This window comes from Chiloscyllium plagiosum, unplaced genomic scaffold, assembly GCF_037043375.1.
Source record: "Chiloscyllium plagiosum isolate Xiang-an unplaced genomic scaffold, Cpla_swu_hap1 HiC_scaffold_18, whole genome shotgun sequence".
Taxonomy (NCBI): domain Eukaryota; kingdom Metazoa; phylum Chordata; class Chondrichthyes; order Orectolobiformes; family Hemiscylliidae; genus Chiloscyllium; species Chiloscyllium plagiosum.
This window is the reverse complement of record NW_028270156.1, coordinates 41,680,119-41,931,687: the sequence shown is the minus strand read 5'-3', so window position 1 is coordinate 41,931,687 and position 251,569 is coordinate 41,680,119. Positions and strand designations below refer to the sequence as shown.

The 251,569-nt window shown below is 39.6% G+C and overlaps 1 protein-coding gene across 13 annotated transcripts; it reads left to right on the top strand.

Moving 5' to 3' along the window:
* The first annotated feature begins 10,543 nt into the window (after positions 1-10,543).
* On the top strand, positions 10,544-179,051 carry stk33 (serine/threonine kinase 33). Of its 13 annotated transcripts, XM_043705843.2 has the most exons (18): positions 10,551-10,803; positions 49,777-49,848; positions 50,901-50,978; positions 51,644-51,739; positions 52,453-52,771; positions 52,891-52,931; positions 92,583-92,696; positions 102,472-102,585; positions 103,584-103,688; positions 105,605-105,743; positions 109,372-109,460; positions 113,522-113,609; positions 130,076-130,151; positions 139,573-139,685; positions 140,676-140,761; positions 151,177-151,413; positions 158,207-158,287; positions 177,860-179,051. In XM_043705843.2, exons 5-18 carry the CDS (start codon positions 52,663-52,665, stop codon positions 178,070-178,072), a joined length of 1,605 nt encoding a protein of 534 aa, XP_043561778.1. In that variant the 5' UTR covers positions 10,551-10,803; positions 49,777-49,848; positions 50,901-50,978; positions 51,644-51,739; positions 52,453-52,662; the 3' UTR covers positions 178,073-179,051. The 13 variants fall into 13 exon arrangements, with proteins under 13 accessions (XP_087852671.1, XP_043561778.1, XP_043561775.1 ...); XM_043705840.2 differs by lacking the exon at positions 50,901-50,978; XM_043705842.2 differs by lacking the exons at positions 49,777-49,848; positions 50,901-50,978.
* The last annotated feature ends 72,518 nt before the right edge of the window (positions 179,052-251,569 follow it).

The window sequence follows — 251,569 nt, the reverse complement described above, 5'->3', positions numbered from 1 at the left end:
CTTTTAAAATGTGCTTGAAAATTTCAGATCTCAGTTTTTAAAAACACAAAATAGAAATATCCAATCCTTACCAGACACACTTTAAAATCTAAATCTTTTCGCCAAGCTCTTGACAATCTGCCATAATGTTGACATATGTGCCTTGATGTCAAATTTGCTTCATAATACTCCTGTAGCAATTTATGGCATTAAAAACACTATATAAATACAAATTATATTGTAACCGTAAGATCTGAGTGTGTCTCTGTGGTTGAGTTTATTTTGCTGCTGTAGTGGTCAATGCCTGCTTGCAGTTAGCTCTCAAAGCAACATGGAGGATTCAGTTGTGTTCCTTTTTAGTGTAGCTGCAAAGATTAAAATAAAGAGTTTTGGATGGTTATGGTAAGGGATTTAAATGTCTTTGAAGAGAGAACTTTAGTAATCTAAAAAAACATGTGAGGTATCATTCGGATAGGAAAGAAAGGCTTTTGATTGAAATCCTAGTATCTTATCTTGACATATAGATTCAGTTTCTACCTCAACTGTTCTCAAGATTAAGCTGTCCTGAGCAATTAGTTACTTGATGATGATGGACCTTGCATTGTCAGATCACCAACCGAGCTTTCCCCAGTGTTGCTTGGTCTTTGTGTCACGTGTTTCATCTCAATTATGAGGTTTATAAAATTATATTTTGGGAATGGAGCATAAATGAAGATGTCCTCTAACTTGTTCTGCAGTTCTTGCATGGTTTGTTTTTTTACAGATGAAAATAATTCGATTGTTTTACTGAGAAGATAGAATAACTTTTGTATTCATTCACAAGATATGGGTATCATTGGCCAGGCCAACATTTATTGCTCATCTCTAATTGTCTGTCGGGGATTAAGAGTCAACTACATTGCTGTGGGTCTAGAGTCACATATTGGCCAGATCAGCTAAGAATGTCAGTTTCCTTACCTCAAGGACATTAATGGCCAGACGGGTTTTTCCCTGACAATTGACAATGGTTTCATGGTCATCATTGGACTTTTAATTTCAGACTTTTTTTAAAAATTGAATTACCTGGCACAGAATGACTTGAACCCAGGTCTCCAGAATATATCCCCCTTTAATAGTCTCGCTATAACACCACTAGCCATGGCGGTATGTACATTAGGATACAATGGCAACAGTCTTTGCTTTACCATGAGTAGACTTTGAGTCTCCTGAGATCGCAGCAAAGTTTTGTTGGATTGTAAGCAGTTCTGTAAATAATTAGTTTACATGCAAGATGAAAGGCAGTTAGGATCAAAGATAGTTAATTAGCATTTCTACATGAACACAAGGCTAATATTTCAAGTTGCCATAGGGAAGAAGGTAAAGGCAAAAAACAGAGATTCTGTGCGTAGAGCAAGAGGAGGCACGGGGGTGGAGGGGTCGGAGGTGTGGTGAGGTGAGTAGAGAGAGGTTTGAAGAATTCCTTCTTTGCCTTGCAAGCTACCATAACCCACTGCAGGAGGTAAGGTGCTCTGACATTCACTTTGGATATTTGGCTGGAAGACACAATCTTCAGAACAAGCTTTAATGCTGGTGGTGAATTTACGAAACTCTAGAAACTGAGGAAAATGGATGGAGATATGGTGACTGAAAGTGTCTGCTGAAAGAAAAGAGTATCTGGAAAATTATTGGAAACTGGGGGCAACTGTAATCAGCTTGCTAAATGGACCATAATTTTGTGGAGAGTAAAATGAGTTATAAGTATACATGTAGAATTTCATTTTCTGCAGCTAAAAGTATAAGTTGCTGACACAAAAAAGTCTTAGTTTTTTTTAGTAGATTGTCACAGTGAAATCTTGTTGAAGCATTCTTCAGCTAATGATTATATGTTTGAACTTTTTGATTGGTCTATAGAGGATTGTAACAAAATATATTATCTATATCATGTTGCCTTTTATTGGTCAAGTTTAGCACATCAATCATGACGGTGATGGAACTGTTCATTTTAATTAACTCAACTAAGAAATGATTTTGCCCAGATATACTCTCCATATGGTGGCTAGGACAGTGTACGTATTGTCAGCTTAGGAGAAGATTGTGTTATAGCAGCAGTGTTACTGGACTAATAATTCAGAGGCCCAGACTCACGTTCTGGGAACACGATTTCAAAGATAAAATTGAATTCAGTCAAAAGTACTGTAATTAAAAGCACGTCTAATGGCAACTATATAACCAATGTGAATTGATGTAAATATCCATCTGGTTCACTAATGTTCTTGAGGAAAGGAAATCTGTTATCCTTCCGTGGCCTACCTGTGACTCCAGACTCATAGCGCTGTGGATGACTGTTAACTGTTCCCTCTGAAATGGTCCTAGCAAGCCACTCTTTGGCAATTTGTGATAGGCAGTAGTGTTGGCCCAGCCAGTGATGTATATATCTTATGAGTGAATATAAAATCCTCCTCAGGTCTTAGAGCCACTGACCTCTTCAAACATTTTGGAACAAAGCCATTGAAATCTAAAATGAACAATACTGACAGTAAAGTTATAACCCACTGTGCAATGAAAGATAACTGTTGCAGCTGTATTTTTATCATTGCTCTTTTATGTCTATCACATTAAACAGTGTCGATTAAATCCCTCCAGGATTTCCCCAATTATGTTCCAATTTCTGTGTTTCCTGTAAGGCATCAGGTAAAACCCGAATTATATATATGCACATTTTCATATTTGGAGACTTGATACTGGTCTCCATTAATATTAAGGCAGCCAGGAACAAAGTGTGTTGGTAGCAGGGATAACGTTGCCACCATTTTAACATTTTGCCTAATTCAGGATTGAACTGCACAGTGTGTTTATTGTGGTTGCAGCTTAGAGCTGTAAGTCATTTAATAATTAAAATTGACACCTGAACGATCCATTCCAAAGTAAAATCAATGTGAGTACCATATCTTCAACCATAGGTCAATGTCGGAAATCTGAAGTGAATTTTTCAGCTTTTCTTTGCTTCACATGTTCTAGTATTTAAGATTGTATCACATTTGACTTAGTATCATTCCTGTTTAATTTGTTAATCAGCCTGGCAGACCAGACTTGAAGGGCTGAATGGAATACTCCTGTTCTTGTGTTTCTATGTTTTACTCCATATTTGCAGAAATAAGCAGGAAAAAGTTCGACTTAATTGTAAAACCGTGTTGAGGTAACAGGTTGTCTTTTTTGTGCAGGTTTGTGTACTTAGTTACTGTTTTTGTTAAACTTCATTATTGCGATTAAATTACTTTTCCTTATAGCTATGGTATGTTTTATACTATTATCATCCCTCCAAAATCCAGGTAATGTGTGAATAAAGTAAATTATCTAACTGAAGGAGAGGCTTGTTTACTATACCATTTATCATGTTACAGCATCCGAATATGATTTATGGTTAATTTATTTCAGTTTTTATTAGTAGAGATAATAATATAGACATTTGAAGGCATGGTTGCAGTTAATGATACATTATGGTCAAAGCTACAGGAGGGTAATACTACCTGGAATAGGTGACTAGAAGTGAATTACTAAGCTGTAACTTAATCAAGCAATTCAATGACGTCCTTGAATAGTTAATAATTTGTTGCCCCCACGATGATAAAATTACTATCCTGAACAAGCAAGTAGATTATGCTAGTTTATGTACAAATGAATTCTGTTCCACTGTGATCCATATGCTTTAGAGAGTTGGGTTAAAAAAAATAGGAGTAATTGATACCTGCTCAAATTACAAAATTTCACTTAGAAGTGCCTCTCAGGGATCTCTACTGGGACTAAAACTGAAGTGGCAAAACTATGGCAAATGACATTTGATATACAGGAATATGAGGTCATCCATTTGGGCTCAAGGTAGACCAGTGTATTTTCTTATGGGGAATCTGAAACTTGTGAAGAACAGGAATTTAGAGGCTATAGAACAGAAATTATCCAGAAGCCGCTGGGTACAAAAATTAATTCTTCCTTCTGAGGTGGTTCCTTGGCATTAATAATAACTTGCTTGCATTCAACCTTGATGGATTCTGAAATGGCGAAGATGTGAATGTGCATTCTCCTTATTCGCATGATGGTAGGTGGTGTGTGGAAGGTTGGGTAAATGGTGTCTTTTTTTGGAGGTTTTGTGCATTCTCAGAAATTTCTCAATGTATTCAATTCCTTCCCAATGAATCTTCTCCATTTTGGTCAGGTCACAGACCAGGGTTTCCCATTATATGTCAGTGGGGATATTTTATCCCTGAGGGATTCTTTGAGGACATTCCTAAAGCATTTATGCTGTCCTCTTGGGAGTGTCCTCCTGTGACCATTTTGAGCAAAGCAGTTATTTGGGATTTCAGTGTCAGGCATTCGAACATATGTCACAGCAAACCTGATTTTGAGTGATGAGTCCCTTGATGATGGGCAGTTTGGCTTGGGAGAGGGCAATGCTGTTGGGCTGCCTTCCTTGCCATTGGTTTTGGAAGATTTTGTGGAAACACTACTTATGGTTCTTCCCTAGTAATTTGTAGAAACTACTGTAGGGCCATCCAAATCTCCAAAACATTTGAGTACATGAGAATCATGGTTAAACATGAGTTTCAGACCTTTATCCTCACGTACTCATTCTCTTTGTCAGTCAGCTCACTGTTGAATTGGCACATTGGAAATGACGATCAATTTTGGTGTCTATCTGCCTTCATGGAGAGGAGGCTTCCAAAATACGGTGTATGGTCCATATTTTAATCTCACTGTTAATCTTAATTGACAGGGATCAGTTGTTTTGCTGAAGAAGCTGGTTCGAAGAGAACCTTAGTTTTCTAGTTGGTTCATGAAAGGCACACTTTCTCATATACTTCAATAAAAATGTCGACAATGGCTTGGAGTTACATTTCTGAGGGAATGTGCACAATAATATTGAAGCTTTATGACTGAAGTTGGAGTTGTTTTGTTTCTGGTTGAAAGCAGTGTAGGCCTTCACAAATTTGTTTGACACTGATATCAAAGGCTTATGAAATGTTCTACTTCAGTTTGGCTGTCTTCAGAAATTTGTTACTGTCCTCTGCCTATGTCATGATGACATACTGGGCAACATCTTTACCAGTGGAACTGCCACAGACCCTCTTGGTGAAAGTAGAGGTCAATAAGCTGTGCTATTACACCAACTTTTCAGTTTTCTTGCTGTAATACCCAAGTAGAGAAATTTTACAGAACAGGGAAACTGATCAGTTAATTGAATGTAGGCCTTTTTCTCTGTGGACTGGAATGAAAAATGGTGAAAAATGGCTCTGCTGCGACTCTATTTAGAGCATTGTGTTCAGTTGTGGGCAGTGAATGTCAGGAAGATATGAGAGGAAGGCCATGGAAAAATTATAGCATAAATTCCTTCCAAATGATACTATGATTTAAAGAGTTTAGTTGTGAGGACAGATTGGAAATATTAGACCGGTGTTCTCTTTCATTATAAAATACTAAGAGGGAGAGATAGTAGGATAGTGTTAATGTTACTAGATAGGTAATCCAGAACCCTGTGCTTATGTTTAAAGGGGTTTGAGAATAGACAGATAGCAGAAGTTTCCATAAATACATAAGATGAAAAAGAGTGGCGAAAGTAAATGTTGGTCCTTTAGAAGATGAGAGTGGGCATTTAGTCATGGGATATGATGAAATGGTCGAGGCATTGAATAGGTATTTTGTGTCAGTCTTCACAGTGGAGGACACAAATAATATGCCAGTAGTTCACAGAGACGAAGGTAGGTGAGGACCAGCAGAGTGGACTCGATGGGCCGAAAGGCCTTATTTCCACTTCTATGTATTATGGTCTTATTGACCTGGAAACAATGAATATAATGGAAGAGGCTGTGTTGGGCGAGCTAATGGAGCTAAGGATAGACAAGACACCTGGCCCTGATGGAATGCATACCAGGGTACTAAAAGAGATGTCAGGAGAAATAGCACTTTAGATTAGATTAGATTAGATTAGTTATAGTGTGGAAACAGGCCCTTCGGCCCAACAAGTCCACACCGACCTGCCAAAGCGCAACCCACCCAGACCCATTCCCCTACATTTACCCCTTCACCTAACACTACGGGCAATTTAGCATGGCCAATTCACCTAACCTGCGCATTTTTTTGGACTGTGGGAGGAAACCGGAGTACCAGGAGGAAACCCACGCAGACACGGGGAGAATGTGCACACTCCACACAGAGAGTCACCTGAGACGGGAATTGAACCCGGGTCTCTGGCGCTGTGAGGCTAACCACCCATGATTTTCCAATTGTGGTAATTTTCCAAAATTTGCTGAACTCTGGGGTAGTTCCAGCACATTGGAAAACAGCAAATGTGACTCTACTTTTAAAAAGGGCGGTAGACAAAGGTGGGGAATTATAGACTGGTTGGCTTAATTTCTGTAGTTGGGAAGATGCTTGAGTTTATTATCAAGGAAGCAAGGCATTTAGATAAAAATTGTCCCATTGGGCAGACACAGCATGGGTTCATGAAGGCTTAATTAAACTTTTGGAATTCTATGAAGATATTACGAGCATGGTGGACAACTGGTACCCAGTAGTTATGGTATATCTAGATTTCCAAAAGGCCTTCAACAAGGTGCCGCACGAGAGGCTGCTGCATAAGATAAATATGCGGGGTGTTATGGGTAAAGTATTAGCATGGATAGATGATTGCTTTTACTAACAGGCAGCGTAAAGAGTGGGGATAAATTCTGGTTGGCAATCAGTGTGTAACTAGTGGTGTGCCTTAGGGATCCGTGTTGGGACCACAATTATTCACAATTTACATTGATGATTTGGAGTTGGTGATCAGGTGTATTGTGTCAAGTTTGCAGATGACACTAAGATAAGTGGCAGAGCAAAGTGTGCAGAGGATCATAGATATTTTAAGTGAGTGGGCAAAGGTCTGGCAGATGGAATATAATGTTAATAAATGTGAAATCATTCATTTTGGTAAGAGTAACAGTAAAAAGGACTATAACTTGATGGTAAAAAATTGCAGCATGCTACTGTGCAGAGGGACCTGGGTGCCCTTGTGCATGAATCACAGAGCATTGGTCTACGTACAACAGGTAATTAGGAAGGCAAATAGAACTTTGTCCTTCATTGCTATAGGGATTGAGTTTAAAAGTAGGGAGGTTATGTTGCAGCTGTATAGGGTGCTGGTAAAGCCACATCTGGAGTACTGCATGCAGTTTTGGTCTCCTTACTTGAGAAAGGATGTATTGGCACTGGAGGGGGTGCAGAGGAGGTTCATTAGGTTGATTCTGGAGTTGAGGGGTTGGCTTTATGAGGAGAGGCTGAGTAGACTGGGATTACATTCAGAAGAATGAGGGAGGCTCTCGTAGAAACATATAATTATGAAGGGAATAGATAAGATAGACATAGAGAGGATGTTTCCATTGGTAGGTGAAACCAGGACATAACCTCAAAATTAGGGGGAGCAGACGTATGACTGAACTGAGAACGAGCTTCTTCACCCAGAGGGTTGAGAGTCTATGGAATTCCCTGCCCAGTGAAGTAGTTTACGTTACTTCAGTAAATGGTTTTAATGCTAAGATAGACTTTTTTTGAACAATGGAGGAATTAAGCGATATGGTGAGAGGGTGGGTAAGTGGAGCTGAGGCCATGAGAAGCTCTGCCATTTAGTAAGATCATGGCCGATCAGGCTCGAAGGGCCAGTTCGCCTGCTCCTGCTCCTAGTTCTCATGTATACTCTTATGTTCTTTTACTGCAGTGGTAGTGTCTCTACTTTTGAGCTGGGAGCTGGGAGGTATGCGTTCAAGTCCCTCTTGCTCCAGAGGTGTATGGTCACATCGCAACAGGGTGGTTAGAAAATATCCAGAAGATTACTGGCTGAAATAAATGAGGTGTTTAAGGCCATCAAAGATATTCACGGCAACAGATCTACCCTTTTCGTAGATAGTACCGAACAAGGAGCCGACCTGAGAATTATAGTTAGGTTGTTCACGGGTGAAGTTGGGAAGCATTTTTTTTCACAAAGGGAAGGAGAAATCTGGAAATCTACCAAAACAAATGAGGATTGACTAGTTTAAAAGAGAGGATTTCATTGAGAGATTTTAAAGGAATATTTTACATAAGTGTTATTACTACAGGTGCAGTTTTAAATTTTCTTCTGTTAGCTGATAAACTGCAGAGATATGCTATATAGGATCTAATTTCAAAATTTATATATTATTATTCACAATAAAGAACAAGCATTCTTGTTTTCCCTGTAAATATTCATTATGGTCTGTTCCAATAATTTGTCTTAACAACCTATGTTCCATCTCATTGCGGTCAGTGCAATATTTCCACACAAGGAATCCTTGCGACCTTTCTCAGCTGCATTTCATCTGCTTGGCAAAAAATCATTGACCTGAAACATTAACTTGATTTCCCTCTGCACAGATACTGCGTGACCTGCAGAATGCATGCTGCACTTTGTTTTTATTTTGGTTTTCAGCATCAATAGTCTTTCGCTTTGCTATTAGTGCTTAGTTTTGTGCTGTTTACCTACTGCTTAATTTATTTCTGATGGAAATCTTTTCAGACTACATTGATGAATTTAATCCCACAACATGCCCACAAGTGATTCATTGTGGATTGATTTTGATGTACTAGCTTTTTTATACTACAACCTTTATCTGACTTTACCATTCTAAATTACTGTAGAAATAATAGGTTAGAGGTTGTCTGAAATAAATCAAGGAAAAGCGATTAAGTAATGATCCTACTTAATTTAACCATATGAGATGATTCAAAGCCATTTAGATTGTGCAACTTTCAAGCTTTTCATCTTATCCCACTTTCCATTTGTTTGAAAAAATGTGCATTGTCATTACATCATGTGGGATACCCTTTAGGAGCAGAATAGGAGAGATAGAACAGATTTAACAAGAAACATCAGGTCAGAAGTATTTTGAGTTGGCTTGAATTATCTTGAGCTTCATATCACTGTTTTAACCTTTTTTGGAATTAAAATTATGTGGAAGAAACATTGTCATAGTTATGATTTGAATTCACAAATTGTATAGAAAACTATTGATTAAGTGACTAATGAAATATTTTAAACACTTCAGAGTGTAATCTGGTTATTTCACATTCCGCAATAACTTCCATCACCTTCCTTATTAAGAATTTATACCTCTGCTTTAAAAAGGTCCATTGACTCTGCTTCCCTGCCTTTTGAGGAAGAACATGACCAAAGATTCATGCCCTGCCTCACGCCCCTCAATTTTTTCTCATTACTAGTCTTGTCAGTTTGTAGGCTAGCATAGTGACACCTTCAGCAGTGGTTGAGATGAACCACCAAGACTCGCAGTTACTTTGTAAGTGAAAACCTTTTATTAAACCCACTTGCTGTATGTATTGTGCTAGTGATGGTGACCTCACATGACTAGAATGACAAAAACAGTCTTTATGATGCAAGCGCTCACAGTGAGACTCCATCATTTGACAGGAAGAGAGGTGAGGCAAATGTTGTTTCTGTTTACAAAATAAAGAGGCAATCTGTTCAAATTCTGAATTGTGTGATTGAAGCTTTAGCACTGCATTTCTGCATTTGTTTTTATTTGAAGTGCACTTTTAAGCTCATGAGTGTCTCTTGTTTTTACTCTTATTTTCCTGTATTATTTATTATATTTTAAAAAATCAGACAGCTAGATGAACAATATTTGAACTATTGTGCCTCTGCAAGTGTTATATATGTCATTCCCCTGCACTTTCTGCATAGACCTGAATATATTTTTTCCCCATCCATAACCCATTCCTTTTGGAAAAATTACATTTAAATCTACTTCTAAGACTCTTTCAGACAGTAAGTTTCAGGTCATAACAATAAAGTATTTTGGAAGTTTTAAAACGTCTCCTAATCTCTACATAGCTATTGTTTTTTTTATCAGTTATCTTAACTATGTTATCATTCTGGCAATGGAAAAATTTCTTGTAATTTCCTTCAGCAAAACCCTTTTAAATGATCTAAAAAGTCTTCCCTTAACCTTCTGTGATCAAGGGAGAGCTATCCCAGCTACTCTGCTCTCAACCGAACTGAAATTCTACATCTTTTGTAAATTTTAGTAATTCTACTCCACTTCCTTTTCATGTTCTTGACATCTTTCTAAAGTTTGATCTTTAGAATTGGCCTTGATATTCCAGCTGAAATCTTTATAATGCTCCAGTATAACGTTTTCATCTTTATACACCATTTAGAAATCCCTTTACCTTACATGCTTTTTACTAGCCTTATACTGCACCTCTGCATCCTTGTCATTGCTAAGTGGTTATCACTGGGAAGAAGTTGAGTGATGTAAACCATGAAGTATATATTTTGTTATGCTATATAACCTGCTTAATCATGTAAAACGAAAGTTATGGTATTTTGCAAGCTTTGTCTCATTGTCTTATGTGTGATTGACTTCAGTCCATCTTTTAGAATTTACTGATTTAAAGATCAAATTTAAATAAAGTACGTATTTCCCATATCTTTTGAACCCAATTTTTAGATATTGTTATCAAGATTATTCATTCTGTCCACTGTTGCATCACCAATTAGTCTCGTCATGCATCTGTGAAGAATGTGTAGTCACTAAGGTTCCCAGACCCGATGCAAAGTAACTAAACCTTTTATTTTCTTTCTTAAAAAAAGAAGTCCTGGCAGGTATCTCATGTCAGCTAACACCTTCTAAGTTGTCCCAGATGAGGCGCTGAACCACCTGAAAAACACACTTGCCTTAGTGGCAACTCTTTAATCTAAGGCACAGTCACCATTGTCGGATTTGACACGCAGCCTAGACTGATAGTTCTGTTTACTACGAAGGACCTACTTCATTGTAAAAGGTACGGTCTTATTGATGAGATGTTAAACTGATGTTCTTTCAGCTTGTTCAGTTACATGTCAAAATCCTCCTCCACTATTTGAAAAAGTTAAGCAACATTTATCATTTAACTACCACCATGGAAAATTAGACTTTCAGATTGTTGTTTCTTTCAAATCGAGCTCTTCAATGACTGCATAATGCATCAATTTGCTAACATTTATGCCATCTTGAGCATTGATTAAAGATGTGTACTTGATGTTCTCTACCTATTTGATGTAAATACATTGAATGAATTACTCTGTACTTTAACTGAATGTTTAATCAGATTTTCGTCAAATAGATTTGAATAGTTTCTTAATTGTTATTGAGAATAAGCATGTATGTCAGTCCTACCACTAAATAGTTTTCTTGATTAGAGTATTGTGGACCCCATGGAATGTTGACATCACAGAATGCTTACTATGTTGAAGGAGGCCATTTGGCCCATCATACCTACACTGGTTCTATTACCAAGCACCAATCTGCTGCCTTTTCTGCATATCGTTTCTATCTGAATAATCATCCAATGTCCTGTTGAAAGCCTCAGTTGAACTTGCCTCCATGACATTTCCAAGCAGTGCATTCCACTGTCCTAACTACTTGCTGTGTGTAAAAGTTTTATTTCCCATCACCCTTGCTTTGTTTGCACATCATTTTAAATCTATGCGATCCTATTCTTGTACCTTTTTATTAGCAGGAACAGCATCTTCCTATCTACTCTGTTCATCCACACATGATTTTGAAAACCTTTATCAAATCTCATCTCAGCTTTTCTCCAAGATGAATAATCTCAACTTCATTAATCTGTCCTTGTAACTGAATATTCTCAGCTCTTGAACCATTCTTGTAAGTCACACCTGGGCTTTCTCCAATGCATTTTCATCTTTCCTGCAATGTGGCACCCACTACAGTACACAGTACTCTAGCTATGGTCTAACAAGTGCCTTGTACCAGTTCAAGATTAACTCCTTGCTCTTGTACTCCTGTACGCTTAATAATAAAGCTGAGAATACTGATTGTTTTATTAATTGCACTCTCCACCTGTCCTGCCACTTGCAATGATATGTGCACATATGTATCCATGTCTGTCTGCCCCTTCCCACCTTTGAATACCCCCTATTTTATATTGTCTTTCAATGTTCTTCTGATCAAAGCACATCACCTTACACTTCTTTACATTGAACCTCATCTGCCACCTATCCATCTACTTTAATTTATCAAAGTCCTTTTGGAGTTCCACACAGCTCTCTTAACAGTTAGAATTCTTCCAAGTTTAGAATCTTCTGCAGACTCTGAAATTGTCTCCTGTAGACCATTAATATATATCAGGAAAAGCAAGGGTCCCAATATTTACCCTGGGGTACTCCACTACAGATCTTCCCTCAGCCCGAAAAATATCCACTAATTATTATTCTCTGTTTCCTATTACTAAGGTAATTTTTTATTCACGTTATTAAAAAGGAGTAATTATAACTTAAGGCATTTGGCTTCCTAATTGGTTTAGATTGTAGACTTACCTGAAGTATGAGTGCTAGAGTTTCCAGTATCAATGTGAATACAGTTATAGATTAACTTGTAAATTCTTTTCCTTTTTTTTCATTTATGGAATGTTGGCAATGTTGTCAAGGGTAATGTTTGTTGCCCATTGTAAGGTGGTAGTCTGACACCTGGGTCTGTCGCAGTCTATCAGATAGGGAGTTGTAGAGGTGTGACTGACTGATGATGCAGGGATTGCGACATAGATCAAGTGAGGATGTTGTATTACTCAGAGAGTAAATTGTAGATGATCATGTTCCCATCTACCCAGTGCCCTTGTCTTTCTATGTGGGTTTTGAATTTGCTTTTGAAGAAGTTTTGGTGAGTTAATTGATCATCATGCAGATGTTATATGCTATAGTCATGGTGCCTCAGTGGTAGAGAAAGTAAATGTTTAAGGTGGTAGATGGCATGCCAATAAGTGAGATGAATTTTCTTCGGGTTAGACACGCTTGAATGTTTTTAAAGCCGCACCTGTCCATGCTTTGAGCTTATGCTTTGTGAATAGTGTATAGGTTTTGTGAGTGAGTTTCTTGCCCGAGAATTCCCAGCTTATGGATTGCTCCTGGAGTTGCAGTATTTTTGTAACTTGGTTAATTTTCTGATAATGGGATTTATGTTGACTCCCAAGGTATTGCTGATTGAAGATTCAGTGATGGTTATCCATTTGTATCAAGAGAAGATGGTTAGTTTTGCTCTTGTTAGAGATGGTCATTATCTGACACTAGTGTAACCTGAATATTACTTGTAATTTATAAGCTTGTCACATAAATGAAAATAAACTTGAGTCTAGGTGGATTAATAAGGGATGGATCACTATATTGGTGAGAGAGGAGCTTAGATCAGAAAAAAAGTGTGGAATCTGTTTGAGTGGAAATTAAAAACCAGCAAGGGGCAGCAGACATTGGCTGGACTTATTTATAGGATATGAAATAATGGGAGAGCAGTGAGAAGGTATTAATCAAAAAGTGAGAGAAGCATAAAAACTGAAAGAACTGCAGAAGCTGTAAATCATAAACAAAAACAGAAATTGCTGGAAAAGTTCAGATCTGGCAGCTTCTGTGGAGAGAAATCAGAATTAACATTTAGGGTCCACTGAGCTTTCCTCAGAATTTGAGAGAAGCATGTTGCATGGATCACATGGTGACTTCAATCTACATATTAACTGAATAAACCAACTCAGCACTAAATGGGTGGCTCATTGGTTAGCACTGCTGCCTCACAGCACCAATGACCCGGGTTTGATTCCCACCTTGGACGACTGTCTGGAGTTTGCACATTCTTCTCGTGTCTGTGTGGGCTTTCTCCCACAATCTAAAGATGCGCAGGTCAGATGAATTGGCCGTGCTAAATTGCCCATAGTGTTAGGTGCATTAGTCAGGGATAAACATAGGGTATGGGATTGGGTCTGGGTGGGCTACTGTTCAGAGGGTCAGTGTGGACTTGTTGGGCCGAATGGGCCTGTTTTCACACTGTAGGGTATCTAATCTAATCTAAATTTGTAGAGAATGAGTTTCTGGGGTGTGTAAGGGCTAGTTTTCTAGAGGATATGTTAAGAAATTATTGACCTTATAACATAACAGAATCTTTAGGAATGAACGACCAAATATCATAGAATTTTACATTATGTTTGAAAGGGAGGTAGTTCTTTCTGAAGTAATACTTATAAAATGGATGGGAAAATATGAAAGCATGAGGCACAAATTGGTTGAGGTGAATTTGAAAAGTATATTAAAAGGGATATTGCACACAATCAGTTGATAGTTGTTACTAGGCTATTACATAACTTACAGCACCCGTGCATTCCTTGTAAGGTGTAAGAATTTGAAAAGGGTCAGCCAAAGAAGGTTGACAAAGGAAGTTCAGGACTGTTAAGATTAACGGTAAAGGTCCCAAGAGTTGCCAGAAATAGCAACAAATCTGAGGTTTGGGAGTATTTTAAAATGCAGCAAAGGAGGACCAAGCAACTGATGAGGAAAGGAAAAATAGAATATGAATGCAATCTAACAAAAAAAAACCTAAAAATGGGCTGTAAAAGCTTCAGGTATCTAAGAAGGAAATGTTTGGCTAAAACAAATGTGGGTCCATTTCTAGCAGCATCAGGAGAATTTATATTTGAGAGAAATGACATAGAATATAAATGATTAATTACTCTATCTGTTTTCACTGGGAAAAGTACAAGACATCTCACAGAACCAAGTAACTAAAGAGCATGAGGATTTGAAGAAATTTTAATATTAGCAAGAAGATTATTCAGTAGAGATTACTGGGGGTGAAAGCAGATAAATTTCCAGAACCCTATTCCACAGCCCAGTGTTTAAGGAGGGGGCCAGAAATAATCAGTGCATTGGTGTTATTTTGTGGCAGGAATTAATTTATTGGCAAGGATTAATGATTGGCTAATAGATAAAAAACAGAGAGTGGGAGTAAATGAAGTTACTTAAGCCTTGGCAGCCTTTGACTTGTACAGCAAGCATCAGAGCTTGGGGTGCAAGTGTTCACAATATATATCAATGATTTGAATGTGGCAACCAAATGTAATATTTCCAACTTTGTGAATGATATAATCCAAGTAGGAGTGTGTGTTGTGAGGAAACAGGAAGATTTAGACAGGCTTAATGAATGTGCAAGAACATGGCAGATGAAGTATAATGTAGAACAATGTGAATTTGTTCACTTTTTGGTAGGAGAAACAGAGTATTTAGAGTCTTAGACACGTACAGCATGGAAGTAGATCCTTTCGTTCAACTCGTCTATGCCGACCAGATATCCTAAATTAATCCAGTCCCATCTGCCAGTATTTTGCTCAGCTCCCTCTAAACCTGTCCTATTTGTATACAACATTTAAAAGGCATCTGGATGGGTATTTGTACCAGCCTCTACTACCATCTCTGGCAACACATTTCATACATGCACCACCACCTGTGTGAAAAGTTGCCTCTTGGAACCCTTTTACATTGTTCCCCTCTCACATTAAACCTATGCTGTCTAGTTTTGGACTCCTCCAAGCCAGCGAAAAAACTTTGACCCTATCCATGCCACTCATGGCCTTATTAACTTCTATAAGGTCACCCCTCATCCTTCAATGCTCCAGGGAAAACAGCCTCAGCCAATTCAGCCTCTCCCTATAGCTCAAACCCTTTCATCCTGGCACCATCCTTGTAAATCTTTTCTGAACCTTTTAAAGCTTCACAATATCTTTGCTTAAATAGTAAGTGATTGGAAAATATAGGTGAATGAGACACCTTGTCAATAATTCACTGAATTATTCCAAACGTGGCCTAACCAATGTCCTGTGCAACTGAAACATGATCTCCCAACTCCTGAACTCAATACTCTGACCAATAAAGGAAAGCATACCAAACACCTTCTTCACTATCCTGTCTACCTGTGACTCCACTTTCAAGGAGCTATGAACCTGCACTCCAAGGTCTCTTTGTTCAGCCACACTTCCTAGGACCTTACCATTAAGTGTATAAGTCCAGCTAATGTTTGCTTTCCCAAAATGCAGCACCTCACATTTATCTAAATTAAACTCCATCTGCCACTCCTCAACCCATTGGCCCATCTGATCAAGATCCCACGTAATCTGAGGTAACCTTCTTCGCTGTCCACTGCACCTCCAATTTTGGTCTCATCTGCAAACTTACTAACTATACTCCTATCCAAGTCATTTATATAAATGACAAAAAATAGTGGACCCAGTACCGATCCTTCTGGCACTCTGCTGGTCACAGGCCTCCAGTCTGAAAAACAACCCTCCCCCACCACCACCCTCTGCCTTCTACCTTTGAGCCAGTTCTGCAGCCAAATGGCTAGTTTCTCCCTGTATTCCGTGAGATCTAACCTTGTTAACCAGTCTCCAGTGGGGAACCTTGTTGAATGCCTTACTGAAGTCCATATAGATCACGTCCATGGCTCTGCCCTCATCAATCCTCTTTGTTACTTTTAGATTAGATTAGATTAGATTACTTACAGTGTGGAAACAGGCCCTTCGGCCCAACAAGTCCGCACCGACCCGCCAAAGCGCACCCACCCAGACCCATTCCCCAACATTTACCCCTGCACCTAACACTACGGGCAATTTAGCGTTGGCAATTCACCTAACCTGCACGTTTTTGGACTGTGGGAGGAAACCGGAGCACCCGGAGGCAACCCACGCAGACACGGGGAGAATGTGCAAACTCCACACAGTCAGTCGCCTGAGGTGGGAATTGAACCCGGGTCTCTAGTGCTGTGAGGCAGCAGTGCTAACCACTGTGCCACCGTGCCGCCCACTTCTTCAAAAAACTCAATCAAGTTTATGAGACATGATTTCCCACTCTCAAAGCCATGTTGACTATCCCTAATCAGTCCTTCCCTTTTCAAGTACATGTACGTCCTGTCCCTCAGGATTCACTCCAACAACCTGCCCATCACTGACGTTCGGCTCACTAGTCTGTAGTTCCCTGGCTTGTCCTTACCACCATTCTTAAACAGTGGCACCAAGTTAGCCAACCTCCAGTCTTCCGACACCTCACCTGTGACTATCAATGATACAAATATCTTAGCAAGGTGCCCAGCAATCACTTCCCTAATTTTCCACAGATTTTTAGGGTACATCTGATCATGTCCTGGGGATTTATCCACTTTTATGTGTTTCAAGACATCCAGCACTTCCCCTTCTGTAATATGGACATTTTTCAAGATGTCACCATCTATTTCACTACATTCTATATTTTCATGTCCTTTTCCTCAGTAAACGCTGATGCAAAATACTCGTTTAGTATCTCCCCCATCGCCTGCTGTTCCACACAAAGGCCGCCATGCTGATCTTTGAGGGGCCCTATTCTCTCCCCAGTTGTCCTTTTGAACTTGCTCAATCCACTAATCTTTGCCATGTTGTAAGTTTTTTTTCTTTCAGTTTAGTACAATACTTAATTTCTTGGTTAACCGTGATTGGTTTATCCCCTTCCTAGAATCCTTCTTCCTCACTGGGACATATCTTTATTACAAGTTATGAGCTATTTTCTTAAACATCTGCCATTATTTACAAATGATCTTTTCTGCTTAATTTCTTTCCCAGTGCACTCCAGCCAAGTCTGCCTTCATTCCTTTTGTAATTGTCCTTACTTAGGTTTGGAACAGTTGTTTGTGACTCATACTTCTCACCCTCAATCTGAATGCTAAATTGTATCATGTTGTGGTCACTATTTCTTAGGTGAGCTTTTTTTCTCACATAAATGATAAAACCTGCCTCATTAAATGTTACCAGATCCAAAATGGCCTGATTTCTGGTTGGATTCATAGTATGTTTAGATTTTATTATCGCGTGAATTGAGTACAGGAATACAGAAGTAAAATGAAAAGTGTACCGAGTCGTCAATTTCTGGCACCACCTTAGGATACAAAAGACAGGATTAAAAACAGAAGCAGAAATAAAAGAAACAGCCAGAAGAAAGGGACGTATACAGATCTCTCCCTTGGCTCTGCCATCAGTCCTCACTGCCAGAAAAACAAAGCCACAAACTCCATCCCTCAGTCTGCGAACACTCAGGTGCCCCGAGTCCCGCAGGTCATTGCTTCTACTGTTAGGTACCCAGTCCTGGCCATATCCTGGGGCTGTGCCCCTGCTGCTAGAATCATGTTGCCATTTTTTGATGTTATCTTGCCTCCAGTGACATCGTCACTGCCATGAGTCCATGCTGGGCCGATCTTGGCAGTGTAGCTCCTGCTGAAGTTGCCAGGTCCTGAACTGAGTTGAAACTTGATGCTGGGCCCACCACGCTAAAGCAGCCAGTGATTTGTTCTCGCTTACATTGCTGCTGCGTCCTGGGATTGCCGTTTCAGCAAAGGAACCCACCGCTGCTGACTTCCTGGGAAGGAACCACAACCGCTGCTGCTGATTTTCCAATAAGGGGACCAATGCTACCAAAAAAGGAGTAAATATAACACGAGCGAAAGTAAAAGAAAGAGAGAAAGAAGAAAGGCGGATGGAAGCGGATGAGTCTTGTGCTCAGGACCTGGGCATGAATGCTGCGACTCTGGTGCCACCATTTGTTCTAGAAAACAGTCCTGAATCAACTCTACCATGATTTAAACTATTATCTCTGCATCATTAATCTAGTATCTGTCTTACAAATCTAGAAATATAACGACTATGTTATAACATCCATAGGAAGTGTGGCTCAGACCCCCAGCAGCCTGTACCATCCTGAATCCAGCCATTCAACACAACTGATCCTATAGTCTTTAAGCTGTTATGAAGACAGCTTAACTAGAAGTGTTAATTCCTTTTCTCTCTTTACAGATGCTGTTGGACCTGCTGAGCATTTCCAACACTGTTTTTATTCTACAGTCTGAAGCTTTGTTTTTTTTAAAGAAAACCTTTCCATAGTTGTACTTCAGATTACAATTTTTGAGTTGGAAATAACATTTGAACTTGTTGATCTCCATTTGTTTAAAGATCATGTCCTGTTCAAAAACTTATCTATTTCGTTAGGGAAGTTACTAGAAATCAAATAGAGGACAAGAATTCCCAATATCAATCAAAGCGATTTTAAAAAACATACCATTAACTTAACTGAGTTTCCTTTTAATTTTAATTTTTGTTCAGGTCAATCTTTTATTGATTTTCCTTGGCAAGGTGCAGCTGCTTTTCCATAGTAACTAGTTAAAATAATCAGATATATGTGATAAATGGGTTTTGAAAGAGTTAATACTTGATTAAATGCAATAATCACCACTTACTACAATGATGTCACAAAGACTTGGTCAGAGAAAAGGAGAAGCTTTTAGGAGACAGATTGAGACTAGCAATCTCTGTAGTAATATAGATCATTTAGTGTGTTATGGTGGCTCAGTGGTTAGCACTTATGCCACACAGTGCCAGAGAACCAGCCTCAGGTAACTGTCTGTGTGGAGTTTGCCCATTATCCCTGCATCTGTACGGGTTTCCTCCCAGAGTCCAAAGATGTTATGTGGATTGGCCATAGGAAATGCAGGGTTACAGGGACAGGGTAGGGGTGTGTGTCTGGGTGGGGTGCTCTTCAGAGGGTCAGTATGGACTCAATAGGCCAAATGGTTCACACTGTAGGGATTCTATGTTATATGCTATCTGTAAATCTGTTGCAGTAGTGCAATAAATTTTATACTGTTTATTCAATAAAACTCTTGTAGTTAGATAACTGCATTGTATGCGAGATCACTTTGGACTTGAAAGAACCCATGCATAGCAGGATACAGGAGAAAGTAAGTACTAAAGTTTGGCAAGGTCCTTCAACAAAAATAAAGTCACTGTCAGGATATTATAATTTTAGAGTGCTGCAATGTAATTTTCTGTTCTTTAGCATAGTGGGCGGCACGGTGGCACAGTGGTTAGCACTGCTGCCTCACAGCGCCAGAGACCCGGGTTCAATTCCTGCCTCAGGCGACTGACTGTGTGGAGTTTGCACGTTCTCCCCGTGTCTGCGTGGGTTTCCTCCGGGTGCTCCGGTTTCCTCCCACAGTCCAAAGATGTGCAGGTTAGGTGCATTGGCCATGCTAAATTGCCCGTAGTGTTAGGTAAGGGGTATGGTTGGGTTGCGCTTCAGCGGGTCGGTGTGGACTTGTTGGGCTGAAGGGCCTGTTTCCACACTGTAATGTAATCTAATATCACGTGTAACATACATTAAGGGTAGACCAATCTTCTGTGAAAGTAAGGTGAAGAAATGAAATTCGGTATTGGTTCCAATTTGATATAAATTTTAATGGTTTAATGCAAGATTTGAAAGACCGTTGCATTTTTAATTCTAGATAATGATTATTGGTCTTTTTGGATTATGTTCCTTCAATACTTTGCTATATCTGGTTCTTGAGTGAATCAGTTGGACAATGTGTCAAAATTGTTGACTGTATTCTCTTAGTAACAGGATAGAACTTGCCAAAAATAATTATTAATAATTGCCATGTTCTGTGTAAATCTAAGCTTTATATGTCAAACACAGCACTATGTTGACAAGAGTGGAAAAAGAAAATGATGTTACTGTAAGATGATTAACATTTGCTTATAAAGCATTGAATTAATGTTTACAATATGCCAAGAATTACTTAGTTCTTAAGTATGCTTTACATTTCAATTTCTTCTTGTTGTATACAGTGTACATTATTAAATAGAGTCATAGAAATGTGCAGCACAGAAACAGACCCTTCAGTCCAACTTGTCCACGCTGACCAGATGGAGCGGCATGGTGGCTCAGTGGTTAGCACTGCTGCCTCATAGCACCAGGGACCTGGGTTCAATTCCAGACTGTTTGCACATTCTCCCCGTGTCTGCTTGGGTTTCCTCCCACAGTCCAAAGATGTGCAGGTTAGGTGAATTGGTAGTGATAAATTGCCCATAGTGTTCAGGGATGTGTAGGTTAGGTGCATTAGTCAGGAGTAAATATAGGCAAGGGGGAATGGGACTGAGTGGGTTACTCTTTGAAGGGTTGTTGTGGACATGTTGTGCCGAAGGATCTGTCTCCACACCGTTGGGATTCTATGATATCCTAAATTAATCTGGTCCTGATTGCCAGCACTTGACCCATGTCCCTCTAAACACTTCCTGTTCATTAACCTATCCAGATGGCTTTTCAATGTCGTAAATGTACCAGCCTCCACCACTTCCTCTGGCAGCTCATTCCGTACAAACACCACCCTTTCTATGAAAAAGTTGTCCTTTGGTCCCTTTTAAATCTTTCCCTTCTCACCCTAAACCTATGCCCCCTAGTTTGGGACTACCACACCCCAAGGAGAAGACCTTGTCTATTAACCCTATCCATATCCCTCGTGATTTTATAAATCTCTGTAAGGTCACCCCTCAGCCTCTGACGTTCCAGAAAACAGCCCCAGCCTATTCAGCCTCTTCCTATAGCTCAAATTCTCCAACCCTGGCAATATCCTTTTAAATCTTTTCTGAACCCTTTCAAGTTTCAGAACATGGGCTACAAGGGTAGACAGCCTGAGCTGATTTCATTTCTTTCTGTTTGTTGCCAGGCTGTAATAAAGTCAGGAGGTAAAAACAATGACTGCAGATGCTGGAAACCAGATTCTGGATTAAAGTGGTGCTGGAAAAGCACAGCAGTTCAGGCAGCATCCGAGGAGCAGGAAAATCAACATTTCGGGCAAAAGCCCTTCATCAGGAATAGAGGGAGAGTGCCTGCAGGGTGGAGAGATAAATGAGAGGAGGGTGGGAGTGGGGAGAAAGTAGCATAGAGTACAATAGGTGAATGGGGGTGGGGATGGAGGTGATAGGTTAGAGAGGAGGGTGGGAGAAAGTAGCAAAGAGTACAATGGGCGAATGGGGTGGGGATGAAGGTGATAGGTCAGAGAGGAGGGTGCAGTGGATAGGTAGAAAGGAAGATATGCAGGTAGGACAGGTCATGGGGACGGGTGCTGAGGTGGAAGATTGGAGCTGGGGTGAGGTGGGGGAAGGGGAAATGAGGAAACTGGTGAAATCCACATTGATGCCATGGGGTTGAAGTGTTCCGAGGCGGAAGATGAGGCATTCTTCCTCCAGGTGTCGGGTGGTGAGGGAGCGGCGGTGGAGGAGGCCCAGGACCTGCATGTCCTTGGCAGAGTCGGAGGGGGAATTGAAATGTTGGGCCACAGGGTGGTGTGGTTGATTGGTGCGGGTGTCCCAGAGATGTTCACTAAAGCGCTCTGCTAGGAGGCGTCCAGTCTCCCCAATGTAGAGGAGACCGCATTGGGAGCAACAGATACAATAAATGATATTGGTGGATGTGCAGGTAAAACTCTGATGGATGTGGAAGGCTCCTTTGGGGCCTTTGGATGGAGGTGAGTGACGAGATGTGGGCGCAGGTTTTGCAATTCCTGTGGTGGCAGGGGAAGGTGCCAGGACAGGAGGGTGGACCTGACCGGGTAGTCACGGAGGGAATGGTCTTTGTGGAAGGCGGAAAGGGGTGGGGAGGGAAATATATCTCTGGTGGTGGGGTCCATTTGGAGGTGGCGGAAATGTTGTCAGATGATTTGGTTTATGCAAAGGTTGGTAGGGTGGATGGTGAGCACCTTGGGAGGTTCTGTCCTTGTTACGGTTGGAGAGGTGGGGTCTGAGGGCGGAGGTGCAGGATGTGGACGAGATGCGTTGGAGGGCATCTTTAGCCACGTGGGAAGGGAAATTGCGGTCTCTAAAGAAGGAGGCCACTTGGTGTGTTCAGTGGTGGAACTGGTCCTCCTGCGAGCAGATACGGCGGAGGCGGAGGAATTGGGAATATGGGTTTGCATTTTTGCAGGAGGTAGGGTGGGAAGAGATGTAATCCAGGTAGCTGTGGGAGTCGGTGGGTTTGTAAAAAATGTCGGTGTCAAGTCGGTCGTCATTAATGGAGATGGAGAGGTCCAGGAAGGGGAGGGAGGTGTCAGAGATGATCCAGGTAAATTTAAGGTCAGGGTGGAATGTGTTGGAGAAGTTGATGAATTGCTCAACCTCCTCGCGGGAGCATGAGGTGGCGCCAATGCAGTCGTCAGTATAGCGGAGGAAGAGGTGGGGAGTGGTGCCGGTGTAACTACGGAAGATGGGCTATTCTATGTAGCCAACAAAGAGACAGGCATAGCTGGAGCCCATACGGATGCCCATGGCTACCCCTTTGGTCTGGGGGAAGTGGGAGGATTTGAAGGAGAAATTGTTAAGGGTGAGAACCAGTTCAGCCAAATGAATGAGAGTGTCGGTGGAAGGGTACTGTTGGGTACGTCGGGAGAGGAAGAAACGGAGGGCTTGGAGGCCCTGGTCATGGTGGATGAAGGTGTAGAGAGATTGGATATCCATGGTGAAGATAAGGCGTTGGGGGCCGTAGAAACGGAAGTCTTGGAGTAGGTGGAGGGCATGGGTGGTGTCTCGAATGTAGGTGGGGAGTTCTTGAACTGGGGGGATAGGACAGTGTCGAGGTAGGTAGAGATCAGTTCAGTGGGGCAGGAGCATGCTGAGACAATGGGTCGGCCAGGGTGGTCAGGCTTGTGGATCTTGGGAAGGAGGTAGAACCGAGCAGTGTGGGGTTCCCGGACTATGAGGTTGGAAGCTTTGGGTGGGAGATCTCCTGAGGTGATGAGGTTCTGTATGGTCTGGGAGATGATGGTTTGGTGATGGGGGGGGTGGGGTCATGGTCGAGGGGGCTGTAGGTGGAGGTGTCTTCGAGTTGGCGTCTGTCTTCAGCAGTGTAGAGGTCAGTAATAAAGTCAGGAGCTGAGTGGTCCTAGCAGATCCCAAATTTACTAACAATAAACAATTTATTGCTAAGTTCCATTTGCTCACTAATAATTCAACGTTTTAGTGGTGGTGCTGGAAGGTAAAGACCAATTTAACAGGTTCTGTCCTGCCATCAGGAGATTGGCAGCAGTTCAAGTGTAGCAGCATTCTACATGGTAAAAAATTCTATTTATTAAGAAGCCAAACAAGAAGTGAAAAATCACCTAACTTTGACTTTGTTTTGAAAAATACATGAAAATAGACTTCAGATTGACAAAGCTAGAGTCACTGACCATTGACTACCTAATGCCAGAAATCCAGCCTTCCAAGTGGAGATGGAGCCCAGTTCTCAGCACCATTGTTAGGCACCCCCAGGCATCAATCTTAAATTTGGTATAACTTGCTTTAAAAATAGGAACTCCAAAAAAAAAAAATTGGTGAAGAGCTAAATACCATAGTGAAGTACATCTAAAGACTGGCACTGATTTTCTCCTCAAGGCAATGAGCAAACTTTGGATTTGATCTCCAACTCAGATTCCCATTCAATGAAAAGATAATGCAACTAACTTATTCACCAGTGGCCAGTGTTCCTACTCCTGTTTAATTCATCATGATATAATCTCGTCATCTGAACACACATGGGAACTCAATATTTTATCATCTTGGTTGTTTACTGCACATCCAAGTTTGCAGGCATTCACAAATTTAGAAATTATCCTGTTCTCCATCTCTATGTTTTAAATTCATTTCAAGACTTTAGTGATGAAGGATGGGGAGCTCCACTATGTATTTTCCTCCATTCCAGAAAAAGCAATTCTACATGACATTGCATCCTTATTCAACAAAAGGGTGAACCGTGACATTTGTAGGTCAACCTGTGTCATGTCAGTTGGTGCATTGAAACAATAACCTGGGACAAAGTCAACTACTTGAATAAGAATGAGCAAGAAGGAACCACAGCATTGATTTGTTCAGGGCAAAATGTGTTTGACTAACTTGATTGTGTTAAGAGGATAGTTGAGCATATTTGAATGTTATTGTGTATATGGACTCTTGAAAGAGATTTTATAAAATATCATTACAAAAGAGGTAGTAAAATTCAAGTCCATTGGATAAATAGACATTAACAGCAGTGAATGCAACAGAATTGAAGCTTTTTTTCAGACTGGAGGTGTGTGGTGTACAGTTACGTTTCTAAGGTTCTGAATTACGGCTTGCTGTTTTTAATATACATTAACATTGAGGATGCAGAGTATAATTTGGCTGCATTTAAAGGGCATCTAGATGGGTATATGCATAGAAAGGGTTTGGAGGGATATGGGCCAAGTGCTGGCAAGATTAAGTTCGTCTATCTGGTCAGCATGGACAAGTTGGAACGAAGGGTCTGTTTCCATGCTGTACATCTCTGACTCTATGATCCTTCCTAAGGAGGGAAACCAGAATCGCACACTGTATTCCAGAAGTGGCCTAACCAGTGTTCTGTACAGCCACATGACCTCCCAACTCCTATACTTAATGCTCTGACCAATGAAGGAAAGCCTTCTTCACTCTCCTATCTACTTTTGACTCCACTTTCAAGAAGCTATGAACCTGCATTCCAAGGTCTCTTTGTTCAGCAACACTCCTGAAGATGTTGAAGAATCCAAGGTGTAACGTTTAATTCTGTTAGATAAGGACAACTAATGATTTCCTAATAAATTGTTGTCGAGATTTAGATTACAAACTTCTGGATTAGATCTTTTTAAAATAATAACTTAGTAGTGCCCTTCGAAAAGAAAGGACAGAGGGCCTAGGAAAAAGAGGAATTTAATAGAAGAAGGATGCTTTATTTTAAAGACTGCATTTGACACCCAAGACATGCTTTTAAAAGAGCAATTAAAAGCTGGCAAACACAATGAAGAAATTTGAATGAAAGTATCTCTTGGTAAGTATAAAATGTGTCAAGCAAAGTGGAATTTCTTTTGTCAATTTATTTTAAAATTAGCTTTTTTTCATTGTATGTGAATAATGTAGAATTAGTGAGCTTACATAGTTGACAGTTGGTGTCAGTAAACACTTTGTATTTTAAATTGTAGTATGGCATTCCCAATTATATCATATTCATTTGAGTTTTTGTTCGGGTAAACATGACTATTAATATTTAACATGCATCATTTGACTTTTTAATGCCTGAAAGTGAATTTTAAAATGAACAAATATATTGACTGAAAATGGTGTAATCACCTGACCAGCCACGCTCAATAAGCCATCAGTAAAGAAGAAACAAAAACAGAATTTGTAGTAAAAGCTCAGCAGGTCTGGCAACATCTGTGGAGAGAAATCAAAGTTACATTTTAGGTTGAGTGACCCTTTCTCAGAATACCTCTGGGACATCTGCACCAACCAACCCAACCGCCCTGTGGCTGAACACTTTAACTCCCCCTCCCACTCTGCCAAGGACATGCAGGTCCTTGGTCTCCTCCATCGCCAGACCATGGCCACACGACGCCTGGAAGAAGAGCCTAGGAACCCTCCAACCACAAGGGATGAATGCAGATTTCTTCAGCTTCCTCATTTCCCCTCCGCCCACCTTATCTCAGTCCCAACCCTCGGACTCAGCACCGCCTTCTTGACCTGCAATCTTCTTCCCGACCTCTCCGCCCCCACCCCCTCCCCGGCCCATCACCCTCACCTTAACCTCCTTCCATCTATCGCATTTCCAACGCCCCTCCCCCAAGTCCCTCCTCCCTACCTTTTATCTTAACCTGCTTAGCAGACCCTCCTCATTCCTGAAGAAGGGCTTATGCCTGAAACATCGATTCTCCTGCTCCTTGGATGCTGCCTGACCTGCTGCGCTTTTCCAGCAACACACCTTTGAGCTCTGATCTCCAGCATCTGCAGTCCTCACTTTCTCCAAGGATCATTCTGAGTCAGAACAAGGGTTGTTATAAAAGGCACTACAATTCTAATCTGTTTTTATGTACTTTTCCTAAGTTACACATTGTGATGAATATTGCCTGAAGATTAAAATTGGAAAAGAAACTATGCCAGACACCGGAATGCATAAAGGAACTATATTTCAGACACCAGCTTTTAAACAAAACTGAGAGTCAAAGACTTATACACTGATAATAGGAAGAAGCTAGAAGTCTCTCTCTCTCTCTCTCTCTCTCTCCCCCCCCCCCCCCCCCCCCCCACCTGCCTTTACCATCAGCATCAAAAACCAACAACTGTTAAGATAAATCATTTGCTCGGGATTCCATACCTTCAAACTCTATTACTGCAGAATGAAGTAGCATTTTAAAAAATTCTTCAACAGGATGTGGGCATTGCTGACTAAGCCAGCATTTTTTTACTCATCCTTCATTGCCCCAAGGTGTGGTGTCTGGAATTGCATGTAGGCCAGACCAGGGAACACAACAAATTTCCTTTCCTAAAGGTTGTTAATGAACCAGGTGGGTTTGTTGAGCTTTTATTCTGGATTGGTTTTATTGAATGCAAATTTCATTGTCTGCTATGGTGATATTTAAACATTACCCTGACACCACTGCCTCCCCAGTTGAACACTTTAAAATATATTTTATTCATAAAAAATCTTAATATACATAGTCAGTTGAAGCAGTTCCATTTTGTACAGTCTGTACAGAACAAACAAACAAACATTGGAGTTTGACTTTCCCTACAGTTCCAACCAACAAGCCAGGGCATTTTTCACTTATGCAAGATAATATTTCCATGTATTTTAGACACTGGGAGGGTCTGAAAACTGAACGGAGTCCCATTGTACTTTGGCTGGGAGATGTTAGATGGCAGTCTTTCCCCACTGTGTGTCAGCGGCAGCTGGCCCACACTTTTACGTGTCCCTCAGCAACTAGTCCTGGACTTTGGAATGTGGCAGTCTGCAACACTCGGTCAAGGAAAAAGTGAGGACTGCAGATGCTGGAGAAGTCAAAGTCAAAACGTGTGGCGTTGGAAAAGTACAGCAGGTCAGGCAGCATTTGAAGAACAGGAGAGTCCACAGTTCGGGCAGATGCCCTTCATCAGGAATGGATCAAGGTCAACTCCTTCTCTGGAAGACCCACAAGCTTGGGAGAGACCAAAGAGCATCTTTCATTGAGCTGATGATCCTCCAGGTGCTGTCGATGTTTGTCTCAGTGTGCGTCTCAGACAGCACAGAGTCCTGTGTCAAGGTGCTGCTTGGGATGAACCTCAACAAAAACCACTGCATCTCTTGCAGAAGCACATTCCAGAAGATTTAAAATTTTAATGCCTCAAGTGTTCTTAAAAACTTAAAACTTCAATTGCCTTTATCTTCCTGTATGTATTAGACATACTTCCAACCCCTTTTGTTAGATGTCTGTATCTGATGCCATGATTTTATTTTTTCAGTGAAATTCCTCCTTACACACACAAACCTTATAATTTGGTTGCTTCTTCGTTATGACCTAATTACTTACATTTAAATGGAAGCGTGATAGCTTTATCTTTAGAACACAAAGTAAGACCGAGTGAGAGGAGGTCAAAAAGAATGGCAGCGATTATACCCATCCACCCCGGTCATCATACTTTTTATACTTCAAATTATCCTGTGTGGTCTTAAATCTGTACTGTAACAGGTAAACATAGTATGGGTAAAGGGGCTTTTTAGAAGGTTTTTCAAGATGGGAAACAGGGGTCACTAAGTTCTTTCGGGAATGATTGTCAGAGGAGAGAGTTTTGATTGAACAACTGACTTCCTCCTGGTGAAACAGTTCGGGAACATGCAGAAATCATGCAATGTACAGACAGGAAGTCACGGCTGGATGACATCATTGCAATAGAAAGAAGTGAAATCATGGAAAAGGTTTGAAATGAGGATTTAAGCTGATTTGCAAAACTCCTCTTTTTGAATTTCTGCTTTAATAATTATGTTTGTATTATTGAGAGGATGTCACCAATGCAAAGAAGTTTATAACAAAAAGGTTGCCATGTACTTGAGCGTTTTTATATATTCTTGATCATTAAACCAAGAGACATGGACTTCAATACATCCTTGTTTCCAAACACCCTTCTTTTAGGAGATCAAACACAAATTCTACAAATTAGGCCAACCAAAAGCTGAACAAGCAATTTATCTTTTATGTGACTTCGTTTACCATGGCAATTAATAGAATTAACGAGTTAAATGCTAAATTGAGAGTTTACAAAGAGCTGTACTGTAATATATCTTGAGTTTGTTAATGCTGATGTCTCTAGTCGAGCACATTGTTAATACTACATTCTCTAAGAGATTGTAATTAATTTGTGGAGAAAACTGAATAATACAAAACTCAATGTCCATAATACACATTTAAAATAAGGCATTCTTTCTACATAGAAAATGTGTAGGGTTGGTAAACAAACAGGTAATTTCAAAGAATGATGGAGAGATTATCAATTGTGAATTACTGATCATATTGCCAACTTCTGCTATATGTAAGTGGGCAATAGGGGTGCCCAATAGAAAGATCTGCATATATAAAAGTAAATACAAAATTGTAGCAGGGAGTCTTTAAGCCTGGCATATGTCAGATCAAAGTATCAAAACAGTATGAAGCAGAATCTCAACCATAAAAGCTGCAAATGTTTTTGAATCATTTAAATGTTTACCTCTAAACACTAGATGTTGCTGGCCTGACTCTGACAGAAGCTTTTAGATTTTTCCTTTATTTTCTTCTATTTTTTAAAAGAAAATATATTTTCCATCATTAGCAATATGTATGGAGCAAAGTTAGAGTGACAAGTTGATAACTATGGTTGAATGATGATACAGTTTGATATTGTTTTAAGCTGCGAACTGTCTGAGTATTGCTTTTCATTTTGAGGTCCAGCAGAAAGGAAAAAGATGAGAACCACGGCAGGAAGGGGTGGTGTGTTGTGGGAAGAATGAGTAATGTTGCCAGAAGAACAATTAATCAAACTGTATTACAACACATCATAAGCATAGAAACTATTCTTGAGCTTAAGGTGTAAAGACCTAGCCAGAGATTGGAAACGGGAGGCCAAGCAATTGATTTTCTTCCCTAACCCAAGATAGCTGAGGCTAATGATAGCATTGTACCTCTGGTGCAGCTGGCTGAACTAACTTAGTCTGAGTAGAGGGAGTTACACATCAGATATTCCTGATCTATCTGGCTTGGTTTGTTTTCAGATTTATACAGATTGTATCCAGAGGAAGCCCTTGTTTTTAGTTGTGTAGTTCTGGATGTGGTCACATGGTGAAATGTGCAATCAAATATCTAGCAATCAAATCTCCAGGAATACGTCAAACTAGAATTGTAAGATTGTGTTCCTGTATGACCTGTGCATGTTGTCGTCTTACATTTTGGAAACTACACTGAAAAGCCTTTTAATCATCTAAGCCAATATTTTACATGACAAACAGAAATTAATGTAATTCATTGCACAATTTGCTTAATTTCAAGTTACTCTAATTTAGAAAATGCAGCTTTGATTCATGTTGTGAGCTGAAGTTACTTTATAAATCCTTAAAATGACTGAAAATAATCCTTGGGAATGGGATCTTGCTATCTTACTCATGTTGTTTCAGTTCAAATTGCCACAGACTGACTTGTTTAGGGAGCAATGGATATATGAAGCTGACCTCTGCCTCAGCTTCTTGTGTTGAAGATTACCTCATTTAGCTGCCAATCAAAGCTATGAATCTGTATGAGAAACATCCCCTTTTAGTGTGAAGCTATAGCAACTGTATTTTCTGTTTAGCTATGCAACCACCTCACAACCCCCATACTGGGTTTTATTAAATTAATGTATTTCTGACAATGAAAGTGGGAATGTGTTCAATAGTATGCATTATCTCCAAAATTAATGAAAATACACATATCTAAGATGGTGTATTGGTCTGGTATTTCAACTTGTTAGTTTTAAATATTCCATAAAACTTGTATCTTTCTCCAGGAATTGCTGCCTTATGAGCCAATTCTAACTTCATTGCAGCAACATTACATAAATTAAAATCTCTTACAAACCAAGTCGATAAATAGCTCAGTTAAACCAGGGTTCCAGTGGACTGATTACAGCCTTTAAGTATTAATGCTGGCACAGTCTGTAATGTTTAGTTTCTCATGACCTCATCTCGTTAGGTAAATGTTACAGCTATGTGGTTTAAGTAGGCAATTTTTGGGTTTTATCCACGAGTTAGGGTTTTTTGAAAAAAAATCTAGCATGTGGACAGAGTGGTTTTTGGACTTGTCCATGATTTCTCCAGGTCAACTCTCAATGTAATTTGGTTTGTGTTAACTTCTTGTGAAACACTCTGAGTGATATTCCAAGTAAAAAGTGTGATCATGCGTTCTAATAAACACTCTGAGTGATATTAACAACCACACTATTGGAAGGATTTTGATAGGACGCAACACTGACTAGGATGCTGCTTGATGTAAGGAAGTACAAATAAAAAGAGACTGAAAAATTGCGCATTTAGTTGTTGCTACAATGAGCCAATACAGCACTTTTTTTTAATTCTGAAAAGATTGATAGGGTAGCTAGCAGACTATCTCTCGTGCTTTCAGACCCAGGGCTAAAGGATTTAGTTTGATTTAGGATTAGATTAGATTACATTAGATTAGATTACATTACGTCTGATTCTAATTTCCTGGTCCTAACCTCCACCTCTTCACTAATGGATGTGCAATTGCTCCACATTTCCACTGCATTGGGCAGGTTGAGGGCTCTCCACTTCTTCCTTGAACAGAGGCCTGAGCAGTTCCTATCCAACACCACCTTTGTTTGCCTGGCTCAGCTTGTTCTCACTTTGAACAATTTCTCTTGTAACGCATCTCATTTTTTCCAAGTAAAAAGTGTCATCATGCGTTCTAATTAAGCCTTGTTGAGATATGAGGAACATTCCTTCTTCCAATCCAATCCAATTTGGGTTCCCTCCCACAATTTGTTCTTGACAAATTGATGGCTCCATTGATTCTAATTTCTGTTCTCATCCAGAACTGGAAATTGCTTCCAATTTCCATTCTCCTCTCACCTTCAACAGATCTTTTTCTGACTGTTCCCTTTCTTGACTTTATCTGTATCCATTCTGGGAATAGGCTGTCTACCACTATCCACTACAAACCTACCTATTCCCACATTAATGTCAACTATGCTTCACATTTTTCTTCCTTTAAGGTCTCCTTTCCATTCTAGTTTCCTATCTCTGCCACATCTGGTCCGATGATGCTAACTTCTGCAAGGGTGCTTCTGACATGTCTTCCTTTTTCCTCAACCAAAGATTTGCTCCCCATCATTGTTGACAGGGACCTCAGCTGTGTCTTATAGATTTCCAACACATCTTTTCCCCTCCTCCCCCACCCCACAAAAGGGGCTTCTGCTTGTCCTCCTTTCTCACACCACCAGCCTCAATGTTCAAAAGAACTTTCTCCACTACGTCCAGTAGAATGCCAACACCCATTTATCTTCCCCTCCCTGTTAGAATTTGGCAGGCACTGATTTCTTGCACAACTCCATCACTCCCAACACCAACTCTCAATTGTGGCAGCTTTCCAATCAAAGTTGTAGCACTTGCTCTATTGCCTCTTCCTTCTTCACTGGCCAAGACACTAAATACACTTTTCAGAGTCAAAAAGTGTGGCGATGAAGCAACAATTTACATGCGTTTTTTTAAAAACATCTAGTGTGCTATGTTCATTGCTCAGAGTGTGGTTTTCTCTACATTGGCAAGAGTGAATGAAAACTGGGTCACCACTTTGCTGAAAACCTATATTCAGTCTGCAAGCATGACCCTGCTCTTCTGGTTGATTGCCATTGCAATGCACCATTTTGGTTTTGTGCCATCGGCACTGTCCTGGGCTTGCTCGTTCTAGTGAAACCCAACACAAGATGGAGGAACAGCATTTTATTTTCAATTTAGCAATATGTAGCCTTCAGGGCTCAACTTTAAGTTCAACAACTTCATACAATGAACTCTTAGTTCCATTTTGATTACTTCCCACTCCCCCACCTACCAACCACAATATCTTGCATCAACTTGCTGTCAGTATAGGTGACTTTTATTTTTAATACTTGCTAAACACATCGGCTCTTAATGTTCATCTCTTCCCTACGACCATAAGCACTCCCTTGAACTTTTGTTCAAGGGGTAAGGACTGTGTCTTTTTAAATGTAGACTGAATTGTGAAAGTTGTTTTAAAACCAGGATTTGAAGGGTGTCTATCTGTTTTGAAAATAAGTAACCTAACTTGCATTGCAGGCATTCTGTAGACCATATTTGAACAAGCAGCAATTGTGTTGCAGATGATTTGGAGCTGAGTAGGTGCTGGGAGCTAAAATGCAGCTTTTGCTGTCAACAAGAAGTTGATTGGTCTATGGAATAGTGACCAATACTTGATTACAGAGACCTTTTGCCTGCCAACAACTGTGTGATTGGTTCTCAGGTTAATGAATAGCATGGAGCTGAGAACAAAGTGTTAGAGAGAGAGAAATGTTCAGAACTTCCCCAGCTTAGTAATGGTCTCCTTGTGTCTGCAGTCAAAGTTCACTGTAAACCTGCTGAACACCAGGTAATCTTTCTTGCAACGATTATAAGCTGTGACTTCTAACTGATTAGTCAAAAACTTTTAGAAAGGAATCCGTCACCTCATGTCTCTTATCAACCAGTGGAAGAACCTGGAGAAAGCTGACTAAAGTAACATACTGGCTAGCAAAAGAATTATAAATATGATCTCATCAACAGAACCTGGAAACAGACTACTGAATTTATAATTTTTTCTCCTCTGCCCAGTAGCCTATTTTCCCAGCCTGCTGATCAGTGTATAAAGGAAGCTTCTAAGAGGATTCAAGGACTAATTGGAAGTATTAAGTACAGATTGTTTATAACGCTCTTACCTAAAGCTAAAGCATTACTTGTAATAAATAGTCATTCTTGTTCAGTACAGAACCAGTGTTTGAAAATCAGATAAATTAGGAGCTTTGAGTATTTCTAGTATTTTCTCTTCTTTGTTTCAAATTTCTACATTTGCAGTATTTTGCTTTTGCAATAACAGAAATTTTCTTATGTTTTAGAGATGAAGAAGGAATCTATTCAAAATGTGATTTTGCTTATTTTTTGTTTGTTTTTAACCATGGAAGAATCAGGATAGTTGAGGGGAAATTCAGCTGCACCGAACTGATGGTAAACCTCGTTTTGGTGTTCTTTATGAGCATTGATGAAATTGAAGAAGCTAATCCTTTTCTCAGTATTTGCTTTCAATGAATTTCAATGCAGTTCAATACATCAATTGTGACACACTTTCCTGATAATAGGAGGTAGAGAAAAATGGATTTCTATTTTGACTGTTTAATTGGTTATTCTATAATTCACAGGTTTTTAGGGATTAAACTGTATCATTGTTTAAAAAGAGCGAGTTGTGCATTTATCATGGAATTCGACCCTTTATGGCAGTTAATAGCTAGTGTATCATTTGCAACTTTGCCAAATGCTACTTGATTTAAGACATTTCAGACAGATTATGTCTGAATTCCAAGCAAGGTTTCTAAGAAAGCTATTTAACGTAATGAATCACTGTGGCCTTTAAATGTGTAATTTACGTTGCCAAAGCATTTTGCAGATACAGGCTGTTTGTGGGTGATAATGATTTACTTCAAATTCTTAATTTCTTGGTCAAGGTTATGTCACTACTTGAAAGCAATGTGCAACGCAGATCTGAAGTTTCAAAGGAAAATCAGTACTAAACTACAATGTTCACCTGCTGTTTTTGTTACTTATTCCCTTTACTAGAAAAGCAATCCAAAATCTGTGCTGAGCAAATTGCAGGAGGTGGCAGATGCTTTAGATTTTTGAACCAAAACCATCACGACATTCGGTTTAACATATAGTTGGTAAAGTTTGAGCAAGTAGCCACAATATCATTGAATATTTCTTTAAATTAGAATAATATAAACACTGCAGTTTTTAGAAGAGGCATTTAAACGAGTAGCTGAATACATTGAATATGCAAAATGTCTTTGACTTTGAATTGTGATTCATAACACAGGAAACAGTTTTGAGAATTTCAGATGCACTTAGCTGAAGTGAATAATACAAATTAGTGTGATTGACAAGAAAGATCTGTCGAAAATAAATAAATTGAAGCAATTATTAGCAAGTTTTAGGGCTCTCAGCATGCATGATCCAGTATTAAAACTAACATCATGGCGACAATTATCAATGTTGTGGTCTTTCTCGGCTTGATGTACTGTGATGGCTCTAGCCTAAGTGTAATTAGTTTATTATCCTAATGGATTGAAATTAATGTTAATTATGATTGTGCTTGTTTGTGCAATCTAAATGGAGTATTTAGAATGAGTGTATTTATGGTGCAACTCACATTTTGAAATGAAATATGTATTTTTGAGTTAAAGAATAATTATTTAATGTGATGTCTATTTTCTGATCACTGTCAGTGCAGCTTTGTAATTACCTGACAAATTATTTTGTTTTCAGCTTTGAGTGCAATTCCCATTTAATGCTTAGCTTGTAATATACTCAATCTGGTTAAATCAAAGCAGCCTCATTTGTTAGTTAATACTGGGATTCAAGCTCATTACTATGTGCTTGGTAATTAGATTTCTACATGCTGAGTCAGTTGAACTAATGATAATTAATGAGAAACCCAATGTATGGACACATTTATCCATTTTCTTTGAATAGTTAATATTGTGCACAAAGCAGAAGTGCTATTCACCCAGGTATGCCTAAAGCTAGGCCATACATTTTTACAAATATTACCATTAAGCTGTTGGATGTATATACCTTTTCACTCTCACTTTCAGCATCAGGTTATTCGTTTGACAGTATCTGTGAAAAAACATCTGTGAAACTTGTGAATAAGACCACTTTGTATGTACTTGTGCGTGTCTTTTAGACCAGGTAGGGAAGATTTTCTCTTTATCACGTTTTTAGTTACTCCTCTTCACTGATATCTTTCTAAATTACACATTGCCTTTTTGAGCTAGAACTTCTTTGTAGCTGCCATCAATGCTGTGCTGTCTGTGGGGTAGAATCTTCAGCATTGAAAACTAGAATGAGTCAGATTTTCAAGTTCAGTGCACCAGTGAGATGTCCATGTTGTCATTTATCATTACATAGAACATTCGTAGTAGTTAAACATAATCGTACTACATGTAAGTGGGTTTCTGTTTTGTTCAGCTCTTCATGACCAAATATTTATGAAAAAAAAACATTTGGCATCCATCCTTTAATTTACATTCTCAATTTGTTATTATCATGTCAACCTGAGTTACTAGTTTGATTGTTACCTTAACAGTTTGTAGCCTCTGCTGGATGAAAGCAAATTTGGTTGTCATAATACAACAAATTCAAGCTAAGGGGCAACAGTATATTTTATCATACACCACACTTCCAGCTAGCTGTGCTGAAGGGTTTAGTAGTTTCATGAAAATTTTGTTAAAATGAAAATCAAGATGCTGGAAATTTACAGCAAGTCTGTCAACACTGAAAAGAAAATAATGATAAACAAAACATAGGCACTGGAGTAGCCCATATGAATTGTTGAGCTTGCTCCTTTCCTGCCTAATCTCAATCCCAATATCCCTGAGAAGACAAAACTCCACCTACCCGTCTTAAATATTTTCAGTAGTAGAACATAGGAACAGGAGTAGGCAATTTAGCCTGTTCCACCATTCAATGAGATTATGGCTGATCTGTGGCCTAACTCCATAAATCTGCCTTTGACCCATATTCCTTAATACCTTTGTTAGGCAAATATTTATTTATCTCAGGTTTAAAGTTAACAACTGATCCAGCATCCACTGCTGTTGCGGAAGAAAATTTCAAACCTCTGCTACCTTTTTTTTGTGTAGAAGTGCTTCCTACATCTCCTGAATGATCTAGTCCCAATTCTCAGACTATGCTCCCACTTCTGGAATCCTAAACCAGTGGAAATAGTTTATCTTTATCTACACTATCTTTTCCTGTTAATATTGAAAATTTTGATCAGATAATCCCTTAACCTTCTTAATTCTGGCGAATATTGGCCTAATTTATATAATCTCTCCTCAAACTTAAACCCTGAAGTCCAAGTATCATTCTTGTAAACCCTTCAAAGCCAATATATCCTACCTAAGAAGCTTCCACAAGTAAAGAGTGCCAAAGATTCAGAGCTAAAGATTTGAATGAAGTAATTTCCCCTCACCTCAGTCTGAAATAACCAGCCCCTTGTTTGGATACACTGTCCCTGCGTTTCGAGTTTCCAGACCAGTGGAAATAGTCATTCGGCATATAACTATAAGCAGAATTGTACATGCTTCAGTAAGCTAAACTTCAGAGAAAATAGGTCTAATTTACTCACCTTCTCACCATAGGGACAACCCTTTTATCTTCAGGACAAATCTTTTTAAGTCTTTTTCTGTGGCCAGTGGACATTGGTGGCTGGCATTTGGTGCCGTCTCTGATTATCCTTAGTGAAGGGCTTTTGTGATGACTTTAAAGGGCAGTTAAGAGTCGACTATATTGCAGTGAATCTGGAATTACAAGTAAGGTAGCAAATTTTCTTCTAAACGTTGTAGTAAACCAGATGGATATTAAGCAACTTTCCCTGTGTGCTACTGTGCATGTCACCCACCAGTTCTGATGTTCAGCATATGGCATTCCAGTTTCAGACATCCTTGCCATTCACAATACTCGAAGCCATGTGCAGCTGGTGAGAAAATTAGATGAAATACTGGTAACATTTCATCTAAACCCTGTACAATTCTAGCAAGGCTTCCTTAATCTTGGATTCTGGATTAGTGGTGCTGGAAGAGCACAGCAGTTCAGGCAGCATCCAAGGAGCAGCGAAATTGACGTTTCAGGCAAAAGCCCTTTCAGTGTCCCTTCCCAAAGGGTTTAGGTGAAATCAAATCTGAACACTGTGTGCAATTTTTATCTCTATCTTTAAAGATAGATGTACTTGGATGTGGTGCAATGAAGGTTCACTAAATTCAGGGAGAAGATGTTGGTGCACTGATGATGTCACTGGACTAGTTATCTAGAGGTCCAGGCTAAAGCTCTGGGGACACGGGTTTAAGTCCTAACAAGACAGCTGGTGGAAGTTGAAATCAATTAATAAATCTGGAATAAACTAGCGCCAGTACCAGTTTTCCCTTTTACTTGACTTATTGTACCTGCCTCATAACATTGTATTCCTTTTCCAAGTCACTCTGATAATTAACAGTTACATGTTAGTGCGTTTTGAGAAGATTTGTAGCTCCGGCTGAAGTTCTGGATGTAGGTTTGCTCGCTGAGCTGGAAGGTTCGTTTTCAGATGTTTCATCACCATACTAGGTAACATCATCAGTAAACCTGCGGATGAAACACTGGTGGTCTGGCTCACTTTTTTATTTATGTGTTTAGGTTTCTTTGGGTTGGTGATGTCATTTCCTGTTCTTTTTCTTCGGGGGCATGACATTCCATCAACTCTATCAACAAACACATTCTCTTGGATCCCATTTACCACAGGAAATGGCATCATCACAGGAAATTACATTACCAACCCAAGGAAACCTAAACGCATAAATAAAAAGCGAGTCATATCACCAGCGCTTCATCCAGAGACTCACTGATGATATTACCTAGTATGGTGATGAAATGTCTGACAATGAACCTTCCAGCTCAGCAAGCAAATCTACATCCAGAACAGTTACATGTTTCACACCTTTTCAAAAAAAAGTTCCAGTTTTCTGTTCTCCTAACCAAAGTGAATTAACTCATATTTCTGACATTATATTTCATCTACCATCTTGTTACTCACTATTTTAACCTGTCTATGACTTGGAGGTGCATGTGTTGGACTGGGGTAGACAAAGTTTTAAAAAAAATCACACAACTCCAGGTTATAGTCCAACAGGTTTAGTTGGGCGCGCCACTCCTTCATCAGGTGGTTTTGGAGGATAAGATCATGCTCTCAGAATTTATAGCCAAGCAAGTCCAGTGTCATGGAGTTGTGATACATTAAACAAGCTTAGATTAAAACTTTCATCTTTTATACTGGGATTTCTGTTCTTTTGATCTGTAAATCCCAGAGCTTCTTTTAAATTACATTCTCAAGATAGCTCAGGTTTTTAAACAATAAGTGTGAAGTCTGTCTGTGTCCCAATGCTACGTTAGACCAACAAATCTCCTCAACGTGGTCTATCTCATACACTGCAGGCAAGGATGCCCTGATGCATGGTACATTTGCAAGACCGAGCAGACACTATGACAACGGATGAATGGACACTGCACAGCAATCACCAGGTAAGAGTGTTCCCTCCCAGTCAGGACATTCGGCCTCGGGCCCTCGGGTGACCATCCTAGAAAGCAATAACGCAGAGTGGCTGAGTAGAAGCTGATAGCAAAGTTCGGTACCCATGGAAATGGCCTCAACCGGGACTTTGGGTTCATGTCACAGTACATGTGACCTCACTGCATTTTTAATATATATATATATATTATATATATATATATATATATACACATGCATCCCGACATACTCTCTCACCCCCACGCAGACCCTCTTTCATATGCACACACATACACTCACACCAACACACACACCTTCTCACATATACCCCATCACACTCACACAAACACACACACACACACACACACACTTAACCAAGCTTACTCACGCACACACATACACATTCAATCTGTCACTCCTACATGCGTGTACACAAATGCTTATGAGGTGAATTTGTTTTTGCAGAACATTTATTTTGCTCAAAAGCTGCATAAGTCCATGTAAAACTCTCTAAAACTATACAGAGGATTTGTCAGTCTAACATAGCATTGGGACACAGACAGACTTCACACCTATTTAAAAACCTGAGCTATCTTGTGAACGTAATTTGAAAGAAGCTCTGGGATTTACAAATCAAAGAACAGAAACCAGCGTATCCTAGTATAAAAGGTGAAAGTTTTAATCTAAGATTGTTTACTATATCACATCTCCATGACACTGGACTCCTTTGGCTGTTAATTTTGTGAGCATGATCTTAACTTACACAACCACCCGATGAGGGAGCAGCGCTCCGAAAGCTAGTGCTTCCAAATAAACTTGTTGGGCTATAACCTGGTGTTGTGTGATTTTTAACTTTAACCAGGCCTGTGACCAGTGGAGTGCTACAAGGATTGGTGCTGGGTCCACTCCTTTTAATCATTTATATAAATGATTTGGGATTGTGAGAGAAGAGGTATAGTTAATAAGTTTGCAGATGATACCAAAATTGGAGGTGCTGTGGACAGCGAAGAAGGTTACCTCAGATTACAATGGGATCTTGATTAGATACACCAATGGGTTGAGAAGTGGCAGATGGAGTTTAATTTAGATAAATGTGAGGTGCTGCATTTTGGAAAACTAAATCTTAGCAGGACTTGTACATATAATAGTAAGGTTCAAGGGAATGTTGCTGAATAAAGAGACCTTGGAGTGCAGGTTTATAGCATTTTGAAAGCAGAGTCACAGGTAGATAGGATAGTGAAGGCAGCATTTGGCTTTCCTTTATTGGTCAGAATATTGAGTACAGGTGTTGGGAAGTCATGTTGCGGTTGTACAGGACATTGGTTAGGCAACTTTTGGACTATTGGATGCAATTCTGGTTTCCTTCCTATAGGAAGGATGTTGTGAAATTTGAAAGGGTTCAGAAAAGATTTAAAAGGATGTTGCCAGGGTTTGAGGAGTTGAGCTATTAAGTGAGGTTGAATAGGTTCAGGCTGTTTTCCCTGGAGCATTGGAGGCTGAGGGGTGACCTTTTAGCGGTTTATAAAATCATAAGGGAAAAAGGTAGGGTAAATAGACAAGGTCTTTTCCCCGGGGTGGGGGAGTCCAGAACTAGAGGGCATTGGTTTAGAGTGAGGGGGTGAGATATAAAAGAGATCTAAGGGACAACCTTTTCATGCAGAGGATGGTACGTCTGTGGAATGAGCTGCCAGAGGAAGTGGTGGAGGTAGTACAATTGTAACATTTAAAAGGCATCTGGATGGATCTCTGAATAGGAAGGGTTTGGAGGGATATGGGCTGAGTGCTGGCAGGTGGGATTAGATTTGGTTGGGATATCTGGTCAGCAAGGATGAGTTGGACTGAAGGGTCTGTTTCTGTACTATACATCTGTATAACTCTATATATCTTTGCAGTATCTCTGGGTCCTCATTATATTCAGATGTTTGCATTATAGATTGAGGGTATTCAGATCATCATTTTCAAAATGGTCAATAAAGATGTGACTACATTAGTTCAGTTTTCCAGCTTTTGGCTCATAGCGTGCAAGTGAATATCTAAATACTGCTTAAATGTAACGAGAGTTTCTGACACAACTACCATTTTAAGCAGTGAGTTCCGAAGTCTCAATCCCTCCTAAGTGAACAAAATTTCTCCTCAACTCTCCTTTGAGTTACCTTAAATTATGCCCCTTGGTTATCGACCTCTCTACTTATGGCGGGGGAAGAAAGTGCCTTCCTTGACACCTCATTTATCTCAATATCTTATATGCCTCTATCAAATCCCCTGTTAACCTTCAAAATGCCAAGGAAAGCAAACCCAGTCTGTCCAATCTTACCTTAAAGCTCTGACCCTTCAGCCCAGACAGCATCCTGTAAATTCACCTGCATCCTGTCTGATGCAATCACACCCTTCCTGTAATGTGACCAGAACTGCATGCAGTAATTCAATTATGGCCTAACCTGCATTTTATACAGTTTCTGCATAATGACTCTGCTAATAAAGGCAGATATTCCAAATGCCGCTTTGATCATCTTTGTAGACCTGTGGCTATTCATACCAAGGTTTCTCTGATCATCATTACTTTCCAGATTCCTACCATTCATTGTGTATTCCTTTGCTTTGTTAGCCCTTCAAAAATGCATTTCCTCAAATCCTCCTGTAGTTTATGGCTATCCTCCTTACCAGCCTACCAACCTTTTTATAGTTGAGTGCAAATCATTTGTGTACACTACAACTAGCAACAGACTTTCAGTCACAGAAACTACCTCCACCATCTCCCTCTATTTCCTATTTCTTAACTAATTTTGGACCAACATGCTACATTTCCTTGGAGCAAATTCCTTACTAAAGTTTATGTAGACCCTACCAAATGTAGTGCTTCTGGTTACCTCCTCAAAAGATTCTGTCAAATGCCACCTTACCTGACTAAATCTGTGCTGAGTATCCCTGATTAATTTGTATCTCTGAATGCAAATATGTTCTATCCGGCAGAATTCTTGCTAATAACTTGCCAGCCACCAAGGTTGCACTGAGTTGCCTGTGATTTCCTTGTCTATCCCTTTGTCTCGTTATTTAAAAAAGACAAATATTAGAACCTGAACACCTTTGACCTCTGATGCAGTCCTTTGATGCCTCACCAATGGCCAAAGAGGATTTTGAAAGTACATTTGGGGCTCTTGATATTTATATTATCTCCTTCCCCAGTAGCCTGGAATATGTCACATATGGGTCTACAGATTTATCCTCTCTAGGCTGCTAAACCCTCTGACACCTCTTCTCTCAAGTTTTTCTAATATCTCACAGTCCTACATCCTGATTTCTATACTGTGTTGTCTTATCTGGCAATATTAATTGAAGACTGTGCCCATGTCTTCTGGGTTCATTACCTGTATGGTTCTGAATAGCCCTGCTGTATCTTTTTTCAACTAGCATGGAGTAGCAGAAGCTGTAATGCAAAGATTAGAACAAATAGTCTTACTGCAAATTCAACCCAAACTCTGGGTCAGATATGTGAATGACACCTTTGTAATCATTAAAAACACAGTAATAGAAAACACACACTGGATCATCAACACCACACTCACAGGAATCAGATTCACTCGAGAGGAAGAAAAGGACAACTAACTCCCATTCCTAGACGTGATGGTACAAAGAACACCGAACGGAGAATTCACCACAGGTATACAGGAAAGCCACACACACAGACCAAGTCCTGAACTACGAAAGCAACCACCCCAACACACACAAAAGAAGTTGCATCAAGACACTGTTCAAAAGGGCCACAACACACTGCAGCACACCAGAACTGCAAAAGGAGGAAGAAGAACACCTCTACAATGTATTCACCAAAAACGGATACCCCCGCAATTTCGTCAACAGATACCTCAGGTAAAGACAACGGAATGAGGACATGCCACAACCCAAAGGACTAGCCACGTTACCATACATCAAGAATATTTCTGAACTGAAAGCCAGATTACTACAACCACTAGGACTTATTACAGCACACAAATCAACAGCCACTCTCAGACAGCAACTCACCAGGACAAAGGACCCGATACCCAGCATAAGCAAAACCAATGTGGTGTACAAAATCCCATGCAAGGACTGCACAAAACACTACATAGGACAGACAGGAAGACAGCTAACGATCCATATCCATGCATGCCAACTAGCCACGAAACGACACGACCAGCTATCCTTAGTAGCCACACACACAGATGGCAAGCAACATGAGTTCAACTGGGACAACACAACAAGCCAAACAGAGAACAGCCAGGGAATTCCTAGAGGCATGGCACTCATACACAGATTCTATCAACAAACACATCGACCTGGACCCAATATACCGTTCACTGCAGCGGACAGCTGGAACCGGAAGCAGCAGAGAAACCACTACAAATGCCGGAGGGAACAACACAGAAGCGCTTCCATGGGAGGCTCCCAAGCAGTGAGGATGTCACCTAGACAGGGGACAAAACGTCTACAACACAAATTCCCAGCTCGGCGAACAGAACCACAACATGGAGTAGCAGCACAATGTGTGGGCTCCTCTGTCCAGCAGCCCGAAGATCATCTAGTCTGTCCACTTTACTTTTTAAAAATATTTCCATTGTTATGATACCTTACCTTTTAATGACTTCAGCTCAAGACATCTCCCAAACCAGGCTCTGCAACAAGGTGGCTTTTAATGACTGGGAATGGCAGTACAGGCCTAACGTCTGGCAGGCAGTCTCTCGGTGTGGCACTTTTGTCCAGGAGGGGTGATCTTGGCCCAGAGTGGTATCCTTGTCCCAGATTAGAGGTCTTGTACCATCGTTGGAGGTCTTTTTCAGTGGCTTTCTGATACTCCAGTCCTGTGTGAAGGTCTAGTCCTGGCATGGAGTTCTCAGCCTTGCTTTGGAGGTAGCTTCTGGGTCTTCTAATAGCCTAGCGTGGAGGTCTCCTCTCAGCCTGGCGCTGTGTGCAGATTCAGCTTGGTTTCCTGTACACCCTGCACCCAGGATTCGTTAATCGAATTATGATGAACTTGTTAATTTTTTTCTTCTTATTTATGACTTCTTCCATCAATTTAGGTGCTGTGGTGCGACGACCAAGAAAACTTTTCACTTATATTTAGTAAAAATACACATGACAATAAATTGCCTTGTATTCTATCTCCAGTTTCTCTCTCCATTATAGATTTTAAAGAAAACACTTTCTGGATTTTTCTTTATTCTACTTGCTAATACTTTTTCATGCATGTCTTTTGTTTTCTTACATTTCCACTGTGTCCCATATCTCTTTCTCCACAACAGCAATAGAAATTGTAAATACAGGAGGCCCCAGCTTTGCTCCTTCAGATGCTCCACTAGTCTCAGTAGACCAAATTAAAAATGGCTGTACTTTTTTGTGACTTCTTACATCCTGTCCAACCTATTTCTATCCATACAAATGCGTTTCAACAAAATTCCATGAACAAATTAAAACATTCTGTGGTACACTATCAAGTGCTTTGTGGCAATCCAGATACATTACTCAACTTTTTTTCAGTTTCTACCCTTTGTCAAAACTGGATTCCAATTCTGGCTTAATTTTTGTCACTACTGAGCTGAACAACAGGAGGTTACACGACAAAGTGATTGCATATGGACATTTCACAAAGTTAGTTGTCATTGAAGAGGCTGATAATTGATGTCTGAAAATTCTGCTCTGTTCTGGGTACTAAGAAACGATAGAGGAATTTGTTTTTTCACCACTTTCTAGGGTGACTGGAAAATGTGTGAATGCGACTTTTATATTGGATTGTTATGCATTATCAATATGAATATTTAGTTTAACACTATATCAGTTCAGCAAATCTTTCACTGTCATCATTAGAATTTTGCATTATTGCCAGTCAACTAACAAGCTTGGGTAGATTTATAACAAATGTTATTCTCTAACTTCGTCTGTCACCCCAAGTACCTAGAATCTCTAAAACGATCAAACATTGGAAGTAACAAATGGAAAAGGATTTACCAGCTGAACTTTTGCATGCTTTTATAATGGAAAACAGTATGTGACAATACAAACTTGCCTATCACACCCGAACAGATACAGTCTGAGTTGTCTTTTCTTCTTGCTGCAACAAAATCACAACTGGTTTGAACAAAATGTATTCCATAGCTTGCACTTATTATTTACAAAAAATATATTTCCATCTGTTTAGTAATACAGATTAATGTTTCTTCCATCTCTTATTAATTTATAAGTATCTTTATATTAAATTCTGAGTTTATGGAATAACCATATTAATCATCTTGGGAATTGTAGCAACATTTCTGTGAACAGTTGTTACTTTGGATATAGTAATTTCATTTTTGGCATGTAGGCAGCTGTATTTTTATATAAAATAAAACAAAGAACTGTGGATGCTGGAAATCTGAAACAATGGAAATTGCTCGTGAAACTCAGGTTTGGCAGCATCTTTGGGGAGAAAGCAGAGCTAATGTTTCAGGTCTAGTGACCCTTCAGAGCTATTAGTAGCAAAGAAAAGGGGCATAGAGGGTGGGACAGTGAGTTCAGGGGAGAAAGGAGTAAGTAACTAGGTGGAGATGGAGCCCAGAGAGACAGAGCTAGGTAGACAAAAGGGTAGGTAGTGGTAAGGCAGGAGACAGAAAAGCTGATAGTGGGGACCATAAGTAGGTGAAAATGACTTGGTTGTGCTGAAAGCAGCCCATGTCATGACAGGCCAGGGATACAAGGATGGGTAAAAGACATGGTGTAAGGTGTTCAGGTTCTAACATTATCAACATAATCTTGAGTCCTAAAGACTGCAAGGTTCCCAAGAGGGAATTGAGATGCAGTTCTTCCAGGTTGTGCTGAACCTTGCTGGAGCATTGCAGCTGTCCTGAAATAGAGATGTTGAGCAGGGAGCATTCTGGTGCAGTGAAGCGGCAGGCAACCAGAAGATCAGGTCATTTTTATGGACTGATAATAAGTGTTTCGCAAAGTGTTCACCCAGTCTGTGTTTTGTCTCCCTCGTGTGGAGGAGACCACACTGTGAGCAGTGAATACAGTGGACGAGATTAAGTCATCTGATGAGAGATGGATGTGTAACGGGATTGCCTATCTAAAGTGAAGAGAGACAGCTGATGTTGGCAAACTGGAAAAATCTGAAACTGTCATTAGAAACTCAGATATAAGTGGGAAGGGACTGGATAAAGGGGAGAAAAAGTCATGTCAAGGTATGAAAGATCCACCAATCAGGACCAAGCAAAAACAGTGAATCTGCCTGGGCAGTCCTCTTTATAGACTTGGGAAGAAAGCAGAAGTGGGCTGTACAGGATTGGGGATTATGAATTTGGAGGTGTGTTGTGGGAGATGCCCAGATAAAATTAGATTAGTGGCAGTCATGGACTAAATAGCCTGATATTTGATGGTGGGGTCATGGTCTGGGAGAATTAGGAGGAGGTGGCAGAGAGCTGGTGCTCAGACTCCATAATATAGAAGTCAGTTTGCCACACAACAATAGTATCACCCTTGTTGGCAAGCTTGATTACAAAGTCAAGGTTGGATCCAAGAGCATGGAGTGCAGCCAGTTCAGAGGGAGATAGATTCGAAAGGGTGCGATGGGCAGCGAAATTAAAATGACCAATGTCACATCAACAGTTCTCCTTGAACAGTTAAAGTGCAGGTAAAAGGCCAGTGGGAGGGGTCTAGGTGGAGGGAGGGTGTTGGAGGCAGGTAAAGCGGTCAGTTGGACAGGGAGAGGATTCTTGTCCAAAGAAATTGGCATGGAGGCAAAGGCAACAGAAGAGGAGTTCAACGTCTTGTCATGCCTGAAAATCATTGAAGTGGGGTGTGCAGAGGAATAAAACTAAGACCTTTTGCTGAGTATGGAATGTTAAGCTTCAGAAAATGAAAGATCCGAAGGGATAGTAAATACTGACGAGGTGGGGTTAGGAGAAGGGAAGAAGATTGAGAGCAGAGGAGGAGTGGAATGATCCAGAGGGGCATGGTCACCTCTGAGTTGTTGAAGCTTGCTTTCCTTATTGCTTGAAAGGAAGAAAAAAATGTCTTGTTGAAAGTCAAATGAATCAGAGAATGAAATGGAACTGAGGGGGCTGGCCAGATCGGAGATAGTGTGTGGTAGTGCTGATGTAGAGTGAGGTTGAGAGTGTGCATATGGCGGTTCAAGGCAGAGTGTGGATCTTAGGATGCAGTGAGAATGGCTATTGGAGGAGCATTGTACATCCCAGGAATACCTGTGATCTCAGGTAGATTTTTATATATATCTTTTGTACCTTTACCGTGTTTTGTTCTATAAACTATGTAACAAAAACCAAACGTTAATCTTTTATTTAGCTGAAATCTTGATCAATTGGCTGTGAATGTGTGTAATTGAGTGGATTTACTCAATTTTTATAACCCAGCAGCAAGTCCTTGAATATTTTAGAATTTTAGATTATTTACAGTGTGGAAACAGGCCCTTTGGCCCAACAAGTCCACACCGACCCGCCGAAGCGTATGCCATCCAGACCCATACCCCTACACCTACCCCTACGGGCAATTTAGCATGGCCAATTCACCTAACCTTAAATTTATCGTAAATTTTTATGTTTCACAGTTTTGCTCCTGAGGTTAACAGAAACATGATGTCTACTGACTCAACTTACCCACACTATTCCTCTCTGTCACAGACAAATTAGCTAAAATCTATTTCAGTGCAGGATTTATGTTTATTTATTGAATTGATGCTTTGGTTAAAATGAGGTCATGAAATTGCAGAGATTTCTCTGTAACTGCAATGGTGCTTGGAGTTGGTCTCCCTGAGGTGATTTTCTCTCATAAACATAAGGCAGAACCAGTATAATTCTTTGGCTGACTAATGCATTGCAGTTTATTTCCAGCCGATGAGTGAAGGTTATGATGGTTTATAATGCTTTTGCTTTATAATGATGTGTCTTATGATCCTGATCCACAGGATCCTGATTAAGGAGCAGCGCTCCAAAAGCTAGTACTTCCAAATAAACCTGTTGAGTTATAACCTGGTGTTGTGTGATTTTTAACTTTGTCCAACCCAGTCCAATATCAGCACCGCCACATCTTTGGTTTTCCTGATTGTTTTTGGGGTAAATAATCTGCAGTTCTTAAACCAGTTTTGGTCACATCACTACAGGGTAAGTGCTTCGGAGTTACATTTCCTGCTACGTTTCCTGTGATACCTCAAAGGTCCACGTGCAGCAGTCTCTTCCCGATTGGAAAGTCAATGCATGGCATCCCAATTGACATGAGCAGAGCCACTATGCAACTTTTTTACTTAGAGAGAACATTGCTTCTGAGTCTCTCTCATTCTGCCTCAAAGGGAGGAACTGCTGTGATACAATAGCATGTTAATGGTGCTTGTTCACTTTGACTTGCCATAAGTTCAGATAAACTTTACCTTTGTTCTTGAATGAAACATAGAAGCAAGCTGTTTGCAAATCCCAACCCTAAATAATTAGACATATGAATTTCATAAGTTGTAATTATCCATACATTAATGAGGTTTCTTGAGTTTTGGATTTTATTGGAAGTAGATGTCGCAAAATTCACGTGATGTATTGTCAATTATCTTAAAATACACAACCACCTGATGAAGGAGCAGCGCTCCGAAAGCTAGTGCTTCCAGTTAAACCTGTTGGACTATAACCTGGTGTTGTGTGATTTTTAATCTTAAAATATTTTAAAAGCAAGCTTTGAAGTTTAACCCAAGCCTGTACTTTGCATGGCAAAAGAAAATGACTGTTATAATGACAGCTTGGCCTAGCTGCCATGTTCACATCGCTTTCATTTGATTGCCTGTGCCCATGGTATACTTTTCCCCTCTTAAAAAGTGCAGATTGTCTTTAAATTGCTTTATAGCCACACGATATTTACACCTCTGATAAGATCAGCTGCTAGGCAACAAGCAACTAGTGTCTAGTGCTGGCCATTGATGTATTGTGATGTTGATGACCTCTGAGCAATTTGACTTTTTATCTCAGTTTGTGATTAGGCTTAGAATGAGTACACAGTGTGAATCTGGGCTGAAAACCAAGTCTAAACAATGCTTTATCCTCCAATATCATCTTTGACTTGGTGTCCATTTTGTGCTTTCACTCCTGCAGTCATGAGACATTTTTTACCATTAAAGGAGCTACATAAATGTTATTATTGTTTGAGTCTGTCTTTGCCACATACAGTTTACTTAGGAACCAGACCTTTAGACAAAATTAACAATAGGGACAATTATGCGAGTACCGTTAAAATGACCTCAGCCTTGAACTGCATCATTATCAAGCCACCTCAGAAGATATATATGAAGTTACTCAATCCACAATTCACTGGAGCATGAAGAATGTGATAGATGTTTTGTTGGCCAGGGCCAGCTCTTTCATCACTTTCCCCATGGAATATTGCCAGTGGCATGAAACAGCAATACAGTCTCCCCAAAGGGCTTATCATTATAATGGCAAACAAATGATTTTATTGATCTCTGTCCCTAAAACTGTAAATGGTTTACCATATTGCCATTGTTTGCAAATAGCAGACTTAGTGAGAAAGCTTCTAGTCACATTCCACGATTTATTTGGATGATTCTTATTGAGGAAATATTTGAAAGTAAAAGTTACATTTAATTTTGGCATTTTGTATAGAAGATTATATTTTCATAGAAGCTGTGTTCTATAGGTAATATTTTCCAATAGACTAAAGCTTGTACATTTTAAAATCTGTTGGAAATCAGACAAAACACTTGATCTTTGTTATTTTTGGAGTGTTCTTTGAATTCTGTTATTGAGGAGAGATAGTGATTGTAAGAGACAGGTTGAGATAAAGTTTGTCCAGGTTTTTGTTTGAAATAGGGTGTCTGCAAAGGCAATAAAATTAATGAAAAGGAACACCGGAAATGCTTTCACCGATGAAAACAGGTTAGAAATGCTGGAGAAAGACCAGAGTGAATATTTCAGTACAACAGTCCTTAAGCATCTTTGCTGAATATCTGTACCATTTTTCTGTTTTATTTTAGCTTCCCAGCATCCACAGTATTCTACTTTTAGAAATACTAGGAAGTTTACTTAGAAATCATTGTTTCCGTCAGGTAAGTTTTTTGTTCTTTCCCTTAGTGCTTTCCTTTTGTGATGTGCATCTTCTGTACTGTTAGAGTACTTCTGTACTACTTCTATGTATGTCTCTATTGTGAGGAGGAGGTGATGTTTTTTAGGATACAATTGAATTTGGGTCAACTCATATTATTTTAGAAAAAATGTCAGTAGTATTAATATTTGCAAAGCAGAAAAATGCTCATGCATATACAAAAGGAGTTGAATAGCTACTTGATTGCATCCTGCATCAGAATAGGTTTACCAGATGAAAGTATCTTTGTGGACTGCGTTCTGCAGTCCTATTCTGGGTTTGACCATGATAATTTAACTGAGTCTTGAAAATCTTGCTTTTTTTTTGCATAATCTATGGATTTTAGGAGAGTGTATTCAATTGATGCTACTGTGAGGAACTTTACCCTCTTCTAGGATGCAGATGTTTTTTGCATCTGCTGTAGCATACATCTCAAGGGTAGCTTTGACAAAGATTCTTTCTCGATCTCCTGTAACGTATTATCACTGGAACAGAACAACTAATACATTATTCAAAACAGTCATTGAAGGACACTGAAACTTCTTGTAATTTTTTTTTGAGACTAGCTCCTTCATAAATTTTGGAAAGCAAAGGACTTCTGTTTAATGGTAGCCATGAAGTGGAGGTGCCATGTTGGACTGGACTGGACAAAGTTAAAAATCTCACAACACCAGGTTATAGTCCAACAGGTTTATTTGGAAGCACTACATTCGGCCCAATGAAGGAACTGCACTCTGAAAGCTTGTACTTCCAAATAAACCTGTTGGACTATAACCTGGTGTTGTGTGATTTTTAACTTCTGTTTATTTGTTGTTTTTAAAGAAACGGTGCTAAGAGTTGTGATTCATAATCAATTAGTTGTTGCTGTTGTAATAGGTTGTATTTGCTTTATGGAAAAGTTCTGCTGCTTCTAATTAAATGTAATTGTCCCTTCAGCATATTGATCTCCTTATTCCCTGGAAGTTGAACAAGACATATTTATGCAAAGTCATGCCCTGCTAATTCTTTCTTGTGTAGAAACATCATATAGACCATTTGAATTCCTGAATTACGCTTGAACTAGCTGAACAAACCAGCAGCAGTCATTCGATCTTGGTGAGGAAAAAAATGTTGTAGATGAACATCTGCATGGGAAAAAGAATTATTGCTAAAGTATGATATTGGTGCAATTATATTACAAACTTTGCAAATTCAGTTTGATTCTTAATAATCAGGATACAATAATAAAAAAAAGTTGGTAGCAAAATGTTTTAAGTATCTTTGAGGACAAGAACTCCATGTAACATTGTTTGTTTGATCTTATTTGACGTGGAATAGCTTCTGGGGGGGTCTATAGTTGTATTGTTAAATATTGCTAAGTATATAATCCCAATAAATCAGTTGTGTTAAAAAAAACTTATGTCTGTTAAATAATGGCATGTATTTTTAAAATAAAGCTAGTTATAACACTATTTAAACATACTGCATCTTTAAATTAATTATTAGTGATTATATTTAATGAGACATGTACAGTAAGCGCAAATGATGATCAATGACTGAACTGACCCAATTTGTCTTGAGCAATGACAGTTTAATCAGGGAACATGTTGTACTTGCATGTGGATCTGGTATCCTATGTCCAGAATAAATGATAAGTTGTTTAGTACATCAAATTCATATTGGAATTATACTCAAGAGTAAGTCTGTATTGCGCCTTTATTCAAAGCCATCAGTCATTATTGTTATTGCCTAATATTCATTGTTGCCCTTTTTCTGTATAGATCTGACATAATGACACACAAGTTACAGTAGCATGGCTGTGAGTTTCATTGTTAGACATACCTCATATTAAATCAGCGTCAGAAGAATCCAGTTTGGTAAGATTCAACATTTTCTCAAATGTCCTTTAATTGCTGTAAATGTTTTGTTAGAAGCAAGTGATAAGTTATAGACTGCATTAATTTTGTATTTAATTGGATCTTGATGCTTTGTGTAATTGATATGAGTCAATGCAAATTAGCACAGGTCTCCAAAACATATGTATGATCACATTTTCTATGAGAATAAAATATAGTTTAGATTTGTTGTATTATTGAATGGCTTGTATTGTCAGAATAATTCAAAAGCAAGAAGTTATACTTTTTGGTTGTGTCATTATGTACTCTCTCCAGTAAATATTTAAGTGTTGTCCTCTCTTTCACCTCTGTTGGTCAACCCAATTAAACTAATTGGAAGAATGAATTTGCAAATATATACTGTCAGTTCAGCTATAACATGTGTTTCTTTGACACAAATTGACTATAACGTGATTGAAGAATTTAGACCATTATTTGTAGAGCGCAAACTTTCCTTACCTGTAATGGCTATAATGTGATTCTGGCGCCGTTAGATTAAATGGTGCTGCTATTATGCAATTTTCTTATACCATGGGGGTCGCAAAGGAATGGAACTATCGAGTTGTATTAGAACCGACTGTAGTCCTTTCATGTCCTGATGACATGTAAGTAACTTCACAATGAGTGAACCGCGGAAAGAGTAACAGGACTGTGTTACGTGACCCTGATCTTGGCAACTATTATACCTTTTGTAGTGCATCCCTTCTCTTCCTGTGGTGTCTTGTCAAGATGAAGCAGCATTAACTGGTGACATTCAGGAGCTGTGCACTTCACCCTAATTTGTCACATGTCACTTTGGATCTGTGATGGTGCTGATACATTGACCTTGGGTGAAAAGTGGACAATAAATTTGAAGATGATGCAACAGCTTAAAGTAACCATTACCTGTGAAGATAAACAGATTTATGTGGCAACCAAGAAATAACAAGCAATTACCAAGCATCACAACCCAAAATACTCCTGTGAACATTCTAAAAATGAGGAGTTTGTTTCCCATTTGGTCAGTCTTCAAAAGTGAGTTGATCAGTCAGTGCCATTTTTAAGATAATGCTGTACACTTTGCAGGAATTTTTGCAGTGTATGCAGCCATGCATATGTTTTGTAATGTATTTTTGTTATCCTATGCATTACAGTTGCTTATTATCTTCAAGGTGATCTGGAGGCCAGAAGCAAGGTGAGACACGTTTTCTTCCTTTTGACCACTATCTCTGGAGCTGTGAACCCTGTACTCCAACTTAAAAGCAGGAGGCTGTTGATACCAGATCAGTTTGAGACACCTTTGGTGTGAATTATGTGTCACTGAGACGTGCTACAATCTGGTTTTGTGTAGGTTGCTGGTCATTTTGATGGGATGCCATGCATATTGGGATACAAAATGAAATGGTAAGCATCCCACTTGTACAGTGACTGATATGTCTTCAACATAGTCTACCCTGAACAATTTCTAGTTTAGGTGCTGGAAGATTACCAAAGAACAATACCAATTCTATGCTATCACAACACTTTTTCTACTCACTCAGTGAACACTTAAACGCTGCAGCTGGCTACACTTCTGTTACCACTAAAGAGATTTGTATGATGAGCAAGGAGCTCTGCCCTATCTAAATATTGCTATATATTCAGGTCAGATGACTTCAATGTTATGCTCATAATTCTGGTTGAGAAGGGCCATGCAGTGTAGTGTAGTGCAAGAAGCCAGTTAAGGTAGTAAGAAAATATGTCTGCTGCATTAAATATGGCTGCAGTGCAATTATCCATTTCTTTTTGTCCTATTCTAACACTACATACTCTCCTGCTGTTTCAGCATTGACTCTTTTCTTCATGTTGCTTTTGTTACCCTTTTGTGGAAAGAGTGTGCTGATAAACTAGTCCCACTGTTCCACAAGCTGACATAAGTGTGTGAGTACCCAATTAAATGACCAAGATGATCAGTTTGTTAAATAGATTGCTATTCAGGACAGAAGTAATTCACAGCAAGTTTTGTCATTAACAGAAAATAACTCTATTAATTGTAACAAAGTTATTCTTTAAAAATGGCATAAAATGGACAATTAATTTACTACCGTGCAACTTAGGTTTTACCCCTTTTAAAAACCCAAGTGCATTTTATTTTTAAAAATTTTATTGAAAAATAGATTTTTTAATATTACAACAAATACAAACAACAATTCAAAACAATACAAAGAAAGAACACAAAAAGGTTTAAACCGAAACTGCCCTCATGTACAAATATATAAATATATTTTAAAAAGCGCAACTAACTACTTAACTAAATAAATAATAACTAACAAATTAATAAATAATAATACAGCTCAGCAAAACAAAACACTACATCTCGAATATTGAGGGCATTAATTTTCACATATTCATACATTCGCAGCTCCCCCCCTGTCTGGATATTGGACTCGTAAAGCACAATTGTTAAGGTTATGTAAAAGCCCTTATTAGTGTGGCAGACAAATCTGTGTCCAGGTATTCCAAAAAGGGCCACCATGTCTTGTAGAAATTCTGCTTTGTGGTGTACCATATTTGTAAGAAAATCCAAGGGGATATACTCCATAACAATCTTTCACCAACCTGACAGGCCCGGAGGCATTTCAGACACCCAAACTATCAAGCTATTCTTTCTTGTGCAGAAAGTGAGGATGTTGAAGCGTTTTTTTTCCTATGCGCATCTATAGGGAATACACTGGGCTGGCCAACAAGACGAGAGATCGGATCCTTCTCCACCCTTAAACCCAAAATCCCCTCCATTGCACCTGCCACAGCACTCCAGTATTTTTGAAACCTGCCATAGGACCAGGGACAATGGGTAAGAGTGCTCGTACTAACTTTACACTTGGGGCATGTTGAAGACACTCCTGGTTTAAATTTTGACAAATGATCTGGAGCCAAGTGGACCCTGTGGAGAATCTTCATCTGTAAAGCATGGGTCCTATTGCAAATTGATATCTTTCTTGCGTTTTCCTAAATATCTTCCCATGCCTCTGAGGAGACATCAATGTCTCTCCCACACCCTGCAGAGTCGATCGAACTCATCTGAGGGGCTGCCCCTCAGTTGATAATGTAGAGTGCTGACAGAAAGTGTACTCTTAGTGCTGAGCATCATCTTCTCTTTGTCGGATTTGTGGGGATCAGTCAAAAAACGAAAGAAGTTCCTTTTAGATAGCTCATATTTCTGCGCTAACTGACCAAAAGGCATCCTTGTGTCTCCCTCAAATTAATCACCCATGCAAGACACACCCCTAGATGCCCAATGTTTGAATCCTGAATCCACCATCCCCGGCTGAAAACTCGGCATACCCACTATAGGTGTAAGCGAAGATGTTTTGACAATATTGCCTTCCGTCTGCCGAATTGCCCTCCCTGTTTTAACAGTATTGACAACTATTGGGTTATGGCAATATTCCCTAACTGTCCTCATTTTGTCTAAAAACAGCAAGGTAGTAAGGCGGCACCTTGCCTGAGAGGTTTCAATATCTAACCATATTGAAAGAGGGTCCCCACAAGCCCAATTACTCACTTAAGATAAAAGCGAGCTCGGTTGATAGTTTTTAATGTTCAGGAAATCCACTTTAGCTAATTTAATAAAGGGCCGCTTACGATGCCGGATAAAAGAATTGAATGAGCCATTTAGTCTCCTGAGCGTTTGCTTATCGAAAATTAGGGGGAACATTTGTATCGGGTATAACAAATGGGGTAGAATATTCATCTTTAATAAGAGCTATCCGATGTAATATTGAGACGGGAAGCGCCTCCCATCTTTGAAGATTTGTTTGATTTTGTCGAATAATTGAACAAAATTAGCTTTAAATAATCGATCAAGAGCTGGAGTGATGAATATGCCCAAATGCATAAAACTCTCCTGTGATTACTTAAATGGGAATCGGGATTCACCCTCAAGACCTAGCACCTTCGTAAGACCACCCATAGGCATAGCCTCGGACTTTGCAAAATTAATCTTGTACCCCGAAAAGGTGCCTAAAGAGCTGATGCATCGTATTAGGCAAGACTCTGAAACTGCTGGATTTGACAAAAAAATGAGGACATCATCCATATACAACAAAATCTTACATAATTTTGACCCCACTTCAATATATATTGAGAGCTGATGTACAGAGGTACCTCGATTATTCGAATGAGATGGACGGGTTGTATTTTGTTCAGAAAATTGATTATTCGGTTAATTGATTCATTGCCTCTCCTCTGGGGCTCAGAGTTTTCTGAAGTTTCCTTTTTCCTCGTTCAGCCTGCCTTGCACCCTCTCTCTCTGTCTCAGGGTTTGTTTCTGAGCAGCGACACACTTGTGTGTAAGGGACCTGCAGCATTGCCGAAGCCTCTTGCATCCCGCCTCCCCCACCCCCCAACATCAGTTCAATGGGATTGACACAGCGAGCACTTGCTCAGTCCGCTCCCCAGTCAGGAGACGAGGCAATAGCACACTGCACGCAAGCTGCTGTCCCCACCCTTGCCCCATGCCCTCGTCTCCTGCCCCGCTCCCTTCCGCCCCCACACACCATCTGCCCCCGTCTGCGCCCCGAACCCAGTCCAATCCTGCCAACCCCCAACCCCCCAACTCCGCCCCCCCCACTCCTGTACCCATCCAGCCCCAACCTTCATCTGCCCCCCCACCTGCATCGCCCAACCCTCTCCAAATCTGCCCCTGTCCGCACCCCTGCACCCATCCAACCTACCTGTCCCGCCGCCCGTCCATGCTCCTCCACCCCCATTTGACCCAGCCACCCTGCCCATCTGGCAGCCCCCTGTCAGCTCCTCCACCCCCCCCACATCGGGGCAGTTGGACTGGACACCAACAACAAGACTGTGGTTGCCTTTGGGGGTGAGTCTCAAAAAAATGTGCGCACGCGCTCACACAACACTTGACTGCAACCTTTTGACAAGTTCCACCTTTGCCCTCAGGGCAATGTTGGAGAATTTATCTGGGGAAGGAGGATTTAGGGTACACCCCTGTGTAGAACTCCAGGCACAGTGTGGGGAGAGAGGGAGGGAGGGCGGGTGGTCAGTCATTTGGAGATGGTGCCTGTGCTCCCATCGATGTCCAGGACTGTTCTCGGCAGCATTTCAGTAAGTCGAGTTCACTTTTAATCTTTGTAAACAAAAGACGCCATCAGTGTTGGAAACACCTCTTTGGTGTAATGTTTCTATTGGGACCTTGAGATCTTCTTCAGATAACCCGAAATTCGGATAATTGATATTCGGATAATCAAGATTCTTCTCTATTGGGATCCCTACGAATGGCTGACCTGTCCCCACCATTGTAAAAAGCAATGGTGAACAGGACAGGTCGGCTGCCCTTAAAAATACTAAAATTGCTTTATCGTACCCCATTGGTGATGACCGCAGTGAGAGGGTCACTCTCGAGAACCTTTACCCATCTTATAAAAGCTTCGCCCAAGCCAAACTGCTCTAGAGTATTAAAAAGGCATAGCCACTCAACACCGTCAAATGCCTTCTCTGCATCTAGAGAAATCACCAATCCCTGTATTGACTGTTTTTGACACACATGAATGACATTAAGCAGCCTCCCTACATTATTGGAGGATTTGCAGCCCTTTATGAAACCAGTCTGGTCCTCTTTAACAATAAAAGGTAACACACTTTCCAGCCTTAACACAAGAGTCTTAGAGAGGATTTTAAAGTCAACATTTAACAATGAAATGGGCCTGCAAGAAGCACAGTCCTCTAGGACCCTCCCTTTTTTAAGAATAAGTGAAATATTGGCCTCTCTTAGAGATGGCGGGAGATGATCGTGAGTGTATGAGTCATTGAACATGTTGAGCATCGGGCCTGACAATATGCTTAAATTCCTGATAAAATTTGTTGGGATGTCTGTCAGGACTGGGCACCTTTCCATTCTGAAGCTGTTTCACAGCCTCCTGCACCTCTTGCTTTGATAAGGAGGGATTGTGAAAAGACTGTTGTTCGAGGGTCACACCTAGAAGGTCCAGATCCTTGAAAAAGGACTCTATTTTGGCCCGCCCCTCCTCACAAACCTCAGTTTAGCATAATTTCAGAGTAAAATCTCTGAAATGCTGCATTAATTATTTTAGAATCACATAATAGGTTCCCAGCACCTTCCCTAATCGACATAATGGCTTGAGGGGCACTGCTTTTCCTGGCAAGATATGCTAGGTACTTGTCTGATTTGTCACCATACTCATAAAACCCTTGTTTTGCGAAAGTAAGTTCCTTTTATGCTGTCAGCGTGAGCACGGAATTCAATGCAAGTCCAGCGTTGTAATCCTCTGTAGCTTGGCCAGTGAGGCCTGTCAAAGTAAACCTTCTTGGCTGCCTTCAACCGTGCTTGGAGGAGACATTGCTACTCACCCTTCTGTCGCATCCTACTGGCAGGGTAGGAGGTAACTAACCCCCTGGAATAGGCTTTGGCAGTTTACCAAAGGAGGGACGGGATACTAACGAGCCTGAGTTAATGTCTAGGAGTGCCCGAAACACCTTAGAGAAGTACTCCACAAATTTATTATATTTAAGGATAAAGGGATCCATTCGTCAGTGCCTCTATAGAGTCCCTAATCTTAACCCACAGGTACACTGGAGCGTGGTCAGAGATGGTAATATTATCAATTGTACAAGATGCCACCAAGTCCCGGGTTGCCATGGAGGTCAGAAAAAAATCAATCCTGGTGTGACATCTGTGTGGATTGGAAAAAAACATAAAATCCCTGCCTGTAGGATGGAGACGCCTTCAGACACCCAACAACCCTATCACACAGAAGCAATAATTGTTTAGTTTGTACAGAGGGTATCTGGGGGCTTTTGGGCAACTTGTCTACCGTGGGATCCATGAGACAATTAAAAGCTCCCCCTATGATGAAATGCCGAGTCTCGAGACTGATCAATTTAGAGAACGCATCTACCAGAACCTTGAGGGAAGGGCAATAAACATTTAAAACACCATATTCTTCCCTGTTTATCAGGGCTTCGAGGATTACAAACCTCCCGTGTGTGCCTTTAACACACTCTCTAGTAACTTTATTGAGAGATTCCTCATAACCAATATAGAGCTGAAAATGTGTTGCTGGAAAAGCGCAGCAGGTCAGGCAGCATCCAAGGAGCAGGAGAATCGACGTTTCGGGCATGAGCCCTTCTTCAGGAAGAATGGAAGAATTCCAGCCTTCACGCTAAGGAATTTCTGCAACCAGTCCTCAATAAATTCGACTGGCCGCTCACCTTCCTTATCCTCTGGCAGACTGACGATCCAGATATTTTTTCTACTGCCCTGTTCTCGAGGTCATCAACCTGGTCAAGCCAATTATAGACCTGTGTCCCCAGGGCTTGGATTCTATCCTTGGTGGGATCTGTATCAGCTTCCACCACTGTCACTCTACGTTCTACCACCTCCATCCTTTTCTCCAGGTCTCCCAGCTGCTGTTCATGTTTCTGCAGCATGATAGAGATCAGGGCTAGGTTCTCCTCTATCTGCTTCCCCAACATATCACAGAATTTCGCCAGTCCTTTACCAGCACCTGGTAGGAAATAGAGTCTGAGGATCCTGCAGGCTGGGGCGTGGGTCCGGCCTCTGACGTACCTGCTCCCTTCTTCGGCATCTCTGGACAGCGAAAACAAAGGTAAGTTGTTCTATAACGGTTTCTTGGGACTCCACAACCTTTCCAGAGTCCCAGGATATCGCGGTGGTGCGGGTAGGATGGGTTAGGACTTTGTCCCGCTTGTAATGTGGTGCAGAGCTCTTTTTAGTTTGCCACCATCTTGGATCCCCCCAAATGCACATTTCAAACAGTATTTGTAAGAAGCATCGAGGATGGCAAGGATATAGAATGTACTGTGAGTGGAGACTTCAACATCCATCACCAAGAGTGGCTCGACAGCACCATTGCTGACTAGATGGTTAACTCCTAAAGGATAAAGCTGCCAGACCAGATCTGCAGGTGGTGGTGAAGGAGTCAATAAGAGGGAAAAATATATTTGACCTTATCCTCACCAATCTGCTTGCTGGAATTGCATCTGTCCTTGACACTATTTGCAAGAGCCAACCACCACACAGTCCTTTTTAAATACAAGTCCTTTACATTGAGAGATACCTTACTTGGTGTTGCATGGCATTATTGCTGTGCTAAATAGGTCAGACTTCAAATAAATCTAGCAACTCAAGACTGGACATCTATGAGCAACAGTAGAATTGTGCTCTAAAATAATCTTCAAACTTGTGACCCAACATATTCTTTCTTTAATGTTACTATCAAGCTAGGGGATTGCCTTGGTTCACTGAAGGGTGCATGATGGCAAGCCAAGAGCAGCATCAGGCATACCTAAAATTAGGTGTCAATGTGGTGAAGCTACAAATCAAGACTACTTGAGTGCCAAGTAACAAGTGATTAGACGGACTAAGTGTATCCAAAACCAATGGATCAAATCTAAAATCTGCAGTTTTGCCATATCCAATGGTGATGGAGGATTAAACATCTCACTGGAGGTGTAGGCTCCACACATATCTCCATTCTGAATAAGGGAGAGCACAGCACATCGGTGTAACAGATTGTTACAACTATTGTTCAGCCCTTTCATCCAGTTGGCTGATCCATTTTGATTCGTGCAAAGATCCTCAGATCTTTCAACTGCTAGTCTTCAGCAAATTTGATTCACTTCAAATGATATTAAGCAATGACTGGAGGCATTGGATATTGTAAAGACCAGTCAGTCCATTCCCAAGCTGTTCCAGCACAGTTGGAATAACGGCATCCTCAAACAATGTGGAAAATTGAACAGGGATGTCTGTTTACAAAATGGAGGGCAGATTCAATTCTGCCAATTACCACCCCTTCAATTTCCTCTCAATTATCAATGAAGTGATGAAAGGTGTTGTCCTTATCAAGCTCCACCTGCTTACCAAACCCTGCTCACTGAAGTTGAGTTTGTTCCTCCAAGGCAACTCTGGTTCTGACCTCATTACAGCTTTGTTTCAAACATGGACAAAGAACTGAATTCCAGAAGTGAGATGAACAAGACTACCCTTGACATCATGACCAGGTTTGAATGCGAGTAGAGTCAATGGAAATCAGGGAAAACTGTCTACTGGTTGGAGTCATACCTGGCACAAAGGTTGTTGGAGGTCAGTCATCTTAACTCCAGAGCATCTCTGTGGGAATTCCTCAGGGTAGTGTCCTAGGCCCCCTCATCCTGAGTTGCTTCATCAATGACTTTCATGCCATCATCAAGTTAGAAGTGGGTATGTTCACTGATGCTTGCACAATGTTCATTGCAATTTGTGACTTCTCAAATAGTGAAGCAGTCTGTGTCCAAATGAAACAAGAACTGGACAACGTCCAAGCTTGGGCTGGTACGTTTCAAAGAACAGTTGCACACACATACCAATCAATGACCATCTCCAGCAAGAGAGTCTAACCATTGTGCTTTGACATCCGGAAGCGTTATCATTCCTGAATCCACTGCAATAAATGTCCTGAGGTTACCATTGATCAGACACAGAATTGAACTGAACTAGCCATATTAATATTGTGGGCTACAAGAGCAGGTCAGAGACTAAGAGTCCTTTGGCAAGTAATTTACTGTCTAACACAGTAAAGAATATGAAGGAACACTTTCCATTAGTTTGGATATGTGCAACGCCAACAACACTCAAGAAACTTGACACCATCCAAGACAATGCAGCTGACTTGATTGACACAACATCGTGGAGCATTCACTCCCTTCACAACTGACAAAGTAGCAGCAGTATGTATCATCTGATTTCTATTTCTGTCCTTTTTTATATAAAGGTGTTATATTAGTTAGTTTCCAATCAAAGGAATCTTTCCAAGTCGAATGAGATTTGGACAGGTAAAACCAGTGCTTCAACTATCTCATCAGCTACTTCTTTTAAGATCGGAGGATGCAATCCATCAGAAGTTTATTAACTTGTAGTTTCAGCAACTTATTTAGTATTGCGTCCCTGACAATTGTAATTTTTTAACTTCCTTTTTCCTTTCAATCCCTAATTTACAGTGATTCTCAGGATACTGTTTATTTCCTCTTCAGGAAAGACTGACGCAAAATTCTGCTCAATTTGTCTGCCATCTCTTTATCATCCATTACCAATTCCCCAGAATCCTTTTCTATAGGACCAACACTAATGTTGTTAACTCTTTCCTTTTTCTTCAAATATCTGAAGAAACATTTCTTATTTGTTCTTATACTTTTGGCTAAGTTTCTCTTGTATTGTAACTTCTACCTCCTCATTAATCTTTTAGTCATTCTTTGCTTTTTAATATTATGTCCAATCTTCTGACCGGCAAGCTATCTTTGTGCAATTATATGTCTTCTCTTCGAGTTTATTACCTTTTATCTTTTTAGTTAGCCACAAACGACAGGTCTGTTGCTAAGAATTTTCCTTAAGTGTTGAAATGTATCTATTCTGTGCTTTCTAGAATATCTGTTTAAATATTTGCTACTGCATCTCTTGACTTATTCCTAAATTGCCAAATCTAATTTGTCTAATTTTGTGTCATTTGCCATCCATGTACGCTTTTGAGTGCCTTGCCTCAAAGTCACTGCTTGCATGAACAGAAAAGCTTCAGGTTGTGTCTCACTAGAGAGTCTGCAAAGCTGTGTGTGATGTTGAGTTTGCCTAGGCCCTTTGAGATGTAACCTATATGTCTTTGTCTCAGTTTTTATTTTACCCTATGATCTGTATATCTTTACTATGATCTGCTTGTACTGCTCGTAAATGAAGCTTTTCACTGTACTTAGGTATACGTGACAATAAATAAGTCAAATCAAATCAGACAGCATGTTAGGTCACAAAAAATTACACATTCCTACAAGATAACTTAGTTTCAATAAAGCTCCATTTGAAAGTTCCAACTTCTTTGCAGTTGACTGAGGGGTACACTTTGATCAGGCTGCTGGAGTAATGCAATGAGATATTATTTAATAACTTCAAAAGACCTGAAGAGTTCTCTGAAATTCATGCTTTCCTCTAGAAAAATTGAACATCACCAATGGAGTCTCTGATAATTGCTTGATATATCTCGTTCTGTGCTGACACTTCTCTCTGTGCCTCCATAGGATCTTGCAAATTATTTGAAATATGTTTAAGTCCTGAATCCAATTAGTCTTTCACATTTGAACTATTCCAGAATGAGTTTCTTTATAGAATTGTATCAGCCTCCACCATTTCCTCTGGCAGCTCATTCCATACATATACCATCCTCTATGTGAAAAAGTTGCCCCTTAGATCTCTTTTATATCTTTCCCCTCTCACCCTAAACCTATGCCCTCTAACTCCCCGACCCCAGGGAAAAGACTTTGTCTATCTATCGTATCCATGCCGCTCATAATTTTGTAAACCTCTATAAGGTCACCCCTCAGCCTCTGATGCTCCAGGGAAAACAGCCTCAGCCTGTTCAGCCTCTCCCTATAGCTCCAATCCTCAAACTCTGGCAACATCCTTGTAAATCTTTTCTGAACCCTTTCAAGTTTCACAACATCTTTCTGATTGGAAAGAGATCAGAATTGCATGCAATATTCCAACAGTGGCCTAACCAATGTCCTGTACAGTCGCAATATGACCTCCCAACTCCTGTACTCCATACTCTGACCAATAAAGGAAAACATACTAAACACCTGCAACTCTACTTTCAAGAAGCTATGAACCTGCACTCCAAGGTCTCTTTGTTCAGCAACACTCCCTAGAACCTTACCATTAAGTGTATAAGTCCTGCTAAGATTTGCTTTCCCAAAATGCAGCACCTCGCATTAATCTGAATTAAACTCCACCTGCCACTTCTCAGCCCATTGGTCCATCTGTTGTAATCTGGGGTAACCTTCTTCGCTGTCGATTACACCTCTAATTTTGGTGTCATCTGCAAACTTACTAACCATACCTCTTATGTTCGCATTCAAATCATTTACATAAATGACAAAAAGTAGAGGACCCAGCACCGATCCTTGTGGCACTCCAGTCTGAGAAACAACCCTCCACCACCACCCTCTGTCTTCTACCTTTGAGCCAGTTCTGTATCCAAATGGCTAGTTCTCCCTGTATTCCATGAGATCTCGCCAGTCTCCCATGGGGAACCTTGTCGAACGCCTTACTGAAGTCCATATAGATCACGTCCATGGCTCTGCCCTCATCAATCCTCTTTGTTACTTATTCAAAAAACTCAAATCAAGTTTGTGAGACATGGTTTCCCACGCACAAAGCCATGTTGACTATCACTAATCAGTCCTTCCCTTTCCAAATACATGTGCAGGATTCCCTCCAACAACTTGCCCACCACCATCATCAGACTTACCGGTCTGTCGTTCCCTGGCTTGTCCTTACCACCCTTCTTAAACAGTGGCACCACGTTAGCTAACCTCCAGTTTTCCGGCACCTCACCTGTGACTATTAATGATACAAATATCTCAGCAAGAGGCCCAGCAATCACTTCCCTAGCTTCCGACAGAGTTCTAGTGTACACCTGATCAGGTCCTGGGGATTTATCCACCTTTATGCATTTCAAGACATCCAACACTTCCTCCTCTGTAATATGGACTTTTTCAAGGTGTCACCATCTATTTTCCTACATTCTATATCTTCCATATTCTTTTCCACAGTAAATAGTGATGCAAAATACTTGTTTAGTATCTCCCCCATTTTCTGCGGCTCCACATAAAGACCACAATGCTGATCTTTGAGGGGCCCTATTTGCTCCCTAGTTACCCTTTTGTCCTTAATGCATTTGTAAAAACCCTTTGGATTCTCCTTAATTCTATTTGCCAAAGTTATCTCATTACCCCTTTTTGCCCTCCTGATTTCCCTCTTAAGTATACTCCTACTTCCTTTATACTGTTCTAAGGATTTACTCGATCTATCCTGTCTATACCTGACATATGCTTCCTTCTTTTTCTTAACTAAACCCTCAATTTCTTTCATCACCCAGCATTCCCTAAACCGAGCAGCGTTTCCTTTCACCCTAACAGGAATATACTTTTTCTGGACGCGCGTTATCTCATTTCTGAAGGCTTCCCATTTTTCAGCTGTCCCTTTACCTGTGAACATCTGCCCCCAATTAGCTTTTGAAAGTTCTTGCCTACTACCGTCAAAATTGGCCTTTCTCCAACTTAGAACTTCAACTTTTAGATCTGGTCTATCCTTTTCCATCACTATTTTAAATCTAATATAATTATGGTCGTTAGCCCCAAAGTGCTCCCCCACTGACACCTCAGTCACCTGCCCTGCCTTATTTCCCCAGAGTAGGTCAAGTTTTGCACCTTCTCTAGTAGGTACATCCACATACTGAAACGGAAAATGTTCTTTTACACATGAACAAATGCCTCTCCATCTAAACTCTTAACATTATGGCAGTCCCAGTCTATGTTTGGAAAGTTAAAATCCCCTACCATAACCACCCTATTATTCTTACAGATAGTTGAGATCTCCTTACAAGTTTGTTTCTCAATTTCCCTCTGACTATTAAGGGGTCTATATTACAATCCCAAAAGATGATCATCCCTTTCTTATTTCTCAGTTCCACCCAAGTAACTTCACTGGATGTATTTCTAGGAATATCCTCCCTCAGTACAGCTGTAATTCTATCCCTTATCAAAAAGTCACACACCTCCTCTCTTGCCTCCCTTTCTATCCTTCCTGTAGCATTTGTATCCTGGAACATTAAGCTGCCAGTCCTGCCCATCCCTGAACCATGTTTCTGTAATTGCTTTGATATCCCAGTCCCATGTTCCTAACCATGCCTTGAGTTCATCTGCCTTCCCTGTTAGGCCCGTTGCATTGAAATAAATGCAGTTTAATTTATTAGTCCTACCTTTTCCCTGCCTGCCCTGACTGTTTGACTTGCTTCTGTTCTCAACTGTACCAGTCTCCGATTGATCTCTTTCCTCACTATCTCCCTGAGTCCTACCCCCCAACCTTACTAGTTTAAATCCTCCTGAGCAGCTCTAGCAAATCTCCCTGCCAGTATATTAGTCCCCTTCCAATATAGGTGCAATTCATCCTTCTTGGACAGGTCTTTATTATGAGAAATTTACTATTCTGAAGCATAAGTTTAGCTGGTTTTCATAAATCCGGAAAAGTATTTTCTGAATGACAACCGAAACGTTAAATGTTGAAAACTTTGAAATAAGCACCTCTGGTATTTGTTGTACTGCATGTTTCAATAAAACGTCCAAGGTATGTGAAGCAGGAAGACTTTCCTCCTTCCTATGCACGAGTAAGCCAAGACTCCATTTGGTTTTTCCTTGTTTTATTTAGGGATATACAGTGGAGAAAATATCTTAATGAAGCTGAAACATGATCTCTTTTAACTTAATTATAACCAAAAACTTTATACTTCATTAACATCAATCTACTTTGACAGCTGTGCAATTGAGACCCTGCACACACAATTCATGCACAAGACGCATGATCACTGGCCAATGCCACGAGCTTCATCTAAATACACTATACTGACCAGTTGTAGCCATGCACCCTGTAAATTTACTTCTTATTTCAGTGGAAGGTACAAACTAAAGATATCCCTTAAATCCCTTTTGTGCCAACTAGTCAGTGATAAGATACGAATCTTAACCAGTTCTACTCGCTTTTCTGTATTTTCCCCTTTCAGTGTTACTCAAACAGTTATGGTAATGCCATTTACTCCTGTCCTGTCCTGTTAATATTTTCAACATTAACGGTGTCACTGCTTGCCTGTCATATGCTCAACTATACTGGTTTCCTTTGCATAAGGACCAATTGAGGCCATTAGCAGTCATAGAAATGGAAACAGACCCTTTGCCCATGCTGATGAGGGATCCTAAATTAATCTAGTCCCATTTGCCAACACTTGGCCCATATCCCTCTAACCCTTCCCATTCATATACCTATCCAGATGCCTTTTAAATGTTGTAATTGTCACAGCCTCCACCACTTCCTCTGGCAGCCTTAGGTCCCATCTGGCCCGACTAATGTAATTCTGTGTTTGTGGTATTCCTCCTTCTCCATCTGAAGTTATATGTTCTGAAACATGTCACCATCTAAAATCCTATCAACTCTATTTGCTGACAATCTGACAGCAATTTCCTAACAAATGCCAATTGGTTTATTTTCTTAAGTCAGTATAGAGCCATAGAGTTGTACAGCATGGAATCAGACCTTTTGGTCCAACTCATCCACGCCGACCAGATATCTTAAACTGATTAGTCCCATTTGTCAGCATTTGGCCCATCTCCCTTGAAACCCTTCATATTCATATACCCATCCAGATGCTTTTTAAATTTTGCAATTGTACCAGCCTCCTCCACTTCCTCTGGCAGCTCATTCCAAACACGCAAGACCCTCTGCATGAAAAAATACGATTTGTGTCAAAATCTTACAATATGTTTCCACACTAACTTTAGAATCATAGAATCCCTACAGTGCAGATGAGGCCACTCAGCCCATCAAATCTGTACCAAGTCTCCAAAGGACATTCCACTAAGACCCAGGCCCCCACCCTTTCCCTGTAATCCTGCATTTACCATGGCTAATCCATCAGAAAAGGCATTGAAGATTGCAGGGTGGGATTTACTATCTTTTGAAGTGATGTAGATCCTTATTGGATTATTGTCATATAGGCGGTATTCTAGTTTGCTTCTAATAATGGATATTTTGGGAGTAATAATGGATAAGTTGTAATGATCTGAGTGGACTGTGTTCTCTTTTTGAAAATCGATCTTTGTTGGCTTGTTTTCCATCTCATGGTATCATTTCAGCATTTAGTAACATTCCTGTGATTGTGCTGGCATTTCACATGTCTACTCTCTCTTATCTCTTTTAACAGCTTACTGGTTTAAGCACTTTCAACTTGTTTTGAATATTGCAACATCCAGTAAGCAAAGAAAATGTATTCTTATCTGTTTAGTACTTCAAAAAATAAATCTGTGAAGTTTTCTGCTTGTGCTCAGATACATTCTCCTTGACATTGCCATCTTTTAAGGTTCTACCTTGTTATTGATATACTGAAATTGTTCTATGTTGTTTTTGGCATCTGCACCTATACTGATCCCCAGCTCTTCTTTCTTGTCATTTTGACAAATATCTTCTAAGTGCGTCTTGTAACAATTATTTCATAATTAATTCTGTCGTCTTAATCTAATTCTGTTTTATTTGCAGTCACGTTTTGGAGTCTACTCCAGTTAATCTTAGGTCTTACTGCATGATATTTTGAGGTCTGTAGGTATGAATACACAATTTCTTCCCAATTAGTGTTTTAGTGGCATTTTGAAATTCATTTATACAGCTTCTGGTTACATGCAGTATTGCCACAAAAAATGAATTTCATCACCAACCATGTTTATATTCACCCATACTAGAAATACTTTAACTTTGATTTATATATGCCTTCAGATTATGACGTAATTAAATTCAGTTGAAAACTATGAACATGGCTCTCCTATCACAATGGATAGTGGAGCAATTAGGCATTATATTTTCCAATCCTAGTTCTTAATGCTCCAATTAAGCTCTTCTTTTTATTCTGAGCTGGCAGTCAATTAGCAAGAGAAGTACCTAGTGTTATATCAGGCTTCTTATATAAGAAATATTTGGCATGAGTATGTTACTCAGTTGCTTTTCCCCTACTGTCTCTATGGAATCTCCTTTCTTTGCCTCTGTAAAGATGAGGCCATTATTTCACCAGTGCCATGTGGGCGTTAGTCTTTGTATGGAGTAATTTAATGATTAACTTGTCAGTATTTCTGGAGCCTTTTTTAAAAATCTGTATGAGAGTGCGGTAATGGGAATTTATTTACATTTCAAGCATTAGCTTCCTTTTGGTTTAGAACAAACAAGAATTAATTTTTGATCTTCTTGTGGAAAATTCTACAGTTTGGAGTGCTTTTGTTTCAATTCGCAGATATCTTGGTGGAAGTTAGATGTAAGTAACAGTTTCTCTTGATGAAAGGAGAGTTCAGAATAGTTATGAAATGGGTTACCTCAGTGTAAGGGTTTTAGTTGGAAAGTTTTGGACCAGATGTGTTTGGTTAGAACACTGAAGGAATGTTTGAAACTGAGAAAAGTTTAAGCTCAATTGCATGCTTAATGAAGAAAAAAGCTATCAAACTCTTGAGACAAGGAATTGGAAGTGTCACTTGAGCTGATTAGTTGTGATGGAGAAGGGAACTTGTTCTGCTGTTTGAGTACTACAAAGTGATGATGATAGGATAGATGGGATTATATGTTACTGTGTGTTTTAAATCTTACAAATTGTGTTATAAGTAAATGGTTTGATTTATTTTAATCTATTTTTTGTGTAATAAACCTTTTTCTTTGGGTAGTTAAAAAAAGCCTTGTTAAATAATTTAATAAATGACCTACCAAGCTAGATTTCATTCTGGGATCTGATTTGCCCAGTAATAACATCAACTGGGATCATAACAAGCTATGTACAAAGATATAAGCATACAAATTAGGAACAGTTGTAGGCCATTCAGGGCGTTGAGCCTACTCTGATATGCAATAAGATTATGGCTGATTTTTTGTAAACTCCAATTCACATTCCTGTCTACTCCTGATAATCTTTTAGCTCCTTGCTTAATGAGAATCATGCCTTAAAAATATTCAATGACTCAATCATTCCATTTTTCTTATTTCTAAGTTCACTTGCATATGGAAGTGGGAGTAATCTTTATCCAACTGCTTTAGACGTCCTGCTTTTCAATCTCCTACCTAGCTCCCTGAAATATTTTTTCAATACTTATTCTCATTTCTATCCATATCATTAAACCATGGCCTCTGGCTGATCACCCATTCCAAAGGCATTCCTAAATATTCATCTCAGCACCATCCTGGTGTCACAACAATGGCTGCAGAAATGCCTGTCTGATTTCCTGATTTTGGAATCCCTTATCATAAGTGCTGTTCTGTTTTCTTCTTCCCTCTCCTTTCCTCCCTTGGTACAGCTTATTTATCTGCAGTGCCACTAACTTGGTCGCTAGCTGGATTCTCCTAAGGTGTCATTGCCTCTCACCCTCAGAAGCAGCAACTAGGAGTCGTGGTTGTTGGAGGTCAGACATCTCAGCTCCATGATATCTCTGCAGGAGTTCCTCAGGGTAGTGTCTTCGGCCCAACTATCTTCAGCTGCTTCATCACTGACCTTCCCTCAGTCGTAAGGTCTGATGTGGGGTGTTTACAGATGTTTACTCAATACCATTTGGAATTCCTTCAATACCGAAGCAGTCCATATCTGTATGCAGTAAAACCTAGGAAACATTCAGGTTTAAGTTGATAAGTAGCAAAAAGCACTCGCATGCATAAGACCATCTACACCAAATGAGCATCTGATCATCTCCCTTTGACATTCAACTGTATGTTGTTCTTTATTGTCCTCCAACAACATCCTAAGAGTTTACCATTAACCAGAAATTTAAATGAGCAAATATACTACAGCTTCAAGTGTAAGTTGGAGACTGAATTCTGAGGTGAGTAGCTCATCTCGTCACTTTCCAAAGATTATCCAACATTTAGAAGTGTGATGAAATATGTTCCACTTGCCTAATGAGTGCAGCTTTGAGAACTCAAGAAGCTTAGTACCATCCAGGGCAAGGTAGTGTGCTTGAAAAACACACTTTCTAAGCAGAGCACTGCTGGCTTTGAAGCTTGATGTCGATAATCAGTTCATATTACTAAATGGAACATTTGGAATAATGCCTTCAGTGGGCCAAAAGATGCAGTAAAATCAATGCCCAATCAATGTTTTCTTTTCAATTTCCTTTCTTTCCCTTCCTCAGTATGCAAACATGATATTACACTAAAATTTACTCTAACTGCAGGAGCAAAACAACAGTAGACAATCGTATTACGGTATTGTGGGGAAACACCAGGGGAGTGCGACTAGTTGAGTAGCTATTTCAAAGAGCTTGATGGGCTGAATGGTCTGAGCTATGCTATAGGAGTCTGAACCATCTGTATTGCTAATTGGTATGGACTTTACAAAACTATTTTTCAACAAAGAAAATGTTTTAACGTAAATAGACATCAGGCATTTTTGAATATGTATATAGTCAAAACTCGGAAATATGTTGTGAAACTTGAAAGGGTTCAGAAAATATTTAAAAGGATTGGGAACAGTTTAGACATTAGCAAAAGAGGACCAAAGGATTGATTAAGAAGGAAAAAAATAAAATATGAGAGTAAGATTGTAGAGAACGTAAGAACTGACTAAAGGTTTCTATAGGTATATATCGACAAAAAAAAACTAAAGTAGGTCCCTTCCATTCAGAAATTGAGTAATTTAGAATGAGGAACAATGAAGTAGCTGGTGGAGCAAGTTCATACTTTGCTTCAATCTGCACAAAGGAAGACATGTATACCATACCAGAAAAGATGGGGAACAGGTTTAGTGAAAGGGAGGAACTAAAATAAATCTCTTTTAGTAGAGAAATGGTGTTGCACAAATTAATGGGATTGAAGACCGATAAATCCCCAGGGTCTGATGATCTACATCCCAGAATATTTAAGGAAGTGGTCTGAGAAATAGTGGATGCATTGGTGGTCGTCTTCCAAGATTCTTTAGACTCTGGAACAGTTTGGAAGGTAGTTAATGTAACCCCACTATTTAAAAAGGAAGGTTGAGAAAAAAACAGAAATTAAAAATGAATGAGTCTGGTTGGTATTGGGAAAGATGCTCGAATCCATTATCAAGACTTTATTGCAGAGAGCTTAGAAAACAATGGTAGAATAAGGAACAGTCCGCATGGGTTTACAAAAAGGAAATCATGCTTGACAAATCTATTAGAATTCTTCGAGGATGTAACTAGTGCAGTTAATTAGTGGGGGCCAGTGATTGTGGTTTATGTGGATTTTTTGAAGGCTTTCAAAGATGTGCTGCATAAGAAATTAATATGTAAAATTAAAGCCCATGGAATTGGAGTAATGTATTGAGATGAATAGGCAGTGCCTAGTAGTGTACCACAGGGATTGGTACTAGGACTCCAGCTAGTCACAATATACGTTAATGATTTTGATGAGGGAACTAAATGTAATAGCTGAAAATTGGCAGATGACGCAAAGCTGGTTGGAAGGTTGAGCTGTAAGTCGGTTGCAGTGATGTCTTACTGCACTTATTGGTGAGGCCAAACCTGGAATACAGTTTTGGCCTCCTTATCTAACAAAGGATGTTCTTGTTATGGAGGTTGTGAGAGATTGCAAAATTCTGCAATTTAGAGAGACCTGTGTTTCCTTGTGGGCATGAGTCACAAAAGGCTAAAATGCTAGTACAGCAAGTAATTGGGAAAACTAATAGAACTGTGACTTGTGAGAGAATTGAACACAAAAACATGGAGGTCATGCCTCCATTATAGGGGACTTTGGTGAGACCACATTTGGAATATTGTGTACAATATTGGCCATCTTTTATAAGTTTTTAAATACATTGGAAATAGTTCAGAGTATGTTTACCATGTTGATACCAGGAATATTTCCAAGAATGGGCATCTTAGAGGGAAAATTTGGACAGGTTAGACTTGTACTTGCTGGAGTTTAAAAGAGTAAGGGGAGACTTGAGTGAATTATACAAAATCCTAAAGAAATTCTGTTCCCCTCTCCATGGATGCTGTCAGGGTTGTTTCTCCAGCATTTCCTTTTTATTTAAGATCCTGACTGTTCTTGACAGATTGAATATGAGAGGATGTTTCTCCTTATAGGAGAATCTCAAGCTATGGATCACTTTTAAATAAGGTGTAATCGATTTATAACATAAGGCAATTTTCTTTTCTCAGAGCCATGGGTCTTTGGAACACTCTTCTTGTAAAAATGGCAAAAGCAGAATCCTTGAATACTTTGAAGGCATTGATTCTTCATAAGCAAGTGGATGAAGGATTATCAGGGATAGATAGGAATATGGATTTAAGGTTTCAGCCAAGTCAACCACAATCTTATTAAAAGGCAGAGCAGACTTGAATGACTGAAGGGCCTACTTCTGTGCCATGTTACCCGGTTGTCAGATAGATGCCAACCTAGATGTCAGATAGTTGAAACTGTACTGTAAAGTTTGACTTGGACTGTGGCTGATTCTGGAGCACAAGACCTCATTACTACTATCTGAATGTTGTCAGGATCTACAGCCTATTCTATATCCCATGTCTTCAGCTATTCTTTAAAATCATGTGGTGTGAACTGAATTGGCTGAAAACTGGCATCTGTTACAGAACAACCTCAATTATCCCAACGAGATGGGCAAGGAGTATTTTGTTCAGATAACTGAGAGTTTGGATAACAGATTGGTTGGATAATGGATAGCGTTTTTACAGGACTTTGAGATCTTGTTTGGATAATCTGAAATTTGGATAATTGAGGTTGTTTTGTATATTGGTACCTCAGAAGTGGGCAGTGATGCATCATCTATTCGGCACCTTTGGCTGAAGGTGGATCCAAATGCTTCAGCCTTGTCTTTGCATTGATCTACTGAGTTTCTCCACGTTGAGGAATAGGAATATTTATGGAGCTTCTTTCTCCTGTTATTTGTTTAATTGTCTACTACTATTCACAACTGTGGCATGATCACAGAGCTTTGATTTGATTTTGTTTTTGGTTTTGGGATTACACATCATATGCTGCTTCTGTTACTTGATATGCAAGTAGTCTGTGTTTCATCTGCACCAGGTTGATACCTTGTTTCTCATTTTAAGGTATGTTTGATCCTGCTCCTGTCATACTCCCCTCTGCACTCTTCCTCAGTGAGGGTTTATTGGTGATAGTAGGATGGCGAACACATTAGTCTCCGAGGTTACTTATTCAGATTGGATGCAATTCTGTTGCTGCTAAATGGCCTGTAGCAATTCATGGATACACAATCTTGAATTGCTAGGTTTATTTAAAATCTATCATATTTAGCACAATGGTAGTACCACACAACATGACAGAAGATGTCAAAGTAAAGATGGGACATCATCACTCCAAGGACTGTCTGTTGGTCACTCCTACCAATATTGTTATAGACAGACACATTTGTGACAGGTAGATTAATGAAGATGAATAGTTTTTTTGCTCACTACACGTTGTAGATCCAGCTATGTCCTTCAGGACTTGGCCACTGTTGTCTGAAGTGGTGTTACCGAGTTGCTCTTGTAGTGAACTTTGAAGTCCTCTACCACAGTACGTTCTGTGACCTTACCATCCTTAGTGCTTCTCTTAATTTGTGTTTAACATGGAGGAGAATTGCTTAACCAGCCAGTGATAGGTGCTAACTAAGGTGGTTTTCTTTCCAATGTTTGACCTGATGCTCTGATACTTCATAAGATTTGGAGTCAGTGGTGAGTATTCATGGTAAAGAGTTAAAAATCTCTTTCAGTAGATGGTTTGGCAATGAGATTTTTTTCCCTATATTTATTTGTCAATGAAGCAAACAACATGCTGATGGAGTCAAATGAGAAAAAGTGGGAAGAAGTTTCTATCAAACACAAACATTGTATGGAGCTGCTGGGCTGAATGGTCTATTTCTGTGCTGCAAATAAATCATGTAATTTTTGTAGTATAACTGAATATCCCACTATATTTGGTCACCAAAAGGCTCAAGTAAATACATTCATTTACTGTTTGAGGAGCATTTTAAAATCAATTTTCCATATTCTTTTATTTCCCTCAGCAGTTTTGTTCTACTGAGCCTGTGAACAGCTTGGTTTTTTTTTGCAATTTCATGTGAATCATCTAAGAGCTTCTTGACGTAAGGTGCCGCAAAGATGAGAGAGTAATCCCTATAGAAATTTTGCGCAGGTTGCGATGTAGAACAAGTGTTTTAAGCCCATACACTGGTTTCCACACTGACAGACATGGGTGATAAAATAATTAGCACATCCTGAATGGTTCTTTATTGGATTGTGATCACGGCATGTCACGTGTTATATGCTGCAACATTTAAAGTTTGTCATCCAAAAAAGTTTGATTTGTTGCACTTGCCAAGAAATTGCCAATCATATTACTATCAGGCTTTAACACTTAACCTGGCAATGATGCTGAGGGTATATCCTTCAAAGGTTGGGTTAGGATAGTAGATGCAGAGTTATGGCATCTTCTGGAAGATCACTTGGCAAGAATATGTATTTTTGGGCTGGCTGAACCAGTGACAATCAGTCAACTAAAGTCAGCACATAGGACATTCTCTTTTTCTTTGTCAGTTGTTGAGACTTTGTCTGTTCATTCTTTGGTTAGGTTGAGAATAGTTGGAGTGTCTTTTAAGCCAGTTTTAACCAACCATCCAGATATAAATGGCTGGTGGCCATGGAAATCAGAATGTGAGTGACTGACCAACATATAAAGCCATCAGGGAACTTGAACCTGGAACCCTGAATTGCTCAGCTGGTGGCACTCATATCTCTAATCGATTAAGGAAGCTTTAACCAGTGCAGAGAGTGTGGTGCTGGAAAAGCACAGCAGGTCAGGCAGCATCTGAGAAGCAGGAGAATCGACGTTTTGGGCATAAGCCTTTTCCAGGGATGTATACCTTGAACAAGTTCTCCTCCTCTCTCTGCAAGGATCTCAGGGAATCTCTCTCTCACTGCACTCCTCAGGTCATCTCCTCTGCCCTGAAGCTCTTCAGTCACAACTTGAAGCAGACTCGCTACCACAGCCACATCTCCTTCCTCAGTGCCTGCCTACGGAGCTGACTGATCACGCATGTACTCCAGACTAAATTCAGACCAACACAATTTGGACCTGAACAGGGCAACCAGTACGTACTACAAATCCGAAACCTTCAGAAATGGTTCTCTTTCTGGATCCTCTGCTCCATACTCGTTGCCATGCACCTCCACCTAATCTCCCTGCAGTCAGCTCTGCCTCAGCTCAGGGCCACACTCTCCCAGACCTGCAAAGGACTCTGCTTGTTTTACATCCTTAGTAGAATTCACACGCTTAACAAACGCTTTCTCTCCACCATACCAGACATAAAAGAATGTAAGTTAAACAAACTTTCATGTACCTATCTCAATACTCAGGCTCCCTTGACCATTCCAGAACCTTCTCTTGGCCTCTGGATCTGCCCAGACGCCAATAGCTATGCAGCCACTGAAGCCATGACTGCTACGGTTAAATACGACATCATTTCTGCTCCCGCCACCCCACAAACCACAGCCACTGCTGACCACGCCGCCTTTGCAATTGCCGGGAAGGCAAACCCCTCCGCAACCGCTGCTAGATCCATTGCCGCGGCCACGGCCGCAATACCTACTCTGCACATCACTTCTGGCCCTGCAGTTGCCACTGCCGCAGCTACTTCTGCCCCCAGAGATGTCACTAGCTGGAACACTGCTGATTATATCGCCGACGTCACTTCTGCCATTAGGGATTCACTCACTGAAACTCAGCTGACGATGTCGCTGAGGTCATGTGTTACAACATTTCCGCCCCACAGGCACCGCCGTAGGCCCCACTTCCAACCAGATGGTGAATGTCACTTCTGTTGGTGATGTCACTCCCCACCCCATAACTGCACCCACTCAGGTAGCAATCCACGCCCCCACTCCCAGCTCCAGCCCTACCCCAGGTCCTAGCTCCCAGCCCTGTTGTGTTTTTGCTTTCCGCCTAGACCTCCCCCTCACTGAGGATGAACATTCAGTCCTCAGCAAAGGCCTCACCTTCATCCCTCTATGCTCCTGGATTAATGAGTTTGACTTCCTGATGAAGAGCTTATGCCCGAAATGCCGATTCTCCTGCTCCTTTGATGCTGCCTGACCTGCTGTGCTTTTCCAGCACCACACTCTCGACTCTGATCTCTAGCATCTGCAGTCCTCCTTTCTTCTCCCTGTAACCAGTGCACTTGATAATGAAGTCTTGCACAGTAATTGCAGACATTCATTTCTTCTTTCTTAAGAAGGATTACTAAATCTATAACTGTTACAAATTTAAAGAATTAAAGCATAATTATTGCTGTTTGCTTACTTTGTTGTTCCATGCATTTTGGTAGTTTATAGCTCTCATCTTTGCTAATGATATTTTGTGAAGAAGCTTGATCATGTTTTTAGAGCAGAACCTCCCAAAGTGGGCTGTGATCCAGAGTGCAGTTGTGAGTTGAGACTTTGGTACAGTTCTGAGTTCTGAGACACCTTTAGTGACCACAAAGCTTGGCTGTCATCTCCCAATTCCCTCAGATCTTCTTACTCCCACCATCATCTGCTCTGTTAGCTTTTCCCCTTAACATTCACATCCTCTGAGATTTCACCAAGGTGTTAGAACAATTTTGCAGATTCACAATGGGGTTACAATAGGGAAAAAGCTTGGAAAGCACTGCTTTATTGACAACATCCACAAATCTTTCAGTGTGACAAATCTAAGAAAAGTGCAAGGAACAGCACCAACCTCTGTACATGACCCTCTTCAATCTCACAACAGCCTTGACTCTGTCAATTATGAGGAATTGTGGAATATCCTCAAATTCAGCTGCCTGCAGAAATTTAATATCATCCCACTTGCTTCATGATAACGTGCAAGCCATGATCCTCTCAAATGGATCCACTGCAGATTACATATGAGTGCAAACTGGGGTCAAGCAGGGCTGCGTCATTGTACCAACACTCTTCTCCATCTTCCTTGACACAACATTCCACCCCAACTCGATGAAGCTCTCCACCAGCATTAACTCCAGTGTGTCAGTGCAGCCTTTGGACACCTGTGAAACAGTGTTTGAAGTATGAGACCTCAAACCTAGCACCAAGCTCATGGTCTACAGAGCAGCTCTGGTCCCCCACATGCTTCTATGCACCAGAAACATGGACCACGTACACCTCAAATCCCTGGAAAGTAATCACCAGTACTGCCTTCACTAAATTTTGCAAACCCACTGGCAAGATAGGCATGACAACATAATGAAGGACTTATTCCCGAAGTGCTGACTCAACTCCTTGGATGTTGTGCTTTCCAGCACCACATTTTTCGACAATGCAAACATAAGTACCTCCTTCCAAGCCACTATCCCCAGTATCGAGGCGCTGGTCATTCACAACCAGCAACAATGGGTGGCCATACTGTCTACATGTCTGACATAAGATTCTCTAAACAAGTGCTTTACTTGGGAGTTCCACAGTGACAAGCTATCGCTAAGAGGGGACAGGGAGCGCTACAAATACTCCCTAAACATCATCCTAAACAAATGCAACATCCCCACTGACACGTGGGAATTGCTTGCCCTAGAATGTACATAATGGAGAAGAGTAGACAGGCAGGAGGCTGGAAGAGCACAGCAAGTCAGGCAGCATCAGGAAGTGGAGAAGTCTGACATTTCAGGAATGGAGAAGCATCCGCTAACGTGCCAGTCACTTTGAGCATCACCAGGTAGAGCATGTGGAGGGCTAGCACAAATGGTGTGAACAACGTGCAGAATCCAGAGCATCCCATCTACCCACCTTATCAAACACCAGCTGCCCCCTCCTTGTGGCAGAGTCTGCAGCTCCAGAATTAGACTATTCAACCATTGTTCAACCAGTTCTGGAGTGGAAGAAAGTCATCTTCAACCCTGATGATTTATCAAAGATAAAGAAGAAATAACCCTCTATTTAAATGCGAGCAGTCTCAAAATAATTTACTGGTCAGATTTGACTTATCCTGCTCAATTCCTTGCTGCCTGCCTTTGATAAAATTATACTTGTTCCAGAGCTTAAGCTCTGTCTTAATTGATGGGTTCTGGTAACTTTAGTTTGGTACTAATACTTTGAAGCCGCATGATGAACAGGGAATGATCATCTCCAAGAGGGAATCTGACCATTGCCAGTTGATATTCAATGGCAACTACATAATTGAATTGTCCACTACTAATATCCTGGAATTATCATTGACCAGAAACTGCACTGGACTAGCCATATAAATACAGTGCCTGCAAGAGCAGATCAGAGGCTAAGAATCCTGCAAAAAGTAGGAGTGACTCCCTAAAACCTATCAATTATCTACATGGCACAGGTCAGGTCTGTGTTTGAATTCTAACTGTTTGGCTGGAGGAATGTAGTTCCAACAATTTTCAAAAAGCTTGATGCAGTTCAGGACAAAGCATCTTGTTTGACACCACAGCTACAACATTTGCTTCCTCCACCAAAACACACAACAGCAACAGATGCACTACAGATATTCACAAAGGCTTAAGCAACACCTTCCAAACTCTCACCACTACCATCTCAAAGGGCAAGGACAGCAGATACGTGAGTGCAACACCACCTACAAGTTTCCCTCCCCCACCACATTGACTTGCAACTAAATTGCCATTCTTCATTCATTTCTGGGTCAAACTCTTGACATTTCCTCCCTAGCAGTACTGTGGGCATACCTGTACTAAATGGACTACAAGGTTCAAGAAGTTAGTTCACCACCAGGTCAGCTGGTAGATGGGTAATAAATGTTGGCCATGTCAGTGAAGACCAACACTGAAAAATGAATTAAATTTTTAAAAAAGATAGTGTTAAATGGTTCACTGAAAGTGGAGTCACACGTAGACAGGGCAGTGAAGAAGGCTTTTGGCACACTGGCCTTCATCAGTCAGGGCACTGAGTATAGAAGTTGGGAAGTTTTGTTGCAGTTATACAGAATGTTGGTGAGGTCACACTTGGAGTATTGTGTTTAGTTTTGGTCACTTTGCTGTAAGAAGGATGTTATTAAACTGGAAAGAATGCAGAAGAAATTTATAAGGATGTTGTCAGGACTCAAGGGCCCGAATTATAGGGAGAGGTTGGACAATCTAGGGCATTTTTCTTTAGAGCGTACTAGACTGAGCGGGGAATATTATAGAAGTATATAAGATCATGAAAGACATGGATAGGGTGAATACACTCAGGGTTGGGGAATAAAGGACAAGAGGACCTCAGTTTAAGGTTAGAGGGGAAAGAATAAAAGGGGTTAAGAAAGGTTTAGAAGGATATGGGCCAAGTATAGGGAAATGGAGTTAGCATGGATGGACATTTCGGTTGGTATGGGCCAGTCTGGGCTTGTCTCTGTGGTGTAGGACTCTATGACTCTGCATGAATCTAAACAGGTTGAAATCATTAATTAAGTGGTAGTATGAATTTTGTGTCTCAAGTTTGCATGTCCTATTTTTGCGAAAAATGTCAATGGAATGTATCAGAAATTGACAATGGTGATGTCAGAGAGGAAAAGCTTTGGTTTTGTTGAAATTAGAGAAGTTGATGTTCCATTTTGAGAGTATGACCGCAAGGAAATCTGATAGAGGTGCGAAAAGGTCTGAGAGACTTGAAGGGTCAGTTGCTTGCTTATTAAAACCATAAAGTTATCAGCATCAAATAAATGAGAGAAATTTATTTTACACTCTATTTAGGGCAAGAATGTTCTTCTCGAAACAGTTGTGGAAGCAGAACTCATAATCAGCTTTCAAAACCATGGTGGCAAAATATTTTAAGTAAAAATTGACCATTATATCATGAGATAAATGAAGTCCAATAGATATTCTGTTCAAAGGTCTGGTGGATAAAACTAGTTTAGTGATTTCCATCTGTGCTGCAGCACTTAGTGATTCTGTGGAACAGTTTAAAGATCGGTATACCCTTTGATTTATAATTGCTGTTGTGTGATAGATAGTATTGCTATGTTAGTCAACAAGTATATCTAGAAATCTAGCTTTGTAGTCTGCGCTAGGTAGTTGTGCAATCACCTTAACATTGTAATAGGCAATATTATAATGATATGGAACATTGCTAATTGCCAGTTGAAAGACTTAGGAGAAACTCATCTGTGGAATGTATCTTGGCATCTCCTTAATATAAACACTTGTTGCTATGTATCTTTTGATAACTTATTAATAAGTCTATTGAAATAAAATCTAGTTATAAAACATGATTTATTTCATCATAAACTAAAAGGCTACATAGCTATAGTTACAGGAGTATGACATGCTTTTGGATGTTTGTTTTTCATAATTACTTTGTTAACCCTGTAGTGTTATAATCTGAGTAGGGATTTAGCAATAAAGACTTTACTCTATATAAGCATCGATACAACTTTAGAAAGAACTTAAAATAATGTGGTGCTGAATGTTTGTTTTTATTTTGTACCATTTACCACCTTGAATTCATATATGATACTACATTTTCAATTCTGGACTTTATTGGGTCACCTGTAAGCTTCTGTTTTTAGTAGAAAAGACCTCAGCCTATTCAGTTGGTTCTGATACTCTATTTTTTGGGCATTTGTGCAGGTATGGTGGACTGTCACTGTAAAAGTCTGATCACATGAAGTAATGATGACATCATCAGCCAATTTGGATAGACAACAGATTAGTCTAACCTTGCTACTGGTAAACATATCCAAAATAAAGCTCCTGCTGTTTAACACTTTGGTCTCCTGGACCTTTTTGGAATGTAACACCTGTTTATTTGTTTTTGTCTTCTTTGTGCTTCTCTATCCATTAAATGGGGACCAGTGCTGTTCACGGTGCTCCATGTGTGGTCTAACCATGGTTTTATACTTATTCTACAAAACCCTGCCTGCTTTTACTTCTATCCATCCACAGGTGAAATTCTGTGCTTTGTTTCACTGTTGCATTGTTTTGTCCCTAATAATCCTTTGTTCCAAATGTTAGGTTCTGTACAGAATTTGTTGAATGCTTTTGGATGCCGAGGAGTACTGCATCATAGTTTCATGATCCACTTGGAATTTCAAGAAAAAAACCCAACCAATCAAGCAAGTTGATCAAGTCAACATTTTCTGTTTGAATTCTTGTGGGCTTAACTGCTCTTATTAGACAAATAACCTTTAAGTTTACTTCTGATACTTTTTTCATTATATTGCACACTATGGAGTTAAGCAAATATGCACTCATCACTATCAGCCCATTTACAATTTACTGGATTCTCCCCAGAGTTTACTGTTGATAATTTCCTTTAGCATCTCTAACACTGCTACATTAACTTCCACATAAATTTGTCAGAATTATTCTCTATATGTGTGAATAGGGTTTCCAATGGACTTGTGATAAAGGTTCGGCAGCAGAGTAGGAGAAATTCTGAAAAAATTCCCAGGAGTTGATACCCTGTTGGTATGATTTTTATTTGCCAATTTCACTTCATTTACCATTCTAATAGCATTGTAAATATACCTATATAGGTTGCAACTGTTGAAGAAGGCAGCACATCACCATCTTCTCAAGGGCAATTGGAGATACAATCACATGAATTAGAAGCATAAGTAGACCACTTATTTGTGTCATGGACTAGGCCAGACCACTCAAAACATTCTTAAGCAGGCAGCCCAGACCATAACATTGCAATTTGTTTCCGTAAGTGTACAGTGAAAATTATCTGGATTAAGTTAGCGAGGTTGACTACCAGGTTTAAAACAGTCAAAACTTTATTCACAAATTTGCACACGAATGAAACATGAAGAACAGAATAAAGGACCCTTACAGAACTTAGTCTATCCAAACTAGACTTAAGTATGCTTTCCGAATATATACAACAGTCCCAATGAGCAAACCCCCTTTAAAATACAACACAAAAAAGGATCAGATGCTTACAGGTTGAAGTTAGAAGAGAGAGTTTCCACAAAGCTCACTGTTGATCTCCCAACCAGTCTGGACTTAACTAAGCTGCTTAGCTCAGCTAGAGAGTTGACCACTCCCCTTTCTTTATATTTGTCATTTTTAAAACATGACCACTTTGGCCTGAAGTCTCCCCTGTTTACATATAAACAAAAAGGCCTTTCAATGCCCTTTAAACTCTGTACCAAACCAGGCTGATTGGAGCCCGGCCTGGTTTATTACCCCTCTGAAAAGAAAATCAAGGACAGAGTATCCTTGAGCCAAGGAACAGCTTTTAGAAAAAAAGGACTAGCTTTGTGACATTTGAATTCTCTATATCTATCTATAACTTCCTTAGTCCTCTTCAGAACATACTTTCTAACTATTTGTCAACTACAAATTTAGCCACCATGCCTTTGCTCCATTATGTCATTAATGTAAATTGTTAAATACTGAGATTCCAGTGTGGGTCTCTTTAGGTTTCCAATCATCATATCCTGGCAATCAAAAAAAAGACTCATAAGCATACACTGTTTTCTGCTAGTCAGACACTCTTTTATCCATGTTGATAGTTACACCCTACAGCATGAGCCCTGACTTTGCACAATAGCCTTTGATGTGGTACTATATCGAATACTTCCTGGAAATCTTTATCCACCATGCAAGTCATTCCTTCAAATAATTCCAATAAATTGGTTAAACATTATTTCCCTTTCATAAAACCATGCTGACTTTTCCCAATTACCTTGAGTTTTTTTTTAAACAGTAACTTTTAAAAAAATTTAACCTATTCTTCTAATCAACCTGTTCATATACGTTATTACACACCTTTGGAGCAGGTCGGACTTGAATCCAGGTCTCCCAGTTCAGGGATTTTCTCTTTCTCTTTCTCTTACTCTACACAAGAGGCCCACCTTAAGTTTTTCTTAGGGCTAAAGCTCCTTAATGATCACTCCTGACAGCTTCCCCGAGACAGACATCAAGCTATCCGGCATATAATTCCCTGTTTTCAGCCTCCACAATACATTTTAGCATAGCCAACAGCATGCACATCCAGTGAAAGGCAAAAAAAAAGTCAAAGCATTGTTGGATTTGCTTTTTGAGATCATTATGTATACTTTGTGTAACCACCATTTAGTATACTAGTGCTGTGGCAGATTCCAAAGTATTTTCTTTGTTTAAAATTAAGTTTCAGAATCAGTTTTCTGCATAAATATGTTAATAATTATCTTTTGTTTAAAAATGAAATTAGAATTAGGAAGGTCTGAGATGGTTACCTGGCTCCAGTGTATTTATTTTCCAGAAGATGGCTTTCATTTTTGACTTGCAAATAGTTTGAGTAAATCACTTCTGTGAGGCTGACTCAGGAATTTGCGAACAACTCCCTCTTGTGGATTATTCAGCTTAGAAATAGCTGTGATTATTTTATGCATTATTTTACGTCTGATTGGAATTGGTTGTACAGTCCCAATATTTTAAGTTAGCTTTAGAATTGAGAGGCAGAAAAACTTCACCACAAAGATTAATGGAAACTGGTGAAGCAGAAATGAAAAGAAGTGCAGATAAATGTCACTGGCCATTGATAAAGAGACTCTTATTGAAATAATTTTATTAGGTATTTTCTTTCTGCAATATATTCTTATTTATATTTACAAGAAAACATTACATGGATAAGTTCAATTTCAGTGAAAATTACTTCGTGCCTATGTTTTCTTTATCTACTTAATAGTTGCTTAATACAACATTTTCAACAGTTCTGAAAATCCAAGTCTTTTGAATTTCTCCATCAGTTTGCCCTGATTGTTCATTTGTCAGTTTCAAGAATTCAATATCTGTTGACAATTTCAATACAATTGTCAAACCATTAATTCTGTCAAGTTTATTTCAGACATCACTTGTTTTAATTACTGTTAGGTATGTACTGTAAATATGAATGCATGTTTTCCTTATTCTTGCATTTAATAAAGTCTAAAAATGAAGGGAAAAGGCATTATCATGTCAAATGCCTGATGGAAAAAAGGAGAATTGCCATATAGAGACCCTCTCATCTGGGACACACTTTTGGATTGTGGTCCTTTTTTATAACTATTTTTAATCAACCTGTTTGGACATTATATATTATACCTCCCAGGGCAAGTAGGATTTGGACCCAGACTGCTGGAACCTTTCAAGATTTCTGTTATGGTGTTTTTTTTACAGACCAGCTGCACACAACTTTAGATGCTATCGCTAAACACTGGTGATCAACCATCATTACTGAAGACCTGACCCAGAAAGCAAAACTCAGTGCCTATTTCCTGGGAAAGGCACCAAGTGCTTGTGTCCAGGATAGTGGAGTGGACTGCAATGGTTTTCTTTTAATGCTGACTGCTCCAGTACGTCACACCACCAGTCAGAGCCAGCTGGACGCAGATAGAAAGAATAGTGTAGAAGAGCCCTGTTGCATAATTAATGAGCCAAAGAGCAGAAGATTGGATGAAAAAGGTTGCTCTGAGTCACTGTCAACTGAGTGCTATGAATCAAAGACCCAACAAAACGCTTCAACTGAAAATGGGACAATTTCACCGTCCATTTCTAGCATACTGTCTGCATTTCTTGTGAAAGTTTACCATTTCTGTCTCCATGTCTGACACACACACACACACACACAAGAATTCCTTCTGGATTTTTCAATATCTATGTCTCCCTGGGCTCCTATTGCTGGAGTTTTTTTTAATGCTCTAAACTGCAAACTCCTAATTCTTCACTTAATGATTGTAAAACACAATTTAAAATGCATTTATACAAACAGGCCTCCAGACCTCTCATCACAAAACACATAAGAACAACTCAAAAAATAAAACTCAAATCATGTTTCCTGATTCTTAGAATGCGAAGTACAAAGTATGAATTAAATTACGCTATAGATGACACCAGTGAAGTTGAACATTAAAGAAAAGTCTTATCTCTTTGGCCAGGTTGCAGCAGCTTTTGCCTGGCAAGTAGCAGGTGTTGCATCCCTCACTAATCATCCTTATAGTTAAAATAGCACATTGGCCCACACTGTTGCAATTGTTGGTGTCAAGCTCAACTTACCAATAGTCCAAGCCATTTTGCCACAGCAAAACTTTTGAAAACAATTTTCTGTGAGCCACACATTAATTTTGAATTTAATTCCTTCAGGGAAAATACGATCCAATTGTAGCAATGCTGCTAAAATTTGAGAAGGTGGCTATTTTTGTACTATATTATCAGGGTGTGCAGGAAGTCTCTGGTGGAAAATGTTCAGATTAAAACCAAGCAGATAGCAAGCTTACAAATACAGCTTTTAAAATTAACTTAATGAATTATATTTTCAAGTTTGGATTTTGGCGACCTAATAAACACATTCTAAACCATATATGCTCAACTGTGTTGAGTAGATAAATGCAATAACCTTGCCAAATGAACAAAAATCACTTGTTATTAATGTCAAGGACTGTGTTACTACTTTGTCATTTTACTTTGTACGTTTTCATTTGCAATCCATATTAAAGAAGATTACTAAAGTTATTTTGTACAATGTAAATATTACAAGTTCTGCAGTCAATTTAACATGGACATAGTAGCTTTCAGTTTTTGATCAGGGGCATCCTAAATTATCATTGATTAATTTAAAGTAATGGTGATTTTCATTAGTAAACATGCTGTTATATACAATTAGTGGCACACACCTCAAATAAACAGAGCCCTGTCTCAAAAAATATGTTCTAAATATGCTGCATTAAAATATTTATCATTTTTATTTCATAGCTTCTTTCTGTTGGCCTTTTGTTGTCAATGGATTTTATATTTGAATTGACAACTCTGAATAGATATAGGATTTTGTGTAAGCTAATCAGCACCTCAAATCTAATTCATGATTCAATCAAGTCACCGTTAATGTGTATTTCACTCCATCATGGATCTTGCCTGTCCTTGATCCATATCTCTTGATACCCTTACCTAACAAATATGTGATGTCTGATTAAAAGTTTCAATTGATCCTGCAACCACAGCTTTTTGTGGAAGAGATGTTCCAGACTTTCATATCCTTTGGAATAAGCATTTCCTGAGTTCATTGTAGTACTCAAAAAACCTATTGACTCAACTGAGTGTCCAACTGTCTGGGCTAGAGAGTTCCAACATTTGCAACACCGACTGAAGAAACTTTTCTTTCTCTCAGTACTAAATGGCTGACACCTTCCTCTGATATTCTGACCCCCTTGTCTAGATTCCCCAGCCTGATTAATCATTTTCTCAGCATCAACTCTGCCAAGTCTATGGAATTTTGTTTCAATTTGATATCTTTTTTTCATCATTTATAGGGAATATGGGTTTGGCCTACTCAAATCTTAAATGACAATCCCCATTTCCTGGAACCAGTCAAGTGAATTCTTGTTGTGCTCCCTTTGGGGCATGTTTGTCCTTCCTTAGGTAAAGAGACAAGCTCAGTATCAGTACTGTGCTCTGTATTCTAGGTAAGGCCTCATCAAAGCCCTGCATAGTTGTAATAAGTCTGGTTTAATTTTGTGTTTTGATTCCTCCATAATAAAATCCAAAATGCTGTTTGCCTCCTTAAATTACTTGCTGCACCTCTTGTTAACATTCTGTGATTAACATGGGATTTGTACCATTGGCACCTGAACTGTGCTTGACCTCTGTTTTAGCAAGCTATGTAAAAGAAGGAGAGTATTTTAAACTGATTAGTGGGGTAGAGGATTGGATTTCAGAAGATGTGGTAAAGAGGATAGGCAAGGTGATAGAGAAAAGTATTCATTTGAAAAATGATACGGTCCAGAAGGATAGAGAGCACAAACCTAAGAATAAAGTAACAGATAAAGCAAGAGGTTACAAATATATCCAAAGGACCTGAATGTTTTGAAAGAAACAAGTGAACTAATAGCATATATAGAAGTAGATGAGTATGATTTGCTAGCCATTACTACATGGCTACAGGATAATATGGATCTTGGTAACATCACTCTTAAGTGGGAATACAATAATGTGATTGAATTTTACATTCAGTTTGAGGGAGAGAGAATTGGGTCAAACATTAATATTTTAACATAAATATGAGTTTGAAGTTGTCCTAATGGCAAACCCATTATTTGTGGTTAACTAAAGAAGTTTAAGATAGTGTAAATTTAAAGAGAAAGCATACAATTGTGTATAGACATGTCAGATCAGAAGATTGAATAGAATATAAAAAAAACAAAAAAAAACTCAAGCATTAAGGAAGAAAAAGTTAGAGTATGAAAGAAAGCTAACTTAATTATGTGACTGGATCTTACTTTTTTTGGCTAAGTACAAGTTGCATCATGTTTTGATTTTGGAAGAATTCTTGCTGTGAAACCCAGTGAGATTTTTCACCATATCTTAGCAAATATACCTCATTAGCTACCCAGTCTGCACTATGAAATCCCTCATGTCCAATTCTATCCCCACCTTATCATGTACCATTCCTGGACAACTTGCTATTCACTTGGTGTCTGTGTCAGTTCAAAGCTACCCAGCATGGTTCCTGACATTTGTCTTGCACATAGTAGGCAGGGATCTGGAGCTGTGGCACAGAAGCAGGATGACCTCTTCCCCAAGACATACAATGGAGGCTACCACTCTAAGACCATGTCAACCTGATCTGAGTTTGCCACCCTGATTAAAGCAGTCTCAACTTTCTGGACAAATACACAGCACTTATAGAAACAGGGTCAATTACTTTTTACACTCTGCCAACACAGGTGCCATAATCTTCTCTGCTACATAAAGCTTACTCTATCTCCGGAATTGCACCCTTCTACCAAGGCTCATGCTCTACCACTCTTTCTAATGCATGCACCATCTCCCAAATTTACTCTTACTCGCAGTCTCATTAATTTGACATGTTTTATTTCTGAGACAGTTACAAGACCTTCCCTTCCATTACCACCTTTCCTATGTGATATCGTCATGATGTTTATTGTATCTTCCACCGTGAGGAAAGATGTAAAATATTGGTTTAAGTTATCTGCCATTTCTCTGTTCCCTGTTATCAATATCCCAGTTGCATCTACGAAGGGTTCTGCATTCTAGCTACTCTCTTATTATATACCTATAGAAATTCTTATTGTTTGTTTTTATGTTTCATGCCGGTTTAATTTCATAATAATTATTTTTCCTCTTTATTAGCTTTTTAGTTATCCATGTCTGGTTCCAAAAAAAGAGGAAAGCTCAATCCTTTGGCCAATTATAGTTTCTGCCATTTTGAATGCCTTTGCTTTTTATTGGATGCTCTCTCTAACTGCTTTTGTTAACCATGGTGGTTCATCCATTTCATTGGGCCTTTTGAGTATCTCATTGAGAATAAATTTTTGTGGCGAGATAAATACTTGAATGCCTGCTACTACTGACTTTCCCCTTGACTTATTTTCCTTGCCCTCTTCCAACAACTCTTTCTTCATTCCTCTGTAATTGCCCTTATTTAAGTTGCGGATGCTGGTTTCAGAAGATAAGAACAGGAGGAGGCAACTTAGCCCTTCAAGTCTGGCAAGCCATTCAACATTATCATGTCTAACTTAACATTTCAGTGCCTTTTAGGTATCCCATTCCATCCTCATGACCCAGTACACTAATGGTAATCAGACATCTATCTATTTCCACCTTAAACGTACTCAAAGACTGAGCTTCCACAAATGGAGGGGCTAAGGAGCTTCCTCCTCAAATTTGGTTATCCACAGAAATACACCAACATCTGCTTGCTGCACAATGGCATGGAACCCACACTCCTTATTGGGTCTGTGGTAGATCTATTCAGAAGTGTGAAAACTGGAATCAAGCGAGGCTGTATCAATATGTTTCTCCAGGAATGAAGGACTTTATGCACTATGTTCTTTGATCTCTGAGGTTGCTTCTGCTCGGTGCACTTGTCTTTAATGCGACTTACTTTGCAGATCATTGTCACTTTACCCTTACTGGACCGAATCTGTACTGTGACTTGAGAAGAACCTCTTCAGCCTTGGGAGGAGGTGATTGAGGAAGACTTTTGCAATAACCTTCTCTGTGACAGATAACAGCAGTACCTCTGTAGTTACTGCAATCTGTCTTATATCTTTTCGGGAGGATGTTTGCATCTTAATCATTAGTCATATGCTCCAGCCCTAGAAACCACAGCTGAACTTGATTCTAGCCTCAGCTAAGCTGATTCTCCTTATCGATTTCAATGTCACAGTTATGAGGGAAAGTGTGATTGGCAAATAAAGTGTAGGAAAGAAGCACACTCACAGGTACTTCATTCTGAGGAACTGCCTACAACCTAGCCTGACTAGAACTAACACCCTACTTCACCAGAAACCAGCAGGAGACTTAATGGCAACACCCTCAATTTGAATATTGTCACCTGCTTGACCATGTCAACATATACATCATTCTGGAATAACGCGCGTTTCTTCAAACCGAATTGACTATAACATGATCGAATTGTTTGGATAATGCAGACTTTGTACTGAACGGGTATATCGATTTTTCTCTTGTGGTTTTCCATAGCGTGAGGCTGCAGAAGAATGCAACTGTCATGTTATAGTAGAATGACCTGTGTGAGTGAGGGACGGCAAAGATGTTTGCATTCCAGTTTACCTGATGATTATAATAAACAGAAGCCACAGAATGTCCACAGTTCCAGACATTCCTGAACATGAAACACCACCACTACTCAAGAGAAGAGAAGCAGTTCTACAGACAAAGGAAAGCTGATTTCCAATAACAAACTTGCGACTCGAATGACAAATGGTGGATGGAAAGAGCACAGGAAATATAGCAACTCATCAACAAGCATAATGTGCACAGATTCTTTGGTGTAGTCAAGACCAACTATGGCCCAAGAACCTACTCCACTGAAAACTGACAGAGTGGTACTTAGCAAGGACCGAAACATAATGGACGCTTGTTTGAAGGAGCACTTTGAGCGTCTCTCAATTGAGACTTGGACCTTGATGGGAGTGCCCTTGACTACCTCCCCCAGCTTCCTATCTGTCACGACCCCCACACAACCCCAACTTGATGTTAATAAGGCCAGCCAGCAGCGGCGAATCAATTTAGCTGCTGTTGAAAATGGAATCCCTGCTGAAATGCTATTGTACACAATTTTATCTCCCTAATCTGGAAGGCGAGCATGCCGGAGGATCTTCGCGAGACTGTAATTGTGACTATCTTCAAGAAAGTTTGTTGACCGTGCTATCAAATAGCACTTGAGCAGCAATAATTTATTCAGTGATGCTCAGTTTGGATTTCACCAGAGCCACTCAGCCCTGAACTTTTACATCCTTGTGAAAACATGGAAAAAATTGCTGAATTCAAGAGATGAGGCAAGAGCGACTGTCTTTGATATCAAATGATAATAGCATGAATGAGCCCTCGCAGAGTTGAAGTTAATGAGCATGGGATAAAACTCTACACTGGAGGAGTGAATATCCAGCTTGACATTTATCTGACAGAAATTAAATTTGCTCTAGCAAGACTAGTTTCTAGATTTATGAATCAGGAGGTCACAGAGCTGTTAAGTTATAAGCCCAATTCCATCCTGAATATGAAACACCACTAATACCCAAGGAAAGGAAAGCAGGCCTACAGACAAATGAAGGCCAAATCTGTGAATCTAACCATCTGTCAATGACATTCAACTATCTTGTCATTTTTGAATACCTCATTGTCAACTTTCTGCGAATAACTATTGACCAGGAACTGAACTGGATTAGCCCTATAAAAACTGCGTTTGAGAGACTGGTAAGGGACCAGGAATTCCGTGGAAAGTAGCTTACCTACTGTCTTGCCCATGATCTCGAAGGCTTATGTTAGGAGTTTGTTGGAATATACTCCTCTTGCCTGTATGAGAGGCTTAACTAATCCGGGGCAAAGCAGCCCACTTGATTATTATGCCATCCGTCACCTTCAACATTCACTCTCTCCACCATCCAATACATTGTGGAAGCCTTCCTCATTTTTTTGTCATCCTGTGATATATTTACTGGAAAGATCCTTGCTGCTAAGAAGCTTCTGATTTTATTTTCTTTTTGTAAATAAATGTTAATAAATAATACTGTAAAATGCACAATTTCTTCAGGAGCTGAAGGAGAGAATTTTGCAATTTTGTTCCTTGAAAGTTTGTTAACCATATTTCACAATTGACATTGCCAGGTCTCCTAGGTCCACACCCTATCTCCAATATTAATTATAATTAATCAATTCCTTCTCTGATAATAAATGTTTGTTCTAATAAAATGACTACAGTATCCTAATTTCAGAATGAATGTTTTTCTTTCATGGCTGTATTTGACAATACCTATTTGTGTTGGTCTCATCCTTGACCATCATAAGATTTGCTGGTTAGCTGTGAGCAAACACTTCTAATTTCAATAACCTCTCATGAATGGAAAAGACTTCCCATCTAAAGAACTCTGCAAAGAATCATTCAGTGCAATAATCTCAGTCATTGAAATTCTGTTCTGACATGTAATTAACTTTGTCAAAATATGTGGTATGTTTGTTTCTTTTTGTATCTTCTGCTAATTAAATTCTTGGATTATTATCCCATTATTTTCTCACTGTAAATTGTACTAATATAAGACATTATGAAAGGTACTTGACCTGAAATGTTAACTGTGGTATATCTCCACAGGCAGCCTACCAGTCATGCTGAGTATTTTTGGCATTTTTTGTTTCTTTTTCAGATTTCAATTTTCCACAGTATTTTGCAGATGCCAGTAAAAGCCACAATTTGTTCAAGGCTCCTTTCCGATTTCACACATTATTTCTTGCAGGATGTTGCTGTTGCCTATCAGAAAGGGAATGTGATACAGGGAATGTGACATTATTTTATTGACATACATTAAACAGTAAACACAATCTTTGGGATTGATTTATATTGCCATTAGTGTTTCTTATGTTGCTGTGATGTGTTTGCTGAAAATTAGACTGATTGCTTTAACGTGACATAACAGTTCTGTTCCTCCAGACAGCAAGTGCTGGTAATGGTTCTGTTCTTATCATTCTTAGCTCCTCCAGACCACCTTTTGTTCCATTACCACCCTTGCACCATTATCTCATTTGTCATCCTGTCTTCCAAATATATTGCAGATGTTCCCCTTTGTTTATTCTTCCCTTTCTCCTCCCTGCCTCTGTACTTGAAATTTGTTGCATCAATAACCTTTGCTAGTTTTAATGAAAGGTATTTGACTTGGAATGTTAATTCTCTTTCTGTCTTCGTAGGTACTTCCTGATCAACTGGGTATTTCTTGTGTGTTGTTTTTATTTCAGATTCTTAGCATCAGAGTATTTTGTTTTTGTAATTATTGCAAAAACTACAATATTATTCAACTTAATGCATTCATTTCCATTTGCAGGAAAGTGAAATTGCTCAAGATTCCTGTAAGATGCCTTCACAGCGTGCCACTGTCAATAATGCTGAATACAAGGTGGTACCTCACACCAGAGTTGATGATGAATTTGCTATTCGGGTATGTGGGTAATTTTAAACTCTTAAACCTTTGCATTAATGTGAAAATCTTTCTCCAGCTATTTTGATTTTTGTCATATATTTTTCTCATTTGGAAAAGTAACACTTTGAATGGATAAGATGTACACGATTGAGTTATACATAACGTGGTTTCAAATCCTTTTCTACCAAATGGATTATTATGAAATGGACTGAAATGTTAAAGTATTGCTAGTAATAAAAAATTTTTTGCAGACAAATGGGTGAGATAATGCAGTATAAAAATTGCTTGATATTAATTACAAAATTGTATAGATCCCTTTGTACAGCAATAAGTGATCAGCTTGTTAGTGTTATGATTAAAATGAACAAGCACCAATTTAAGATATTCAGTGCATGTAACTTGCAGTACGCATGGAGGTTTTAATAGGTATGACTAACATTAGTCTTAAAATCTGCAAAAGCTTTTAATTTTTTTTTGATTGGGATTATTTCCAAAGTCATCCTTTTTTTGTTTTCAAATTTTAACAAATGACTTTACCTAAAACTTAGGTTATACCCCTGTGTATGGATGAATTTCTTTTCTCTTTGTTCAGAATATATTCAAGTGTTGGTTCATTCTCGTTTATTTTGACAAACAGTGTTGTATTACTAGAGTAGAAACTGTGTATAAATTTAAATAGAACAGTTATAAACTTGTGTAACTGGTTCAGAAGCAGCAATTTTAATACTACAAATACTCAATTGATTTTACGAAAAGGACAGTTTTCTTGAAGTATTGAACTTTGAAAGGAGGATTATGATGAAAGATAGATATAAATTTCCTTTGATTTTTGATTTTAACTAGTGGTATGTGAGTGTTTGTTTTGTGAAGGGGTTTAATAATTAACCAGGTCAGTCATTTTAAAATGGTATGTGTCTGACAGCAGATAACTAAAGGCATTCTAGATGGTTAATCATAGTTTGTTTATATTGTGAGTTTTATGACAGGAAAAGGAAAAATATGATGCCTTAATTTAGCAGTACCTGGATGAGCAAGTTAGTTTTCAATTTAGTTAAAAGCTTTGAGTTCAGTTCAAGTAAGACCCAACTGAGGTCAGATGTTAGAATAGCTTCTCCTAGAAAAAGGCGTTTGTTCAGAACAATTAACGGGATATTACTTCAGTATAAGGATTTCAGTTGTGAGAGCAAAGGTTTTGAAGCTCTCAGGACCAAACTGGAAAGAAGCAATTGAGCTAACCTATTTTTGCTAGGGAAAAAAAAAATCTTTTTTCTTCTAGATTTTGATTAGATGGAATATATAACAGTAGATTATTCAAAATCTTCAAGTTTATATTGAGAGTTAGCAAATGGATTATAGGTTATGAAGAAAGGTTGAGGGAGCCAGGACTTTTCTCATTGGAGCGAAGAAGGATGAGAGGTGACTTGATGGAGATGTACAAGATGATGAGAGGCATAGAGTGGATAGCCAGAGACTTTTTTCCCATGGTGGAAATATCTATAATGAGGGGGCATAATTTTAAAGTGATTGGAAGAAGGTTAATGGGAGATGTCAGAGGTAGGTTCTTTACACTGAGTGGTGTGTGCATGGAATGCACTGCCAGCAATGGTCAGAGTCAGATACATTAGGCACATTTAAGCGGCACATGGATGATAGTAAAATGAAGGGTATGTTTGTAGGTATGAAGGTATGTATTTGACTGGGAAAACTATTGTTCAAGTACTTTAGAGTTCAAGTACTTTGTCCAATGTGTGCAGGAGGGTTTCCTGACACAGTATATAGACAGGCCAACAAGGGGCGAGGCCACAATGGATTTGATACTGGGTAATGAACCTGGCCAGGTGTTAGATTTGGAGGTAGGTGAGCACATTGGTGATAGTGACCATAATTCGGTTATGTTTACTTTAGTGATGGAAAGGGATAGGTAAATAACGCAGGCTAGAGTTATAGTTGGGGGGGAAGGCAATTAGGCAAGAATTAAGATTCATAGGTTGGGGAAGGAAACTGCAGGGGATGGGCACAATTGAAATGTGAAGCTTATTCAAGGAACAGCTAGTGCGGATCCTTGATAAGTATGTACCAGTCAGGCAGGGAGGAAGTTGCCGAGCACAGGAGCTGTGCTTTAGTAAAGGAGATGAATCTCTTGTCAAGAGGAAGAAGGCGACTAATGTTAGGATGAGATGTGTGATGGCTCAGTTAGGGCACTTGAAAGTTATAAGTTAGCCAGGAAGGGCCAAAAGAGAGAGCTGAGAAGATCCAGGAGGGGACTTGATAGGATCAAGGAAAACCCTAAGGCTTTCTATAGGTATATCAGGAATAAAAGAACAACTAGAATAAGATTAGGGCCAATCAAGTATAGCAGTGGGATGTTGTATGTAGAGTCCGAGGCACTTGGGGAAGCGCTAAATAAATGCTTTTCGTCAGCATTCACACAAGAAAAAGACAACGTTGTCGAGCAGAATATTGAGATACAGGCTACTAGACTAAATAGGATTGAGGTTCACAAGGAGGAGATGTTAGCAATTCTGGAAAGTATAAAAATAGATAAGTCCCGTGGGCCAGATGGGATTTATCCTAGGATACTCTGGGAAGTTAGGGAGGAGATTGCCGAGCCTTTGGCTTTGATTTTTCTGTTGTCATTGTCTACGGGAATAGTGCCAGAAGACTGGAGGATAGCAAATGTTGTTCTCTTGTTCAAGAAAGGAGTAGAGACAACCCTGATAATTATAGACCAGTGAGCCTTACTTCGGTTGTGGGTAAAGGTTAGAAATGGTTATAAGAGAAAGGATTTGTAATCATCTAGAAAGGAATAAGTTGATTAGGGATAGTAAACACAGTTTTATGAAGTGTAGATCGTGCCTCTCAAACCTTAATGAGTTCTTTGAGATGGTGACCAAACAGGTTAATGAGGGTAGAGCGGTTGATTTGTATATGGATATCAGTAAGGCATTTGATATGGTTTCCCATGGTAGGCTATTGCGCAAAATACAAAGGCATAGGATTGAAGATGATTTAGTGGTTTGGATCAAAAATTGGCTAGCTGGAAGAAGACAGATGGTAGTGGTTGATGGGAAATATTCATCCTCATCTTCCGCCTCGGAACACTTCAACCCCAGGGCATCAATGTGGACTTCAACAGCTTCCTCATTTCCCCTTCCCCCACCTCATCCTAGTTTCAAACTTCCAGTCCCCTTGACTTGTCCGGACTTGTCCGACCTGCCTAGCTCCTTTTCCACCTATCCACTCCACCCTCTCCTCCCTGACCTATCACCTTCATCTCCTCCCCCACTCATCCATTGTACTCTATGCTACTCTCTCCCCACCCCCACCCTCCCCTAGCTTATCTCTCCACGCTTCAGGCTCTCTGCCTTTATTCCTGATGAAGGACTTTTGCCCAAAACGTCGATTTTGCTGAAGCTCCTCTGATGCTGCCTGAACTGCTGTGCTCTTCCAGCACCATTGATCCAGAATATGTTGAAGGTGTTGGCCCCGTGTGTTCTCTGTCTATGCCATGATGTTTAGATTGATTCTAATCTAAAAAGTGAGGTAACGGAGTTTTACATAAATGCATGCAGCTTTTGAGCTCAGAGTTCTACATGAATGCATGTAGTTTTTGAGCAAAGTACAATGTAATCCTGCAAGTACAAATTCACCCCACAAAATATGTGTGCATGTGGGTCTTTGTCTGTCTGTGTGTCTGTGTGTCTGTCTGGGTTGGAGGTTGTGAGTGTGAGAAAGTGTCTGTGCGTGTGCAGTGAGTGCAGAGTGTCTTAAGTCTATGGGGGGTGCTTGTGTAAGTGTGGGAGTGTATGTGGGTGTCTGTGTGCGTGTGTGTGTGTGTGTGTGTGTGTGTGTGTAGGAGTATCTGTGTGTGTGTATAGTGCAATGGTGGTCACCTGGAATGTGACGTGAACCCAAGGTCCCGGTTGAGGCCCTCCCTATGGGTACCGAACTTAGCTATCAGCCTCTGCTCGGCCACTTTTCTCTTCTGCCTGTCCCGAAGTCCACCTTGGAGGATGGTCACCCGAAGGTCTGAGGCTGAATGTCCTGGACCACTGAAGTGTTCCCCAACTGGGAGGGAACCCTCCTGTTTGTTTGTTGTGTGGTGCCCATTCATCCGTTGTCGTAGCCTTTGCTCGGTTTCCCCAATGTTAACATGCCTCCGGGCATCCTTGCCTGCAACATATAAGATAGACAATGTTGGCTGAGTCACATGAGTACCTGCCATGTACAAGGTGGGAGGTGTCCCCACGCGTAATGGTGGTATCTATGTCCACACTCTGACACGTCTTGTAGTGCCTACCGTGACAGAGTTGTATGGAATTGTCCTGAGAGCTGGGCAGCTTGCTACGAACAACGATCTGTTTGAGATTTGGCAGTTGTTTAAAGGCAAGTAGTTGAGGTGTGGGGACCTTGCCAACTTTAAGAGCATTTAAATGGTCATTGGATAGGCATTTGGATGAGAATGGAATAGTATAGGTTAGATGGGCTTCAGATTAGTTTCACAGGTTGGCACAGCATCGAGGGCCGAAGGACCTATACTGCACTGTAATGTTCTATGTTCTAGGTTAGTTAGGTTTTAGAATAGGATAAAAGGTCGGCACGACATTGAGGGTTAAAGGGGCCTGTACTATGCTGTACTGTTTTAAGTTTAGATGTAGAAGCAGGATCTTCTAAGAAGGCGATACTCAAAGTAATTATTCAACATTTAGAATTAGAAGCAAGGGCACCTGAAATTGAGATGTCACATAGAGAATTATTTAAGCTACAATTAGAAATGAAAAGATTAATGTTGGGGGATAAAGAAAGAGAGGAATTAAAGAAAAATGTGACTATGCAGAAGATGAGAAGAAAAGAGCAATAGAAAGGGGTATAGTTAATGTCAGAACAATTGGAGAACGTATCGGATATTCAAAAGTCATCAGATATTGGAGGTGTTTAAAAAAGATAGCCTAATATTCTATCTTCCTGCAAAATATCCAAGTGACTTACAAAAGATGTCATCAAACTGTAAATTGTTTTTTTTGAACAGGTAAGGAGAAGAAATTCTTGGCTCTTCATGAAGTTAATGTAGGGAATGTGTTACCTATAAAACAACATTTACAGACTCAATCCAGAGAGATTAATTGATCAACATCATGATGGACAATTAAATTACTGAACCATGTCATATTGTTCAGTTGCTCCCCTATCATGGATCTCCCCTATCATGTTGGTGCAGAAACTGGATAGATTGCAAAAATTATTTTTTATTACATTGACTTTGCAATAATTAATAAAAGTGAAGTTAAATCCTAATTCACAGCTGGAGGACTACATTGAAAGAAACAGACTTAGGCATTTTTTTAAACTAAACTGGACTTACTGAAGGGATATTGGCAGGTCCATTGACTGATGGAGCCAGAGAAACATAAGCTGTGATAACACTGGATGAACTTTATCAATGCAGAATCATGCGATTTGGAATGAAAGATTTACCAGGAACATTCCAATGATTATCTTTAAAAAAGCAACCTTTTAAGGACCATGCAACTGTGTGATTTATATTTACAGTTTGATTATGTTAATCCAAACTTGGGAAGAACATTTGCACCCTTGGCAACTGTTCGGCTACAGAAAAAACAATTTGGCTATAAATCTGTCTAAGATTGAATTTGCCAGAGTAAACATGACTTATTTGGGCCAGACTGTGGGATATGGTGAAGCACCACCTGGAGAAGTGAAAAGAAGAGCTATTTTGGATTTTCCTGTGCCGAGGATGAAGCACAAAAGTTTGTAATACGTTATAACAGTGGTTTTATCTAAAGTTTGGTCTGAACTTTAGTACTATTGTTGGTCCTTTAACAATTTTTTTACTAAAAGCAGAAACCTCAAATGGGCAAAGAATGTCAGAGTACCAACCATGCCAGTTTTAGGAGTGCTGAATTAAGATAAGCCATTCAAATTAGCTGTTGATGCTAGCAGCATTGGTGAGAGTGCCACTTTAGTAGATGATAATAAGATGAATATTAAATGGCCTATCAGCTATTTTATGGAAAAAAAACTGACCATATGCCAATAGAAGTATTGAATGATGAAGGCATGGTGGTTCAGTGGTTAGCATTGTTGCCTCACAGCGCCAGCGATCCGGGTTCGATTCCACCTTCAGGTAACTGTCTGTGTGGAGTTTGCACATTCTCCTCTTGTCTGCGTGGGTTTCTGTCAGGTCTCCAGTTTTCTCCCAAAGTCCAAAGGTGTGTTGCCATGCTAAATTACCCATAGTGTCCATGGGTGGATTAGCCATGGGAATTGCAGGGTTACAGGGATACAGTAGCAGGGTGGGTCGAGGTGGAATGCTGTTTGGAAGGTCAGTGTGGACTCGATGAGCTGAATGGCCTGCTTGTAGAGAGGCTAAGGAGATATTGAATCTAGTGTTGGCCCTGCAGCATTTTGAATTATACACCAGCAACATTGGAAGAATCTCTTTTTTTTTATGGATCTCAATTTTTTGAGTTTGTTTTAATAAGAAATTTCAGGTCAAAAACTTGCATTTTTTACAATGGAATTTTATTCTCTAGTCATACATTTTTAAAATCATTTACATGCCTGGAAAAGACAGTGTTGTGATGCAAGTGGTCTTATTGTATAATTAGTGTAAATATTGTATTACTGATTGCGACATAGAAATCATGCCAAAAACAATTTGTAATAAATAAGGTAAATATCTCTATTCATTTTTCTTTGCTGGGAGCGTATGATGTGATTTATATTAATATCTTTTATTTATTAATACCTTTATTTCAGTTTAGATTTCAAACCAGTGACTTATTTTGGGAAGAGGATTAAATTTAAATTAACTAGGTCAGTCTTTTTGGAACTATGATTTGAAATTTCTTTCAGAGAGCTGATTACTGAAGATGACCTGGAGGATTATTGGAAGTTAGTTTAAATTTTGTGGGCTTTTCTAGCAGAAGGAAAGAGCAATGAACCATGAGCTTAACAGAATCTAGGATGACCAAGTTTTTGTTTTAATTTATTTAAGCTTTTAAAAGGAAATCTAACTGAAATCAGGTGCAATAATAATTTCCCCAACACAAATGAGTTGCTCAGAAAAAAATTGGGGAACATGTTATCTCAGTGTAAGGTTCTCAGTTGTATGAGTCAAAGAAAAAGACTTTGCAGCTCACAGGACCGGAACTGGAATGAACCAGTTGAGTCTACTGTTTAGATAGAGAAGGAACATTTCTCTGGGTTTTGATTATCTGTAAAGTAATGGTGTGGTGAATAAATAGGATTTTGATTTACCAGGTGTTTGAAATATTTAACATTGTTATAAATGGAGATCCTGGTTTGTTTTATTTCATTTTTATTTCTTTTGCACAGTAAACTTTTGGTCTATTATTAAAACCAAACTTTCAGCTTTGTGCATGTATATTTTAGTGAAAGACTGCTATGCTAAAGGAAGTAAGGGAATTACGATCTACCAAACTAGATTTCATTTTCAACTTGTTCAGGTGTTACCCCAGATCAAACAAAAAAGCAAAATTGAGCATTTAGCACATTATGTTATGGTGCAAGTATGATTGAAGTGTGAATACTATCCTCTTATTTTTCAAAATTTTGGTTGTGGACAGAGTGCTGTTTAAAACACCACAATTGCAGAAGAGATTCTAGTACTTTTTAAAAGCAAGGTAGCAGCACTTACTTAACTCATAGGGGAAGGTTAACGGCAAATGAATTGGAGGCAGGGATTGTGTACAAAGGGAGATTTGTCTGGCAACATGTAGCTGAGAGAATAGTGATTATTTGTTGATCACGAGGCTCTGCTTGTCAACATCTGCATATTTAGCTGAACAGCTTGCGCATGAACAAGAAAGCCAGAAAACTGCAGACCTCTGGAAAGGGAGGTGATGTCTTTACTCTGCAATAAAAATAATCTGTAAGCTGAAGAAAGCCAGTTTATTTTCTCTCACCAGTTATTGTAAGCTGTAACTTTAAACCATTAAATCAAAGATTTTATAACTTGTGAACCTGTTGCTCTGTATGCAGCGAAGTCTACTATGTAGAAAAATCTTGATGCTTTATGCATGAATTATAAATAAAACTGCCCTTGTGAAAGTTGATTAAACCTATTTATAGGTGCAACATCACTTATCTGACCCACATTTTAGCTGTTTCCTACTTTTGTCTATTCAACACACTGCCAAAAAAGAGAAAAAAAGTAGTTGCAATTATGTTGATTTCAGAAAATGTGTATAATAGGCAATGAAGTAATTTTAAAGTATAGTTACTGTTGTACTATTCAGTGTAAGTTGAATCTACAAGGTCCCAGTGACAATAAAATAATGACTGGATAGATTGCTTATTGTTAATTGAAGATGAAATATTGTCCAAAACATCCTTGCACTTCAAATAGTGAGTTGGGGTTAATTTACTTACACCTGGAAGGGAAAGTGGAGGCTCAGTTTAAAATAAGATCTGAAATATGGCATCTCCCACAAACAGTACTTACTGTATATTGTACTGAAATCTCAATATATATTCTGTGCTCAAGTATTTGATTCCACAAAAATCTCTGTGACAAGCGATTTTGTCCAATTGTTGAAGAAAGCTATATGTAAAATTAAAGAGGAAAGAGCATCTAAAGTGAATAATTTTTAGTAAAATATTTCCATATTTTGATTCACGCATGATGTTGAAACCTGCAGTGATAATAACATTTCTTGTAACAGGACAACAGCCAGTGTCAAAATCTGGCCACTTCTCATATGTGGTGATGACTTTGGATAGCTGACCACTTGAGGAGGGTGATAAGGACCTTGGATTAAGAAAGTGCTATCAAATGAGTTAACACAACCTGTAAGCTATGATATAACTCAAACAAAAGAATAATGATAGAGCAACTATGGGTGCCAAAGTTCTGTTGTAAGCAGTTGTATGAGTGTTAATGATGATCTAACCATTAAGATGACGCCTCCATTTTACTGTATACTTAAATATATCTGTATACTTTTCACTGTACTCCTGTACTTCTGTGACAATAGAAGATATTTTGTATAAAAAGTTAAGAGTGTTATTTTCAGAAGTGTCAAAACGTTTTGAATGGAAACCTACCAGATTTCATCTTTATGTAAGACACCTCCATCAGTTCACTAATAAAAGGCATCCAGAATGCTCCACTGAATTCAATGCAATGGCTTAACAGCCAATCCATCTGCAGTAATTGTAAAGGGTTCAACCAGGCTTACCTCATCGAGTATGAGTTCACTAATTGGACCAGATTATCAGCCCCAGTCAGGGAGCCCTGTGTGATAGATATAAACAGGAACGTCAGAGGTTCTGCTCACTGAGAGCTTGCTCTAAGGAAGCTGGAGCAGTGTCAATGACTCTCCACGTGTAAAATAAAGGGTGACTTGGTGACAGGATACCAGCCTCTATGAAGTTTTTTTTACCAGGTATGCTCCTAACTCTCCCCCCTATTTGACTATCTCCAGGAAAGCATAATTTTGGATATTATGCAATATATAATGGCTAGATGTGCAGAGCTCAAACTAAAACCTAAGAAGTAGCCAAAGATTGAGTAAAATCTTTCCAATGAGTTACTATTTATTGAATGTATCATGAGGAGCCTTAAGGTTAAAATGATCATTATGAGTTATACAAATTTCCTTTATGCTATTAATACAGTATAGTAATACGAGACAGAGTTTTCAATATACTATGTATTCTTATGTTTGAATTGAGTTAATTTTTTGTTCTGTCAGCAAACAATAGCATATTGTATGAGTCTATTTACCTTTTGAAACTTTTTTTTCAGCAAATCTATAACTTTGGTCAAAGGCTGGGTCAAGGCAGCTATGGGGTAGTGATAGAGGCCACACATAATGGCACTGGCAAGAAGTGGGCAATCAAAAAGGTCAATCGGGAAAAGGTAAATAATATTGATTATCACCTTTAAAGCTGAATTTAAGTTCAATTTTAATACAAAGCTGAATTAATTATAATCAGAATGGTAACTGGAGGGAATTTTCTTAAGTTTGAAACAAATGGAAATTACTTAAATGACATTTTCTGAGAGTAAAACACTTTTAGATCGTACTATGAATTTTTACTTAAATTCGACCAAGTTATTGTGGTTCTGTTCGCCGAGCTGGAAGTTTTTGTTGCAAACGTTTCGTCACCTGGCTAGGCGACATCATCAGTGCTTGGGAGCCTCCTGCGAAGCGCTTCTTTGATGTTTCCTCCGGTGTTTATAGTGGTCTGTCCCTGCCGCTTCCGGTTGTCAGTTTCAGCTGTCCGCTGTAGTGGTTGGTATATTGGGTCCAGGTCGATGTGTTTGTTGATGGAGTTTGTGGTTGAATGCCATGCCTCTAGGAATTCCCTGGCTGTTCTCTGTCTGGCTTGCCCTATGATAGTAGTGTTGTCCCAGTCGAATTCATGTTGCTTGTTAACTGGGACAACACTACTATCATAGGGCAAGCCAGACAGAGAACAGCCATGGAATTCCTAGAGGCATGGCATTCATCCACAAACTCCATCAACAAACACATCGACCTGGACCCAATATACCAACCACTACAGCGGACAGCTGAAACTGACAACCGGAAGCGGCAGGGACAGACCACTATAAACACCGGAGGAAACATCAAAGAAGCGCTTCGCAGGAGGCTCCCAAGCACTGATGATGTCGCCTAGCCAGGGGACGAAACGTTTGCAACAAAAACTTCCAGCTCGGCGAACAGAACCACAACAACGAGCACCCGAGCTACAAATCTTCGCACAAACTTCGACCAAGTTACTTTGGCATGAAACCTGTGTGTTTCTATAAACCAAATTCAAGCTTTAAAATCTTATAGTTTGATTTGTTAATCTAGAATGTTTTTTATATATTTATATACTTTGACTGAATTAGTTCTTCTTTTTATACAGGCTGGGAGTTCAGGGGTGAAGCTGCTGGAACGCGAAGTCAGTATTTTAAAGCAAGTGGACCATGAACATATCATTCATCTGGAAGAGGTGTTTGAAACACCCAAAGTAAGATATATTTAGATTTGCTCAACATTCTTGAGACATTTTATTTTGCAAATGCTATATTATATAACTTTCAAAATATGTAATAATTTGCATGACTTCCTCTTTGCTTGAGCAAGTAATAAGCACTTAGATCTGTTTGACTTTTTTCATTCATTCTTTCATTATTGTTAATCAATTGTATAAAAATGACCTTGCAATATTTATGAATAAGAATGGATTAAATGTCAATATTTAAGTTGCTTTTTTGGTAATTTGAAAATAAATAGAAATATGGTGTTGTGCATTTAATGCTCATGTAGCTCAAAATAACTGTGACCAGCATGTAAATGTCACAAGTACTTTGGGGTCAGTTTTACAAGCATTAATCTGCTATGAATCTCTTTTAAGCTCCCAGTCTGTCACACTACACCCCCTTGAGCTGCTGCAAAGTCTCCCCCAAGCATCCCCAGCTGCAGAGTCTTTCTGTTTCTCTGGCTTCTATTCTGCAGCATCTACTTTGCTGTCTCCCATATCTTCTAGCCTTTTGCTTTCCCTGATCAGGCTACATATCTGTCATCATTATTTACTCCCTCTTTGCTGTGCCCTCATCCAAGAATTTTGTTCTTCATTGCTGTCCTTTTTCCCTCTTTCTACTTCCTTCCTGGTTACTTTTCTCTCTGTCTCAATTAACTCCCTTTTCAATTTATCTTTATGAAATGCTATGTATAAAGATTTTTCAAAATTTCAAATCAACCCAATTAAGTTATATTGAAATAAAGAAGTTAGTTCATATGTTACTCATCTGATGATGCATTTTTCTCGTTGCTCCAGTGGATTTAAATGAAATAATTAATAAAGGCACATCCAATTGCTGATTAAAATAATATAGTTACACCATCAGATGCTTTGGGTAAATTTTTACCTTCACGTGTTGAATGATAACCTGGCGTATTGTTCTCACTTTGCTGATCCAACCACTTGGTTTTCATTTTGATTTCAGAGATTTTGCTACAATTGGGAATCCACTCTTCCACTTTTCTGTCCAAACACTATCTTGTCAATTTACTAAAGTAGATTGTCTTTTGAAACTTTTTTTTTATTCATTCATGGAGAATAGGTATCATTGGCTGGGCCAGCATTTATTGCTCATCGCTAGTTGCTCTTGAGAAGGTGGTACTCAGCTGTCTCCTTGGAGCAAAAAAGTTGAACCCACATGGCCACGAGGACTGGGAGTTCCAGGACTTATTAGATAATATAGTGGTTGTAACAAAATTGAAACTGAGCTGGGTAAATGAGGTAATATTTGAAGCTTTTGTATCATCTTGCTCTCTTGAAATTTGTTTCGTCAACACATCTTAGACATAACTGTGATTTTGGCTTACTTTCGATTGTGAAACTGGCATGTATCTGTTTGAGAAGTGATTGTGATATTTACTTTGCTTTTGATCGTGGTTGAGTTTTTTGCCCTGGGTTTCATTAGATGACCAAAGAAACTGTTCTTGCTGAAAATTGCTAGTTAAATAGGGATCAATAGTGTGCCATTTTAGGTATAAATTTCAGAAAAAAAAAACATTTTTGTATATGTCACTTTCTTGCCTTTCCTATTTTATAATGAAACAACATTTTTTGAACTATCAGTGAAAGTGATGGAATTGATGTAGTAATTGCTTACTTGTTTAATTAAGCAACTGTAGATTGTGACATTTTATACTTTATTTATGACAGAGATAGACTGGAGCAATTCAGTCATTCCAACTAATATGGTTACATGCATTTTAAACTTTCTAAGAACAGCATTTATTATTAACGAGATGCCTGGGTGGGGGGTACAATAACCTTGAACAAAACATATCATCATTTAAAAAGAAACCAAATACTTTGATAATGAGGACTGTAAGAGCTCCCTAATCGATAACATAATTATTGGCTTCTTTCAGCGGGTATACTTGGTGACAGAGGTCTGTGAAGGCGGAGAACTAAGTACAGTCCTTCATAGAAAAAAACGCTTAAGTGAGAAAGAGACGAGACATGTGATTCGAAGCCTAGCAAGTGCAATTGCTTACCTACATAAAAATGGTAAGAATTCATTGCAGGAATTAAGAAATTACCATGTACTTATGGTAAGTAAAATAGCAATTTTATAATTCTAAATTATAAAATACATAATACGTATTCATTTAATGAAAGCTTATAGTTCCGGTAGTAATTTTAAAAAAAAGTATTTGCAATAACAAAATTATTGAATATGACTACTTAGGAAATGGGAGCAAGTATGGATCAGTGACCCCTTGCACCTTGCTCCTGGGGCTGATCTGCCTCAAATCTATTTTTCTGTCTGTTGTCCATATTTTTTGATTCCCTCACAGATTAGAAATCTATCTATTTCAATCTTGAATATATTTCATATTCTAATGGAGCAACACAGTGACATTGATATTTCCAAAGATTTAGACCCCTCTGACTCTGACTCTGTTTCTACCTAAACACATCTCTTCTAAATCTCTTTTGTTTCATATAGCTCATCTTTCGTCATTCTAAGCTACACATAACATGGGTCAAATAATCACGAGAGCCCTATGCACTTGTACAATTACAATTGTAGTAAGTCTTCCTGTTCTTCTATTCCATTCCCTGGCAATGAGACTACTATGTAATTGAATTTCTTGCTATTTCCTTGGTTAAAAACCCCATGTGGAGTTATGGCAATAGGGTGAGATACTTTACAGATGGTCAGTGTAGACTTGATGGCTGAATGGCCTCTTCCTACAATGTGTTGGGATTCTATGATTCTAACTTTGTTCCTTGTACGTCTCCTCTATCTCTTAGCATCAACATTTAAAAGTTTCACACCTTTTTAAAAGAGATCTTAAAATTTTATTCACCTAATAAAATGTTAATGGATCAGAAATGCAGAATTAATGAAATAAACTTTATTCACTTGTTTATCAGTCTCAAATTTTGCTATATTTATGCCTCATGTAATATGACTAAAAATAGAATATCAAGCTATTACTGCATTGCTGTTTGTGGTATCTTTCCTTGTGTCTGTTGGCTGTTGCATTTCCTAAATTTTAAAATTTCACTATACTTTCAAAATATTTTTCAAGCTTTGAGAGGTCATGAAGGTAGTATAAGGAGTCTTTTAGTAAGTCACTGGTGACCAGGGAAATTTTACTAAAGATAACATATCGGACTATCATAACTTGGCTTGCAAAGTCTTGGTTGTTTTTGCACTTTTGAGTTTTGTATGTAATTGAATCAATGGTGATAGCATGCTTTTTCACTGACTCTCTGAAAGATTTCTTTTTGCTGTGATATTTCTGTCTCACTTGTCCTGTGGTTTCACGGTCAAATTTAAAATTAGTATCAAATGTAAAGAGTACGTCTGTTAGAATCCCAAGCCATGCAAATAGCAATTTATTGCTATTAATACAAACAGTAAACAATATGTAAAAAAATCCCGTCATTTTATCTGTTGAGAAATATTGCTGGAACACGTTGTTGGTTTTCCTCATTGTTCTAAGTTTGTTGCACTCATTCTATTATTTATTGGCAGATATCTGTCAAAGTGAATCCTGTTTTGTTATACTGCAGATTACTCTTTGTCTTCCCTAATGCGTTGTACAAAATTAACATTGTGTGAAGATTAGTTTGCTGAAGATGGGGCATTGTATTAGAAATTTCAGAATATTTTGTAACATAATTGCAATGTGATTTCAATTTTGATTGAATAACCAAAAGGTTGGATACTACCATTTTTACAAATTTGAATTGCACCAAAATATACCTAATATGCCACATCATTGAAAACACCTCTACATTACAGTGGAAAGATGACACACCTGGTTTGTCATCTTAAAAAGATTTCTTGCTGGGTTTACAATTTTCAGAGAACGTTAATTTTCTAATACCTAGCCAAGTGTCATTATTTATGTGAGAGCCTTGAATGTGGAAATCAGAAAGCTACTTGATAGTAGAGACCATCTGAGCAAAGTGTAACATTAAAGGCAGGTTCAAATGAGGCATTCAGGAGGCGTTGTTTCTATTTAGGTAATCTTCCAATGTGCTGGATTACGGAGAAAAGGCAAGGCATTGGCACTAATTATAAATGCTCAGAGAGCCAATACAGACATGTTGGCCTGAACAGTCTCCTTGCATACCATTAAAGTTCTGAGATTCTGTAATCTAATCTCAATCTATAGTCACATATATGCCCTTCTTCAACAAAAGTCAACGACAATCAGGAGGAGAAATATTAGAAATATAACAGCCATTTGCAACTAAAAAGGGAACAAGTTTTAAAAGCTCTGGTCTATACCTAGGAAATAATAATTCTTTGATTTGATGTTATGGTGTTCAATATTTTAAAAGTTTGGAGAAACTTGTAAGTTTTAAAATTTTTGCAGTAGAGGCCCAATTAGAAATATCTTGGGTACAGTGAGCATAGGTGTTTTTGAAATATTCCATTTCAAAATAGTAGTTGCAAAATACATTGACCCAGACATTCCGATTGCAATAGAAGCATTGGAGCTGGTAGACTGGAGTTGTGTGGTGATGCCTGCAGAATCCCCAACACAACATATTCCATTGAAATTCTTTCCCAATGTGTATTCTTCTGCATCTGGAATCTTCTGAAATAATTTATTAAAGTTGGATAATTTGAAGAGTTGAAATAAAATTAAGCTTGATGGTCACTCAGAAAAAGTGGAGATTTAAAAAGCTACTTTAGCTCCTTGATAACTGTTAAACTGAATCTCTATTATTGCTGGAACTGATTCCACATTCTCCCCGCCCGCCCCCCCCCCCCCCCCCCCCCCTCCCACTGCCATAAACACCTGCACCTCTACCTTGCAGCTCGCAACAGCCCTTGGTCCTGCCTTCTAGTTCCTGTACTCTCTCCAGCCCAAACCAGCACCTGACCTACCCTAAGAATATTCATTTATATATCACTCTACTTCGCTCACCCACTTGGAACCCTCCACCCCTGCCACATTCTGTCACCATCAAAGTGAGTTGATACTTTTAATGCCTGAAATTTGGCAACTAGTATCATAGAATAAGGATGTGTTTTGAACTGCAAGGTCTTAGGCTAAGTACATCTTTCCCCATATCTCCGATGGGCTCAAATCTGTACCTGTGGACTTTAGCATTGATAAGCTGGTCTTTTATTGTAGTGTAACTCTACCTCCTGTTTGAGTTAAAGATTCAGATCTATTCTAGAATTTGGGTAGGTAATCTGGAATCTTCAGTCCACTATGTTATTAAGTAGGTGTCGCATTGGATGTTGTGCTATTGTTTTGGTGAAACAGTAAACCCTGTGGTTAAGGCTAATGACAAAGATACCATAGAATATTCTAAGAGCAAAGAGTTACACCGTATCCTATTCAATATTGATCCCTCACCCAGTATCACAAAAATAGATTAACTTTTTTTTCATCCAGTGGCTGTTTGTGAGATCTTGCTGTGTTTGTTTACATAGTGACACTTTCTCTATTTGATGGTTAACACATTTCTTGGAAAGTGCATTGGGATGTCTTCTAGGTGGAATAAGTTAAATTAGTTTTTTCTTACTTTGAGTCCAATTTAAAGTACTTATTAAGAGGCAGTGTCTGAGAGGAATTATCTAAGTGCTTAAATATGTTAAATTCAGCAGATTACTTGCATTGCATATGTACATTTTGAATATTATGTGGTCTTTCTACAGATATTGTCCATCGGGATTTAAAACTGGAAAACATCTTGGTTAAAAACAATGAAAGCGACAGTGAAATTGACATGAAACTGAACATCAAGGTAAATGGCATCAATTGTGGAATTAAATAGTTGTTAAAGGTCTGTTTCTGAGGTAAATAAAAACCAATAGAACTTGGATGCTGTAAATCAGAAACAAAAACAGAAGTTGCTGGAAAACCTCAGCAGGTCTGGCAGTATTTGTGCTGAGAAATCAGTTAACATTTTTGGTCTGGTGACCCAGAGTTCAGGGCTTTTCCAGCAACTTCTATTTTTGTTTCAGTTTCTGAGATCATTGGTTCGTTTCTTTCTGGCAGCATGAGAAGAACTTTTCTGGAATGAGATAGGGCTTAGAGTCTGCACATGCAAGTAATAAACTTTCAACTGCCTCATGATTTTAGCAGAAGTTGAGAAACCTGATAAAAATCATCCAGTTTGATTTCAACCATTTCAGAGCATGGATCGAGTAACCAATTTTTTAACATTAGCTAAAGTACCAGCAGTTTCCACGCTGTGACACTAACTCTGTCATCTCTCAACTTGTGTTTCTGTGCTGTCAGGCAGTTTGTTAACAATCCTCAGAAACTGAACATTGAGAAGATTGAACTTATTGTCTTTGTCTAAGACCACAAGCTCTCTATCTTTTCCAATGACCGCGTATTCCTTTTCAGCCACTTCTTCAGTCTGAGCCAGACTGTTTATAGCTGCGGATTTTTACTTAATCTCAGGATGAGCTTCTAATACTGAAAATGTGTTGCTGGAAAAGCGCAGCAACACATTTTTAGCTCTGATCTCCAGCATCTGCAGTCCTCACTTTCTCCTATGAGCTTCTAATACCACAGCAGCTGTGCCACATAGAGTCCTGGTTTCTATTCATCTTCAATTCAAAGTTAAGTCCACTTCAATTCAAAATTCAATCCAACATATTTAAAACACCTTCAATATTTTACTGCGTGTAACTTCTTCCTGCTCTTCAAAGTCCTTCCTCTACTCCTCAACTCTGGCCTTTTGTGCATTGCCCTTTAAAATCACTCCAATGTAGAGAACTGCTTTTGGCCTTTAAACTGTCATTCTCTGCAACCTTTTCCCTACCTAAACATTTCATGCTTGCTGATTTGCATGAAGGAATAAAGAGTTGCATATCCAAATAAATTAGGAGGCACAGTTTGTGGAAATGGGAGCAGATGTGAGAATATCTATGGCAAATTGAATTCAACATTGGGAAATATTAAGTTTAGGTTAGCTCAAGACAAGTCCGGAATATTTTCTTAAGACTAGATCTGCGCAGGTGCAAAACAATTGAAGTGCATTCATATACAAATCAATACAAGATAGTGCACAGGTGAATAAGAAATCAAAAAGGTTATTAAAATGTTGCCTATCATCTGAAGGAGATTGTAATTCAGAAGTGAGGGAGCAATTCAAGAGTCTTTCTCAGATACCATTTGTGTATAGTTTTGGGAACTGCACCTGAGCAAAATTAAATTGGCCATGAAAAGGGGTGTAGCACTGATGGATTTGAATGCTAATGGGGCTAAAGGAATGGATTTATAAGGAGAAGTCTGATATACTTTGTAAATCTTTGAGTTTAGAAGGCTGGGTGGATGAACTCATTGAGGCCTTTAAAATAACAATAGGGTTTTCTAGAATAGATACAGAGAAACTGTGTCCTTTACTAGAGGAAACCAGAACATGGGGGGCATAATTCTTCAAATGAGATCTACGGAAGTCAGAAGTGAAATCAAGAAGTTTTTATTTTACATATGCAGTACTGGAAACCTGGAATGCTTTATCTCAAAAGATTGGATGTTGATTCAGTTGACATTTTGTGACTAAACTTAATAAATGTTTCAAATAAAAGCAAAATACTGTGGATGCTGTAAATCTGAAATAAAAATAAACAATGCTGGAGAAACTCAGCAAGTCAGACAGTATCTATGGAGAAGGAAACAGGTAATGTCTTGAGTCTAGTATAGATGAGTCTCCTTCAGAACAGTTGGATGTTTGTTGGGTATGAGTAACAAGGACTACTGAGCAAAGAGGGATAAATGGAAGAGGTACAGATCACCTCATTCTCTAATAGAATGGCACAATAGTTGTGAGGGATGGAATGATCTCACCTTATTGATCACCTTTAGGGCAGCATGGTGGCTCAGTGATTCGCACTGTTGCCTCTCAGAACCAGAGACCTGGATTCAATTTCAGCCTTGGGTGACTGTCTGAATGGAGTTTGCATATTCTCCTCATGTTGGCATGGTTTCAGCCGAGTGCTCCAGTTTCTTCCCACAGTCCAAAGATGTACGGGTTAGGTGGACTGGCCATGTTAAATTGTCCCGTAATGTCTAGAGATATGCAAGTTAGGTTGGTTGGCCATGGCAAATGCGGGATTATGGGGGCTGGATTCCAGTGGGATACTGTTTGGAGGGTTGGTGCAGACTCAATGGGTCGAATGGTTTCTTTCTGCAATTAGGGAGTATATGATTCTGTAATTCTATGGTTATATCTGCTTGCATGAACTTGCTTGCTTTTGTAGAATTTTCTCAAGCCAATATGGCACAGAATGAGGGAAATTAGTTCATTGTCTCCATGGCTGGCTCTTTATAGAGCAATTCCGTCAATCCAATCTCCCACTTCACCCTCTAGTCTTGCAAATTTATTTACCTCAAGTTTCCTTTCAAAATCATTTATCATTGCCTCCTCAATTATGTTATCATCTCTGCCTCATATGCAGCTAATTCCAAGTCATTACCACTCAGTGTATATAAAAGTCTCCTCCTCATTGCTGCAAAATCTTAAAACTATGTCCCTTTGTCTTTTAAAGCATCAGCTAATGGGAAGTTTTTTTTATGTCTATGTCATTTAAATCCATAATAATTTTGCATACCTCCATTAAACATCCCTTGTTCTAAGGAAAACAATATTAGATTTTCCAACGTAATCTTATAGCTAAAATTCTTTATCTCTGGAACTATTCCATCAATTTATCTGTATACCTTTTCAAGGACACACATGCTTTCTAAAGTGTGGGGTGACCAAAACTGGTTGTAGTTGTCTATTTTGACCTAATGGGAGCCTTGTAAATGTTCAACACAATATTCCTTCTTTTTTGCTTACTGTGACAAAAGTCCTTGCTTTCTTTAAAACTATTTTAAATACTTATCTCTGCCTAAACCTTTAGTGTTTCTCTTTAAAATCTCCTTTGCTTCACTCAATTCTTTGTCTGATTGCTCCTTTTGACAAAAGTGCCTTTTGTCAAGACAGTTTTTCTGTACCAAAAATAAGTGCAGGCTAATATTTTCTTGTTTTGAATGACTTACATCTAAATTTAGTTTATATACCTGTTGTGTTATGCACATCAATTCTTTTCATTAATATTCCTGATTGAGTAAGCATTTTAGGAAAGGTTTTCCTGGGTTTGTGATCAGATGCCCAGAATAATTGGGTGCAGCAAATCACAGAAAATTGACCATGTCATTATGCATATTCACAAATATATTGTCTCATTTTTCTCCATCTAAAATTATGAAAGTAAATGAGACATATTTCTGAATAGATGTGTATTCTGACCCATGCAGTTTGCCATTTTGAGATTGTTCAGTATCCATTGGTATGAGACCTGAGGGAAAATCTGTTAAATCTGTAGTTATTCATTTGCAATGGTTTTAAATTCACAAATTAAGCTCCTCTTCTTGTCAGAACCAGTAATGTAGATGGAGTGTTATGTGTTCTATCTAGATTTCAATTACAAATTTATACAAATTTAAATAAATTAAAATTTCTCTGACTAGTCAGTTTTAAGCATGATCATACAGTAATGAAGAAATGAGTTCTGCTTCATTGACAAATCATTTAAAAACCCCTGGGTCTCAAGACAAAGATTTTGTGTTTGTACTTTAAACAGTTTCCATCATCAGAGGAGCAGTCTTTGACAGGTAAAAATACTTTGTAAAGATTAAGCTTGTTATCATCCATAATGGAAACTCTACAAAGATTTGTCAGTGAAACACCTTGCTGAAGAATTCACTTAATGGGAGAACTGTAGAAAGTTGATACTCAGAGAAATGCATTGCAGTGTATTCCATGCTATGTTCTGCAATCCGTTCTAAAATGTTTTCTTTACCCAGGTAACTGATTTTGGACTTTCTGTACAGAAAGGGGGTGTTGGTAGTGACAAAATGTTACAGGCAACCTGTGGAACTCCTTTGTATATGGGTAAGCAATGAGTTGATGTTTGCGTGTGTTTCTCAGCAGAAGTTTCCAATTAATATTTCATTTATAACCAGTGCATTTACTACGTTGTACTATTTTGTATGAATAGAAAATAAAATACAAAAAACAATTGAAAGCTATAGTTGTCGTAAAATGTCACTTTTGGCAAATATATTCCATAATGTGTTATATTTATCACTATTATTTCCCAGACTGAAGTAACTGAGACAGAAATAAATAAATATTAACACGAACATGCACTTTCCATCATACTTCTGTGTGGCATCATACCTTGTTGGAGAGATTCCTTTTGCACAACAAGGCTTTTAATGGCCTCAAACAATAAAATTTTATGCTTCAATCATTAATAGTTGAATTTTTCCATAGAAAGCTTGTTAGAACACAATAGACCAAAATTTTGCAAAATGTTATGCTGAATGATAGCATGCTTTATCATAAGGAATAGAGACCATTCAGTATGTAGGAGGAAATTGGATAAATATTTATACTGGAGAAAAATGAGGACAGATCAGGACAAGGTTAGTCTTGCGCTAGCAAAAGCAGGAGCATTTATGTTGTGCACATTGGCCCCTTCTGTACTGTCAACATGTTTTGTTCAATGGTTAGAAAATTTCATTCAGATGTTTGTGATATCGCAATCACAAAAATGTTATTTTTGATTTCAGACCCCAAAAGTGTTTTGTTACATAATTGTTCTCACATCTCCAGTTGTTTATTTTTAATCTAATGCTGTTTAAAAAATAAACCTTTCTGATATTACCAAACTAAAGGGTATTGTCAGTGGTAGATTGAGAGTTTACTTTTGCAATACATTAGTGAGAAATAATACACTTTCAATCACATTTTCTATTATATATTCTACATAATGAAGGATACGTACATGTTGCCTTTTAAACATATTCACTAACATAATGTCTTGTGGCATTAGCCTATTTCTAAATCCTCCCTCCTTGGCAGACCCTCAGGGTTGAAGATGATTTGCTTCCACCTGGGTTGTGGGTTCTGCAGTGATTGAACAGTCCAGTTCTGGAACTGGAGGCTCTGCCATTAGGGCAGCTGGTTTTTGAAAAGGTGAGTGGGTGGGATGCTCTGGATTCTGCACACTGTTTCTGCTACTAGTGTTTGGCCTCCACGTGCTCCATTCGGTGATGCTCAAAGTGGTTGTTGCCTTAGGGGATATGTCCACTCCAGTTTGTGCTCCAGTGCCTCAATACTGAGGATATTGGCCTGGAAGAGGACAGAGCTGAAAATGTGTTGCTGGAAAAGCGCAGCAGGTCAGGCAGCATCCAAGGAGCAGGAGAATCGACATTTCGGGCATGAGCACTTCAGGAATGAGGAAAGTGTGCCAAGCAGGCTAAGATAAAAGGTAGGGAGAAGGGACTTGGGGGAGGGGCGTTGGAAATGCGATAGGTGGAAGGAGGTTAAGGTAAGGGTGATAGGCCGGAGAGGTCAGGAAGAAGATTGCAGGTTAGGAAGGTGTTGCTGAGTTCGAGGGTTGAGACTGAGACAAGGTGGGGGGAGGAGAAATGAGGAAACTGGAGAAATCTGAGTTCATCCCTTGTGGTTGGAGGGTTTCTAGGCGGAAGATGAGGCGCTCTTCCTCCAGCCGTCGTGTTGCTATAGTCTGGCGATGGAGGAGTCCAAGGACCTGCATGCCCTTGGTGGAGTGGGAGGGGGAATTGAAGTGTTGAGCCATGGGGTGGTTGGGTTGGTTGGTCCGGGTGTCCCAGAGGTGTACTCTGAAATGTTCCGCAAGTAGGCGGCCTGTCTCCCCAATATAGAGGAGGCCACATCGGCCACACCTTCCTAACCTGCAATCTTCTTCCTGACCTCTCTGCCCCCACCCCCACTCCACCCTGTCACCCTCACCTTATCACCCTCACCTTAACCTCCTTCCACCTATCGCATTTCCAATGCCCCTCCCCAAGTCCCTCCTCCCTACCTTTTATCTTAGCCTGCTTGGCACACTTTCCTCATTCCTGAAGAAGGGCTCATGCCTCCCTGTTACATAATCCTTTTATAAATTTGACTTCTTAGCATGTATAATATATAATTATATAGATTGCTGGGTGCATGACGAGGAAGGCCCATTAGTTGACATTCTGGGGAGGGGGAGGTGGGGGTGTGGGGCACAACATGCAGTAGGAAGAGGTACACACCTGTGTGAAGCGTTTTGAATTTGACTTTCAAGAGATTCCTGAATCTAGACTGTGGATCACGAGTCATGCAGAAACTGGCTCGTCTGCACGAAAAAACGAATACCTCCCCTGCAATGGGGTGCAGTGTGTGATTTGTTACCTTCAGCTTTTATTTCATGCCTTTAATAGTTCAGAGTGCTGGGAATGATCTGAGAATCCCAGTGTTTGACCCTACCTGTCATCTTTAAATGGCTCTGGAGTCTATCTGACTCTATGACTATTGTACATCCTATAATATTTTAGCGAGTAAAGAATAAGACTAGATTTTTTTTTCCATGCTTGAGACTTTAATAAAGTGAAGATTTGTATTTTGCAGGGAATGATTTATGTTGCTGACAGCAATCGGCTATGTGCATAACAGTATAACAGTAACAATGCCAACCAGTGGTCAGCAATGGTGTACACTGAAATAAATCCAAATCCAGCAGGCAAACAGGTTTTGTGGGTCAGTTTAAGTTGCTTACCTGTTCTTCTTTGAAGACATTTTTCATGTCCTTCTCATTTTGGTTCTTGATCCTAGAAGAACACCAGATGGTGCTATTATTACTGCTATTCATTAAGCATTGGCTACTGACTTGCACTATAAGAGAAAAAGTATGTTTTGAAAATAACAATGCTTTCATACTGGTTTGCAGTTAGTTCTATTCATCAATTTTCTGGTGCACAACAATAAAAGAACTAGTACTCTACGTAAATCAGTAATTCGATTTTAGAGATGTATCTGTTTCTCGGTTACCTGTAATACCAGATTTTGCAACTTGAACAATGTTTGCTTCATGTGTAGTCAGTAACATTTGGATACAACTCGACTGTGTGGTTAACATGGATTCTTTAAGCAGTTTAGCATTCATATCAAACAAACATGCAAAAGCTTCTTTCAAATATGTTGATTGCTCATACATTAATGCATAGCAGGACTTCACTTCAGATAAGTTTAATTCGCATTGCATTAACAATAGAGTTCTTAGTTTGCTGTATGATTAAGGGAAAATGCATAAGCATTGCAGATGAGACAATGGAATCAAGGTTTCTCACTGAACTAGTCGCTAGTAACTGTCCTTACCATCTATGATTTCTGTTCATTTTTAGTAATAGTTTTAACTGTAGCAGAAGTGAGGAATGGGAGATTAACCATTTAAGCATTTGTATAGTTTTAAGATGTTAAATAAACTGTTCTTCATTAGCTTGCCAATACAAATACTTTGATTATAATTACATTTTCAATGATTTTAAAAAGATACAAAAGTTATTTTCGAATCATATTCTCCCTTCTTTACATGTATTTAGTCAGAATTTCAAACTGCACTTAATCCTCATTTGAACATAAGAAATAGGAGCAGGAATAGCCATCTGGCCCATTGAGCCTGCTCCACCATTCAATAAGATCATTGCTGATCTTTTCATGGACTCAGTTCCACTTACCCTTCTGCTCACCGTAAGTCTTAATTCCTTTACTGTTCACAAATCTGTCTATCGTTGCCTTAAAAACATTTAACGAGGTAGCCTCAACTGGGCAGAGAATTCCACAGATTCACAACCCTTTAGGTGAAGAAGTTCCTCCTCAACTTAGTCGTAAATCTGGTTCTTCTTATTTTGAGGCTATACCCCCAGTTCTAGATTCATCCGCCAGTGGAAATGACCTCCCAGCTCCTATACTATCTATTCCCCATATCATTTTATGCATTTCTATAAGACCCCCCCCCCGATCCTGCCATTCTTAATTCCAGTGAGTTCAGTCCCAGTCTACTCAATCTCTCCTAATAGGACAACCTTCTCTGATGGAGGCAATATGTACTTGAGGTACCTTTTATATCATATAATATTACCTGTCCCTAGTTGCTGTTGGTAAGGTGGTAGTGAGCTGCCTGCTTAAACCACTGCAGTCTGTGCGTTATAGGTAGGCCCACAATGGCATAAGGGAAGGTGTTCCACCGACCATGAAGGAACAGTGATGTATTTCCAAGTCCGGATGATGAGTGGCTTGGAGGGAACTTGGAGTGGTTTTTCTATTCATCTGCTCTCTTAACCTTTTTATAGCTGAAAGTGATTATGAGTTTGTAAGGTATTGTCTAAGGAGTTTTGGTGAGCTTCTGCAATGCATCTTGCTATTCAGTCGGTGTTAGAGGGAATGGATGTTGTGGCAATTTAGTGGGCTACCTTGTCCTGGATGGTGTCAATCTTCTTGAGTGATACTGGTGCTGCTCCTATCAAGGCAACTGGGGAGCATTGCAGCACACTCCTTACTTGTGCTTCCTGGATGATGGACTGGCTTTGGGGAGTCAATATTTGAATCCAGGCTATAATGAAGTCAGGAGTTGAGTGGCCCTGGTGAAACTGAAACTGGGCATCGCTGAGCAAGTGCTGATGACACCTTTCATCACTTTGCTGATGATTGAGAGTAAACTGTGCGGTAATTGACTGGGTTGGATTTGTCGTTTTTGTGTACAGGAAATAGCTGGACAATTTTCCACATTGTTGGGTAGATGCCAGTGTTGTAACTACACTGGAGGAGCTTGGCTAGGGGAGCAGCTAGTTCTGAAGCACAAGTCTTCAGTACTGTTGCCTCCAACTGTTTCTTGATATCACATGGAGTGAATCAAATGGGCTGAAGACTGGTGTCTGTAATGCTGGTGAATACTTCAGCCTTATGTTTGCACTGATCATTGAGGATGGGGATATTTGTGGAGCCCCTTACTCCAATGAGTTGTTTAATTGTCCATCACCATTCATGACTTTATATGGCAGGACTGCAGATCTTAGATCTGGTCCACTAGTTTAGGTTCACTGAGCTCTGTCTATCACTTGCTGTTTATGCTGTTTGGCATGCAGATAGTTCTGTTTGGTAGCTTCACAGGTTGACCCCTCATTTTTAGGGTCAAGATTAGAGTTGTGCTGGAAAAGCACAGTAAGTCAGGCAGCATCTGAGGAACAGGAAAATTGACGTTTCGGGCAAATGCCCTTCATCAGGAATAAGGCAGGGAGCCTCCGGGGTGGAGAGATAAATGGGAGGGGGTGGGATTGGGGAGAAGTTAGCTAAGAGTACAATAGGTGGATGGAGGTGGGAATGAAGGTGATAGGTTAGAGAGGAGGGTGGAACAGATAGGTGGAAAGGAAGATTGGCGGGTAGGATAGGTCATGAGAATGGTGCTGAGCTGGCCGGTTGGAACTGGGGTAAGGTAGGGGAAGGGGAAATGAGAAAACTGGTGAAGTGTTCTGAGGTGGGAGATGAGGCGTTCTTCCTCCAGGCGTCGGGTGGTGAGGGAGTGGCGGTGGAGGAGGCCCAGGACCTGCATGTCCTTGGCAGAGTGGGAGTGAGAGTTGAAATGTTCGGCCAAGGGGCGGTGGGGTTTATTGGTTCGTGTGTCCCGGAAATGTTCCCTAAAGTGCTCTGCGAGAAGGCGTCCAGTCTCCCCAATGTAAAGGAGACCACATCGGGAGCAACGGATACAATAAAATACATTGGTGGATGTGCAGGTGAAACTTTGATGTATGTGGAAGGCTCCTTCGGGGCCTTGGATGGAGGTGAGGGGGGAGGTGTGGGTGCATGTTTTGCAATTCCTGCGGTGGCAGGGGAAGGTGCCAGGAGGGGGAGGTGGGTTGTTGGGGGAACATGGACCTGACCAGGTAGTCATGGAGGAAACGGTCTTTGCGGAAAGCGGATAGGGATGGGGAGGGGAATATATCCTTCCTGGTGGGGTCCGTTTGTAGGTGGCGGACAATGCAGTTCACGTGGAGGTTGGTAGGGTGGAAGGTGAGGACGGCGGGGGGGGGGGGGGGGGGTTCTGTCCTTGTTGCAGTTGGAGAGGTGGAGTTTCAGGGCGGAGGTGTGGGATGTGGATGAGATGCGTTGGAGGGGATCTTCAACCACATGGGAAGGGAAATTACGGTCTTTAAAGAAGGAGGCCATCTGGTGTGTTCTGTGGTGGAACTGGTCCTCCTGGTAACATATACGGCGGAGGCGGAGGAATTGGGAATACGGGATAGCATTTTTGCAGGAGGTAGGGTGGGAAGAGGTGTAATCCAGGTAGCTGTGGGAGTCGGTGAGTTTGTAAAAATTGTTGGTGTTAAGTCAGTTATCAGCGATGGAGATGGCAAGGTCCAATAAGGGGAGGGAGGTGTCAGAGTGGAATGTGTTGGTGAAGTTGATGAACTGCTCAACCTCCTTGCGGGAGCACAAGGTGGCGCCGATGCAGTCATCAGTGTAGCGGAGGAAGAGGTGGGGAGTGGTGCCGGTGTAACTACAGAAGATGGACTGTTGTACGTAGCTGACAAAGAGACAGGCCTAGCTGAGCCCCATGCGGGTGCCCATGGCTACCCCTTTGGTTTGGAAGAAGTGTGAGGATTCAATGGAGGAATTGTTAAGGGTGAGGACCAATTTTAGGTATGATTGGTGCTGCTCTTGCCATGCTTTCTTGCACTCTTCATTGAAACATGGTTGATCCCCTGGCTTCTCTTGCGGGGAAGGCAGTAGAGCAACAATGGCAGGAATGTCTGGGTGTAATTGAGGACACAGTACAGAGGTTCATCCCAAAGAAAAGATTATCCGGTGGAGATGGGGGTTAGTGGAGGTTGGGGGGCCGGGGGTACTGGACAACCATGACTGACAAAGGAAGTCAGGAAATGTATCAAAGAAAAAGAGACAGCCTATAAAGTGGCCAAGAGCACTGGGAAACCAGAAGATTGGAAAGGCTACAAGAACAAACAGAGGATGACAAAGAGAGAAATAAGGAAGGAGAGGATCAATTATGAAGGTAGGCTAGCCGCTAATATTAGAAATGATAGCAAAAGTTTATTTCAATACATAAGAAACAAATGAGAGGCAAAAGTAGACATTGAGCCACTCCGAATTGATGCTGGAAGGCGAGTGATGGGAGATCAGGAAAGAGCTGAAGAACTTAATAAGTACTTTGCGTCAGTCTTCACAGTGGAAGACATGAGTAATATCCCAACAATTAAGGAGAGTCGGGGGTAGAGTTGAGTCTGGTAGCTGTTACAATGAGAAAGTGCTAGAAAAGCTAAAAGGTCTAAAGAATTTTAAATCTCCTGGCCCCGATGGGCTACATCCTAGAGTTCTGAGGGAGATGGCTGAGGAAACAGCGGAGGCATTGGTTGCGATCTTCTGGAGTCAGGGAAAGTCCCAGATGATTGGAAAATCACTGTTGTAACCTCCTTGTTCAAGAAAGGATCAAGATAAAGGATGGAAAATTATAGGCTGATTAACCTAACCTCGGTTGTTGGTTAAATTCTAGAATCAGTTGTTAAGGATGAGATTTCTAAATTCTTGGAGGTGCAGGGTCAGATTAGAACAAATCAGCATGGATTTAGTAAGGGGAGGTTGTGCCTGACAAACCTGTTAGAATTCTTTGAAGAGGTAACAAGTAGGTTCCAAGGAAACAGTGGATGTTATCTATGTAGACTTCCAAAAGGCCTTTGATAAGGTGCCTCATAGGAGGCTGCTAAGTAAGGTGAGGTTCCATGGTGTTCGAGGTGAGCTACTGGCATGGATTGAGGATTGGCTGACTGACAGAAGGCAGAAAGTTGGGATAAAAGGCTCTTTTTTGGAATGGCAGCCTGTGACAATTGGTGTCCCGCAGGGTTCGGTGTTGGGGCTGCAGTTGTTCACTTTATATATTAATGATCTGGGGGCATTCTGGCAAAGTTTGCTGATGGTACAAAGTTAGGTGGACAGGCAGGTGATACTGAGGAGGTGGGGAGGCTGCAGAAAGATTTTGACAGTTTAGGAGAGTACTCCAAGAAATGGCTGATGAAATGTGAGCAAATGTGAGGTCCTGCACTTTGGGGAAAAAAAATACAGGCAAGGGCTATTTTCTAAACAGTGAGAAAATTCATAAAGCATAAGTACAAAGGGATCTGAGAGTGCTCGTCCAGGATTCTATGAAGGTTAACTTGCAGGTTGAGTCCATGATTAAGAAAGTGAATGTGTTGCTGTCATTTATCCCAAGTGGGTTGGAATCTAAAAGCAGCGATGTGCTTCTGAGACTTTATAAAGCATTAGGAGGAGAAAGTGAGGACTGCAGATGCTGGAGATCAGAGCTGAAAATGTATTGCTGGAAAAGCGCAGCAGGTCAGGCAGCATCCAAGGAGCAGGAGAATCGACGTTTCGGGCATGAGCCCTTCTTCAGGAATGAGGAGAGTGTGCCAAGCAGGCTAAGATAAAAGGTAGGGAGGAGGGACTTGGGGGAGGGGTGTTGGAAATGCGATAGGTGGAAGGAGGTCAAGGTGAGGGTGATAGGCCAGAGTGGGGGTGGGGGCGGAGAGGTCAGGAAGAAGATTGCAGGTTAGGAAGGTGGTGCTGAGTTCAAGGGATTTGACTGAGACAAGGTGGGGGGGAGGGGAAATGAGGAAACTGGAGAAACCTGAGTTCATCCCTTGTGGTTGGAGGGTTCCTAGACGGAAGATGAGGCGTTCTTCCTCCAACCGTCGTGTTGCTATGGTCTGACGATGGAGGAGTCCAAGGACCTGCATGCCCTTGGTGGAGTGGGAGGGGGAGTTGAAGTGTTGAGCCACGGCGTGGTTGGGTTGGTTGGTCCGGCTGTCCCAGAGGTGTTCTCTGAAACGTTCCGCAAGTAGGCGGCCTGTCTCCCCAATATAGAGGAGGCCACATCGGGTGCAGCAGATGCAATAAATGATGTGTGTGTGGCGGTGCAGGTGAATTTGTAGCGGATATGGAAGGATCCCTTGGAGCCTTGGAGGGAAGTAAGGGGGGAGGTGTGGGCGCAAGTTTTGCATTTCTTGCGGTTGCAGGGGAAGGTGCTGGAAGTGGAGGTTGGGTTGGTGGGGGGTGTGGACCTGACGAGGGAGTCACGGAGGAAGTGGTCTTTTTGGAACGCTGATAGGGGAGGGGAGGGAAATATATCCCTGGTGGTGGGGTCCGCTTGGAGGTGGCGGCAATGACAGCGGATGATACGCTGTATATTGAGGTTGGTGGGGTGGTAGGTGAGGACCAGTGGGGTTCTGTCCTGGTGGCGATTGGAGGAGCGGTGCTCAAGGGCAGAGGAGCGGGAAGTGGAGGAGACGCGGTGGAGGGCATCGTCGATCACGTCTGGGGGGAAATTGCGGTCTTTGAAGAAGGAGGCCATCTGGGTTGTACGGTATTGGAATTGGTCCTCCTGAGAGCAGATGTGGCGGAGACAAAGGAATTGGGAATATAGAATGGCGTTTTTACAGGGGGCAGGGTGGGAGGAGGTGTAGTCTAGGTAGATGTGGGAGTCGGTCGGTTTATAGTAAATGTCCGTGTTGATTCGGTCACCCGAGATAGAAATGGTAAGGTCTAGGAAGGGGAGGGAGGAGTCTGAGACGGTCCAGGTGAATTTGAAGTCGGGGTGGAAGGTGTTGGTAAAGTGGATGAACTGTTCAACCTCCTTGTGGGAGCACGAGGCAGCGCGATACAGTCATCGATGTAGCGGAGGAAAAGGTGGGGGTGGTGCCATTGTAGCTGCGGAAGATGGAAGCACTAGTTAGGCCCCATTTAGAATACTGTGTCCAATTTTGGACCCCACACCTCAGGAAGGACATACTGGCACTGGAGTGTGTCCAGTGGAGATTCACACTGATGGTCCCTGGAATGATAGGCCTAACATACGATGAATGGCTGAGGATCCTGGGATTGTAAACTCATTTGAGTTTAGAAGGTTGAAGGAAGATCAGTAGAAACTTACAAGGTAATGCATGGCTTAGAAAGGGTGGACGGTGGGAAGTTGTTTCCATTAGGTGGGGAGTCTAGGAGCCATGGGCACAGCCTTAGAATTAAAGGGGTTCAATTTAGAACGGAAATTAGGAGACATTTCTTCAGCCAGAGAGTGATGGGTCTGTGGAATTCATTGCCATGGAGCACAGTGGAGGCTGGGACATTAAATGTCTTCAAGGCAGAGATTGATAAATTCTTGATCTCACAAGGAATTCAGGGCTACGGGGAGAGTGCGGGTAAGTGGAGTTGAAATGCCCATCAGCCATGATTAAGTGGTGGAATGGACTCGATGGGCCGAATGGCCTTACTTCCACTCCTTTTTCTTATGGTCTTCATGGTAATGGTTAAGTGGGAATATGCAGGACCATGAGGTTGCAGATTGTGCCGGAATGCAATTCTGCTGCTGCTGTTAGGCCACAGCGCCTCAAGTATGGCTAGTCTTGAGTTGCTAGATCTGTTTGGTCTTTCCCACTGAGCATGGTGATAGTGCCACATATAATGGAGTGTGTTTTCAATGTGAATGTGAGACTTAATCTCCACAAAGTCTGTGTGATGGTCACTCTTACTGATTCTGTCGTGAACAGATGCATCTGCAGCCGGCAGATTATAAGGATGAGATCAATGATTATAATTCTATTAGTTTTAAAATGGTTATGGAAAAGGATAGATCTGATCTAAAAGTTAACATCCTAATTTGAAGTAAGGCCAATTTTGACAATATTAGGCAAGAACTTTCAAAATTTGATTTGGAGGAAGCTACTCACAGGTTGGGAAGTGGGAGGGCTAAGAAAATGTGAGTTGAGAGACAGTATGTTCCTGTTAGTGTGAAGGCAAGTCTGGTAGGTGTAGAGAATGCTGAATGACTGAGAAACTGAGGCTCTAATCAAGAAAAAGGAGACATGTGTCTTGTATAAACAACTGCGATCAAGTGAGTCTCTAGAGGAGTATAAGGGCAGTAGGGGCACAATGGAGGGATCAGGAGGGTAGGCGGGGACATGAATGAGAACATTGGCAAATAGGGTTGAGAATGCAAAGAGATTCTGGAAGTACATTGAGGGCAAAGGAGTAACTAGGGAGAGAATAGAGCCCCTTGAAGATCATCGTGGCCTTCTATATGTGGAACTACAGGAGATCAGTGAGATACTAAACAAACATTTTGCATCAGTATTTACCGTGGAGAAGGACATGGAAGCTAGGGTCCCTGGGGAAATAAATAGTGATGTCTTGAAAAGTCGTCTTATTACAGAAGAGGAGGTGCTGGAGGTCTTAAACATATAAAGGCAGATAAATATCTGGACCTGATCAGGTGTTTCCCAGACCTTTGTGGGAAGCAAGGAAAGAGACTGCTAGGCCCTTTGCAGAGACACTTGTATCATGGAGAGCCATGGGTGACGTGCCGGAGACTGGAGATTGGCTAATGTGGTACCATTATTTCAGAAAGGCTGTAAGGAAAAGTCAAGGAACTATAGACTGGTGAGTCTGACATTGGTAGTGGCTAAATTGTTGGAGGGGATTTAGTGGAGTCACAGGTAGATAGGATAGTGAAGAAGGCATTTTTAGATTAGATTCCCTACCGTATGGAAACAGGCCCTTTGGCCCAAAAAGTCCATACCGACCCTCTGAAGAGTAAACCACCCAGACCAATTCCCCATATTCGCCCCTGACTATGGGCAGTTTAGCATGACCAATTCACATAATCTGCACATCTTTGGATTATGAGAGAAAACCAGAGCACCTGGAGGAAACCCAAACAGACACGGGGAGAATGTGTAAACTCCACGCAATCAATCACCCGAGGTTAAAATCGAACCTGGGTCCCTGGCACTGTGAGGCAGCAGTGCTAACCACTGAGCCACTATGACACCCAAATCTTTCCTTTATTGGTATGCTTTCCTTTACTGGTCAGAGCATTGAGTATAGCAGTTGGGACATCATGTTGCGATTGTACAGGATATTGGTTAGGCCACTTTTGGAATATTGCGTGCAGTTCTGATCTTCCTCCATTGGAAGGATGTTGTGAAACTTGAAAGGGTTCAGACAAAATTTACAAGGATGTTCGTGTGGGTTGCAGGATTTGAGCTATGGGGAGAGGCTGAATAGGCTGGAGCTGTTTTGCCTGGAGCGCCGGAGGCTGAGTGGTGACCTTACAGAGGTTTATAAAATCATGAGAGGTATGGATAGGGTAAATAGGTAAGGTCTTTTCTTTGATGTGGGGAAGTCCAGAACTAGAGGGCATAGGTTTAGGGTGAGAGGGGAAGGTATAAAAGGGACCAAAAGGGCAACATTTTCACACAGAAGGTGGTGTGTGAATGGAATGAGCTGCCAGAGGAAGTGGTGGAAGCTGGTACATTTACAACATTTACAAGGCATCTAGATTGGTATGTGAATAGGAAGGGTTTAGAGGGATATGGGTCAAGTGCTGGCAAATGGAACTAGATTAGGTTGGGATATCTCTTCGGCATGGATGAGTTGGATTGAAGGATCTGTTTCCGTGCTGTACATCTTAGATTCTATTTACATGCATTCGGAAAGGCAAGGGCTAATTAGGGATAGTCAACATGGCTTTGTGTGTGGGAAAGTGTGTCTCACTAACTTGATTGAGCTTTTTGAAGAGGTGACAAAGAAAGTTGATGAAGGCAGAGCGGTAGATGTGGTCTAATGGACTTCAGCAAAGCATTTAACAAGGTTCTGTGTGGTAGACTGATTTTTAAAGTTAGATCACATGGGATCCAGTGGGAGCTAACCAATTTGATGCAAATTTGGCTTGAAAGTTAGAGGGTGGTGGTGGAGGGTTGTTTTTCGGACTAGAGGCCTGAGACTAACGGTGTGCCACAAGAGTTGGTGCTGGGTCCACTGCTCTTCGTCATTTTTATAAATAATTTGGATGTGAACATAGGCGGTATGGTTAAAAAGTTTGCAGATGACACCAAAACAGGTGGTGTAGTGGTCAGTAAAGAAAATTACCGGAATCAATATTGAGAGATAAGATCAACTCTTACTTGGAGCGTTCTGGATTAAACAGGGATAGTTAGCATAATTTTGTTCAGGGAAGGTCATGGTCTTACTAATGTAATTTGAATATTTTGAGGAAGTAGACATTTAGGAGGAGCATGTGAGACTGCTTAGATGAAAAGATGAAGGCAGTGAAGGTGGTAAAAGAAAGGTACGTGAAATAGGTGTAAACGTTGGCTATGAAAAGGAGTCGACAGCTCCTTTCAGTTCAGAAGAATTTGTGCTCATCTCAAAATTGTGATTCTGATTCTGTTTCTATCTACATAAATGTTGCCAGAACTACTGAGTTTCTTCCTGTTTTTATTTCAGGTTCCCAACATCTGCAATATTTTACTTTTATTTAATACCCTGTTTGTTACTTTAGGCAGTTAGATTAGATTACTTACAGTGTGGAAACAGGCCCTTCGGCCCAACAAGTCCACACCGACCCTTCGAAGAGCAACCCACCCAGACCCATTTACCCCTTCACCTAACACTACGGAGAATTTAGTATGGCCAATTCACCTAACCTGTACATTTTTGGATTGGGGGAGGAAACCGGAGCACCCGAAGGAAACCCACGCAGACACGGGGAGAATGTGCAAACTCCACACAGATAGTTGCCTGAGGCGGGATTTGAACCTGGGTCTCTGGCGCTGTGAGGCAGCAGTGCTAACCCCTGTGCCACCGTGCCGCCCACTAAAGTAAATTTGCATTCCACCATCTGCCATGGCAGGATTTGAACCCAGGTCCCCAGAACACTCCCTCATTTGGAATTGAAAGATCTTTATTCAGTTATGAGAAGTGAGTTTTTTTGATGTTGATTCTCTCAAATAAAACTACCTAAAAGAGATCACCATATCATCACCTCATTGCTGTTTGGAGAATTATGGTGTCTGCAAAACAGCTGCAATGTTTACAACAGTCCCAGCTCTAGTTTGTACGTCACCCAGTCTCAAGCATTTTATACAGATGTACTAAGATTCTATAATCAATACAAAACATGTTGTTTTTGAATTTTTGAATGGTTGAAGGTGAGTTGGGAAGTCTAAGAGGTGTTTCAAATTTCTCAATGGTATATGTATACATTTTCTTCAAATTATTGGTGTTAGGTGCAGGGTATTGTCTCGCTGATGAGAAAAACATATAACTTACATAAGTTAAGCTTTTGGTATACAATTATTAGATCCTTTCATGAGATTTAGGATTTGTCGACAAGGGCAACATTTATTGCTAATTCACAGTTAGCCTTTGTGACATTGTTGCTGAGACGACTTGATGGTTCAATGGCTTAGGCTGTTACCACGAACAATTAATATTGATATCTGGATCTGGAGGCAAATATAGGACAAATCAGCTGAGGATGTTGAATTTCCTTTCATATAAGAACATTAATCAAGTGTTTGGTAACAAATGCGTAGGCACATGATGAAACTACCAATGTTGGCTTTTTATTTTAGTTTTTATTGTTTTGATGTCAACACAAATTGCACCCATATATAATCTGCATGTAACACTAAAATGCAAGAATGAGGTAAAATGATGATACAATTAATAGTTTGGGAAAATATTATGATGCAGTTGGTAAGACAAATATCATGACTCATGGAGGTGTTATGCTCGAAATTAAATCCTATTATTCCCAGAATTGTATAAATGTGAAAGATTTATCTCTTCATAACTTAAACATTATGCTTTCTTAAATGTTCCCCTTCACAAACAGGTACACAAAGACAAACATGACATACATATTAAGGGTGGGAAAATGGAAACACAATTTGACAGCACAACTTGGACCATGGGATTCAATGAGTTTTATTTTCTTTAAATAGTTTTTTTGTTCTTGCTGGAGACACAATGTTGTCTACATACCGATGCTGTCCTACCTTGGTTGACAGAGAATTTGTCCTTTCAGTGTCTTTGAAGGTATTTTATTCTTCTCAACAGGGAATTTGCAGAGAAAACTGAGTGGAAAACAGCTAGCCGTCTGTTATTGGAAACTTTCCTAGATCTCTACACAGGGACTGAGAGAGAGAGAGAGAGAGAGAGAGACAGAAAGACAGACAACAGATTTTTAAAAATAATTTTCTTTGCAGGTTGGGCAGTTCTGTGATGAACCTTTCAGCACATTGCAATGCTCACTTGATCAAGCGCCAATCGTAGTGTTGTTGTCAAGCAGCTTCATGATGTATGCTTTTGCTCTCACTGTTCCAGGGAAAATACAAGATTGTATTTAACTCGAGATGTGATCCCCAAACATGATTTTTCGAGACTACAACTATCCCTTTGCAAACTCTCCTGGATTTAAAACAATATCTTCCTTTTTTAGTCTGCTATCCAAAAAGTAGGAAATAAAAAGATCTGATCTTTATATAAAAGACAAATGAAATTTAAAACTGAAATTGTGAATCATTACAAATTTGCATATTTATGTCACACCTTTTTTGCACCAGTGATTTAAAATTGCTGCATGATGCCTGGGATTAATAATGGGCTAAAGGACACCTCTACTACCTAACATAGTCTCTGCTGCTTGCTGTGATGGTTCAAGCTACTAATAAAGCAAGGTTTGCAATCTGTCATGATAGTAGTAAGATATGAACAATCAACTTTTGGCCTCCATTGTCTGATTTTAATATTTAAGACCTTTGTGCACTAAAATCCTTTTAAAAAAGATAAAATAAGGTCTTAAAATGGCTATAGTAATAAACTGACCAAAGTTCAAAAATTATTGGAAGTTAGATCTGGATATTCAGTTTGAATTACACATTTTGGATAAGCTTCACATGTAGGAGATGAAAAACTTAGTTGTAAATTATGCAGCTCAGAACACAATGAGGTACCTATATTTCAAGCTATGGTAGATCAGAGAGAAAGATGAACCAGGTCTGGAGAAGGCTTACGCTTTCTGTGTTTTCTCTCATTCTCCCTCAAAGGCCATTACCCAGAGGTAAAGCAAATTGGAGAAATATCCATGCACTAAGAACTCAAATATATCTACAGTTTTCACTGCTGTTGAGGATACAATTATGGTGTCAGGTTTAATCTAGTACCTCAAAGATACCCCAAAGCTTTAAAATTTCATATTCTTTTATCATTTTTTTAACTGGACATGCTCTACTTTTTAATCTTGATAACTGTAATTGTGTGTTTGATGCAGCCTCTTTATTTTACTTGGTGTTAGCAACTAATAAAATTGCTCCTTTTGTTTACTACTCAAGAAACTTTGTAATTTGATTCTGATGAACTGCATTTTTATTTCAACAAGTTATAGCTGCATGTTCAAAATAATTCAAGTTTTGCTGTGGCTAACTGACAGGATTAAAATGACGGGGGGGTGGGGGGGGGGGAACCTATTCACTCCTCTCCTGGTCATAGCATATCATTCTGTCTTATTCTCTCTTGGACAATTTTCACTTCGTCAAACTACTCATTTCAGTCCCTCTGTTATGAATGCCACCCAATTACTGAACATACTTCCTGTATATTACTTTCCAATGTAAATTCTGGATTATCAGCATAACTAATCATTGTACTTTGCCTTTTTTCAGCTCCAGAAGTTCTCAGTGCCCATCAGTATACCCAACAGTGTGACACGTGGAGCATTGGAGTCATTATGTATACATTGTAAGCAACATTTTGAAGGGAATTAAGTGTAAATGCATCCCATAGTGTGCGTAGATATGCATTTTTATATTTCCTGAGTTGCACAGACTCATCAGTAATTAATAGGCTAACTGAAAGATGTTTCAGAAAAATTCTAAATCATTTCAAAATCTGTGTCTATTCAGTGTATTTGAAACTTTTGAGCAAGTTACTGACATGACCTAAAACACCACAATTGGTAATAGCATCGCTTAAAGATATAAAAAAAGTTTATTTTAGAACTATCATGATTTAGAGAGATGGCTAGAAGATAAATTAATATTTCTTGTATTTCTATTCTATCTTTTGTCACAGTCAAATTCCACTTGTTTGTTTTTCCCTTCTATTCCCTGACTTCCATTTCTTTTACAGTGCCCAGTTTTGCCAGTTTTGACTAGCCTGAGTCTGCTATGTTGTTTTAATAGGCATGGCTCTGCTTTTTTTAATAGTAGACAGGCAGGAGGCTGGAAGAACACAGCAGGCCAGGCAGCATCAGAGGTGCAGAAGTCAATGTTTCAGGTGTAATATTGACTTCTGCACCTCCCGATGCTGCCTGGCTTGCTGTGTTCTTCCAGCTTCCTGCCTGTCTACTTTGGATTCCAGCATCTGCAGTTTTTTTGTCTCTAGTCTTCTTTAACAGTCCAGATCTGTTGCCTTATTTTCTTGCAGATTGATTGCCTTGTTCCTTTCTTTTCTTTGAACTGCTATTTGATTATACAGCTGCCAGTGCACCTTGTTTTACAATGATTATTTTTGATTATCATTTGATTTTTTTAAGCCACATTGTCCCATATGAATTCCTACTCTGTATTTACAGAATTTCTCTTCTTCCCTTTTTCTGAACTCTCATTCCCCACTGTGTTGCTCAATTTTCCAACTGTGTCCTTTTTAACCTTCAGACTCTCACCAGACCAAAAGCATTCCAATTTTTTTCCTGCTCCAATCCGTTATTCTTTCAACCTCCTGCATCCCCTAACTCATTTAGTGCTCATCCCTCTAACATTCAGTCTTTTGCCCATTGCTCACTGCGATCCCTCGGAGGAGCAACATAGTTGTGACAAAACTGTGGTTGTGAGGTGGTCCCACCATTTGGAAGGATTGATTTGTAATTTTCAGAGAGATTTTTGCTAAAGTTGAATTATTTTTATTGTGATTAGTTCCAGAATATGTATGTAGGTTTTGCCAGTCTCCTTTGGTTTGACATACTTTGGTATTAATAAAAATGACTTTTTAATTAAAAATATTTTTTAATCCTACCAAAATATAACTAATTCTTTTCAAAACCACAATTAAAATTATGATAGATTAATTTCAATTGAGAAAAATCTTTTATAGTTCAAACATAAAAGCTGCAGTATGTGTATAATTAACACAAACTGTCATTTCTAGTTAAAAATCACACAACACCAGGTTATAGTCCAACAGTATAAGCTCCACAACCACCTGATGAAGGAACAGCACTCCAAAAGCTAGTGCTTCCAAATAAACCTGTTGGACTATAAGCTGGTGATTTTGCTGGTCATTGTGTGATTTTTAATTTTCTACATCCCAGTCCAACACTGGAATCTCCAAATCATGTAATTTCTAGAGTTTCTTTTTCTGTTCCAATACTTTTTGAAGCACAGTCAAGCATCCATGATCTCTGAATGCTTCTTATGGATATGATCAAAATATAGGATCTTGTAGCTCTGAGCAAAAAAAAATATTTACAAGCCCTGGCTTTTGACAAAGGCTAGTGATTTGTGTTAAAAGCCATATATTCATTTCCATTGCCCTTTTTTTGATCAAACATATTATTTTAAATATCAGTTTTTTTGAATACTGAGGGGGTAAAGTGATATGAAATTGTCTGAAAGAAAAAAATTTTGTTTGAATCCATTGGTTTGCTTGTTTTCTTCGCAAATTAGTACATTCGCCTGACTGGTCATTCAGGCTTAGTTATTTTCATAATTTTTTTGTACTTCTCAATGTCATTTTCCAAGCTGTTTTCCTCACTTCTGTTTCTTTACTTACTACCTCTTCAATCCTAACATGCACCTATTCCATTTTGAGCCAGTCAATTATATACAGCACCAGAAGTGTAATGGCTAAGGTCTAGCTGTCAGAGGAAGTGATGTCAAGAAGTGAAAGGACAAATAATTGAAATTGTTAATGAAATTATAGTGAAAGTTGATGAAGGGAATGTGGTGGATGTTCATATGAAGTTTAAGAAAGTGTTGAACAACCTACCATGTAAAAGGTAGTTAACAAATTTGGGAATCATGAATGAAAGGATCAACACTGGGTTGGATTAAAAAACATAATTGACTTAAGGATCAAATAATCAAGTTGATAAATGGCTGGAGATGGTAGAATAGGTTATTCTCCCAACAGTTAGTTCTAAGATCTTTTTGTTTTTAAATACATAAGTAACTTTGATATTGGATTACAAAATTAAATTTCTAAATTTGCCAGTATATCAAACTGAATGCCAAACAATGAGGATGAGACCTGAATGCCAAACAGTGAGGATGATCTGTGACAGGTCACAGACCAGTAGTATGGGTGAATAAATGGTGGATGGAATTTAATGCAGTCAGCTGTGTTGTGATACATAGAATATACAGTACAGATGATCCCTTTGGCTCATTGCTGTTTTGGTAGTACAGATTCATTAAATGTATAATAATCCCCCTTCCCAGCACTTGATCCATTGCCTCGAATATCATGACATTTCAATTTAGAGTCATAGAGTCATAGAGATGTACAGCATGGAAACTGACCGTCCGGTCCAACCCGTCCATGCGACCAGATATCCCAACCCAATCTAGTCACACCCGGCCCATATCCCTCCAAACCCTTCCTATTCATATACCCATCCAAATGCCTCTTAAATGTTACAATTGTACCAGCCTCCACCCATCCTCTGGCAGCTCATTCCATACACGTACCACCATCTGTGTGAAAACGTTGCCCATCTGGTCCAGATCCTGTTGTAATCTGAGGTAACCCTCTTCGCTGTCCACTACACCTCCAATTTTGGTGTCATCTGCAAACTTACTAACTGTACCTCTTATGCTTGCATCCAAATCATTTATGTAAATGACAAAAAGTAGAGGGCCCAGCACTGATCCTTGTGGCACTCCACTAATCACAGGCCTCCAGTCTGAAAAACAACTCTCCACCACCACCCTCTCTCTTTTACCTTTGAGCCAGTTCTTTGAGCCATTTTAACCATGGCTAGGTCTCATTCAAGTATTGTTTTAAAGGTTGTGAGGTTACTGGCCTCAACTTGGCAATAGTGAGGTCTGCAGATGCTGGAAAGTCAACTAGAAAAAACAGCAGTTCAAGCAGCATCTGAGGAACACTGGAGTCAGTTTCAGGTGAAACTTTTCATCAGGGAAGGGGCTGAGAAATAAATAGGGAGGGGTGGATCTGCAGGAAAGGTAGGTGGGATGGCGATAGCTAGATGAAGGTAGAAGGTGATAGTGATTGGTCTGTGGGAAGGGTAGAGTGGATAGATGGGAAGGAAGATGGACCAGTAGAGTTGGGTTAAGGGCGGGGTGGCGAGGGAGTGCTGGACCTGGGATGAGGTGGGTGGGTGGGGAGATTTGAAAGCTGGTGAATTCTGTGTTAAAGCTGTATGGTTGTAAGCTCCCAAGGTGGAAGATGAGGTGGTGTTCCGCCAGTTTGTGTGCATTCCAGACCCCCACCACATTATAGGTGAAAGAAACTTTCCTCAACTCTCTTCTAAACCTCTGGTCTTTCACCTTAAAATTGTGCTGCATTGTTATTGATCCTTCAGGTAAGGGGAGCAGCTGATTTCTAATTATACTGTCATGCCCCTCATAATCTGTATACCTCTTTCAGATGTTCTCCTGACCTCCCCTACTCCCAAACATTCCCTGCTCCAAAGAAAACAGCCTGAACTGCAGCTCTCTTTGTTGCTAAATGCTCCATCCCAAGTAATATCCTGCTGAATCTCCCCTCTGCTCCCTCCAACTACATTCTTCATATAGTGCACTTACCAGAGGTGTACACAGTATCCAGCTGTGGTCTACTGAAAACCTATACAGCTCAACATAACCTTTCTATTCTTATAATGTATGCTTCAACCGATAAAGGGATTTGTGGACAAGCACGCAAAATCTCTTTGTTCCTATTGTCCTACTGTTCATTGCGTATTTCCTTGTCTTGTTACTTCTAAATAGCATCACCTTATATTGATTTGCTGGCATAGTTCTAAACAGTGTGCTGGGTCAGTGGAACCAGAGAAAATACATGTATTTATCTTGAAGACGGCAGGACATATTTAAAGAGCATTTAGCAAAGCAAATAGGGAAGGAAATAGCTTCATAAACAGGTGATAAATATAAAAGGAGCAAAGTTATCCTGAATCTCATAAGCTGTGCTTAGGCCACAACTAAAATATTGGAAAGTAAACATACAGGGCTGTGGGGATCACATTGGGAATTGCTATACAGAGAGCCAGCATAGACTTTATAGGTTGAATTGTGACCTTTTGTGTTCTAAAGGAGTGCATTTCACATAAGATTTACCAATCTACCATCTATGTGTAAACAAAATCAAATTGCTGGAGAAACTCAGCAGACCTGGCAGCATCTGTGGGAAGAAAGCAGAGCTAACATTTCGAGTCCGGTGACACTGTCATCTGTGCTTTTTAAAATTTAGATTTTGTTCTCACTTCATAATTTGATTTTATAATTAGATAACTTGCTTTTACCAGTCTGCTTGCATCATCATAATATGCAGATTATTTGTTTCTTGACCTGTGGCTGTTGAGGAGATGTTAGCCTTCTGTTTTCTTAGCGGACTGCTTTTATTCAGTTTGAACATCTCAGGGCTAGGTAGAGAAACCATAGGGTCTGGTGCTTCTTCAAACTTATCAGCCATACCACAGTTTCCCTCAATGCTTCTCCTACCCACGATTAACCCTCCCTTTCAGATTATTCTGGTACCCAGAATTGGGAACCCTTGCCACATTCAATGCTCCCCCAACTGTTTCTTTCTCTACACACCTTTTCTTTCTTTCTAGTTCTGTGCGTGGAATGTTAAATGGAAGGGGAAGTCAAGGATGATCATGTATTCATGGGATTTCCCAGCATCTTAAGGGAAACATGGGTTGGATTGTGGTTGAACTGTTTTATATAGGTTTATTTTTGGCTTTTGTATTTTGTGCCCCTGTTTATAAAACTCATTGAAAGCTCGGTTTGAGCATGATACATGTTACAACCTTGACTTTGTCAGACAATTGTGCACAACTTGGTTATTCATATTATGCAACCAGCTGTGCCCCTTTGAGTACTTCCTTATCTTGCACGAGTACAAAATTGTAAAATTTTAACCAGGCAGTTCCTACTCTTCTTACTGTATCTCAGACTGCAATCTTAGATTTAAATCTAATAATAGTCAGTATTCACTACAATAATAGCCACTGCATTTTCTGCAGATAGGAGCTCACAACCCTAAATTAGAGATACCATTTTCATCTGCAAGTAATTAATTATCTTAATGACTTTTGATTTTTTTTTGCCCGTTAGCTGAATGTACCTTTTGTTGACAAGTTTAAAACTCTTCTTTCTTTCTTCCCATTGCAGTTGGCCTCTCCCTCCTACTCTTTGCAGATTCTGTCTCCCCACTCTCCGTCCTTTTTTTAGCTTAGCCCATTCCTCTTGCAGCCTCCTCTCCCTCTCATGTACATCTTCCCTCTCTCTTCCTGCACCCCTTTTGCATCCTCCCTCCCTTTCCCCATTTTTGAATCTTCTCCATCTCTACCTGCTCCTTTGCATCCTCGTTCTCATTTCTTTCCTCTTCTTTGAATCCTCCTTGTTGCTTATCCCTCCTGGTATTCTCCTCTTCCCTTTGCCAACCAGCTGAGAGTCTCCTTTCCTTTCTCCCACTCCCTTACAGCCTTGCTCTCTCTCCAATTCTCTTAGTCTCCCACTCAACCCTCTAACCTTGCAGTAGCCCTTCCTTTCCTCCTTTACTCTTTTGCAGTCAGCACCTACAGCCCCCTTGCAATTTCCCTAGTCCTTCTTGCAACTTCAGAAACCCCAGTATCCTCTCTGTTTCTCTTCATTGTAACACCACGGTTTAGCAGAAACACCCCTCCAGCAGAGGAGATACACAGACTGCAACTGGCGGAGCAGTTTCTCTCGAATTGTACTTCTAGGAGTAACTTTTCTCTGGCCACCCCATACTTAAATTTTCCTGTGCCCTGACTTGGGGATCTTGTGGATATTCTTGAACATTGGTGACTCCTGTTGCTGTTTAATGGATCCAGTCTTCATGGGAAGAAACATGACTAAGGGTGGATTACAACACCCAGAATGGATCCTGGCTGTTTATACCACTGGCCACAGAAACTCGGGCCATCCTTCCAGGATAATTGGATCTCAAGTACTGGAATTTTGTGCCATTCACTGTGTGCTCGTTTGTGAGCATTCTATGACCATTGAGAGAAGGTGGTGCTACTCATACCCTGGTGACAGAAACCCTGATGATTATTGCCATATTCACACCTTTCTCCGAGGCAGTAGTGCTGAGAGACAGGTTAGGGAACTGGTGAGCACAATTTTATCAAATTCAGTTTGTTTTGGATGTTCACTGACATATTTCTAATATTAACTGTCATATAACAATCGGGGTGGATGAGAAAACCTTGACTTTTTTTCTCATATTCAACACTTTGGTACTTAAACCTAGTTGCTGTGGTTGTAAGAAGTTAAAAATCACAGCACCAGGTTATAGTCCAACAGGTTTATTTGGAAGCACTAGCTTTCGAAACACTGCTTCTTCATCAGGTGGTTGTGAAGCAAGACACAGAATTTATAGCAAAAGATGACAGTGATACAATGATACATTGAACAAGCCTAGATTGTTAAGTCTTTCATCTTTTAGAATGGGTTTGCTGGTTTCAGTTCTTTAATATGTAAATCACAGAACTTCTTTTAAGTCACATTCTCATGATAAGTTTACAACAAAAGGTGACATCTCAGCTCAGACAGTGCCTTAAAGGTGTGAAGTGAGAATCTGTCTGTGTCCCAATCTTGAGTCAAACTGGTTCTATTTCCAAAGTGGAATTTATAAATATTATATGGATTGTCTGCCTGTTTGCAGGTTCTGCATTTTTTGAGCAAAATAGAAGGTATCTGCAAATATAATTCTGCAAGTACAAATTCACCCCATAATCTTGTGTGTGCACGTACAACACAGAGAGACAGAGTGAGTGTGTGCATGTGAGTGTGTGAGTGCACGTGAGAGAGTGTGTGTTTGCATCTGTGCAAGCTTAGTAAAGTGTGAGTGTGATGGGGCATAAGTCTGTGAGAGGGTGCGTGCGTGGGTTTGAGTGTGGGAGGGGAATGTGTGTGCATATGAGAGAAGGTCTGCGTGAGTGTGTGAGTATGTAAGAGTATGTGTGTTCGCTCGCTTGCGAGACTATAGTGCAGTGGGGTCACCTGCAGTGTGACATGAACCCAAGATCCCAGTTGAGGCCATCCTCACGGGTATCAAACTTGGTTATCAGCCTCTGCTAGGCCACTTTGTATTGTTGCCTGGCCCGAAGTCTGCCTTGGAGGATGGTCACCCAAAAATCCAAGGCCAAATGTCCCAGACCGGTGAAGTGTTCCCGACTGGGAGGGAGCACCCCCGCCTGGTGATTGTTGGGCAGTGCCCATTCATAGCGTCTGCTACATCTCATCAATGTACCATGCCTCAGGGCATCCTTGCCTGCAGTGTGTTAGATAGACAACGTTGGCCGAGTCACATGAGACCTGTTGTGTACACGCTAGGTGGTGTTCCTAGGTGTAATGGTGGTATCCGTGTCGATACTCTGACACGTCTTACAGTGGTTGCATGATAGGGTCGTACGGTGTTGTGGTCGATGTTGTCCTAAAGGCTGCGTAGTTTGCTGTGAGCAATGACCTGTTTAAGGTTTGGTGGTTGTTTAAAAGCGAGAAGATCTTGACCTTCCTTACACCTCCACTTCTCGCCTTGGTTTGTTCAATGTATCAATGTATCACTAATCTTTTGCAATAAATTCTGTGTTTTATGGTCCTGCTTCACAACCACCTGATGAAGAAGCAGCGCTCCAAAAGCTAGTGCTTCCAAATAAAAGTGATGGACTGTGAGAAACTAAGCTCACTCACTTCAATAATTTCGGTCTGAGACAAGATCTGAATCAATAGTGTCATTTATTTCGCTCTTGCAAGAAGGGTTTGGTGTCTACTATATACAAAGGCAGTCACACACACACACTGAATTCAACTAGTACACAATTTATGTAATTTGTTTCCCTTCTCTCCTCCCATTGCTCCTCACCTGTTTACATCTCCCACTTCTCTAAGACCGGTGCCCATTACTCTTGTTTATCTCTTGCCTTATCCGGCCCTGTCTGTGACAAAATGCTTATTTCTGGCCTCACAAGGCCGTTTGACCACCTCCCTCTGTGGTCCATTGTTAGGTATATCCTCCTTCACTACCATCCATTTCCCTTACTTATGACCTCATGACTTCTTGATTGTGGTTTGTTCCTGTTTTTGCAGAAGCGGGAAATAGATGCTTATAACTACTGTTTGTACAGGCATATCTAGCTTAACCCCCCTCCCCTCACAGCGCCTTATCTATTTGTCTGTAACATCTACCATTGTTTGCAGGCACATTTCATTCTTGCATGCACATTTTAGCTAATACAAAAACAATTGTGTATTTCCTTCACATAGTTTTCATTCTTGTTGACTCAGCTCTTGGCTGAAACAATTATATACTGGTGTGAGTTCATTTACCCTGCATAAGTAATTATGATTGCAGAAGTAACACTACTTTACCTATATCCCACATGGACTATAACTTGATGTTGTGATTTTTAACTTTGTCCACCTCAGTCCAACATCGGACCCTCTAAATCGGTTGTAAGAAGTCATTTGATCAGAAAATACTCAGAATAGGCCTTAATATTTTATTCCATCCAAATTTATTGCTAGCCTAGTTAATGCTATTACATTATATTTGTTAGCTTTATGGTTGGCTAGTAGTAGAAATTAATATTTTTGAAAGGCGAAATAGATATTGTAATTCTAGGTAATTCCATGTGTAACATCATTATTCACTTGAGCTGAGGGAGTGCATTAAACTGTTTGTACGATAACTGTTCGACTTCATTTAAAAAAGGTTAGATGGCAAACTGAGGACAAAGCAATTGAAAAGGTTGTGACATTTCAGACAAAGATTCTTCATTTGTAATCTGTTGCAATCAGCAGCTTTGTTGCCTATGATTAAGTGTAACTGTTAGGCCCAAGAGCTAAATTTCTTATGCTATAATTCTGAATGGCATACTATTGAGGGGGTTTAGAAGTACTGTTAATTACAAATAAAGTTAAAATATCACCCACCTGTTTTCATACAGGCTTTCAGGAGATCCACCATTTGTGGCCAACTCAGAAGAGAAGCTTACTGAGTTGGTAAACAAAGGAGAACTACACTTTGATGATTCAATTTTACAGCAAATCAGTGATGGTGGTAAGTGGAAAATTACAATTTTTAATCATCCTGATTTAGATTTGGATCAAAGTTTGCTGTTAAGTATAAATATGCCGCTGCAGGGGAGGTGATGGCCTAGTGTTATTATCACTAGACTATTAAGCCAGAGACTGAGGTCATGTTCTGGTGACCCAGGTTCAAATCCCATCATGGTAGATGATGGTGGCATTTGAAATCAGTTTTAAAAATGTAGAATGAAGAGTCTACTGTGAGACCATTGCTGGTTGTTTGAAAAGCCGACCTGGTTCAATAATGTCCTTTTTAAGGAAACGAAATTTGACTTTCAATCTTACAGCAATGTGGCTGACTCTGGACAATTAGGGATGGGCAATAAATACTGGCCTGGTCAGGGATGCCCACATCCTATGAATGAATAAAAAAAAGGATCATGGACACTGGATGCTATTATTTGGAAAGAAAAAGTTAAGGGATGAAATTTTCAGTTTGCCACCACTTAACCAAATCAAGGAAATTTGCAGTACTATATATTTTGAAATTTATAATAGAAACTGTAGTATTTTAAGGTTTTGTCTTGTCTTTTAGAATCAGTTCAATTGTTGTTTTATTATGCATGTTTGGTTTCATAAACTAATTAGAATTCAAAAAGCAGAGGTGGTTATGCCTATGACTGAACTAGACTCGCAATTTGTTTAGAATTATGTGATTATGACTCCCTCAAAAGCAAGTAACTTTGGTGACATTACAAATTTGTAACAACAATAGTAGTAAAGATCAAAGGTGTGCAAGCGTTCTTTTTTTAAAGAAAAGTATTCTGATTAAAACCCAATTTGAAAACCAACAGTTTTGTTCAGGTTAAAAAAAAAATGTGACGTGTAATCTTGTTACTATTCTTAAGACTTTTGCTCCCCTACACTCCGCTTTTGTGTATGTTTTTTAAATAGCACTGCTATGCTCCAGAGTTAATAAAAACATTATTTATTGAGTTTTTCTTCTCTCTGCTCTTTGCAGCAAAAGATGTGCTGTCTCGTCTTTTAAAAGTGGATCCTGCCCATAGAATCACAGCCAATGAGCTTCTTGACAACCCATGGGTCACGGTAAATCTGTAACTAATGTAGTTTGAGAAACTGTACGTAATTAAATATGGACAACAGACAAAAAGGCTACTCCTTCTAACTCTCAAACATTTTCTTCACAAGAGTATTCAAGTACTTGTGTATTCAAAGTATTTAATTTTGCAGAATAAAACCAGAATACAGCTACCTTTTAGCAGGACATTCACTGCTGCAATTTTTTACTCCCAGAGAAAGAGCAGACCAAGAAGACTGGGATCATCTTGGTGTCCAGTGATGATCCTGTAAAGGTTACTAATGACTGGTAGTAATATTCCAAAGACCTGTTTGTGAATATTCAGTTCAGTTTTGACCTTTACTTAAAGAAGGATGTCAGTGCATCTGATGAGGTTCAGAGAAGGTTTGCTAGATTGATACTTGGAATAAGTCGCTTGCCTTATGAAGTAGGTTAGATAGACTAGGCTTGATTCCACTGATGTTTAGAAGAGTGAGGGATTACTTCAGAAGTGTATAAGATCCTCATGCTCTTGAGGAGGTGGATGTGAAAATTATGTTTCCTTTTATGGATGAGTCTAGCACTGTTTTAAAATTATGGGTAACTCTTAAGATAGAAATTATTTTTCTACCTCTCTATCAGAGGGCTATCTAACTTTAAAACTTTCTACTTCAGAAGGTCAAGAACATTGAATATTTACAAGATAGATCTAGATAGATTCTTTTTAGGCAGGATATTTGGATAGATGGGATTGTGGAATTTGAATCACAAATCAGCCATGATTATATCGAAAGGTGGAGCAGGCTCAAGGGGCCGAATGGTCTACAGCTGCTCCTATTTGATACGTTTGTATCACAGTAAAGTTAGCTGATGGAAGCAGACTCTGGAAAATAGGTTAGGTGCTCAAATTTTGACTCCTAAGATAAACATAGACCTGTGTGAGGACAAACTTGCAGACTTAAAATGTTTCTTAAACTTTGTTTCTGCAGTGAAAATGTATGGAGATAAGACATCGGAGCAGAAGTTGGACCATTCAGCCCATTGAGTCTGCTCTGCTATTCAGTCATGACTGGTGTTTCTCAACCCCATTCTCTCGCTTTCTCCCTGTAATCCTTGATTCCCTTGATACTGAAGAACCTATCTATCCCAGTCTTAAATATACTCAATGACCTGGCCTCCACAGCCTTCTGTGGCAATGAATTCCATAGATTCACCAGTCTGGCTGAAGAAGTTTCTCCCTATCTCAGCTCTAAAAGGTCTTCCCTTTACTCTACTCTAAGGCTGTGCCCTTGGGTCCTAGTCTCTCATACCAATGAAACATCTTCCCAACATCCACTCTGTCCAGACAATTCGGTATTCTGAATGTTTCAAGTGGAGCCAACCTCACCTTTCTCAACTCCATGGAGTATAGGCCTAGAGTTCTCAAATGTTCCTCATATGATAAGCTTTTCATTCCTAGGACTATTCTCATAAACCTCCTCTGAAAACGCTCCAAAGCCAGTACATCCTCTCTGAGATATGGCACCCAAAACTGCACACAATACTCCAAATGTGGTCTGATCAAAGCCTTATAGAGCTTCAGAAGCACATCCCTGTTTTTATATTCAAGTCCTCTCAAAATAAATGCCATCATTACCTTTGCCTTCCTAACTACTGACTCAACCTGCAAGTTTATCTTGAGACAATCCTGGACTAGAACTCCCAAGTCAGACTTCTGAATTTTCTCCCCATTTAGAAAATAGTCTATGCCTGGACCTCTCCATCTCCATTAACGACGACTGACTTGACACCGACATTTTTCACAAACCCACCGATTCCCACAGCTACCTGGATTACACCTCTTCCCACCCTACCTCCTGCAAAAAATGCCATCCCGTATTCCCAATTCCTCCGCCTCCGCCGTTTCTGCTCCCAGGAGGACCAGTTCCACCACAGAACACACCAAATGGCCTCCTTCTTTAGAGACCGCAATTTCCCTTCCCACGTGGTTAAAGATGCCGTCCAACGCATCTCGTTCACATCCCGCACCTCCGCCCTCAGACCCCACCTCTCCAACCGTAACAAGGACCGAACGCCCCTGATGCTCACCTTCCACCCTACCAACCTTCGCATAAACCAAATCATCCGCCGACATTTCCGCCATCTCTAAACAGACCCCACCACCAGAGATATATTTCCCTCCCCAGCCCTTTCCGCCTTCCGCAAAGACCGTTCACTCCGTGACTATCTGGTCAGGTCCACGCCCCCCAACAATCCACCCTCCCATCCTGGCACCTTCCCCTGCCACCGCAGGAATTGCAAAACCTGTGCCCACACCTCCTCCCTCACCTCCGTCCAAGGTCCGAAAGGAGCCGTCTACATCCATCAAAGTTTTCCCTGCACATCCACCAATATCATTTATTGTATCCGTTGCTCCCGATGCGGTCTCCTCTACATTGGGGAGACTGGACGCCTCCAACAGAGTGTTTTAGGGAACATCTCTGGGACACCCTCACCAATCAACCACACCGCCCTGTGGCCCAACATTTCAACTCCCCCTCCCACTCTGCCGAGGACATGGAAGTCCTGTGCCTCCTTCACTGCTGCTCCCTCACCACCCGACGCCTGGAGGAAGAACGCCTCATCTTCCACCTCGGAACACTTCAACCCCAGGGCATCAATGTGGACTTCAATAGTTTCCTCATTTCCCCTTCTCCCACCTCACCCCAGTTCCAAACTTCCAGCTCAGCACTGTCCCCATGACTTGTCCTACCTGCCTATCTTCTTTTCCACTTATCCACTCCAGCATCCCCCTGACCTATCACCTTCATCCCCTCCCCCACTCACCTATTGTACTCTATGCTACTTTCTCCCCACCCCCACCCTCCTCATTTATCTCTCCATCCTTCAGGTTCTCTGCCTGCATTCCTGATGAAGGGCTTTTGCCCAAAACGTCGATTTTCCTGCTCCTCGGATGCTGCCTGACCTGCTGTGCTTTTCCAGCACCACCTTAATCTAAACTCTGGTTTCCAGCATCTGCAGTCATTGTTTTTACCATTCTTCTATTCTTCAAACTAAAGTACATGGCCTCACACTTTGCCACATTGTACTCCATCTGCCACTTCTTTGCCCACTCTCCTAACCTGTCCAAATCCTTCTGCAAACTCCCAGCCTCCTCAATGCTATCTGTCTTTGTATCATCTGCAAACTTAGCCAGAATACTCTCAGTTCCTTCATCTAGATTGTTCATGTATAAAGTGAAAAGTTGTGGTCCCAACACTAAACCTTTTGGAACACTACTTGTCACCAGCTGCCACCGTGAGAAGGATCCTTTTATCCCCACTCTCTGCTTTGTGCCAGACAGCCAATGCTTCTATCCATGCTAGCACTTTCTCTCAAGCACCATGGGCCCTTATTTTACTCAGTGGTCTCCTGAACGCCATCTTGTCAAAGGCCTTCTTGAAGTCCATTGGCTCTCCTGGGTCTAAACTGTTTGTTACTTCCTCAAAGAATTCTAGCAGATCCTAGCAGAATTCTAGACCTCCCCTTGTTGAAACCATGCTAACTTTGTTCTATTTTACCATACACTTCCAAGTATTCAGAATCTCATCCTTCACAATGGATTCCAGGATCTCACCCATGACTGAGGTTAGGCTAATCAGTCTATAATTTTCCCTTTTTTGCCTTACTCTCTTTTTAAACAGGTGTGTCATGTTAGTAATTTTCCAGTCCTCTAGGATCCTTCCTGATTCTAGCGAGTCCTGAAAGATCACTACTAAGACCTTCACTATCTCTTCAGCTTTCTCCCTTAGAACTCTGGGGTGTAGTCCATCTGGTCCAGGTGATTTATCCACCATCAGGCCATTCAGTTTTTATAGCACCTGCTCCTTGGTGACGGCTCCCATACTTGGCTCTGCCCCCTCACTCTCTTGATTTTTTGGGATATTACTTCCACCGTGAAAACTGATGCAAAGTGATTATTCAGTTTTTAGCCATTTCCTTGTTCTCCACTGCTATGTTTATAATGTCATTTTTCACTGGTCCAATGTCCACTTTTGCCTCTCTTTTTCTCTTTAGATGCCAAATAAACTCTTACAATCTTCCTTTATATTACTGGCTAGCTTACTCTCATATTTAATCTTGTCCCTCCTTATTTTTTTTGTTGCCCCCTGTTGATCTTTGCAAGCTTGTAAATCCTCTGGTTTCCCATTGCCTTTCACCAAATTATATGCTTTCTCTTTTGCTTTTATACTATCCCTCTCTTCCCTATTCAGCCATGGTTACCTTATCCTCCCTGTACCGTGCGTATTTTTCCTCTGGATGAATCTCTGCAGTGTCTCCTGTATTACTCCCAGAAACTCTTGCCGTTGCTGTTCCACTGTCTTTCCTGCTAGGCTGCTTTCCCAGTAAATTCTGCCCAGCTCCTCCCCCAAGCCTCTGCTGCCTTTGTTCAGCTATAATACCGTTACCTCTGATTTGATCTTCTCCTTCTCAAATCGATAAGTAAATTCAATCATATTACGCTCCCTTATCAAGTCTGCCTCATTGCAGAACACTAAATCCAGTATTGCCTGTTCCCTAGTGGGCTCCACCACAAGGTGCTCCAAAATGCCATCTTGTATGCATTCTACAAATTCCTATCCTTGCAATCCACTACCAACATAGAACATAGAACTTTACAGCGCAGTACAGGCCCTTTGGTCCTCGATGTTGCGCCGAACTGTGAAATTAATTTGATGCCCATTCCACCGTTCCATTATCCACATGTACATCCAATGCCCATTTAAATGCCCTTAACGTCGGCGAGTCTGCTACTGTTACAGGCAGGCCGTTTAATGCCCCTACTACTCTGAGTAAAGAAACTTACCCCGAATATCTGTCCTAAATCTATCACCTCTCAATTTAAAGCTATGCTTCCTTGTGTTAGCCTTCACAATCCAGGGAAAAGGGCTCTCATTGTCCACCCTATCTAACACTCTGATTATCTTATACGTCTCGATTAAGTCACCTCTCAACCTTTTGCTCTCCAACAAAAACAGCCTCAGTTCCCTCAGCCTTCCTTCCATAGCAGGCAACATCCTAGTGAATCTCCTCTGAACCCTTTCCAAACCTTCCACACCCCTCCTGTAATGCAGTGACTAGGACTGCACGCAGTACTCCAGGTGAGGCCTTACCAGTGTCTTGTACAGCTGAAGCATGACCTCGTGGCTCCGAAACTCAATCCCCCTACTAACGCCAACACACCATATGCCTTCTTAATAATCCTATTAACCTGGGTAGCAACTTTCAGGGATTTATTTACCTGGACACCGAGATCGCTCTGTTCATCTACACTGCCAAGAATTTTACCATTAGCCCAGTAGTTGGCATTCCTGTTGCTTCTTCTGAAGTGAATGACCTCATACTTTGCCGCATAAAACTCCATTTGCCACTTCTCAGCCCAGCTCTGCATCTTATCTATGTCTCTCTGTAACCCACAACATCCCTCGACACTATCCACAATTCTGCCAACTGTTGGTGTATCTTGCAACTCTGCAAATTTACTAACCAATCCTTCTGCATCCACTTCTAGATTATTTATAAAAATGACAAACAGCAGTGGCCCCAAAACCGATCCATGCGGCACACCACTGGTAACTGACTTCCAGGATGAACATTTATCATCAACCACCATCCTCTGACTTTTTTCAGCCAATTTCTGATCCAAACTGCTAAATCACCTTCAATCCTGAAACTCCTTATTTTCTGCAATAGTCTACTGTGTGGAACCTTGTCAAACGCCTTACAGAAGTCTATATACAGCACATCAACCGCCTTACCTTCATCCACCTGTTTTGTCACCTTCTCGAAGAACTCAATAAGGTTAGTGAGGCACGACCCACCCTTCACAAAACTGTGTTGACTATCCCTAATCAAATTATTCCTTTCAAGATGATTATAAATCCTATTTCTCATAACCTTTTCTAACACAATAGCCACAACTGAAGTAAGGCTTACTGGCCTATAGTTACCAGGGTTGACAAGACTCCCTTCTTAAACAAGGGAACAACATTTGCTATCCTGCAGTCTTTTGGCACTACTCCTGTTGACAATGATGACATAAAGATCGAAACCAAAGGTTTTGCAATCTCCTCCCTGGCTTCCCAGAGAATCAGAGGATAAATCCCATCTGGCCCTGGAGTCTTTTTCAATTTTCAGATCTTCCAAAATTGCGAAAACCTCCTCTTTGTCAGTCTCAATTCCATCTAATCTTGTAGCCTGCATCTCCATATTCTCGCTAACATTGCCCTTTTCCAGTGTGAATACTGACAAAAAGTATTCATTAAGCACTTCCCTTATGTCCTCAGATTCCACACACAACTTTCTACTATTATCTTTGATTGGCTCTAATCTTACTCTAGTCATTCTTTTATTCCTCATATACCTGTTAGAAGGCCTTAGGGTTTTCCTTGATTCTATCCGCCAACAACTTCTCATGTCCTCTCCTGACTCTTAGCCCTCTCTTTCGATCTTTTCTGGCTAACATAACTCTCAAGCACCCTAACTGAGCCTTCACGCCTCATCCTCACATAAGCCTTCCTCTTCCTCTTGACAAGAGCTTCAACTTCTTTAGTAAACCATGGCTCCCTCTCTTGACTATTACCACCCTGCCCGCTAGGTATATACTTACTATACTTACCAAGGACTGGCAGTAGCTGTTCCTTGAATAGCTCCACATTTCAAGAGTGTCCATTCATTGCAGTTTCCTTCCTGATCTTCCCAGCCCACCTGCATATTGAAATCCCCCGTGATCCCTGTAACTTTGTCTTTTCTACAAATCTTTTCTATCTCTTGGTGTATTTTGCACCCCAGCTCCTGACTACTGTTTGGAGCCATTTTGTGGTTCCTCAATTCTACCCACACATATTCTACACCATCTGACCCTACTTCCAGATGGTGGAAGAGCTCATCTGATTAAGAGCAAATTGTAGTCTATGTATTTATTGAAGTATATCTATTTAATATTAGCAGTTGTAGGTAATCTTTACAATGCATTCACTATTTTTAATACACGTAATGGGTATTCAAGATATTCTTTGAATTTCCTCTTTCACAGCGAAGAAGGTTACCTCAGATTACCATGGAATCTTGATCAGATGGGCCAATGGGCTGAGAAGTGGCAGATGGAGTTTAATTTAGATAAATGCGAGGTGCTGCATTTTGGGAAAGCAAATTTTTGCAGGACTTGTATACTTAATACTAAGGTCCTAGGATGTGTTGTGAACAAAGAGACCTTGGAGTGCAGGTTCATAGCTCCTTGAAAGTAGAGTTGCAGGTAGATAGGATAGTGAAGAAGGCGTTTGGTATGCTTTCCTTTATTGGTCAGAATATTGAGTACAAGAATTGGTAGGTCATATTGCGTCTGTACAGGATGTTGGTTCAGCCACTTTTGGAATATTGCAAGCATTTCTTGTCTCCTTCCTAGCAGAAGGGTACTGTGAAACTTGAAAGGATTCAGAAAAGATTTACAAGGATTTTGCCAGGGTTGGAGGATTTGAGCGATAGGGAGAGGCTGAATAAGCTGGGGCTTTTTCCCTGGAGCATCAGAGGCTGAGGGGTGACCTCATAGAGGTTTATAAAATCATGAGGGGCATGGATAGGTAAATAAGCAAAGTCTTTTCCCTGGGCTGGGGAGTCCAAAACTAGAGGGCATAGGTTTAGGGTGAGAGGGGAAAGATATAAAAGAGACCTAAGGGGCAACTTGTTTATGCAGAGGGTGGCGCGTGTATGGAATGATCTGCCAGAAGAAGTGGTGGAGGCTGGTACAATTGCAACATTTAAAAGGCATCTGGATGGGTATATGAATAGGAAAGGTTTAGAGGGATATGGGCCAAGTGCTGGCAAATGGGACTAGATTAGGTTGGGATCTGGTCGGCATGGACGAGTTGGACCGAAGAGTCTGTTTCTATGCTGTGTATCTCTATGACTCTAAGTTAAGCACATATTAAAAAAAAATTCCACCTCATTAGGAACATAAGAACATGAATACGTCAGTTGGTTAGTCATATCTACATCACTCAAATGTTTAATGGTAGGAACTCTCCATTTCAATTTTTTGCCCTTTCTTTATATCCCAAAACACAAACTTCCTAAATAAGTATTTTACGTGTTTTTAAACTTATCATTTGATTCTGCAGCTATGGCAATCTTAAATTGTTTTAAAAAGATCACTTTTTTCCAATTTCTGTATTTTTAAAGTAGAAGTGTCATAGAGTCATACAACTCAGAAGCAGACCCTTTGGTCCAACCAGTCTATGCCAATCATAATCCCAAACTAAACTTGTCCTATCTGTCTGCGCCTGGTGCATATCTCTCTAAATCTTTCCTTTTTATGTATTCATTCAAATGTCTTTTAAACATTGTAATTATGCCCGCATCCACCACTTCCTCTGGAAGTTCATTCCACACACAAACCACCCTCTATGTAAAACAATTTACCCCTCTTGTCTTTTTGAAATCTCTCCCCTCTCACTTTAAAAATGTGCCCCCTAGTCTTGAAATCCCCCATCCTAGAGAAAAGACAACTACCATTAATTCTATCTATATCCCCCATTATTTTATAAACTCCTATAAGGTTACTTGTAATATGTTATTTTCTTAAAAACGTACAATGTCAGACTTCGCATTTCTAAGACTTCCATGAAACTGTACCTTTGACTATTCTACTACATACTTATTTTGTACACTTCTGTCTTCTTCTGGTTTCTCACTAATCACGGTAACTGTTACAGTTCACCATAACTAGGAACTCTTCTCTTTCTCCTCGTTGGGTGCTTCCAACTGTTATATATGGCATTGGTTTTTTGGGCTCAATGAATATTGTTTAACTGCTTTATAAAATGAAAATAACCGATTTTTAGATTAGATTAGATTACTTACAGTGTGGAAACAGGCCCTTCGGTCCAACAAGTCCACACCGACCCGCCGAAGCATAACCCACCCAGACCCATTCTCCTACATTTACCCCTTCACCTAACACTACGGGCAATTTAACATGGCCAATTCACCTAACCTGCACATTTTTTGGAATGTGGGAGGAAACCGGAGCACCCGGAGGAAACCCACGCAGACACGGGGAGAATGTGCAAACTCCACACAGAGAGTCGCCTGAGGCGGGAATTGAACCCAGCTCTCTGGCGCTGTGAGGCAGCAGTGCTAACCACTGTGCCACCGTGCCGCCCAATTGCACAATGAGAAGATAGTTAATATCAGTTGAAGCAAGACAGTTTTGCAGCCCATTGGTTAGTACTAATCGAAATTTTGAAGAAATATTTAGGGTCACAAGATACCTTAGTAGTTATAGAATTAGTGGTGCTGGAAGAGCACAGCAATTCAGGCAGCATCCGAGGACAGGCCTGTCCTCGGATGCTGCCTGAATTGCTGTGCTCTTCCAGCACCACTAATCCAGAATCTGGTTTCCAGCATCTGCAGTCATTGTTTTTACCTTAGTAGTTATAGTACTGGACGAGCAATGCAGTGGCTGACTGTCCTAAATTCACTATGGCAAATTATAAAATTCAAATTAATATTTCTAAAATGTGGCCTCATACATAACAATTGTTTTAGCCCTCATGGCAGTTGCGAATAAATTGGTAATAAATCCTGCCTTCTAAGTGTTGCTACAATCCCAAGAACAAATTTGGTTTTTAAAAAAAAGATAATCTAGTTCCAATGTTTGGACAGTTTTGCCGTGTACACTAAGAATATCTTTTCCTTGAAGGCTGGCCTCACCAGAAAAAAAAATTGACTTCAAATACTCTTGGTAACAAACACCCCATGCACTTGGAAAATAGTTTGGCAATAGGCACACATTTAGGGCGTACTGACTGTAGAAGGTGGTGTGATGCATTGATGTTTCCAAGTTTAATTTTTTTAAAAATTAAATTACTTTTTCCCTGTCATCATGTATTTATTTCAAATTATTATAATTCAATGTTACAAATATCAGTGAAGCCTTTCCTAATTTGAGATAGCTATGTTCTGTCTCTGCTGATAAAAATTTTTTTCAGTTTACCAGTGCAGGTACTTTTTGGCACTGTCACTAAACATATTGTGAAATATCCAGAGCACAAATATTTACCTGCAATAAAAACACACACTTACATTGCACAATGCAATGAGGATATGGCCTTTTTATTGATGAAAGAGCTACTAAGAGCTATTCCAAGAAACCTTTGTTATTCAACCTAAAAATGAAAAGAAAATGACAACTAGTCCACTGCGTTCTTGGGCAACAAAAAAAAGGAGAGATGTTTTGTGTTACATTTTACAGGTTTGCCATGTTATGTGTAGATCTCAAACCTTAACTAAGAATACTGAATTTCCAAATCTACAAAGCCTATTCATACAGATCTTCAGCTATAAAGTATGTGTGTTTCAGTTTTCTATGTTGCTCAAATCTCTGAATATAGTTCTTGAACTTTAGGGTGATACTACAGCCATACAAAGACCACCAAACGTGCTTGAAATGATGAAACAGTGGAGAGAGGACCTGGATGGAGATGAAGAAGAATCAAGCTCAAGTTCTGTACCGAGCAGTATTTTTCATGACATGGAAACTAGCCAGGACGGTGGGGAGAGTTCTACCAGCAGCAATGGTACATCAAATAGTTCCAGAGAAATTGACGGGGGTAGTAAGCAGCCCCGCTCTCCATCTACACAGGTAAATTGTCATTAGAAATAATACCAAAAATTGAATTTCTAAAGAAATGAAGTCACATATCCTCCTCCATGCCCAAGGTAACTGAATAACTGTATAACTAGAGTGAAACTGAGTTGTATAAGTTTGAGCAGGTTTTTGAAGTCCTGATGAGGGCACGAATAGAAACTGGCATGTGCTGAAAATAGCAGTCAGCTATTTGTATTGCAGTTCCCAACACTTGCAATTTTCCTTGGGACAGTGGAAGGCATGCTACAGATATCTTTTGGAGATAGGCCAATTAATGTTAATGATTGCTTTGCTAGCTACAAGGAGGTGACAACAAAGTGGATGTGTAGTCATATCCACACCATGTTTTTAGATGGCCCCATAAAAGAAAAAAACAGCTGAGATGGGGACACAGCCATTGAAACACTGCTATGGGATGTGTAAAATTTCAAGAGAAATGCTTTATTAGTGCTTAGGCAGGAGAGGGGGTTGTTGTTCAACATGTATTGCAATGATTTAGGTGGGGTTAGGGTTCCAGAGGTTGAGCTGAGCTTAAGTAAGGCAAGAGAGTTGTAGAGTAATAAAGATGTAGAGCACAGAAACAGACCATTGGTCCAACTTGTCCATATCCACCAAATAGTCTAATCTCATCCCATTTTCCAGCATTTGGCCCATATCCCTCTAAACCATTCATATTCATACACCCACCCAGATCTTTTTAAATGTTATAATTTTACCAGGCTACCACCTTGTCTGGCAGCTCATTCCATACACAAACCACCCTTTATATGAAAAGGTTGCTCCTTAGGTCCCTTTTAAATCTTTCCTTCTCACCTTAAACCCCCAGGGAAAATACTTTGTCTATTTATCCTATCCATGCCCATCATGATTTTACAAACCTATACAAAATCACCCCTCAGCCTCCGACACTCCAGGGAAAACAGCCCCAGCCTATTCAGGCTTTCCCTATATCTCAAACCTCCAACCCTGGCAACATCCTTGTAAATGTTTTTTAAACCCTCTCATGTTTCAAAACATCCTGTGGGAGGGAGACCAGAATTATGAGAAGAAAGTGTGCACTGCAGATGCTGGAGATCAGAGCTGAAAATGTGTTGCTGGAAAAGTGCAGCAGGTCAGGCAGCATCCAAGGAGCAGGAGAATCGACGTTTTGGGCATGAGCCTTCTTCAGGAATGAGGAAAGTTTCCTCATTCTTGAAGAAGGGCTCATGCCCGAATCGTTGATTCTCCTGCTCCTTGGATGCTGCCTGACCTGCTGCGCTTTTCCAGCAACACATTTTCAGACCAGAATTATGCACAATATTTCAAAACAGGCATTATTGAGAGCATGATTTTCATATATTGGGTTCACTGGCAATGAGGGTCAATTTCATCAACACTAGAAAGCATGTCCTGAGCATGAGAATGTCATTAGATGGATGCGGGTAAGATAGCAGATAAGGTCAAATTGTCAGCAATGCAGTACGTCACTGCATATGTCACTAATGGGGTCACTGATGCCTTCTTTGCCAGAGTGTGCAGTACTTACAATCTCAAACAGATAAGCCCTCTTGGATACGAAGAACAGTGAAGTTCATTTTTGGATTTCTTTTGATGCAAGGTATCTTTGATTGCACCTGTGTTGCTAGCAAAGGACCAATTGATTGACCAGGGAGATTCACCAACAGGAAGGGCTTCCATCCTTTGAATATACAACTGACCTGGAACCACACAAAAACTTCATGTACTATACTTTCTTGGATTCCCAGGGACAAAGGTTATTCTTCAAAGATTTGGCTCCTTCATCTTTAAGTAATTCCAAGTACTGCTACAACTGAAGCTTCAGCTCCCAAAGACCACCAGGCTATTCATTTTCCGAAGATGTGTTTCTGGTGCCTTATCTGATTAGGTGGCACCTAGCATACACTACTTTCAAGGTCTCTGGTATTGGGTGGTTTGCTGTGCTCTCCATAGCATGGCCCTTTGATGATGAGATGAGAAGATGAGAATCTGAATTAACCAGATCACCAGAGGGAGAAGAGAAAAAAAGTAGTTCCACTGTAAAGCGATGCCCTGAGCGTCCTGCCTGTCCAGGGAGGAGGCTGGACCCAACACAGGACTCTACAATCCTATCAAGTTCACATAACCTTCTCCAGGAACTTTTAAAGTTCACTTTCCTATCCAAGGAGGATGAAATGATCTGGAACTCATTTTGAGCTGTTTGTGAAAATCCATCCATTGAGGACAAAACCACTCTTACTGCAATGCATGATGCATATTTGATCAGAAGTTATACTATCCCTCTTCAATGACATTTGATTTCCTTCAGCCCTCCTTTCTTCTTTTCATTATTCCCTTAAATCAAAAAAGTGCAATTTCACACACCTAACATTATGGCCTGAAGTTTTGTTGAGTCTGGAGGTATTTAAAAATGGCTGTCAGGACCCAATTCCAAGATTCCCATTTCCATTCCTGTTTCCAGCAGTTGTGTGTTAAGGTCTGGGCAGCAAGCACACATGCATCACTGCCATACGTACTGGCTCCACTGAGTGAGTAGACTGTTCAAGTTGCCCTAAATGTTTGTAAACCATTTTGTCAGTAGAAGTAGTTCATATCATTTCAGAAAAGTTGTGAACTAATAAGGTGGATCCTTAGTATTGAGTGGTGAACAAGAAAAACAGAATGTCAAAATTCCCATTAGAAAACATTGACAGCTTAATGATGAGTCAAAGAGGAACAATAAATCAAAGCTATTCATATTATCAAGCTTTTAACTACTTTGGATATCTTAATTTTGTGTCAATTAACACAAAAGCAGTAAAAGAAAATCTTCAAAGAAACACAGGTTATTACAAGTTAAGGGAAAAGTCAGTCAAGTAAAGCTTACCCACCCTACTACTACAGAAACATTTTGCTGAGGGCTAAGCCATTTATGGAATGCAGGCATACACACATTTGCAGCCTACTTTGGTTGGTACAGATGTAGTTTGGTGAGGGCTTAATGTCCCAAATTATGAATGGAACTGGGTTGATGCTCTAGTAATGAAGGCAGGTCTTCTCGCTCGGTGGCCTTGCCATCTGCTTGCCTCTATTGCTCCCTCTGATGCATTGCACCTGACTTCACTCTACTCTGCCTCCCCAGAATGAAAATTTGGAAGACACGCACCTGCCTAACAATGTCTTAGGTTTCCTTCACAATAATCTAGTCCATATTTCCAATTCTTCTTGAAAGTTGCAGAACATTGCATGCACTCAGTGCTGCTATGTATGGGATTCTATGAGATTGCCCAGTTTCTATATAGAAGAGCTAAAAATCCTGAGCCATGATGGCATTTATGAGCCTTTTGGAGGACTCCTGTATTCTCAGGTAAGACCCTATATTGCCTCAGGGGAGTCTGGTATTTAGGTAGTATTGCTGCTGGTCAAATATAGCCTTTATCTTGGAATTTCTGAGGCTACGCATTTGTCCAGAGCTGAGAATGGCTGTGTCAGACTCCTTATCCTCAGATGATTGCCCACAGTCTCGCCACCATTTTGAACTAAACCATACCTCGTTCAGTGCATCCTGACCTCATTCAGCACAATTAATGTTTATTGGCATGACGGTATCCTCACTCATGCTCTATTAAGGAGTATGCTTGTAGACTAATTGCTAGTTTAGTACTTCTGTCTGCTCCATGAAATATAGCAATTTTTGCTGTGTTTTATCACCCATGAAATTTCACTTTGCACTGAGAGATTTTGTATTTTCTAGATTGTTTCTCTTTTTCACAAGTAAAGTGGCTTTAATTATAGGTGATTTAGTGGAACTGCTATGGTACTACTGCAGCAACAATTAGAGCATCAAATCAGTACTGTTTTCAGGCTCCAGCAGGTAATACTAGCAACATATGCACAACATAGTGGTCTGCTACACACTCTATAAAGAAAGATTGGTAAATGCAGTTCCATTGAATTATGCCTTGATTCAAGAATCCTAAACCTTTCAGGCTTCCCCATGGTGCAAGCACCAATGACTGGGCATATATCACTTTGAGAGCTCCCTACAACCAGCTTGGAAAAGGATTGTGCTGCCACTTACAACTGGTGCACAGCCATAGCTTGTATGTCATGAAGGTCTATGCCCTCTCTCCTAGTGGCAGTCATAACTTTTATCCTTTGCAAATTCTGTGCTATCCTTAATCCAATCAGGCTGCCAAGTTATTATCTGGCTATTGCCTTTGATGCCTGAAAGCACAGTTATAATAAGATCAGTGGCTTCTGTGAGGACCATCACTAAGAGCACTCACGTAATGCATGGATTGTTCCAGAGGAGCTTTGCAGTACACTCCTCTCTGCTTATTCCTATGCCGCATGCTCCTTAGCAATTACGTTGACCAGCTCTTACCACCACCTGTGAAGCAACAAGAGCAAGAGAAGGAGCATACAAGAGGACAACCTTCATCTATCTGAGCTGTTGGAGCATTTCATTAAAGATTGCTTGAACTCTCATGTTTCCTCATATTTGTGTGAATTTACATAGGATTTGTTCACGATACTGAAGTGGATGTATAATGTTATTCTTAATGTATGCCTGAGTGTCTTTGGTCGTATCAGAATCTTTATCTGAATTATTTGCAGTGTAAATACAGTCCAACCTTGCCCTTTGGCACACTATCTTCTGTGCTACCTACATTGCTGTGCCCAGTTTCTGTGCACTTGTGCCTGATGAGTCAACAGATCCAGATTCTTCCTCTAACTTAGCCTCTAATTTAACCATTATCTTGTTACCTGAGTTGAGGTTTTTTTATTATCAGATCAAGTGATAGTATATCTTCAAAAATACTGCACTGCTTAGCCCTTGATATTTTCTAATAAACTTGTTCAGAGATGTAATTTACACCTCTGGGGGTAGGGCTTGAACCTGAGACTTTGGCTCAGAGGTAGGGACGCTACCAGTGCACCACAAGAACCACTTCTTACCACTGTGGTGTGATCTAACATTGAAAACATCCACAGCTTGTCAAGCAAAGACAAAGCTTTGGTATAATGAATGTTTGTGTGGCTTCTCCTCTAATGTTGCCACTAGTCATGATATTCACTGTACTCCCTCCCTTGAAAACCAGAATATCTGTTGAAAGGTAGAGTGGTGTGTGGGCAGGACATACAAACTCACTTCTTCCCTACTTATTGCCTTATGTTGTGTTATACCTTCTACATGAAAAATTGGTATGTTTGAAAAATGAAGCTGTAATGAGTGCTGCTGTGAGTAGAAAACATTTCTTCCTGTGACTACTCTAGTGAGATCATTTGTTTTATTTTTCTGGCACTGTAGCTGTATTCTTGTGGCAATGCTCATGGTATTGATGTAAAACTAAGAAATAAGAACATGAGTAGGCTGTTTGGCACCTTAAGCCTGCTGCACCAATCAATAGGATCATGGCTGGTCCCCTACATGTTGTCCTTTCCTTGTGTCTTCATCAGATGCTTGGTGGTTCCCTGACCCTGGGGGGGGGGGGGGGGGGAGACAGGGTTCTCTAACCACTGTCATTGATATCAGTGCAGCATCAGCTTCAGAGGTTGCATGCACGTTTTGCAATCAGAATGAATTTCAAAGAATAACAAAGAACAATAAAGCACAGGAACAGGCCCTTTGGCCCTCCAAGCCTGTGCCACGAAATCTCCTCTTGAAGAGGTGCTGATTGCCATTAAATGACATCCTGGCCTCCTGGCATCAGTTGCTTCACTGAATAGCCAACAACACGCACCACTATTTCCTTGCACAAATTATTATTATCTATAGGAAGATGGATGTTGGCAAAAAAAGTTCTTGCTTATATTACAACTTCTGTATTGCAAAATAATTGATTACCCATACTGTATATTGCAACATTCCTAAGAGATGTGATGAGGTGCAATATGAAACCAGAATTTGCTCTTGTCTTTACCACTTGGCTATTTTCCTTTTTTTGAAAGGAGTGACAGGATTTTTTTCTTCGTGCCATTTTACTGTTGAACATCACCATAGTGGAGATTAGAGAAGAAAATGTGATGAGGAGGATAACCTGTCTATGGTGGAACCTACCTGATTCTTGTCTAGTTAACATTATTGGAACAAAATATAGAAGATTCTGTAATGGGCTGTTTTCTTTGTGCCGTGCCTAAGCGATGATTTTCTTTTTGTCTAGGTGGTGCTGCTTGAGAATCAGTGCACAACTTTGAATCCAACAAACCACAGTAAAACTATCCCATAAGAAAATTGATTGAGCAGACAAATGATCTCAATAGTTTTTCTCTCTGTGTAGGGCTGGGATTGAATGCAATAAAATTAGTCAAATGAGACTGATTAAGTGCAAGTTCTCTTACATGAATGAATTACACTGATATTCCACATAAGTACTTTGCAGCTTGTAACAGGTTCTAATTAAATATGCTATTTGTTCATCCTATCTTTTTTTTTCATATACATCTCTATGACTCTATTTAGGAGTTATTTGTGGTACTGGAGCAGGAGCAGAATTTTACAATTCAAAGTTGTTTCCACAATGGGGAGATTGGTTTTGTTTCAGTGGAAAGCATTTACAAATAGTTGTGTGCAATTTTATCTTTTTGAAGATGGTTAACCTGTTCTAATTGTTAGCTTTGGCAATGTTTTAGCCATTGAATCTTCCTTCATGTTTCTTCTTAATTCAGTTTGACCTGATTCTGACACTTATATGGGGGACAAATCTTATTTCAATTACTTACCTGAACCTAATTCTAAAACAGAAAACATTGGTATATGAATAACTCAAATTGCTAATGAGAGCTATATTAAAAATGTAATTTTCAGAGCACAAAGAAGAATACCATTGCAAGTTTTTCTGTTGATGGATCACTTCCTGTGAAGAAAACCACCAAATTCAGCAGCAATGTGAGTGCCAAAAGAGATAATAAAAAAAAATCACATTTGTAATGAAAGAGTTAATTGAAAATCAATTGGTAAATAATCAGAATCAAACTGTTTAGTCCAATGAAATTGGCATTTCATCACAATAAATGTCTATTTACTATCTAGGTTGTATATATATTTATAGCAAAACAATGGGCCTTCTGTTACAAATTGTTAATCTTGGTAACTTCAAGAATTTTAGACATAAACAAAACTACTACTTTAAGTGCTGTTGGATTTGTAAAATATTATTCCATCTTTGCTTGGCTTCTGGAACTAAAATTTTGGCAGCAAAAGGTAACATTGATCTTGTTAATTTGTTTAAAGAATAGTGAAGATTAAGAGTGATGCTAATGTACCTTAACTTCATTTTTGTAAATTATTGATATATTTTACTAGTGGTGATTGCTAACTATGAAAGCAATGCAGTTAATACTTTTCTGCTGTGCCAGGCATGTTATACTGTCCTGGGATATGGAGTATTTTTGGCTATTTCCCAGATTCAGAACATCGCCCTTGACAATAGCATTTTAATAATGTGCATTATGTTGCAATAAGGTTCAAAAGATAAAAGAACCAGTATAGTCTGGGTGACACATGTAATATTTGATTACTAGAAAACATCTGTTAACCTAATAAAACAGACTTGCACCAAACAGGTAAGTTAAATACCAACAATGCAAATCAATAGGATCTATATGAAAGGGGTTTACAAAACTCTGTCTTAGCTCACATTTACTTTTGAATCAGAAGATTGTGGGTTCAAATTTAATTCCATAGTTTTGAGCACACGACTTAGACCAATACTTCAGTGTTATGCTAAGAGTACCTTTAGAATTGTACTTTTGAATAAAGCATTAAACTAAATGCTTGTTTTCTCCCCATTGCGAGTTAACAAATATTGTGATATAATTCTACAAAGAGCTTTGGAATTCTTATTCTACTGCAAAAAAGAATGGGACAAGATTAGGTTGGGATATCTGGTCGGCACGGACGAGTTGGACCGAGGGGTCTGTTTCCGTGCTGTATATCTCTATATCTCTATGACTCTGTGATTATAATTGGATACAAAGGTGCTTGGAACATTCCTGGGTTGTAATATATGTTATGTGATCGTAAGTTATTTATGTTGTAGATGAAGCTCGTGAATAAGTAAGGGCATGCTCTTGATTACTGATCAGATGCAACTTTGAAACTGGGAGTTAGAATGTGTTCTTGATGAACTAGAGTTGTTCTGCAGAAACGTTCTAGTCTCTAAATGTTTTCACACAACATCATAAGAACATACGAGCAGGAATTGGCATTTGGCCCCTCAAGTCTAACCTCTGAATCAATAAGATCCTGGCTGATCTGCCTCAGGTCTCAACTTCTTTATTTGTGCCGGATCAGCATAGCCATCAATTCCCATCAAAAATCTATCTACCCGCTCCACAGCTCTCTGAGCTAGATAATTCCAGACATTCACTACCCTCTAGGAGAAGAAATCCCTTAAAAATGTTCAGTTTTAAATGGGTGTCCTTTTATTTTGTAACTATGTCCCTTTGTTCAAGATTCCCCCAACTAGTAGAAACATCATCTCAACATCAACCCTGTCAAGTCCAGTTGGAATCTTGTGTGTTCCAATAAGATCACCTCTAATTTTTCTTAACGCTAATGAATAAGCACATGATTTGTTTAGTCATCCTTGATAAGTCAACTCCATCCTAGGAATCAGCCTAGTGAATCTCTTTTGAACAGTCTCTTTTTTAAACAAAGGGATCAAAATTATACCTAGCACTTCAGGTGCAGCCTCACCAACACCCCACGCAGTTGTAACAAAACTCCCCCTACCACCTCCACCCCACTATAACAATAAAGCCAAAATTACTGCACCTGCATGGCATCTTGTTGTGTTTCATGCACAAGAACAGTCATGTCCCTCTACGTCTTTCCCATTTAAATAATAGTCTCCCTCTTGATTCTTTCTACCAAATTGCATGACAACACATCTTTTTGTACATTAAACTCCGTCTGCCATGTTTTTACCCAATCATTCAACCAATCCATCTCCCCTGGCGTATTTCCGATGTTCTTTTCGTAACATGACGTCCACTTTATTTTTGTATTTGTTTTGGATACAGTGCAATCTACCCCTCCTCCAAGTTACTAATATGGATAGTAAATAATTGAAACCCTTAGACCGATGTTGTGACACTCTACTGATTACTGATTACATCTTTCCAATCTGAAAAAGACCCTTTAGTCCTGACTCTGTCTTCTGCGTGTTAACACAGAACTCAGTGCCTGACACTCGAAAGCCTGTCTACCATCTCCATGGCACAAGTCATGAATGCAATGGAATATTCCCCACTTGCCTGAATGAGGTCAGCTCCAACAATACTCAAGACGCTTGACACTGTCCAAGACAAAACAGCCACTTGATTGGCACCAAAATCACAGGCATCCACTCCCTCCACCACTAATGCTCAATAGGAGCACCGTGTCCTATCTAGAAGATGCACTGCAGAAATCACTAAAGCTCCTTAGACAGAACCTTCCAAACCCATGACCACTTCCACCTAAAAGGGTGAGAGCAATAGGTACACGGGAACATGGTGGCTCAGTGGTTAGCACTGCTGTCTCACAGCGCCAGAAACCCAGGTTTAATTCCCGCCTCGGACAACTGTCTGTGTGGAGTTTACACATTCTCCCCGTGTCTGCGTGGTTTCCTCCAGGTGCTCCGGTTTCCTCCCAAAGTCCAAAGATGTGCAGATTAGGTGAATTGGCCATGCTAAATAGCCCGTAGTGTTAGGTGAAGGGGTAAATGTAGGGGAATGGGTCTGGGTGGGTTGCTCTTTGGAGGGTCGGTGTGGACGTGTTGGGCCGAAGGGCTTGTTTCCACACTGTAATCTAGTCAAAAAAATCTCTACCCGCAATTTTCCCTTTAAACCACTCACCCTCATGAGTTAGAACTATAAACCCTCATGAGTTAGAACTATAATGCTGCTCATTCACTGGTGCTGGGTCAAAATCCTGAAATTCCATCTCTGAGGGCATTGTGGGTCAATCTATAGTACAGGAACTGCAGTGGTTCAAGAAGGTAGCTAACCAATACTCTCTCAATGGCAACTAGGGATGAACAATAAATGCTGGCAGCAGTGACACATGTCCCATGAGTGAGTGACTAAATACATTTTAAAATGTTCAGCCCATGCCAATATCCAAACTCCACACAGACAGTTGCCCAAGGTGGGATTTGAACCCAGGTCTCTGGCACTGTGAGGCAGCAGTGCTAACCACTGTGCCACCATGCACCAACTTGGCAACACTGCAAGGAAAAGCCTTGATACCTGAGTCATCGGAGGATCGGATTATAGAATACAGTGGAAACTTGATTAACTGAACGAGATGGGCAGTCACTATTTCATTCAGATAACAATTATTCGGAAAATCAATTGAATGCCTTTCCTCTGGGGCTCGGAGTTTTAAAGTCTGCTCACCGTTCAGGAGACTGCAGCAACACACATTGCATGACATCGCGCCCCCACCCATCCTCCGGTCCAACCCCACCTCCCCTACTGCCCCATCCAACACCGCCCCCAAACTCGTCCAAACCCACCTCTCAACCCGGTCCAATACCACCCCTGCCCGCCAGCACAAAGCATGCGAGCCCCCGCCCACAAAACAGTCCCCCGGCCCCTCTCCAGGGCATCTGGACTGCACACCAACAATAAGACTGCTGCTGCAGCTGCCTTTCTGGGGTCAGTCTCCAAATAGCGCACAGACACAGACACAGCCACAACTTTTTACTGCAAATTTTTGACAGGTTCCACGTTTGCCCTGCACAGGACAATGTTGGAGAGATTATTCCTGGGAAGAGGGGGTGGGGGTTAGGGTATACCCCTCTGTAGAACTCCAGGGAAAGTGTGGGGAGAGAGAGAGAGAGGGCGGGAGGCCAGTCATTTAGAGAGGGTTCCTGTTTAATCATTGTAAACAAAAGACGCAATCACTGTTGGAAACACGTCTTCGACGTAATGTTTCTATAGGGACCTCAAGATCTCCTTCGGATAATCTGATTTTCGGATAATTGATATTCGGATATCGAGGTTCCCCTGTATAGGTAACATTTGCTACCAGAAGATAAAATCATGTGTTTACTCCCATGAAAGAAAGCATTTATGTGTATGATTGCCTGCTGCTGGGTGAAAATAATTTGTATAAATGTTCTAAAAACAGTCAGGAATGATCCAAAATTGTGAAATTAAAACATGGTTGTGACCTTAGCAGTCATTTAAAGTACTTTTGAGTGAAATTTTGCTACAGTCCTACTTGTAGCATTTGGCATCATCATGTAACAGTGTCTTTTAAAAGTGAATCATATGCAAGCTCCCATTCTTGGTTAAGTACAGGTAAGAGGACCGTTGGGGTTACCGGATTCTGATGAGCTGTAGTACAGCTGCTGTCATTGATATTCCTCCATTGCTCTTTTTTATTGTAGTCATTCATAGAATTTATGAAGTCTTCAATTATCATCCTCACTAGTAACTAAATTTCCAAGTTGTTTGTTATCTGCAGATTTGAAATGATATCCCTACTGCATGTCCAAGTATTAAAGAAATTAAAAAGTGTAGTGTAGTGTAGTAACCATGGGGAATATTGTTGTGGACTTGTTGCCAGTTTGTAAAACAACTGTTTGCCTATGATATCCACTTCCTATCACTTAGTCAATTCTGCATCCATGCTGCCAGTGCACTTTTAATTCCCTCAGATTTTTCACCTAAAAAGTGGCTGAGTCAGAAATTCTCAAACAGTATTTAATATCTTGTTGCACTTCCACAGCTTTGGGCCAAGAGGTAGAAAATGCAATTAGCATTACCAGATTTTTGTTGACTGGCATATACACAATGGGCTAAATCGCAGGACAGGTGGGACTAGTTGGTTTGGGAACATGGTCTGTGTGGACTGGTTCAACTGAAAGGTCTGTTTCTATGCTGTATAACTCTGTTTCTAACTGCGGATGCTGGAAATCTGAAACAAAAAACAAACTTGCTGGAGAAACTCAGCAGGTGTAGTAGCATCTGTGCAGAAAAAGGAGAGTTAACATTTTGGGTCCAGTGACCTTTGTTCAAATCCTTGTTGACCTGAAGAAGGTGTATTGGACCCATAATGTTAGTTCTACCTTGGAACATGACAACCAAGTGTGAAACAGTGGGCCAACAAGCTTGCCAAATCTGCATATATCAACCAGCAATTGAGGTGTTAGTATTTACTGTTTTTACAAATTAATGTATTGAAAGCATGATTCAAAGGTCTCTAGCACTTTCAGTGAACTTACAATTACCTCTTTTAAAGGAACTACTTCAGGTCCACAAAACTTGAAATGAATTCCTTTGTAAATCTTTGTAATCTTTAGTCCTTCAAGCAATATTAAATATAGAAAGCCAAATTGCCTTCTCATTCACTGTGAGCACTCAAAGCCTTACAATGGGAAATGGATAACCATTCTCCACTTTAATATAACTCTATGTCTTGTAATTACTCCAGCTAGGAGATTTTCTGTCATGATATGCCACACTTGTCTGTCTTGTACCATCTTTACACATTCATTTGCACCCGTTCTCTGACATGTGAAATCAACTACATCTAGGTTGACCCCTCTTTCAGCTGCCCTGCATTCTTCTATGCAAAAGAGATTTTCATAGTTCTTCACCTGCAATCAAATGGTCAAAATGCAGGTATTTTCTGTTCTGGGTGTCACTTTGAGTTTTTTTTTCACGTAACCTACACAATTATCTCTGATAACTTCTTTACATACAGATAATTCAAACAAAGTGGACAGGAATCTTGACAGTATCATTTCAATGTTTTCCCCCAAAATGTGAACAACCTTGAAAGAAAAGTCTGTAATAACAAGCTTTCAAAAGAGTCTGACATTTTGTTATTTTTAAAATTTTTCCACAAATATTGTTATCAGTCCATACCAATGTCTCTCCAATTATAAACTTCAAAATAAGAATTTGTAGCAATGCCAGATGTTGTTTCTCCCCTTGACAAAGCATGTCGTTTGGTTTTGATTTTGTTTTCTGGAAAAGGAGTTTGCTGGTTTCTCTATACCTGGCCTGTTGATTGGCAACAGATCCGCACCAATTTCCAAATTATTAGCATGAGTTGCTATCTTGCAGATCTTCATGAATGTTGGCACATCCAGCATTGGTTTAGTAACCAAAATGGTTTTCAATTTCTCAAAAGATTTCTGACACTCCTTTGACTATGTTACCTTGGTTTTTATTTGGAGCAAGTCTGACACATGAGTAGTTTTAATGCTAAAATTTGGCGAAAGCATGCAATAAAACCCATGCATCCTCAAAATACTCATTATTTTCCATTAGTTTTAAGAGCAGGAATTTCATTAATGATTGCATGTTTGCTGTTCTTCACAACACTTATCCTTGACCTATCAATCACTCTAATTAGGTTACTCATGCCTTTGCAAGTTCACTTTTGGCAATATTTAGCACCAAAGTAAATTACACAGATGGTAACATTGGCCATAACTTAGTTTATCAGTTGCTGGAAATTTCCTGGAGCATGTTTTAGCTGATTTGTATTAATCAGCATTAGAATAGACAAATTCAAATATTTCTTCAGCTCTAGTTAAATTAAGTTGCCTGTGTTTCTTTAAGAAATCTATTTTACGATATCTGGCACCACCAATCCTATCAGTACAGTTTTCCAAGTGAAGAATTAGGTAGGGGTCTACCTTTGCTACTCCATTGATCTTTCCATAGTCAATGCAGAACATGGTTGAATCATCAGGCTTAGATACTAACACTAATAGCAAACTAATTTTACTAGATTCAGTTAGCTGGTTTTCAACAAGTGGTAGAATTTTGATTTCATGTGAGTCTGTTTCTCAGTAACCAACTGATAAGGATACTGTTTGATAGAAGAGGATTCTCCTACTTCCACATTTTTATGACTAATGTTTACACCTTGGCTTACGCATGTAGATTTCTTCAAATTCAGTGAATAACCTAGTTAACTATTTTTGTTTTTATGCCTCTAAATAGGAAAGTATGGTGTCTTACTTCCTTAACACTTAAGTGTTAACTTACGAGATAGGAGATGGTTCAATTTGGGAATTGTTCAGGCTTTCTCCTACCTCACCCTCAAAATCCTTTTTATCCTCCATTTTCCTTAACATATGAAAGACATGTACTTGCTTATCTATCTCCTAATGGTGATAATTCTTCAATATATTGATGTGACATAGCATTTTTTTGTGATCTGGGATGTCAATTAGGTAACTTACATTGCCAATTCTTTTGACTGCCCTTTAGTGATTTATGTACATTGATATCCATGTCTGTCTACTTCTGCATCTACTTTAGAATAATACCATTTATTTCTATTGTTTCTCCATGTATGTTGTACCAAAGTTTTTCACCTCACACTTCATCTGCTACTTTTCCACCCACTCCATCAACTTGTCAATGTCCTTTTGATTTCCATATTGTCCTCTTCAGAATTTACAATTTTCCAAGTTTTGTCATCCACAGAATTTGAACTTTTACCTATACCCCAGGTTTAATGCTGTCTGCTGCACCTTCAATGTACGTAAGAAGATTGCATGCTGTACTTTTAAGAAATCTAGGAAAGTAATTCCATTCAAAAGTAACCTTTACCAACTTCTCAGTTGTGTACCTGTCTGTGACCAGAATGTCATCTGACATCATAGTGCTAACCAGCAATTAAGTATAGATAGAACAGCTGAAGATGGTGGTGATCACTGACAATATTGCTCCTTAATGGCAAGTTAGTCATGGTGCCATTGATGTATTTTGCTGTTGTTCAATAGAAGTTACTGATTAGTCACAGATGTAGTTAGGGTGGCATTATTTTAGTCAGATACAAAAATTTTGTAAGAAGACACTACATGCACAGTGCAGTTATTCATCATTTATATATTTACATACCAGTTAAAATGAAAATATATATTCATACACCATACAGATGAGAGTATCAACATCGCACATCTGACAGCAATGTCCAAACCTCTTTCTTTATTGATCAAAAATACATTTACTTACATCTAAGTTCCCAAATAACCATGTCCTAATAATGACTAATATTTTGGACAACACTGCCATAAGTGGCAAAGTTCTGATGAGAAAGCTAAAGCAGTTGTATTTTTCCATTAAGTCTCCACAAGTTCCGCACATAGTCTAGAATCTGCTGACCCTCCATACATGGTTTTCACTATAATCATTAAATACTGTGTTTGGAGGAGTTTATATACCATTTTAATTTAAATCCCTTTTTTAAAAACCCTAAATTTGTGGGAAAAGATTGGGAAAAGATAACTTTCATAAATATATAAGAAATGTTAAACTTAACACTGCCTTGAAAAGACACTGTCAGACTTCTGCAATGAAAGCATCGATTTCAAGAGCTCCTTCACTCTAGGCTTCCCTTTCTTTCATTTCAAAATGGAAACTCACGAGAAAGTAAGAGAACCAACATTAATCTTGACAAATAGGTATTTTCTAAAATATTTTTAAATTTTATTAAGAGTTTTCTGAGGCAAGAACACAAGTTAAATGTGGAAGAGTTCTAAACTGCATTCCAAAGAAAAAGCACTTAGTGTTTTTTCTTCCAATTCCATTTAATCTGTGCACTTGTTACACACCTGATCTCCATTATTTTTGGGAAAAGGAAATTTGCTGTAGTTTTTTAAAAAGTTTAACTTGAGATTAAAGCAAAGTATCTCAATTGTCCGCTTCAATATTTTATGCTACACACCAGTGTGTAATCATATAGCATTACACATGAAATGTCACAAATACGTTTTGTCTGTTAGCATACTTTTAATGTTTGCATTTAATGCAAATTATTAGGAGAATGAAAGTTCTATCAGCTGGATAGTATAACTGTACAACATGCAGCACTATTTGTCAATATTTTTTATTTTATGTAATTTTGTGCTTATTTAATAAAGGAAGGTTTTGAATATATTTTGTGACCTCATTTTACTATCAAGCTGTTCTAAATTAGTTTTATGTCTTATAACTGCAGAAAGATTTCCTGTTATTCTGTGCAACAGTATGATGTGACCTCAACTACAGAAATCAATCCTTCTAAGGTATCAGAGCAATATTGCTCTCTGTCATCATTTATAACACCCACTGTCCTTTAGGTCTCTTGAGTCGTATTCCTGATTAGTACCAATTATGCACAGTTTTGTGTTGAAGACATATCAACTGGGACTATTACTCGGCAGGAGCATACATTCTTCTTAACCATGAATGCTGTATGTGGTTATAAATAAAAATCTGTTACTGAAAAGTGAGACAATGCTACACTAAGAGATTTTGGGATGAATGCCCAGAAATGGGTTTATTCAGAAATAAGTTTAAAAGGAACACTGCTAAAGTGAATATCAGAACTTTGCAGATACATATAGTTATTATTTTGGAACAAATACTGAATTATAAATGTAAATTATTCTTTCATAGTGCAGTGCCATACTTGGAACAGTTTGGACCCCAAACGTTTTGAAAAGCTGTAACATGACAAATGTAAAAGACGTTTCTTTATTTGGTTTTGCACATTTAATATTACTGCAAAAAGGAAACTGAGGAAAGCACCAGTCACTATTGTATTAAAAATCAGGCTTCTTTAAAAAAAGAATAAATAAGTTTCATTTACAGTGAAAATATATTTCTTGTAGTGATGGATTTGCCAATCCAATCAGATTTCAAGGAAGCTAGGATGATGTCCTCAACATCAGGGAAGTAATTCATAGAGTGAAGATGAGCCAAACTGCAAGTTTTCCTTGATTACCTCTTGTCTTGATCATTATGAACACTTGAAATTGAAGTAATAGTATTGTGATCATATTAAGATCTAACACTTGCTGTCCCACAACCCTTGTTAAGCAAACTATTTGAAAAACAGGTCAAATAACTCCAGCTTGTTAAACAATCTACTTATAAAGACTTGATTGGATGTTGTGGATTTGCTCAGACTAATTTTGCAAACCAAAGTATAACTTCCCATTTTGAAAAAAAACTGGGAATCCACTTAAAATTTAGGAACTGAAACTGTGTTACAACACAGCGGTGAATCCCTCTATTAATTCAACTAAACATCCAGAAAAGCTGACATTGCCTCATAATCTGTTAAAATATGAGTGACAGAGAACTCCCAAATTCCACTCTTTAAAGAAAATATATTCTTTAACTTTAAAAATGAACATTAAACAACAACTATTCACAACTCTAAGCTCCCCTTTCTCTTAACTGCTTATTACCTGCCTCCAACTCTATAACAGTATACTGATCCAATGAAACACTTTTAAAATTACATCAACTTAATTTCAAAACCATAAAGCGGCTGTCATCTTTGGTGTCTTTCTTCTTCTGGCTGAGGATCTCTCTCAGTCGTCTTTCTTTTACTGTGAAGGTGTTTTATATGAAAAACAACCTTTGATAGGGAGAGTGTTTCAATGTTTTGGGTCTCTCTCGATGGCAATTGCTTTGTCTGATTTATAAAATATCTGCCCCTTTTTTTAAATCCCCAACATCAGATTGTCTCATTGGTTTGATATTGGCAAAACAATAATTCAAATTCAGTTGGATTTGAGTATCCTGGGACATAATTTAAACTGGTTAAATTCACATACCAACTCAGGTATCTATTTCACAGTCAAATGTTACATATTTTAATTTTCCAGTACACTGAGACTGCTCTTATAAGCTGTCTGTGCAGAACAGCATTCACTCTACCTTAAAGGTACAGTACACGCCTTCAACTTCATAACAGGAGCATGCTGTAAATACTTAGGTTTGGTAGCATCTGTGAAGGGAGAACTGGAGGTAATGTTTCTCATCAATTACAGCTGTGCTCCAGAATTCTTCTGGGATTTAAGAACCTGTGGGCTGAAATTGTAGTGTGGAAGCTTTTAACAGTCAACAAAGAGGGGACATTTGCATTATTATGTTTGTGCTGAGTCTTTGTTAAAATAAATACAAAATTAATTTCAATGTTGGATCTGTCTCCATATCCTTGCATTATCACCACTCTCAAAGTTTTAACCGATTCTTTTAAATATAATTATTTCTGCTTCAGCCACCTTTTGCAGCAAAACAATCAACGTTTTGACAATCTTTGAAGTAAACAGTTTATTAACCTCCATTGTGTCTCTCAGTAATTTCAAATTGATCATCTCTCATCATTACCTCTCCAACTAGAACTAATAGTTTTTTTTCTATAGGGTATCAAATTCATTAATAATTTTAAAGGTCTATTAAATCAAGTGAGAATTATCCAAGTATCTCAAACTTTTTGTTTCTCATAGCTTGCTCCCAATCGTGCCATCTTCCAGGTAAATCTAAATAGTGCACTCTCTTTGTCCCAAAATTCCGAAATACATTCCCCAAACTTGTGCACAACATTTTGAATATAATCTAACAAAGAGATTGTTTTAAGGGTTTTCTGATGTTTAATTCCATGCTCTTCATGTTAAAAACTGACATGCTTTTAAATGGTTTATAAGAAAGTTTTTAAAAAACTTGTTCTGATCCCAGCTGATGGCAGTATTGAATGAATCACATTCTAGAGTGAAACCTGCTTTGAAATACCATAGTTCAACTTTTGCAATTTAATTACTATGGTGAGCATATTCACATGAAGCTGTCAATGTACTTTTAACATAAGTTTATTGCATAGAAGAAAAGAGGAAAATAAAAATAATGCTACATAAGACAGTATGAAAACCCTATCAAAAATAGAAAAAGAGGAAGATTCATCTTTTTTTCCCAGCAATATCCTTCACAGACACACAGCTCCAGTGAAGTATCGCTCATCTTCATTTTAAGGTTTCTTCCTCGACAGACAAGGTCACAAGCATTTCCTTTGAATGCCTTTTTGCACATTTACCCGATGTGATTCTCTCAGTTAATATCTTTCCCAAGGCATATATGCTCACTCATTCTCTGACTTTGGCTACTGTGGAGTTCCTAAAAAAGCTTAAGATTTCTTTCCAGCTCTGATAGCCTGAAGATTTCTTGAAACTAAAAAATATCTTTATGCTGGAATAGATTTATCTTCTAAACTCAACCTGCTTGTGACTCCTGGCCGACTGTCTTTTCTTTAGGTTGCAAAAGTTTTGCTTCGTAAGCATCCAAGCAATTATCTCCCTGGGTACCATGCTATTCATTCAACTTTATTCACATGCTTTGTCAGAAAGGCTGCCTTTAGCTCACTGTTCCAAATGACATTCTCACCCTTTCTTAAACAGACATCAGGAATTCAACATTTGTGAGAAGATTTGTAGCTCAGGTGCTCGTTGTTGTGGTTCTGTTCGCCAAGCTGGGAATTTGTGTTGCAGATGTTTCGTCCCCTGCCTAGGTGACATCCTCACTGCTTGGGAGCCTCCTGTGAAGCGCTTCTGTGATGTTTCCTCCGGCATTTGTAGTGGTTTGTATCTGCCGCTTCCGGTTGTCAGTTCCAGCTGTCCGCTGCAGTGGCCGATATATTGGGTCCAGGTCGATGTGTTTGTTGATAGAATCTGTGGATGAGTGCCATGCCTCTAGGAATTCCCTGGCTGTTCTCTGTTTGGCTTGTCCTATAATAGTAGTGTTGTCCCAGTCAAACTCATGTTGCTTGTCATCCGCGTATGTGGCTACTAAGGATAGCTGGTCATGTTTCATGGCTAGTTGGTGTTCATGGATACGGATCGTTAGCTGTCTTCCTGTTTGTCCTATGTAGTGTTTTGTGCAGTCCTTGCATGGGATTTTGTACACTACATTGGTTTTGCTCATGCTGGGTTTCGGGTCCTTTGTCCTGGTGAGTTGTTGTCTGAGAGTGGCTGTTGGTTTGTGTGCTGTTATGAGTCCTAGTGGTCGTAGTAGTCTGGCTGTCAATATACCGACCACTGCAGCGGACAGCTGTAACTGACAACCGGAAGCAGCAGAGACAAACCACTATAAATGCCGGAGGAAACATCACAGAAGCACTTCACAGGAGGCTCCCAAGCACTGACGATGTCACCTAGACAGGGGACGAAACGTCTGCAACACAAATTCCCAGCTCAGCAAACAGATGTCAGGAATTTACAACACTGTAAACCAAATCCCCATTCACCTCTACTTTAGAATTCAATGTATTATAAGCTTTCATCACAACCTGCACTTGGAACTTTCTAAGAATATATTTGCGTCATTAGAAGTGTGTATTGATCCACTACAGCTTTTCATTGAATGTAAATTGTGCCTTATTTTTCCACCCAAAATGTATTGTCTTAATATTAAGTGAGCAATGCTTAACAAGTAATCTAAATTAATTAATTATTTCCAATGCTTATAGAATGGGTCAAAAGTAAGCTTCCCAAAATCAGAAGTTGAGTTTTCGCAGGAGAAGGGATTTAGAAATTTCAGCTCTGATGATCACTGATCAGCTGAAGAAGACGAGGAATTGGGTCCAAATCAATTTTGTACAAGAGTATTTAAAATTTCTAACAGAATTACTCACATCCTTGCTGTTTTCCTTCAAGAATTGCTTTAAGTAAGCGTATTTTTAAAAAGATTAAATGGAGCTGATAAAGCACGAATCTTTTAAGGAAAATGTACTGTGATCACCCATGTGTCTATAGAGCAGTGCCATCTGTTATGCAAAAATATTAGAAGGCCTTAATGAATGTTAGATAATGAAAGACCAAGATGACAACTGTTTTGCAAGAGAGTCCATGTGGATTTTGGTTTGCTATTCACTAAAGTTTGTGAATGAAATGATACCTATTGTTGACAAACTCTTGGTGCAATGTATTCAGTCAAGGATTTTGACATTCTAAAGTGCAAACAATGAAGTCCACCATGTAGCAAAGCATTAAATATCAGAAAGGTAAATAAAGCAAATATAGGCACTGCAAAGCCTCCCCAACAGTGATTTGTACAGGATTTTGTTGCTGTGCACAGTTTATTGTTTACTTCCATTGCCACTCCAAATATAAATGACTTGGAATCGACACAGAAATAAAACTTACTCAATTTTCAGATTAGTGCAAGTTCAAGGTATTTAAATGATAAGAAACAAGCAAACCAAGTGGTACTGTAACAATAATCCAGCAGCCCAGGGAGACATTTCTAAATTCCATTGTGGCACATGGGCTTTAAATTTAATGAATTAATCAAAGTCACAAAGTGCTGAAGACACTCAGCAGGTCATGCAGCATCTGTTAATTCTGTTTTTCTCACTGCAGATGTTACCAGACATGCTGAGTTTCTCCAGCACTCTTCATTTTTGTTTTACATCACCAGCATCCACAGTTTATTTTACTTAATGAATTGAAGTATTTGTTTACACCAACAATCCACTGATAATTGGGCAAACTATGCATGCTCACCTCTGATGTTCTTCATGCTGAGTATGTGCATGTATATGCTCAAAATAAAGGATTTTTAAAAAAAATGTTAAAGTCTCTTCTATCTATCACTTTACTAATGTTCGAGAAATTGATACCATTAATTGCAGCTATTACTTGTGGCGCAAAAATGGAGGCAGGCAATATTAGAAATGAGACTTTTTAAAATTCATTCAAGGGATGTGCTAACTGCTAGCTAGGCCAAGATTTGTTGACCATTTTTAGTCAGCCTTTGTGGTGGTGAGTTGCCACCTTGAACTACTACAGTCTGTTTGGTGTAGGTAGATCCATAGTGCCAGTGGAGAGGGAGTTCCAGGATTTTGATACAATGAAAGTGAAGAAACAGCAATATATTTCCAAATCAGGATAGAGATTGGCTTGGAGGGGCGCTTTCAGGGTGTTCAAATATATCTGTTGCCCTTCTAGATGGAAGTGCTTTTGGGTCTGGAAGATTCTATCTAAGGATCTTTGATGAATTTCTGCAGTGCCTCTTGTAGATAGCTATACACTGCAGCTACTGAGCATCAGTTGTGGAGGGACTGAAGGTTTGTGGATGTGGTGCCAATCAAGAGGGCAGCTTTATTCTGGATGATGTCAAGCTTCTTAAGTAATGTTAGAACTGCAGCCATTCAGGCAAGTCTGGAGTATTATGTCACACTCCTCCTTGTGCCTTGTCAATGCTGGACAGGCTTTGGGGATTCAGGAGGTGAGTTACCTGCCACGGTATTCCTAGCTTCTGACCTGCTTTTGTAGTCACTGGTTATGTGGCAAATCTAGGTGAATTTCTCTTCAGTGGTAACCTCAAGGATCTTGCTAGTGGGGGATTCAATAATGGTAACACTATTGACTGTCAAGGGATGGTGCTTACATTTGTCTCTTATTGGAGGTGGCCATTGCCTGGCAATTGTGTGGCAGAAATGTTACTTGCTACTTGTCAGTCCAAGCCTGGATATTGTCCAGATCTTGTTGTATTTGAACATGGATTGGTTCAGTATCTCAGGAGTTGTGAATGGTGCTGAACATTGCGCAATCATTAGCAAACATCCCACTTCTGACCTTTGATAGATGGAAGATCATACTGTTGAAACAGCTGAAGATGATTGGGCATAGGACATTACCTTAAGGAATTCCTACAGAGATGTCCTGGAGCTAAGATGACTGACCTCCAAACCACAGCCATCTTCCTATGTACCAGGTATGACGCCAACCAATGGAGGATTTGCCCCGATATCCAAAGATTCCAGTTTTGCTAGGCTTCCTAATTAATACCTAATCTTGCCTCATTTATATATAGGTTGCTATTTTCCCAAGCAGTGAACAGAAATTTGACAGCAGTAATTCCCAACATAAAAGCCAGAACTCCAAGCTTCGTGCTCGAACAAACAGAGTTGTTATCTCTGGTTTGTTGCCCATGCCACATGCTAGCAAGGTGAGGAATAGGGAGGGAGCACAGTTGAACACATGGCTACAAGGATGGTGCAGGACGAAGGATTTTGGATACCTGGATAATTGGGGCTCATTTTGGGGTAGGTGGGACCTCTACAAATGGGAGGGTCTACACCTGAGCCTGAGGGGTACCAATATCCTGGGGGGGGGGGGGCGGAATTTGCTAATGCTGTTTGGGAGGGTTTAAACAAATTCAGCAGGGGGATGGGAACCTAAATTGCAGTTACAGTGTTCAGGAGGTTTGAGAGCAGTGAGGTCAGAAATGAGGTTTCAAGGTTGCAAGAGTTCACTGGCAAGCAGGAAGGTGGTTTGAAGTGTGTTTACTTCAACTCCAAGCGCATCTGGAATAAGGTGGTGGGTGAATATGTGGCATGGGTTGGCACCTGGGACTTCGATGTTGTGACAGTGACAATGTTTATGCTCATATGAGTGCTACAGAAAAATAGCTGTTCTTCACAAGTTGTAACATTGTGTAATGCCAAGGTTGGCTAGCGTGTCTACATTTATTTTTGTATCTGCACTAAAATGACAGTGAATCATACGGATGACAATGTAAAGTGAACTTATATTTACATTTGATATTCTTTTTACAGTGTCATTTCACCTTGGCACTTATGTACCCTCACATGATTTTCCTTTTCCTTTCCCTCCCACTATGTTTGGGTGCAGACTAAGGTTCACAGCTGGGTAGGAAGGGAGCTTGACCTGCAGTTAGGGATCCTTCTGGCCCTAGACGTTTGGTGGATGATCATCAGGGCATTGGTAGCTTGATGATGCAGATGTGCTGAGAGTGTCCTGGCCAAATCCAAGCTCTCCACCTTGGCTTGAACTTCTGTGGGGAGTTTGGAGGGGCTGGGCACCGCTGGGGAGGCCTGTATTTGCCTGTGGCACCACCTTGTCACCGTATGAGGAAAGGGCATCTGCACTGGGGTCAAAGTCCCTCATTCCCCTGCTGCCTTTCCATTAGTGTTGACCACCAATGGTTAAAGTTATGGAGTGCAGGCATTTGTGCGCCTGTGGCACCCAATGAATATTCCATTGGACTTGGCTATCCATGTCATCTACCAACCTGTCTGCAAACAGCCAGACACGTACAATCCAGAGATCATAGTATAGTTGGCATTTGTGGACACCTCTGACCTTCATCCATTGTTTGTGCACCAGTTGTGCATTTTGACAAAGTTATTAATGGCCAAAGCCATGGTGTCCTGGTTTGCCTGTGGCTGAGCAGTTGCCTGATCTCCAGCGCTCCTCCAACTAGTGACCTGGGCCATTTCTCCCATGGAGAAAGTGAGGTCTGCAGATGCTGGAGATCAGAGATGGAAATGTGTTGCTGGAAAAACGCAGCAGGTCAGGCAGCATCTAGGGAACAGGAGAATCGACGTTTCGGGCATTAGCCCTTCTTCAGGAAGAAGGGCTTCCTGAAGAAGGGCTAATGCCCGAAACGTCGATTCTCCTGTTCCCTAGATGCTGCCTGACCTGCTGCGTTTTTCCAGCAACACATTTCCATCCCATTTCTCCCATGGCAAGCTGTAAAGAGGTAGCTGGCAAGAATGTGCTCCTGAATCTACCCTAGCTAAAGTAACACTAAGGTGTCAGTACCTGAGCTGCTACACAGTAAAGGAGACAGCCTTGCCATTTCATCCTCTCGATGATCTGTGGCTTTTTCCACAGAGATGGAGGAGAACATAAAGTCTAATGATATAGTTGACTTTAGCGCTGAGACTGTAAAGATGCCACTCATGCCTGTAGAATACCAGAGAGAATGAATTTTGAGAAACGATTAGAAGATTGAGCATGTTAAGAGTATATTCAGAGTAATGATAATGGGAGAGCATCACTGAGACCTGAATCACAGTATGAGCAGTCACTGTCCTCTCCCACAAGCATTCTCTCCTCTTATGTGGTGAGTAGATGAACGCTGGGCACCCCATCGCACTGCTTGGCACTCTGTGCAGTATTGTGGGCTGCTTTCCATGCACATAGACAAAGGAACAGATTGACTGAAATGATTAGTACAGCTTTTGGTGTTGATGCAGCAAGGGGATAGATGGTGAGATGTTTTAAATGTTGTGAGTAGGAAGCACATAGGACAGAAAGTGTTGACAGTTTTTAGTGTTGAGCTAGATGAGTGTGATTGAGAGAAAATTCTGCATACACCAGTAGAAGTGGTACACCATGACATTTGGTAGGAGGTGTTTGCAGTGGCAGTGTTAGAGTGCATGTGAGGTAACAAAGAGGACTGTGGCACTTTTTCTTGTGGAGCACAGAAGGTCATTAATTTCTTCTTCTATTGCTGGGCGCTCTCCCAGACCATGGACTTTGCATCAATTGAAGAGGCAACTTCAGACCAGGCTGGCAGTGGCTGATGGTCCTCAGGAAAGGGGATGACCCTCCTGTCTATTAGGAGTTCCAGCTCCCAGTCAGCAAAACAGGAGGCAACATGCCTCTCTTGGGCAGTTTATCACTCACTTTAATTGTGAAGTCTTAATCTGGACTTGCAGCTTTTGAAATGGTGCATAGTTGGGCTTTTAATCTTGTGATGGCAGTGGGAAACCCAGAAGGTTCTGACAAATGAGCTGGTGAGCTCAAGTTAGCATAAAAATGGTGTAGTGGAAGTGTGTTGCATACTTAATAAGGTGAATGCCCTAAGTTGTGTGAGAAAACGTGCTAGAGCTCATGAAAAGAAAACATCCATGAAACATCCAGAACCTCAACCTGAGCTATAAATCTTCTTAAAACTTGCAAACTTCCCCAAATTAACAATTATTTTAGGAAAGTTCATACCTCTATTTCTGATCCTGATCAGACAAAAATATCCACCTACCTTCCTTTGATTTTTCTCAGAGACCTTCCAATGGAGAATCCTTCAAACCCGATTGAGTAGAATATGCATCCGAGGGAGCAGCACAGAGATTCTGTACAGAAAACCTGGGGCAGCTATTATTTCCTTAATGCTTGGTGTAACTGCTTTTTTGAGATTGTGAATGTTGTATGGTTTGAAATCATCAATTCCTATTTGGCAATTCTCACTAAGTATAACTGCAAGAGCATGGAAACAAAAAAGGGAACATGATTGAATAATGGTATGCTTTCTACTTTAAAAGTGTACTTATTTCAAATGTGTGCTGAAGTGCTAATTGTAACAATTATAAGTTAAAATTCAGTGTCATGGGGTGGAAATGTGCTCATGTTTCCATAGAACATTATCCTTATACCTTCAACCAATTTTCTAAAGCACTACTATAGATAAGTATATGTTTGTATATTGTAATAAAACTGATACAATATTGGGTAAACCTGCAGCTTAGGTTAAAGTAAATCTGTGTTCCACCGACATTCTGACTCCTTGCCCTCATGTGCTCAAGGCCTGTGCACAAAGTTGATGGCTTGTGCCAGCTTTAGTTTTGAAGCTGTTGGATGGTTTTTGCTTATTTTTGAGGTTGGCATGCACAATAAGTTCAGTTTCATAAAACCTAATTTAGAAAGAGCATTAGGCACTACTTTAAAGTACCTAATCTTAAATTTAAGTGTTTAAAGATGGGAGATTTCTTCCTTCCATTCTCTTCATATTGAAATTTCTAACTTGCAGCTTATAATTTACAAAATATTGCCATTAACCCCAAGATAATTGTAGAACTTGAAACTTGTTTACTTTTTGAAATTATTTTATGGTCAACTTTCACTTGTATTTTGATTAATTTCAGCTTCCTGGGAGCAAGACTTCTCCAAAACTAAACATGGCACGAACATCATTCCAAGATAAACGAACATGGTCACCCACACACTTGATCCCATCAATCAGATCAGGTTCTATCTCTGGTAAGCCAGAGGTACGTAGATCCATAACCCCAATTGGTGATGCCTCTGGATATAAACACACAAATAAGTCTGCTCCCAAAACCAAGAAGAGCACATAGGATAAGGAACGTCGAAACCACTAAACTTCAAAATGATGCCAAATGCGAACACTTCAAAAAGCAACCATGAATTGCAATGTTACAAGATGACTTTGGCTCTCTTGTCTTTGCTGCTGATCACTATGTGTGCATAAACACTTTTTATAAATCTTTGACTTATATATTTCACTTTGTAGTATATAAAATTTAAGAGGAATGAATGTAACAAGGAAACTGTTCACCAATTAGCTTTCTTAAAGTATTTATTAATACAGTACAGATGGAAGACATAATTTATCTTGCTTAGTTTTACCAGTACTGTTGAAAATCAGAAGTAGTACATTTAAGGTGTCTGAATTTGACATTGAATAATTTGCTGCATTTGCACATTAGATTCAATGTCATTGCTCATTTATATAGTTGCTACTTGAATGCTGCAGTAACCCTTAAAGAGCCAATCAATGAATAGTCTGCAATGAAAATTAGGACATCTCTATACAACTAGTTAACCAGGTATGAAGAAATGTATTCATTTTCAGCCTTAGACAATTGCCCATACAGTTATGATAACATTGCCACTTTTAACATGCAAATTGAGTGATTGTAGTGTTATTTCCACAAATTGTAAATTTATCAATTTAATATTGAGTTCTCAAAGGGAGGTTAGTACATGTAAAATATATTAGATATATATTACCACTTATTTACACAAGAAGTATTACTGTAAAAATGTCCTTTACATGGCTAACTTCAGTGAACTTGAATCTGGTTATATCTGAAATATGCATAAACATTTTCTGCTGTTCTGTTAAAATATATTGAGTTGGCCTAAGCTGTACTGTAGCATGACATCATGTACTAGGAATCCAGATATTCCATCTCAGTAACTGTCAGAGGATAATAGTATCAGTTCTTGACTTAAGTTTTCTGTAGCATATATGGGACTTTTAAAAGCAGATGTTTTCTTTTGAGTTGGAAAATAAATATTACCACCTTTGAATGAAAACTTGCAGGGATGTGATTTTTTTTCATCTTTCAGTAATTTTACTTGAGATGGTTTGACGTTTAAGCTTTCCTTTCTAAAGTATTCTTTTGAAAACCATTTTTTAAAGTAGTCCAAATGTTATAAATGGCAGACAAATAAGTGTGTCCATAGCACAATATTGACATCTTAATTAAAGTTTTGACACATCCGTGTCTTAAGGTTTCGGAAGCTCAGATGTGCCATAAAAATGTTAACTATAAAGTTAAATTGTCTTTACATAACCTACAAATATTTAATGTTCAAGTTACTGAGTCGCTGTCGTCCATCTGGTTCCATTTCTGATCATGTTTCTGGTGTGATTTCATCATGCCATTTCACTTATTCAGATCTTATTTGACTGAGTTGCCATTACAAACATGGTTGAGCACAATTACCCAAATAAACATGTTGTAGAATATGTCAGTTATTCGAATTTAAGTGATGGATGACATTTGAAGTTTAGCATTTTGCCAAACGTAAGTAGGTAATTGAGTGAAATATGCTGATGAAAAACAGTGTTACATAGAATTTGTGTGATTCAAGTGTGGTTTTGGGTATCCATCATCAAAATTATCGCCACTACATCAAATAGATTAGTAATTTACAGATTCCTGTAAAATAGACATATGCATAGGCATGTCCTCTTGAAAATAGTTATAGAATAATATATTATGTACTAAAAAGTTACATGTTGTGACTGTGATTTGAAACTTCTAGCTTTGTAAAACAATGTTCATTCTTAGTCGAGAGTGTGGTGCTGGAAAACCACAGCAGGTTAGGTAGCATCTGAGGAGCAGGAGAATCAATATGTTGGGCATTAGTCCTTCACCAGGATTTGATGAAGAGCTTATGCCCCAAACGTTGACTCTCCTGCTCCGCGGATGCCGCCTGACTTGCTGTGCTTTTCCAGCACCACACTCTCAACTCTGATCTCCCGCATCTGCAGACCTCACTTTCTCCCAATGTTCATTCTCGTTTTGGAATAAGTTAACAATGTGCAAAGTTTCAATTCCAAGAGTAGATATTCTGGTTTTAATGACATTGCTATTATCTGATACTGTATTGCATCTTTTGTAAAGATTAGTTTACTAGTTTTGACTTACAGGTTAACCTTTTTAAGAGCAAACATCCAGAATGAATTTGGTGAAGATATTTGTATATTTTCTTTAAAACATGTAATTAATGCCCTGTATGGCATTGAATTTCATCTTGTTCTTAACAGTAACATTCGGACTTTTATTTTCTATTATAAGTTTCAATAATGTCTCATTAAGATTTTTCTTACTTTCCCTGGACATGTTAGATATTCAAATGCATCATGATCATGAAATGCGTGTTTTCTTTTGAAAGTATGCAAATATTTAACATAGCAGCCAATGCAAATACAAATATTCAAATCTTGAGCATGACCATTAGCTAAATTTACATAGATTCATAGAGATGTACAGCATGGAAATAGACCCTTCGGTCCAACCCGTCCATGCCAACCAGATATCCCAACCCAATCTAGTCCCACCTGTCAGCACCCGGCCCATATCCCTTCAAACCCTTCATAGATTCATAGAGATGTACAGCATGGAAATAGACCCTTCGGTCCAACCCGTCCATGCCAACCAGATATCCCAACCCAATCTAGTCCCACCTGTCAGCACCCGGCCCATATCCCTTCAAACCCTTCCTATTCATATCCCCATCCAAATGCTTTTTAAATGTTGCAATTGTACCAGCCTCCACCACTTCCTCTGGCAGCTCATTCCATACATGTACCACCCTCTGTGTGAAAGAGTTGCCCCTTAGGTCTCTTAGCTGGGAATTTTAAAAATCTTCATAAAGCTGTACTTGACTGTGAAGTCAAGCTTTAAAACAGAAATACCTGGGTCCACCAGCTGTGGCTCAGTTAGTAGCATTCATGGCCCCTGAATCACAAGGTTCTGGGTTCAGATCCTACCATAAGAAAAGAATGTATAAGTCTAGCATGAAACTGAAGTGGAACACTAATGGAGTGCTACATGGTCAGAGGTGTGCAGTCTTTCAGATGAAACATTGAATTGAGACTGCATTCACTTGCTGGGGTGGCTGTAAAAGATCCTAAGGCATTATTTCAAAAGTAGGGCAGTGGAGTTATCCCTGGAGTTGTGGGTAATATTTCTCATTCAATGAACTCCTCAAAGTAGATTATCTCATCATTAGCACATTGCTATTCGTGATAGTTTCCTGTGTGTAAATTGACATTGCCTTTCCTATATTACAGTGTTGGCGACATTTCAAAGTGAACTCAATTGATTATTGAGTGTTTTGAGACTTCTGATGGTTGTAAAAAGTGTTTCATAAGTACAAGTCTGTCTGCCTTCCTTTATTTGAATACGAAGCTTTTGGCTAAATTACCAAATCCTACCATTTTAACTGTAGTACAAAAATTGGCTGGCTTTTGTTTATGATACATGTAGTTTGCAGAAATTAGCATTCGTCCATTCTTACCTTGAACTTTTCAGTTCTGTTGCGTGTTTGATGTACGGCAGAAATTACAAATCTGTGTTTCATTGCTAATGACCTATTGTTTGTGTAGTTTGTTCATTCTGTCATTAGCAATGGTGGATAATAAAAATGGGCTTGAATGTACATTAGGGAACCTGAGAATTGTTCCTAGGCCTAATTACATTGTATATTAGCTAGTGGATGAGTCTTTGCATTTTTTTTATTTTTATCTTGTACATAATACTAAGTATATGATTACTGTTTTACTAACCTGTAATTCATGTCAGCCATGCTTTAATCCATATTGATAATCAATTCAATGTGAAACATATATTAATGAATATAACTGTCTGCAGCAAGTTTCTGCCTATGCTAAATACATTGAAACTGCCAAAGGTACTTTTGTTTGCAATAATGCCTAAAAGGTGAGCCAATGTGATAACATTACACCAAATTATGCCACTCTTGTGTTCAAACCTATTCATTCATGAGAACTTTTTAAAAAATTGTTTAGCATTGTTTTTGTTTTGAAAAGGCATTTTAATTTTTTTTAACTATACCTTGACTCTGGAATGTACAGTACATAAAAGGTCAGTTGATCTGAAAACTGCAGGAAAATGGGCCATGTTGGATTTTGTTTTTTTTGGTTCCTGAAGAAGAGATTGGGATTAATTAAGTGGTGTTAAAATCCCTGTATGTCTTTCAATGTATGATTTGACTTATTACTACACCAAACTATCATGCTGCCGCCCAAGAGTACTTCTAAATATAAATTAAACTATCTTAAGTGCAGGGAAGTAAAATGGCCATTAGATGTTAGGATAATATTTCTTTTCTGCCTCCCTACCTCCTAAGAAATTGCAACGCATAATTTTCATCTGTGCTTGGGACATTTTTTATTTAGAATCTTCTTTGTCCAAACTGCCCTCTCTGTGCAATGAGCACTAACCAGAATTGGTGATTTATTTAGTCTGCGTAGTGACACACAAGGAAAGCTGTCATTATCCACCAGATGCATTGGAGTCAGCACCAAAGGAAAACTCAACATCAGGCCCAGATTCAAGTTAAATAGCAATACAAATAGTAAGCTGATGGTACACTGGGGTATTTTAAGCATTACTATTCAGGTAAGGTGAGCCTAATAAGCATAAGTATAAATAGGCATAGAGGAAAACATGATCCATTACTGAACAAATAATACAGGGCAAATATTATTTCCTACGAACCTGGAGAATGTCAGTTCCCAAGTGTAAGTAAGAGGCGATCAATGATGTCTTGAAAGTCCTTTCTCCAAAGGGAAAGGGCAGAGTGTTTGCATCTGCAGCATTGACATTTAGATTATAAACAAGCTGGTTTGTTACTTCATTTAAGGAAATCACCTACCTCAAGGTCAGAAATCAGTGTTACTTGTGTTAGGCAATAAATACCAGCTCATCATGTGGAAGATTTCACATGCAAATGCATGTTATTTGCAGAATAAAACTTTCAACTGTATGAAAACATCCAATGAGCTTTTAATGAAACCAGCATGGTTTTTGTTAGTTTGACATAAGTGTGCTTTTTTGAGATTTGGTGTAGTATTACTTATTTTTTGTGGTACTAGAGTTAATTTGCTTTTGTTCACAAAAATCACGTTGTGGCTTAAGTGGTACTATAGCATATCTGTGTATGATATGTCAATGAGGGTTGATTCGAATATAATTTCTGTGGGATTCGTTAAGTACATAATTTCTTTAAAACAAATTAGCAAACAGTTGCTTAAATCAGAGTGGTCATTAAGATTTTAGAAAGTATTTAACAATTTATTTGCACCTATCCCGATTTCTTCCCACCATTGTTCCCCCCTTTTAAAGGATTCTCTTTTAATTGGATAACATTTTCCATTACCAAACAGTTTTTTGGTTTATATCTTAACATCCATTAACTTTGGCATTACATACTAAATTTATTCATATTCCATTTTGCTGTATATTCATCTCTGTGTTGCTTCTAGCTCTCCCTTAGTGATCTCTCCATTTGGATTTCCACATTCTTTCAATTGTCCCTTATTTCCAACATTGATCATGCTTTTTGAGATATGGGCCTGTTTGATAGTTGCAACTTTGTGGATGTGCTGTCTGCTCTGTCCTGCTAACAGAAGGCCTGTTGAAGTCTTTCAATTTAATAAGGTAACGGAGCTGAATTTTCAGAAGAGCATGAAAGCAGATGGAACAGATAAAGCAAAAAAAACTGTAATAATGAGTTAGCAATGTGAAAGATGCAAGCATCATTGTGACTTTGGGCAAGACAGAGCTAGATCACAGAGGAATTTGGCAATGACGCACTTGAAATTATGGGCAGGAGAATTTTGTAAGGACAGTTTATGTTGGCAAGTATAATCAGCGGACTTGACTAGGTTTGTGAAGAGTTCAGGCACTTAGTTCCCTGAAATTTGCATCACAGGTAGACAAGGTGGTTAAAAAGGCATTTAGCCCACTTGCCTTTGTTGCTCAGACCTTTGAGTTTAGGTGAGAGGAGAACATTTTAAAATGGACATGAGGGAAAATGTTTTTACACAGAGAGTGGTCTGTATGTGGAATGAACTGCCAGAGGAAGCGATCGATGCAGGCACAGTTACAAAGTTTAAACACGTTTGGATAACTACATGAATTGGAAAGGTTTGAAGGGATATGGGCTAAATGTGGGGAAGTAGAACTAGTTCAGTTTGGGAACATGGTTGGCATGGACTAGTCGGACCGAAGGGTCTATTTTCATGCTGTGTGACTTTATGACTATGACACAAAATGGTGAAGCCAATGAGCAGAGATTTTCAAGGTTAACAAAGGCATGGATTGGTATGTTGATGCAAGTTGAAAAGGATGATGTTACATTTATCAGTCTTAAGTTGATGGAAATTTTATCTTGTCCAAGACATGCAGTTGATTTGGCATTATAGTTTAAATAATCCACTTCTGAAGTCATTGCTGCTCATTGCAGCTGGTGATCTGCTTAAGGACTACCTGCTTAATACAGTTATACGTTTATAAAGACTGAAACTTTCCCTCAGTTGACTGAACTAACCAGTCTTGATTATAAGGCTCCCGAGATATTTGACCTAATGTAAACAACCACAACCTCATCATATTCTGCACTGAACTCCTGACTCTGTGGGAGCAGAAGAGTTTCATTTTGATGCTTCTTTAATGAGGCCAGCAGTTGTCACTTCACACACAGCCCAATTATTTAAACAAGTGTAAATTGGTCTCGCAACAAATTCCCTACACTATTCAGCAGTGCAGCTCCTCAATCACCGTGAGGCCTCCAAGCTGTTGCAATTAGAACTCCACATTGCCAAAGTTTGAGAGCTGCAATATTTTGTTTTAATTTGACAAACTGAACTTTGTGCATTAAAGCCAAGACATACTTTTTCAAAATTTCATTTATTTATTACACAGATTAGCTAGCTTTATTCCTGTTGTGATAAGTTTATGATATCCAATGTGATATCCATGCTAAGCACTGTTAGGCACACAGTGCTTAGCATGGATATCTCATTGCCCTGCCAATGGCTACTCTGCCTTTTTGAGAGAAAAGGTAACTTGGCACATTTCGGCCTCTGCTTTCAATCGACAGGTGATCTAGGGTTTGTATGACATTTGAGCATTTTGGAATGGATCTTTTTTCATTATCTACATTTCAGTGTGGATAGCTATCAGGTTTGGTTCTTCAGCTAAGCTTAACTGCACCCAGCCCTGGACCAGGAAGTTGCATTTCAACTCACCAACATGTACCTCATTTCAAGCTAAAGTTGGTGTGAGACCATAACACACAGGATCAGTAGTCTGCTCTGTCATTCAATGAGATTATCGCTGATATGACATTCCTCAACTCCATTTTCCTGCCTTTTCCTGATAAACCTTGACTCTTGTAGTGATGAAATCTCTCGCTGACTCTTTAATAGATTAAAATAGAACAATTCTTAATAGCACTCTGTTGTAGAGAATTCTACAGATTCACTACTGTCCCAGAAAAGAAATTCCTCCTTATCTCTGTCTTAAATGTGTGACCCTTATTTTGAGATCCTGCTTTCTGGTCCATCACATGTTTCTGCATTTGTCAAGTTGTGTTATATCTTTCAATAAGGTTGCCTGTCATTCTCCTGTGTTCCAATAAGTACTTGCCCAATTTACTCACACCTCTCCTGATAAAACAGTCTTTCAAAATGTGATAGATAAACGCTGAAAAAAACAAATCCTGTGAATACTGTAAATCTGAGGTAAAAATAGAAGTTGTTGGAAAAACTCAGTTCTGAAGAAGGGTCCCTTGACCTGAAATGTTAGCTCTGATTTCTCTCCACAGATGCTGCCAGATCTGCTGCGCTTTTCCAGCACTTTCTATTTTTTTGTTTCCATTCGTGGTATCAGCCGAGTGAACTTGCTCTGGACTGTCTCCAAAACCAATCTATCTTTCTTTCAATAAGGCCCAAAAGTGTTCACGGTTTTCCAGCTGTGCTCTGACTAGTGCCTTGTATAGTTTTAGCATTATCGCCCTACTTTCATACTCCATTCCCTTTGAAATAAAGGCCAACACTCCACTTGTCTCCCCTGTTACCTGCTGAATTTGGATGCTAATGTTTTTGTGATTAATGGATGAGGACTCCCAAATCCCTTTGTGCAACTTTCTGCAGTCTGTGTTCATTTAAATAATGCATACAGTTCATTTTTTCTTTCTGCCAAAGTGCATAACTTCACATATCCCACATTATAGTCTCTTTGCCCACTCGCATAACCTATCTCTATCCCTCTGCAGGCTATCATGTCATCCTCATCATTTGCCTTTTGAATTATTTTAGTGTCACCTGCATGCCTGGCTATAGTACAGTCACTTTCCTCATCCATGTCATTGACATTGATATATCGATCACTGTGTGGCCCTAGCACTAATCCTTGTAACTAGTGGAGTGGCACATGTTCCAATCCTAAAAATGCCCATATCAGCTAGCCTGTTTACTATGTCTAAAAGATTAGTCTGTTCCCTATATTATACTATATCAAATAGATGATTGAAGCCTTGTTTTTCCGGGGTAATACATGTGCTACTTTCTGATTTTCATATGTAAAGAAGATGGCATCCATCTAACCATGAGAGCAACAAATCACAACTGTCTAAATTTCAAAGAGCTCCATTCCATGAATGGCAGGTATTCTTAAACCATCCCTACACACATGACTGCACGATAGCCTGCCAAGCTATTAAAAGCAGTCAGGTTCCTCTATACAATGTACAAAATACATTGAGGCTGATTTTTCCATTTAAATATTGGTGCAACACTCAGAATTAAATCTTCTAATGCTGTCTTAAGAAAGGCTCAACCAATAATTTTCATGAATAAACTAAGTCTAACATGGTACTTCTCAGGAACATTTCTTAGTTATTCACTGGTGGGACATTATGAAACAAAATATGTTGCTGAACCAAATAAACAGCCAAGGTGACCAATATTTTGGTCAACAGGGTAGGCTTTTAACAATATCTTAAAGGACAGGAGAAATCTTGCAGGGCAAAGATGTTTTTCCAGGAAATTCCGAGGATAGAGTTGTGATAGTTGAGTAATTAAAATTGAAGATGCATAAAAAGGCTAGAATTGTTGGAGTGCAGATTTCTCAGATTTGTAGGGCTGAAGGCAAGATTGGAAACTCTGTGCCAGAGATGTTTCAAGTGAGAAGTGAATGTAGGCCAGTGAGCACAGGGATAAAGAGTAAAAATGATTTGATGTGAGATAGCAGTTGGAAAGCAGAGTTTTGGATGTTAGTGGGAAGATGGAATCCCAATTAGAAGAGAATTAAAATTGCTGAGTTTAAAAGTAACAAAGGGATGCATGAGAGTTCAGCAATAGAGGGGTAAGTAGTTGTTTCTGATGATGGACCACAGGAGTGAGTGGTTGGAAGTTCATCTCAGGATCAAATATAAGTCCAAGGTTGCATTCTGTACAACATGTGAACTCTTGTCAGCAGAAAATGTCTCCAGAATACTGGCTCCATAACAACATGATGCCTCAAATTCCTACCTTCAATACTATATCAATAGACTTACATGCAATATCTATGCTTTACACAAAAGAAAGTCCTTAATGAGTCGAACAAAGGTGTTGCACAACTTATTTTTCTACTCATTGTAAAGACTTTCTTTTTGTCTATTTTTTTGTTTACAGACTAAAATGGCTAAAGGCTGTTTTAAAAACCAAGGATTGTTGACGATTGCTACACATTTCAAAAGCAAGCATCTTGGCATTCATTCTAATGCCATTTACAATACCATGTGTTCAAACAGTGGGGACAGGATTTACAGATGATAATGCATCCCTTGCTTCATCCAAGTCATTGATATGTTGTAAAAGATTGTGGCCTCGCACTGATACCTGTAGCACTCCACTGACTTGTTGCCATCTGGAAATGCCGATTTATTCCGACTCTCCTATAATAGCTAACCAATATTCTATCCTGCTAATACACTACCCATAACACCATCGGTTTTTCTTGTCCAGAGACAGGGACACTACTTATGTACTGCAAGAGCACCCACTGCTGGGGCACGAAATAATCCTGCCTCTATTTCTACCAGCTGAGCATTTACTCATTGCTGCTCTTACTGCTGCCCTTTGAGTAGACTGCCTTATCCAACAGAACTGACATGCTCATTTGTGTTTCCTGTGATACCCTTTAAACTGAACAGGTTTGATATAAGCAATCTTTGTGAGAATAACACCTGCATCCAAAAGTATGAACCTCTGTCATCAATGGTCTTCCAAAATGAGTTTCTTAGTGTCTATGGACCAGAGACCTTTGCTAATGTAGTACCCATGTCATGAATAGTGGCAATGTATTGGTCATAACTTTCCCATCCTTCTATAATAATGCTTGCTTAAACTGATCTGGTCTGCCCAAGAAACTTTCTTTAGCCCCATCTTTTCTTCCAGTCCCCTTGCTATTCATGTAGCACATTTCCTGTTATTCCATGTGCCACCTGTGACATGTGTTACCTTAGACAATGCTTTTTTTTTAAAGTAATAATTACATTCACTCCATTTCTTTTACTTAACATCATTGTTATTTCCATAAGGTTAGCCAACATGACTCGGCCTTTGGAGATGTGTGTGTACCGGCTATAATTAACTAACCCTGAACCCTAGTTCGTTCCATGTTAATAGACTTAGTAGTTCATCAACAGTTGAAGTAAGCCTAACGAAGCTAGAATATCCTGACATATCCCTGTTTCCAATTTGAGGAGCAAAATTACATTTTCTAACTTCTATTTGCTGGAAACTTTTTTCTTTAAATGGAAAGAAAAATCAGAATTATTGTTTTTTTTTGGAATGCAATTTGTCAGATCTCTAACTTGGTTAAATTTGCATAATTTACTTAACCATTTATTTTTCTCTGTAACTAAGTGCATTATTTCCATTTAAATAACTAGCCATTGAATGTCCCAGTTAAACAGTATCGACCACACTTTCAAAACTACATTTCATACTTGAACTACTTGCGTGAAAAGTTTTTACTCACCTTGAACTTTCTTGTTCATGATCCATTTACAAGCAAGAACAGTTTCTACCTATCCATCCTGTCCAGCACCTTCATCATTTCAAAACTTCTATGAACTCTCCTCTTAATTTTCTGCATTCCAAGAAAAACTGTCCCAACTTTTCTAATCTTTCCTCGTAACAGTCTGTCTAAACCCTGCAATCTCTCTCGCAAATCCGCCTGCATTCTCTCCAATGTATTTGTGTTCTTCCTATAGTGTGGCATCCAGAACTGTAATAGTAACAATAAAAAGTACACCAGCTGAAGTTTAATCAGAGTCTTATGTAATTTCATCATAGCCTTCTTGCCCTTGTGCTCTATGCAGGTTACCCTGCAAGCTAAAGAGAATCTGTGTCATTGTCTCCAATTTTTCAATTTCCCCTTGTCATATATTCCCCATTTTGTGGCCAGGGATCTCTGCTCAGGATTTCCTCAAGAAGAACTTGCCTTGTGTGTAGCAAGACAAGCACCAATATATCTTTGATTCTCTCAAGCAGGTTGTGTCAGCAAAATCTTGCCTCCTGCAATACTGTGACCCCAGGAAAGTCATAATTCTTGAAGTTGATGTGATGACTCATCACAAGCCCTTTGCAAGATTAAAAAACATGTTGCCTTTGGTTTGAAGACCAGGTCAACAGTGCAAGCCAATTATTCCAATATAGAGCACAAAAGATTTTCCAGTATTTGGATTCACATGCACATATTGTGAAATTCGCAGTTGAATCTGACCGTAAGCTGTTATAAATAAACCATGCAAATTATTAGGCACAAACCATGAATGAGTATGCCATCATGTTTTCAGCATCTACTTTCAAGATGCAAGATATAACTTTGAAGTGCAATGTAACCTGGGTGATTATATCTTACAGACGGAGGAGATTACCGAACCCAAGATGAAGATATTTCTTTTGATCCACACATTGATGTTCTAGAATATGAAGTTGAAGATGTTCTTTGGATTAATTTCGTACACTATGGCCAGAACCAAAATGAATAGCTGCAATCAACAACTGCTGAAGAATTGAGGCAGCAGGAAGCTCAGTAGTTAGCACTGCTGCCTCACAGCGCCCAGGAATCTGTGTTCGATTCCAGCCTCGAGTGACTGTGTAGAGTTCGCACATTCTACCCGTGTCTGCATGGGTTTCCTCCAGGTGCTTCAGTTTCCTCCCACAGTCCAAAAATGTGCAGGTTAGGTGAATTGGCCATGCTAAATTGCCCGTAGTATGTTCATGGATGTGTAGGTTATTTGCATTAGTCAGGGGAAATGTAGAGTAATAGGTTAGAGAAATGGGTCTGGGAGAGTTACCCTTCAGAGGGTCAGTGTGGACTTGTTGGGCCAAAATGGCCTGTTTCCAAACTGTAGGGATTCTATCATAAATTATCATTACCCAGAGTTGGCCCAGCAGTATGAAAGAAGTGCCTGAGAAGTTTGTTCATTTTGGACATACAGGGATGAACTTGGTATGTCATAGAAAGTCATTTACAAGTGAAAACAGGTGCTACAGGTTGTTCTGCTATAATACGTGTTTTGTTAACATGAAATCACTAAAACACGATTGGTGAATTGGGGCACTGTTTCTAAAGTGCAAATTTTCTGTAACATGGGGTTGCACAAGGTGCAACCATCGTGTTATAGAAGAACTACCTATAATATCAAAAGCATTACATCATTATCATTCCATATTATACGAGGACACATGGATATTGAGTACACGGTGGCTAGCACAAGAGTCTATGTACTGGTGAGAGGTGATTCAGGTGATTCAATTTATGATGCATGTGAGGTATGCCAAACTTTCCAACCCCAGCAGCACAGAGAATCTCTATACACTTGCAACTCCTTGAACAAAAGCAGCAGCTGATTTGTTCATAATGCACAGGGAAGATTGCATTCTTGTCACCTAATGCATCTTTCTGTATTTCCCACTGTTCCATAACAACACAGCAAATGTAATTATTTCTGCTACGATAAGCACAATTTCCAGTTTATTTGGTGTCCCAGAAAATGGAGTACGCTGGGAAACTTTTAACAAGTATAATAATTGTGGTATGGCCCATTATTATATTGTCACAATTGATCTAACATCAGTTAATGTCAGTTTTTATCTCCCAGCACATGAATCTTTCTCACAGAAGTCTGCCCTTCATGAAACTGCTGTCTCACTCTCCCACATTGTTTGAGAAGCTACTGACGCTGCTCTCTCTCCCACTCCTTAGGAAGCTGCTCTCAATGCTATCTTTCAGTCCTTGCTGTCTTGTGCATTCTCTATGACGTTGTTGACCCTGTGCTCTCTTGCACTATTACAAAGGCACGGTCTCCTTCTTTCTTGCTGTCTTTGGTGCTAGCGATTGACCATCAGCAGGAGACCATCTGTCAATACTTTTAAGAGACAAGCTCATGATGTCATCACTGTACCATAGTGTGTGACCTGAGGATATATTATCTCATACTCTATCTTACCCCAGAAATGTTTGAAGTATGGCACTCCACTGGAAGCATGCTGCTTGACTACATTCTCATGTTAGCTATCGGAGACATCTGCTGGGTTCTTCAATACCACAATCTCCATGTCCAGTTTCTTCTGATACAAGGGATAACATTGTCGCAGCAGATTGAATTAGACGAGATTACCTACAGATTGGATCAGGGTCTTCAGCCCAACAAGTCTACATCAACCTTCCGAAGAGTAACCCACCCAGATCCATTTCCTTTTAACTAATGTACCGAACACTATGGGCAATGGCCAATTCACCTGACCTGCACATCTTTGGACTGTGGGAGGAAACCAGAGCACCCAGAGAAAACCCACGCAGACCCGAGCCACTGTGCCGCCCACTTAAAATACCACACTGAAGGCAAAATCACATCGAAATGTTACTATGAAATTTGGGATCTATCAACACAAGAACAAGAGGAATGCAACTTTGAATTTGTTTAGTTGTTTTATTGTGCCAGGAACAACTTCTTAGTGATGGCCACAAAACATTTTGTCATTTTTCTGTCTCATTGGCATGCTTGTTTTAATGAGCAAGTACTGTGAGAGGGTGGTACTCACAAATGTACTGACTAATGGATGGGGTAAGCACTCATAAATATCTCTTAGACTCACAGATATATAAAGCATGGAAATGGACCCTTTGATCCAACTCATCCATGCTGACCAGCTATCCTAAATAAATCTTGTCCCATTTGCCAGCACTTGGCCCATATCCCTCTAAACCTTTCCTATTCATATACCCGTTCAGATGTCTTTTAATTGTTGTAATTGTACCAGCCTCCACCACTCCCTCTGGCAGCTCATTCCATACACATACCATTCACTGCATGAAAAAGTTGCCCTTATGTTTCTTGTTTCAACCTAAACTTACGCCTTCTAGTTGTGGACACCCCTACCCCAGAGAAAGGATCTTGTCTATTTACCCTATCCACACCCCTCATAATTTTACAAACCTCTATAAAGGTCACCCCTCAGTCTCTGATGCTTTAGGGAAAACAGCCCCAGCCTATTCAACCTCGCTCAATAGCTCAAATTCTCCAAACCTGGCAACATCCTTGTAAATCTTTTCTGAACCTTTTCAAGTTTCACAACATCTTTCCAATAGGAGGGAGACCAGAATTGCACACAATATTCCAAAAGTGGCCTAACCAATGTCCTGTATAGCCGCAAAATGAGCTCCCAACTCCTATAGGAGAAAGTGAGGACTGCAGATGCTGGAGGTCAGAGCTGAAAATGTGTTGCTGGAAAAGCACAGCAGGTCAGGCAGCATCCAAGGAACAGGAGAATCGATGTTTCGGGCATAAGCCCTTCTTCAGGAATCAGGCTTATGCCTGAAACTTCGATTCTCCTGTTCCTTGGATGCTGCCTGACCTGCTGCGCTTTTCCAGCAACACATTTTCAGCTCCCAACTCCTATACTCAATGCTCTGACCAACAAAGGAAAACATACTAAATGTCTTCCTCACTATTCTGTCTACCTGCTACTTCACTTTCAAGGAACTATGAACCTGCACTCCAAGCTCTCTTTGTTCAGCAACATTCCCCAGGACTTCCCATCAAGTGTACAAGTCCTGCCCTGATTTGCCTTTCCAAAATGCAGCACCTTGCATTTATCTAAATTAAATTCCATCTGCCACTCCTCGACCCATCTGATCAATCATAGTATCCCTACAATGTGGAAACAGGTCTTCAGCCCAACAATTCACACTGACACTCCAGAGAGTAAGCAACCCATACCCATTCCCTATTATCTGAAATTTACTCCCGACTAATGCAACTAACCTACACATCCCTGAATGCTATGGGCAATTTAGTATGGCCAATTCACCTGCACATCTTTGGACTGTGGGAGGAAACCCACACTTCACGGGGAGAATGTGCAAACTCCACACAGACTGTCGCCAGAGGCTGGAATCAAACCTGGGTCCCATGTGCTGTGAGGCAGCAGTGCTAACCACTGAGCCACAGTGCTACTCTCAATGGTATCAAGATCACGTTGTACTCTGAGGTAACTTTCTTTGCTGTCCACTACACCTCCAATTTGGTGTCATCTGCAAGCTTATTAACTATATATCTTATGTTCACATCCAAATCGTTTATATAAATGCTTTATTTTCAATAAAGGAATCTAGAGTAGAAACTCAAGTTCTACATGAGCTTTGGGAATTTGTTCTTAGATTTTGATTTTGAAATAAATATTTCTGTGACAAAAATAGTCATGGAGGCAGAGAAACCCGTGCTTAAGACTCAACTTTGACATTTCTTCACAGGTCCACTGGAAAATGCTTATCTGCAAATAGATACAGAATTTGGTCAAAACCCTATCAAGTACAGAGAGCCAGACAAAACACTTTAGCAGATCCTTGAGTTCAAACTTAGATTGAGAAAGCCAATACAGTTTCTGACATATCCAAGAATTAAAATCTTTGAACTATGTTTGTTCTATTGACAAGAACTAGGTTAAAACATTGCATTTTTCTGGATATAGAGGGAAAAGGCTATTAACTCATTCAACCCTATTCTTTCCAATGGGATGTATACAATTCCTACTGATAGAGTTTCTCACCATTTTAATTCATTGCTTTAACCTTTAGGCATTAGATTGGTGGAAAGTAGCAAAGAAAACCATAAAGTTCCTGCTGATTTGATGAGAAGCAAGAAGGGGAGAGTGGATGGTAGAAAGTGCTATGATATCAGTCCAAAATTCAGTTCACATTTTTGTATTCTACAGATGATCCATGTTAACATAAAGAACAGTTAAAATATTCATGTATATGAATATGTATGAATTAACCACCATTATTTGCTGTTTCAAATCATATTTTCTTTGAGACATTTATGTTTCAAGTCTAATTCTCATGATTTTAGTTTAAATCATGTCATCTTTACATTTTTGGTTTTTAAAGATCTAAATGGTGTACAGTTTTTCTGTCCAATAAAGGTACAACTTCATAAATTTTGTTCTCTGATGAAGAACAAGTTTATAACCTAACTTGATTATATGGTTTTGAGATTCTACAGCAGCTTGGTTCAGTTTGAAACTATTGAATTAGAGCTTTGTTTTTAACCACAGATAATATATGCTGATACTCCAGTGGAGTATTGTCTCAGGAGGATATTAAAGGTCCCATGACACATGTTGAAATTTCTGAACAACATTCCCCCCCAATCAAAATCACTAAACAAATTAACTTGCCATTCATTTCTTGGCTGTTCCAGACTTGTACACAAAAATGCCTTCTATGTTTACATATACTGCACATATTGTCACCGCACTTCAAAATAATTGTATGTGAAATGTTTTGAGTGTGAGCGATATTAACATGAAGCATCTACCAACTTAAGTTCTCCAGTTCCTTTGAACTGCATTGATCTTTACATTATTGATGATGTGAGCACATGGCTATTAGCAAATTTGAAAATGAAATTTCAGCAAATGTTATGAAGTTATGGGGCTTGAAATTCTGAGTTTTAAAACTAATATCTAAAACTGTAAGAATAAATTGTGCTGCTGCTTTAATCTTTACTGAGTGTTGTAATCTATTTGATTGTCATTTTATATTTTCTGAACATTAACCCAGTTAGTGCAGTGAAATAGTGTGAACTTCACGTCTATCAAAGCTCACCTGTGAAAGATTTAATGGTACTGCATGAGGCAATTAGTGAAATCAATTCAAAACAAACTAGAGAAGCAGAAGCAAAAGTGGTGGTAAAATAAATTAATCCACGCAAGAAAGACAAATAGTAGTGCAAATGTTATACCAAATAACAGATATCTTAGCTGGAGTATTTCAGAATTATAAATATTAGTAGGGTGCCATTTGCATTTAGCGCATGTGTAATAACACTTAACATATTTGTAATATAAATCATGCTCTGCAATGTCAGTTCAGTGTGATTTGCACAATAGAACTATACATGCTTGTTAACTGGTTAAAGTAAATCTACTTTCTTTGTACTGAGCATTAATTTTCAAGATCAGCTGACAGTAGCCAATACTTTAAACTTATTGTGTTATTAATGAAACACTGTGGTTTGCTCCTACCTGAAAATCTCTCACTACTATTTTGTTGTGTATTTGGGGTATAGCACTATTTACTCTCCTGAAGCATTGCTACTAGAGTCAGCTTACTGCAAGAAGTTTTTATTTACAATTTGATCTCTACACACATTCTCTTCACTTTAAATTACAGCTTCTCATCGCTTCCAGTTCTGTCTAGCTAATCATCTGACTCTGATTTTATTACTACGACATCATAATTATTTATGAATTTATCTTAATCCCATTATTTTACCTCTCGCCAAAATCTTTATCCCCTTTGCATTTATATTCCAAATATCTCTTCTCCACCACCTCCTCCCACCCCAGCCATGGTTTTAGACTTCAAAGAGTGAGCCTCTGGTGCTTCACAAATCTCTTTGATCTGGTTCTAATCTGATTCAAAAGTTGAAGATGCTTTGTACTGTGTCTTCTGTCCCTATGAGTGTTGCTCTCTTGGGTAATTGTACAACTTTCTTCCTCCTCTTCTTCCAAGTTCCAAGTTTCTATTGGTATCTTCCTCAGTGATATCAATGCATTTCAATTCCTCCTTATAATCCCATGATCTGTTCCAACTGTATACAATGCTGGAAAAGCACAGAGGTCAGGCAGCATCCAAGGAGCAGGAGAATCGACGTTTCAGGTATAAGCCCTTCTTCAGGAAATGGAAGGGCCGCCTGACCTGCTGCGCTTTTCCAGCAACACATTTTTCAGCTCTGATCTCCAGCATCTGCAGTCCTCACTTTCTCCCAACTGTATACAATCTCAGTTTTGGAGTTTTCGTTATGATCTTTCCTTCCTTCTGTCTGTTCATCTCTTACACATTCTGTATCTCAGAGCTGCAGCTCTGGTAACTCTTGTGTTTCATTTGCCCTTTTGCTCCTCCTCATTGAGGTCATTCTTGGTAGTGTGAGGTTTTGACACTTGAGGCAGTGATGGAAGTTGTGTTCTCAATCTCCTGCCCACCAGTAACACTGAAGGTAGTACCCCACTCTCTCGTGATGAGATTGGACAATTTAATAAAGTGAGTTGAAGATTTATTCTTCTTCAGTAATGCTTCTATTGTCTGCTGTTCTCACCCAGCTTCTTCATTTGCATGAGGATAATGAGGATGATGCAAATAAAATCATATCTACATATAAATTTGTTAAAGATGCTCATTTGCAAACTATGGACCATTATCTGAAAGTCACAACCTCTGGAATGCTCTTGAGTGATTTTATTACTGCTGGTGCCGTGACTTTGTGCAGATAGTTGACTTTAATCCACCCTGTATAATGAACTGTGATCATAATGAAGACATTTCTTTTGAACTGGAATAAATACAGTCCCAGATGCACCCGTGGTTTGGATAGAATAGATTAAAATAATAGAGTTTTGTTTTTTGTTTGGCTGTTTACAATGCACTGAATGGTAGTTAGCAATCATTTTCTATTTAAAGTGAATGATACTGGGCCACCAGACTGTATGTTGATCCCTTGCATGATCCTTTGTAACTCCCAAATATCCTTGCTCAATTCTTTGAAGGATGCTGATTTGGAGAGCCTTCGTTAATACTAAATTCTTGTTGAAGACTAGCAAGTTGTTGGCGACAGGGAGATTTTTGCATTTTTCTAAGTAGTGGTGTTGGATTGTAAGGTGCACAGTCTGAGTATCTTTCAAATACTATTTTCAGATTTCAATGCATTCTTTACCTATTCCTGGGCGTCTTGTATCTCTTACTGTTTCCTTTCAGGAGTTGATAAGTGTTTCGTAACTCCTGATATGTGGTCTTCACCTTCCTCAATGATGGCTATATGGTCTCCACCTTCCTCAATGATGGTAGACGGATCCCTTTTCTGCACTTGAGTCATATCGCCAATCACACTGAAGGTGCATCAGCTACTATCATGGTCAGTAACTATGGATTAATGTGTGTCAAAACTTCTGAAGAGATTAGAGTTGGTTGATTTTGTTAAAAACCTTCTCTTGGTTGACATTTCAGCACCAGACATTTCTTTGGCCATGTTATTCTTTTGTGGATCCATGTATTTGTGTTGTCATGATATATATTACATTGTTGATATCTTCCAAGGTACTGGGCATTTTTTGCTGAGAAATGTTTCGAACAGTACAATTTCTAAAGGTAATATGTTTAAGTAGGAACAACCAAAAGGTATAATTAATGTAACAATTTTCTGAAGTTTTCATTGAGGTAATTGCCATGATCTGGTATTAGCATCCTATTTGGTGAATAAGTTATTGTTGGCCCTTTTTGCTAACATTTCATCCACTGAATTCATTGGTTGAGTTTGATGTTCCACTTCTTTGTTTGAGTTAAATCTACGCAGATTCATAGATACATAGAAGACCGAAGCAAGAATTGGCCATTCCACCCTCGAATTGCTTTGCCATTCAATATGATGGCTGACCATCAAGCTCAATACACTAATCCTGCCCTCCCCCCATATCCTGTGCTCCCTTTAGCCACAAGAGTTATACACCTACTTCCTTCTTGAAAACACACAATATTTTGACCTGAACCACTTCCTGTGGTAGTGAATCCCACAAGCTTACCACTGTCTGGATGAAGAAATTTCTCCACATCCCAGTCCTAAAAGGTTTATCCCTTATCCTTAAACTATAACTCCAGGTTCTGGACTCCCCTACCAACAGGAACATCCTTCCTGCATCTAACGTATCTACTCCTGTTTGAATTTTATAAGTTTCCATGAGATCCTCCCTCACTTTTCTTGGGCATTTGGTTTTGGTATCAGAACTATATTGAACACTACCTTGTTGACCTATTAACTGAAAATTTGTCATAGCACATTCTGGATATCTTCTTTAAACTTAGCCAGGAGAAGATGAGGCACTTTCCTCTGTATGTTCAGCAGAATAGTTCAGTGTTATTCTGTAGGTAATGAGATACTCTGTCTTCAATTTCACCAAACCTAAAAACAATTTTGGAAATCACTTCAAAATTCATTCACTTGCTCTATATCTGTGTTTTCATAATCCTTACAGATTAAACTTGCTTTTAAACATGGTTTTTCTTCTTAATGGAGAACATAACTGATTCTGAATGACATAGAGGGATTCCATGTATTTCTCTTCTCTTATACCCGAGTGTTGCCTTACTTTTAATGACTTTTCTTCAGCATCATGCAATTTCATGGATACTGGTTGTAATTTAATTAAACCATGTAAGTTAGCATAGAAACTAACAGCAATAGATCATATAGCTCTTTAAGCCTGCTCCAACAATTAGTATGACCTTGGCAGATTCTCTATCACAATGCTATATTCTCACTTCCTCCCATACACCTTAATGCCTTTAAAATCTTAAAAAAAAACTCCTTGAATATATTCAGTGACTTGGCCTCCTCAGCTTTATGTGGTAGAAAATTCCACAGATTTCTCTACTGTTTGAGTAAAGAAATCTTTCCCCATTTGAGGCATCAGTGAACCTAGAAATGGTGCATTTTGATCCCTTATCCCTTATCCAAGTCTGAATAGGTGGGGTCCAAGTACTGATCCATTCAAAAAAGACCTATTTATTCCCACTCTGTTTCCTGTCTGCCAGCAGTTCTTGATCCATGCCAATATATTGCCCCCATCCAATATGCTTTAACATTACCTACTAACTGCTTATGAGGGACCTTATTAAAAGCCTCCTAAAAGTGCAAATACACCACATCCATTAGCTTGCCCTTACCTATTCTACTCATTACATTCCTTAAAAAACTCCAGTAATTTGTTAAGCATGATGTGCTTTTTAACAAACCTATGCTTACTTTGTCCAGTCCTGTCAGTGTTTTCCACATGTCTGTTATCACTTCTTTTATGATAGACTCTAGAATTTCACCATTACTGATGTTAGGCTAACTGCCCTATTATTCTCTGACATTTTTCTCACTCCCGTTTTAAATAGTAAGGTTACATTTGACACCCTCCAATTTTGAAAGGGTAAACCCCAATGTATCCGATATTTCCAAGGTCACTCCTTTAGTACTCTGGCGTGTAGATTATCAAGCCCTGGTGCTTTGTCAGTCTTTAACACCATTGATTTCCCAAGCACCATTTCCTTAGTAATACTGATTTCCTTCAACTTCGCCCTCTCACTAGACCCTCGATTCCCTAACGTTTCCAGGAGGCTGTTTGTGTCCTCTTTTGTGAAGACAGAACCTGTGTGTGTGTGTTCATCTCATATGCCTCCTCTTTGTTCTCCACTGTAATTTCCTCAGCTTCTGACTGCAAGGGATTTATATTTGTTTTTACTAATCTTTTTCCTCTTCCTTTATTTATAGAAGCTTTTATAATCAGTTCAATGTTCCCTCCAATTTTGTCTCTTAATCTATTTTCCCACTCATGATCAAACTTTTTGTCCTATTTTGCTAAATTCTAAATGTTTCCAATTCTCAGACTTGCTGCTGCTTCTGCCAATTTTATAAGCATCCCCTTTGGATCGATTTTCTTTTGTGAGTCATGGTGGAGCTACTTTTCCTCTTTTATTTCTGCATTAGGCAGGAATAAAAGTTGTTGTAATTCATGCACATTTTTTTTCAAATATGAATCATTGCCTTACCATTGTCAACTCCTTTAGGAAGGTTTCCTAATCCATCCTTGTCAATTCATGTCTCATGCCCTCCGAGTTCCCTTTTTTGAGATTCAGAGCCCTATTTTCGGAATCAGTTGCTTCACTCTCCACCTTAATAAAGTTCTATGGTTGCTCTTCCCTAAGGGATTATGCACAACAAAGTTGTTAATTAATCCTTTCTCATTGCACAGTACCCAAGCTAGTATATCCGGTTCTCTGACTCGTTGCTCAAAGTATCGAGGGGATCCACCTGCACAATACCATTACACACTTGGTGTGTCAAATTTTTATGTAAATGAAAGTTAACCATGATTATAGTTGTACCTTATTGTATGCAACTCTGTTTTCTTGATTAATGTCTTCCCTTATATCTCAACTATTGTTTGCAGACCTGATATTGAATCCCCAACAATGTTTTCTGCCCATTTCTGTTTCTTATCTCCCCCCAAGCAGATGCCACATCATGATTTTCTGAGTCAATTTCCTTCCTCACCATTGCAATAATTTACAACAATGCTACCCACCAGTTTTTTTGTCTGCCCTTCTTTACTAATTAATACCCGTGGATGTTCACAGCTCAACTTGGTAATCCTTCAGCCATGTCACTGTAATTGGAACTGTCATAGCCAATTATATTCATTTTCACTGTTAATTCACCTTATTTTAAATGTTCCCTCATATTACCAAAACACCTGTTTAAACTCAATGGGTTATCAATTTACCTCCAGTTTGACAGTAGTTATGACCAAGTGAGGAAGGATACATTAACTTTCCTTGCCAGGAGATTGAATTCTGTTGGGCTGGAGCAGAGCCTGGGTATAGGGTAGGGCCTATATCCTGGGTTGTGGTGAGTCCTGCCAGCAGTCTAGGCTCTGATGAAGAGTCATCTAGCCTCAAAACGTTAGTTTGCTCTCTCTCCATGGATGCTGCTGACCTGTTGTAATTTCCAGCATTTTTTGTTTTCAGCACACATTGGACAGTCAGGGAGACTCTTTCAGCTGGTGAGTCACAGACCAGATTGAACAGGATGGCAGGGTAGTGAAAGGCCATCTTGGAAGATGACTCACCAGAGGGAAATCTCACCTCTTACCTCAGGTGATGGGACAGAGATGCTGTTTTCTGGGGTTCAGTTTTCAATCTGTGCACAGAAAATCCTGATGCTAATCAGACAGAAAACAGCCCACATTTCTGGACAAAATTCCTATACAAGATCCTGAATAACTTCCCCAGCACAGGTACCCATGGGGAGAGCAGCAAAGAGAGTCACTACAGAAACATACTGCTTTTTGATGACACTAGCTGATAATTGTTTAAAAGCCCCAAAGCCTCTCACTGTGTTAGTGAATATGTTGGTGTGTAAGTGGGTGAGGTAGGTACGACGATAAGGTGGAAAGGCAGGTAGACTAGGAGGTAATTTACCAATTATTAATAATTATTCATTGTTACATTTGTAGGTTTTGCACTTTTCTATGCACTTTATGCTGCCCTGTGTATGACTGTACTCACGTGTGGTCTGTGTGTTCATATAGCACCTTGATCCTGGAGGAATGCTGTCTCATTTTTATTATACCAGTTGTATATAGTAGAAATGACAAATAAAGTTACTCTGCTGTGCTCTGCTCTACTCAACTCTACTGTACTCTACTGTACTCTAACATGGAATTGGAGACTTGTTTGGGGCGGGTGCGTGGGGATGTTGTAAAGAAGCAGGGGAATTATCCATGGGTGATTCCTGGGTAATTCCCACGGAATCGGTGCATCAAGACCCCTGCGGAGTCTGATTATGCATCCTGGGTTTAGTCACTCTTTCAACAATCTTGAAATTGGAAGATCTGGGCCCAACCTTGGTAACATGTACCTCAACAGAAAAGGGGAGTTAATTAACTCTGAGCTGAGAGGTCCTTGTACAGATAATGCCCTTTGCTTCTGGTCTCCTCTTCCTTTGCCTAAAATAAAGTGGCTTGGATGGATTCAACTTTGACAGATTTGATGTTAAGGGCAACCAAACTCTCCTCACCTCTGGATTTTTAGCTGTTTGTCCATGTTTGGAACAAGGCAGTAAAGAGGTAGCCCTGACAGAACCCAAACTCTGAGCATCAGTGAATGGGATGGTAAGTATTGGTTTCTCAGCTGTAACCAACCGATTCACATGGGTGGATTGAATTCAAACGAGTCCTGAAATGATAAAAAGAGAGTTCAAAAGAGCTAACATCTGGGAAGAGAGGATCTACTTATCAGAAGAAATTAAAGACTTCCTATGTTAATATAGGAACATATGAGCGGCACAGTGGCTCAGTGATTAACACTGCTGCCTCACAGTGCCAGGGACCCACGTTCGATTCTAGCTTCGGGCACTGTCTGTATGGAGTTTTCACATTCTCCCCGTGTCTGCATGGGTTTCCTCCGGGTGCTCCGGTTTCCTCCCACAGTCCAAAGATGTGCAGGTCAGGTGAATTGACCATGCTAAATTGCCCATTGTGTTAGGTGCATTAGTTGGAGGGAAATGGGTCTGGGTGGGTTACTCTTTGGAGGGTCGGTGTGGACTTGGGCTGAAGGGCCTGTTTCCACACTGTAGGGATTCTAATCTTCTAATAAGAAATAAATGCAGAAGTAGGTGTTTTGGTTTCTTGAGCTGGTTCCATCATTCATTATGTTTGTGACTGATCTGTTTTTATTTTGAATTTAACATTCACATTTTCCCGGGATAGCCTTTGATTCTTTTGCCTAACAAGAATCTATCTACATTTGCCTTATTAAAGATTCAATAACACTGCTTCTACCACCTTCGTAGTCATGAGTTTTAATGTCACTCACCCTTCTGAGAATGTGTTCCTCTTCATCAAAGTCTAAAAGGGTGACAGGCGAATTTCAAAATTACCCACAAGAGTGTTATGAAGATGTAGGTGTACTGTACCTTTAAGAGAGTTAAAAGCAACAGAATTACCTGACAGAACCAAGTGTTCTGAAAAAAAAAGTATTATTTGGTGGAACAATTTGATTAGCTGGTTGCCTGGAAATGACAAAACAGATTCAAATTAGGCCAATCAGTTTAAGTTATACTCTGAAAAAATACCAAACTCCAATTCAGTTTGAATTGAGTATACTGGCAATCTTAAAAGCCAATGACACAATCTGATGCTTTGGGGATACAAGACCAGGAAAAATTGAACAGTTGAGAGGAGAACTGCTAAGCTAACGACATCTGCACACTGCTCAGAAAATAGCTCTCTTCAAAGGTACCTTTATCGATCAGTAACCTGTGAAGCAGACTCCCCAAGAAGAAGAAAAGAAGACAGGAATACAAAGAAAACTGAAAGCTGCCTGGTTTTGAGATTAAAAAGTGTTGTTTTGTCAATCTTAAGCGGGGGTTTTATTGGACTAGTATTATAGAAGAGAAGGTAAAATATAAGTTAAAGGAAGGAATTGTAAGTAGTTGTTTGTTAATTAGTATCTATTATACTTTAAGAAATAAAGTTGTAATTTTTCCATTAAGTAGTTCTTGGCCTCTCGAATTTTCACATATTACGGATTAAATATTTTCTGTGTTGCTGGTTTTACATTAAGCAGGATAATTTACCACGTGTTGTAACAAGAGGAAACATCCTTTTCACACCCACAATGTCACAGCCATTTAAGATCTTATTCTCTTCAGGATGTTACCCCTTACTCTTCGAACTTCTGTGGAAAGAAGCCCTGCTTTTCCAACCTCTGTCACTAATTCCATGCTTCAGTCTGGTAAACCTCCTCTGAACTGCCCTTGATGCAGATATATCTTCCTTAAGTAAGGAGACAAAAACGACACAGTATTTAAAATATGATCTCACAAGTACCCTGTGAAACAGAAGCATAATATTCTTACTTTTAGGTTCAATTCTTCCCCTCATAAAGGATAGCATCCCATTGGCCTTGATTATGTGCTCTACATGCATTGTGAGTTTTCGTAGTCTGGGGGCACTAGAATATTTAAATCCCTCGGTATCTCAGAATTCCACGGTTGTTTTCTGTTTAATTGATACTGTGATTTTTCATTCTTTCTGCCGAAGTGAACAACTTCACATTTGGCCACATTATACTCCACCTGCTAGATGTATCCATATCTAACTGAAAGCTTTTTATTACTTCTGCATAACATACTTTCCTACATCTTCTGATGTTATCTGCAAATTTAACTATCAGAGCTTCGCTTCCCAATTTAAGTTATTGATATAAATTGCAAGAAGTTGAGGCCCTAGCATTGACAGTGTGGAACTCCAGTCGTCACATCCCACCAAAAGGACAGTGACCCATTTATCCATTTTCTCTATGCTCTAGCTGGAAGAGAATCTTCTATACATGCTGATATGATGCCACTTGTACCATTAAGCTTTTACTTTCCACAGTAACCTTTGATGTGGCACCTTATCAAATACCTTCTGGAAATTGAAACTCAATGCAACTGCAGGCTTTCCTTTAACCACAATATTTGTCACTTAAATAGAACATTGAATATAAAACAATACAGTATAGGAACAGGCTCTTCACCATGTCTGTGCCAACCATGATTCCATTCTAAACTAATCCTATGTGCCTGCACATGCTCAGTCTCCCTCTATTCCCTTCCGGTTCATGCATCTGTCTAAATGCATGTTCAATGTTGCTATCAAATCTGCTTCTACCGCTTCCCCTGGCAGCATATTCCAGATATCTATTACTGCCTGTGGAAAAAAACCTGCCTTTCCCTCTCCCGGTTTTAAATGTATGATATTTGACATTTCCACCCTGGGAAAAAAGACTCCAACTGAACACTCTATTTATGCCTCTCCTAATTTCATATAATTCTGTCAGCTTGTTCCTCAGCCTCCAACACTCTAGCAAAAACAATCCAATTTGTCCAACTTCTCCTAATAGCTAATACACTCTGATCCAGGTGTATCTTGGTTTGCAACCTCTCCACAGCCTCCATATCCTTCCTTTTAATGTAGTGACTAAAACTGCTCACCATACTACAAATGTGGCCTAACTAGAGTTTATAAAGCTGCAGCATGACTTGCCAACTTTTATATTCAATACCCTGACCAATAAAGGCAAGCATGCCATCTGCCTTCTTTGCCACCTTATCTATTTGTGTTATCATTTTGAGGGAGCTATGCATTTGCATAGCAAGATCCCTCTGTATATCAATGCTCCTAAGTGTCCTGTCATTTACTGCAGACATTCCTCTTGCATTTGACCTCCCAACATGCATTATCTCACACTTCTCTGATTATTGTCTGATCATCTGCCATTTCTCCACCCAAATTTCCATATCCTGCTGTACTCTTGACAACTTTCTTCCTGATGAAGGGCTCCTGCCCGAAACGTTGATTCTCCTGCTCCTTGGAGGCTGCCTGACCTGCTGTGTTTTTCCAGCACCACACTCTCGACAACTTTCTTCAATGCCCACAATCCACCAATTTTCATGTCATCTGCAAACTTACTAACCAGACCTACATTTTCATTCAACTTATTTATATATACTAAAAATAACAGGGGTTCCAGCACTGATCCTTGCGGAACATCACTGGTCACAGACCTCCAGTCAGAAAAACAAACCTCCACAACTACCCTCTGCCTTCCATGACTACGCCAATTTTGTATTCAACTTACCAACTCACCATGGATCCAATGTGATTTAATCTTCTGTACCAGCCTATCATGAGAGACCTTGCCAATTGCTTTTGTAGACATCATCCACTGCACTACTCACATCAGTCTTCTTCATCACTTCCTCAAAAACCCAATCAAATTTGTTTGACAAGACCTCCCACACACAAAGCTGTGCTGATTATCCCTAATAAGTACATTCTTTTCATCTTAAAAGAATTCTAATAAATTGATTAAATATGATTTCATCCTTACTCTTCCTAATTATGTTACATTTTACTTAGTGTCCAGTTATAACCTCTTTAATGCTCAATCCTAATGCCTTCCTCATGGCAGACATCAAGCCAACTGGTGCATAAATTCCTGTTTTCTCCTTTCTTCCTTCCTTGAACAAATATCAAATATTAAGTAAATATTTGATATTTTCTAATCTGTTGGAATCTTTTCCTGAATCTGAAGAATTTATAAAATTAACTCCAATGTATCTACTATCTCTTTAGCCACTTTTTTCAGACACTGTGATGAAATCCATCTGGTCTTGGAGACTTGTTGCCTGCCCAGTGCCAAGGTGCAGTGCATCTCCGACTGGCTTGAAAGGATATTGGAGCAGGAGGGGGAGTTGGTCCATGTTGGGACTAACAACATAAGCAAAGCTAGGGTGGAGGACATGTTTAGGGATTATCAAGCACTAGTAAGGAAATTGAAGTATAGGTCCTCAAGGGTCATAATCTCCGGATTACTGCCTGAGGCACATGCCAATTGTCATAGGGATAAGAAAGTTAGGGAAGTAAACACATGGCTAAGGGATTTGTGTGGGAAAGAGGGATTCCATTTCATGGGGCATTGGCATCAGTTTTGGAACTAGGGGGATCTGTATCGTTGGGACGGTGTCCACCTGAACAGATCTGGAACCAGTGTTCTAGCAAAAAGGATAAATAGGATGGTCAGTAGGACTTTAAACTTCTGAGTCGGGGGAAGGGAAAGGGAAAGCAATGGACTATGGAGTTAAATGGAAAGATAAGCAGCGGGATAGCATGTGCAGGTGGGTTTAAGCTCGAGGGAGACTAGGAATTCAGCAAAAAGGAAGGATAACTTAGGACATCTTATGATTTCCAATATCTCTAACAATCATAAGAAAGTTAGCATTAAGGCACTTTACCTGAATGCTAGTAATATTCCTAAAAAGGTAGATGTGTTAACGGCACAAATCATCGTGAATGATTATGATGTGGTAGGCATCACAGAGAAATGATTGCAGGGGCTTCAGGACTGGCAGTTAAACATCCAAGGATTTAAAACTCATCGAAAGGACAGGGGAGTCGGCAGAGTGGGCAGGGTTCCTTGTTAGGAATGAAATTAAATCTATGGCGCTGAATGACACAGGGTTAGATGGTGTGGAGTCTGTATGGGTGGAGTTGAGGAACCACAAAAGCAAAAAAAAACCATAATGGGAGTTATGTACAGACCTCCTAACAGTGGTCAGAACCAGGGGTGCAAAATGTACTGGGAAATAGATAGGGCATGTCAGAAAGGCAAGGTCACGGTGATCATGTGGGACTTCAATATGCAGGTGGATCCAAAGAAAGGGAATTCATGGAATGCTTACAGAATGGCTTTTTGGAACAAGGGAGCAGGCTATTCTGGATTTAGTGCTATGTATTGAGCCAAACTTTATAAAAAATCTTAAAGTAAGGGAACACTTAGAAGGCAGCGATCATAATATGGTAGAGTTCAGTCTGCAGTTTGAAAGAGAGAAGGCAAAATTGGATGTAATGGTGTAACAGTTAAATAAAGGTAATTACAGGGGCATGATATAGAAACTGATGAAAATCGACCAGAAGCAGAGCCTAGTGGGAAGACAGTAGAGCAACAATGGCAGGAGTTTCTGGGTGTAATTGAGGATACAATACAGAGGTTCATCCCAAAGAAAAGAAAGATTATCCAGGGTGGGGGTTGCAGGATTAGACAGCCATGGCTGACAAAGGAAATCAGGAAATGTATCAAAGAAAAAGAGAGAGCTTATAAAGTGGCCAAGAGCACTGGGAAATCAGAAGATTGAGAAGGCTACAAGAACAAACAGAGGATAACAAAGAGAGAAATAAGGAAGGAGAGGATCAAATATGAAGGTAAGCTAACCAGTAATATTAGAAATAATAGTAAAAGTTTCTTACAATACATAAGAAACAAATGAGAGGCAAAAGTAGACACTGGGCTGCTCCGCATTGATGCTGGAAGGCTAGTGATGGGAGATAAGGAAATAGCTGAAGAACTTAATAAGTACTTTGCATCAGTCTTCACAGTGGAAGACATGAGTAATATCCCAACACTTAAGGCGAGTCAGAGGGCAGAGTTGAATCTGGTAGCCGTTACAAAGAGAAAGTGCTAGAAAAGCTAAAAGTTCTAAAAATTGATAAATCTCCTGGCCCCAATGGGCTGCATCCTAGAGTTCTGAGGGAGGTGGTTGAGGAAATAGCGGAGACATTGGGTGTGATCTTTCATAGGTCACAGGAGTCAGGGAAAGTCCCAGATGATTGGAAAATCACTGTTGTAACCACTTTGTTCAAGAAAGGATCAAGACAAAAGATGGAAATTATAGGCCAATTAGCCTAACCGTGGTTGTAGGTAAAATTCTGGAATCCATCGTTAAGGATGAGATTTCCAAATTCTTGGAGGTGCAGGGTCAGATTAAAACAAATCAGCATGGATTTAGTAAGGTGCCTGACAAACCTGTTAGAATTCTTTGAAGAATTCCTCTCTTCAAGAAAGGAAATAGGGAAATCCCCGGCAATTACAGACCAGTAAGTCTCATATCTGTCATCTGCAAGGTGTTAGAAAGGATTCTGAGGGATAGGATTTATGGCTATCTGGAAGAGCATGGCTTGATTAAATGCAGTCAACACGGCTTTGTGAGGGGCAGGTTCATGCCTCACAAACCTTATCGAGTTCTTTGAGGATGTCACTAGAAAAGTTGATGAGGGTTGAGCTGTGGATGTGGTGTATATGGACTTCAGCAAGGCATTTGATAAGGTTCTCCATGGTAGGCTCATTCAGAAGGTCAGGAGGAATGGGATACAGGGGAACTTAGCTGTCTGGATACAGAATTGGCTGGCCAACAGAAGACAGCGAGCGGTAGTAGAAGGAAAATATTCTGCCTGGAAGTCTGTGGTGAGTGGTGTTCCACAGGGCTCTGTCCTTGGGCCTCTACTGTTTGTAATTTTTATTAATGACTTGGATGAGGGGATTGAAGGATGGGTCAGCAAGTTTGCAGATGACACAAAGGTTGGAGGTGTCGTTGACAGTATAGAGGACTGTTGTAGGCTGCAGCAGGACATTGACAGGATGCAGAGATGGGCTGAGAGGTGGCAGATGGAGTTCAACCTGGATAAATGTGAAGTAATGCATTTTGGAAGGTCGAATTTGAAAGCTGAGTACAGGATTAAGGATAGGATTCTTTTGGCAGTGTGGAGGAACAGAGGGATCTTGGTGTGCAGGTACATAGATCCCTTAAAATGGCCACCCAAGTGGACAGGGTTGTTAAGAAAGCATATGGTGTTTTGGCTTTCATTAACAGGGGGATTGAGTTTAAGAGTCGTGAGATCTTATTGCAGCTCTATAAAACTTTGGTTAGACCGCACTTGGAATACTGTGTCCAGTTCTGGTCGCCCTATTATAGGAAAGATGTGGATGCTTTGGTGAGGGTTCAGAGGAAGTTTACCAGGATGCTGCCTGGACTGGAGGGCTTATCTTATGAAGAGAGGTTGACTGAGCTCGGACTTTTTTCATTGGAGAAAAGGAGGAGGAGAGGGGACCTAATTGAGGTATACAAGATAATGAGAGGCATAGATAGAGTCAATAGCCAGAGACTATTTCCCAGGGCAGAAATTACTAACACGAGGGGTCATAGTTTTAAGCTGGTTGGAGGAAAGTATAGAGGGGATGTCAGAGTCGGGTTCTTTACACAGAGAGTTGTGAGAGCATGGAATGCATTGCCAGCAGCAGTTGTGGAAGCAAGGTCATTGGGGACATTTAAGAGACTACTGGACATGCATATGGTCACAGAAATTTGAGGGTGCATACATGAGGATCAGTGGTGGGCACAACATCGTGGGCTGAAGGACCTGTTCTGTGCTGTACTGTTCTATGTTCTATGTTCTAGTAACAAGTAGGTTAGACCAGGAAAACCCAGTGGATGTTATCTATCTAGACCTACAAAAGGCCATTGATAAGGTACCTCACGGGAGGCTGTTTAGGAGGGTGTTCGAAGTGAGCTAGATTAGGGATTGGCTGTCTGACAGAAGGCAGAGAGTTAGGATAAAAGGTTCTTTTTTGGAATGGTAGCCTGTGACAAGTGGTGTCCCGCAGGGTTCAGTGTTGGGACTGCAGTTGTTCACTTGACATATTAATGATTTGGATGGAGGGACTGGGGGCATTCTGGTGAAGTTTGCCGATGATACAAAGTTAGGTGGACAGGCAGGTAATACTGAGGAAGTGGGGAGGCTGCAGAAAGATTTAGACAGTTTAGAAGAGTGGTCCAAGAAATTGCTGATGAAATTCAATGTGAGAAAATGCGAGGTTTTGCACTTTGGAAAAAAGAATACAGACATGGACTATTTTCTAAACTGTGAGAAAATTCATAAAGCTGAAGTACAAAGGGATCTGGGAGTGCTAGTCCAGGACTCTCTAAAGGTTAACTTGCAGGTTGAGTCCATGATTAAGAAAGCAAATGTAATGTTGTCATTTATCCCAAGAGGGTTGGAATATAAAAGCAGTGATGTGCTTCTGTGACTTTGTAAAGCTCTGGTTAGGCCCCATTTAAAATACTGTGTCCAGTTTTGGGCCCCACATCTCAGGAAGAACATACTGGCACTGGAGCGTGTCCATTTGAGATTCACACAGATGATCCCTGGAATGGTAAGCCTAACATAACGATGAATGGCTGAGGATACTGGGGTTGTATTCATAGAGTTTAGAATGTTGAGGGGAGATCTAATCGAAAATTACAAGATAATGCATGGCTTAGAAAGGGTGGATGCTGTGAATTTGTTTCTGTTAGGCAGGGAGACTAGGATCCATGGACACAGCCTTAGAATTAGAGGTGGTCAATTTAGAATGGAAATAAGGAGACATTTCTTCAGCCAGAGAGTGGTGGGCCCGTGGAATTTATTGCCTTGGGCGCAGTGGAGGCCGGGACGTTAAATGTCTTCAAGGCAGAGATTGATAAATTCTTAATCTCGCAAGGAATTAAGGGATACAGGGAGAGTGCAGGTAAGTGGAGCTGAAATCCCCATCAGCCATAATTAAGTGGTGGAATGGACTCGATGGGCCGAATTGCCTCACTTCCACTCCTTTGTTTTATGGTGTTATGGTCTTATTATCTTTGCTTATCTCTTGTAGGGATATTTTGTTAACTTCACCCAAGTTTTTGTTTCGAAATTATAGATATGAGGCTCTTTATGAGACACCTCATGCAACACAAAGATTTATTTCTTGCTATATCCTTAGTAATCAAACTCTTCACCTCGTCTGGTATTTTCTGCATGTACCTCAATATTTTCTTGCAGCATTTGCTCCAGCTTCTACCCTAATGCACTACATCTCAGGCTATTGTGTCTGATTACATAAAATGATAACATTGCTAAGTGACTTTCCTTTAGCAACTTGTCTACTGCTCCTTTAAATCATTTTTGAAATTATTTAATTGTGAGGTGGCCAGTGTGACATGGAGGCTGATTTATCTCGGCCATTTTTCTTAGCTTGAGCTTTCGTTTGTGGATATACTGAATATAAAGTGTAATCCTCATCTCACTTTTCTTTTTTCAAAGTCTGCTTATTTTCTCTACCTAACAATTGTTACCCATGATATTCCAATGCCATTGTACTTCTGGTTTGATCCATCTGAAAGACCCCCTTTTAGTACACGTTCCTCTCATTTGTTCAAGTATGCTGGCTCTCACAAACCATGATATGTTTGACTTATATGTCTGTGCACCCACTACTGATAGCATGGCAAGAATCAATCTCAGGAGTCAAGATTACTCAAAGAGACCAGAGACCTCGAAGTGATTTATTAAGAAAATACAGGTCAAGTAGACAAAGTAGAAGTGTGGGCAGAGGAAAAGGCAAAGCGTTCTATTTTGGATGAATTTATGGGGGAGTATTGCAACATAGTTTGATCTCTTGTGAGAATGATCTCTTGGTTTCCCCCTCAGGCAGACCATATTTTCATCCTTAGCACTTGAGACTCTGACTGCACAATCTAATCCTTTTTCTTCTTATTTTTTTTACATTCCAACATCAGCTATGATTTCTGGCTGTTCCCTCTTCTTCCCACAGGATGCTCGCACCCATCCATCATACCCTCTGATAGCACCAGAGAAGCATAACGCCAGATGGAGCTCTTGTTGGAATTCACTAAAATGTTTGTTTATTCCACTGGCCAACCACTTGCTATTCCTTCTATAATGAATACCTTTAATATTTATATCAGCATTCATATTAATTTTTGAACTCTGAAAGTCCTCCTGTGTTATAATTTTCACATCTGCCTTAAATATTGTCTCAAAGTCTATAGTGTCAGTCTCTCCTCAAAGCAATCCCAAACTGATATGTTCACGTGTATGCCCATACTGCTCAATGTCAAATCAAATGTCAACAGAATCTGGAAGTGTAACAATTTAATAACTTCCAATATTAGGTATTTCATATGGCTGCTCATATTTGTGCTTATCCAAACTCGTGCTGGGCTAAAATACTCTTTATTGAGTCCCAATTAGTTCTGAGTCATCAAGCTGCTTTATTTTACAGACAGTGAGTGAGCATCCACCTTGACAATTATAAATTAAACATATTTCATTTAACTTTGTACCTCTCCTTGACAAAGTAACTTACCTTGCTACATTGATCTGGCTACAACCAGTTCTGAATTTCACTGGAGTGTTTTTTACCTTGATAGGCTCTCTTCCAGGCATGATCTTTCCATTAAGCCTCATGCTTTTCATTGTCGTCCTTCCAAAGAAAGTCTTCCAGTGTATACATTTTCCAGCAAACCCACTGTCCCTAACTGAACATCAGTCCCACAACCTGCAGTGAACTCACAGATGATACAAAGATGGCAATCAACACTGTATGAATGCAGGGTGGAATCATTTGAATGTGCTAATAATTCCTAAATTGGTCTTGAACTGATAATATTGGTGGGTATAATAGTTGGCCTTTCTTTTCAAGAAAAGCCATGATATTTGACTAGCTCTACCTTATTTCTGTGTTGGCATTGTGTGCATTAAAATCTCAGCATATTGGATTCAATGTTAATTTAAAATAGTATGGAATAACCCCAAAATCTCTGTTGGGTGAACAGGAATCTTGCAGCACAATTCCTTCTTATAAAAAAAAAGTTCAGATGCCAAATATTCCTAGATAATGTACAATTACAGTAATCTGAATAATCTTAAAATTATAAACAATTTTATACATTTGTAACAGCAAAAAATGCTTTCATATACTTCAAAAGGTGCCTGTAGTGCCATCAATATTGAAATAATGTGCCTTTAATGATACATATAGTAAGCTCCTTTGTTGTTTGCTTGTTGGCTGCTACCTTTTTGCTGCAACGAGTGGAAACGCTATGTATAGATATAATTGAATCTTATGAAGATTATATTAAATTTTATATGAGATACTGCATATTAGGATAATAAATGATCTACATTGAACATGTATTATGTTAGCCATCAAAATGGAACATTGTCTCATTGACTAAATGCTTTTGTAACTAAGTAACTAATCAGAGCTTAGAGTAAAAGCCACTTGAAACAATGGATGACATTTTCAAAGTGAGTACCATCAATCGCTTTCCTGACATTTCCCATTTTTTTGATGGCTTCTGTGATTGGGTTATTTGCAATTGTAATAAAGAACCTCATTTAAATATTACTGCAATTAGGTTTAACCCTGGAGAATAACTGTTCTTTTAAAAGCTTTGCTTTTCAAGTGAAAAGTTGTCAAAAATGATCTAATAGGATATTAATGTATGGTGATCTCAAAATGCTGTAGTCTAAATTGAATGTATAAGGAATATAATTTAATTCACCTTTAAGGCAAAATGATTAAAGACTGCGCCCTATTGTACCATTCTACCCATAGTTTCTTCTCAAACTAAAATTCACTATTGACAAGAACAGCTTAAAAATAAATGCTACATTGATTTAGTAGATAAATAAAATGAACTTGTTGAAAATACACCTCTTTGAACATTAGATCACTCAACTAGTGATTTCACCAGATTTACTTTATTAGAAAATTGCAACTTATTTGAAATTACAGCAAACAACATGTTTGTTTGGCATGAAAGTGCTCAAGTTAGAATCAAAGAATGAGGAATGAAACTTGTTTAATTGGGCCTTGCCAGTTTTCAAGAATCCCAGGCTGCGGAGGCAATATAAACTTGTAGCAAAACTCACTGTAAAAAGGGTGACATCAGATCAATTACACATTATACTCCTTGTCTTCATTCCCATTGATGTCAGTCTAATTAAAAAATGAGAGGGGTGTTTAGTGTACAGTTGGTTTGACATTGCATCTTTTTTGCAATATTGTCAATAGTTAAACGTACTCTAAGCAGTTGAGGTTTAAGAAAGGAAATTGCAATAGTATTCCACCTATGGATGTTTTGATAAATAATAATGGGAAATAATAATTGATAAATATACAAGTGAAATCTAAGGGCAAATCATTAAGTACTTATATAGTGTTTATAGAATTTTTTCTGTCTTAGGTGCTGCTTAATACAAATTTGTTAACAAAACCACAAAAGCATAATGTTCATTCAGCATTCAGCAACATTTGGTATGCATTAATGATTTATCTGCATGGACTATCAAGCCAAGCTGTACTATTGCTTTCCAGCAAAGACTGTAGGAAACTGGAAAGTCATATTCCTATCTTTAATTCCTCAAATTATCTGTAGGTGTCACTTCAGATTCAACTGTACTTCATACAAGTAGCAGCTTGGTTTATGTAAGATGGAAAGAGAGTGGAATCTATTGCAAAACCAGAAGATGGCTTCTATAATAAGCACCAAAACCAATATTCAAAAGCAAATAATCAATTAATTTGTTAACCAGGCAATAAGCATTCAGTCAGCAACCAGACCACAGTTAGTTGCCCATTGTGTGTTGAACAACAATTCATAACAGGCCTAATAGAACAGCAGATAATTATTAGATATTAAATAATTAATCTTATGTTTTTGATTTGTAAAACTGAAACACATTTTCTTGTCATAGACATATAAAAATGTAATTTATCTTTTCTTCATCACAGAAATTATTTTCTAATTTTTCCAGGTTATAACATAAACAGCTAAGTACCTACAATTGCACAAAACACTTTATGACGTTCATTACCTTAAACACTGTTCTTGATTCATCAGAGGAACAGCATATAGTGAATAATATGTTCTCCATATTCATCAGTTGTGGAAAATAGGATAGGAGTAGGCCATTCAGTCCATTAAGCCTGATCCAATACTGACTGAAATCAAGACTAGTCATCTACCTTAATACCACTTTCACACACTATCTCCATATCTCTTATTGTGAATGGTGTCTAATAATCTATCTATCTTTATGGAACATTCTCAATGATTGAACTTTCAGAACTTCCTGGGGTACTGAATTCATTAATTCATTGGCTGAAGAAATTCTTCCTCAACTCAGCCTTAAAAGGTCTATCACATTTCTTGTGCAGTGTCCCCAGGATCTAGACTCATCAGTCGGGATACGTCCTATCTACCATCCACCCTGTCACATCCTATAAGAATTTTGTAAGTATAAAGGCAATATTTGTTGACACCGGTTCTGTGGGAGAACTGAGCATGTGCACTCACTTGGAAATGTGCATGCACACGACTCCAGACTTTGTATGGTATTGTGTCATGTGCAAAGTTTGCACTACAACTGTGCACAGAAAGGGGAGCTGGGGATGGAGATCGAGGGTGGGGGTATGAGAATTAGAGAATGTGTGGTGGGGAGAGAATGGACAGGGGTTTTGGGGGAGGGAGTGAGCATGGTGGGCTGGAAGATTGGGCTGTCTGTTCTCCTCCACCTCATCTGTTACCCCATTCTGTATGCCCAGAATTAGAACTACTTAGGTTTACTTTTCTGGTTCATGCAATACTTAAAATTAAATTTTACTAGGAACTTTAATCTTAACACTTAATATTTATCTTTTAACATTTCTCAAGCAGCAGCCAAATCACTGAACCAATATAACATCCCAAAAATTGATGTTATTTGCATTTTTAGGAAATTAGATTGATTGTGAAGATTAACAGATTTACCAGCCAAGCACTCCATATGCGAGTAAAAGATAAAGTCACCATAGTCTTAACAGATCAGAGGGCTGCTTCCTTATTAGAGAGTGAGAGAGTACTGATGCCAGTTTAACCTCAGGGGCATCATGACTTAGATCAGGAGAGAGGTTGAGAAGAAGAATCCTTCCTGCTATCCACAGCTTTTGCAGGAATTGAAGCCATGTTATTGGCAATACTTTTGCATCACAAACTAATGATCTAGCCAACTGAGTTAAATGCTAGTAACTCATCAAGCAGGCACACAAGCCAATTTTCTTTTAGGGTATTACGTATCTAAGCACAGTAGCATGTTACCTAAACAATGGACCTGGCATCAACTAAATGAAGAGTTAACCTGGTAGATCAGAAGAAATTGCAGAACTTTACAGAAGACTATTAGGTAAGAAATGAATATTTCTATGAAGTGACAACACAAGACATATATAATGTGCATTAAAGAATATATCAATGCTAAGTCATTAATCTGCAAAATACTCAGTCTTGACAATACTATTAGCAGGGATAAATCAAGTGAAGGAGTAGAAATTAATATAATATCTGGTTGTGGGTGCCATTTCCATGGATCAGCCATATTCTATCCACCACATTTCTTAAGTTTATATGCAAAACTTACACATGGCTGCTATCTGAAGTTATCCCTAGTACAAAGGCAATTGATTATAGTTGCTAGAGGACAATCATCTCAGCTCCAGGATATTTCTGGAGCTGTTCCTCAAGGTAAGATCCCAGGCATAACAATTTTCAGCTGCTTTATCAATGACCATTCTTGGCTGTAAGTTAGAGTTGCATATGTACTCTGCTGATCACACAGCCTTTTGTTCCATTCACAACTCTTCAAATAGAGGAGCAGACTCGGTCCATGTCTGGCTGGATCTAGACAACATTCAGATCTGGGGCTGATTCGTAATATTCACATCATATAAATGCTGGCATTAACCATTAATTGTTTTACTATTGGCACACTCACAGACTACAGCCCATCAAGTCCTGGGGATTACCAAAGATCAGAAATTTGATGGGGTCATACAAATACTTTGCCTCAACAGAAGGTCAGAAGCTCAGCATTCTGCAGCAAATTATTCAACTCTTCACTCCATTAAGTACTTCTACTTTCTATCAGGCGCAAGTCAGGAATATGATGGAGCAGTCTTTATTTACCTGGATCAGTGCAGATCCAACAGCATCCAAGCTTGCTTGATATTAGGGCAATACAACCCACTTCATTGGCATACCATCCATCATTGGTGGACCATGGCTGCAGAATGGATCATCTATGAAATGAACTGCAGCAACTTACCAAGGTTTTGCTAACATTACCTCTGAAACCTATGACCTCTACTATCTTGTAGAACAAGGAATTCAAATAGATGGAAACACCCATCATCAGCAAATACTTTCGATATTGTATGCCATCATGGAACTTGCTTGTCACAGCACAGTAGGTGGGCCTACACTGAAGGCGCTATATAGTTCAGAAAGAAATTATTAATTAAGAGCAATTAGTGATGGACTATGAATATTGGCTCTGCCAGTGAAGATTTCATCCCATGAATTGATAAAGAAAATTATATCATGATTAGAATGTTTTTATGTACTAATAATGCAAAAGTCATCATAGTCCTTAAGTAGAGGTAACAGGTGCACTTTAAGCTAAAAGTCACCACACCTCAGGCAAGGGGAGAAGTTCAGGAGTGTCTTTCATGGTAGATTCAGTTAATGTAGGAATTGAACCCATACTGTTGGCATCAACTGCGCATCACAAATAGCTATCCAACCAATTGAGCTAACCAACCCCCAACATGCCTGGGTAATTCTGTGTAGTGCACCAACCCATTTATTGCGTCAGTCATGCTGCATGGATGTCCCACAGTCTATTCACTCCTGGCCTATCTTTTGTTCTTCCTACTCTACTGCGGTGTTACCATCAATAGACATAGCTAGAAAACTAGGAGAAAGTGAGGACTGCAGATGCTGAAGAATCAGAGTCAAAAAGTGTGGCACTGGAAAAGCACAGCAGGTCAGGCAGCATCAAATGAGGAGGGGAGTCGTTATTTCAGACATAAGTCCTTCATCAGGAATAACTAGAAAATGCCATAACTAGAAAACTCCTCAGTTTACTTTATTTATTTCACTTTAGTACTGATACTCCAAAATATAGAATAAACTTGCATTCTTATAATACCCTTCATGGCCATGGGACTTCCCAAAGTGACTCACAGCCAAGGGAATACTTATAAATTTAGATGCAGTTAAAAAGTGGGCAACATGGCAACCCATTTATGTACAACAAACTCCAGCAATGTTATCATGACCAGAAAATCACAAATACAACATACTAATGAAAGTCATCCATCTTGGAAAACATGCCAATAGTAAAACAATTTAATGTCAAGGAAAATAGTGACACTCTCTTGTTGGAGTCAGTGCATTCCCATCACTTTTGTGGTGCAGACTTATTACTTATCAGCCTATTAACTCTGTGTGTGTCTCTCTTTAAACACTGTCAGGCCTGCTGTGTATATATTACTTTTTTTTATGGTTAATGGCCAGATAAACTATTTCAGTGATGCTAGTTTAAGGAATCAGTGTTAGCCAGGACCCTGCAGGACATTTCCCTGCTCTGCAGTAAAGTGGTGCCATAGAGCTTTTATGTTCACCTGATAGGGCACACAGCATTCTGAACTCAAGTGAGAGTCCTTTGTTCAGTCTAAGCTTGGGTGAAATACTTTTTGATTTGATCAAGTGTTTACACAAACAATCAAGAATGACCTATTTGTGACTTTTCACAAGCCTTTTTATTCCTTTTATGTGAATAAAAATTCTTCTTCCAGTTTGTATAGAGACAGTAAGTCCTTTGCAGCTTTCTTCCAACATTACACCATCTTTCTTCAATCCTATTTCCTCTGCTGAAGACTTTGGTAGTGCCAGAACCTTATAAGTGTCTACATATTTGCCACTTTTTAAAAGCCCCCTTTGGGGGCTAATGCATTTTGATTGATAACAAATGTTTGCTGTAGCATTTAAAGATTGTTCATGACTCATTAAGCTTGTATGATACAAACTTCAAAATAGCAAAAAAGTTGTGTCTGATCTAGCCCTGCATCAAATGTCATGGATGCTGGTGCAAAGGACAGATTTCCCTCTGAGACAGTGGGAGATGGGGTGAAATTAGTTTTAGAGAAAAGAAAATACCATGACCGAAATGAAACAGCTTTGTTATTTTGGATTATCTATTAAATTATTTCTTGTACACAGTTCACATTGGGTTACAAATGATGATAGCTAGTAGCTTCTTCCACGCTGGCTGATACTGTAAATTAATCGTTGTCATTATTTTTGATTTGGGGAGCACAGATACAGGTCACTCAAGATGTTTGGCGAGATCAATTTGATTGCTTCCAATGTGGGTCTGTTGATAGAATTAATTTATTTGCCAATTATTTTTAAAGGCAGATGTTCAATCCTGAAAATGCCTGACCACCTAAACTGGCTGCAGGAAGTAGAAAGTTTCATCTGCTTTGCACTGGGATATCTTTAATGGAAGTTAGCATTATGGCAAATGCCCAGCTTGAAGACAGAAATCTCTGATAGTGTCAGATTAGGGGTTTCACTTTAAGTTTAACAGTAAAACTCCAGTAAATTATAATTATAGATACTTTAATTAACCTGTACGGGTATGGTATGGCATGCCTCTGGCGCAGGTGGGGCTTTAAGCTCACCTTTCTGATGAAAAGCTGTAGATTCGATTATTGTGCTGTAGGAATCCCACTAAATTACCATTATAGTCTTGTTGGAGAGACATAATCCGAAGGTTCCCTACTCCTAATTAACTACAAAACTCATTCCAAATATGAGTCTGTTTTCACAAGTTTAACAGAATTTATTAAGTTTGTCAAAACAAGCATGAATGAGTTGATAACTAATAAGACAGTGAACTTAGTCGATTCACAGTGGAATATTAGCTCTCAACTTCCAGCTAACTGGATTCTTATCTCCTCCTATATTCTCTTGACTGTTCTCCTTTGTCTTATTTCTGCACATTGTAACATTAGGAACCAGGCTTTATAATCCTTTCCTTGTCACTACCTCCCATATATATAGAGAGTCAGTGCCCTAAACTGAGGAGACTCTAAATCTAATCCCCTGTTTATATTTTTTCTTCTTTTTTGTTCTATCCTCACACTACTGCCTAACTGCGGTAGTGCTTATATTTTTACCTCCTGTATATAATTTGAGATATCCTGAACTCTAATTGGCTTGTGCAAGAACAGGTAATGTCCACTGTTTTATTGGCTAAACAAAATGTGTGTCCATTTCAGGACTGGTCTCTTTAAAAGTAACAGCCATCCTGTCACCAGATTGGTTACCTAAGATATCATTTATTCATGAGATCATATTCCCCTTTTTGATTTGCATCTCTTACTTTTAGGATATCTTACTAAGATTATGGGATATTTTTATAATATCTTTTTTCCTCATTTGTTTGGGATAGCACAAGGAATGCTGACATGTCCTCATGACTGATTCCCTGAGCGCATTGGCTCAGATTTACTTAATTAGTGAGAATTCCTCTTAACTCAAACACCTTAACCATGACTATTCATTTGTGGAGGCCACCTGCTAGTGAATGTGTTTTTATTAGTTGCTGTTGGCACTTGAAAGAATTTCTTTTAAACTAATGTTGAAGTTGCACATATCCTTAAAACTACGCTATAAAATTATATATGTATATCTAATATTTTATACGTCATTACAAAGTAGATAGCACTTCAAAAATATTTATAGTGTGTATAAAATCTAGATGCATAATAGCAGTGTACACTTCATTCGTACAGAATCTTCAGTAATCAAAATCAAAAAAGAATTATATAGTCACAAAACTATTCTCAGACAAATGTGGAACTTAAATTCTAACTTAATGAATACATTCAGCAAAATGTGATCACTTTTCTTTCTCTCTAAAACAGTATAATTTAAAAATAGCCTAAAGTAGAACAAAGCTATTATTTTCATTTCCCCCCTTTTCAACTTTCCTTTAATAATGACAAAACGAGGTACTTGAGGAGGATTAATGCAGTGAAAGGACAAAAGCTTTCTCATGCAACCCTGAAAGGCTGCAAGCTCTCAGCCTGTGATACCAAAACAAATGTAACAGCCCCCTCTAACCTTGAAGTAAGGGTGGGAACAAGCTGAGTCAGCATATGGTGCATAAATATCCTGCATGGACTACAATGAAACAGAATATAATTTACTTCTTCACATGCTTAATCGACTCAAAATTAATAATTATTGAAACATAACTCAATCTTACAATACAATTTGTCAGAGGGTCCATGGTGTAGACGTTACATAAAAATTAATTGAACATATTTCCACAGATTATGTTGGCAGTCTATTGTATCTGATATTTCAAAAATAATAAAGTTGTAATAAATATAGAAATTTATTGTCAAGTTATTTTAGCTTGAGTCCTGGTCTGATAGACGATACATTGTCTGCCAATTGAGCAGAAGGAAATAGTGAAACATAGTGCATTTCAGTAAACTGGAGCTGAATGACATATATTCTGATAGTCATCATTAAGGGGATGTGAAATTTACTTAAGGGGGTAACTAGAGATCTCAAATCCATGTAAGTTTCTGCCAATTTTACAAGATAGTTTTCATGCCACTTTCATACATTCATAGGAACATCTGGTAAAAATGCATGTGCCAAAACAGTGCATTACCAGTGAAACAATCACTCAAACAAAATGGATAACATACTGTACACCAATTCAATTTTAGAGTAAGCAGTTTCTAAGTAAAATTAGAGAGAATGGTGAAGTATTGTAACCTGTAAATTATGGTTGACGGGATGAGATTTACAGAATAATAATAGTGTCATGATGCAATACTGTATACTGTATGTGGACTGTATGTAGTGTGGGGGGTGTCATTAGTTCAGAGAATGAAGAAGGGAATAGAAGTGTTTTATGTAGTAGCAGGAGCATAGCAGCAAGATTTGTGTCCTATAGAAAGCTTTGCTTTCCTTCTAGATTTTCTGTATAGAACTTAGTTAGGAGTGACTCAATACCCAGCCTGTGCAAACTGGCAAGAGGTAATAAAAACGGTAGGTAGTTACCTTCTTTCAAGAAAACTATGGGTTCATTTGGGTATGCAGTGTGTCCTGTAGAGGAAAATTACCCATTATATATTTGACCATTTAATTGCAGTCATTTTATGAGTTATCTGTAAGCAAAGTACTTATTATTATGGCAACTTTTCACCATATCATGGGATTGTGATGGTGCCTAAAGTACAGAACACAAAATGTCTGCTCATGCAATGCTTCTTTCCATTCTTTCATAAGTGGGGAAAGTCATTGACAGGGAGACATTACTCAGCAGAGCTAACATATAAGTGCATATTTCTTCTCTGCTGATAACTTCATCATTGTTTAAGGAGTGTGTTGCATATTATGCCATATACTGTGATATATTCGTACAACGTGAATTCATGTCCTGTGTTCCAGTTCCTTCTTTCTACAATCCCCAGGAACAGCAAAACATGCCTTCTCTGCTATAAACCGTAGTGCAGTCTTGATTGTTAAAACATGTATCTGTCTGGAGCTGGGGAATTTTAATGATTTAAAAAAAACACAGAAAAGGGATAAGTGTGGTATAGAAAAGGCAACGATGGTGACTGAAGAATGGTTGGATGATGAGCAGATACGATAAATATATGGACCTGAATTTGAGGCTTTTGGAGGGTTCCTTGCTGTGAGACCTAGCACAATCTCACACTATGTCTTACTAAACTCACCTCATTAACTACCTACCTTGACCTTGTGACAGCCCTTCACGTGATCCGAGCACCACTTTACCACATGCCATTCCCAATAGAATTCAATACTCGCTGGCTACTCTAGCACCCACGACATATTTAAAATGAAAAAGGCTGCAGTGCACCTGGGCACGCAGTAGCATTCTGAAGCTACTCTGCTCGGTGATGGACGTTCAGTGTGAAGATGTCGGAGAAGAGGAAGATGGTGGCCTAACTCTCCAATAGGTCCCATCAAAGTGGGTAGTGTAGTGGAGGGACATCCTTTTCCCAGAGGATAGACAGAGGAAGCTGTGACATTGGTCCCTGGCAATCTGCTCTGTGCTTGTCAGCTAAGTTCCTATGCTCTCCAAATTGGAGAAACGACCAATAGTGCCACAGAGCATTAATGACTTTATGTGCTCCACCAAAATAAATACCACACTCTTCTCTTTGCTACCTCACACTCACTCTATCTCTGCTGCTGCACTCACCTTCCCCTGGGGCCCACACTCTGACACACCACTCTGACTTCACCCTAAACTCCATACACTAACCCTCCACAGACACTGTGCTGCCAATGCACTCGCATGGGACACCTCACCACCTTTTGACCCCTTGCATTAGCATTAACAGCTATGCCTATTTACTTTCATCTCCCTCTCTTTCTCTCATTCCAGAAGATGATAGCCTACAATAGGGCAGAAAGGGCCTGGATGGATGGACGCATGCCTGACATCATTCTCCCATAAGGAGAGAATCCTGTCCCTCAGAGGAGATTCCTGTGGGAGCACTCCCGTGAGAATGTTGAGACATCCTTGTCCTGCCAACTGAGTAAGTACCACTGTTCATTCCACAGCACCTCTCACACAATAACCCAGCGGTCAGTGTAATTTACTGCACACCATTTCTAACCACTGACCATGATGCCTTCTTTCCCTTGTGTTATGCAGGTGCCAGTAGAAGTCCACAATCTCTGGAGAAACAGCCTGCTCTGCCAGAAGCCAGCTCCTTGACCTTAGAGAGTACTGAAGCCTCAGAAGAAGCATTGGCAAAGCTGACTCAAGGTTAGTTACTGACAGCTCAGTGGAAATATGAAACTTAGGACATTTGGGCACAAAATTGGAGAGAGGGTGGAGCTCCACACATCAATAGCTCTGTAGTTGGCCGAGTAAAAAATACACCAGGTCACTGGCACTGCTGGAGAGGAGGCACCTGCTCAATCCCTGCCAGGTGAGAACTAGAGAGTGTAAGCAGCCACAGACTTCATCTCTGTGCACAGGGAGGAACAGACAGCTATGTAGGAGGCAATGGTCCTCAATCGTCCAGAGGCTGGAGAGGTCCAGCTACAGCAACCCAGCTGCTTCAAGCTGGACAGATCCAATGGACTGCCATTGACCAACCTTACCAGTCAGCGCTGGACGAGAAATGTCCAGACCTCTGGGCATACACCCAGTGGTGTACGGCTGATGGAGTTAGCTGTACTCACTGGACTAACTGCTATGGAGCCACTGGACTGACTGAGAACACCCTGACCGGGCATCTGGCTGTCACCATCCTCTGGCATCAGAGGCGGCTTTTGACTGACCATGCCAGGGCCTTCTGATTGACCGAGACCTTCATGGACTTCAGTGAGGACTACTCCACTAAGACCGTGAGAGATGGTTTGCTGATTGCTGCACATGGAGTGTGTTTGCCATGTAAACTGCTCACACATGGAGCAGGTGTTAGATTGACATAGCAGACTGCTGTATAGTGAACTGTATTCTGAGGAATGCTGACTGGCTGCATGACTGTGCTGATAGGCAAAGCAAGACAAATCATGAATGATATGAGCGCACAGATAGGGGCTCAGTGAGTGATGCTAAGAGAGCAAGTAAGTAGCCCTCAGATGCAACCTGGTCCAACTTGTGAGGTGAGTGCCTGTCCTTGGGCACTAGATCTCCTTGTAGCACCTTTTCAATGCTAGTTGCTGGTGTGTCCTGCATTGAAGGTCTTTGCTTCTTAAGCATCCTGTTAGTAGATTGGTGAGGTACCATGACGATCCTGAGGGATTGGCAAAATTGGATCCTCAAAGGACATGGAGATGGGACATTTAAGGCTGGTGCCCATGGAGCATGGCCAGAGATGTGTCTGGTGTCTGACATGGAGGTCCTTTGGAGGAAGATGTGGGCAGAAGTCTCCAGGTACCCTGTTGTGACTCTCATATTGAGAATTCTTAGCTTTGAGGCTTGCTATTCGTGAGTGATAGGGTAGTGTACTGAGATGTGCAATTAATAAGGCAGTTAACAAGCAATTAAACCTCTTTACAGGCAACTCACCACTGCCCTGTGAATATGTTACCTCATGAACTGGAACTTAATTAAAAGGTGCATCAAATTCGTCCTGACATAGCAATAGGCCTTGCTGAACTATTTGCACAATTCTGTCACATTTTTCATCATAACCCATGTTCAGATGACTATGTGACTCCAACCATGGGCTCTGTTGATTTTAATCACGAATCATTGAATATTCATGATCCAACCTCATGTTTATTTATGAAATGGAAGCTTATTGAACATATATAAACATATGAACCAGTCACACTTGTTTATTCTAGACAGTGTGGTCAGACTGGGTTTATAAAGGAGCAGATGAACACACAGCATTAAGTTAGTATGCAGGCATAGCAACTGATTAGGAAGGTAGATGGAATACTGTTGTTTATTCCAAGGTGAATAAAATACAAAATATAAATATAAAATATAAACAAAAATTGTATAGGGCATTGGTGAGACTATATCTAGAGTACTGTGTACCGTTATGGTTGTCTCATTTAAGCAAGTACTTAACTGCTTTAGGATCAGTTCCAAGAAAATCCTGATTGAGGAATGGTTGGACAGTTTGGGCCTGCATTCACTGGAGTTTAGATGAATTAAATATAATCTTGTTGCAAGGTATAAGATCCTCAGAAGACTTAACTAGATGAATACCAAAAGCATCTATTTGTACGAGAGATTAGAATTGGTGGTCATGTTTAACAATATATTCTTCTATTTAAGATGGACTTGAGGAGAAAGCTTTTCTTTGAGAGTGACATAAGGCTGTGGAATTCTCTTCCCTAGAGAATTGTTGAGGCACGGTCATCAAACAGTTTTAAGGTTGAAGTAGATAGATTTGACACTCCCATCAACCCTGGATAACCTTTGCTACCTGTACCCTACAAAATCTGTCTACCTACACCTAAACATAATCTCCACCTTCTTTTGATGCAGTGTCCCAAAGTCATACAGAGAAAAAAGATAATCTCCTCGTATCTGTCCTGAAGTTCTAGTCCCAGTTCTGGATACACCCACAGGATTAAATATGCTTTTCAAGTCCATCTTGTCAAGAGTATTCAGGATTGAATACATTTCAACTAAGTTGCCCTCTTACTCTGTATAAACTCTAATGAAAAGAATCTTTACCTGTCCAACCTTTCCTCATAAGACAATTCATTCATTGCAGGTATCTGTCCAGTAAACCACCTTTGATCTGCTTCCGGTGTATTTGCATCCTTATTTACATAAGGAAACCAAAACTGTACAGGGTATTCAAAATAGGATCATCAATAACTGAAGCATAACATCCTTTCTTTTATCTTTAGTTCCTCTCCTAATAAAGGGTAGCATTCTATTAACCTTCTTAATCACAAACTACACGTTTTACCTAAATACTAACTTATTTTGATTCATGGGCCAGACCACTTTGGTCACTTTCACCTTGGAGTTATGCAGTCATTCTCCATTTAAACAATACTCTGCTTTCTCATTCTTTCTAAAAAAGTGAACAATTTCACATTTGCTATGTTATACTCCATCTGCCAGATTTTTCTCCACTTCATCAACCTGTCTATACTGGTTAACATTCTCATTATGTCATCTTTATAACATACTTCTATTTCACTTTGTGCCATCTGCATGTTTAGACGCCATGTCTACAAACTCTTATCTAAGACATCAATGTAAGTAGTAAAGAATTGAGGGTGCAGTACAGATCCCTGGAGGACCCCATTCATTACATCTTGCCAATTTAAGAATGACCCATTGGTGCATACTCTCCATTTTCTGCCAGCCAGCCAGCCAGCCAATTTGACCAGTTCCAACTCAAACGTTGTTTGTTAAGAGCTATGAGTAGAAGGCTTAACACAATATTATGGGCTGTACTTCAAGATGGTTAAACAATATATATTAAATGAGGACACAGATGTAGTTTAAAACTCTCTGTATTCTGTGAATACCATATCTCTGGAAAAACTCCAAAGTCTTCGAAAGGTGGAATTTTTGAATCTATCCATGTGATGTAGATTTTGCTGGCAAGTCTAGCATTTATTATCCATCTCTATTTGTACTTGAGAAATAGTATAGTGAGCCAATGCCTTCAATTACTGCCGTTGTGTGGGGAGTCCAAACATTTTGACCAAATGACAGTAAAGGAATGACTTGGAGTAGCATGCAGTTCCCCATCAGAATTCTGTGTTACTAGGAGGTTATTATGGATGTTCCCAAGCACCTGCTGACCTTTTCCTTCTGTACAGGTCAAAAGAAGCTTGACAATCTGTGGAAGTGTATCTTGTAGATAGTGCAGATTTGTAGATAATACACACTGCTTCTAATGGGCACTAATGTTGGAAGGAGTGGATATCTAAGTTGAAAGTTGGAGCTGCTGATCATGTGGACTGTTCTATCCTGGATGATGTCAAACCATGTTGTTGGAGATGCAGTTTATATTTGGAGCCAAATAGCCCTGGTAGAACCTAGATTGAGCATTGCTGTGCATGTTATTGCTGTGTAAGAGCCTGTTGACAGCACTGTTTCCAACATTTTCCATTACTTTATTAATGATTGAAAGTAGACTGAGGAAGTAATAACTGACTGCATTGGATTTGTCTGACTTTTTGTGGACAGGACATATTCACTTTGTTGGGTAAATGCCAATGTTGAATCTATATTGGTATACCTTTACTAAAGATGCAACTAATTCTCCAGCATAACTCTTTAACCTTACAGCCAGGTGTTGTCATGGCACATGGATTTTATTCTATCCAATGCCTTCCAATGTTTCTTGATATCATGTGGAATTAATTGAAATTGGTTTCTATTGCGTTAGACCTCAGGAGAAGTCACAGATAGATCATCTACTGCACGCATCTGGCTAAAAAGGCTTATAATGCTTCAGATTTTTCTTTTGTATTTACATGCTGGTCTTCCCCATTATTGAAGTTGGGATATTCATGGAGCCTCCTCGCCCAGTTAGTTATTTAACTGTTCATCATCTTTATGTAAGTGATTTTTCAAGAGTGCAAACCTTTGATCCAATCCATGGGTTGTGAGGTTGCTTTGCTGCCACTATTTGGAATGCTGATTGTGTTGTAGCTTCACCATGTATGTAGCATCATTCCTGTTGTGTTCTCCTACACTCCTAGTTGAACTAGCATTGATCTCCTGTTTAATGCTGATGATAGAATGAGGAGTATGTCCATCTTGAATTTACAGACTGTGATTGAATACAGTTTTGCTGCTGTTAAAGGCCAATGCCACTTTATTAATGCCCAATTTTGAGCCACTAAGTCTGTTCTGAATGTATCACATTTAGCACAGTGGTGGTATTACAGAACAATGAAGTCATGATTTTGAAGACAGGATTCTATCTCCCTAAAGGGTTAATGTCATTGACAATACCACCATAATCGACAGATACATTTATGGCATATAAATTGATAAAAATAAGTTTAAGTAAATGTTTTTCTTATAATGGTTCTCTCACTAGCACTGCAGGCCTGTAGCTGTAGCAAATATGTTGTGCAGGACTCAGCCAACTCAGTTTGGTAGGGATGCTATTGACCCCCTCTAGGTGAAGGAGTTTGAATGCGTTTGATGACAATACATTTGTGTCCTTGGAAGCCTCGGTGTTTCTTTCGAGCACTGCACAACAAGAAGGGGTACTGATCCATCAGCTGAAATAAGATAGGAGGATTAGTTTAGCCTATATCTGACACGACGCCATGAGACATCATGAGGTCCAAAGTCAATGTTCACAACTTACAAAACAATTCCCTCCTTATTCTATATCACTGAGGCAACACTGCCGCTGTGTCTATGCTACCAGGGGACAGGATCTATCCAGGGAAGATATTGGTGGAATCTCGGGCATTAGCTGGAAACTATGGTTCTGCATTGAGTGACTGTGCAAGTTAAAGGTTTAACATTAACTAATAATCAACACAATTTTAAAAATGTTCTGAAAAATCCTAGAGCTCTTGCAATGTTGCTATAAGTTTCCAAATATGACTGAAGGGAAATTTGCAGGATTCCCTGGACTCAGTGCTCTTAGATTAGATGCCCTACAGTGTGGAAACAGGCCCTTCGGCCCAACAAGTCCACACTGACCCTCCGAAGAGTAACCCACCCAGACCCATTTCCCTCTGACTAATGCACCTAACACTGCAATTTAGCATGGCCAATTCATCTAACCTGCACATCTTTGGACTGGGGCAGGAAACCGGAGCACCCGGAAGAAACCCACGCACACACGAGGAGAACATGCAAACTCCACACAGTCAGTCGCCTGAGGCCCTGGGTCCCTGGCCTCTTGTTATTTTTGAATCCAGTGCCTAGACTGATGTGGTGTGCTCCATCTGGTTTTATTCTTAGTGTAGTTTTTATGGCAATTTGATACAATTGATTGTTTTGCTAAGCCATCAACAAGGGCAGATAATAGTCAACCAGACAGCTTTGGTTCTGGTTTCAAATGTAGGGGGAGGCAATGTTATAGTTAATTTTGAATGCTCCTGTGAAGCACTTTGGAATATTTTAATACATTTGAGGCAATTTATAAATATTAATAGTTTTCACCTTTTTTTGCAGTATTCAACTGAAGAAATTGATTCAGTGCGCTAGCTTGATTCTTTCTGTACATTGTGCTGCCCAGATCCACTCCCTTTATAGTTTATAGTAGGCAGTATCATTAGAATGTAGAAAAGACAACAAGCATGAGAAAATGTATTGGTGCTTATTTAGTCAAAGATAACACACCTAAGGCTACAATGTACATTATAAATCAGTGTAGTTCTAACAGCAATTTTGGGAACATTTTCAAAAATTCTAGTAATTAGTTAATGTTAAAAGACCCACTTGCACACATTCAAAAATACTGAATATCTGTATTGGTTTTTAGCACAAAATAATTCGAGTATTTTAGTAATATAAGTTAAAGCAGTAATGATTAAATCCATGGTATTTTCAACTTTGTTTCCTATTAGGAGAAAGTGAGGATGGCAGATGCTGGAGATCAGAGTCAAAAAGTGTGGTGATGGAAAAGCACAGCCAGTCAGGCAGCATCTGACGAACAGGAAAGTCAACATTTTGAGGAAAACCTCTTCATCAGGAATAAAGAGCTTATGCTCCAAGCAGCATGCTGCCTGGCTGGCTGTGCTTTTCCAGCACTTTTTGACTTTATGTTTCCTATTATCGACTTATATTTGTTTCTGAAAACTTGTTATCAGTTTGTTCCTTTCATTAAATCTTTATTCCTGTCTGAATGACTTGAACTTTTCATGAAGTCTGAAAACAGCACAAGCTGATGGTTAATAGGCCCAGACCAACATCCGCTTGATTGTACCTTTCCAATTCAGCCTGTCCCAAAGCTGTTGCTGCATGCTTCATAAATACTGCAGTAATCCATCCCAGCTACCGACTCCTACCAAAATGGCTATAATGCCTAAACATGTTTGTGGAAAAGCAAACCACTGGGGAAACAAAAATCACTGTAAAGGGAAAATAAGTAAATTTTACAGAGAAATGAGATAGGTGATACATTTTATGAAACTATAGATATGTGTATGCATTCATCTTAGGAGGCAGTGATCATAATATAATTGAATTTACTCTGAGAGGGCAAGGATATAATCAGAGGTAATGGTATTACAGCTGAATAAAGGCAACTACAGAGGCATGAGGGAGGAGCTGAGTAGAATTAACAGGAAAGACAGTGGAACAGCAATGGCAGGAGTTTCTGGGAGTAATTAGGAAGACACAGCAGAGATTCCCTGAGGAAAAAGAAGCATGGTACAGGGAGGATGAGGCAACCATGGCTGACTAAGGAAGTCAGGGATAGCATAAGAGCAAAAGATAAAGTATATAATGTGGCAAAGGGCAGTGGGAAACCAGAGGATTGGGAAGCTTACAGAGACCAACGGGGGCAACAAAAAAAGAAATAAGAGGGCGATGAGTAAATATGAGGGTAAGCTAGCCAGTAATATAAAGGAAGACTGTAAGAGTTTCTTTAGATATATAAATGGCAAAAGAGAGGCAAAGCTGGACATTGGACCACTGGAAAATGATGCAAGAGAGATAGTAATGGGGACCAAGGAAGTGGCTGAAGAACTGAATAATTACTTTGTGTAGTCTTCATGATGGAAGACACAAGTAATATCCCAAAAAATCAAGATAGTGAGGGGGCAGAGCTGAGTATTGTGGCCATCACCAAGGGAGAAGGTGCTAGAAAAACTGGAGGTGGGTAAATTACCTGGACCAGATGGACTACATCCCAGTGCCCTAAGGGAGATAGCGATGAGACACTGAAGGCATCTTTCAGGAATCGTTAGCATCAGGGAGGGTCCCAGAGGAGTGAAAAATTACTAACATTGACACCTCTGTTTATAAAGGGAGTAAGACAAAAGAGGGAAAATAACAGATCGATTAGCCTAATCTCAGTCGTGGGTAAGATCCTGGAATCCATTGTGATGGATGAGATTTCTGAATACTTGGAAGTGTATGATAAAATAAGACAAAATCAGCATGCTTTCATCAAGGGGAGGTCATTCCTGACAAATCTGCTAGAATTATTTAAGGAAGTAACAAGCAGGTTAGATCAAGGACTTCAAGAATGCCTTTGACAAGGTGCCACACAGGAGGCCACTGAAGCACATATGTCAGAGACAAGGTGCTAGCACAGATAGAAGCTTGGCTGTCTGGCAGAAAACAGAGAGTGTGGATAAAAGGGTCCTTCTCAGGATGGCTGCTGGTGACAAGTGGTGTTCCGCAAGGCTCAGTGTTGGGATCACAACTTGTCACTTTACAAAGATAGGTAGAGGGACAGATAGCATTGAGGAGGTGGGGAGGCTGCAGAAGGATTTGGACAGATTAGAAGAGTGGGCAAAGAAGTGGCAGATCGAGTACAATTTGGGAAAGTAAGAGGTCATGCACTTTGTTAGGAAGAATAGAAGCATGGATTACTTCTAAATGGGTAGAAAATTCAGAAATCTGAAATGCAAAGACACTTGGGAGTTCTCGTCCAGGATTCTCTCAAGATAAACATGTAGGTTGGGTCAGTAGTGAGGAAGGCACATGCAATGATGGCATTCATTTTGAGAGGACTTGAATACAAAAGCAGGGCTGCTCTTCTGAGGTTCTATAAAGCTCAGGAAGGATGTACTGGCCCTGGAATGTGTTCAAAGGAGGTTCACAAGAATGGTCTAGAATGAAAAGCTGAACATATGACGAACATTTGAGGACTCTGGGTCTATACTCAATGGAGTTTAGAAGGATATGATTAATTGAAACATTCAAAATACTGAATGGCCTGGATAGAGTGGATATTGGGAAGATGTTTCCATTGGTAGCAGAGACTAGAACCTGAGGGCACAGCCTTAGAGTAAGAGGGAAGATCTTTTAGAATGGAGATAAAGGGAAACTTTTTCAACCAGGAATTCACTGCCACAGAAAGCTGTGGAGGCCAGGTCATTGAATATATTTAAGACTGAGATAGATAGGTTCTTGAGTATCAAGGGGATGAACGGTTATGGGAAGAAAGTGGGAGAATGGGGTTGAGAAACTTATCAGCTATGATTGAATGGTGGAGCAGCCTTGATGGGCTGAATGACCTAATTTCTGCTCCTATCCTTGTGGTCTTATGGTCTTGCATATCTATATAAATATATTAATAAACCCTCTGTTACTGGAGTGTGAAATAAATAAAAGACCTAGTTGAATAAAGTAATCATGAGTATTATTGGAGAAGGAAGGATTTACACAGGTATTGAGAGATAGCTTGAGAGGTCCTAGCACTAAACTAAGATGAAGATTTTTTTTCTCTCTAAGTCTCTGAACTAAAAGTTGATGACTGTTTGGATGGAGATTATACTAATTGTTCCCTGGCTTGCTGTTGTCATTTTTCTATATAAGGTTACTACCCAGTATACTACCACTTATCGCACATTCGCTTGTTGAAACATAAAGGAGTTGGAAATGTGTCACTATTGCTGGATCAAAACCTTGGAATTCCCTTCTTAAGGGTACTGTGGGTCAACCCACAGCAGGTGGACTGCAGCGGTTCAAGTAGGCAGCTCACTACCACCTTCTCAAGGGGCAACTAGGGACAGGCAATAAATGCTGGCCAGCCAGCAATGCTCACATCCCATGAATGAATTAATAAAAAATAAATATGGTAAAGGATATTGCAGGGTTGCTCTTTATTTGTTTTGAATTAATTTTATTTTTTAATTTTAGGTGTATGTGACATTTGCATCCTTCTGGAATTAAACATTCTCCCTTCTTTAAGGGACCTTTTGAAAATCGTGTCTGTTCTTTAATAAAGATGTTGTTCAAGAATATCCTCACAGAACAATGACATAAGAGAGGGTCTAATTGGATGATTGCTTCAAGTGGGAACACAAGAATAAGACTTTTTGTCCTGTGTAATTCTATAATTTTGGGGCACTTTATGTTCCAGCCAATGAAAAGGAAATCTGTATACTTGTGTGCAGGTTTGCATGTATTCCGAAATTCCTTACGACAAACATGGACATTTGCAGATGAAGGTAAGGCCTAAAGATGTAAGATGATGTGGTTAGAAGAGAGCAATAGGAAACAAGTGTATAAGCTATTAGAGTAGAAGGAAACGTTTGGAGAGTGTGGCCCAAATAAATGTTCTTTATGCAATCACACTGAGTAAAAGGAACAAACATCATGAATTGCAAGCAGAGATTCAACCTGGGGTGTGCTGTATGGTAATTATTATTGAGTCAGGACTGAGTATTAAATATACCAGATTGCAAGGTCGATAGAAAGGTAAAGAAAATGTTAGAGTAGGAGGAGCATTCTTAATAATTAAGGATGACATGATTTCAATGATAAGAGATGATATAACAACAAGTAAACAGGAGTGTTGCAACCATATAGGAGTGTGCTCTGATTGGTCCGTGAACTGGGCATTTGCAGAGCTCATTCAGACCACTTTTTTTTTTGTGTTTCAATTTAAAAAGAGCCCGCAGCACAGCTTTATGCTCTAAACAATATAGAGGTTAATTTATTTCACAATACAGCTGGAAGTTAAAATGTAAACAGTGAGATAGTTGTTTGCTAAAATCAGAAATACAATATTAAGACGGTAGTTACAGATAAAAGATACTGATAAGGATGAAAGTAAGATTATCTGTTATCATTGCAACACAGCATGCTTGAAGCTTTTCTTTTTCTTGGATGAAAGAATTAAACACTTAAAGACAGAATCCAGCAGCTGTAATGGCTTCTGTGGTGAAATAATTGGACAATTTTTCCCATTGGTGAACAGAACAGGTTCTGGGGGAGACTGAAGGTTCCTTTATTTCATTTTTACAGCACTCCAAAATCACCTCCACAAGTTTGAAAGAATTCTGCCCGATATACCTGAGAATAAATGAGAGATGGACAGTGTTAGATTTAGCATTAAGTAATGAACCAGATTTAGTTAACAATCCAATGGTTAACAAACATTTATCTAATAGAGTGATCATGAATTTATTAGAATAACACCTGGACTCAAGACTCAAGATATGAGAATGGATTAAATAAATTGGATTTATTTCCTCGAATCTAGAAAGTCGAAAGGGTGATTTGATTGAATTTTTCAAGCTGTTAAGGGGAAGTCAATGATAAGTAATTATTTCTGCTAGCTCAGGAGTCTAGGACCAACTGTAAAATCATCAAATTAGTGCCAGACCTTTCAGAAAAGAAATTAAGAAACCTCATTTTACACAAAAGATGGTACAGTTTTCATTCAGCAACTGATGCTAGATCAATTTTTAGTTTCATAATGGAGATTAATAAGCTTTTGTTAACCAAAAATATTAAAGGTTATGGGTAAAGGTGAGTAAATGAAGTTAGGTTGCAGATCAGCCATGATCTTGTTGAATTGTTTAGCAGGCCTGAGGGGCTGCGTGCCTACCTCTTATTATGTGCCTGTATGAAAGTCAGCTTTAAGCTGCTGAAATATTGGGGTGGATTTTTCAGAAGATAGAAAGGAAAATCTAAAAAGAGGATTGATGGAAATAAATTCAGCTGCCTATATAGAGTGTATGATCCTCCCTGAAAACCTTTTATTCTACCCTTTGCCCAGGCAATATTTAACATTCAGGCAATAAAGACAAAAATCAACCTTACTAAAACCATTTCACCTCCAGGGTAATAGCTTAGGAAAGGCCTAACCAGGGATGGCAATTGAAGCAAACAACAGTAATAGATTCAGAGAAAACAATTAGGTACAGTGTCTGGAGAAAGAATTATTGTGAAGAGACAGGAAGGCTAAGGTCAGCCAATAAACAGTGGACTTTCATAGGCCATTTTGCATATCTTGTTTTCAAAACGTTCTGTGTTATTAAATACAGATGTGTTTTTAAAAAGGCTTACCAAATACTTCCACGCTGTGTTGATTAGAAATAATGTTAACATTTGGACATGGTTATTGAGTTAAGGATGCTACCACATTAATCAAAATATCTTACAAATGGCTGTAATTTTCAGTTAGTCTGAGAAAGTAAGCTGGCTAAGAAATTTAGGGTCACTTATCAGACATAAGATTCCTTGAGGTATCTGTAAGCTAGAAAATTCTTAGTTTATTGAGATGATATGCAGTTCATTTTTTTAGTTTAATTGCAGTGATAAGCTTGTACTGGGCTCGTTGCCAAAAAGCATAGGATAACAATTGCCCTGTTTTGTCCTTTTTGGTTTTATAATTGGTTTTGCTGCATTACATAATTCAAAACTTAATTAATATTTCCTTATCTGGCAACTTTGCAATTTGGGTTCTGGGATAGCAGTGAGAAAGTCATGATAATGATGTTTGGCTTATCCATGGGAAAATAATATAGATGTTGTTGAATCTGCTATCTCTCTGGATATTTGTTCTTTCACAAGAACCAACCAAGGCTCTGAGGTGAGATGCTTTCATCTATGGTAAAAAAACACTGCTAGAATCAATACCACAACACTTCAAGTGGGAGGTTTAAGAAACAAGGACTATCTATTGCCTTTGAGTTACTAACAATGCGCGCTACTTATGTTTTGAGTTTGCTGAATATATTCTTTATGCCAACTACTGTGGTAATGAACAAACTTTTCCTTCCATCCACTTCGAGATTTTATGACCTTTAAACTGGGAAAGAAAATTAAAGACTCAATTAATACCAGTGTGTAAGCTTCAATGAATCAATGTTCCTCAAATCTGGAAGTTGAGTTCAAATCGTTCTCAACAACTTAAACATAAAATCTTTTCTGACACTTCTTTACAGCACTGAGGAAAACTACACCCTGAGGTGGTGTCTTGGAGATAACATTAACATACGAACATAGGGACTAGGAGCAGGAGTAGGCCGTCTGGCTCTTCGAGCCTGCTCTGCCATTCAATAAGATCATGGCTAATCTTTTTGTGGCCTCAGCTCCACTTGCCCACACTCTCACCATTATCCTTAATTCCTTTACTGTTCAAAAAAAAAAAAATCCATTTTGCTTTAAAAGCATTTACTGAGGAGGCCTCAACTACTTCACTGGGGCAGGGAATTCCACAGATTCACAACCCTCTGGGTGAAGAAGTTCCTTCTCAGTTCAGTCCTAAATCTGCTCCCCTTAATTTTGAGGCTATGCCCTCTTGTCCTAGTTTCACCTGCCAGTGGAAACATCCTCTCTTCAACTATCTTATCTATTCCCTTCATAATTTTATATGTTTCTATAAGATCCTCCCTTATTCTTCTAAATTCTGATTAATATAATTCCAGTCTACTCAGTCTGTCCTCATAAGCCAACCCCCTCAACTCCAGAATCAACCTAGTGAACCTCCTCTGCACCCCCTCCAGTCCAATACATCCTTTCTCAAGTAGAGAGACCAAAACTGTGCACAGTACTCCAGGTGTGGCCTCACCAGCACCCTATACAGCTGCAACATAACCTCCCTGCTTTTAACTTAATCCCTTTATCAATGAAGGATAAATTTTCATTTGCCTTCCTAATTACCTGTTGCATCTGCAGACCAATGCTCTGTGATTCATGTACAAGGACATCAAAGTCCCTCTGCACAGCAGCATGCTGTAATTTTTTACCATTCAAATTGTAGTCCTTTTTAACTGTTAGTCTTACCAAAATGGATAACTTCACATTTATTAATATTGTTTTCCATCTGCCAGACCTTTGCCCACTCACTTAAACTATCTGACACTTAAATTGTCCCTTTGCAAAGTTTCACAGTCCTCTGCATATTTTGCTCTCTTACCAATCACACAACACCAGTTTATAGTCCATCAGGTTTATTTGGAAGCTGCTCTGTCATCAGGTGGTTGTGACAGCCACCTGCTGTGTGATTTTTAACTTTGTGCCATCACAGTCCAACACCGGTACCTCCAAATCATGAGCAATCTTAGTGTCATCCACAAACTTTGACACACTACACGCGGTCCCCAACTCCAAATCATCTATGTAAATTGTGAATAATTGCTGTCCCAACACTGATCCCTGAGGCACACCACTATCACTGACGTCCAACCAGAAAAGAACTCATTTATCCCCACTCTTTGTTTCCTGTTAGTTAAACAACCCTTTATCCATGCTAATACAACGTCTTGCATCTTTATCTTATGCATCAGCCTTTTGTGCGGCACCTTGTCGAATGCGTTTTGGCAATCTAGATACATCTAGATAAGAGGTTTGAAAGAAATACTCAAAGAGCAGTGAATTCTCCTCATGTTTTAACCAATGTTTCTCTCTTAACCAATAGTGCTTATTGCAGGTTATCTGGTTAATCTACTTTTTTCTCCGTATAGAGTCATAGAGTCATAGAGATGTGCGGCATGGAAACAGACCCTTTGGTCCAACCCGTCCATGCCGACCAGATATCCCAACCCAATCTAGTCCCACCTGCCAGCACCTGGCCCATATCCTTCCAAACCTTTCCTATTCATATACCCATCCAGATGCCTTTTAAATGTTGCAATTGTACCAGCCTCCACCACTTCCTCTGGCAACTCATTCCATATGATTTTTTTTTAGATTAGATTACATTACATTACAGTGTGGAAACAGGCCCTTCGGCCCAACAAGTCCACACCGACCCGCCGAAGCGCAACCCACCCATACCCCTACATTTACCTCTTACCTAACACTACGGGCAATTTAGCATGGCCAATTCACCTGACCTGCACATCTTTGGACTGTGGGAGGAAACCGGAGCACCCGGAGGAAACCCACGCAGACATGGGGAGAATGTGCAAACTCCACACAGTCAGTCACCTGAGGCGGGAATTGAACCCGGGACTCCGGTGCTGTGAGGCAGCAGTGCTAACCACCGTGCCGCCCACAAATGTGTGTGACTTACTGTGGAAATTAACTGCCACTTTTGCCTTTGTTTACCAACAACCATTATATTGCAAAAAGAAACATGAATTGGTTGTGAAGAATTTTGATTCATCTTGAAGATGTGATTGCATCTTTCTAAATATCTAAATATGATGACAACGTAGATATCAGGAGTCCCTTTGTGAATGTACAAATGGCACAAAATGACATGAGATGAGGTAACAGCCTAGTTATATTATCACTAGACTATTAATGTTCTGGTGACCTGGGTTTGAATCCTGTCACAGCAGATGGTAGAATTTGAATTCAATAAAAATAATCTGGACGTAAGAGTTTAATGATGACCAGGAAGCCATTGTCAACTGTCAGGGGAAAAAAGCCCAGCTGCTCCATAAATGTTCTCTGGGGAAGGAAACTGCCATGCTTACCTGGTTTGGCCTACACATGAGTCCAGATGCACAACAGTATGGTTGATTCTTCACTGGGCAATTAGGGATGGGCAATAAATGGAATACTTTCATCCCAAAAAGAAAGTGTTTGAAGCTATTCACACCCATTTTTTTAAGGGGGTATTTTTATGAATTTCCACTCTGTCAATCTACTTTTTTCTCTGTAGTTCCAGACAATCTACCCTCAAATTCCAAATTAGAATCCAAGGTATCATACCAGGGTGTGCAAACTAACCTTCCTTTAAATACTCATCAGGTGAGGCACATAGATCTCATTAAAATAAACCAAAAGAAACTGTAGGGAGATACTAATAAAATTGGGCATTGGGGTAAAACTGCAAATGATGGAATTCATATTACTAAAGTGGTTATACATTTTGGCTGAAAGGAAATGGAATACATTGAATGGGGAGAATTTGGATGATGTGGAAAAGTAGAGGGATTTGGACATTGGAGTTAACAAGACAGTAAGAGCAGCAACTCAAGTGGATTAGACAATAAAATAAGCCAATTGAAAACTGGATTTTATAGCAAGATGTATAGGATATAAAGTCAAGGTAAAATAAGGAACTTGTAGGAATCTTAGTAAGATTGCAGCTAGAATACCATCCCATTAGATGTATGTTCAGTAAATGGGGAGGATACAGCATAGATTCAGTAGGATGTGGCCTGGTAAGAGGAAGAATGACCATGAAGATAAACTTGGCAAATTGGTCTTGTTATCATTAAATAGAAAACATTGTTGGGAGATTTGATTGAGCTGTCAAAAATTTTGAAAGGATGAGAGAGAGAAGTCATAAAGTGTGGCACTGAAAAAGCACAGCAGGTCAGGCAACATCTGAGGAGCAAGAGACTCGACATTTCAGGCTTAATCCTTCATCAGGACTGGGGAGGGAGAAGGGGCTGAGAAAATAAATGGGAGCTTGGGGCTGGGGAAAGATAGTTGGGAAGGCTTTTCAAGGAGCAAGAGAAAATGATTCTAAGGGTTGAAGAACGTAGCGTGTTATAAATACCCAATTAAATGTAAGAGATTTACAGGAGAAATCAGGAGCTTTTTTAAAGCATTGAAACTATGGAATGCAGAATTCATGGTAGAGATCTTATCAACTCATAAGAATGGATTAGGTAATTGCTAAAAGGAAAGCAGACGAAGAGATATAAGAATATGATGGGCACATGAGATTAAGACCATCACTCACCTGGAGGAAACAACAATTGTTTCAAATGCATGAAAGCATGGATTCCAGGGGAATGACTAAAATGATAGAAATATCACGAGCAAAGCTAATAATGTTCACTTAGCTAGTAGCACTAAGCAGAAAAGTTGGTAATTCATTCATTTATCCATTCATGGTATTGTTGTGTACAAATGCAATGTTGCTTGCCTACATAAGAATAGTGAGGGCATTTCAATCCTTTGATTGCAAAGTGGATTAGAACATCCTCAGGGTATGATAAAATGTGATATGAATGCAATACATCTTCTCAAAGCAAGCACACCTCAAGAGACATATATCAACAGCAAGCAGGGAATTAACAATATCCAAGTGTACTGGAGAATAAATTCACTGTTGTTGCGCCACTGCAGACTTGTGTCAATTCACAGGCAGTGCCACATGCTGCTATCTGCACAACCCACATGGTGTTTTTTTTTCAATGAAGAACTTCTTAAATAGTCTGTCAGGAATGATGATTCTTGCCTCTGCTCCAGTTTGGTAAGTTCAGAGATGGCCCTAAGTACAAAGCACAACCTCCAGACTTTACCACATGTGGGGCAGGCAATGCTTGGATGGTTGTTTAGAGGTTTATGTGCTTTCTTTGATGTTTCAAATTTGCCTCTGCACAGTCCTGGCAAAATCTTTTGATGTGTCTAGTGTCTTCCTGAATAAGTCTTTTCTATTTACTTCACTTACAACCCAGGGACTTCCACAAGTCAGTGGGGGGTTTTGAATTCATAGGGAAGCTTTTGAATGTTGTCTGAATGTTGTACTGTCTTCCTGAGGGTCTCCTACCATGATTGAGTACCAATGAGAGTAACCATTTCAGGACTTTGGTGCCAGCTATATAATTAACTTGAATTCCCCAACACAGGTGGCTTTGAGTGATTAGTGTTCAATGCTGGGCTATATAGGTAATGGACTATAGGACTGGCTGTCCTAGTGAATCACCACACCTCAAGGAAGAAGCACGTAATTTTTATTGCTCTAGAAGTTGAGGTTTCCTTTGATGCAAGGTACTCAGAGAACTGCTTCTATTAATTTGAAACTCATACCCAGTGCAACTCTATCGTTCCATGAACGAGTGTTAGTGCTCACTGATACAGCATGTTGTTCTCAGAAAGAGGAACATTTTATCTGGTGTCATCATATTGCCTGGATTTTGTAAATAACAAATCAATTAAACTAATACATTTCATTGGATAACATTTTCTAAAACTTTTTTTAAGAAGCAGTGTTAGGAAGTGTGAGGTTATGCACTTTGATAGGAAGAATAGTGGCGTAGACTATTTTCTAAATGGAGGAAAGGCTTCTGCAGTCTGAAACACAGAGGGACTTAAGAGTCATAGTTCAGGATTCCCTTAAGATTAACGTGCAGGATCAGTTGGCTGTTAGGAGGGCAAATGCAATGTTAGCATTCATTTCAAAATAGAATACAAGTGCGAGGTTTTGTTGCTGAGGCTGTATAAGCCTCTGGTCAGACTGCACTTGGAATATTATGAGCAGTTTTGGGCTCCATATCTATAAAAGGATGTGTTGGTGTTGGAGGGGGTCCAGAGGAAGTTTACAAGAATGATCCTGGGTACGAAGGGCTTTTCTTTAATGCTTTAATTTACAGAATTGTGGGTGCCACTGGCTGGACCAGCATTTATTGCCCATTCCTAATTGTCCAGAGGGCAATTAAAAATCAATCACATTGCTGTGGGTCTCACATGTAGGCCAGACTGGGTAAGGTTGGCAGATATCCTTCCCTAAAGAATATTGGTGAACCATACTTTTTTTTTACTGATAATTAGCAATGGTTTTATGGCCATTATTAAACCTATATTTCCAGATTATCATTGAATTCAAATTCCAGGGAAGGTTTACTAAAATGATCCCAGAGATGAAGGGCTTGTCATATGAGGAGTCCTCACCTGAGGAACAATTGGGACTCTGGGTCTGATCAAGATGGAGTTTGGAAAGATGGGGGGTGGTTAGGAAATCTCATTGAAACTTACAGAATACTGTGTGGCCTGGAGTGTGGAGGTGGAGAAGATGTTTTCACTAGCAGGAGAGACTAACACCGAAGAGCACAGTCTCAGAGTGAAGGGACAACCCTTTAGAACTGAGTTGAGGAGGCATTTCTTCAGCCAGAAGGTGGTGAATCTGTGGAACTCATTGCCACAGAGGGCTGTGGAGGCTAAGTCATTGAGTGTATTTAAGACAGAGTTGGATAGCTTCTTGAATGGTAAGGGGGAGCAAATGTTATGGGGAGAAGGCAGGAAAATGAGTTTGAGAAATATACCAGCCATGTTTGAATGGTAGAGCAGACCTGTTGGGCCAAATAGCCTAATTCTGCTTCTAAATTTTATGGTCTTAAACTACACATAATCATTAGAAAAACAAATATAGTGTTCATTTGAAATATAAATGTTATACTTATTCTCTGTCACCAACTTGCATTACTGCCTTCCCCAGTGATCCCCTGCCAACAATGCCTCCCAGTAATATTATTAATCAATTGGAAATCAATCACGGGCTAATAACAAAGTATACCTGCCATTCCACTGCTCATCTGGGATTTCAAAACAGGGCCCAAATACACACACCCAGATCCTAGGGGCAACTTTTACATGGAGAGGGTGGTTCAAATGTGGAATGAACTGCCAGAGGAAGTGGTAGATTACAATATTTAAAAGACATTTAGATAGGTACATGATTAAGAAAGGTTTAATGGGATATCAGTGAAACACAGGCAAGTGGGACTAGTTTAGTTTGGGAAACTTGACCGGCATGGATTAGTGGACCGAAGAGTCTGTTTCTGTGCTGTATGACTCTATGACTCGATAACTCTGAAATGCCATCTTCATAAAGAGACATGTGCCAAATAGCTATTGGTAAAGTATGGAAGTGCAATGATTATGTTGCAGACTAGTAATCAGAAGAGTTAGAGTAATGATTTCAGACACAAAGATTAACATCCCACCAGGGCAACTAAGCAATTTAAATTCAATTATTTAAGTAAATCTGGAATAAAAAGATAATTTCAGTAATAGTGATTTTCCAACTCCCAAATTGTCATAAGAGCCTACTATTTCACAAATGCCTTTTACAGGAACAAATCTGTCACCATCACCTGGTCTGTCATTCCAGCCCAATGCACTCTGATTGATTCTTTATTGCTTACTGAACTGGTTTAACAAGCCAAAAAGTTATGAGAAGGTGGTTCACCATGACCACCTTAAGCATAATTAGGGTTGGGTACTGGCCATGCCCAATAATATCCCTACCCATGATTGAATTTTTAAAAACATATGCAAAATAAGCAAATCATGATGGCATAATAAGACAAAATGTCACATTATTGATATTATGGAAAATGACCAACAGCTTGGCTAAAGATTTTGTTTTAAGAAATGTTTTAAAAGAGGATAGAGATAGCAAGGTAACAAGCTTTAGAGGTGGAATTCTGAGCTGAATAGCTGTAGTACTTTGAGGTCTATGCTCTGGTCAATGAACATCAACAGATTTTATTTAACATAACTATGTGTAGAGGATGGTAAGACAGAACAACTTATGTGGAGCCTTACAGATCCATATTGCAGCTCCACGTGCTCTGATCTAACTATTGTTAGAAACACATGAGGAGGCGTGAATTGGCTCCCTTCTTTTCAACCTCTTTAGCTTTGATGTTCTTTTAAGCATGCATATCTTTCATCACATTGTAGTTACCCAAAGCCTACTCTGTCAATAAGGAGTCAATTTTAAGGTTTCCTTGAGCAACTTTATTATCTGCTAAACCAGAGAAAAATAATAAAGATGCTATACCAGGCATTGGATGCATCCAGGTACCAAGTCCGAAAGGGATAGTGCCCAGTATAAATGGAAAACAAAAGGAGCATAAAGTCCATTGACATGAGATCTTGACTGCTTAATTCATGTATTGTGAGTTACTTCTTTGATGTTTTCTAATCAATCTGTTAAGAGATATTATTATACATCTCTGATGCAAGTGGGTCTCAAACCCAGGCCTCCTAGCCCAGAGATTGGGACCCGACTATTGCACCACAAGCATTGCAGATTTCTTCAAGTATTTGGTGGCCAAATGTTTTTCTCCAATTTGAGTTATTACTAGGTGCTTTGTCCTTCAAAAGGCAGAGAGAGAGTTTTTTTTCCCTTCTATGATGGAGCTTTCTGTTTATATCCATTCTCTGTACTGAGTAAGCCAGCAATCTATGATTGGTGATACTTATAGAACAGACAATTCCAAGAGGTGCTAGTTGGCAACATTTAATTTTGCTCAGCAATAGGGGAGAGGCTTAGTTCAAGATTTTCCATTGTTATGGACCAGGCCAGACCCCTCAAAACATTTCAAGAAAGTAGCCCAGACCCTAACTTTGCTTCTTGTTTTAAGCAGGTGTGAAGTGGATATTCCAGGAGAAATGCCACTGGTCAACCCACTTAGTTTTAAACAAAACAGAATTTATTTACAAGTTTACCGAATGAAACACTAACAAAATAGAATAACTTATCCTATCCGAAATCCCAACAGATTATCTCAACTTGATGCTGTGCTCAATACTTGCAACAATCTCCATAAACACCTTGGCACAAAAGGTAAAATCAAACACAGGGTCTTACAGGACAGAGGTCAGAGAGAGACCAGCATGGACTTGCTTCTTTAGATCCAACAGCTTTTTCAACACTACTGCTAAAAACCAAACCAAATCAGAGAAAAGCTGAGCTGGGAGAACTAACCATTCCTTTTTTATTGTACAAATGTGTTTTTCTCAAAAGCTTGAAAGCCTTCTGCCTGAGGTGGTATCTGTTAGCTATAATCAAACTGGCACTAAACCCTTCAACTTAGACTTTGCGGAGTCTGTGTCTTTTATGACCTCTCTGAAAAATAACCAAGGACAATATAATCTTGTTAAAGGAGCAGTTTCGTCACACAGTGGATCACTCAGGACAGTTCAGGATTAGTAAAGAGGTGTTCAAAGATTAACTTAGTGAGAATGCAAGGGGGAAGTGTAGACTTCATGTTAGGTAGTGCTGCTTTTAGCTGTACTTCTGGGAATGCAACTGATAGAAGGGTTTTATTTAGTAGGAGCTCAGACCTGCTGAGAAAGTTGAAAAGAATGTTGACTCCCCTCACCCACAGATAGTGGCAGCAGGTTGTGACATTTATAAGTTACAGTGTAGTAGCTTGCTGAGGCTCATTTGACAGCAGCTTCCAATCCCATGATTGCTAACATCTAAAAGAATGAAGGTAGCAAGCACATGGGAACATTATCACCTCTAACTTTCCTTCTAAGGCACCAAGCTTTCCGATGTGAGATTATAACACTCTTCCTTGACCGTCTCTGGGTGAAGTGATGGGAGTACAGTTTTTGAATATTTTTATGGCATACATATTTAGACTCTTGCTAAACAAGTGGTAAAAAGTTATTGGGCATAGGCAGGAATGTAGAGTATTCAGATCTGCTATAAACCTATTTAGGAGGGCATTGGAGAGGCTGAGTGGCCTACTCCTGCTCCTAATTAATACATTTGGAAAATCTGCAACCCCTCCTAACAGCAGTGTGAGTGTATTTACATCAGATGGACTGCAGCATCTCAAGAAAGTGTCTCACCATCACTTTGCCTTGGCAGTGACCATGTATCCAATTTTGGACTGGGTTTGAATTCTGACCTCATCTTAATTTTTTTTGCTAATGAGTGCTACATTGTTAGTTGTTCAGTTGTCAGTGGCATGTTGCTAACCTGATGAATTCAGTTCAGGTGCTATAATAAACATCAAAGAACTGACAAAGAGTTTATGATGACTCTATACATGATGCCCATAGTAATGTGGATAAAAAATGTAACATTTCTAAAAAATCTCTACATTGATTATTCAGGGTTTAAAGCCTTTGAGATTTGCAGTTTGTTTTTCATTATTATCACACTTCACTTCATTGAACTCCGTTCAGCCATGATGCAGTGGCTGTTCACTTCGACAGATACCAGTGAACAGAGACAACGTGGAACCAGGGATTCTTTATAGTCCATAATAGAAACAGGCCTTTTACACAGGTTGATGATCGTATACCAGCCTGAAGACTCTACTGATTACTGATGAAGTAATTTTATACCTTACTTTAAACAAACTGGTTTAAACTCTTCAATACTAAATTTAATGCACTCTATCCTGATCTGAACCAACCACATGGCATGTTTAATAAGTTATGAGAAGGCAAGAATTATAATGCTCAGTAAACCCTTTTTGCTGTAAACTATTTAAGGTTTTTGTTCTGCTGTCATACAGTATATGATTTGTCAATAAATCTTGCAGTGCTCCTGGATGAACATGTCTCATGACTAGTGAGTAAGTGTTCTATTGTCACGTTTGAATGGTGAACATTGCAATTTGAAAATTAAGTGAATTATCAGCCTTTTATAAAGTTTTACACATTTATTTCAATGGACAGCTCCAGAAAGAAACATATTTTCCACAAAGTTTTAGTAACCAAATGAACTGCAATTTCTATTTTTATTCTTTAAATGTATACAGCTGAATTAATGCCACCAGCCTGTTTGAAATATGTAAGAACCAGTCTCTGTTGTTCCATATTAAAGGCGTCAGCAGGGAATAGCAGATCCATTTAAGCTGGGTTGTGCTTTGTGCATTTTGTTTCCTCTGACACCAATTTAAAAGCAGCCCCTTTAATATCCATGCAGACAAAGGTAATTACTCATGATTCTGTGTTAGTAAAAGGTTTCAGAGGTAATGTCTCAAGATAAAGATAGAGACCAGTAAAGTACACTAATACTGAGTAATAACCCCATTACTAACTGCAGCTTTTGATGTTCATCATTTATTTGTGTCGACATGATACATTGCACCATGAAAAAGTTCATTTAGAGTAAATAGATGTGGATGTTTGTACATGCGTGTCAGTAAATGTCATCATCTGCCAGTTCCCTTTGTTGGTAAAGTGATGTACTTTAACTCCTTCAGTTCTCCTAATCAGTTTGCTGATATTCCAATCAAGGAAAATAAGATTTATTTATTCTATTGTAATAGAGGAGGTGAACTATACTTTACGCATATATTTGTGTGTCCAGTCTAAAGTCCTTAAAGGTAGCACACATCAAACATTTCAGTTCTCTCTTCCCTATTCTCCAGTTACAAAAACAAATCTGAAATGTCGAGAGTAAACACCTTTTCAACCTATAAATCAGTACTTGACACAGTATCTACTGCAACTCCAATGAACTTAGGCCTACATCCTAAATGAACAGTGGCGATTTTATCAATGTTGTTACTGAAGCATATTTATCATGTGGAATCTTAGGGGACTATAGACAATGTGGACTATAGGACAATTTGAGGCAGAATTGGGTGACAAGTGCGGTGACCCCTCTCTTGATGGTGGGAGCAACTTGCACCATCTTTTACACTCCTCACAAATGGCATGGCAAGGTTCTCATTTTCCAGTGGCGAGTTACTAATTGACAGTGATTATTTCTTGTTAAACACGTGGCTGACATCACAACTCACCTAATTAATATTCAGTCTCTCAACTTATTAATTTCGTCACACAAGCTCAACATGGGAGAAACACGACAAGGAGAAACCAAAGCTAGCATCTGGTGGATTCAACCCGCTGCTTATCCTAAACAACCTTCGTATTGGACCAACATCTCAGGGCACACTCCATGGGCATCAGCACCCAAACTCGCAGGCGTTGCCATCGACCATGTGCCAACATTTAAGAACCTTCGTAACACATATCCAAGACACTTCTGCACTTCTGTGCTGCACCAGCAATAATCATTGTAATGCTGCAGCAAGGACACTGTGCACTTAGGGACACACACTCTTCTTATGGACTGCACCAGGCTGGATCTTTGGGCTCTTCACTTACTCTCATTGTGCTCCCTCATTCTGAGCCTACCTGATGTTCACAGCATCCACGCCTTGCCTTGTCTTGTCTTTATTTGCTTTGCCCCCTCAACCAGAGAAATGAGGTTCATATTACTGCTATCTTGTGGTGCTAGTTAGTGCAGACACAAGCCAGGATGCTTGTCATAGTTGTCAGCAGGCCATTGTCAAGTCAAGGAGAATAGCCCTTGTTCCTGGGGTCCTGGCACAGTGAATCAGGGGCAGCCTCCAATATCAGATCTGTGCCTATAAGGGGCAGTCAGAGTCAAGATTCTGTTCTCCTTGGGGTGAGGAGCCAATGTCAGACCAACACACACCTTTACTCTTTCTCCCTTTTTGTAGGCTGTTTTCATGATGGAATGTGAGAGAGAGAGGCAGGTATTAGGGGAGATGAAATTGGATGGCATGGTTGTTACTTCTAGTGCTGATGGGGAGATGTCCCAAGCAAGTGAGCAGTGGAGAGACCACACAGAGTTAGTAGTGTCGGAAATTGGGGTGGGTGACAGCGAGTGGGGAAGATATTGCAGGTAAAGAGAGTGTTAGAGCACGCGTCTTGGTACAGCAGCAGAGATAGAGTGAGTGTGAGGTATCAGAAAGCAGCTGGTGGAATGTACTCTGACTAAGTGACTAAAGGCATTGAGCTTCTTGTTATGTTGCTGAGCATTCCTCCAGACAGCTCAGATTGCTTCAACTTTGGTGGCAACCTCAGACCAGGCTGGCATGGCCTCCACTGCTGGGTCTGGGGGAGGACAAAGTCCCACGTCAGTACCACATAATCCAGAGAAGCCAGAGGATACATTTTAAAGAAAGGATACCATTAACAATGGAGCCTACATCTATCAGGTTTGCAAAGAAACCTTAATCTATTCTGATCAAAATTCACTGATGTTCTTTGAAAAGTTTAAAACTTGAAATACAAGATTGTTCAGGTTGATTTAATTGATACAACCATCTAATGTAAAGATATTTATATTATCTTAACAGCAATGTGATAGTGGATGCACTCTCCCAAATCTAAAAATGATAGATTAAGTATTGAAGAAAAAGGCAATTATAGACATCATAAGACATTTGTAAGGGATAAATAAACCTCACGCTTGCTGTCTCTGTATTATATGGGGAGAAAGTGAGGTCTGCAGATGCTGGAGATCAGAGCTGAAGAAGGGCTTATGCCCGAAACGTCGATTCTCCTGTTCCCTGGATGCTGCCTGACCTGCTGCGCTTTTCCAGCAACACATTTCCGTCTCTGTATTATATACCTTGTAATAAAACATAGTTTTTGAAATTTCACTTCATCTCTTGTGAGGGTGGAGGTATGTAAATAGCACTTTTTTGTACTGTTGTCTAATATGTTAGAAGACCCTGCTTTAAACCAAATTATGTAAGATATTTTCAGCTTTAAAACCAAGTAACTGGAACATACTGTGAGCTTTATACACAATGTTGCCTTTTTTTAAGCAGTGATGGAGAATCCCAGACCAAATTGGCACTGCTTGTGTGTATTCAGGACTATTCAGGAAAATAAAAAGCAGAGAAGATGACGAAGGTTGAAAAGTCAGATGGAAATCCCATTGGGGAGTACAGCAAAACGTTTTCAAGGTAGGAATTCCTGTAAAAGAAATGGCAGTGAATGAAACATTTTGACATTACATCACTCTTTGTGTAGGCAAAAGTGAGGACTGCAGATGCTGGAAACCAGAGTTTAGATTAGAGTGGTGCTGGAAAAGCACAGCAGGTCAGGCAGCACCACTCTAATCCATCACTCTTTATGTGTCTGTCACACTTCTGTCTCTTCCATTTCCTGTCCATCTCTCTCTCTGTTTATCATCTATTGATGGTTTTGTGCATATTTAAGTCATGTTACATGCCTGAGGTCTGGATCCACCAATCATGAATTTTTAGTATGTATCACAACCTATTTCCATGTGTTCAAAATTATGTGAACAGATTGGCTTTATTTATATTTTTATGATTCAAAAGCTGAAAATGTGTGAATAAACGAAGGGCCTCAAGATACACACCAAAACTTATAACTCTGCTACCTAAAGCAGTCATAAGTATATATTGCAAATGCTTAAGTAAGAAATTTGCATTGATAGAGTTTTGCAAATGATATAATTTGTGTTTAATCTGTTCACTAACAGGTTTTGAGGAAATGACTTTGGTGCAGCATTAGATTCGTTTGGCATGTGATGTTGCTGGAATTTATGTGTTTTTTAATGAAGTGAATTTTGTCTGATTTGCATTCACTCCATGTTCTTGGTAACATAGAATTCATGTTAACTTATAGCTAAACTGATGTTTCCTTGAACCAAATGAGATCCCTATAGGAAGGACCTGCTGGTGGCTTACACATTTAATTTGTATATAGCCAGAAGATAGCTACCAATATATGGTTGATAATGGACACTGTGCTGTACTATTTATTAAAATAGGTTATTGGTAATGGACTAATTGCTTAGAATACCTAAATTAGATGTTACACGTCTTTTCTATAGATGCACAAATATCAGGTGTTTCCCTTTAATTTGCCCATACTCAGTTTAATTGCAAGTGGATGGATGTACTTTCTAAGTCTTTACGTGAATGACTATATTTTCAATAACCCAGTAGCAAGCTTTTGTGTACATAGAAGTTTGTATGACTGAGATGGGAGGATTGCACTGTCCTTCTCTAGTCTAACTACTCCATGGGTCATGCCATAAATTTAATTTGCTTTACCCGGATGTGATGTAATTATGTGCTTTCTCTATATTGGACTTACAGTAAAAAGATCAGTCAATCAGGTTTTTTTCAATCAACACTAAATTATTGATTTGTTATGCAATAGACCTTATTTAATAGGGTTGTAAAACTGGTCAATATAGTTTGTAATATGTAAGTATAAATGTTTATTCTCTACATATCCCAAAAGATGCACATACAAACACTCACTGGGTAAAGGGAATAAAAGGATTTCTCTCTGCAGAGATACACTTTCAGGAAAGGAAAAACCTTTTTGGTCAATAGGTCTGAATTCTTGGATGCAGAAAGGTTTGAGATGTTCAGATGCCTGTCAGTCTGATGTTCTAGCATGTGAAACTAAGTGTCACCAAACATTGTCTCTGGGATCTTGGCAGATGCAGTTTGCTCACAAAGCATAATATCACCCAAACTTTTACAATCACTATTCATGAGGACAATTAATTTTCACACCAAGTAGATCACCAAGGCACTTAAGAAACAGGAGATATGAGTCAAGCAGCTTGTCCTTTAACAACTTCCTTCCCAATTGAATATCCAAAGCTAGTTTCAAGCCTGCATAATACTGTACAAACCGAACAGCTTTAAAACACAGCTTTTAAAAAAAAGGGTGC

Bases quoted from the DNA above. Each gene is read 5' to 3' on its own strand.
- stk33 (XM_043705842.2), top strand. From the start codon at position 52,663: ATGTGGCAACCAAGAAATAACAAGCAATTACCAAGCATCACAACCCAA. The intron at 102,586-103,583 runs GTAAATAATATT...CTTTTTATACAG, and splicing joins AAAAGGTCAATCGGGAAAAG to GCTGGGAGTTCAGGGGTGAA. The intron at 109,461-113,521 runs GTAAATGGCATC...TTCTTTACCCAG, and splicing joins ACATGAAACTGAACATCAAG to GTAACTGATTTTGGACTTTC.